General features: G+C 42.2%; 5 protein-coding genes, 3 long non-coding RNA genes and 1 other non-coding gene across 28 annotated transcripts; 4 read left to right on the top strand and 5 right to left on the bottom strand.

Moving 5' to 3' along the window:
- Nucleotides 1-61,058: 61,058 nt before the first annotated feature.
- LGI1 (leucine rich glioma inactivated 1) lies at nt 61,059-97,155 on the bottom strand. Of its 2 annotated transcripts, none has more exons than XM_004020043.6 (8): nt 96,759-97,155; nt 96,285-96,356; nt 77,829-77,900; nt 77,657-77,728; nt 68,732-68,803; nt 66,020-66,189; nt 65,584-65,748; nt 61,059-62,251 (listed from the first exon to the last, which is right to left on the bottom strand). In XM_004020043.6, the coding sequence occupies exons 1-8, from the start codon at nt 96,971-96,973 to the stop codon at nt 61,416-61,418; spliced, it is 1,674 nt and encodes a 557-aa protein (XP_004020092.1). In that variant the 5' UTR covers nt 96,974-97,155; the 3' UTR covers nt 61,059-61,415. The 2 variants fall into 2 exon arrangements, with proteins under 2 accessions (XP_004020092.1, XP_011957977.1); XM_012102587.5 differs by having other exon boundaries at nt 61,059-61,470.
- Nucleotides 97,156-97,406: 251 nt separating this feature from the next.
- On the top strand, nt 97,407-106,012 carry LOC121817640 (uncharacterized). Its single transcript, XR_006057671.2, has 3 exons — nt 97,407-97,632; nt 98,497-98,719; nt 100,992-106,012. It is a non-coding gene; the product is annotated as an uncharacterized LOC121817640 (long non-coding RNA).
- A 12,329-nt stretch (nt 106,013-118,341) lies between these two features.
- Nucleotides 118,342-118,447, bottom strand: LOC114110352 (U6 spliceosomal RNA). The gene has a single exon (XR_003586633.2). It is a non-coding gene; the product is annotated as a U6 spliceosomal RNA (small nuclear RNA).
- Nucleotides 118,448-137,549: 19,102 nt separating this feature from the next.
- LOC101105041 (protein FRA10AC1) lies at nt 137,550-178,439 on the top strand. Of its 11 annotated transcripts, none has more exons than XM_042238941.2 (15): nt 137,550-137,670; nt 138,670-138,739; nt 140,480-140,556; nt 142,165-142,260; nt 142,373-142,418; nt 145,418-145,494; nt 146,524-146,607; nt 147,184-147,268; nt 153,145-153,190; nt 155,086-155,199; nt 156,959-157,001; nt 159,201-159,319; nt 166,905-166,943; nt 176,042-176,120; nt 178,252-178,439. In XM_042238941.2, exons 3-15 carry the CDS (start codon nt 140,480-140,482, stop codon nt 178,292-178,294), a joined length of 948 nt encoding a protein of 315 aa, XP_042094875.1. In that variant the 5' UTR covers nt 137,550-137,670; nt 138,670-138,739; the 3' UTR covers nt 178,295-178,439. The 11 variants fall into 11 exon arrangements, 10 of the variants coding, with proteins under 10 accessions (XP_042094875.1, XP_060260607.1, XP_042094873.1 ...); XM_042238939.2 differs by having other exon boundaries at nt 137,587-137,902; XR_006057670.2 differs by lacking the exons at nt 137,550-137,670; nt 178,252-178,439 and adding exons at nt 138,359-138,563; nt 165,233-165,445 and having other exon boundaries at nt 176,042-176,125.
- A 1,489-nt stretch (nt 178,440-179,928) lies between these two features.
- On the bottom strand, nt 179,929-243,152 carry PDE6C (phosphodiesterase 6C). Of its 4 annotated transcripts, none has more exons than XM_004020041.6 (22): nt 242,490-243,152; nt 233,940-234,092; nt 233,746-233,835; nt 232,664-232,804; nt 231,905-231,979; nt 230,895-230,959; nt 230,725-230,791; nt 222,170-222,217; nt 217,396-217,545; nt 216,673-216,816; nt 215,483-215,551; nt 208,458-208,604; nt 208,106-208,213; nt 207,278-207,387; nt 205,248-205,335; nt 191,231-191,331; nt 189,441-189,548; nt 189,293-189,356; nt 186,573-186,647; nt 186,375-186,458; nt 185,832-185,985; nt 179,929-182,543 (listed from the first exon to the last, which is right to left on the bottom strand). In XM_004020041.6, the coding sequence occupies exons 1-22, from the start codon at nt 242,952-242,954 to the stop codon at nt 182,482-182,484; spliced, it is 2,568 nt and encodes an 855-aa protein (XP_004020090.2). In that variant the 5' UTR covers nt 242,955-243,152; the 3' UTR covers nt 179,929-182,481. The 4 variants fall into 4 exon arrangements, with proteins under 4 accessions (XP_004020090.2, XP_060260602.1, XP_060260603.1 ...); XM_060404619.1 differs by lacking the exon at nt 242,490-243,152 and adding an exon at nt 239,727-241,320; XM_060404620.1 differs by lacking the exons at nt 230,725-230,791; nt 230,895-230,959; nt 231,905-231,979; ... (2 more) ...; nt 233,940-234,092; nt 242,490-243,152 and adding an exon at nt 222,770-222,809.
- Nucleotides 197,172-202,772, top strand: LOC132658408 (uncharacterized). Its single transcript, XR_009598035.1, has 2 exons — nt 197,172-199,505; nt 200,726-202,772. It is a non-coding gene; the product is annotated as an uncharacterized LOC132658408 (long non-coding RNA).
- A 2,352-nt stretch (nt 243,153-245,504) lies between the features above and the next one.
- On the top strand, nt 245,505-260,369 carry RBP4 (retinol binding protein 4). Of its 6 annotated transcripts, none has more exons than XM_042239101.1 (6): nt 245,505-245,637; nt 254,205-254,332; nt 254,428-254,564; nt 254,739-254,845; nt 258,260-258,472; nt 260,012-260,369. In XM_042239101.1, the coding sequence occupies exons 2-6, from the start codon at nt 254,222-254,224 to the stop codon at nt 260,047-260,049; spliced, it is 606 nt and encodes a 201-aa protein (XP_042095035.1). In that variant the 5' UTR covers nt 245,505-245,637; nt 254,205-254,221; the 3' UTR covers nt 260,050-260,369. The 6 variants fall into 6 exon arrangements, with proteins under 6 accessions (XP_042095035.1, XP_060260600.1, XP_042095034.1 ...); XM_042239100.1 differs by lacking the exon at nt 245,505-245,637 and adding an exon at nt 253,424-253,798; XM_027960154.2 differs by lacking the exon at nt 245,505-245,637 and adding an exon at nt 253,935-253,997.
- Nucleotides 248,355-253,707, bottom strand: LOC132658407 (uncharacterized). Its single transcript, XR_009598034.1, has 2 exons — nt 251,767-253,707; nt 248,355-248,957 (listed from the first exon to the last, which is right to left on the bottom strand). It is a non-coding gene; the product is annotated as an uncharacterized LOC132658407 (long non-coding RNA).
- Nucleotides 260,370-261,515: 1,146 nt separating the features above from the next.
- On the bottom strand, nt 261,516-283,782 carry FFAR4 (free fatty acid receptor 4). The gene is made up of 3 exons (XM_012102571.4): nt 283,171-283,782; nt 275,305-275,433; nt 261,516-264,257 (listed from the first exon to the last, which is right to left on the bottom strand). Exons 1-3 carry the CDS (start codon nt 283,735-283,737, stop codon nt 263,868-263,870), a joined length of 1,086 nt encoding a protein of 361 aa, XP_011957961.3. The 5' UTR covers nt 283,738-283,782; the 3' UTR covers nt 261,516-263,867.
- Between the last annotated feature and the right edge of the window lie 2,348 nt (nt 283,783-286,130).

Below are 286,130 nucleotides of genomic sequence, written 5' to 3'. Positions count from 1 at the left end.
CCAGGTATCACTTCAATAATGAATATTTCCCAGTTCACACAAGCCTGAAATTCATTTTAATTTTTTTGAATTTAGAATTATTTGATTCATAGGCACTTACTTCTCTTTAGGCCAATTAAATAGAGCTCATTGACCAATTAGCCTTTAGCAAATTTGTCCAAGGACAAAGACACACTGAGACACACATAAATTTAGACAGACATATAGACAGAGATCTCATAGTTTTCTGCGTGATATTTAAACTGTCTCTTTTTTTCTGCTTGATATTTAAAATGTCTCTTTGCCCCTTCTTTTTTCTTGGCTTGAGTTCTACCGATTTGTTCATGGCTGGAGTCCCAGATAGAGTGGGCTGTGTATCCCAAAGGCACGATAAGAGTTAACTTTAGGCTTTTTCCCCCGGCCTGTTTTCATTTCTCAGACAGAATTGGAGCTCCAAAAAAGTATTTTAACGAGCCAGCTTTTTCTTAATTGCACGTGCAAAAAGAACCGGTTTTGCAATTTCGAAAAGACTTCATTTTAACCAGTTTTCTCTGGAGTCTAAAGAATATCATGGCCATTTAGTATAAAAAGTGTCATCTCTGTTTTTGTAGTCATAGTTTCATAGTTAAAAATTAAACCAGTGAATGTTCAAATTGGCCCTGATGACAGGGATGGACAGACTGATAAGAAGTTGTCCCAGCAGAGACTGTCTCTCTGGGCAGGTGAGGTCTTCTCTTAAAGAAAACCTGTCTTTTAACCTCTATTTTCTCCCAGGTTCTTATGCAGTATCGCCTCACCTGTTCTCTAGGTGATCTTCCATCAGCACTTGATCTTGAGTTCTCCCCCAATTTCCACTGCCTATCAATTGATCTAAAGAGATGGGGATCTGTCTGTCTTGGTCATGAGCCACCATAATCAAATGGGAACCCTCAGCTAGTCCCTGCACTATTTCTAAGGTAAAAGGAGATTTTACTCCATAATGTTGAACAGCTTGCTTAAATTTCTTTAGTATTTTGAAGCGAATCTGTTTGTGTACAGCCTCATACACCCCATTAGGATTATTAGGATCTTTCCCAGGAGCTACTGGTTCATGTATTGTCCTTGGAAATGTCATAGTCATAGCCTCCAAGTCACCCTCCTGTGAGTCTGACAAATACCTTTCTGGAGGCGTGACAGAACTGCTGTCTAAGACAAGGAAGAAAAAACTTGAGTCACGCCAGCTGTTAAGACAGGAGAGGGAGGAAGAGGAGGTAAAGGAAATTCGTCCTCCCCAAACAAAGGTGCAGAAGGTAGCTTTAAGAGTCTCCTGTGTTTTTTTGTTCTATGCCCTCGGGCTTTGCATATTCAGGTTCTCCCTTTGACCGGGTTTCACCTTCATCCTCACTCCCTTCTGAGCTTTCTGGGGTCTGAAGAGGTTCTATAATAGATTTTATCAGTGTCCAAAATTGACCAGATCGATATAGGCAAGGGCACTCCCTTGCAAAGAAATTTCTCTAATTTACCATCTACCTTCTCCCATGTTCCTAAATCTAACGTACTAAGAGAAGGGAACCATGAGCAATGTTTCTCAATGGTTTATAAAAGCTACAATAGCCGGCCCTCTTGTGTTTGTTTGTTTGTTTTTTTTGTCGTTCCCCCTTCTTCCTCCCCCCCCCCTCACCCCCCCCCCCCCCCATACCCCCCCCCATATTCCCTGGAGAAGGAAATAAAAACCCATTCCAGTGTTCTTGCCAGGAAAATTCCATGGACGGAAGTGTAGTCCTACATGTTCAAGAAATGGGAGCACTGAGATGTTTGTGAATATCCCTGATGATGTCACAGAGTTAATACCAAGGGAAATGAGCGATTAGCTCAAAACAGACCTATCATTTCTCTGCAAGTTCATATGCACAAATCAGGCCAGTATCTGTTACTTTAAAGTTTCCAGAAGGAAGATGATCTGAAAATTGCTGAGAGTGGTATGGTGGTGGTTTAGTTGCTCAGCCATGTCTGACTCTTTGTGACCCCATGGACTGTAACCAACCAGGCTCCTCTGTCCGTGGGATTTTCCAGGCAAGAATACTGGAATGGGTTACCATTTCCTTCTCCAGGGGATCTTCCCCACCCAGGGATCAAACCTGTGTCTCCTGCATTGCAGGCAGATTCTTTACCAACTGGGCCACCAGGGAAGCCCAAGAGTGGTGTAGAATGAGCTAAAAGAAGAGGAGGGGAGAATAAAAGCCAGAAGGAAAGAAGAACAGAAACAAATAAAAGAATTTCCAAAGAATTCTTAGTTTTGTTAATTAATTATAAACACATTTTGTATCTTTGAAAAAATAAACCTCTTCTTTTTAATATAATATAGTATAGAAGTATAGCTAGAAGGCACTCAAACTATGGCAATTTCACTTTCATACTGGAGTTGGTTCAGCCCTCAGCAGCTTCACCAGTAACTGCTGCAGTACGTTTTGTTAGATAAAATAACAGAACATTCATTTTCTGATGAAGCTGCAAAATCAAATGAAAGAATGTAGAAATAAAAATCTGCATGGAAGGATTTTCCCAAAAAGGAGCACTGCACGTCAACCAGCTTCTTCTGTCACCCAGCAACTGCCCTTTAGAGTTCCCTCCAATGGGGTGATTTCAACTGGCAGCTGGTACAACCTTGAAACAATCCAGTTTGTTTTCCTGCTCCCTGATATGTAGAGGTCACTGCTGGTTACAATGTGGTTGCTATTCAGTATTATCTGGAGTGTGATAATGAGGCAGAATTGCCTCGAAATGCTCTTTTTAAAAAAATATTGACATTGACTCTGCATATACAGTTGGGTCACACTATATGCACATTTCAAAGCCTAAGGGTATTTCAGTTCAGTTCAGTTCAGTCGTGTCCAACTCTTTGCGACCCCTTGAATCACAGAACGCCAGGCCTCCCTGTCCATCACCAACTCCTGGAGTTCACTCAGACTCACGTCCATCGAGTCAGCGATGCCATCCAGCCATCTCATCCTCTGTCGTCCCCTTCTCCTCCTGCCCCCAACCCCTCCCAGCATCAGAGTCTTTTCCAATGAGTCAACTCTTCGCAGGAGGTGGCCAAAGTACTGGAGTTTCAGCTTTAGCATCATTCCTTCCAAAGAAATCCCGGGGTTGATCTCCTTCAGAATGGACTGGTTGGATCTCCTTGCAGTCCAAGGGACACTCAAGAGTCTTCTCCAACACCGCAGTTCAAAAGCATCGCATCAATTCTTTGGCGCTCAGCCTTCTTCACAGTCCAACTCTCACATCCATCCATGATTACTGGAAAAACCATAGCCTTGACTAGATGGACCTTTGTTGGCAAAGTAATGTCTCTGCTTTTCAATATGCTATCTAGGTTGGTCATAACTTTTCTTCCAAGGAGTAAGTGTCTTTTAATTTCATGGCTGCAGTCACCATCTGCAGTGATTTTGGAGCCCAAAAAAATAAAGTCTGACCCTGTTTCCACTGTTTCCCCATCTGTTTCCCATGAAGTGATGGGACCGGATGCCATAATCTTTGTTTTCTGAATGTTGAGCTTTAAGCCAACTTTTTCACTCTCCTCTTTTACTTTCATCAAGAGGCTTTTGAGTTCCTCTTCACTTTCTGCCATAAGGGTGGTGTCATCTGCATCTCTGAGGTTATTGATATTTCTCTCAGAAATCTTGATTCCAGCTTGTGTTTCTTCCAGTCTAGCGTTTCTCATGATGTACTCTGCATAGAAGTTAAATAAGCAGGGTGACAATATACAGCCTTGATGTACTCCTTTTCCTATTTGGAACCAGTCTGTTGTTCCATGTCCAGTTCTATTTTAAAAATAGGAATGACCAACAGGAGTGGTACTGGAGGGGATGAGGGTGATAAGCATTATACTTTGTCTAATTTGTAGCTGTTCAATCAATAAATTAGCATTCATTATTTAAACTGCCTGGGTTTGAATCTTGACTCCACTACTAAATGTGTGTCCTTAGGCGTGCTTACTAATCTCTCTATGGTGTATTTGAATCATCTATAAAATGGGACTAATAATAATATTTACCACATAGACTTGTGATGAATAGAGCTTGAGCTCATACATGTAAAGTGCTTAGAAAAATGTCTGGTACACAGTAGCCCTGTGACATAGACTTGTGATGATTAAATGAGCTCATACACGTAAAAGTGTTTAGGAAGATGTGTGGTACACAGCAGCCCTGTGTAAGCAAAACCTTTTGTTAGGTAGGTAGAATAGGGAAAAGGAGTCCAAAATGGCGGTGGCTAAAAGACAAGGAAGGGAAAAGCCTGCGAAAATAGAACAAAAGAAGGTCTGAGGACCAGAGTGAGGACCTCAGGTAAAACAAACAACACTCCTGGCTGGCCCAATTTACATAGGACAGGCCCAGGGAGAGAGAAACATATAAAAAGAGGAACCAAAGCTAGCTCTCTCTCTCTCTCCTGCGTGCTGGGGCACTCTTCTCTTTGCATCTTTGGATCGACGTGCCCTCACGCCTCGAAGATGGATTTTCCTTCTATCTTCTAAATAAAATAGAGCTGTAACACTGATTTGTCTAAGAGCTATAACACCGTCTATCCAAGACCTGAGAGCTGTGAGATGCCGAGGGGGCTTTAATGTCCGTCACTCCAAATCTTTGTTGTGACAAGACAAAGAACCCAGGAACATACACTCGCGTGACACTTTGCTTGTTTTGGAATCATGTTCTCTCTTGACAGATCACTTTTCTTCCACCCCTCCCTGACTGCATTAGGTACCCCTGTTGTGTGTCTCTCTGGCATGCTGTACTTTTCGATGGCTACACAGCACTTAATTGGAATTACAGTTTAATTTTGTGTTGAATTACCTGTGTCCCCCAGTAGCTGTAAATTTCCCTGATGGCTCAAGTGGTAAAGAATCTGCCTGCAATATGGGAGACGTAGGAGATGCAGATTCAGTCTGGGGGTCAGGAAGATACCATGGAGGAGGAAATGGCAACTCACTCCAGTATTCTTGCCTGGAAAATCCCACAGACAGAGGAGTCTGGTGAGCTACAGTACACAGCATTGCAAAGAGTTGGACATGGCTGAGCATTGCAGGTGTGGATGCCCAATAGCTGAACGCTCTAGGCAGGTAGAGACCTGGTCCATATTGTGCACCACCGCACCCACGTGTGTTGGAGGCCTTCCTTACCTGCTGTGCTTTGAGCAGGATAGTATGAGGATGCAAAAGTTGCTGACCTAACCTACTGGGGAACAAGGAGCAGGCAGATGTTGACTGAGATTTATCAGGACTTTACAGAGACTCAGAAGAAAGCTTGCCAAGTCATAAGCATGCAAGCATGCATTTTGAGCAGGGAATAATCTTAATTTGAGGTCTTGTAACATTGCTGCTTGAGCATGATGTAGCTACCAACTGACCCACTAGGGAACAAAGGCGCACAGATTCATTATCTTGTCTTTGAACCCCCCCCCTTTTTTTTTAATGTAATGAGATTCATTTGAATTCACTTCAGAAAGGTCTGGTGGGAAAGCAGAGAATATATAAGGATAGCCTTGGTTATGTCTCAGAACTCAGGGGTGGGAACACAGCTGAGTCCCTTGCCGGACTCCTTTCAGGAGCTAAGGCACCCTTTGACCTCTCTTTCTCTCTGGAGCTAGATGCTTCCTTGACCCTGGATCTCCTTGCAACCTCTGCTTCTTCTTCTCTTTCTTCACTTCTCTGTTTAGTGCAAGAAAAGTCTCTCAGCTTCTATGGTTGTGTCCCTCTGCTCCAGCTGTACCCTGAGAATAATGAGCAGCTCCTTAGCTGCCAACCTTAATTTTCAGGAGAGATTCTGATTGGTTCAAACTGAGCCAGCTGTCTCACTGGATCTGGTTTATAGTTGCCCAGGATCATCTATCACAAACCAGGTTGCCAAGAGTCTACTTTCATGGTTGAGCAATTCACTGTGAAGGGGTTCACTGAGAAATGGGCGGGTACTCCATTAGGCTTCTGTTAAAACAGTATCATTCAAAGTGGTCTGCAGTATTCTGCAAGATTGGGTAAGGCAATAATATTACAGAGAGCAGAAAACATCTTAACGAACCAGAAACCACTGCCTTTGTGTAACTTTTGAAAATTGTCCTTTTAATGGCATTGAAGAACACATAAATGAAACTTCTTTTGGATGAGACATCATTCAAAATGAACTACACAGTTATCTGAAAACAAGTTCCCCGCTTTGCCTGGAACTTTCATCATGCCTCCTTATACATTCAACTAGTTCCTACCTACCTTTCAGATCTCTCTTTTACATATTCCCCAGGTGAAGAGCATGTTTTGTTTTATTCCCCTCAAGGAATTTATTTGGCCCGATCAGGGATGGGGAGGGCCTTGCATCTAAAAGGAGGTGTTGGGCTTCTTGACAAGCATGGTTTGTGCTGTGCAGGACCCAAAGGGCCAGTGGGAACTTGATCTTGGACTTGGGAAGCTGCTTGACTACCGGTCAGTGCCACTTTGCTGGCTGTGAGCTCTTCCACCTTCATGATCTGAATCAACTGGGCCATGCCAAGTGCCCATGTCATGGTAGCATTGGGTGATGGCACCTGCAGAGGTCAGATCTGAATACCGGCAGTGTACCTGCAAACTATTTTACCAAAATCCTGGAGAATATGTTTGATTAACAAACTCAGGTATGCAAGATACGAGCACTTAGCTTTCCACAAATGAACTTGATTTCTATTATAAGCCCTTGTCTGGATTTGAGTGATTGCCAGACCACTTTCCCAGTGTTACACCGAACACTGGTATTGAGTGTTTAATTACTGAAGAGAATGGTGGGGATGGGGCCAAGTCAAATCCCTGGTTTCTGTTTGCTGGCATGTGCTAGGAAGTCCTCATTTTCACCTGGTCTTTAGCTGTTAATCCACAAAAGTCCTACTCATCATCCCCACCTTGGCTCACTGGATACCTTCTCAGAGCACTGAGCTCCTGGTTTCCAACATCATACCAGGCCCACATGAACCCCATGGCATTGTTGCTGCCCTTTACTATCCCTACATTGAATTTAGGGGAATCATTTCTGTCCCCATACATACATGGGTGTTGAAGTCCTCAGGAAACATTTCTTGGGCCCACTTGCCCACACCGCTACAGCCATTTTTAGTCTGAGATCTTGCCTCCAGTCCTCTCCCCACTAAGCTCAGAACCCAAATCTTATTTACAGTGTCTGCTGTTTTGTCCCATTGGGACTCTACTAGAGAGAGGCAGTTTAGGTCCCCTCCACGAGTCAGACAGGACTGAAGCGACTTAGCAGCAGCAGCAACAGCAGCAGCAGCAGCAGCAGCAGCAGCAGCCATGTTTAAAACTTCAAAACCTATCCAGGATCTCAGTCCTGGCAGGGAAACCCTTCCATGCCCAGGCAGCCCATGGGAGAAGCACCAGTAAATGTTCTTCTCTTAGAGCCAAGTAGAACCAGTCTAAGCCAAGGTCAGAGAAACTTTGTCTAATCTGGAGATGGCAGGTGGAGGAGGAGGTGGGATAGGAGAAAGAAGGGAAGAGAAATAAACAAGAAACAAATGTAGGAATAGACAAAACTGAGTTTTAAATGGCTTTTGGTGCCTTTCTTTATCGGTGGCAAGATTATAGAATCTTGATGAATTATAAGATTATAGAAACTTAATGAATCCTTTACCCACTTAGGAAAGCAGTGATCACTGGGAGTCAATAAGAATTTACTAGTTAAGTTAACCTTATTTTATTTCATTTTATTTGATCATTTCCAAAGCTTCAAAATCAAGGCTATGCTGGAGGCGGTTATCCCAGATTTCTGCAAGGCGGTTGGGAAAGCAGTGGTCACTGGGAGCTGGCAAGAATCTTAGCATTAATAGGTACTTTTTATATATGATATTTCATTTAATCCTAAGACTGACTTAATGAGTGGAAGAAAAGCATATATCAAGTGTCAGTTGTCTAGTGCTACGTAATATAGTACACCATACCTTAGTAGCTTAAAACGACAACCATTTTATTTATTCGCAGTGTGGATGGGGCTCAGGGGGAAAGCTTATCAGTTGAGGGTGGAACCTCCGCTTCCACAATGGCTCATTCACGTGGTCCGCAAGTCTGTGCTGGCTGTCAGTTGGGAGCCTCGGTTCTTGCTCTCAGCTGGAAGGACGGTTAGTTTTCTGTGACAGCATGACTGGGCTAAGGCATGCTCTCAGATATCTGGTAAAATATTATTTCTGGGTGTGTCTTTGAGGGTGTGCCTGGAAGAGATTAGCATTCGAATTGGTAGACTGAGTAAAGATCAACCTCACCAGTGTGGGTGCGCTTCCTGCAATCCCCTGAAGGCCTGAACAGAACAAAAAGGCAGAGGAAAGGTAAACTTGCTCTTTATGTTTGAATTGTGATATCCATCTGCTTTCCTTTGATATTGACACTGCTGGTTCTTGGGGCGCTAGACTCTGGCTGGAACCTACGACATTGGCTTTGCTAACTGTAGAATTGGCTCAATCCCTGGTAGGTCAGACGGTAAAGCATCTGCCTACAATGCCGGAGACTTGGGTTCGATCCCTGGGTCAGGAAGATCCCCTGGAGAAGGAAATGGCAACCCACTCCAGTATTCTTGCCTGGAAAATCCCATGGACTGAGGAACCTGGTAGGCTACAGTCCATGGGGTCTCAAAGAGTCGGACATGACTGAGCAACTTCGTTTCACTTGCTTGTTTTCAAGCCTTTGGGCTTGAGCTGGAACAAAACATCAGCTTTCCTGGGCCTCCAGCTCATAGATGGCAAATCATGGGACTTCTGAGCCTCCATAGTCATGTGAGCCAATCCCTTATAATAAATCTCTAGGGATGCCCCTCATGGTCCAGAGATTAGGACTCCATGCTCCCAATGCAGGGACACTGGGTTTGACCCCCAGTTAGGGAACTAGATCCCACACTCCACAGCTAAGACATGACACAGCCAGATAAACAGATAAATAAATACTTTTAAAATCTATACATATACTTGTTAATCCTGTTGGTTCTGTTTCTCTGGAGAACCCTGGCTAATTAATACAGCTAGGTTCCTCAGTTCTATCCCATATAACTCTTCCTCAGGATTAGCTTAGGCTTCTTCACAGCACAGGGTAGTTAGACTTGTTTTACAGTGGCCGGTTTCCAAGAGTGTAATAGCTGTAATCTTAAGGCTTTAGGGCCAGAACATACACCATGTCACTTTTACCACAGTTTATTGGTTAAAGTAAGGCAGAAGGCTGGCACAGATTCAAGGTGCGAGACTATACAAGGCATGAATACTGGGAAACACTGTTCATTGCGGTTACTAAAGGAACACACTGGGCTTGGGATTTACTGGCTCACATTAACGTTAGGTCCGAGAAGTGTAGCTGGCTCAGGAATGTCAGTAACAAAGCGTTCAGATGAGGTTGACATGAATATGCTTCTCTTTGCCTCTCACCTCTTTTCCCTCTATGTTGGCACCAGGCTCAGGCAGGCTCCTTGCTGCCGGTGGGAAGATAGCCACAGTATTTCCGACTTGCAAGGGTCCACGGAGAATCACGGATCCAAACATCCAAGCACCTGTCCTGTGACCGGAAGGATGGAATGTGCTGGTTGGCTAGCCTGGGTTGTGTGCTTACCTATGGCACATGCTGTTGATTAACTGCTTCCCCAGCAGCATTTCCCAGCCCTCTTCTCCATTGAGTGAGAGTCTGAAAAAGCCAAATACTCAATTTCTCTGCTTCCCTTCCAGCTAAGGATGTTCATGTGATTGAGTCTGGGCATTGAGGTGATCTTTCAGACTTGCAGGGAAAATTTTTACTGAGAGTTTAGCCTCCCCATGGTGCTGCTGCCTCGGCATCTCCTTCGTTTGGCAAAGTGACCTGTGGGAGACTTAAACTAACACTAGCCCCATCGTGCAAGCTCATACCCTAAATCATAAATAGCCTGCAGGGTCACAAGTAAATGTCAATAACTGATATGACTTCCCCAATAGCCTCTGTGATAAATAGTCCCTCCTATCCTGCAGGGTCTTCCCACTGTGCCCCTCCCCCCTTAGATAAGACCCCTGTTGGTACTTTCCAAAGCCCTGATCTTTCTATTTTTTATTTTTTTGACTTTTTATTTTGTACCAGGGTATAGTCAGTTAACAATATTGTGTGATAGTTTCAGTTGAATAGCGAAAAGGACTCAGCCATACATATACATGTATCCGATATTCTCTCCCAAACTCCCATCCCATCCAGGCTGCCACATAACATTGAACAGAGTTCTGTATGCTGTACAGTAGGCCCTTGTTGGTTATTCATTTTAAAAATAAGCCCTGCTCTTTTGAATGGACCATTTCAGCCTTGGCCTGAGTACGCCATAGCACTCTACCCGCAGAGCCTGATAGATGCATTTACCCCAGGTCCTATCTCTCTGCTTGCACCCTGCCTTAACTTCCCCATGTGGCCCATCAAGGAGTCCAGTGCACTTCCTCTAGTACTTGTGGAGGGAATAAACCTCTCTTTATTTATATATGAAATTAATCTCTATTTCAATTCCTCTTGTGCTCTTTTGTCTAGCATCCCGGGGGTCTACTTAATAAATATCAATTTAACAAAGTCATAACAATCTTCTTCCCTGATTAAATGAGAAACTAGTCTTCCTTTGTGTATAAACCACACCCCACCCAGCAACTTCCTACTTTGACATTAATTTGTGATGATGAAAAGACTGGAGCATGACAGTGAGGGGAAGGCCAAGGGAACCTCAGAGAGGCAGACCTGGAGTCTGACATTGTTCAACTGATCAGAAACTTTGTTTTGTTTTTGTTCAGTCACTCAGTCGTGTCCCAACTCTTTGCGACCCCATGGACTGCAGCACACCAGGCTTCCCTGTCCTTCAGCATCTCCTGGAGCTTGCTCAAACTCATATCCATTGAATCAGTGATGCCATCCAACCATCTCATCCTCTGTCGTCCCCTTCTTCTCCCGCCTTCAATCTTTCCCAGCATCAGGGTTTTTTTTTTTTCAATGAGTCGTCTCTTCACATCAGGTGGCCAAAGAATTGGAGCTTCAGTTTCAGCATCAGTCCTTCCAATGAATATTCAGGGTTGGTTTCCTTTAGGACTGACTGGTTGGATCTCCTTGCAGTCCAAAGGACTCAAGCGTCTTCTCCAACACCACAGTTGGAAAGCATCAATTCTTCGGCACTCAGTCTTCTTTATAGTCCAACTCTCACATCCATACGTGACTACTAGAAAAACCATAGCTTTGACTATACCCACCTTTGTAGGCAGACTGATGTCTCTGCTTTTTAACACGCTGTCTAGGCTTCCCTGGTGGCTCAGACGGTAAAAGCATCTGCCTACAATGCTGGAGACTCGAGTTCGATCCCTGGGTGGGGAAGATCCCTGGGGAAGGAAATGGCAACCCACTCCAGTACTCTTGCCTGGAAAATCCCATGGACGGAGGAGCCTGATAGGCTACAGTCCATGGATCGCAGAGAGTCGGACACGACTGAGAGACTTCACTTCACTTCACTTCTTCTACAACTATACTATGAACATTTCTATAGTTGAAAGTCACTTGTACTTGAGTTTTCCCTTGCATCATAATTGAACACCATTCCTAGGGCTGGGGAGGTGGTATCAAGCTTGCTAAACCATATGGACTGAGAGTGTGGGGGGGTGATTCCCCCAGAAATTCTAGTACTGTTTCCAGAAGAAAGGGACAAGGTTTGAGTAAATGCTTGACAGTGAAAAATGTCCATTTTAGCTCATAAGTCCTAGATCTAGGAACAGATCTGAGGTTTGTCCTCAGAGGCCCATGAAATCAGCATGCTTTAAATATATATGTATGTATGCATTTAAGGTGTAACGATTTATAGTATTATACAATTTTCAGATGTATAGCATACTGATTCACAATTTTTAAAGATTATGCTCCAGTTGTAGTTATTATAAAATATCGGCTGTATTCCATGTGCTGTACAATATATCCTATTTATTTTATACCTAGTAGCTTGTACCTCTTAACTTCTTACCCCTGTCTTGCCCTCCTCACTTCCATCTCCTGAAACCAGCATTACTATACTCACTTTGCACATGAAGAAACTGAGGCTGAAGAACATTGGGAGATTTTCTCCTTGTCACTCAAGTGCCTAGTTGGAAATCTGGGCCTACTACCTGGTTCTTGGAGTTTGATGTTATTGTTCTGCTCCTTCCATGAAGTGGCACAAGCAGTAGGGATAATTTGTCATCCTGAAAGAAAATTAAACTCCCAGAGGATTTTGACAGGCTAGAACAATGTGCTAAGTCAGCAGAATGTGAAAGAAAATATAACAGAAATATTATATGACTGTAAAATCAACGTGAATCAACAGGGTAATGTGACAGTCAAAATGGTCAGTGTGAGATTATCAATGAAAAATACATCAGTTGATCTAAGAAATAAATGGAGAGTTTTATTCAAGTCAAATTTGAAGATTATAACCTGGGAAGAACATCTCAGAAAGCTCTGAAAACTAATTCGCCCTCTAGATGTCAAGGCACAGCTGTATAAGGTTTTTTGAGACAAAGGGCTGTACATCAAGTGATATATTATTGACAGTTTACATAATCCAGATCTAAGGGTCATCCTAGTAGGTCATGTGACCCCTTACAAGATCAAGAAGGATCTTCCATGCCCTCCTCCATGGGATCGTCCCAGCCCAGGGACTGAACCCAGGTCTCCCACATTGCAGGCAGATTCTTTACCGTCTGAGCCACTAGGGAAGCCCTATGCTAGGAGAACGGTGCTCTTTATGGCTGAGCAGGTATTCCTGCCAATGGGAGAGTTTTGGTGGATGCATAACGCACAGTGTGGAGAGAGGGGAGGCCAAAGGGCAGAGAAATTTTTATGTTTAAGTTTTTCCTGTCTTCCCATAAAATACGAATTTTATTTCATGGGGAGGATGTACAGTTGTTACACTTTGATTATATTAATGGTCTGTAGTGCGGCATAATCAATTATGCTCTAGAAGTAACAGCTTCAGTTCAGTTCAGTTCAGTCATTCAGTCGTGCCCGACTCTTTGCGACCCTATGGACTGCAGCATGCCAGGCCTCCCTATCCAACACCAACTCCCAGAATTTACTCAAACTCATGTCTGTTGAGTCAGTGATGCCATCCAACCATCTCATCCTCTGTCGTCCCCTTCTCCTCCCACCTTCAATCTTTCCAAGAATCAAGGTCTTTTCAAATGAGTCAATTCTTTGCATCAGGTGGCCAGAGTATTGGAGTTTCAGCTTTAGCATCAGTCCTTCCAATGAACACTGGGGACTGATCTCTTTTAGGATGGACTGGTTGGATCTCCTTGCAGTCCAAGGGACTCTCAAGAGTCTTCTCCAACACCACAGTTCAAAAACATCAATTCTTTGGCACTCAGCTTTCTTTATAGTCCAACTCTCACGTCCGTACATGACTAATCGAGAAACCATAGCTTTGACTAGGTGGACGTTTGTTGGCAAAGTAATGTCTCTGCTTTTGAATATGCTGTCTAGATTGGTCATAACTTTTCTTCCAAAGAGTAAGCATCTTTTAATTTCATGGCTGCAGTCACCATCTGCAGTGATTTGGGAACCCCCAAAAATAAAGTCTGTCACTGTTTCCATTGTTTCCCCATCTATTTCCCATGAAGTGATGAGACTAGATGCCATGATCTTAGTTTCTTGAACGCTGAGTTTTAAGCCAACTTTTTCACTCTCCTCTTTCACTTTCATCAAGAAACTCTTTAGTTCTTCTTCACTTTCTGCCACAAGGGTGGTATCATCTGCATATCTGAGGTTATTGATATTTCTCCCGGCAATCTTGATTCCAGCTTGTGCTTCTTCCAGCCCAGCATTTCTCATGATGTACTCTGCATATAAGTTAAATAAGCAGGGTGACAAAATACAGCCTTGATGTACTCCTTTTCCTATTTGGAACCAGTCTGTGGTTCCATGTCCAGTTCTAACTGGTGCCTCTTGACCTGCATATAGATTTCTCAAGAGGCAGGTCAGGTGGTCTGGTATTCCCATCTCTTTCAGAATTTTCCACAGTTTGTTGTGATCCACATAATCAAAGGCTTTGGCATAGTCAGTAAAGCAGAAAGAGATGTTTTTCTGGAACTCTTTTTGCTCTTTGCATGATCCATCGGATGTTGGCAATTTGATCTCTGGTTCCTCTGCCTTTTCTAAATCCAACTTAAACTTCTGGAAGTTCTCAGTTCACGTACTGTTGAAGCCTGGCTTGGAGAATTTTGAGCATTACATTACTAGTGTGTGAGATGAGTGCAATTGTGCGGTAGTTTGAGCATTCTTTGGCATTGCCTTTCTTTGGGATTGGAGTGAAAACTGACTTTTTCCGGTCCTTTGGCCACTGCTGAGTTTTCCAAATTTGCTGGCATATTGAGTGCAATACTTTCACAGCATCATCTTTTAGGATTTTGAAATAGCTCAACTGGAATTCCATCACCTCCACTAGCTTTGCTCATAGTGACGCTTCCTAAGGCCCACTACACTTCACATTCCAGAATGTCTGGCTCTAGGTGAGTGATCACACCATCGTGATTATCTGGGTCGTGAATATCTTTTTTGTACAGTTCCTCTGTGTATTCTTGCCACTTCTTAATATCTTCTGCTTCTGTTAAGTCCATCCCATTTCTGTCCTTTATCATGCCCATCTTTGCATGAAATGTTCCCTTGGTATCTCTAATTTTCTTGAAGGGATCTCTAGTCTTTCCCATTCTATTGTTTTCCTCTATTTCTTTGCACTGATCACTGAGGAAGGCTTTCTTGTCTCTCCTTGCTATTCTTTGGAACTCTGCATGCAAATGGGTATATCTTCCCTTTTCTCCTTTTCTTTTTGCTTCTCTTCTTTTCTCAGCTATTTGTAAGGCCTCCTCAGACAACCATTTTGCCTTTTTGCATTTCTCCTTCTTGGGGATGGTTTTGATCACCACCTCCTGTATAATGTCATGAACCTCCATCCATAGTTCTTCAGGCACTCTGTCCAGAAGTAGCAGCTTAAAACAAGTATTTGTTATCTCAGTTTCTGTGGGTCAGCAATTTAGGACTGGTTTGCTGGGTGTTTCTGGTTCAGTTTCTCTCACAAGGTTGCAATGAAACTTTTGGCTGGGCTGTGGTTATTTGAAGGCTTGTCTGAGCCTGGAGGAACCCTTCTATGATTGCTCACTTGGCTGTTGTCTGGAGGCCTCAGTTCCTCACCATACGTTTTTTATTAGGGCTTTTTGGGTTTTCTCAAGACCTAGAAGCTGGCCTTCCCCAGAGAGAGTGATCCAAAAAAAAAAAAAAGCAACCAGAAAACTACAATGCCTTTTATAAGCTAATCTCTGGAGTGGCATTCTGTCACTTCTGCTTTCTTTCTATTCATTAAAAGCAAGTCACAAGTTCAGCTCATACTCAAGGCACCTTTTTAAAGACAGTGGCAAAAAATTTGTGGATATATTTAATCCACTACCTATCACGACTGGCAAGACCATACAGGAAGCATTTTGTATGATTCTGAGCACTGAAACTTAAGAAAAACATATGATAGTTTTTCTTTATAATACTTTTTATTGTTGTCACTTTTTTGTGTGACTATATACACAATATTTTTCTCTCCTCCTAGACTGTAAATCTCCTTAGAAGAAGAATGTAATGTTTTTCTCATCACCTTATTCGCAAGGCCTAGTTTACTGCTTGACACAAAGCAAGTGCATGATTAATCATTTGTTGAATGTTGAAAGGGTTCACTGAACAAAGGTCCAAAGGGACTTACTCTTCATGCCACATGGGAAATAATTGGAGTAAATTGATACTTAGCCTGGGAAGAAAAGACTCATTAGGGAAAATGAGAGCTCTCTTCAAACCTGCACAACAGCAGTGATTCATTATGGTTACCACCAAGGGAAGGAGTTGCCATTGACTCACAGGTAGAGCAATAGATAATAAAGTAATAGATTTTCATCTGACTATAAGGAACAGCTTTGTAACAACCAGAAACATTTTACAATGGCCAGAGGGCTTAAGGAGGGGGGAATTGTTTGAATGCCTGCTGGAAGATCAATTGTTGAGAAAATTACCGAAACGATGAATACTTTAGAGAGGATGTGGGATCAGATGACTTTTATGGGACCCTGAGATTATGTGACTCTGTGATCTAGGGATTTTTGCTAGTTTACCTAATTTTAAATGTCAAAAGAAGCAAACACTATCTGCCGGTCCCCTATGGTAAACACCAGTTGCTTTATTTATCTAGCATATACTCCCATTTCTTTTTGCAAATGTTTCCTCCTTTTGTTTGGAGGGACTGCTCTACCCACCAATCTTGTGATTTTAGTGGGCACTGCTAACTAAGCAGAGTGCTCTGCCTCTTCCCTCCAACTAAAGTAGGTGTGTGACCCCACGGATCCATCAGAGTGTTCCAGGGGGTTTTCTATTGGAATTGTCATCCCTGGTGTGAGGGTGGGGAGAATGTGAGCCTGGGAAATGCTGGCAGATGTATTCCAGCTCCCCGAATGACCTGAACCCAGATGGGAGAAACAGAGATGCAGATGGAGAATGGGATAAACTTCTGGTTCCTGCTGCCAAATGTTTTTGAGACTCTGTGTCACACCTGCTTTTTCTGCAGTTTGGTTTCATGAACCAATAAAGTCTCCATTTTTGTCCCTAGAAGTTCAAATTGCATTTCTGTCACTTGCAATCAAAATCCTGAGCAGCTGCTTCTTCTCTCCTGACTTCTCCATTTCTGTTAACGATACTGTTCATTATCAAGCTGTGAAACCTCCAAGACTTCTTTTCCTTGCCTCTGAGAGTCTTGCCAGTACCACATGTTATGAATCTATCCTTCATTAAGTTATAACGTTGAATGTCTGAAAACACTGCTTTGGACCGTTAACTTTCTCCAAAACCTCCAAGAATATATGTCGTATTCATATTCTACTCAAACCATGGAGTGATAGAGTGAACGTTTTTATAAAACATCATCAAACTCTTTGCTAGTTTTTTTTTTTTTTTTTTTTATGCACATGCTGTGTGCTGAGTCGCTTCAGTTGTGTCCATCTCTTTGCGACCCCATGGGCTGTAGCCTGCCAGACTCCATCTGTCCACGGAATTCTCCAGGCAAGAATACTGGAGTGGGTTGCCACGCCCTTCTCCAGGGGATCTTCCCAACCCGGGGATCAAACCCAGGTCTCCTGCATTTTAGGAGGATTCTTTAACAGCTGAACCACCAGGGAAGATCTGCAAATGCCTGACAAACAATGGGATACTAGACCTGGGAAAGTGGGTTTTTAGTGGTACCTTGTTCCACATGTAAGCCAGGAAAACAGGGAAAGAAGCTTGGACTAGAGACAGGAGAAAAGAGGAAGAGGTGAAATGGCTAAGAATGGGAGATGCTCTGGGACTCATTGGAAAAAACCCTGATTCTGGGAAAGATTGAAGGCAGGAGGAGAAGGGGATGGTGGAGGACGAGATGATTGGATGGCATCACTGACTCAATGGACATGAGTTTGAGCAAACTCCAGAAGATGGTGAAGGACAGGGAAGCATGGCGTGCTAGAGTCCATGGGATCACAAAGAGTCAGAAGTGACTGAGCAACTGAACTGAACTGAACTGAACTGAGGGGAGTTTAGCGCAGACAGAGAAACAAAGAGTTATACTGGGGTAAAATTCTTAGATGCAAAGGATGCAAGATAAAGGGATAGCATAGAGAAGCTGGATTCCTTAAGAAGACAGGACAAGGGCTACGACTCAGGTTAAGCAGAACAAGATTGGATAGATACAGCCATGAAAGTTGCAGCCGTGTTTGGTTGGATTACCAGTGAAGGAAGCCTGTAACTCGGATTCTTTCCTGTGTGCCTCGTGGAACCAAGACGTTCTCATTCTACAGCAAAGCTGCTGTGCGCATGCTGATGGAGCACACCACTATGGGCACCTCGGGTACCATAAGGGTGGATGAGGACAAATCGATAGGTAGAAATCTCCACAGAATAAGACCTCTTAATACTTTGGCCACCTGATATGAAGAGCTGACTCATTTGAAAAGACCCTGTTGCTGGGAAAGATTGAAGGCAGGAGGAGAAGGGAATGACAGAGGATGAGACGGTTGGATGGCATCACCGACTCAATGGAGATGAGTTTGAGTAGACTCCGGAGTTGGTGATGGACAGGGAGGCCTGGCATGCTATGGTCCATGGGGTCGCGAAGAGTTGGCTACAATTGAGTGAATAAACTGAACTGAAGCTATACATAAAACAATATTATGGGAGACTATGTAAATATAAGCTGTTTGTCAGGACTCGGGCAAGTAACAGATGGAATGTAATAATTTGTCATGCCAGGGTTAAGAAAATCAAGAAGGGACTCTTGGTAGTAGAAAGCCATTACTACTCTTAAGCCTGAAGATGGGAGGAAAGGAATGATGCTTGCAGTCTTCAGTAGGAGAGGGGCTGAAAGCATTTCCAACTCATACAACTAAGCCTCAGTTTTCTAATTTTCCATTTTTTTTAAACTGGAGCATTGTTGCTTTACAATGTGGTGTCAATTTCTGCAGTACAACAAAGCGAATCAGCTATATTGCTGTTGTTCAGTCGCCCAGTGGTTTTCTGATTCTTTATGACCCCATGGACTGCAGCAGGCCTGGCCTCCCTGTCCGTCACCATCTCCTGAAGTTTGCCCAAGTTCATGTCCATTGCATCAGTGATGCCATCTAGCCATCTCATCCTCCGATGCCCTCTTCTCCTGCCCTCAATCTTTCCCAGCATCAGGGACTTTTCCAATGAGTCGAATTCGCATCAGAAGACCAAAATACTGGAGCTTCAGCTTCAGCATCAGTCCTTCCAACCTTCAGCGTTGGTTTTCCCTTTAAGATTGACTGGTTTGAATCAGCTATATGCATACTTATATCCCCTCCCTATCGAGCCTCTTTACACCATCACCCAAAAAAAATTTTCCGAATTTTGAAAAAAACAGTGTTTATTTCAGACTGTTACTGTAAAGAAAAAGCCAAGTAACAATAATTAACATTTGTATAGCACTTGGGACGTACCAGGCACTGTTTTGAGCACTTTACATATGTAAACCCTTTAAAACCTCACAAGCGCTGTATGCTGTAGGCTCTGATGTTATCTCCATTTTAGAGACAAGGAGAGAGAGATTAAGTCCCCTGACTAAAGTCACAGAACTTGTAAAGAGTAGAACCGGTACTGGACTCCTGCTAGCCTAACTCCAGGGTCTGTCTACTTATAAAGCAGTGAGTACGGTGGCACAGGGTAGGCATCCAGAATGTCTCGGCAATAGTGTTGCTGCTGCTGGTCAGGTGCCATGGGGATATGCAGAAAAGGATCCAGGGGCATGTCCATTTGGTGGCTTGGAGGGTGGCTCTTTTCCAAAGTCTAGTTTAAAAATGAAACTGTGCACTTGGAACCTCAAGCGAAAAACTCAGGGATAAAAAGGGTTTACGACGGGGGGTCAGGAGTTGTGGGGTCAATCGGATGACATTTCAGAAGCCACCCCAAGATTCTGTTCCTTCATTCTTTTCCCATTCTTGGGTTTCTGTTTCCAACAGAAACAGTTGTACTTCCAACTCTCTGGAGCCACGGTTTTTTTCCCCTTCGGTAAGGGAGCAGGACCCTTTGCGGTTTTCCCAAGTTTTCCCTGTCCCCGCATCCTATGCGTCAGCTCCCCTCTGAAGTACCTAGAGAACAGTATCTGAGGCACACATATTGAGTTGATTTACAGATGCTAAGTGAAAGTGAAAATCGCTCAGTGTGTCCAGCTCTTTGTGATCCCGTGGAGTATACAGTCCACGGAATTCTCTGGGCCAGAATACTGGAGTGGGTAGCCTTTCCCTTCTCCAGGGGATCTACGCAACCCAGGGATCAAAGCCAGGTTTCCCTCATGGCACGCAGATTCTTTACCAGCTGAGCCACAAGGGAAAACCCCCACCAAATGATGACCGTGAGCACACAGCCCCCAGACCCACTGGTGCCTAAGGAGCCACCTCCAACCAATCAGAGAACTGTCCGTGAGCTGATCACAAACCCTATGACTCCCCTCCCTCTCCGGACTTTTAAAAGCATTCCCCTGAAACTGATTAAGGAGTTCGGGGGTTTTGAGGACCAGTTGCCCTGGACCCCTTGCTTGCTGCAGGGCACTTTCCTTCACAGCTTGGTGTCAGTTGCTTGCTTTACTGTGCACAGGAGAGTGGACCCAGGTTTGGGTTGGTAACACTTCCTCCACCAAACTTCCCCCTTCAACAGGGAACGTTTCCAGGAGGGGCAGAGGGGGATGAAAACATTTCAAGCATTTAATATCAAATTTGGCCAGTAGGTGTCAGCATCTATCACAAAAATGAGTGATTGCTTAAGTCAGCTTTCCATTTAAACTCAAAGATTTAAATTGTGTAAAACAAATCAGGTTTTAATCTACTTTATTAGTGCTTAGAAATCTGTAATTCCATTTCCAGACTTCTGTTTTGCTGGAAGTATGTTGCCTTTTAAATATTAGAAGAAATTGCCTTCTAAACATTAAAAAATATAGGGAAAAGTTTGAAGAGAAAAGCTGCCTGCTTGATGAAAAGATCAAGAAAGTAATTTTCATACAGGATCATCCAATCATTGGTCCATCAGCCATTTATTTGGCTACTATAATCTGTGTATTCAATGATAAAGAAGAAACCAAGAGTCTTGTAGCCCAGGATCCTGCAAGCTATAGCATGCTGGAGTATTTTGGCTACTGGTGCCCTTTTTAGTAGAAGTTGGCCTTTGTTCTGGTATTTACTCCTGCCCCAATCTATAAGTATTTTGTACAACTTACAAAAGTGTCCTATTTTAAGAAAATGGAGCATATAAGAATCTGGACCAGTGAACTAAAATATTCATTAAGCTCCTATTTTCTGTTCCTTAATGACACCTTGGGTGGATCCCTAGGAGGATTTCTAATCACACTCAGGTATTAAAAAGCCAAGCTGAGTCCAGCCCAGTGAGAAGCTTCAGTTTCCAACTCAGTGCTCTATCCCTCCTCCCCAGCTTGAATGACCAAGGGGGCTTGCGTGGGTAGAGGGACATGTCTACAGCAGGGAAGCAAAATTTGCCATCCCAAAGTGTGTCTCTTTGGCAGGCAGATTATTTTGAGCTGAAAATAATCAAGGCCCAAACAACTAAAAACAAAACAAAAACAAACAAAAAGACCACACACACACAAATGCTTTGATCTTCCCCCTAACTGCCTAAAAGAATTTAGATAGAGGACCTGTTCTAGGGAGGGAGCTATCACTACTATAGATCAACAGTATGAACTAGGTGTGAGATATTTATAGTATGAACTGTGGTAGTAGATAGGGAGGTACATAGTAGAGTCTGTTAACATTCCTGTCTATGTCCCACTTTCTCTGCAAGGCCAAGCACACTTTTTTAAATTCAATTTTTTTTTTTCAAGCAACATTTTTTTTATCGAACACTTGTTTTTCCATCTTCATGTCAATTGCCTTCCTCCCCTTTGAAGTCCCAAACCACTACCCACAATATCCCCTTTTGTCTTTAGCTGAAGATGAAGGTTTCAGCCATTTTGGTAGTTGCTCAGTTTTTCTGGGTCTCTCCCATGTATGCTGCTGCTGCCTTGCTTCAGTCGTGTCCGACTCTGTGCGACCCGAGACGGCAGCCCACCAGGGTCCCCCATCCCTGGGATTCTCCAGGCAAGAACACTGGAGTGGGTTGCCATTTCCTTCTCCAATGCAGGAAAGTGAAAAGTGAAAGTGAAGTCGCTTAGTCGTGTCTGACTCTCAGCGACCCCATGGACTGCAACCTACCAGGCTCCTCTGTCCATGGGATTTTCCAGGCAAGAGTACTGGAGTGGGGTGCCATTGCCTTCTCTGTCTTCCACATATACAAGTTATTAAACTTGTTTGATTTTCTCCTGTTAATCTTGTTGTTGTTCGTCGTTCAGTCGTGCCCAACTCTTTGGGACCCCATGCCAGGCTTCGCTGTCCTTCACTGTCTCCCAGAGTTTGCTCAAACTGACCAGCCAGGAGAACCTTAATGGGTAGGGAGTCGTTTCTTTCTCCATGGAAAACTACTGTTACTCCTTCCCACTCTGCTTTGCATTCACTAGAACTGGAGAAGGCAGAGGAGGGACTACCGAGAGAAAATGAAAGCCTCTATGCTGCATAGATGCTGCGTATCATATCCGCCAGAACGTAGCACTTCTAGGTGCAGGGGAGGAAAATGCATCTCTATTCCGAATGACCCAAGGTTAGATGATGTTTTCCAGCGTCACATTTTCTGACCTTTACCCGGGGAATATTTCCTGTTTCCCTCAGCTTTAGGGCTTTGTTGACAATTTCAAGACAACATGGAGTGTTCCATTCAATATCCTGTGACCTGAGGTCCCATATGCAAATATCAGATGTGGAAATAAAGACCAACCCCAAGAGGAAAACAAAGGCTCTTTAGTCAGAACTTGCTGTAGTAAGGGAGTGAACCGTTGTCACATGTATTTTGGCAGAGACTCAAAGACAGGCAGAAGAGTGCCAAGGCTTTTTAGGGGCGAAAAAAGGAAGACATCATATACACGCCAATTGAAGGATGTTGACATGAGGGAACTATAGACTTCCTAAACCAAAACAGAACATCCTGTGTGACTAGGTAAGGGTAGATACTTGGTTTTCTCTGATAGACCCTAAATTGGAATCTATCTAATGGGATAAAAATTAGGAAAGCTACAGTTATTAAAATCAAGTTCTGGCCATTTGGGGCTGATTATGACAGAGATTATTCTTTAATTTCCTGGATTCTCATTAGAGAAAGCAAGCTGACTTCTTGTAAGTCTGCCTTATAGCAGACTGGCCTCTTACATTGCTTATTGTAGATAAGGAGTTGGTTTCCTGAGCAGGTTGCCACAGATTGTTCTATTTTTATACATGGTCAGGCTGCTGTCTGTATATTTGGCGCCTCAGTAGCAAGCAGTAAACTTGTTTTGGCTTTATCAACTATGGCAGTACCTCATATTTATATCACGTTTTTGCAAGTTTTAAAGTTTGTTAATGTGTGTCTCCAAGACTAATGAGTCTGAAAGGTCTGTAGGACAAAGTTATCTTCATTGTAAAGTTGAGAAATGGGCTCAGAAATAGTCACAAAGTTCCTAAAGAGACAAGTAGCATTGTAACCAGACAGTATAGAGCTCCGAGGAAGAGAACCAGGCATGGCTTTCTTGACATGCTGTTGTTCACTTGCCCAGTTGTGTCCTACTCTTCACGATCCCACGAACGGCAGCACCCAGGCCTTCCTCTCCCTCACCATCTCCTGGAGTTTGCCCAAGTTCATGTTCATTGCATCAGTGATGCCACCCAGCCATCTCATCCTCTGACGCCCTCTTCTTCTTCTGCCCTCAATCTTTCCCAGCATCAGGGACTTATCCAGTGAATCGTCTGTTCACATTAGATGACCAAAATACTGGAGCTTCAGCTTCAGCATCACTCCAGCCAGGGAATATTCAGGGTTGATCTCTCTTAAGGCTGACTGGTTTGATCTCCTTGCTGCCCAAGGGACTCTCAGGAGTCTTCTCCGGCACCTCAGTTCAAAGGTATCAATTCTTTGGCGTTCTGCCCTCTTTATGGTCCAGCTCTCACAACCGTACATGACCACTGGGAAAACCTGTGTGCTTAGCCACTCAGCTGTGTCCGACTCTTTTCGACCCCATGGACTGTAGGCCAAGCTCCTCTATCCATGGGGATTCTCCAGGCAAGAATACTGGAGTGGGTTGCCACGCCCTCCTCCAAGGGATCTTCCCAACCCAGGGATTGAACCCAGGCTTCCCACATACAGGCAGATTCTTTACCATCTGAGCCACCAGGGAAGACAATAGCCTTGACTTTACAGAGCTTTGTTGGCAGAGTGATGTCTCTACTTTTCAACACACTGTCTAGGTTAGTCATCACTTTCCTACCAAGAAGCAATCATCTTCTGATTCCATGGCTGCAGTCACCATCTTTTGAAGCCCAAGAAGAGGAAATCTGTCACTACTTCCACCTTTTCCGCTTCTATTTACCATCCAGTAATGGAGCTGGTCCAGTAACGGACCGACTAAGGTCCATCTAGTCAAGGCTATGGTTTTTCCTGTGGTCATGTATGGATGTCAGAGTTGGACTGTGAAGAAGGCTGAGCGCCAAAGAATTGATGCTTTTGAACTGTGGTGTTGGAGAAGACTCTTGAGAGTCCCTTGAACTGCAAGGAGATCCAACCAGTCCATTCTGAAGGAGATCAGCCCTGGGATTTCTTTGGAAGGAATGATGCTTAAGCTGAAACTCCAGTACTTTGGCCACCTCATGCGAAGAGTTGACTCATTGGAAAAGACTCTGATGCTGGGAGGGGTTGGGGGCAGGAGGAGAAGGAGACGACAGAGGATGAGATGGCTGGATGGCATCACGGACTCGATGGACGTGAGTCTGAGTGAACTCCGGGAGATGGTGATGGACAGGGAGGCCTGGCGTGCTGCGATTCATGGGATCGCAAAGAGTCGGATACAGCTGAGCGACTTAACTGGACTGAAATGAATGGAGCCAGATGCTGTGACCTTAGTGTTTTTCATATTTAATCTTGAGCCGGCTCTTTCACTCTCCTCCTTCACCCTCATCTGGAGGCTCTTTAGTTCCTCTTCGCTTTCTGCCCTTAGAGTGGTGTCATCTGCATATCTGAAGTTTTAATGTTTCTCCCTCCTATGTTAATTCCAGCTTGTAACTCATCTAGCACATTTCTCATGATGTGCTCAGCATATAGGTTAAATAAACAGGGTGATAGCAGACAGCCTTGTCATACTTCTTTCTCAATCTTAAACCTTAAATCTCAATCTTAAACAGTTACAGGGTTCTAACTGTTGCTTCTTGACCCAAGTACAGGTTTCTCAGGAGACAGGTAAGGTAGTCTGGTATTCCCATCTCTCCAAGAGCTTTCCATAGTTTGTCATGATCCACACAGTCAAAGGCTTTAGCGTAGTTGACGAAACAGAGATAGAGGTTTTTTTGAAATTCCCTTGCTTACTCTATAACCCAGAGAATATTGGCAACTTGATCTCTAGTTCCTCTTCCTTTTCTAAACCCAGCTTGAACATCTGGAAGTTCTTGGTTCGCATAATGCCAAAGTCTAGCATGCAAGATTTTAAGCATGACCTTACTAGCATGGGAAATGAGTCCCATTTGTTAATTGAGTCCACTGAGTCCATATGAGTCCTATTTGGCAATTGTCCGATGGTTAGCACGTTCTTTGGTACTACCCTTCTTGGGAATTGGGATGACGGTTGACCTTTTCCAGTCCTGTGGCCATTGCTGGGTCTTCCAGATTTGCTGACATGATGAATGCAAAACATTGATGGCATCCCCCTTTTATGGATTTGAATAGTTCTGCTGGAATTTCATTGCATCCACTAGCTTTATTAATGGAGGTGCTTCTTAAGGCCCGCTTGACTTTGCACTCCAGAATCTCTGGCTCTGAGTGACTAACTACATCATCATAGTAATCCAGTTCATTAAGATCTTTTTTTGTACAGTTCTTGCATATATTCTTTCCATCTCTTCTTGATCTCTTCAGCATCTACTAGGTCTCTACATTTTTATCCTTTATTGTGCCCATCTTTCTTGACATAAGAGAAACCATTTTTGGCCTAAGCTATTTTGCAGTCTAAGCCTGGCCACAATGCTTGCACTTTCAGTAAGTAATGATCCTAAGGGAACAAAAGAATTTGAAAGCAAATGACTGTTATCAGGCAAGAGTAGTGATAATAGCAAAGATAATATATCAGTTGTAAAGACTCCCATTTCTGTTTCAGTGGTAAAGATTAGCCTGAGGTGCTCACCCGCCAGATCAACTGGGACCTAAAGAATGATAACTCTGGCCTTTTCTGAACCATGTTTTTAAACTGTGGTGTTGGAGAAGACTCTTGAAGAGTCCCTTGCACTGCAAGAAGATCAAAGCAGTCCATCATAAAGGAAATCAGTCCTGAGTATTCATTGGAAGGACTGATGCAGAAGCTGAAATGCCAATATTTTGGCCACCTGATGTGAAGAACTGACTCATTTAAAAAGACCTTGATGCTGGGAAAAATTGAAGGCAGGAGGAGAGGGGGACAACAGAGGATGAAATGGTTGGATGGCATCGCTGACCTGATGGACATGAGTTTGAGCAAGTTCCGGGAGTTGGTGATGGACAGGGAAGCCTGCAGTGCTGCAGTCCGTGGGGTCGCAAAGAGTCAGACATGACTGAGCGACTGAACTGAACTGAACTGAAAGTTTGGACCCTGTCGACCACCCGAGTCGCTCTATTAATATGACGTACCCTTAGCTTGAAGCTTCCCCAATTTTGCTATTCAGGGAGCCACTTATTTGGGGAAGATCTCCAGTGCTCTCCTTACTTGCTGCAAGTACCAAGTCCTCCCTTCTCTGGCTCTTTGACTTGGTTGTGCCTTGGTTCCACACTCACCAAGAGACAAGTGCTGTTTTTCAGATAACAGCATGGTGACTATGCATCCTGATTTTCCTAAGACTGTCTCAGTTCTTTTGTCCTGACACCCCATGCAGCAAGCAGTCCCCTTTACTCTCATAAGTGCCCTGGTTTTGTTATAGCCACGCATTCCGGGAAACAAACTCACTCAGAAGGACAATGCAGATAGTGGAGTGCAGTTTATTACACCAGCAGGCCAAAGGCAGAGTCTCCTCTTAGCCAAGGACCCCGACCAGCATTTGTGAAAATCTTTTATGCCCCATGTGTACGTGCCTGAACCCACCAGCCCAATTTCCTTGAGACTTACATAAAACAAAGGAAGGGTAAATACAATCACAATAACCCCATCATTCATGTGTTAGGTGTTCAAAATAATCAATAAGCCTGCGGTTACATCCCGATAGATACAGAAAGAATTTATGACCTGTCCGGAGGCAGGGGTGATTAGAGTATGTTTTCTCTTAGGCGATGAGTAACCTGGATGTGATCTTCAAGATTCCCCTGTCCAGAGGGGGTCTCATCCTTCTATTGTCGTTTCCACAGGCGGTAAGCACAGAGTTCAGAGTCCATTGGAGAGGTGGCCGAGCATGATCAGCATGAACAGGCCTAAGATGGGGTCCAGCTCTGTCTGTTTCCTCCTCCAGTTTGAACAGTAAATCATCTGACTGTATTATCCCACCCAGCTGGGACTTGAACAGATAACATCTGAGTTCCATGAGCACTGCTCTGTTTACCAGGTTTTGTTCATCCCAGGCTCCCCAGTCACTGTCTCTCCCATCGCCAGTCCTTTGCCCAAGGCCGCTGAGTGGACTCCAGCCCAATGATTTGTAGAAACAAAAGTTCTTTTTAAAATCTGCGTCATTGCCCCCTGGTTGATAAAGGCTAGTCACAAAAAGCTTCTGTGAAGAGATAATTAGCAAAATGAAAACAGAAATGTGAAAATAAAACTTGGCATTTAGTAATTTAATGTCCCTAAAAGAACCATCCATGCGGTTGGTTGAATATTTGTAATAAGCAGGGGAGAAGGAGCTGTGCGTTGGTGTCAAATGTTTAACACCTCACTCGGGGCAAACTGTACTAAACTAAGGCCTTTGGGTTTTAAAAGCTCACTGCATCCTTTAAGATGACAAAAATTAGAAATTTCCTGGTTGTCCAGTGATTTAGACTCTGCTTTCACTGCTGAGGGTCTGGGTTTAGTCTCTAATCAGAGAAGTAAAATCGTACAAGCTGGGCAGTACGGCAAAAAAAAAAAAAAAAATGTGTAAATGAACTGTTTACAGACCCCTTCAAGATTAGTTCCCTTTAACAGTACTTGGAGCAGAAAGTCAGCTAATTCAGTTAATTAATTCCTCCTTTCTTAAGCTGAGCCCTACAGAGAGGCTTTAGAACAAGAAACTGGCTGCATAGTTTATGTTAATACAAACCAGCGGGTGGCAAGCCACTGCTCTTTGGATCAGAAGGCGTTTGGCCACTTTGAGACTATGCAATAGGGTCTGGATTTGAGAAAAAGGAAATGCTGAAGCAAGAAATAAATTAGTCACCATGTGATCCCTTTGTGTTCCTCGGGTTCTCCAGTCCAATCAAGCCTCCCTCTCCAAATTCTCCTCTCTATGTGACCCTTGAATTAGAGGGATCCTTTAAATCAGTGTCAAACTACCCCTACTCCCCAAACTTTCTATAAATCATTCAATGAGAAATTCCTCACAGCAAGAGATGAACCTCTCTTGAGTTCAGCTTTAATCCTGTATCATTGCTGGAACTGTAAGACCCAGCCTGGTCCATTCTCTCAAGTCTGCCAAGGAAGATCATAGAGGTGGTACACCCATTCTATTGGTGAGCTATCTCAGTCTTTATGGAAGAGATGAGTGTGAGAGTTGGGTGTGAGAGTTGGGATGCTCTGAAACGTCATTCGTGTGTCCCTGTTTGGACCCTGGGACACATTTTCTCCTTGTTTAAATGTTGACTCAGTTCTCAGGCCCGTTAAAAACCCGTGTCACTGTTAATATTGTAGGAGAGCAAAATTTGCCACCCCGACATGTGTCTCTTTAGCGTGAGGATTATTTTAGGCTGCTTATTTTAAACCCACAGAAGCTTCAAGAAGTCCTTTCTTTTACCTCCCTGTTAGCTGTCTAAATTAATTTAGACAAAGAACTTGGCCTAGGAAGAGCACTATTATTAGCGATATCTGCAGGAGTGTGGGCTAGGCCTGGTGGGAAATCTTGGAGGACTTACAGACAAAAATTCTCCCTGTGTCCTTTGTCTCTGAATGGCAGAGCAGTCCTTTGTTTACCAAATGTTTGTTTTTACAGCTCCATGTTAATTGCCTTCCTCACCTTTGAAGTTTGAGGACTTCAAATCTTACCCACTGCTTCTTTCAGATGGTGTCAATCAAAAACGAATGCAGGAGACTGCAAATAAGAAAAGAGTTTATCTAGGGTCTTAAGGATTGCAATTCAGGAAACACAGATTCAGGTAACCCCCCAAATGTTACTGAGTGAATCCAAGCTTGTACTGCTTGCCCAAAGACTCGCCAGTCATCGGAGAGACAAGCTAGCAGGGTGAGGAACAGCGACTTTATCGAGAAAACCAACAGACGGAGAAGGTGGCAAAACTAGGCAGCCCTCTGGGATGTCAGTTTGGATGCCCAGGTTTGGATGCTAGTTTCTTTCATGGAACAAAGAGTGGGAGATTAGACGGTAAAGTAACAAGTCAATAAGTTGCTGGAAATATTTCCTGGTTCCGGCCAGACTCAGGAAAGGATGTATTAAGTTCTTCTTTCTTTCCACCATTCAGGCCTGGTTAGGATGTTTTCTGTGAACTAAACAAAAGTATTTTATTTAACTGAAACTCAGGCATGGGAGGCAGACTTGGAGATGGAGCATTTATGTATACTTTAAGCTATAGGCAACATCCCTTTAGTGACTGACTTGTAGCAAAAACAATAGAATAGAAAGGTTAAAGTAAAAGAAACAGATCCAATATAGAGTCAGATTTGTTCTTCCCTATCACAAAAATAGTCGGGAAGAGAATGAGCATGGGGCTTAAAGAGACAAAAAGCCACGAGGCTGTTAAATTTGCCTGGTGAGAATTACAATTCAGAAAATATCTGTCCTTCAGTAATCTCAAGTCGTTTAATGGTAGGGGTCAGTTAAGTAAATAGACTGTCACAGTAATTTTAGAATAAGGATCTGATAGGTATCTTGAGTTTCTGGGAGATATTCTGGATACTTTCATTAGGATAATATGTGGTCAAAAGGTCAGATTCCTCCCAGGCTGAGACGTGTGCACAGGTCAAACTTCAGTAGCTCCCTGCTTGGTTGTAGAGGGCTCTTAATGATGTCAACTCCACTCTGATTTTCTCTTCACTATGGCATATAGGCCTCAATTGCCTAACATGTCCTTGGTCTCATTTTTTGTGTGGAGGCCCCCATACCTGTGTGATGGAATTTTATTTTCTCCTTTTATTCTATCTTATGGCAATTCTTAGACCAGCCAGGAGAACCTAGAAAGGGTGGAAGGAAATTTTTTTCTCTCTCCAACACAATCCTTGAAACATCCCAGGCCCCTAAAACTTGAGCGTTGGGCCTGACACTAGTTCCAAAGCCTTTCTGAAAGCTAAACCTCGAGGTCTTAGGGAACTTCAAATGAGCCAGGATGTAGAAAAGGAGAAGGAGGCTGATGGAAGAGTCAAGACTGGGTCATCAATAGGTGGCTTAGGGGAGCTTTGGCCACTATGGATGGGGAGGAGTACGATGAAGGGGAGTTCTCAGGGATGGGAAGAGTCCAGTGATGAGGCCACAGGAAACCAGTGATGGAGGAGGAACAAAGGTTATTTTATTACAAGCTATTCCTTCATGAATTAGATGATCTGAGAAGTTGTGAAATGCCTGCATAAGATTGGGGTAGTGTTTTTTGCGGGAAGGGGTCCTTTTTTTTACAGCAAAAGAGATGACAGGAACTTTCCTACTCTCCTCCAGATAAATCACTGGATTATATCAATGTATCATCTGAATGCAGCCTTTTCACAAGATAGCTGAGTCCCCAGGATGGCTGATGCCAGATCCCAGGTTGTCACAGGTTGGACTTGCTCCCAGGAGGTGCCTGGATCTGTGAGCTGAAAGCTCTGAGCATTGCCCTCTTAGGAGCCCAGGTGTGGGGCATCCTCTGCTCAGCTGGGCTCTGCCTCCAGGACTCTCTGCTGGCTTGGTTGAGATCTGGAACATCCTGACATCTTGTCAGTGGGAGACCAGCATAATCTCTTGGACTTTCTAAGACCCATTTTTAACCCTGATGTCCTGGACAGTGAAAAGCCATAGTTTGCTGGACTCACTAGATTGTGGGATTTTAAATATGAATTTTATTGTTGTTCAGGAACAAGGAGTCCAGTTAATCAGGAGATGATTTTTGATGAAAAGATTTGATTGTTACAGTTCCCAAGAGAAGTGGGGAATGGCTTACCATAGCAGTGGGGAAGTACCAGTGTTAGTCAGAAGCAAAAGGAACTTGAGAAAAATGTAGTTTATTGTGGTTTGTGCTGGAAGAAATAGGCAAGGCTGAGGACTGGCTAGCTGAATAATTTAAATGGCCTCTGGGTGTAGGAACTGTCTCTGGTTAGTTTGCCTATGGAAAGTATGAACCTCCTCCTGCTGCTGCTGCTGCTGCTAAGTCACTTCAGTCATGTCCAACTCTGTGTGACCCTAGAGACGGCAGCCCACCGGGCTCCCCGTCCCTGGATTCTTCAGGCAAGAACACTGGAGTGGGTTGCCATTTCCTTCTCCAAGACATGAAACTGAAAAGTGAAAGTGAAGTCATTCAGCCAATCCCCCCCTAGTCTTTACTATCTCTAGGAATTTGCTAACCCTTGGAGGGGCAGTTGTCCAGGGTCAGAAAGGTCCCAAGATGTTAAAGCATTGGAAAGGAAGAAAAATTTTAAATGTATGATTCATACAAGTACTCCTTGCTACCTGCTGGCTCAGATGGTAAAGAATCTGCCTTCAATGCAGGAGATCCAGGTTTGATCCCTCGGTTGGGAAGATCCCCTGAAGAAGGGAATAGCAACCCACTCCAGTATTCTTGACTGGAGAATTCTATGGTCAGAGGAGCCTGGCAGGCTACAGTCCATCAGGTCACGAAGAGTTGGACATGACTGAGCGACTAACACACACACACTCCTTGCTACAGCAGAAGTGTGGAAGCTGCACTGAGTCCCTTTTAAGCTAAAGTGAGATGCCCCAACTCCTACTCACCACTCTCCCCTCACGGTTCTTAGATAATTTCAGGTACGAGATACTGTGCTTCTTGCTAATAGGGTAGAAAGGGCCCCAAAAAAATCATTAGAAAAGTGCAGAGATATAACTATGTTTGATGTCCAAATTTCTCAAGTATTTCTTGCTAGGTACTCAGTTGGTTAGGCTTAAATATACAGAAGGAATTTTAAATGAGTTCTATTTCAAAATAACTCTGGAGCTCTCATTATCCTAATAAAATGAAAGCAAAAGGGAAATGGGTGAAGATTTAAATCAATTTAAAATGCATTATTTAAATAATATGCAGAGTACATCATGAGAAATGCTGGACTGGAAGAAACACAAGCTGGAATCAAGATTGCCGGGAGAAATATCAATAACCTCAGATATGCAGATGACACCACCCTGAAGGCAGAAAGTGAAGAGGAACTCAAAAGCCTCTTGATGAAAGTGAAAAGGAGAGTGAAAAAGTTGGCTTAAACCTCAACATTCAGAAAATGAAGATCATGGCATCTTGTCCCATCACTTCATGGGAAATAGATGGGGAAACACTGGAAACAGTGTCAGACTTTATTTTGGGGGGCTCCAAAATCACTGCAGATGGTGATTGCAGCCATGAAATTAAGATGCTTACTCCTTGGAAGGAAAGTTATGAGCAGTCTAGATAGCATATTCAAAAGCAGAGACATTACTTTGCCGACTAAGGTCCGTCTAGTCAAGGCTATGGTTTTTCCAGTAGTCATGTATGGATGTGAGAGTTGGACTGTGAAGAAAGCTGAGTGCCAGAGAACTGATGCTTTTGAACTGTGGTGTTGGAGAAGACTCTTGAGAGTCCCTTGGACTGCCAGGAGATCCAACCAGTCCATTCTGAAGGAGATCAGCCCTGGGATTTCTTTGGAAGGAATGATGTTAAAGCTGAAACTCCAGTACTTTGGCCACCTCATGCGAAGAGTTGACTCATTGGAAAAGACTCTGATGCTGGGAGGGATTGAGGGTAGGAGGAGAAGGGGACGACTGAGGATGAGATGGCTGGGTGGCATCACTGACTCGATGGACGTGAGTTTGAATGAACTCCGGGAGTTGGTGATGGACAGGGAGGCCTGGCGTGCTGCGATTCATGGGGTCGCAAAGAGTCGGACACGACTGAGCAACTGAACTGACTGAGTGAACTGAAAATGCATTAACCTGGGCAGACATGGGGTACTTTGAATAATTCTTCAGGTACTGCACTTTCAGAGAATTACTATTTGATGGAGGATCAAGCCCTGCAATACAGGGTAACAGAACATGTCATTCCAAAATATCTCTTTAGGGTATGGATTGTTTTGAGCTGAAGGCTATTGAGGGCTTCCCTGGTAGCTTAGCTGGTAAAGAAACCGCGAGTCCCTTGGACTGCAAGGAGATCAAACCAGTCCATCCTAAAGGAAATCAGGCCTGAATATTCATTGGAAGGACTGATGCTGAAGCTGAAACTCCAATACTTTGGCTATCTGATGTGAAGAACAGACTCATTGGAAAAGACCCTGATGCTGGGAAAGATTGAAGGCAGAAGGAGAAGGGGACGACAGAGGATGAGATGGTCAGATGGCATCACTGACTCGATGGACATGAGTTTCAGCAAGCTCCAGGAGTTGGTGATGGACAGGGAGGCCTGGAGTGCTGCAGTCCATGGGGTCACAAAGGGTCAGACATGACTGAGTGACTGAACTGAATTGAACTGATCTTATAAATGACCCACCATTTTGTACTTACAGATCTGAGTTGTGCAAACTATCTCTGTCATTTAACATACAGCTCTCTGTTTCAAAAATCTGTAAAACTATGCTTTGACGTCTGACAGGACAAACAGTTCTTAAAATTTTCTGAGAGGCTGTTCCTGGGTTATAATCTTTAATTTGGTTTGAATACAATTTTCCATTCCTTTCTTAGATCAACTGACTAATTTTTTGTCAAAAGAAGGAAGAACATGATAGGAGAGGTCAGAGAAATTATGAGGACCAGATGGTAGGGGATTTAGAAGGCTTTACAAAGACTTTTGCTTTTACTTTGAAATGAAATAGGAACTGGAACACTTATCATCACCATATTAATATGACTATTGCTGTTCTTATTTGCCTACTCTTGGGGGGAAAGACTTGGGTATTCAGGCATAGGGTATTCAGGACACTGACCAGGAATAAAAATGTCAGGTATGGAGATCAATGTGATGCTGAAATTGAGGGAACAAATAGAAGAGGCCAGAATTATAGGACTTGGTTCAACTATCTCCACCTCTGGGAGGTCTCACTAACTCATCTCCCCATGAGAGGTGGGGACGCTTTGGGGGCTTGCCCCATCATAGCATCAGTCCACTCTGTTGTACTTCTCTGTCTATGAACCTTTACTTGTAAACTTGGCTCATGAGGTCAGGATCCCTGTCTTACTTATTGTTCTTTTTCCATACTGTCAAATTCCATTCTGACATATGATATACAGGGAATGATTAGTGAATGAACGTTTACCATGAATTGCTGAGTTCTCACTATGTGCTGGGCATTTATATGTACTAACTCATTCAATGCATTAACCCATTTAATTCTTCAGGTAATTCTCAGAAATAAAGACTATTACTATCCCACTTTGCTGAAGAGTAATCGGAGGCTCAGAAAAATTAAGTAACTTGGTCAAAGTTACTCAGTTAAGTGAAAAAGCCGTAATTTCAACCTAGTCTGTGGGACTCACAGCCTGTGCTATTAACTGATATGAGAGGGGTGGATGCGTGGTTGGGTGGATACATGGACGGATGAATAGATGGGACATGTCTGAATTATAATGCAAAGTTTGAATTAGTGTTCCTAGGAGTTAGCAAAAAAGGGAGAAATATTAAAAATGTCTCCTTACTCATAGTAATTCTATAGTGAACAAAATCCCAGGAGGCTGAAATTATCTGTCTGCATGAAAGTATACAGGAGGAGGAATGTGGAGTAGGCAAAAGAGGCAATAATCCATCTGGATTAACCGGAGGCACTAACAGCCCTCCCTTTGGCTCATGGGCTCATGGGAAGCTCACTCCCAGACTCTGGAACTGCCAGGCTCTATGGCCAAACCTTCTGGGGGAGGATGGGGAACGGGGAGGGGAGGCTGTGCCAGGAAGGCTTCTTGGAGGAGGTGAAGTTTTTTCTTTCGCTTTTATTTTTTTGAGATACAATTCACCTACAGTGTGATGTGCACCAAGTTTAAGAGTTATAGTTCAATGGGTTTTGATAGAGAAGGTGAAATTTTGAGTTGAGTCTTGGAAGAACAAATACGATGCAAAAGGTCAGAAGCAGAGAGCGCATGCAGAGCACCAAGAGCTAGGAGAGCATTCAGCTCCTTGCGACGGCAGTTTGTGCAAGAACAGCATGCTGCTGGGATGTGCACACGGGATAAGGCCGGAGAAGAGTCCACAGATGTACGTGCCAGAACTGAAGGCTAGTTTACAGTTCAGTTTTATTGGTGTAGTGGGGACCCAAGGTCAGCCACCCCAAAATGTGCCTCAGTGGCGTATTGATTATTTCGAAGGAGTTACTTAAGAAATGGCCCATGCCAAAGGGACACTGTGCTCTTCCTCTCTGTTGCCCTAAATGCAGGAAATAAATCTCTCATGTGAAAGGTGTACTTCCTGCCTGTGAAGGTAGAAGGACACCCTGAAGAAATTTAAAGCTGAGAAGCCCCGATAAACAAACTGTGTCACTTTAATTCACTACCCCAAGCCCAAACTTGTTTAGATTCTTCACTGGTTGGGCACTCAAGCCCCAGATTTCTTTGTCTTGTCAATTCCTCATAAATTTGTTTCTTTGTCTAAAAACTATAAAAGCTGCCTGCTTTGGATACTTCTTAGGTCCATTTCTTTTCTTTTTTAAATTATTTTATTTGGTTGCTCTGGGTCTCACTTGTAGCATGTGGGATCTAGTTCCCTGCTGCTGCTGCTGCTGCTGCTGCTAAGTCACTTCAGTCATGCCCGACTCTGTGCAGCCCCTGAGTAGGGATCAAACCTGGACCCCCTACATTGGGAGCATGGAGTCTTAGCCACTGGACCACTAGCGAAGTCCCCTTAGGTTCATTTCTATGAGGCCTTCAGCATAATGTTAAAGTCTGTTGTGTTTTTCTCCCCCTGTTCATCTGTCTGTATCAATATTATTAGCCCAGCCACAAGAACTCAAGAGGGATTGAGGGGGAGATTTCTCCCTCCCTGTCATTATTTTTGTGTGTAAACCCTTAACTCCCAATAGCAAGACCTCTGTCTTCTGCTCTCTCTTTGGAATTCTGTGATTCCTTCCATTTCATCCTGTGCCACATCCATGCAGCTGCAGCTGGTGATGCTTCCCTTCCACCAATGCAGGCTACATATCCAGCCATTTTTGACAGTGCAGAGTCATTTATTCTTGGGGACGTAAATATGTACATCTGCTGATTTGGGATTGCTATTTTGGGCTGTGAATAAGAACATCATTCAAGAGTTAGGAGAAGGGACAAGACTTCTACAGAGTAAACACATCATCCCCCCAAATGGAAAAGATATCCCAAACACAGTGAGAGCTGAGAAACTCATAGACCATGGTACAGTTACTCAATATGTATGAGTGCTTTCTATCTTCCTAGCCTGCCCCTATCTACTTCTCGTGAGAGGGTGCTCAGTTGCTCAGTTGTGGCCTACTCTTTGCGACCTACTACTCACTTTTACTCAGATGGCATCTCTCCTTGAGGCCTTTTCCAGCCTCAATCCCCTGATGCACAGATTTCCCGTGTACCGTTCCCTGCTTATCCTTCTCCTTAGCATTCATCACGTTCTAGCAAGAGTACATATTTTACCTATTTATCTTATTCATTGTCTGTCTTCATCACTAAAATACAAGCTCCAAGAAGCCAGGTGTCTTTGTTTAATGCTATTTCTGGAGTAAATTTTAGATCATACCAGGCACTTAAAAAGATTTGTTGAATGAATGAGTTGTGCTGAGTTTTGTAAGTAACTCAGTGGCTCTGAAACTGAGGCATTATCTAGTGATGAACAAAGACCCATAACTCATAAGGCTGGAAGGAAAGGGATGAAAAAATAAAAGAACAAAGGCAAACGTTTCAACATCAGTAATAGAAGCCTAAATAGCCTGCCTTAAGCTTGTTCATCATCTTATAAGTTTGACAACCTTAACCAAATTCCTAAACATTTCTTTAAAAGGCACAGATCATTTAGCTTCCTTTTTCTTAAAAGCAAGGCCTAGTTATAGACGTATAGACTCCATAAGAATAAAGGATGTACAGGTGCTATTTGCCTATTTTTAGAAAAATTCTGCTCTTTGCAGATTCAAAGAAATGACCTTTTGTGACATTCAAAACATAGGAGAATTAAACCTAGAGATGCAGATAACCAAAATTTTAAATATTATAATCTTAAATGTTATGAAGTGGTATGTAATTTCATTGACATGTGGGAGCTTTTAACATTCTATTTTCCAGGTCTTTTATCCTTGACTAAACTCTTGACTTCTTAGTGATTAACTGAATTTGAATTCTTTTCCACATAAATTTTAACAAATGCTTCATTTGAACATATAGATTGTGGCAAGTTTTATTTAGTTTTAAAAATGAGTTTTTATTTATTAGAAAGACTCATTTAAGTCTATTTTTTCTGACATAAAATACAAGAGAAATACACATCTGTCTAAAGATTTTTTTTCATTTGAACATTTCAAATGTAATGTTCATGAATAATTATTACCTGTCATATCTTGAATTTATGTTGGATATAGACTGACTTGCTGATTTTCCCCTAAATGTCAAATCATAAAACCCTGTGCAATAATTTGGTAAAGATTTTGCAAATGCTCAATTTAAAAAATTTTTTTGCAAATGCTCAACTTTTGTCTTTTCCTCCACAGAACTTGTCAGTGGCTTTTCAAATGCAGTTCAGAATTCACAAAATGGTCCACATGAATTTCAAGGAAGAAAGCACACTAAGGTCCCTTGTGGCATAGGTGCTTCTGTCCTCATAGCTTCATTGTGCTTATGTTTCTCTTATGGATTAACGATGTTCTTGATATTCAGTGAAAAAAAATGTAAGTTCACTCATTCATTTACCAACCATTGTATGGCACACTTAAGGAATGTTAGGAATAATGCTAGGTGAGGGATTGCAGCTGTGAACAAAACTGACATGGACCCAGTTCTCATGGAATTTGTACTATCATGAGGGCAAAGATAGAAAACAGGTGAAAAAAAAGCGACGTGTTTTGGAGCTAGAGAGGAATGTTCCTGAAGCTGCCACCCAGATCCTGAAGCAACGTGTCACTGAATTCAGGATCCATCCAACAGAGAGTGCCTCCCCTCATACCCCCCACACCATGCTTCCTCTGCTAAGCCTGTAGAGTCTCTAATTCTGGAATACTCAGAACTTTCCAATCTGCCCATGCAACCCTGCCTATCATTCAAAGTATCTCTTCCCTAATATCGTTCCCAGCCACTCTGGCTACAGTGAGCCCCTGCAGAGCTCATCATATTACACTCTGACTTAGTACATCTGAATTCTTATACAGCTCTTCTTCCAAAGATTACAACAATCAACCTGATCTAAGAACGTACCTCCCATCCAAAGAAGACTCAAGAGGAAGAGGAAAGAGACAGGGCTTGTCCCCCACTATCTAAAGTTATTTGGTGACCACACAGAGAGGCCTTCTCAATTTAGATAAAACTGGCTTTTTTAGTTCAAGGCCACTGCTATCAGTGTAGAAGACTCTCAAACCTTAGGGAGCAGGAGAAACTCCCAGGTAGCTTGTTACAAATGCAGATTGCTAGGGATAGGCTCCAGAGGTCCTTGTTCACTAAAGCTGCTGAGGCCTGGGAATCTGCATTTGCAACCAGCATAACTAGAATGTTGCTTATCTGAGGACATTTTGAGAAATACTTACATAATGGAATGTAGGAAACCAATGTCCACCTCTGCCTTCTTTGTGTAATATGGTGCTCTATTATAAGATCCTAACATTCTCATTCATCCAACAAGCACTTACCTAAACCAAGCACCATATTAGGCATAGGGGGTTGAGAAAAACAATATTTGAGACATACTCACACAGAAGGTCCCTGATTAAGAATGGTTCAACTTACAATGTTTTGCTTTTACAATGATGAGAAAGCAATTTGCAGTCAGTAGAAACTGTACTCAGAATTTTGACTTTTTCTTGTACTTGCAATATGCCGTATGGTACTCTAGTGATGCTTGCCAGTGATGGTTCCCAGGCAGCCACGAGGGTGAACCATCAATACACTCACAGTCATTCTGTTTTTCACCTTCAGTAGTGTTCAATAAATTGCATGAGGTATTCAACACTTAATTTTTTTTTTTTTAATTTTTGGCTGTATGGCATGTGAGATATTAGTCCTCCAGCCAGGCGTCAGAACTGAGCCCTCTGCAGTGGAAGCGCAGAGTCGCAACGGCTAGACTGCCAGGGGAGTCCCAAGCTAATCAATACTTTGTTATAAAATAGGCTGTGCGTTAGATGATTTTGCTCAACTTTCAGCTAATATAAGTATTCTGAGCACATTTAAGATAGACTAGGCTAAAGCTATGATGTTTGGTAGGTTAGGTGTATTAAATGTTTTTTTGACTTATGACATTTTCAACTTCTGATAGGTTTATCTGGATGTAACTCCATTTTAAGTTGAGGAAGATTGTACTAAAAAGTTATCCATTGTCTATGTGAAATTCGCATTTAAATGGGTGTTCCGTGTTTTATCTGGCCGTGCTAGGTGGCAGGGGCAGTAGGAATTGTTGCAGGTTGGGTCTTGCACAGGCAAACGCTGAGATGAAGTTCAGTGTGCAGATGTTTACAGAAATCACCCTTGAGATCAACACATGTAGAAGGGATGAGAAGGAAGCTGGATGGAGCTGAGAGAGAAGGAGAACTGAGATGCAGGCCCGACAGCCTCCACCAACCCTATAGGCAACCAAGAGCATCTGAGTTGTCCCACGTTGGGCTGAAATGGCTGGGACTGCATAGCCCTGCTTCCAGCCATCATTGGGTATAAGCTGCCCCTGGAAGGGTGCAACCTTAGGCAAAGGAGCTCTCTGTAGGCAAGGCTGACCCCGAAGGAGCTGAGATGGAGGTTCTCAAGGGATAGCACTCCCAGCAGCCAGGCAAATCCTTCCCTGAATGGGGACGTGTGGCTTCACCAATCGCTGTGTCCACTACAGGAGCCTAGCTTTCAAACTTCCTCAGCCCAGAAAAGAGAGTTCTGAGAAATAAATGAGAGATTCATGGTTAAATTTCTCAAGCTTTAAGAAACAGAGCTAAAAAAAAAGAAAAAAGAAAAAAGAAACAGAGCTGATGAAAAACTGGAATCAGTGGCTAATCATTGGATGATAAACCTCTTTAATTCCTAGAATCCATAGGAACAGTAAAGCATGACCTATTTACCCAACACCATCCCAGGGTTACCTTGCCTCCCATTCTCCATTCATTCACTCATTTATTCATCCATCCAACAAGTACCACCAGTTGACCTTATCCATAGAAATAAGGCTCTTATTCCCCAAATGTCAGAATTTCTGAGAGCTTTCTATTGGTACAATATGAGTAAAGGTGGAAGGGCTATTTTTACTTGGTTATGTTTAGGTTTTCACTTTTTTCATATCTTCCAGTGCTTCATTTGTTTTCCCTTGAGATAATCATCACAGCTTTTCTTTCCTCTACATAAATAATTTAAAAAAGAAAAAAAAGAACACTAGTTACCATAGCAACTTCAAAGATTAACAGCTCATCTAGGCCATAAGAATCTCCAGAAAACTGTGATAGAATTACCAGGTCTTCCAAAAAAAAAAAAAAAAAAAATGCTTAAAACATTTAAAAGCTATGAGAATAAACACACACACATAGAGTTGGCTGATGGTGTGACATGGGGTTTTCTGCACTCTATCATCTTAGTACAGTCTAGGAATGGGGCAGAATTCCCTGAGAAAAGTAGGGACTCACCATGCTAGGGAGAGGGGCTGGAGATTGAGTTAATAATCAACCATGCATATGCAATACAGCTCTCATAAAAATCCCCAAAGTATAGGATTCAGAGAGCTTCTGGGTCAGTGAACACATCCCTATGCCCACTCCTACGCTTGGGATGCTTCCAGACCTTGCCCCATGCTCTCTTTACCTGGCTGTTCATCTGTATCCTTTATCATGTCCTGTATTATATAATAAACTAGTAAACACAGCGTTTCCCTGAGTTCTACGGCATGGTCTAGCAAACCTGCAGAGGTGGTTGTGGGAACTTTGGTTTATTGCTGCTTAGTCAGAAGTCCCAGGGACAACCTGAGCCTTGCAATTGACATCTAAAGTGGGCACATGGGGGACTGAGCCGTTAACTTAGGGGATCTGACATTCACTCCAGGCACATAGTGTCTGAAATGGACTGAACTGTAGGACACCCAGCTGGAAAACTGGTGGGTGTGGGATAAACCCGCACATCCCATGGCAGAAGTGTCGCATGAGAGTAAAGGAGACTCAGGGGGTTTTCCACAGAAAAGTCTGTAGTTCAGTCTGGGGAGAATTAACATCTTAACAATATTGAGTCTTCCGGTATGTGACCAGGATAGAGATCTCCATTTCGGATGATAGGATTAAATATAAATAGCATCCCATTGTTTTGCATGTGTTCTTCAGGAGTTCCGAAGATTTGTATCCTTAATTTTGTCTTCTGTTTCAACTACTTTCTGTCTGAATCTTTTCACTTCTTCATATCATTTCTACTCTCTTGTTTATTTTTCTGCCTCTCCTCAACACTCTTCATTAAAATTTCATTTGAGTCTGCTCTCTGTTGGATACTTATAATCTAGCCTTCATTCCTAACATAATTTTGTCTTTTCTTTCCCAAGTTCAGCCAACTGATTGTTCAATCACTTTATTTACCTATTTATCTATCATTTTGTCTGTTTCTGCTCTTGAATTTGAATTTTTTTTTTCCTTTGGCTGCCCTGGGTCTTCATTGTGACCTGAAGGCTCTTTCTAGTTGTGGTGTGAAAGTTTTGAATTTTTTATTTAAAGTGGCTTTTCATATTTCCAAATGCTTGTTTAAATATGTTAATCCATTTGGAATTTTGTGTCTTTTTGATAAGAATTTTCTCCAGTTGAGATGTTTTTAATTCTCATTTTTAACCCCTTTGTGTGGGCTTAAGCTGCTTCATTATGGATTTGGAGTAATTTGCCATTCTTGGTTCAAGATCACCCTCTTCTGTCAATGTCGTGAAGTACAGTTCCTTTAAGGGGTGGTTTTATTTTTAAGTTGCTGCTGCTGCTGCTAAGTTGCTTCAGTCGTGTCCGACTCTGTGCGACCCCATAGATGACAGCCCATCGGGCTCCCCTGTCCCTGGGATTCTCCAGGCAAGAATACTGGAGTGGGTTGTCATTTCCTTCTTCAATGCATGAAAGCGAAAAGTGAAACGGAAGTCGCTAGGGATGGATAATTTTTTAATGTTCTTTTAAATTACTTAACCTATTCTAGTTTCACAATCCCCTATTCTGATTTTATTAATGTTATCTTTTATTGTTTTTGCAGATTTTAGACTGATTCATTTCAAAGTTCTTTTCAGATTCTTCTTGTATCTCTGTTGCCTCAGAGTATAAATCTCTCCTTTTTGACTACCTCTCATTGTGCTAAATGTGTTTCTTACCCTTTCCCGGAAAGCACACTTTGCGTGGGGATTTCCTCCCACGTGTCCCTTGTCTGTGAGGTAGTTTCTTAGCTGCCTTAGCCTTGGTCTCATGAGTTAACCAGACTCAACCCAGCTCAGAGCTCCCCAGTTCCGGAGTGACAGCTCTCCACGGTTCACGTGGCACAGGACAGAGGGGACTCTGCTGTGGATACTGGCCCTGAGCAAGTCGTGTGTTTCTACTACAATTCTCCATGCCCAGGTGGAGCTCTATCACCCGCTGCTCTCGGTGGCAAGCCCAGCTCAGATTCCTATTGCAGAGGTGTGTTTAGGCCTTCCTGGGGAGGCATTCAGCTCCAGTCCTGCTTGCCTGGCTCCAGCTGCTTACCCCTGTGGTTTTACATGTTGCTTGCTGTTTACATTTTACTTCAGTATTGAGCTGCTGAGATTGTGCTCTTGTGTCAACATTTTGGGAGAAGCATATAAGCGTATATTTTGACCTCTTACCTCTTATTCTTATGGATTTGGAGCACAGGAAATAGGATCATGAGTGTATTTACTTTGAGACATTTATCCAGAGATTTTCACACCTTTTTAAAAAAATGAGGACAACATGTATCTGAACTCAAAAAAATATATATGTCCTTTGATCCAGTATTTCTGCTTCTGGAAATTTACTTGAGGAACTTACCCAGAAGGAAGGAAAAATCTTCATGCAAAAAGATGTCCATAATTATTTTTGGTTATAAAAATCTGGATATATTATAAATATTTATCAACAATAGGGAGGTATTTCATAAATATATACACTCAATATAATTCTGTGCAGCTTCTGAAAAATGGTAATTTACAAAGAATGTATAATGTAAAAAATGCTTGTTATAACACAAGAGGGAAAACTGCCTTTACCCATTTTTTGTTGTTTCATACAAGTGTGCTAAAAAAATTAATAAAAAGATAGGAGAATGGGAAGAAATGCCACCAAAGTGTTAAAAATGGTTGTCTCTTGGTGATTTTTCTTCTTTTATTTTCTATATATCCAAATTTTATGTTATGTAGATGGATCATTTTTATAATAGAAAAAGACCTAAGTAAATATGTTGCCCCAAAAGGAATAATAGAAGAGTGGAATTTTAAATAGGCATGCTTTCTGTGATTACAGAGAGTGGATTGGAACACCACAAAGTGGTTGATAACAAATCATGGTCTGATGGGCCCCAAACAGCTGAGGAAGCTTTTGGGTTATGGGATTATTTGTTATGATCAGATCACTTTTCAGTGTAAGGGCATAGGTAGCACCAGATTGGAGATACAGAGCAAGGAGGCAGGACTAGGAGGGGATGGCAGATGGCAGGAACCTACGACCTGTGGACAACTGGCCAGGAGCCAGGCTCCAATAAGGAAAAGGGCAAACTAGGATCTGGCACTGGGGGTCAGCTGGAAGGAGGCACAGCGGGAGCCGACATTTGTTGAGTTTGTTCCAGGCACTGTTTGGACCATGAAAATACAGATAGAGAAAACTGATATAGTTCTTGCCTTCATGAAATTTACAGTCTAGAGCAGGAGTTGTCAAACTTTTAGGGGGAAAGCACCAATAGTAAGCATTTTAGGTCTCATGGGGCCATGCGGTCTCTGCCAGGACTACGCAGCTCTGCCGCTGTAATGCGAAAGCCATCGTAGATGACAAGAAATGAATGGGAGTGGCTGGCTTCCAATAAAACTTAATTTACAAAAACAGATGGTGACTGGATTTGGTCGTGGGCCATCATTTAGCCAACGCCTGATCTAGGGGAAAAACAGACATTAAACAAACACATCAACACAAATATCAGACTGTGATCATTGTTAAGTAAATAAAGAGCATGTTGTGGAAGTGAACTATTCTAGGTGGTCCACTTTATATTTTACCTTTTACTGAGGCCTGATGTCCATACAGCAGAGCATACAAATCTGGAGACATACACAGAATATCCTTAGCACCCCAAAACAGTATCCTAAAGGACCAGAATGATTTATCCCACCAAAGAGCTGGGAAGCATTCCAGGCAAAAGGGAAAGAAAATGCAAGATCCCACGGCAGGGAAAGACCTGGCATTTTCCAGGAACAGCAAATGTTTCCATGTGACTGGCCGGCAAGGGGCTTGGAATAGAGTGAGATGTGTGGGCGGAAGAAAGTCCTACAGAATTTGCAGGCCACTGTGAACATTTTCTATTTTATTTTCAGTGTAATGAGAGAGCAGTGGAGGGTTTTAAACAGAGTGGCATGATCTGGCTGAAGTTTTAAGATGATTTGTGAGCCAATTTCTTGTCTTGTTTCTGGTGTTTTCTGTGGTGGTGTTAGTTTAGGGCTGGCAACAGGGTATGGGAGCTGGGAGCTGGGAGCTGAAGAGTTAGTTTAGGGCTGCCAACAGGGTATGGGAGTTGGGAGCTGAGGTGGGATGTGTGAAAAAATCCATCAAAGAGCATCATGACCACCCACCATGTCTTGAACCACAGACATTGATCTGTTTTATGAAAGATTCCGTTGAAATGTTACTGTGACAGGACCTATTGACACCTGTCACTTAATTAGCAGACACCTTAAGAACTAAAAGGCCTAAAAGGCTTGAGAGAAGTACAAGCAGAGAGCTCAGAGGTGGAGTCAACTGGCAAGTGCAGATATGGCAGCTGCAAGAAAGTTAAGAAGTGAAGTCAGTGCAGAGAGGCTCACGAGGGAGGCTGGAAGGCATGTTGAAATACACTCAGTTCAGTTCAGTCACTCAGTCATGTCCGACTCTTTGCGACCCCATGAATCACAGCACGCCAGGCCTCCCTGTCCATCACCAACTCCCGGAGTTCACTCAGACTCACGTCCATCAAGTCAGTGATGCCATCCAGCCATCTCATCCTCTGTCATCCCCTTCTCCTCCTGCCCCCAATCCCTCCCAGCATCAGAGTCTTTTCCAATGAGTCAACTCTTCGCATGAGGTGGCCAAAGTACTGGAGTTTCAGCTTTAGCATCATTCCCTCCAAAGAAATCCCAGGGTTGATCTCCTTCAGAATGGACTGGTTGGATCTCCTTGCAGTCCAAGGGACTCTCAAGAGTCTTCTCCAACACCACAGTTCAAAAGCATCAATTCTTCAGCACTCAGCCTTCTTCACAGTCCAACTCTCACATCCATACATGACTACTGGAAAACCATAGCCTTGACTAGACGGACCTTAGTCAGCAAAGTAATGTCTCTGCTTTTGAATATGCAATCTAGGTTGGTCATAACTTTTCTTCCAAGGAGTAAGCGTCTTTTAATTTCGTGGCTGCAGTCACCATCTGCAGTGATTTTGGAGCCCCCAAAAATAAAGTCTGACACTGTTTCCAGTGTTTCCCATCTATTTCCCATGAAGTGATGGGACCGGATGCCATGATCTTCATTTTCTGAATGTTGAGCTTTAAGCCAACTTTTTCACTCTCCTCTTTCACTTTCATAAAGAGGCTTTTGAGTTCCTCTTCGCTTTCTGCCATAAGGGTGGTGTCATCTGCATATCTGAGGTTATTGATATTTCTCCCGGCAATCTTGATTCCAGCTTGTGTTTCTTCCAGCCCAGCGTTTCTCATGATGTACTCTGCATAGAAGTTAAATAAGCAGGATGACAATATACTGCCTTGACGTACACCTTTTCCTATTTGGAACCAGTCTGTTGTTCCATGTATTAGCCCCCAAAGACAATTTGAGGATGTAGCAACTGGAGAGGTTTGGTTTGATTGTGTGTGATTTTGTTCTGATTTGATTTTTTGAAGACATATTGTGGGGAATAGTTAAGAAATATCCTGTGAAACTGAAAAGGCAGAGGCACAAGAAGGGATTGAGTGTGGATAGGTATTTAGAAGCTAACCATTTGGGGTTCATAATTTCTCTCCCTTCCTTCTACCCTTCCTTCCTGTCCTCCTTTCTTCTATAAATATACAAGGATGAGAGATCAAGAAGAGATATTTAATCAGTGGGTACTACCGTTATTAGGGTTGTCAAAAATACTAAAATATCATTTGCCATTTATCTGACATTCAAAATTAGCTGTCGTCGTTCAGTCGCTAAGTCATGGCCAACTCTTTGTGACCCCACGGACGGCAGCATGTCAGGCTTCCCTGTCCTTCACTGTCTCCCGGCGTTTGCTCAGATCCATGTCCACTGAGTTGGTGATGCTGTCTAATCATCTCATCTTCTGCCGCCCTCTTCTCCTTTCACCCTCATTCTTTCCCAGCATCAGGGTCTTTTCCAGCGAGTCGCATCTTCGAATTAGGTGGTCAAAGTATTGGAGCTTCAGCTTCAGCACCAGTTTCAGTCTTTCCAATGAATATTCAGGGTTGATTTCCCTTAGATTTCACTGGTTTGGTCTCCCTACAAAATTAACTGAGCATTTTGTTTTATCTTGTTTTTTTTTTTTTTTTGCTAAACCTGGCCGTCCTGCACTGATGGCTTTGGTTTTGCTGTTTCAGCCTCAGGGAGCTGATCTCCAGCCACTGGGAGGCAGACGGGTGCTGTGCTCAGGCAGACGGGTGCTGTGCTCTGGGATTGTAGGTCACTCTGAGTTTGTCTGCATTCCTCTTCAACCCTCCTGACACCCACCTCCCGCCACTTAGCTACAACTTTTCACCGTTCACTACTAATCTTGCTTTGTTGGAATAGCTAACATCCAAAGAAACATTTAAAAGCCTTTCCAAATGTAAAAAGAACCCATGATATAATATTCATCCTGCCTTCTCAATGGATTACAGTCATAAATGAATTCTTTCTTCTTTTAAAAACCTGAATTTAGCTGAAAAGACTCATAGTTCCTGTCATTCTCCCCTGTGACCTGGGTGTCCCCCACCCCCACCCCCAGCCTCCCTGCATACCGTCCTGCCCTCTGTCTGCACTGGATCTTGGCTCCATCTGTCCCCACCCCTTCCTGCCTCAGCTCATCACCATGGTTACACAGGGAGCTGTTTCTGTGGTGCTCTCTTCCATAGCCTGCTTCTGAGATAATTTCCCCAGTGAATTCCATCTCTTCCTGGTTATCTCTGCCCTAATCCTCTTTCCATGAAGAAAAACAGACAGAGAGGGAGATGGTGGAAGAAAGAACCCCAGCATCTCTGATATCATTTTTTTTTTTCTATCTGTAACCAGGAGACTTTCTTCAGCTGATGTTACCTCTTCTTCCTTTTTTCCTTCTTTAGTAGGAAAAGCCACTTCCCATCCCATGCTTCATTTAGGTGTAAAACCTAAATCTACTTTTAATACTTGGTTAACTACATGCCTTTGGATCTCATGGCTGTAATTTCAGTTAACAACTCTTTTCCTCTTTAAATGACTCAAATTCTGCAGACTAGAAGGGTCCATTTAGGATGGAAAAAGGAATTTCCTGTCCTGGCCTGTGGGGGAGGCATCAAAATAGAAAACCACAGCCTGGCCAGCCTGGGCCACAGTGAGAGGTTTTAAAGGGCAGCCAAAGCCCAGCCAGGAGATGTCAAAGCCAAAGGCCCTGGAAGAAGGAACTTTCCAAGAGAGATGGAGTAGAAATGTCTCCAACAGCTGTAAAGCTGCAAAGATGACTCTAGAAAGCTTTAGGTGTGATAACATGGAAGAGATCAGAAACAGCAGGGTTTTGATAAGTTATTTGGCTTCCCATTTGCTTTATTTGGGGGTAATTTGAGATCCTGTGAGTTGGATTATTTTCCACATTCCTCATCAGATTTAGGATAACCTACTCTGATTATGCAAATGCTTGTTCAAAGGACGAGGCCAAATTATGTCAGTTTCTCCTGTAATTCTATGGAAACTATGATTCATAGGGCCCATTCTCAAAGAAGACTTGTTTCAAGTGAATACAGTCAAGCAACATTGTATTTTAATGTCACAAAAGGGCTGTAACCGATAGAAACACTTCATAGATTTCCCATGCCCTCCCCCACCCACTACCCTTAACACAGCTGCTTCTGGGTCTCTTCCAAAACACAAATTCGGGCACGCTCCTTCAGCCTAATCTGTCAGTTTCTGTGTTATTCTCCTCCGGTTCTGCTTGAGAAGAGTCCCCAAAATAGGACTCTGTTGAGAGGACTTGGGGAGAGGAAGAAATTGAGTAGAAGGAGGCAGAATTTTCTTTAGGTTTAGAGCCAGGACTTGACAGCGACAGTTTGGCCTAGTTAAACTAACAAAGTGTCATCAAAATAATTTCCTTTGGGACTTCCCTGGTGGTCTAGTGGCTAAGACTTTGTGCTGCCAGTGCAGGGGGTCTGGTCAGGGAACTAGATTCCACATACAGCAACTAAGAGTTTGCACGCCACACCTAAAGATTCTGCATGCCACGATGAAGATCGAAGTTCTCCCATGCTGTTGCAACTGTGACTCGGTGCAGCCAAATAAATCAATAAATATTTTTTAAAATTTCCTGTACTGCTCTGACCCATTAGGAATCTCATCTCAACTAACAATAACTGTGAGTGATACTTGGTAACTGACCCAACACACACAAGGCTCGATGTTTCTCTCTATATTTAAGGGCAGTAAAATTCAATTACATATAGTCATCTCTAGCTTAACCAAAGAAGAAAGGGAGGCAACCAAGTAGACCCTCTCTCTGACTGTATGATCCTCACCGTGCTCAGCATCACTTGAATGAGAACACTGACCCTCTGGAGAAGAGGATGGAGGGTAGGCGATCTACTGGGAAGATGTTGTTTATCTCTCTTTGTTGTGAGGCTGGTGGACATTGGTGACCCAGGTGAAGCAAAGATAAATCTGCTAAGGCCTGCAGGGTAGGATGGGTGGCTGTTTCAGACTGAATTTAATTAATTGCTTATATCTTGGCTGAATCATTAGGAGTTTATGTTCTAGCCTTCAGGTCTGCATGATCCAATTTGCTGCTCTGATGGTTCTTCTTGGGATGACCAAGCTTTGGAGGATTAACCCAGTCTCTCAGGAGGCGTACCAGCAGATTGATTTCAGAACATCGGCTTCAAGGACAGACCTTCTGGGGTGTTGCTTTCCCCCTGATAAAGTATGTTTATAATACTAAAGCAAGATGCTATTTAAATATCTTTCCTCACTTTCAGATTCTTTCTCTGGGCCCCCCTGCCTTCTTCAACAGACTGAAACAAGACCTTGGCAAAATTTATTCAGCAAAATTTTAATTATTATTCTAGCTCTTGAACCCTGGTAGCCCCTGGAACTCTGTTCTTAGAATTTCCAGAACAGTTTCAGGAAAGGAAATCCCTTTCCCCAAACCTCCTTTCCCACTTCAGTTGTATTTTTTCCAGGGACCACCCTTTGCAGACATGATCTCCTGGAACTCGGATGTCCACAGCAGCTGCCACACAGTCTCTGGGGCCACCTGTAGGGGGAATCTGGTTCTGCTGCCCTCTGCTGACCACAGTGGGCTTGTTCTGCCTGTTAACCATTGGGTCGCATCCCCCACCCAAAAAAAAAACTGCAGTTCTTATCCGCCAAATTCTCCTTCCTCAGCAGTCCTTAACAGATACCAAGACCTCTTGTTATTAAGGAGCATGGCAGGAAGCCATGTTGCAGCTTCCAGGTAGAGTTTATCTCACATGCTCGGTGAGTGATTCTGGCTCCTATTATAAAGGATAATGGGTTATTTCTGGGAAGGACCCTGAAATATGACCAGAAAATGTCTGAGCTCATCAACTCTGCCCTGCCTCTCATTCGATTTGTTGTCAGATGGTAATATCTCTTGACCTTGCCCCCATGTTTTGTGATAGTTCCTACTGGGGGGCCTCTAAACACAAAGTGACTCACTACAGCATGATAATAATAATTACTATTGTTACGCTTTATCTGCTACAGCATCCTTGAAGTGGTAGCTGAGCACTGCAGAAATTTCAGATATCAGCGTCAGGTTGACCCTTTAAACAGAAAGCAAAGGGGAAAAGATTTGGAAAGCTACTAATGGCGGTAAAATTGGGTACTTGGAAATAAAGGACACTAGGTTTAAATGCCCCAACATACTGGGTTATCAGGGACCATTAATACATGTCAAATCTTATTTTATAATGTGGACTTCTTCAGAGTCTTGGGCTGGTCCCTCTTATCCTTCCCAGCACACTGATGCAGGCTGGAGTGAGATAACTGGGATGAACTTCTGGGAGGATCCACCTAAGCGTAGCCGTTTTTGTTTGTCCTAAGAGAGCATTTTAGCAGATGAGTGCATGTAAAAGTGGTCTGTGCTCTGCCCCCACACCAGTGTAAATATTGTAAGCATGAACATCTGGTTCATATCACTGATGACTACAGGGCATATTTACCTTAGATTAGGGGGATGAGACAGCAAAATCCTCATCAAACCAATAGTGACGTCTCTAAGAGACGGCTGGGGTGGGACAGTGAGGGAGCTTAGTCCCCTTGAATCTCCATTTTTGGGAAAACTTTCCTTTTAAAAAGTTTTTTAAGTATTATATGAAAGTAGATTTTTAAAAAGTCAAATGGAATTGCAATAAAAATAGTAGTAGCAGCCAGTGCACTTTGTCGAGGCTCTTTTCACCTCTGATACAGAGTAACGTTCATGAAATGGTTATTCCCTCAAAGCATGAATCAGCCTACAAAGATCATAATGACTTGGAGCAGTACTCTCAGTAGCATGAAGAAGACAGAAACCTTTATTATTCTAAGCCAGTAATATCTGAGTTCTTCCAAAGGACTACCATCTACCCCAGCCTATTTTGACTGATACAATCGATGCAAGTACAGTGGTCAATCACTAGGGCTCTGATTTCAGATGGATTTGTTTGTTTGTTTGTTTGTTTTTAATTGAAAGAAAGTGAAAGTCACTCAGTCATGTCCAACTCTTTGTGACCCCATGGACTATATAGTTCTCCAGGCCAGAATACTGGAATGGATAGCCTTTCCCTTCTCCAGGGGATCTTCCCAACTCGGGGATCGAACCCAGGTCTCCTGCATTGCAGGTGAATTCTTTACCAGCTGAGCCACTAGGGAAGCCCTTTTTAATTGAAGTATATTTTATTTACAATATTGCATTAGCTTCAGTTGTCCACCATGGTGATTCAGTATTTTTGCAGATTATATTCCATTATAGGTTATTATGTACTATACAGTATATCATTGTTATTTATCTATTTGATGTATAGTAACTTGTATCTGTTAATCCCATACCCTTAATTTGTCCCTCCTCCCTTACCACTCCCCTTTGGTAACCTCAAATTCATTTTCTATGTCTGTGAAGTACAGACCTGGATTTGAATCTGGGCTCTGCTGTCTCCTAGCTGTATGCCTTAGACAGACTTCTGAAACTTCCTGAACTTCATGTCCTTCTCTAGAAAATAGTGATAATCATGGGATTTTTGCAAGGCTTGGATGACTAAATACATGTAAAACATTCAGTACATGTTCTGCACAGAATAAATGCTCAGTAAGTGGTAGCTTTCGATGATTAACAGTGTTTTTAGCCCATTTAACACCAGTTCACAGGTAACATGGGGATACCCAGGTGGAGCTGGTGGTAAAGAACTGCCTGCCAATGAAGGAGACATAAGAGATGCAGGTTTGATCCCTGGGTGGGAAAGATCCCCTGGAGGAGGGCATGGCAACCCACTCCAGTATTCTTGCCTGGAGAATCCCATGGACAGAGGAGCCTGGTGGCCTACAGTCCATGGGGTCACAGACTCGGACACGACTGAAGTGACTGAGCATGCACTCACAGGTAACATAAATACAGAAAGAATGTGTGTGAGCTGGCAGAGCTATTGCATTAGATGGAGTACCGCCTTTTAGGAGATATAGAAAAGAGTAAGTTCTTCAAGCTTTGTGGTGAAAATAAGTGCACATATGACTATTTTGTGATAGTGGAGAGGAAGGGGCCTTTATATTTGGTCTTTCCAAATAGTATCTCTGCTTGTTCACACTCCATTCAGAGAACAAGTCTTTTTTACTAAACCTTGATGAATTCTGTGCTAAAAATACTCTATTCCCATTTGGTGCAGTGAAATGTCATATCCATTAAACACCAACATACCAAATGCTGCGTGCAGAGCCTCAGCCCAGCAAATTCAAATCAACAGGATATTGTGCTCATCCTCATCTTCTTCATACTGTGCGTCTCAGCAGATAATTCTGAAGGATTATCTAAGGCTTAATTGTTATCTTAATCTTTTAAATTTTAAAATTAAAGAACTCATGTACTCCAACGAATTCACTTTTATAATTTTATTTATTTTTGGCTGTTCTGGGTCTTCGTGGCTATGTGGGCTTTTCTCTACTTGGATCAAGCAGGGGCTGCTCTCTTGTTGCAGGGGATGGGCTCTAGAGGGTGTGGGCTTCAGCAGCTGGGTCTCCTGGGCTCTAGAGCCCTAACTCAGTAATTGTGGTGCACACAGGCTTAGTTACTCTGCAGCCTGTGGAATCTTCCCAAAGCCAGGATCAAACTCATGTCTCCTGCACTAGCAGGCAGCTTCTTTACCACTGAGCCACCAGAGAAGCCCCCAAATTCCCTTTTAAAAAAGGAAGTTGTGGCCTGAGGATAAAAATGATTTCTCAAGGTCACAAACATATAAAAGTGACAGTACTGGGCCAAGATCTCCTAACATCCAAGCTAATTTTTCCCCCGTAATAACACAGAGATACAGAACTTGCAGAACTGGAAGGACCTGATCCAGTTCCAATAAATTATAGAGAAAATTGAGGCCAAAAGAAACTTAGAATGTTTCACCCCAGGCAGTACTTGAAGCCATCACGTTCTAGAGTTTTGGGCCAGCACGTTCTAGAGTTTTCGGCCAACTTTCGTAATCACAGTCTTGGTGCTCTTGATGTGTCACTGGTCAGTCCAATGTGGTTATTTAGACTAGGGGCCCCAAGATCCCAGTTAACGGACTGGAAATGCGCTATCAATATTAGAATCACCTTAGTGATGTTTGAAAATAAAAATTCCTGGATCCCAGACTTTGAAGATTCAGTTTTAGCGAATGTGAGACGAGGTCCCCAGAATCCGTATGGTTAGTTAGTTTGTTAGTTAATCTGTATAGTTAGTTTGCTTTCCAGCTGATTCGGAGGGACATCCAGATAGGGGAACCATTATTAACAGAAGTCAGTGCTTCATGTTCTGTTTTCTGCTGAGACTGACCTGTGATCATTTACAGCTGATGACGAGATACATATGGGAAAGCTTAGTCAGGGAAAGTCCTGGGCCACCAAGGAGCCTCTGAGATTTTAATCTGCAAAACCAACCTCAAGGTAATTAGAGCAAAGACAGAGCTGCTCTCGCCAGATGGAGATTGATCTGAAATGGAAACACGTCCAGGAGAACAGAAAGTGATCTAGGAACACTCGGCCTCATCTCCCAGGCACGGGTGGCCGCTAAATCAGAATTGGCAGCTTGACTTCTCTTGGGAAAACATCCTTTTAAAATAAAGGTTATCCGTTTAAATATTTTAAAACAGAATATTTGAGAGAACACCATTTTTAAATGTATATAGAAATTGTAACAATGACTCATCATGAATAATAGACAAAGATAGGAGGTTCTGTTTTGTCAAGTTCCACAAATAAGAGCTGGAAGGGCTCTCTGAAACCTTTTAGTGAAAGAATTCTAAGCACATCGGAGGGTGTGGCTTCTCCTCTGGTAAGTTTTTCTCTAAGTAGAGGATCTCAATAGAGATCACACCTCCTGCTGATGACTTTTGTTATTTTACCTGTATAGCATCCTTTCCGTCTTTTTAACAGCACTCTAGTTTTACTTTAGAGAATTGCTCTTACCTTACTGTCATTCCACATGGTTCTCATCCATGGGTTCCAGGAGTGGGCACCTGACCCAAGCTTGGCCAATCAGAGCACTCTATCCTTAACCAAAGCAACTGCTTCAGGGATGGGCACTTGGCCAATGAGCATCAGCCCCCAACCTTTGCTAGAACTACTGAGAAAGAGGTTATGGGCATGGCTAAACTGGCAATAGAAGGGGGGAAAAGTGGAAGCAGTGACAGATTTTCTTTTCTTGGGCTCCTAAATCACTGCAGATGGTGACTGCAGCCATGAAGGAAAGTTATGGCAAACCTAGATAGCGTATTAAAAAGCAGAGACATCACTTTGCTGACAAAGTCTGTATAGTCAAAGCTATGGTTTTTCCAGTAGTCATGTACGAATGTGAGAATTGGACCATAAAGAAAGCTGAGCACCAAAGAATTGATGCTTTCGAATTGTGATGCTGGAGAAGACTCTTGAGAGTCCCTTGGACTGAAAGGAGATCGAACTAGTTAATCCTGAAGGAAATCAATCCTGAATATTCATTGGAAGGACTGATGCTGAAGCTGAAGGTCCAATACTTTGACCACCTAATTCGAAGCGCCGACTCATTGGAAAAGACCCTGATGCTGGGAAAGATTGAAGGCAGAAGGGGAAGAGGGTGGCAGAGGATAAGATGGTTAAATACCATCACTGACTGAATGGACGTGAATCTGAGCAAACTCCAGGAGATAGTGAAGGAGAGGGGAGCCTGGTATGCTGCAGTCTATGTGGTCGAAAAGAGTCAGACATGACTTAGTGACTGAACAACAACATCAACAAAACCGGCAAGAGGCAACATCGGAGCTGCTGGGGGTGTCTTTCTGCCAAGAATGGAGAGACTGCCTTAGGAAGAAATCAACATGAAGGGAAACAGAGCCAAAAGTCAGAGAGAGACAGATGAATGATAATATCATATTCACACCCAGTCCAGGTTTTTCTGAAACTAGATGCATTTTGATGTTTAAACTAGTTCAGCTGGATTTCAGCAACTGAAAACCAAAAAAATCCTGACCACTGTATCTCCTCAGGGATCAGAAACTGGGGTTGCAAAATGGTCATGTGTCTGTGGGAATTTATACAGATAATTCTTAAATACTCATTAAGTGTGGACAGGTTTGAAGACAGGAAATGGGATTAGGCTTTTCTTCACTAGACCTCTAGTAGTTGAGAATGACTTCCTGCTAGCTGAGGAAACTTGGCCAGCATCACACAGCCTCAGTACAATAAACCCCTGTGAACCCGATTCTATCTTAGGAAAAAGCAACGGTACATATCACAACAAATCGGCTCTATTTGATCATTATTCATATTTTACAGACAAGATTAACTCACCCAGGGTCACAGAACTAATAAGCGGCCACATTAAGATGTAAGCTTGGTCTGTTTGAGTCTGAAACACATGGCATTAACTACTGCCTTAAAGAGAAAGTTGACGGGGGCACCATCAGGATAGTCCTACCGGCAAAAAGGGGGAAATATGAGTCGCATTTCACTTCTCATATAGGACTTACTTTTGCCTCTTTAATGTCTCTGCATGCTGCCTTTTAGAAATAAGCCCCAGTTCAGTTCAGTTCAGTCGTGTCCGACTCCTTGCGAACCCATGAATCGCAGCACGCCAGGCCTCCCTGTCCATCACCAACTCCTGGAGTTCACTCAGATTTACGTCCATCGAGTCAGTGATGCCATCCAGCCATCTCATCCTCTGTCGTCCCCTTCTCCTCCTGTCCCCAATCCCTCCCAGCATCAAGTCTTTTCCAATGAGTCAACCCTTTGCATGAGGTGGCCAAAGTACTGGAGTTTCAGCTGTAGCATCATTCCTTCCAAAGAAATGTATGCAAATCCTTTAAGTGTAGGGACAATTTCTTGCTCATTTTTGCTTTGAGTTGTATACCCTAGTGTTTTGCACATAGTAGGTGGTCAATAAACTTTTTCAGTGAAATTGAACTTTCTCTCTCCATAGGTGTAGGTATACAGTTTGAGTAGCAGAAAGAAAAGAGAGAAATATCTAGTACTTGCCATCGTATCTACATTATAGTACATTGTGCCTAAGTGTTCTGACTTAGTTGAAAATAATTTTGTGACAAGTACAGAAAGCCACACAAAGTAATATAAAACAAAATGTGTATGTGTGTGTATGTATGTATGTAGTGGCTTGTTAATAGAAGGCTACAGAAGTATCTCAAGGAATTCAACAGCAGGGAACAACACCATTGGATCTCATGAGGGATGGAGTGGAAAATGGGCAATCACTAGGAATAAGGGTGCCTCACCACCCCCACCCCCCACAACCTTCTTCCTCATCTATCTCCCTCTGGGGTGGATGCTGTGTTGTGCTGCCTAGATCCTCATTCAGGAATAAATGACTTATTTCCCCAGCTTCTGGAACTACCACCAGAAGATGGGTCTCTACTGTCTGCCCTCTTCGGGGATTGCCTTGGCTGAAAAAAACAGCCTCACTAAGGCCATGCTTTCTTCCAGGGACAGCACACCTCTGATAGAGTTATGAAGGTCTGATCCCCTTGGTCCAACTTGGGAAAACTGAGAAAGGACATTTCAGCTCCAGAGCAACCTACAGGGTTGCTTTTGTTAGAACTGCATCACAATTCAGTGGCTCTTTTTGCCAAATCCTAATTCCTTCTCCCTTCCAGGTATTGTTCTCAAAGGTACTGCCTAATACTTAACTTCTCAGAGTCTGGTTCTCAGGTGACCCAAGCTGGGACTCCAAGCCTCCCCATCTTCTTCCCGTCCTCTCTCTGCCTTTCCTTTTGTTTATTTGACTGTGTTGGGTCTTAGATGCAGCCTACGGGATCTCTGTTGCGTCCTGCAGGACCTTTCATTGGGCACACGGACTCCCTAGTTGTGACATGGGGGCTCCAGAGTGCTTGGGCTCAGTGACTGCAGCCCACGGGCTTAGTTGCTCAAAGTGGCATGTGGGATCTTAGTTCCCCAACCAGGGACTGAACTGGTGTTGCCTGCATTGCAAGGCAGATTCCTAACCACTGGACCGCTAGCAAAGTCCCCTCCCTACCTTTCTACTCTGCGCGTTCCCCTTTCCCTTTTCTTACCCCTTCTCTCTCTTCTTCCCTTCTTTTTCCTCTCCCTCCCTCTCTCTCTTAGACTGTGTAGTTTCTCACCCCTGCTTCTTTCTGTGCTTTGGCTTCATTTTCTTCTCTGCTCCTCTGGTTTGTAGACCACTGTGGCTGCTCCAAACTGGAGTGGTGCCTCAGACACCATCGTTGTAGCATATGCTTTTGGTTACCCACCCGGATGCTCTTTGCTAGGTTGGTGAACTCATCCTGTAGCATGGCTGCTCATACTGGTTCCCGTCTCTGGAAGTGCCCTTAGCCAATTGGAAACTTCTCAGCTGGAGATGCCTGAGAGGTTATGCCCACGCATCCTTTGGTCACTGATCATCAGATGGGGGATATAAATGTCCACCCTCTTTGCCTCAAGGCAGAACACATTCTGTGGTTCAATTCATTCATGCTTTAGAGATCCCCTTGGGTTCAGGCTGAAGCCAGACTTCTCCTGAAAGTACATCTTTACATCTTCCCTGCCCTGTGCTCCCCCTGTCCCTTACCTAAGAGCACTCCTTCAGTAAATCCCCCTGCTTCAAGGGAACGTGATTTAAGATCATCCCTTTACAGGTGTGGTGCCTGGGACCAACTGACTCAGACTCTGCTGCTCTAGTTCCAAATATCCAGGAGGGAGGATGGACTGGCTCAGGCTGAGCCAGCCCAGCTTCTGTATTGGGCACTTAGATTGAGATTTAGGTGTTCAGTCATTTACGGCTGGGTATAAATGACCCAGTTGCATAGTACAGGGTAGATGAGGGGTACAGGGAGAGAGGGCAACTCTCAGAAAATTCGATTCCTGCAAGAGTGGTCCTGACCACATGTCCTCCTTCTCAGTCTTTCTTGAATTTATCGTCTCAGTCAGCCTCCTCATTCCTCACCTCTCTCCTCATCTGCAACCCCAGGTGCCAATCAGAGGGTTAGATTTTGAAAGGTAGTACCATGTAATGGAGAAAGGACTAGGCTGAGTGTCAGGAGGCCTGGGTTGTAACTTGCTTCACATCTGTGGGTCTCAGTTTTGAGGTAAATTAGACAGTTTCTTTGCTGACTTAAATAGTCAATGCCTCTTTTAAAGCAAATGGCCAGAATCTAGATCCAAAATCTCTGCATCTCTAAAGTCAGCAGAGTGCCTGGCAGAGTCTGAACACCATTAACATATAGAAAACAGGAGGTAGCCTTTAGAAATGAAATGGCAAAAAAAAAAAAAAAAAGAAATGAAACGGCAGTGAATTACATCAAAGCAATAAGGTAGAACATGAGTCCAAAGCATACAATATTCTGGGTGTGGGGCCCACTAGTAGTAACTGGTACTCGCATGCTCAGTTGCTTCAGTCGTGTCTGACTCTTTGCAACTCTGGGGACTGTAGCCCGCCAGGTTCCTCTGTCCAGGGGATTTCCCAGGCAAGAATACTGGAGTGGGTTGCCGTTTCCTCTTCCAGGGGATCTTCCCCACCCAGGGAACGAACCCTTGTCTCCTGTGTCCCCTGCATTGCAGCTGGAGTCTTTACCATTTTGTGCTGTTCTCTGCTAAGCACGTCATGTGCTATTCTGATTATTGCTGCTAAAAAGTCACTCCAAAACTTGGCCTTTTAAAATAATGATTTTATTATGCTCATAGATACTGTGGGTCAGGAATTTGGACAGAGCATCATAGGAATGGCTTGTCTCTGCTCCATGATTTCTGGATCTTCAGTAGGGAATATTTGCCAGTCTGTGGTGACTTGACAGCTGAGAGCTGAAATCACCTGGAGGCATCTTCGCTCACAAAAGGGGTGGCTGATGTGGCGGTTGGCTGAGACCTCATCTGGGGCTGTTGACCAAAGCTTGGGCTTCCTCAGAGTGGTGGCCTTGGGCTAATAGGACTTTGTATGCAGCAGCTCAGGCCTCCAAAAGAGATCCTTCCAGTTTCACAAGGCAGAATCTTCATTGTTTTTATGACTTCCCTTCAAAACTCAAACTGCATCATTTCCACTACATTTTATCAGTCACCAGGCCATCCAGATGGAAGGATCAAGAAATTAGGCATCATGTCTTGATGGGGTTAGGGCAAGCTTCTCATAGAGCCTGTAGGATGGGAAATATCGTTGTGGCTATATTTGTAAAATTCAGTTCACCATGTGAGCCTTGTTTCATTTAATCCTTCTGTTGTCCTTGGAGTAGGCATCGTTGTCCTTACAGATGAAGAAACTGAGGCTCAGCGAGGTCATGTAACTTGCCTGTGGACAAAGCCAGTACATGACAGGACAGGACTTAAACCCAATCTGTACCAAGCACGTGTTCTCTAACAGAGGTGCATGCTAAGTTGCTTCAGTTGTGTCCAACTCTTTGCAACAACATGGACTGTACCCTGCCAGGCTCCTCTATCCATGGAATGCTCTAGGCAAGAATACTGGAGTGGGTTGGCATGCCCTCCTCCAGGGAATCTTCCTGACTAGGGGATCGAACCTGCGAGTCTTAAGTCTCCTGCACTGACAGGCATGTTCTTTAGCATGAGCACCACCAGGGAAGCCCTCCTCTAACACACACGTGCTGCTTGTCGGACAGAGGAACGAAGACAGTCAGACATTCGAAGGCCAGATCTCCCTATGTGCGGGATTGGGAGTGGGTGAGTCTTCTTCTTGTCCCCCCATAACCCTGATGTCAGAGTTGATATCTTCCCCATGTGGTAAAGGAATCTGGTTCCTATGCATAACTCCCCAAGGTGTTGCTTCCCAGAGACTATGTAACTATTAGATGTACCTTTAATGCCTCAACTTTGCCAGATACATGCTGCCAGAGTTGCTGTCTGTCCCACCTGTCCCTCTAGTCATTCAGCAAAAGAGTCTGAGGAACAGTAAGCCAGAGGAAGCTCTGATCCCCTCCATGAGGGCAGCACACAGAACCAAATCATGCCAAGAATATCTCCTCTGCCCCGATTCCCTTTTGAAATCATCTCTTCCCTTTATGTTCAATCAAGGACCCCTTCTTCCAGGAACTCATCTTGGGCACTCCTCTGACACTTAAAATCAGAATGTTTAGGTGATGCTTGGCACTCACAGCTTATTTTGTAGTTTTTTGTGTCCCAATCATCCTGTGAGTCTTCTAAGACCCCACAGGTCAAGCACTATGCTCTATTCCTCAGTTTTCCTCCCCAAACCACAGAAAAGATACCCCGTTAGTAGGTACTCAGTAAATATGACTGATTAGATCAAAGGGCCTTGTGAAGTTTATTATTTAGTTTATAATAGGTGCATCTTCAAAAGTAGTTTTTGAGAACCTACTCTATCAAAGGCATTGTGCGAGGTGCTAACATACCATGTGATCCAGGAGCAGGAATTCAGAAAGTCAGATCTGAGCCTTGTGGGCACTCAGCAGTATGTCAGTAACGTGTCAGAACTGATGTCAAGAAGCAGAGCATCCTCGGTCAGACTGAGGCCTTTGTAGCAGATACATCTGATGCAAGTGCTGTAAGGCTGCAATCTCTGCCAGCTGTCAGGTGATTTGAGAGTCGGACATTTAGAAGTCCCTGAAGAAGGCTTTAAAAATCCGAAATCTTGAATTTAGTGTCTATAAATTCTCCAAATGATGTTTTTAGCTGGAGCTATCAGATAGGAAAGGATGGGCCTAACTGTCTAATTAGCCATCTTGTAACAGGCAAATTTCTCTACTCTTTTTCCATTTGTCTCTATTTCACCCCAAAGTGTTCCCCAAAGCCATGCCCTTGAGAAACACGTCTGAATGTTCAAGCTCAGCTGATCAACCTGATAATAAATGATAGGCAATCAATATGAATGTTCATCTTCAATCATTATTTACTACATAAATTCTCAATCCAAATATAACCCCACTGTATAAAACTCTTTACTCAACATACTATCACCCAGAATAAAATAACTCCTGTAAGTAATTACCTTTGGGATATGAAAGAAAATGTAAACATTTTATTTGGCAGTTGTTTCTGAACACATGAATAAATAAATGGAAAAGTACATATTCATATTTCTTTTTGGAGTAACAGATACCATTAAACGCTTATTTACACATCTTCACTGCAAAGAACAGTTACACAATTCGGTTTTGTCTTATAAAAGGTAACTTCCCACACCACTGGACTGGACAGGTAAGGATGGAGATACGGGTAGTGCTTGGTTCTAGCAGTCTCAATGTTTGGAAGGCATTCATTTGCAAGTGTGAAAAGAAGAGTCATCATGCATTTGAGTTCATCCGGATCAGGTACTGTAGAAAGTTACTGATGGCAGCCACAGAATTTGGTGTGTCATGCGCTTAAGTCAACTATGACATGTTTGTAAATCTGTGTGTTTCCCTTAAAACTGGAAGCAAAAAGAAAATTGCGTTTATTAATGGACACATGCGTGAATGATCTTGGTGCCTGAACATTTAATTCCTGAAATTTTACAAATTTGGCTTTCTCTGCATCCCAGTTATACACTTGAGTAAAGGAATAATCACTTCCAAGAATTGCATATTGATAGTTATTTATCTGAAGAGGCTGGAACACCATGGATCCTCGTGATGGCATCCTCTGAATATCCTGAAATGAGGAGCCTCCCCATTTCATTACTTTGGAATCACCAATGAATCTTGTCAAGCAAATGTACACATCGCCTTTCACTGAAAAGTGCTTAACGGCATACACATCCTCCATGTTAGGGATGTCAGTTTGGTTAGTGAATAATTGTATTGCTTTGTTCCACTGATAAATGACAGGACGCTGGGAACTACTGGACAGTATTAAATGAGGCGTTCTGAGAGTCTGAGGTGTTCTGGCTATTTCTAGATATTCCACATCAGTATCCCTGTACCATGCATGTAAAGATTGATGGGAGTAGAATCCATTTCCGTTCCATTTATAAATGGTAGTGAAACCAGCTTTTGAACTGTCAGCAACAACGAAGTACCAGTTGTTTTCAATCTTGAATGTTTCAATGTCATTGGGTTTTCGGATTTTGAGGATTTCAATATCCTGGATTTTTATGAATTTATTTGCAAAACTGTCTCGCTTATAGATGTGAGAGCCGCCAAACAGCTGGGCCACAATGACATAGAGCTGAGTTTCAATGACTATAGGCTTGCACACTACAGTGGACGTGCCTGGGAAAGACAAATGAGAGATTAGGAGGATGGCCATCCTCTTTGGGAGCACGTTAATACACAGGCTGAGACCATGCAGCTGCCACCAAAATCTTGTTTCAGCCTGAAATAAGAGATTTCTTTGGTTGATTAAGCAAAGTCAGTTTTTTAATCAGATCCAGTGGCAACAAGACTGTGCCTTTTTGCCTCATGGAGCCTTGTTACCAACAACAGAGTTGTCTTGTCACATCCAATGTGTACTAGACATTCAGGACACATGGCTACAGCTTGAGTTTTCCCTCTCATTTCTTCTTCTTCATTGTCTTTAATTAAAAAAAAATTTTTTTGGCTGCACCACGTGGCATGTGGGAGCTTAGTTCCCCCACCAGGAGCTGAGCCTGCGCCCCATTCATTGGAAGTGCAGAGTCTTAACCTTTGAACTGCCAGGGAAGACAGCCAGTGAAGTCCCTCTTCTTTGTCTTTTTTCTTTTTTTTTGGCCAAGCCACACATGGATCTAAGTTCCCTCAACCAGGGATTGACCAGCGAAAGCAGTGAGTACTAACTACTGGACCGTCAGGGAGCTTCCTCTCCTCTCACTTCTTATAGAAAAGAATCATTGCTTTCCCTGACATATCATGAATTAGTCACAGTAATTCTAGTGGAAACTGCCATTTATTGAGCACCTACTTTGTGCTTTGCCAGATCATCTCATTAAATTTCCCATCAATCTTAAGAGATAAATATTATTATTACCCTTCCTTTTGCAGGTGAGCAGGCTGAAAGTCAGAGAGGTTCGATGCTGCTATAAGGCAGAGCTGAGATTCAAGCCTAAGGTTACCAGTGTCCCTATGCTTTTAACTTAACCCAGAGTGAGGAGTTAGCTATATTGGGGCTTCCACCTTGGGCTTGGATTCCACAAGGTTCTAGGACAACCTCACCAAGTCTTGAGCAGTGGCCTGGGCAGCCCACGGCTCTATCTTCAATTGCTCTGTTCTCTGTAATGAATGGCTTCTAGCTCTAGAATCAACTAACTTTCCCCTAAGAAAAGAGAGATGTCACTCAGGGTTTTTCTGAAGCTTTAGGTCACCAGTGGCAGAAGAGAAGGAAGAAGAATCCTTAAGAAAAGTGAAAGAGGGGTACAGTCATGGGCGATGCTCCTGAAAGTTACTTTGGGAAACTTTTTAGAAAACTACATGGGGGTCTGTCAGAAGCCTAGCTCAGTATCATTTGTTAAGAGTTTAATTTATCAATAGATTCTGATCTTCTAGAGGGAGGTTGGTTCTCAGAAATCCAAAGAGAGCAAGGCAGATCTAGCCCCAGGTTTTTTCTAACTGCAGCTCTAAGGGCTTTGAGGTAATAAGTTCCACATCAACTCTTTCTATTAATTGGTTGCATGCATAGGCAAAATTATTCTATTTATGACTCTTTTCAAGACTCAGCTGATTCTGTGACCTTGAAAAAATCTCTTCTCTGGGATTCAGTTTTCCCTTCTATACAATGAAAGTTGGAACTAGATTAGAGATGACTGCTGCTGCTGCTGCTGCTAAGTCACTTCAGTCGTGTCTGACTCTGTGCAACCCATAGACGACAGCCTACCAGGCTCCCCTGTCCCTGGGACTCTCCAGGCATGAACACTGGAGTGAGTTGCCATTTCCTTCTCCAATGCATGAAAGTGAAAAGTGAAAGTGAAGTCGTTCTGTTGTGTCTGACCCTTAGCGACCCCATGGACTGCAGCCCACCAGGCTCCTCCGTCCATGGGATGGGATGCCATCACCTTCTCCTTAAAGATGGCTACTAGTTTTCAAGCATGTACCAATATTGACTGATTGATTGGGACCACCTGGAGAACTGTATTAAGAAGGATTCTGTCCTCTGCAAGAAAGAACATCATGACAGATTAACAATGTCTATATGGTGTGAGGGAGGGGATAGTGACTGCGTATATGACATATATTCATCATCCTGGACTAGATGATGTCATCTGGAAGTCTGCGAATATATGACTCATTTTTCTTTCAAGTGCTTTTCTAAAGATTCATTCATAGCAATTGAGAGACTGTACAACATGTAAGAAGAAGCTGGTTTAGACTGTACAAAGCCCTGCTACAATCCACTGGAGAACTGAGGGGGCTTCAGGAGAAAGGGAAGCATAGCCTTCCTCCTTGAGAAGGAAAGAGGATTCTAGGAGGGTCTCACTTTGGAGGGGATTCAGTTATCTGGGCACCTCAGTCTTAGGCAAGACCCAAACCTGTCCTGATCCTTTGAGCAATAGGGTTGATGACTGCCAACAAAATCTAGTTATAACTATCCCAGCCTTGTCAAGTGGGTGACCTTCTATGGGGATGTGGGAGTGCTCTCAGAAGCAAGTTTAAGGGTGTTAGAAGCTAATGCTCATGTGAAGGTGATTTCAGAGGGAGCCTCATGTTCTAATTTATGACTTAAACACTTGAAAGTTGTTGAAATGAAGAAGAAACTTAAGAGGTGACCTAAGTAAAAGTTTTCATGAGAGGAAAAAAGAAAAAGATTTCCATCATCAAATTAAATGCAAAAAATACTAGAAAGAGGTTTGTGTCCTCACTGCAGGATTTCTCAGAGCCTCTAATGTGTGTTATTAATTTTGAATCTCCAAGAGGGAGATATGGGTCCCAAATTTACTGGACCATAAAATCCTTATGTCACAAGTCATACATGAACATTTTGCAGAAGTAATGTTTTTGCAATAAAGTTTGAGATTCATTGATCTAAAATAAACTCAGTCTTGTGGTTTAAAAAATGGGCCCAGTGAGAGTGTGGCTTAACTAGTTTGTTTATGGCAGAACCTAGATAGAATTCATAATTCTTAGTCTAGTACTTTTTCTTTCAAGAAAAATAACCCACTTTTTATTGCATGTTTACTCAGATAGGTCCTATGCTAAGTTTCTTGAACATGTGCTCTCATTATTTTATAACAGCCCTGCAAGTTAAGTATTAGTATTACCATTTTACAACTGAGGAAATTAAGCTTTAGGGAACAATCTCAAATGGTAGATTTAGGATTCAAATGATTCTAAACCTGGTAGCTCTAAACTGGTAAAAAACTGCCTAAAGTTCTGGAGACCCACGTTTGATCCCTGGATCAGGGAGATCTCCTGCAGAAGGAAATGGCAACCCATGCCAGTATTCTTGCTTGGAAAATCCTATGGACGGAGGAGCCTGGTGGGCTACAGTCCATGGGGTCGCAGGAGTTGGACACGATTTAGCGACTAAACCACAAACCTGCCCAAAGCATTCCCTGATACCACTCATCTTTTCCTTTTGCCCTTGACCCAAGCAGTTTAACTTTCCATTCAAAATACAATCAGCCTTTTCATACCTGTGATGTTGTCATAATTCCGGAAGGTCTTTTCTACATGGTCCCATTCAAGGAAAATGCACTTTCCAGTAAAAGGCTGAGCGATGACGACATACTCATCGTTCATATAAGAAAAAGTGTCTATGGACAGTGATTGATAAGGCAGGTCTTGAGACTTTGCAAACTCTGCAAAAATTGAAAATGATGATTAGTAGCTGTGCTAATGCCTCATTCGTTGGCTAGATCTCAAATGTCCATAAGAAATACATTTATTCTAGAGAAACAGTGAAATGGCAATTTTACTTTGCTTTTAAACACATGAAGTTAATGGTTCATAATATCTTTAAATTGCTCAGTTGGTTTTTAATGTATAAAAAACATCAGTTCCTGCATATGTAAAAAAAAAATGTAACCCTTAGTTTAATCGTACAAGATGGAATAATTTGGAATACATTACCTGTAATGATGCAATCAAAGTCCTTGGAGGAAAGACTATTGATTTTGCGCTTCTTGTATTCTGGAGGGCCTTCACAATAGATGTCTTCAACAGTTGCATTGGTGTGGCTTAGCCATTCCACCAGCCACTTCAGTTTACAGTCACAATTAAATGAATTACCTCTCAGGTCACTGAAAGACAAACTTCAGCTGCTTTTGATATACAAGGGTCCTTCCTTCACAGGCATGACTCTTACCATAGCAATTATGTGAGCAGGATGCTCTCACCTGGTTTTATATCATGCCTCATAATCTACCTTGAGCCTGTCTGATCATTCACTTTGGGCTCAGAAAGGACCACAGTGCACCCTTGCAAGCCACTCCAGTCAATGGAACCTCATAACTTACTCCCTCTTGGATTCAAAGGTAGTTCAGTCTAGAGCTGTGCTGTCTATAGGAATACAATGTGAACCGCATATGTAGTTTAAAAATTTTCTATAGACACATTAAAAAAGTAAAAAGAAACAGATGAAATTATTTTTAATATCATATGTTATGTAACCCAATACATACAGAATTTTATCATTTTGACATATAGTAATATAAAAATTACTTATGAGATATTTTGCATGCTTTTTCAATATTAAGTCTCTGTGGAGTCTAATGTGTATTTTATGCTTATAGTATATCTCAATTTGGATAATAAAATTTCAGCAGAAGTTCCTGATTTGTGTTTAGATTTAATAAAACTCACAGTTGAAAAAAAAAAAAGATTCATACACCCAAATTGTTCCAAGCATACTTAAAAGTTTTCCAATAATTGAACAGAAAAATCAGTTCTTAAATTAGTTTTTTTTATTTGATTTTTTTAAAAAAACTAAGTAAAATTTAAAATTGAGCTCCTCAGTCACACTAGGAACACATTTTAAGTGTGCGGCCACCATATTGGGCAACACAGGCTCTAAAACACAGAATGTAGTGACAGTTGGACTATATTTAATCAAATCAAGTGAGCTATTTGCTTTTCTTCTTCCTCACAGATGTAATTAATCCTGATCCTATTCCATGGTCTTCAAATTCAATTTTAATAGGAAATGACTTCAATACAGCCGAGTTAATGCAGACATACAATAGCTCATGCCCGTAATAAACTGCACAGCACAAATAGTTTAAATTTCCACATATGATCCCAACTCATCAGTTCTGTTTATTTGCATTGTTTCTGTTCAGAAACCCAATCTCTTTCCTAAAACTCGTCTCTGTCACATAGAATTCCTAAGATAGGTATTGTCTACTTTTCACACAGCACAAGAATAATTTTTAAGTGTTGGAGCGCTTAAAAATGTGTTTTAAGGAATAAAGAAAACCAAGAAAAATCTATTAAAGGGCATATTGGCATGGATCCTTGCACTTCTAAATAATTCTTGATTTGGGCATATCAAGGTAGGCCAAACCCATGACAAGATTCCTTGGAGAAACTAAGCCCATTTCAAGTGATATTTCTTTTGCTAGCGTGGGGTTTAGACTGACATAAGGTTGGGCCAGAGGGTCTCCAAATAAGCTATATCCCCAAGTCTGCCATGGAGTTATCTAACTTGCAAGACGTTCACAGGACAGACTTCATATCCCAAGACTACTCTGACCCAGAAATAATGAGTGTCAACTTTTCTGATCTATTGTAAACCAGAGTGGATAACTGTGGTCTGTCCAAGACTCTTTGGAAGTGTCCTGATTCTGACACTCTCTTGGAAATAAACCATCTTTTAGGAATTGGGGTAATAGGCATGGAGGAGGGGCTGGGGGAGTACTACAAGGAACAAAGAAAGTTTTTCACTAGCTAGCTGATTTGATGTTAAATACTGGGCTTAGGAGAGAATACTTGACTCAAATTCTGTTGGAGAAAAGTTGTTTTGAATATATATTCTATAGCAAAGTACCTGATAAATATGAACTCTTTTGTTTTCACACATCTTTTGTTTGTTCCTATGTTCTACCTTGTGGCAGTTAAATACTTTTCTAATGTTTTGGAAGGCACTTATTGAAGCTAAATTGCTTTTGAGATGGTTAGGCATACATTACTTGCTTTGCTTACTGCAAAATATACAAATTCCTTACAAAGATCTTTCACTCTGAGGCTTAAAAGTCAAAGTTTGAAAGCTCTTTTGTTTGAAAAAGGGTCAAAAAAAATTAAGTTCATTCCCTTCCTGGGGCTTAAGCCAAATTCCTGGGGATTAAGCCTAGGGTTGTTGTTCAGTCTAATGAGAGAAAAGGCAAACTTTCCTCCCTTCCCCCACTTCCTGCTCTATTTCTCTGTTGACTGACCAACCCATGGGTGTAACCTTTCATCTTTATTCTGTCAGTTACCCAGACTTCTTTGTGTTTTTCCTTTGTAGCCCCGTTTCCTGAACCCCGTGAGAAAAAAACAGGCTTCTTGAAATTTCTATCTAGCTCTCCTCTGCCCCATCTCCCCCCCAGCTCCCTTGTCATCAGTCCCTCCCATACAGACACACACTTTATCAAAGGAAAGCTTAGGGATACGTTTTCAAACTATAGTGGAAGAAACCCTAGGAGACTCAAACAGTAGTCCAACTAAATTCAAAATTTAAGACAAATTAAAATTTTAAATTTCTCATTTAATTTAAAGCCAATTAAAAATTTTAATAATCAACACCAGACTTCTTTGTTAACTACTGCAAATTAATTAATTAATCAGTGATTTCTTAGGTCCTCTTACACATTTGTTAAAGAATCCAGGCCTTTGAAAATATCTTTTGGGAGAGTCTGGAGATTGTTGTTTGCAAGGCTCCTGGGAAGAAAAAAAAAAAAAAAAAAGAGTGATGTAAACTGTAGTCACAAACAAAATAAATGCATTTATGGCCCTTTTAAATTTATGGTATTAAACAAAATGAACAAAGAAACACTCCAAAATACCAGTAACAAAATAATGCCTGGGCATCGGTCTTTCTATTTAGCACTGAATGTGAGCCTCACACTCTTAGACAACTAAGGGCTGTCTTCCCATGTCTGTAGTCTCCATGCGCTCTCCCCTCACACTCAGGCCACCCTTCCCCTCCTTCCCTCCCCCCACTCGCTCCAGGAGCAGCTCAACCACCAGCTCTTAGAACCCACAGCTCTCAAACTTGAAGGCCTGTCTAACTACCCTGACTCCAGCACACTCTTTTTTCCTGTTCTTTTTCTACATTTTTTTCCTTTTTAGCTCCATTCATTCATTCATCCCTCCTTAGAAAACAGCTTCCTCATAAATATCCATCTATCCAATCATCCATTCATCCTGTTTAATCATCTCCTTTTTTCCCTTCTTCCAGTTCTTGCTTTATCACAGGAATTGTTTTCTCCTTCTCTATTTGTTCTTCCACATATTGCTAAAATGATTCTGATTCTAATCAAGAGTAATGAGTAGGGAACAGTCCTGATAGTATCGAGGAAAAGGTCATGTGTCCACACTGCAGAAATGTGCACGTAACTGGGAGCAGATACTGTATAACCGGGAAGGGTGGCTAGTACTGGTGATTTGTATTTAATCAGCACTATACATATACTTGCATTTCTCAGATGGCTCAGTGGGTAAAGAGCCCACCAGCAGACTCAGGTTCAATCCCTGGGTCAGGAAGATCCCCTAGAGGAGGGCATGGCAACCCACTCTAGTATTCTTGCCTGAAAAATCCCATGGACAGAGGAGCCTGGTGGGCTACAGTTTATAGGGTCACAAAGAGTTGAACTGAAGCAACTGAGCATGCATACATACATATACATGTTATACACTTTCCTTAGGAGCGGTTTTAATTTTCGCAATAAAAATTGAAAACTAAAACAAAGGAGCCTATGCTGTCGGCCTCCAAAGCTCTTGAAAATTCTCTCAAATTCATCTTAAAACACTCTCAAAAGTCTTATGTTTCTACCTCTTCTAATTAGTACGAGATTTCTCAAGTGCAAGCATTAAGACATTTAAAACCTAGTTTTAAGTTAATTATGTTGTTTTTCTGCATTTGGGGAATTACCACTAGACTGGATTAGAAAACTTTTTCAATGAACCTTGGCACAGAAGACAGGGAACTGAATCAGAAGGTTTCAGCCTCAGTGACAGTCCATTTTGTGATGAAGGGCATAGCTTTGGAGTCATTCTGAGCTGTTTGAATCCTGACTCCACTATTTACTGGCTGTGTGACTTTGGTTATGTACCTTCTCTGCAACTCAGTTTTTTCATTTTTAAGTGGAGGTAATAATACCTCATATTATAAGAGTGTTTAAAAAAATGCATTAACTCAGGATGGTAGCTGGTATATGGACTGCTTTCAATAAAGGGCACTTGGGAGGAGGGGACTGGAAGGAGAAGGGCTTTCGTGTGATCATTGCCCCAAAACAGCATTTAGAAAACTGACCATACAAATGAAGTGCTGTGACTGTCTCCCTACATAGTATTAAGAAAATGTTGCTAAAGAAGATTTTGCAAGAGAGCATCTCCACAATTCCTTTTACTGATTGGTGGTTGAATGAAGAAATTTCTTGGTGTCTTGGACCAGTCTAGAGTCACTCTCAAGTTACATATCTTAAAATATTTGCTGGCACAATTGTGTCCTACAGTGCCTATGCTAACTTCTCCTAAATGGATGTCCCTCTCCCAGACACCAGCGCAACGTACAACTGGCTTCAGGATGCATGCTTGGAGTAGGCTGGGTCTTAGGACAGTGGGAGGGAAGTGATAAAACAGTCTGGTGCTGAATTACTGCAGCCGTTAAGATTACCAAGGAAGAGACACCTGTTTCCCTTGCTGCCCAACACAGTTCTTTAAAAGAGCTGGTGAATTGAGAGTTTCACTTTCTGCTTGAAGAATAAAGCTGTAGGCCTCACATAGCCAGGATGTTAACAGTGAACTTCATAGATACAGAGAACAAATTGGTGGTTGCTGGAGGTGGGGTTGAGGGGTGGGAGAAATGGGTGAACTGCATTTTGTTTGTTTTGGTCTAAAAAAAAAGATTTTAAAATTCCAAAATTAAAAAAAGAAAAAAAATCAATGCGCTTCACTACAGGCTTTACTAAGGGGTAAGATGCTGGGAGGGATTGGGAGCAGGAGGAGAAGGGGACGACAGAGGATGAGATGGCTGGATGGCATCACCGACTCGATGGACGTGAGTCTGAGTGAACTCCGGAGATGGTGATGGACAGGGAGGCCTGGAGTGCTGCGATCCATGGGGTCGCAAAGAGTCGGACACGACTGAGCGACTGAACTGAACTGAAGAATGCACTGTATCTGGGTAGCTGATGAGGGGTAGAATTGGTTGGGAGAGAAGTGAAGACAGGGAAGTGAGACATTTCACTGATGTTAATTGTTTTCTAGGATTACTCTGCAGTGAGTACTAGAAGGATGTTTGTCTTAAACCCCAGGGCCTGACATAATGTAAGTCCTCAACAGCTGCTTTTAAATGAATAAATGATTGAATGAATGAGTGGATGAATGGGACAGGATTGAATGGATAAGAGAAAGGGCACCAATCTAAACAGAGAAAAGGGCAGAGATTGCGTCTCAGGCTCCGTACACCAAGACAGTGAGTTAGGGAGAAACTGCAAAGCCCCGTGAATTACCATTGTCTTACCCTGACATCACTTTCTCCTGATACTCACAAAGTTCCCTCCCTCCTGTGAGCCTGGGATCCTAGTTCCTGGCCAAGGTTCAAACCCTGTTGTGAAAGGGCCAAGTCCGCCAGGGAATTCCCTAGGAGGGTTCCTTTAATTTTTTTTTTTTTCTCCTTGGCTGCACCAGGCCTTAGTTGCACCATTAGAGGTCATTTAATTACAGCATGTGAACACTTATTTGTGACATGTGGGACCTAGTTTCCTAACCAGGGATTGAACCTAGACCCTTGCTTTGGAAGCTTAGAATCTTAGCTATTGGATCACCAGGAAAGTTCTCCTAGGAGGGTTTTTGAAAGTGTGTCTGCAACTAAGCTCCATTCTCTAAGTCCTGATTCAGAATCTACCTAAGAAACATCCTTTAAAATACCTAGGAAACTGCCCAACTGAACACCTAGCTGCCTTGAGACTGACTGAGAAGGGTCAAGCATTCCTAATGGCAGGCAGGCTTTCCTTCCCAATGGAAATGATGACCATTCCCTCCACTTCGGGCTTGCCTGGTGGTTCAGCTGGTGAAGAATAAACCCGCACTGCAGGAGACCTGGGTTCGATCCCTGGGTTAGGAAGATCCCCTGGAGAAGGGAACGGCTACTCGCTTCAGTATTCTGGCCTGGAGAATCTCATGGACTGTATAGCCCATAGGGTTGCAAAGAGTCACACACGACTGAGCGACTTCCACTTTCACTCCACTTTGGTGTTTTCGTGGTTTACCTGAGAAAACCTCTAATTATGGCTTATGGAACCTACTGGAAAGTCTTCTTGCTAAGGCAGACCAGACTGGCTCAGACAGCACGTTTGTTTCAGTGCCACTGGGCTCTGCTGCTAAGAAAGCTTCGCCCACGGCCATCTGGGGTGCTCCCAGCCTCCCTGCAGTGCAGCTTCTCAGCTTGAGTTGGTGTCTCACTGAATTTGCAGTACTTCAAGTGCAGTTATTTTAATTTCATACAAAATGTTTAAAGGGGATAAATACACTGCAGCATTTGGAGTCCTGATCCAGAATCAGTAGAGGTTAGGCAGCGAAGCTTAGTTTTTTCCTACATGATGGTGTTTGCTGCATACCACGCTCTGTTCCAGGTACTTCACATCGAGTAACTGGTCTAATCTCCTGTCAGTCTTAGAATCTAGGTGTTCCTAAGTATCTTATTATTTTCCACCCCTATTTTTACAGATGACTGTTATCACTTCTGTTTTACACAGAAGAAATTGGAGGCACCATGAAGCTTAGTGACCTGCCTGATGTCCCAGAGCTATTAATGGGTAAAGCCTGGCTTTGAACGCACGCAGTCTGGTGGCAGAGACAACCTCCTCAGCCACTGTATCCCACTGCCCCCTATACATGCTTGTCATTGTGAAGGCTGAAGTGAGGACATCCTGCCTGATTAACTGGGGACACATGGATGCCCTGAGTTTGGGGACTGCATATATGTCTTTTGCACCTCCACATTGCAGAATAACCAGTAGGTGCTTCACGACATGTATAGATCAATGACAATTTTCCCCAAATGTTTTTATACATACATGCAAACAAGCCTGCCTCCACTGGACCTTAGCCACCATGACACTTATGCGATGCCCAAGGGAATCATTACTAGAACATTGTGGGTGTTAACAGAAACCACTACAAAATGTTTAGAAATTTTGCCGTCATTGGCCATAAACTATTTTTTAATTCATTTTTCCCCTGATTTCAGAAGTAATACATGGTTACCAGAAAAATTCAAACCTTTCTGAAATATGTGAACTATTCAAACACTCAAGTTAATCATGTATACTATTAGGACAGTCATTTAGAAGAATCAAGAGAGGCTCTCGGAATTTGACAGGATTTGTAAGGACTTAAATATAAGGAATTCTCTTTTGGGGAGGGATTTTTCCAAAGGAGAGGGGAGTCTGTATAGTAAATTTTAAGTTATCTTAAAATGTCTCTTTACAAGGCAAGTCTACTGAGATAGATGTATAAGAAGATGAGGTAAGTTCATTGCTTCTTTAGGAATGAACTGAATTTATATCAATGCTCACAAGTTCCCTTGGAGCAGCTCTAATGTTAAGCCAGAGTGGGAACTAGTTGGATCTAAAAGTGTATGTCTACTCTTGTACATACTACAAAAGTACATACATATTCTACACACTATTGAGAGTATGTTACGTGGCAGCCTGGATGGAAGGGGAGTTTGGGGAAGAATGGATATATACATATATGTATGGGTGAGACTTGTTGCTGTCCACCTGAAACTATCACAACATTGTTAATCAGCTATATTCCAATACAAAATATTTTTTTTTAGGCCAACAAAAAAAGTATACGTCTAATTCCAGCTAATTGCATTTGGAGACCAAGAGTGAGGGTAGGGCTCCTGTCTTCAGGATCTTCTCTTCCTTCCCCATTTGTGTTTGCTTCTCAGATCATGTCCTGTGGAAGGACCTGCTGCTGCTGCTGCTAAGTCGCTTCAGTCGTGTCCGACTCTGTGCGACCCCATAGACGGCAGCCCACCAGGCTCCCCCATCCCTGGGATTCTCCAGGCAAGAACACTGGAGTGGGTTGCCATTTCCTTCTCCAATGCATGAAAGTGGAAAGTGAAAGTGAAGTCGCTCAGTCGTGTCCGACTCTTCGAGACCCCATGGACTGCAGCCTACCAGGCTCCTCCGCCCATGGGATTCTCCAGGCAAGAGTACTGGAGTGGGGTGTCATTGCCTTCTCCGTGGAAGGACCTCGCCATTCATAAAGCTCCCTGGTCCTTCTATAATTGACACGGTGGAGACGGCACTAGAGGTCTCATTAAAGATCTTGGAAAACTTCTGGCTTTTACCAGTACTAACTGGGGAGCAGTTTAAACTCAGGGCACACCTCTGAATTCTCATTTGCCAATAGGGTTAGTGTCTGCCCTGTTTCTCTTTTTAAATTTATTTTTAATTGGAGGAAAATTGCTTTACAGTGTTGTGATGATTTATGCCATACAACAATGCAAATCAGCCATAATTATACGTAAATCACCTCCCTCTCAAGCCTCCCTCCCTTCCCTCCTTCTCACCCTTCTAGATTATCACAGAGCACCCGGCTGGGCTCCCTGTGTCATACAGCAACTTCTCACCGGCTATCTGCTTTACTCATGATAGTATAGATATATGTCTATGCTACTTTCTCCATAACCCTCCACCTTATCTCTTTCATAAGGTCATCAAGAGACTGTAATAAGGTCTAGAATATGAAAAGCTTTGTAAACTCTTCCTGTGGGTTAGAGGGCAAGGTGATAATTATTTGCTACTTGAATGATTGCCTTTAATTGAGAAGACTTGATCTGAGGAGGAGAAAAGTGCACTTTGAAACCTAAAATCTTAAAAAGAAAATTAATGGCTCAAAGAAATGTCAAATGTAGGTATAAGTGGTTAATAATGGAAAATGAACTTGGTGTGCTGAATAGTCAGAGGGACATTTGGGCTTTAAATCTCCCCTATCTCTTCTTGAAAGGAAAAAAAACAGGTAAGGAGAAAAGAAAAAAGGAAGGAAGGAAGTACCCCTGGAAGAACAGCATAATTAGAAAGGAGGACATGATGTGGGGACCAGGCACTCAGAGAGGAAATATCTGTCTGATTCCTCTTGCTAGACGGAGCTCTTCCAGGTTGGAGCTGGATTTTCTTCATTTTTGTGTGGCACATCCTAGAGACTATTTAGGATGAACCATATGGCAATGCCTTTTTTGTAGCTCGAAAACAGTCTCTTTTTGGCACAGTCACTGAATCAACCTAACTATTTGATAAAAATGCAAGAAATCTAAGGGTCATATTCAATCAACTTTGACCTGTTCCCTCCTAACACCTCCCTCCTACCTCCAGCACCTGGTCCCACATGATTTCAGTGGGGCTTCCCTTTCATTGTCTGTTTGATCCTTAAAGATTCATGCCCCTCTCTTTGAGGGCTGCATTATGCTTTCACTTGAGCCTGAAAATTTCTAGACATAAGTACATGATGTACCAATGCCTCCTTCTTATACTCTTCACACTTCTAAAGAAGGGGCCTCATAATGACCCAAATTTATATCCATTTCATTTGATGGACATAGTAAGCTCTAGTCAAACAAAATGGATGTTCTTCACAAGAGTGTTGTAGAAATTTTTTTCTTCCTCCCTTTCCTGCCTTCCTTAACTTTCCTCTCCTTTTCCCTTCCTTTTTCTCTCTTTCATCCTTCCCTCCCATTCTTTGCATTCTTCCCTCCAGATGAGGTAGGCCTTTAGGCTGGAGAGTAGACACACTTGAGTGAACTGAGGGTCATGGCAAGGCTCTGTCCAGGTTTCCAGAGAGAACCGTGGGGTCTTATGTTCTTCCTTCAGCCCCGCGTGATGCTCAGCCATTAGTCACAGGCCGTGTTGAATGGATTTATGTGAATCAAGTAGATCTCAGGTTGAAGTCATGAGTTTCCATTTATCTGTTTTAGTCTGAAAGTTCAAGCTTGGTGGCGTTTGGCTCTATAATCAAATGGCACAGCATTCCCATGATACACAGCCAATTTTGCAGCACTTACAACATGATGTGAAAAGCAGTGTTGCTGTTTATTTTATAGACAATATTTTCCTCATCCTTTTAAAAAGACTATATACAGAAGCCTTGAAAGGTGTAGTGATTTTGTAAAATACATAGGGCCATCAGTTCCCTATTGCTGCAAATCCAAGTAACAATAAAGATAGGAACCAGCAGAGACAGCATGTGGAGAAGGCAATGGCACCCCACTCCAGTGTTCTTGGCTAGAGAATCCCAAGGACTGGGGAGCCTGGTGGGCTCTGGTCTATGGGGTCACACAGAGTCGGACACGACTGAAGCGACTTAGCAGAGACAGCATGAGACCATGGGACACCCTAGAAGAAAGGCTCAAAGGGCAGGCATTTTTACCTGCCTCGTTACCTGATACCTCCTGGGGTCTAGAACAGAGCTAGAAATGAGCTACTGTGAGGCAACAGGTTGAAATGGACAGAATGACTGGGATGCTTAGATGGCTTGCCTCTTTATCTAACACTAATGAGATACATATTAGGAACTTGAGAGATAGGTATTGAATGGATGAATAGCCACAACAGTTCAGCCTTGGAGTTGATGTTATCATAATTCCCTAACTAGTCAGTTTACTTGTCATATATCCCCTCCAAGCTTCTGTTTCCTCATTTCTAGAGTGGGGGTTAAAAAATAAAATGGGGGTTATTTTGCCTATCTGGCAGGATTGTCGAGATAATTAAATGAAAATTTATGTAAAGTGTACTGACCGTTGTAGCAGTAGACACTCAACAAATGTTGGCGCCGTTTCTCCCCATGTCCTTCTATTTTCATTAAAAAACATGTGTGTGTGTGTGTGTAGGGTGTAGTTGAAAATAAGAGAGGTGAGTTATTCAGTTCATATCTGGTTTCTCAGGCATAGCACTGTGCCATTCCAGGCTGATGAGAGGCTCTCCTATGCACTGCAGGGTGCTCAACAGCACTGCTGTTCTCCACTCACTAAATCCCAGTTACATCCCCTAGTTGTGACAACTAGGAAGGTAAAATTATTTCCTATTCAGAACAACTGATGGAGCTCTAATCACCCACTGAATAATTAAGTATTTTACTCCTAAAAAAGTTGTTTAGGTGCTGTGTAGATGTGGCCTGTGGTTCTAGTATATGTTTAAATGTATATGAAATCAGGGCTTATACAGAAAAAGAGAAACAGCAAAAACTATATAATCAATTCATGAAGTTGAGTAATGATGCAGTTAATAAAAACATTCTTTCATTCACATAATTTCCTTGCATTAGGATATTTTCCTAATTATTGTTGGTTGGGCTAATGTTAATAGGAATGGGTTTCCTGGACACCTTGGCTGAAGACAGGGAGAAAAGGCAAGTGCGCATGGAGAGAAATCATTTGGGTTTCTTAAATTTTCATAGATACCCATAAAGTGGGTTATCTATGATGAATATTAACCACAGATTATCGAACTGCATTGTCCATTGGCAAGCTCAAAATGTAATAGCAAAGTTCATACTTACAGGTGAATTAAAGACTTTAGTCCTCGGAAAGTATGTCTTGAAATGGACTTGATGTTGTTGTTTTCTATGAATCTGCAATAGGTTATAATATTTTTGGTCAGACAGCTGTAGAACCTCAGAGCCCTTGTCCTGTATCATTACATTTTTTAAAAAAAAAGGTTATTTTACTTACAAATACTCTAGATGTGGGAGACCAATGAAAGCATCATCACTGATCACATCAAAGGAGTTCGATGTGAATAACCTGCCCAGAAAAAGTACACAGTGAAAACGGTTAAACTGGCAGATTGTCAATCTTTGCTGCTTTTATCTCTCAGAGAAATGAGTGGGAGTTGTGCAACAGGAAAATGTCTAGATGCCTGCCTTTTACAGTGTTATTTATTCAGGTAATTTTTGTAGCTTTTTTTAACCGTCAATTATCTCATCAAACACTCAATGAGGGGGTGCCTTGTGCCCCACTCCTCATAGGGATGAGTGTCACGTGCCCTGGGTAACATTTTGAGACACAACCGGGCAAGTATGACAGTCAAAGCAGCCAAATCAACATGTTGCAGGTTTCCATGACAAAGACACCAGCAGAATCTTTCCCTCTTGCTCTGAAACTTCTGTCTTGCATTTCTTCCTAAACTATAATCCCTGGAATGATGTTGGATTCTCTTCTATCCCTTCTCCTTCTAACGTTATAGCTTTACTCTTAAATGATTCACTAGACTGTGAAGTCAACATTATCGAATAAGTCATACATATTAGATACCCAGAGTTATTTAAAAAATTCAAATTTTTATGATTTCAGCCACAACTTTGGCAATTCTCTCTTCTTACGTCATGGTTCTGGGAAACAAGAAAATTGCTCAGCCTTACTCCAAGGTAAGCTACCATCCAAAGTTTTCCTTAGGTTCCAGATTTTCATTTCATTCTCTATCACTTCAGTTAAGTTGCTCAGTTGTGTCCGACTCTGCGACCTCATGGACTGCAGCACGCCAGGCTTGCCTGTCTATCACCAACTCTGTAGCTTGCTCAAACTCATGTCCATCGAGTTGGTGATGCCATCCAACCATCTCATCCTCTGTCATCCCCTTCTACTCCTGCCTTTAATCTTTCCCAGCATCAGAGTCTTTTCCAATAAGTCAGTTCTTTGCAGGTGGCCAAAGTATTGGAGTTTCAGCTTCAGCATCAGTCCTTCCAATGAACACACAGGACTGATCTCCTTTAGGATGGACTGGTTGGATCTCCTTGCAGGCCAAGGGACTCTCAAGAGTATTCTCCAACACCACAGTTCAAAAGCATCAATTCTTCAGCGTTCAGCTTTCTTTATTCTTTTATTTTTTTAATTCTTTATTCTTTTTAATTTATTAAATTTTTTGTTTAAAAATTTTTAAATTTTATTTATTAAATTTTTATTAAATTCTTTTTAATTTAATAAATTTAATTTTAAAAAATTTAAATTCTTTATTCTTTATTTCTTTATTCATTCTGTATAGGCAGAATGATAGAAGGGGGAGGATGAAATAAGGCAGAAATAGATACAGAGAAATATCTCCTATGTTCACTGGCTTGCAAACTGTCCTAGGGACTTAAAAATCGCTCACTTCAAATTACTGCAAAAAATGACTTCTAACATTAATGCTCCTTATATTGAATCAGATGCAAAACAGAGTACGATATGGATATAAGTGGCCAGAATTAGCCCATACATGTCAGGGAAATAAAATAAAATGGGGTTTTTGCTAAAATTTTTATCTGCTCATTCATTGCTTATGCCTAGCACCTATAATAGTGCCTCTCCCATAGTGGACATTGAATAAATATTTGTTAAAGGGGAATTTACTTTACATTAAATTCTGGTTATCACTACATCATTGGATTTAATGTTCCTTATAGCAGGGACTTATCCTTATTGATTTTTTTGTCCTCGGTCCTGAGCACAGTTCCTGGCTGAAAGCTATCTGCTGAACTAGTTTTTAAAGATCAAAACTTCTGGCTAAAAGTACAACGATATCCAAAAATATGGGTGAATCTCATAAACATAAATCCAGGGAAAGAAGCCAAAATGCAATAAAGTACATCCTATATAATTGCTCTTATATAAAGAAGAAAGTGAAGGTTGCTCAGTCGTGTCCGATTCTTTGGGACACCATTGACTTGCATAGCCCATGGAATCCTCCAGGCTAGAATACTAGAGCGGGTAGCTTTTCCCTTCTCCAGGAGATCTTCCCAACCCGAGATCAAACCCAGGTCTCCCACATTGCAGGTGGATTCTTTACCAGCTGAGCCACCAGGGAAGCCCCAGCAAAACTGATCTATGCTGGCAGAAGTCAAGATAACATTTACATCTTGGAGATGAGAAGAGAGCACAGAGGAAGTCTTTGGGGTAATGATAATGCTTGGTTTCTTGACCTGGGTGCTGGTTACAAGGGTTGTTCACTTTATAAAAAGTCATGAGGAAAGGGGTGGGGTGATAAATAGGCAGAGCAGAGAGGAGTTTTAAGGCAATGAATATACTCTGTATGATACCATAATGATGGATGCATGTCGCTATACTTTTTCCCAAACCCATAGGATAAACAGCACCAAGACTGAACCCTAATGTAGACTCTGGCTGATCAAGTAAGTTCATCAGTTGTAACAGAGATAATACCATGGTGGAGGATGTGGGGGATAGGGGAGGCTATGCATGTCCTGGGGTGGGGAGTCTATGGGAAATTCTGTGCCTTCTCTTCTATTTTGCTGTGAACCTAAAACTGCTCTAAAAAATTAAGTCTTAATTTAAACTTTAAGTCTTTAATTTAAACTCTCAAGATGTACACTTAGGATATGCACACTTTTCTTTATGTAAATTTTATTTTAATAAAAAGTTTTCTTATAAAAGCTAAAACAAATCCCTCTGGCTAAGATAATATTGAATGCATTAACCCTTAGATTCTAAATTCAATTGTAGTTTTCTGTGGACAAGGATTCCATGGGCAAAGATTTGTAAATTTATACATACATTCTAAACATAGTCGGTCGAACAGCCTATCCACTTTATTATCCTGTGTATACTTAAGACTTAAAAAGATCCTGTTCCATAAACAGGGTAAAATGCCCATCTTTAATTTTTATCGGTTCCTTTAGAAAGTTTGATTTCAATATCATAATTTGTTATTGAGCCAGATATGTTAAAGAATCCCATAGTCCTTGTTAAAGGAACCTATGTCACCCCACCTCATCTTGATGTACAACAGACCTGGGGCAGACCTGTGTAGCCATGTTTTATACCTCATGACTTCTATCACATTTCTTAAATTATTAGAACAAGAAGGACTCCTTTTCTCATCCAGAATAGCTGATCCTGAGATCGGTCAGCATCCCACGGCCCAACTAGTCTGGTTCAAAAAGGCGAGTTGGGCTAAATATGAATCCCTTCTTGAGAATTTGGAATCACAGAGGTGGAGCCAGCCAGCAGAGGAGCTGAAGGAGGAAAGATGCCTTAGGGCTGAGTCAGCTCCACAGCCGGAAAGCTGTGCAGGGCGCACCGAAAGAGAGCGGAATGTGGAGGAGACCTCACAAAGGGCTGCGTGTGTGAGGCTGGATCAGGGAGATGCCCAGATCTGTGTTTGATCCTAGACCTGTGCTTCTCAATATTAGCTTCACTTGGACTCACCTGGACAGCTTCATAAATACTGTTACCGTGTTCTCACCCTCAAGGATCCTGGTTAATCTGGTTAAATTCTGTACCTGTGATGTGGCCTGAGCATGGGATGTTTAAAAACTCCCCAGGTATCTCTTATATGCAGCCAGGGCTGCATATGGTAAACTTTCTGGTCAGTTACAATAGCCTTCCTTTACCTGTGGTGACCAAGGGGAACTCTGCTGCTCGTAGCAGGTGTGGCTGGAACGGGAGTTCTGATACACAGAGATGTCATAGATTGCCCCTTGCCCCTAACTACAGGTAGCGAGAGTCCAAATTCTATACTGTAACTCAGATGTGACGACTGTCCTCACAATTGCAGTACATGGAGGGGTGGGTGGGGATCAATGTATTGTCTGAACAAACTCCTTACCCTGAGCTCCAAATCAGAGACCTCACCCCATAGATTTGCCAAACAGCCATCCTGTGGGTTTGTGCAGGGATAATGTAGAATGTGTCCTCTGTCCCTGGGCCTGTGGGAACATTTGAGGTCTCTGACTCTTTCTTCTTAGGAAGGGGAAAAGGCAGGCATGTTCCCTAGAATGCTGGTGGAGGTGGACACAAGGCTGCACCTTGACCTTTCTGTATCTTAGCCATCAGTCTCATGAATTCAGTATGAAAACAAGGGAGTATATGAAGGGTGGGGAGGATTGTTTCCTTTGCAACCAAGGCAATGTATGTTTCCTTACCAAGAAAGATTTAAGACCATACATAGATCAATCAATTGCTCAGTTGTGTCTGACTCTTTTGCAACTCCATGGACTGTAACCTGCCAGGCTCCTCTGTCTGTGGAATTTTCCAGGCAAGAATACTGGAGTGGGTTGCCATTTCCTACTCTAGGGGATCTCCCCGACCCAGAGATTAAACCTGCATATCTTGTGTCTCCTGCATCGGGAGGTGTATTCTTTACCACTAGCGACACCTGGTATGTTTCCTTGCCATGAAACAGATTTAAAACCATTCACATCAACTATCAATTCCATGCAGGCAATAGTTCATTCTCTAAATCATCATTGTTGCCTCCACAATAACCTGTATTTCATAAAATGCTGCTGCATTTTCTTACTGGGGCTTTGAAACAAGTAAAGTGGTAGAGTAGGTGTTAATAGCTGTTTGACAGGAACAAACTGTGGCCTAGAGGGCTGTTAAAAGCTTTGACCAAGATCATAAGACAAGATCATAAGACCCAAGACTCCTGGTCTACTGCCCTTTCTACCCCTTGGGTGGTCTCTCAGTATAGGAGCCGAATCACATAATGACACAACATTCACATTATGACAGACAACTATAATAACACTACTCAGCTAATGCGGATTTAAGAAATCTCATTAAATTGTAATTCCTTTTCTTAAAGGAATTAATCAAAATAAGTATCCTAAAACTCACAGTAAGATTAAAAACTTATGTTTTTTTTTAAATCAAGAATTTAAAAAGTCTAAACTATCACAACATTGTCAAGCAGTTATACTCCAAGTTAAAAAAAAGAATTTTAAAAATATGAATGCAGTTTGGTATATTCTGCTTAAGGATACTATAGGCTCAGTGTAAAAATTCTGGAAAACTCAGAAAATCTTAAAGAAGACAATAAAAATGACTGTCACCATACTACCCAAAGATATGAGTATATTATACATAATATCTATGATATATGCATGTATATATTTATAAAATTTATAAAATTAGAATAATAGTTTTTATTGTTCTGTGTCCTCCTTATTTTTCCAAGAACAATTTCTTATGACAAATTTTCAATATAAAATGTTAACAGATGAGTAAGTCTTATATTATAAATATTTCAGGATTTAACTTTTTTGTTGTTGATTCCAGTTTTCACTGTTATAAACACTACCATGACTACTCTCACATGCAAGTATTTTCCCATATCCCTATTTCTTTCCTTAGAGTAGACTTATGATAGATTTTTTTAAGCTGGCATTGTTGGATTATACATGGTTTTTATGTCTCTATTTATTACTAACTTGTTTCACACTACATATTCAATTCTGAATATAGAAATGCCTATTTATCACATCCTTACCTATAGTTAGTATTATCACTTTTGTTTCTTTTTCTATGAAATCATGTCCTTTGACCATTTTTGCTGCTTTCTAAGCACCTTTTATTTATTAAGATATTACCTATTCTTTTCCTTTCTTATATGATGCTGAATGTTTCCCTACTGATTATGATTTGCCTTTTGAATCATGATTTTTAGCATTCAGACATTTTACATTTCTAACAAAATATATCAATGTCTATTACATATTCTTTCTTTGCTCTAATTCTTAAAAAGTTTCTTCTTACCTTGATATTAATGAAATATTACTCACTGCTCCCTCTATAACTTTTCTTTTTTAACTCTAATTTATTTGGAGCTTGCTTTTATCTATGATGTGAGGTAAGACACTGCCTTGATTCCTTCCTAGATATTCACTCAAATTTGCCAAAGCCTGTCATTGAATAATTAATGCCCTTCCCACTTGTGTGTACATATTCAGTTCAGTCAGTTCAGTCGCTCAGTCATGTCTGACTCTTCGCAACCCCATGCCAGGCCTCCCTGTCCATCACCAACTCCCGGAGTTTACTCAGACTCATCTCCATTGAGTTGGTGATGCCATCCAACCATCTCATCCTCGGTCATCCCCTTCTACTCCTGCTTTCCATCTTTCCCAGCATCAGGGTCTTTTCAAATGAGTCAGTTCTTCGCATCGGGTGGCCAAAGTATTGGAGTTTCAGCTTCAGCTCAGTCCTTCCAATGAACACACAGGACTGATCTCCTTTAGGATGGACTGGTTGGATCTCCTTGCAGTCCAAGGGACTCTCAAGAGTCTTCTCCAGCACCACAGTTCAAAAACATCAATTCTTTTGTGCTCAGCTTTCTTTATAGTCCAACTCTCACATCCATACATGACTATTGGAAAACCATAGCCTTGACTAGACGGACCTTTGTTGGCAAAGTAATATCTCTGCTTTTTAATATGCTGTCTAACGTGGTCATAACTTTCCTTCCAAGGAGTAAGCGTCTTTTAATTTCAGGGCTGCAATCACCATCTACAGTGATTTTGGATCCCCCCAAAATAAAGTCAGCCACTGTTTCCACTGTTTCCCCATCTATTTCCCATGAAGTGATGGAACTGGATGCCATGATCTTCGTTTTCTGAATGTTGAGCTTTAAGCCAACTTTTTCACTTTCCTTTTCACTTTCATCAAGAGGCTCTTTAGTTCTTCTTCACTTTCTGCCATAAGGGTGGTGTCATCTGCATATCTGAGGTTATTGGTATTTCTCCTGGCAATCTTGATTCCAGCTTGTGCTTCATCCAGCCCAGTGTTTCTCATGATGTACTCTGCATATAAGTCAAATAAGCAGGGTGACAATATACAGCCTTGAAGTACTCCTTTCCCTATTTGGAACCAGTCTGTTGTTCCATATCCAGCTCTAACTGTTGCTTCTAGGGACCAGGGAAGCTGCATATAGATTTCTCAAGAGGCAGGTCAGGTGGTCTGGTATTCCCATCTCTTTCAGAATTTCCACAGTTTACTGTGATCCATACAGTGGAAGTGAGAAATAGATTTAAGGGACTAGATCTGATAGACAGAGTATACATATTACTTCCTTCAAAAATCTGCTATTTTATAGGGTTTTTCCAAAGATGAAATCTTGAATTTACTTACTATTCCTACTGTTTCCTAATTAATTATTTTATATGCTAATTATTTATTTTCTCTTGAGTTCCTTAGAAGAGGTATTGTTTCATGCTCAATTCATATATTTTTATTCTTTCTGATTTAAAATGAAAGTATTTAGAAATATGACTTTGCCTCTATTTAAAGCATCCAGTAAGTTTTAATAAGTAGTCTCTTAAAATTGCATTTTGATTTCAAAAAGTATTTAGAATAATATTCTTAAAATTCCCTATTGATGATATTTTTAAAATGTTTTCATGAGTTAAAATTAACATTGCCCTGGGACTGAGGAGGATGAGATCTGTAAAATGCCTGCTAACCCTGAGTTCCAGTTTTTCTTCTGACTACTTGCATTCACCTGTCTGTAGGAGTGGGTCACATCTCTCTATAAGCAATAAATGAACACCAAGGCCATCAGGTTATTAGGAGGTTCTTGGATGAAAAGCTAGGATCAGAAGCACTTAATTCAAAAGGAACAGAGAAGTGTGTGATAGGGTTAGCATGGAGGTTGGTGTGCTGAGGTCAGCAGTAGAGGAGAAAAGGAAGAAGCAGAGGATCACAGAATGAGGATCGAACTACATGAGAAGGAAGTCAAGGCTGAGGCTGCCCAATGTCCAGCTGGGGGTCCACAAGAGTGAAATGATTGGGTAGGGACATGTGTCGATGCCAAGACTGAAGGGCTGCTAAAGCAGTTTCCTGCCCTGGCTTCACACCTCTTCTAGGGACCAGGAAGGAGCACCCTGAAGAGGGAATCACAAAGCCTGAGTCTTAATTCCCACTTGGCCATAAATCCTCCGTGTGGCCTTGAGCACATCACTTCTGCTCTCTGTATTGTCAGATGAGGGATCTGAACTAGATAACCAGAAAGATATGCGAGTCTGGGCTTGTAGAGCTGCAGGCTTCATTCATGGAGGAATAGGCATGGGCTCTGCATGAGGAGTGGGAGTCTTGGGTAGGCAGGTCTGCAGATGGTTGAATGGGAAGAGTAAACTTGCTGGAAAAATCTCCCCTTGTCTCAAGCCAGACTGGCCCCCTGGCTCTAATGACACTCCTTCAGACTCCCTTTAGTCACTTGTGACATCTTAACTCCCATCAGAACTGACATTGGCCACAAGTGGTCTGCATCTTGTCTTACAGCTCAAAGCAGATTCTCTAGACTGTGGAGGGGGGATGCTTTAGGGGGCTTTCCCATACAATCCCCGCTCTGTAAGGGCTGCTCTGGATGAAGAAGAGTGAGCAGCCAGCCTCAGGCTATCGCTTAGAGATGGCATTGATTAGATACAAAATAGAGAATCTGGTTGCTAAGCTCGTAGCTGCCACTTTTATTACGTACATGATACATCAAGCAGGTAAATCTATTTCTTCATCCATTAAAAGAGGAATGGTAATAACAAAAAGACTTCCTGGAAGATTCTGAGAATTCTGTGAGATAATATATAAGAGCATCTCGTCAATGCTTCTGCCAAAGAGTATCTCAGCAAACAGCCCAGACATAATATCAGAGCTGGAAGAGCTGTTAGATCTAGTGAAGAACATTAGTTACGCGGAGAGGGAAACTGAGGTCCAGTGAGACTGTCATCTGCCTAAGAGAACTGTTATGAGCCTCATCTAGGGAGTTAGGCAGCTATGGGCAGTGTGTGCAAGCACATTTTGTCTACATATGTGTGCCTGATGTTTATATGTGCATTTACATGTAAATGAGAGAGCAAGACGCGCACGCTACAGTTGTTAGAGATTTGAGGGCACAGCTGGAAGGGCTGGCCAACTTTTTAGAACTGCCTCTGCTTAAATGATTCATACCTTCTAGTTGTTACTAACATTCTCCTTTATTCAAAAGAACAGGGCTGGTTGAATGATAATTAATAACAGGCTGATGATTCACTTCAGTTGAATGCACACATTCTAAGTGCATGTGCCACGTGAATAATTTTATATTTGAATATATTAAAATAGGCTCTTAAACAGGAAAGCATTAAAATGGGAAGCATCACATATGAGCACGTTATGTTCTTTTGACTCTCAACCTTGGAAAACATTTTCAGTGTAACTCAGAGAACCCTTAGGTAGCCCTCTTCTATCTGGATCGATGGAAAATAACTTTAATTTTGCTCCATGTAAATCTGAGAGGGGGGGCAGCCTAGAGAGAGATGCGATTCAATTCTTCAGTTTACAGGTGAGGAAAGCAAGGACCACAAAGTGAGTGACTTACTCAAGGTCACAACTTTTAACAGCGGCAGGACCAAATCTAAAATGTAGATTTTAGATTTGCAAGGATTCCCTGGGGGTATATTCTTAGCCTGCACTTTTGAGCATGGGTTTGATTTGAGCATAGACCTACCCCTCTGGTTTTATAGTTCATCACCTTTCCTGCCAGAAATAATCAAAAGTTTTCCTTTCTAGGAGTTGGCACAACTAGTCACAGCCCACCCTCCCGATGCAGTTTATATATTTGGTCTGTATTTCCCTGCTCCTAAAAAACAAAGAAGGGACTTCAATTTTTTTTAAAGCCTATTATATGCCAAACCTCATCTTTATCAGATTGCTATCTAGGAACTCATTTAAATCCTCCAGTGAACACTATAATGTAGGCTTTATAGTCTCCATCTAAAATACAAAGAAACCCGAGGTGCGAGCGGTAAAGTACTTTGAAGCTTGTAACTGGCAGAGCTGGTATTCTGTGCTCAGTCATGATCTTTCCCTGACTGGTAATGGTCAGGGGCAAGGCTTTGCTTCCTCTTTTTAGTTCCAGCAGATCCCAGATCTGCCACAATCTAGGTTAGCCTTGCCTTGTAGTTCCCAGAGTGTGGGGAACACAAGGCCTTCATGAGATTGGGAGGTTTTACATGAACGACAAGAGAGGAAAAAAATCAAACAAATTCATGTAAATTGGGTAAGTGACGTTAACTGAGGTTCCTAATTACGGGAATCTTCCTATCCGTAAGTAAACTGAGACTCTTCAAAAGGGATTTAAATACACAGTATCCCTATCTTATTGATATTGTGACCCTTTTATCATTGAGTTTAACTACAATGAATATACCCAGGAAAATGCTGGATTAGCCATCTGAGAAATAGCTTGAGGCAGCCCTCTTAAAACAAAAATAGTGAGAGCATAAATTCAAGTTTAGGGGGCTTTTTCCTGTTGAACGGGCTGCAAGTGATAATGCACTTACTCTGAAGGATGAAACATCCACTGGGAGGTCCCCAAAGAAGCCATATGTGCCACACACGCTGCTTGATCAGGTGGAGAGCTTGGCAGTGAGGCACATTCAAAGATAATCACACTCAATGAATCCACACTAACAAAGCTGTCTGAGTCACTCCTTATATGGAGACAGATGGTTTAATGTATCCTTTAAGATGACATTCTTTCTACCTGCCTAAGCTCTGCTAGCAAGCCTCTCGAGAGCAAGGTAAGGTATTCATAATTAAGCTAATAAATAAAATGAACACCAAAAGTGCAGATTCCCAGTATCCTATGGGAGGTTAAGAAAAGGAAAACAACAAAAAGAGATTCCAAAGGTTTTCTAAGCCAAGGTGCATTGGGAGTAGCCAAGCATGAATAGAATGGGCAGTTTCCCAAATTTTTTGAGCACAGAACTTTTTTTTTTTTTCAGGACATGTGTTCCACAGGACACAAGATGAGAAAACACTGGTCTAAGGTATAACTTTAAAGTATATAAGTTCTTTGTCATTTGCCCTTTTCTGTGTCTCTGTCCCTCTTTTTCTTAAAGCTGGGAGACTAGAGCCTACACATACCAATGAGAGCTGAATCCTAGGGATACTCAATGTTATTGCCAGCAACGCTGCCACCCTTTCAAAGGGCTTTTGAAACTCTTTTTCAGTGATTGTCTCCAGGGATCAGGACACAGTCCTCCGAATATCCTCATTAATGGCAAAGGTTGACCCTCTGAGAGGGGGTTTGATTTAGGGAACAAAACTGTGCAAAGTTAAGCCCAGCTATTCATGTTCAAGAGGAAGTAGACAGATGTAGTTAAAAGTGAGGATGTGGGTTTAAACTCCGACTTTACCTCTTCTGAGGGGTGTGACATCACAGAGGTTACCTAACTTCTAGGACTCAGTGCTTCATCTGCAAAATGGACATAATCATACTTCCTCACAGGGTTACTGTGATAATGAATAAAAAATGAGACAGATAAAGTGCTTACTACCAAGCAATACAAGTGACAAATGTCCCCTAACAAAGCTTTGCCTGGTTTTATTATATGACTTGCAAACTAGCAATGAAGACAATTCTCAAAGATCTAGAAATGTTTGGCTATAGAAGCAAAGTTAGGAAGAATCTCTGATCTCCTGTACGGAATTCTTATATATACAATTTATTTGTATATATAAATTCTAGTCTGTTTATTTTTTAAAGGCTCAGTTTTTTTTGTTTTTTGTTTGTTTGTTTGTTTTTGTTTTTTAGGATTTTCTTTCATGTGGACCATTTTTAACGTCTTTACTGAATTTGTTACAATTTGCTTCTGTTTTATGTTTTGGTTTTATCCTGTAAGATGCATGTGGGATCTTAGCTCCCCCACCAGGGATAGAACCTGCACCCCCTGCATTGGAAGGTGAAGTCTTAACCACTGGACTGCCAAGGAAGTCCCCCATAAAGGCTCATTGCTTTTTAATCACATTTTACACAGGTCATCTTGCCATTTAAATGGCCTCAGCAATTCCTTCCCAGTCCTTGCCCTATAGGAGGGATATTGAAACACTGTTTTATCATCAGCCACCATGGGAGGTCCTGATAAAGTCCCAGTGGACCTGCTTGGGAAATTGGGAACCACAGTATTATTCTACTAATAATTTTATAATAGCCAATTTCATAATGTGAGGCTCTTTCATTGAACAATCTAATTTACTGGTTTGTTAGAACTGATACAATAAATTTTGTCCATTTCCTTAACAAGGTCATTTTCTGTATTATATTAAAGTACCCTGTTTGTAGAACAGAATATAATAGCATGTTTAAGCAGAAAGAAACGTAAGTTAATTGAACATGAAGATCTCAAAAATGCCAGTTATGTGTGTTTTGTTTGGTCTTTATTCTGTTCAATAATCTGCCTCCAGATTTCTGCCTTCTTCTGAAAATTAAAAAAAATATGACCCATCTTCATGTAGCACATTCTCATCAGCAACCATCAGTTGGAGCTGAAGACTAATTTTTAGATAAGACATGTCTTCTCTGGTTTACCCCAGTCACTACCACACCCTATTGTCTTATACTCAACTGTTTCTTTGATTTACCTTATCATCCCAGACCCCATTGGGCATTTGAGTTTGAGAACCATGTTTTAATCTATCTCTGGTATTTTATACACATAAATCTGAAATCCAGGGATACTTGGTCACACAGTCCATTACTGTCTGAACTGTATTTCAAAACCATGTCTCCTGATCTCTACTTCAGGTTTCTCTCCATTTTATCAGAGAACTACTCATCCTAAGACTGGCCAGTGTTAATTATTTTTAATAAAACCTGACATGTTTACAAAATATGGTGCCAGTTGTTTTTTTTTTCATGAGTGAGAGGATTCTGCTTCCTCTTTCCCCTCTCATTCTCAGAAAGGTAAATAGTTCACCTTTCTTGTGAGAAGTATTTGAAGAAAGATTTCTTAGCAAGTTCTGATGCAGACTTAGTGTAGAACAATGAAACTTTAAAGCTAGCATTGTAGGCAAACCCAGCCTATACAATCAGATGCTAATCTGATGTTATGGTCATTCAAATTAAAGTGATTTTCAGAACAAATAATAAAAGCTAATGTTTATTGAGTTATAGGAACTGTTCCGAGTGCTTTACATGTATTATTTCATTTAATCCTGACTATAATCCTGTATAACAGGTACTATGATTATTGCTCACTTTGTATTAATAGATGCAGGTAATGTAGCCTCTATCAGCCATAAGCTCAACAGTGGGCAAGAGTCAACATCATCACCAATCAACCGAGTACCATTTTGAACAAAATGAGAGAGCTTATCAAGACTACTTTATCATACCTTTGAATACAGACAAGATAGAATTTACCTTTTCAGGGCTCACCTCCAACTTGGAGCTGCCATGTCAAAGCAGGGAGGGAGAGCTGTCACTCACTCATTTGTGTGTCTCCCACAAAGCCCAGTGCTGTGCCTGCTGCACAGTAGAATCCCAAAAAGTTTTGCTGAAATGGGAGGCCTCTGCTTTCATTTTGTCACTGCTTGCAGCTATACAATGAATAAACACTTGTTTTAGCTAAGACACTGTAAATAAAAAGGAAACTATCTTTGTGTTCACAAATTTGGTTTCCATCTTAATAATGCTTAATTAGCATCTTTCTTTGGATGTCCTATCAGACCAGATAAAGGGGGAGTTTGACCTTTCACAGGAGAGAGGCTAGTCCAACCTGAGAGACAACCAGGGCGGCAAATAAGAGTCTGTGCTTGTCAAAGACCTAGAGGAAAGCAGAGGGAGACAAAAGGGATCCAGGCAGTGGGTCTAAAGAAAGATTCTGGATGATTTGTCTTTTAAGTTCGGGTACACTGGAAACATCTGTTGAAGAAGTTTGACATCATAAGATCATGAGCAAATGCCTCTTCATACTTTCTTTGGTTCAGCCCACATTCCAGACCTCCACACTATCGGCTTGCGTGAAATCTGATCACGTATATCAAACAAAAGGAAGTGTGAACATGACTGGAACTACTGATAGGAAGACAGAAGTCTCGTATAAAATCTATGAAAATATGACTTGAATTCAACAAATATGTAATAAGCAGTCTTAATCTAAGCTTATAACATCCTTTCTAGGACTATGGCTATTGAGAACCCTCTGTTAGAGACAAGGGCAGATACAAATAGCTCTAAAAATGATGGGAAGAATTAGAAACATCAGAAAGTCTATAGAACTTGAGAAAACAGAGGTCAAGGAATGAGGTACTTCAGGCTGGCATGGATGGAGCTTGTGGTGAGTGTGTGTGTGTGTGCACATGTGTGTATGTGCTATTGATACTATGAGAGATGACCCTAGACAAATAGCCAAATTCTATTAATACCAACTCAGATGTTAGACGTTTCTCTGTTTCTAGGGAGCCATTAAAGGCTTCCAAGCATGAGGGTATCAGGATGAGATCTGCACTTCAGGAAGGTAATGCTAATGGAGGTGGGGAGGAGTGGGGTCCAGAAGCAGAGGGACCAGTGTGACACCTCCCCCAGCAGTCTGTGAACAGTGACTGCAGCCTCAGTTAGGATCATGGTCCCAGGGTCAAGAAGAGATGGCAGATTCTTATGCGGTTTGATGGGGGGCTTTTCCTGTTGAAAGTGGACCTAAAGAGGTAACTCCTAACTTCCCTGGTTGAATAATTGAGAGGATGAAATACACTTTCAGAGAAAACATTTGTAATACAGGGCTGTGTGCACAGTAACAACAATTCAGTAAGAAGTTAAAAATCAGAGCTATGGGTCACTGGTCAGATTATAGACAAAACAGCCCAGATGATTGAAATTTTTACTTCTTGGTCCATTGTAGGCCATCACCTGGGCACTAGCCAAAACATACTCATCCACAAGCACTAACTCCTCTAGAAGCTGATAGGTTTGGCTTGAGTAATCGTGAAGGTCATGAAATGTTTCTTAACACTTGTCATGTAAAGAGGAATAGATAAAGAGGCCAATCACTGTGAAGGTGATATAGGCTATGGACATTTTTCCCTGGACAAATAATATTTTTAAGAACTAACTGATAAAATTATAGTAAGGATGGATGTATTATTTGTCTCGTTCATGCTGTTTACTTCTAGGTTTTTTTGTTTTTGATTTCTTATGAACTATATATTTATGTGTTGATTAATAAAAGAAATGATTATATCCTCCCCCACACCACCACCCACCAAGGGATCAGTTCTATTGCTTCAAACAAGATTAGACTTCATTGGAATAAATAGAAAAATTTCCAGCTACCTTGAATTCTTATATAAAGATTTTATGTGTGTGCATATTAACCAAACCCTGTTACTCCCTGCAAATATAACTCTCTGAAGAGTTCTATTAGATAGCTTTAGTTTATTAAAAATTTTATGAACAAATGGCAATGTGTTCACATTTTATACTTTTAAATTTGAATTTTACTTCTGTAATGAGCCCATATCATTGGGGATTTTAGTCTGTGGTTGAGAAGAATAGGGCTGTCCAGTGTGAAAACACATTTCTGTAAATTCCATTCACTACAAGTACCACTCCCTCTCACTGAAAGCAAACTAGAATGAATAATCATTCCCATTGGTTAAGTTTCACAGCAGGCCTTTGGAAAACATGAATGAAATTACATTTGCTGGGGAAAGATTTTTTTGTTTTTGCTGTTGTTTAAAACCATAGGTGTTTTTAAAAATAGGCTCATATAATTAATCTGATGAAATTTCATTGGATAATTTTATTCTTTCTCTCCTCTCTACAGAGTGTGGGCTTTTGTTTTTCTTGTTCTCTGACACACATTGCCAGCCACGGCCTACCAGGATCTTCTCCCCCAGAACGTGTAACTTAAGGAGGCATTGCGTCTGTTTCCCTCAGTACCCCAGGCTGACATTTCACAAAGTACTTTTCATCATGACTTCTGCAGAAGGTCTGAAAAAGCATTTGGGGCCATAATGAAATTATCAGATTTTTAGGGTGGGTGATGGGAATGGGTCTTTTATTTTTCTTTTTCCACAACTGAGCAAGAAACCAACTGCCTTTGGACATCAATGGAGCAGAATTGATTCAGAAGTTTATCTCTTCACAAACTATGACAGGTCTGTTTGGTAATCTGCGGTCACAAATGCTATTAGAATCCATTGCAAACCCCAAGCAATGGCTGGTGGGATCCAGGTCTGGTCTGATGGCAAAGGTCATGCAAAGGCAAATCAGACCCCTGGGTCTCCATGTCCCAGTGGGGAGTTTTCAGGGCACTGGATGGCCCCGTCCCACAGAAGAGCTCTTTGTGTCCATGAACCATGCATTCCCACCTCTGTTGTGATTATGGCATTATTCATACTTGGGGCCTTTTCATTTATTTCCTCCTCGGTGGAAATGCACTTATTAGACCCTTTCCCAAGGACAGGAAGAAACAGAGAACATTGGGCAGGAAGACTGGGGAGCAAAATCTTGAGGAAACAGAATCCTGGAGATTAGAGACAAACTTTGACCCCTGCCATGTTGAGTTTAGCCAATGTGAGTTAAGTAAGGACATCCAGGGCAAAAATTACTCGCCCTTTTGTTATTTCTGAAACCTGAACTGCTTTTAGAAATAAGGGTTGGAATGTTCCATAGGAACTCGGAGCATGGAACGCAGGGGCATGGCACACACACTCGGTGCGGGCTATTTAAAAACCAGTTCCTTGGCTTCCCTCTGTGATTCTAAATACGTGTAATCACATTACCCTGCAGCAGCCGGTAACTATTTCTATAACACTGTCCAGCATCTGTGCTTGCTGAGGCTGGGTCCACCCAATGGAAACAAAGTGGAGAGATGCTAACTGATGAGGTTGATCAATCCAGGTGTTCTGTGTCACAACTAAGAACCATCCAATGTTGTTAGTAGCGTGTGTCAAATGACACTTCTTGAACTGATCTATTTAATTATCCTGAGGAGAGAGAAGTGCCTTAGCCCATCAAAAGGATGCTTTTAAAATGAGCCATTTATGTATTTGACAAATAATAACATAGTCACAATTGATCACTTTCTCACATACAACCAATTCCTATCCTATGAAAGGATCCCAGCATTGACAACTTTGCCTCTTTTTTGAACTTGTTTGATGTACTAAACAAACTAATTTGTTCATTGCCCTAATCAACTATTAGCTGTCAGTCAAACAGATAATCACTTAGGAAATATTCTACTCAATTGGTAATCATTCAAAAAGACATTAGCTAGAAGAAGGACATTAGTCAACATTATTACATAATGTCAAAACACTTGATCAGGTTTGCAAAATGGAATAGCCAAATCAGTTTGGGGATTTCATATAGACAAAGCAATAGATTGCGTGATTTTTCTAGCTTTTTTAGCTTCATGCAAAAAGTTAAAACCCTACCATTTATAAAATGTGTAACCACTTGTCATATCCTACGCCAAGCATTTTGTCTACTTAAATCTCATTTATTTCTGGTGACAACCTTTCAAAGTGTCATCACCTCCATTTTACAGATGAGAAGACTGAGGCTCAGAGAGATTTAGTCATTTGCACACGATTACATGTCTAGCTTCTAGGGAGTGGTGGAGTGAGATTTACATACAGGTCTCTCTCATTGCAAATCCATGCTATTTGCTTCTCTGTATGTAAAACTTCAAATAGCCAAAATGGCCAAGTAAGGTAAGAAAACAAAAACCCTAAAACAAACAAGCAAAAAAACTTGAGTCCTGGATCATGCAGTTAAGATAACCACAACTCAGCTGATGGACAATTGGCTGATTGCCCCCCCTGGAACCGGTAATGACAAGCCATTCTGTGGCCTGACACCTGAGCACCAGGGGACCTCTTGTCCCCTGTGCAGTACTGCTCTGAGAACTAGCACTCCAACTGCCAAACATTACATATGAGAACAAGTTATCCGTGTTACATTATGCCTGTGGAAAGATCTGATTTCTTAGTCAAATATTATTTTTTTACTCTTTTCAGACATAGATTGAATATGTGGTTCCCTCATGGCTATCTCAAAACACACAGCAAAGACTAACCCTTTGCACTATCCTATATTAATATTTTCTTTCCCTTCTTATAAGGAGACGAGTTATAAATCAGGTGAGATTAGAAAGCAGTCACTCAAGAATGAATATTTTTAAGGAATTACCTAGAAAGAACTGAGATTTTTCTTCCCCACATGGTAAATCATACAGAGTAGCAGCCTGCCCCAGGTCCCCCAGGACAACATCTTGAGCGCATATGTTATGCTGGGTTCTGTATTGACTAATTTGGAAACTCCAGGGTAAAATAACCAAAGTTCCCAAGTCAAAAATGAAAGTAAAAGGGGAGAATGAAGTGAGGATCACTGTTACAACATTCCAACAACTTCACAAATAGCCATGAAAGTAGCCGGCATTACAGGTTAGCAAATTTACCATTGCAAGCATCAACCTGCACTGTTGGCATCAGGTCGCAAACAAGCCCATCTACCTCTCACGTTACTGATAATTCTTTTCCTCTCCAGAAATATAATTACATTTGACAAAATTAATATTGAGATCATTTTACTAGAGGGCTTATCTAAATATATGCTATATTAAAAATAGTCATGATATAAATATTTCTCACAAGAGCTGCAGCGATGGTGTGAATAAAAAACTCCCTTCGGAGATTTCAGTAAAACCAGATCTCACAAAGGATCTGAAAGAAAACAAAACAACAAACAGACACACACAAAGAGACACACACACACACAGAACACAGAACAAACCTTATGTTAATCCGATTTAGCAAAACAGTCACTATTTGACACTATTTCATGAAGTATGATACTGTGCCTTGCCAGCTAAAGTAGGAGGCATGAATCTGCTGCAGGTTTCTCATAATAATGTTCGGGGAGTGGAAGATATCTAAGCATGTTCTGTAGCAGCTAATAAGAATCAAAATTTCTAAATGCAGCAGAATGTTAGCTCTGTCAAACAGCCAGGCGTGCAAGAGGAATCTCTCTCCCCATGCCCTTTTACCAATACATACAAAGACCCAAATACATCGGCTGGAATTTTTAAATCGTAAATTAGATATCAAAATGCTTACGGGCCTTACAATGAGATAACGTCAGGAGGAACGGTGCGTGGAATGGATCTGGCATTCTCACATAAGGCATTATCTTTGGTACAAGTACACACGGCAGGGCATTTTGGCTTTGCTGGTTTCTTCCCCTCAGTCAGCAGAAGCGCAGATAAGAGACATAGGCAATAAGCAATTCTTTTCAGGGGGATGCAGGCATTTCCCATCCTTTGGCTTCTCTCTGATTCCATGCAGTCGAAAAAATATCCCCAAACATGAACAGGGCTTCTGGAATTCAGATGGTGATTGTCTTGCTCTAAGATCAGGTCACATAAGAGTCCACCCTTTTCCTCTGCCTCTGTCTCTCTGCTTTTCAAAACAGGGACCTGCAGCTGATTCGTGAGCCGCTCCTGGCTCCAGCGAGGCACTGCTGGGGAAGAGACCTGTGAGGTGCTGCGAGATGGGAGGGACCCAACGGCTGGAGGAGAGAGCAGACTTGCATCACCACGAAAACACAGAGCACAGACCAGCCTTCGAAGGCAAAGCGAAGTGATGTAACAGAGAATAAACAGCTTTCTGCTTGCACCGGGAGGCCCTTTAATTGTTACCAAAAATAGGACGGCATTATGTCTTATTAGTGGGTGGGTGGGCGGGTGGGTGGGAGCAGTCATCTTGCCTGGGATCTCAGCAGTCTCGGAAACCTCTGGGAATTTGCTTTTCCGTGTGGCAAACAACCTAGTAAGAAAAACCAGCTTCGGAGCCAGCCCTGGCTGGAAAAATGAAGTGAAATGAAACTCTCCCTCCGCAACCTTTGGCTAAAAACCTTGGTATTTCTTGCTGAGTCCACCTGACTGATGCCATCGCTGAAAGACAAACAACACATGCAGAATGTGACTTTCAGGGAATGAATGTGAGTAAGTACTTTTCTGACACTTCACTGTCATAAATCATTGATTTTCATATCCACCCTCCCCCTTGTGTGAGCCGTTCCCTCCTCCCGTGTGAAGGAGGGAGACGGAAGCACTGACGGCCTCTGTGTCTAACACCCCCTCCTCACCTCTCACACTCCCCCTTCTTCAGCACTAGAACCAGAAGCCTGGAAGGAAGTCCCTGCCAGCAGGAGGCAGCCGACTTGGGCTTCCAGGGCTCTGGAAAAGGTCTGGCTGAGCCTGAGAGGCTGAGACAGGGTGGGGAAAATGCCAGCCTACGAGCCAAAGACCCGGCTTTTGAGGGTCCAGTTCCGCTGTGAACTAGCTGATGGTGTCTTTGGATCTGTACAATGGGCGTGACAGTACAGATGTTCCATATATATTACAAACATTAAATCCAAATGATAGGATGCCACTGTCGCACGTGATGAGGAAGAGGATGCACCCTTGGAGAAGGAAATTCATTTAAACAAGAGCCCAGGCTCTGGGGCAGGGAGGTATTATCTCTGTGCCCGGGGAGGCACTTAGGATAAGGAATAGATGCTTGGGCCTCTTTCCAAGTGGTGGGCAACCAACCCTTAAGCTGGCATAGCTGGCCAGGGATGTCGGTCCACTGTCCTTTTTCTCTCAGCTTTTCAGACTGAAAGGAGTACACGGACTGTGTAAGCCATGGTGCAATCATGACCTAAACTCATCCTACACAGAGCTCGAGTCACTGACAATCCCCCCTTTCCTTCTCATCACAGAGATCACAAACCCCTCATTTACTTCTCTGTGAGCTCTGTGAAGGGAGGGCGGTGGCAGTCATGGTCGTTCCCCAATTTGATTGCTGTCTGTTTACCCAGAAGACTGCAGGCTCCATGAAGGGAGAGATTCAGGTGGGAATCCAGTGCCTGGACAGCACTGTGCACACCATGTACAACCAGCGTGCCCTCCCGAACAGCCAGAGCACGGAGGCTCCTCAAGGTCGAGACACACTCATCCCAGGAAATTCCAAACAGCTCCTCAGAGTTATCATGAAGGCGGTCAGGGACAATTCCTGAGGCAATGATGGAGCTGACTTGCAAGGTAAGGGGCATGATGGAGAGGGTTGGCGGGAGCATCCCAGGTGAGCAGACAGCATCTGCAAAGGCCTGGCCACCACCCAGAGGACTGAGGATGCCTCTGTAGAGTTCTAGGCAGACAAGGGATAGAATCTGGTTTGTGCTTCTAAAGGACCTGTAGGTTGCTTTCATTAAACCAGTTTGGAGCGGCGGGGAGGCGGGGCTGGTGGTGAATATGTGAATATGTGAATATGGTTTTTTGGGTTTTTTTCTTTCCACAAAACAAGAAAAGAAAGAACCAAGTCCACAAGAAGTAATGATTTTGGAATGCATCTTATTCTTGCTTCCCTGTCCAGGCTCCATGGAGAGGGGGAGTTTATCACAGAGATTTTAGAAACGGTGACCCAGGGGGCAAGCCCCACTTGAAACAGTAAAAGTGTCACTGAAAAGTTGGCTGCAAGTCAGATTTTTGTAAACTGAATCCTGCTTCAAGTGCACATTGGTAACTTGCTCCGTGGAATAATTATGTGGCAAAGATGGTTATAGAAGATGGTTTTTTGTCAAACAATCACCTACACCCTAAGTTCTCTGACTTGTAAGTGATGCGTTTGGTAGCGATAAAGTAAAGACCCTGAGAACTTTCCAGGACCTCAGGGTTCTCAGCTCTAGTCTCTGCATGAGGAGACTGAGGTCCTGAGGGGTCACAAGGACAATGAGCGGCAGGGCCACCACTCCGTGTGGGGTGAACCTCTGGCAGATATTTAGTTAAACTGATCCCTGTAGGCATGGCTCAGATGGTGAAGAATCTGCCTGCAATGCGGGAGAACCAGGTTCAATCCCTGGGTTGGAAAAATCCCCTGGAAAAGGAAATGGGAACCCACTCCAGTATTCTTGCCTGGAGAATTCCATGGATAGAGGAGCCTGGCGGGCTAAAGTCCGTGGGGTCACAAAGAGTCAGATAGGACTGAAAGACTACACTTTCTTTCTTTTGTGGGGAAACAGGATCCTTCCCTCCCTCTGTTTCACTTTCAAATGTATCAAACTATCAAGATGGCTTGATCAGCCCCTGGCTCTGTACTCTGTAGATATGAAAGGGTGAGCAGTCTTTCATGTCTGACTTGGTTAAGCCGGGAGGGCGAATGAATGAGGGATAGAAAGCATTGCCATAACTTCACTTCACAGCTATATTTATCTGGCGGTTCAGTTTGTCAGTTCAAGTGGAAAAAGGACCATATCAGGGGGTGAGGGGGCTGTTCTAAGGACAAATGACAATGGGCATTCTGAAAAGACAGTAACTTTTTCTTTTTGTATGGCATTTAAAGCTCAGACTTGAATTCCCCATTCAATTAAAACACCCACCGAGATGAGGCACAAATTGAACTGTGTAATACAGATAACTGGTATTCTTTTAGGGAGGAGGAACCATTCCAGGCGCCAGAATTGGTCTAAGGAGGGAACTAGTGAGAGGAGGGCAGGTTGTTGCAAGAGTGATGTCTTGAGGGGCCTGGGGAGGAGCTCCTACTGCTAACCAAGCTTCCCTGCCCTCCTCCGGGAAGCCTTGGTAGGGCACCGAAAGGGGATGGGAAGTGGGAGGGTGGATGCTTCCCTCCCCGAGAGGGGTTTCCTCCAGCTTGGAAGTTTCTATAAGTTTTGGCAACCCACCTGTGCATGACGGGGGTGCTTTGGGAGAGGTGCCTAGAAAGGATGAAAGCAGAGCTGGAAGGAGGCCCAGGAAGGTGGGGGAGGCCTGGCCAAGGCCGGCTCCGTGCCCAGTCCCAGCTCTGGAGCAGTAGCTGAGGGACTCCAGCGCTGGCTCTGCACTTGGCCAGCCACGTGACCATGGGCTAGCTATTTCAGCTTTCTAGGCCAGTTTTTCTCCCCAGTAAAATGGGGAGTGTATTTAATAGTGCATATCATATAAAGTTGGTTTTTAAAAATATATGTTTAATTTATTTATTTGGCTGCGCCAGGTCTTAGTTGCAGCCCTCAGGATCTTTAGTTGCAGCATGCAGGATCTAGTGCCCTGGCCAGTGATGGAACCCAGGTCCCCTGCACTGGGAGCATAGAGCCACTAGACCAGCAGGGGAGTCCCACGCGTAAAGTTGTGGAGAGAATGAGAGACAATAATGCATTTAAAGTGCTCAGCATGGGGTCTGATATATGGGGATGATCTGTCAACGCCGTCATCACTGTCATCGTTGCAGTGGGACTTGAATTCTGAACCTGTGACTTCTGATACGTGGGAAGCCAAGCTCTCAAATGAAAATGAGTTTATCTTAAGTATATGTTCACTCCAGGAAGCAGGCACTTTCGGGCAGGATGCCAGACTGTGGTCTTGCCAAGAGCCTCTACACGTGAGGGCACCAAGAAGCCTCCTTGGGAAGAAAGAATTCCCTTCCAGTTTGGGAGCACCAAGCTTGGTCCAAGGGTAAGAGCCAGGGTTGGACAAAAAGAAGGTGGTTATGAATGAACGTTGGATGGAGTGTTTTTTTTTTTTTGCTTTAACCCATTGCCCTTGAACATGTGTAATTTTGAGGGTGTAAGAAGAATCTGGGCTTCCCAGGTGTAGCAGTGGTAAAGAATTCACCTGCCAGTGCAGGAGGCACAAGAGATGTGTGTTTGATCCTTGGGTCAGGAAGATCCCCTGGAGTAGGAAATAGCAACCCACTCCAGTATTCTTGCCTGGAAAATTCCATGGACAGAGATGCCTGGTGGGCTACAGTCCATGGGGTTGCAAAGAGTCAGACAGGACTGAGCGACTGAGCGTACACGGACAAGAAGAATCTCCTGTGGGATCCCTGTAACAGAGGGTGTTTTCTCTAGTCTGGTGGGTATCATGGCATTGCTCTTGGGCGCTATGAGACTAAACACCATGTTCTGGCACCCAGAGCTGCTATAGAGAAATGAGACCAACCGTGTCCCCATCCAGGCCCATGGCTCAGACATCACCCAAATCATTGGATTTTCCACCAGGAGCAACTCATGCTTAGCGTCCCACAGTACTGAGAGGCCCACAGACATAGGAAGTGGCAAATGATCCCAGCAGGGAGCCTAAGCAAAAGAAAGGAAAATGAAGATGTTTGAGAGCGCATGTGCAATGTTCCCTGGCATCCTCAGAAACTGGAAAGGGTCTTTGAGGAGGGGCTGGCAATTCTGAGAGAGCTGATGAAAGCAGAGAGAGCGAGAACAGCCTGTGCCGTAGTTCTGATCCCAGTTTTCCCCTCAGGCTGGTGTGACCTAGGAAACACACATTGTGCAAGTAAACAAATCATTATTATGAGCCTCAAAAGATCCAGCTTGGCCCTGCCTCCTTTTACACTCAGACTTGCAAACTGGTGTCAGTTTAAGCGGCATTCTCAATAGAGCAGGGTTTTTGAAGCGGCAAGTCAGCTGCATTAGTGGGTTGCAAAATCAGTCTAGTAGGTGAAAACAGAATTTTAGAGAATAAAATAGTTTTGAATCTAAAATTGGAGAAGGAAATGGCAACCCACTCCAGTACCCTTGCCTGAAGAATCCCATGGAGGGAGGAGCCTGGTAGGCTGCAGTCCATGGGGTCGCAGAGAGTCGACACGACTGAGCGACTTCACTTTCACTTTTCACACCTATTAGCATAGTGGTTGGGATTTTTCTGGTAGTCCAGTGGGCTAAGAGTCTGTGCTTCTGATGCAAGGGGCCTGGATTCAATCCCTGGTTAGGGAACTAGATCCCACATTCCGCAACTAAGACCTGATGTAAATCAATTTTAAAAAAAAAAGTAGCTATTACTTTGTGAAGTTTTAGTTTCCATTCTTTGGGTATATATATGTGTGTGTGCGTGTGTGTGTGTGTGTGTGTGTGTGTGTACAAGGCTGTAATGTAAAAGATATTTCTTACAGTTTATGACCTCCCTCTCTAAAAAAAAGAAGAGAGAAAAAGAAACTACTACCCTACAGGATGTTAAAGATCTTCACCCATCCCACGAGTCTGTGAAATGGCAGAGAAAGGTAGATCTCAATTCCAGTAAATTTCACTTACCGATTGAGGGCAGCAGTCAGGCCTATTGCAACATCATCTCTGTTATTTACTAGCTGTGTGACCTGAGGCAAGTTGCTTAACTTCTCTGTGCCTCGTTTTCCACACTGGTAAAATGGAGGTAAGACTTTTTTTTTTTTTTTTTTGGCAGTAAATTTGTGTTGCTTTTCTATTTTGATTTATTTTTTGGCCATGCCGCAAGGCCTGTGGGGTTTACTTCCTCTGCGTGCATGTGTGCTAAGCCACTTCAGTTGTGTCCAATTCTTTCCGACTCCATGGACTGTAGCCCACCAGGCTCCTCTGTCCATGGGTTCTCCAGGCAAGAATACTGGAGTGGGTTTCCATGCCCTCCTCCAGGGGATCTTCCCGACCCAGGGATCGAACCTGCTTCTCTTACAGCTCCTGCATTGGCAGGTGAGTTCTTTACCACTAGCGGTGGTGAGGAGTGGCAATAGAATCTAGCCCAGGCATTCTGACTCTGATGCCCAAGGTATTGGTCACTACTGGACACTGCCTCTCTAAAGGACATGTGGGTTACTGGGTGTCGCTTTGGCAACTCCTAGCGCCTTACCGGTGGTGCCAGTGGTAAAGAACCTGCCTGCCCATACAGGAGACATAAGAGACACGAATTCGATCCCTGGGTCAGGAAGATCACCTGGAGAAAGGCATGGCAACCCACTGCAGTATTCTTGCCTGGAGAATCCCATGGACAGAGGAGCCTGGTGGGCTACAGTCCACGGGGCCGCAAAGAGTCGGACACGACTGAAGGGACTAAGCACTTAAGCCTACAGCTGCCTCACTGACTAGGCAGTGCTATTGAACTACAGCTCCCAGCATGCAATAGGCCTACCTTCTTAACCCCTTCCTCACTAAAAGTTCCTCACAGTCTTGGGTAAGAAGTTTTTTAATGGCAAATGTGGTGAAATCCAGTTTCCCTAAATCATGATTATGCAGTGGAAGCATGAACGCAGATATCAGTGGGAGCTGATAAAGGAGAAGGTAAGATTCTAGGTTAAAATATCCTCTGCTGTTTTTAGTGTTTGAAGGAAAACAATGGAGATTATCATGGGAAGGGCTATTTTTAATTTAGAAATGTGTACTGGCAAAATGGCAATAAGGCTGTTAAAAACACCCATTCTCAAACTCGGCTGCACTTCAGAATCACCTAGAGAATTTAAAGAGATACGTAATGGTTAGGTTACATTCCTAGAGGTTCTGATATGATTAGTCTGAAGTGTAACCTGGACCTCGAGACTTTGAAAATCGCATTAAATTCTAAAGTACAGCAAAATTTGAGAATCCTTGTTTTTGAAGGGAAATATTCAGATGTGGTCATAAAGATGAATCAAATTGTTACTAGCTCAAGGAAGCTTTAAGAAAAATGAGGGAGACAGACTAGACTCTAAAAGCGGTGGTTCTCAACCCTGACTGTACATTAGGATCACTTAGGAAATGGCTGCTGTTTTTTTTTTTAATACAGATATCTAACCCCAGGCCAATTGAATTAAAATCTCTGGGGATTTATTGCAGTGCTGAAGCAGCCCCAGAACAGTGGTTCTCAAAGTGTGTTCTCAGATCAGCAGCATCCGTATCACCCAGAAACTGGTTAGAGATACAAATTCATGGGTTTCTGGGGTGGGGCCCAACAATCTGTGTTTTCACAGGGCTTCTGGGTGATTCTGATACACTTCCAAGTTTTGAGAACCCCTGCCTTGGGTAGACTCCAGGCCGGAACCTGGTTTGACATGCTCACCAGCAAGTCCAGCAAAGTGTGAGAATATGCTTTTTCAGCCTGTTAGTGGCACTCAGTGAACTACACTTCCCAAGGTCCATGCTCTGTGCCCCCTCCCCTGGAAGCCAGGCTGGTTCTCCTTAACCAACAAAATGTGGCAGAAGTGATACTGTTCCAGTGCTACGGCAGAGTTCTAAGAAGACGCAACAGCTCCTGCTTTGGGGGTTTTAGGAACCCTGAGGTGCAATGTAAGATATCGGGCTCCTTGTGAAAAGGCCATATAGAGAGTTAGAAATTCTGAGTCTGTAAAGAGAGATCCTGTCACCTTAGCCTCCAGGCTGAGTTCAGCCCCAAATGGATCTACCAGGTGAATGCAGCCACAGAGTGAGTGACCACCGGCAAGAACAGAAGAAGAAACTTCCAGCTGAGCGCAGATTGGATTGAAGAGCTGTGAGCAAACAAAATGATTGCTGTTTGAAGCCAGTAAGTTTGGGGTGGTTTGTTAATCTAGCAACAGACATAAAAAAGAAACACTGCTCAGTAAATAGTTGCTGAACTAATGTGTGAAAGTGCTATAGGAACATGGAGCTGGAACATAGCGCTCCTTCATCAAAAGAGGGAAAACAGGAGCTGGAGAGAAAGAAGGAATGTACTATCCAGCTGATGAAGAGGGTGGCTAAGCAGGGAATTTTGACCAGAAGCCAATGATGCTGTACTCATGCCCAGACAGCAAACGTTTGCAATGCCCAGCCAAGAACAGAACATTTACAGGTACTCACTCTCTTTTAAAAATTGTATTTTATTGATTATAGTTAATTTACAATATTGTGTTAGTTTCAGGTATAAACAAAGTGATTCATTACCATGTACATAAATAAAAATATATATATATTCTTTTTCAGATTCTTTGCCATTATATGTTACCATAAGACATTGAATAGAGTTCCCTCTGCTATACAGAAGGACCTTGTTGTTTATCCATCCTATATGTAATGGTTTGGATCTGCTAATCCTAAACTCCCAGTCCATCCAGTCCCCCAAGCCCCTTCCCCACTGGCAACCACGAATCTGTTCTCTAGGTCTATAAGTGTGTTTCTCTTTCATAGATAAATTCATTTATGCCATACTTTAGATTCCATATGTAAGTGATATCAAATGGTATTTGCTTTTCTCTTTCTGAATTACTTCACTTAGTATGATAATCTCTAGGTCCATCCTTGTGGCTATAAATGGCATAATTTCATTCATTCATGACTGAGTAATATTCCATCATATGTATGAACCACATCTTCTTTATCCATTTCTCTTGTCAGTGGACATTTAGGTTGTTTCCATGTCTTGGCTGTTGTGAATAATGCCACTAGGAACACCAGGATGCATGTATCTTTTCAAATTGCAATTTTCTCTGGATATATGCTCAGGAGAGGGATTGCAGGATCATGCGGCAACTCTATTTTTAGTTTTTTGAGGAACCTCTATAGTGCTGCACCAATTTACCTTCCCACCAACAATGTAAGAGGTTTCCCAAAGGTGTTAACTCTAGCTACCACATATTGAATACTGATTATGTGCCAGGCATATAGATAAAGCATTTTCCCTATATTAGTGTTCACTAACAATATTATATATTTATAATGTATATTGTACATATAATATACATTACATAATATATAAATAACATAATATTGTATTATATAATTATGTATTTGAATAATATATTGCTTCTTCTCAACAAGTTTGTATGGTAAGTATTATTATCATCCTATTTTACAGATAAGGAGATGAAAGTCATATAGCTACTACTAATTGGGACTCAACTCATATTTGTCTGATTCCCAAATTTAAGCTTTTAAGCCCACAGTAGGGCCAACCTATTCAGAAAAACTGTGAGTAGCTCAGTTTTGAAAGGTGATAACAGAGAAGAGTTACTACCTGCCATTGATTGTAAATAAAATGTGCTGTTTTTAGCATAGAATGCATCTCCAGTTTTAGGATAGAGGTCAGTGGAAAAACAGACTGCATATTACAGCTAAATGTAGATATGATGGTAGATCACATCTATTTGGTAAAACAAAGGAAACTAGTAGTTAATCTTAGGCCCAGCCATCTGTAATGAAGAGTAGTTAGATACTTAGGCATTCTGAGAAACATAGCCCCAGCTTCTCAATCCCAGAAGTGCGCTACTTAAGCAGAGTTAAGAAAAGACAGGCCAGATGCAAGCCAGACCAGAAGAGCTTTTCTGGCCTGCAGCTCTTCAAGACTACAGAAAGGTTTTTTTTGACCACTTCTTTTAAAATTGTTCTGACATAAGCTTTAGTGTCTTGTGTAGGAAACATCTCACAATTTCCTTTATCAATTCAATATGCCAGCACTTCTTGGTGCATCAGAGCCAAGTACAAGGGAAGGGAAGTCAGTGGGCTCCCTAGGAGGCTTGGAGTTATTTATCTGCCCCCTTTTGATTTCTCCTCATTCCTTAGTTCAGCGTGTACCTGTGGATACACTACTGTGCACCAAGCAGTGGGGAAGGCAAGGTAACACAAGACAAAGTCTCTGTCTTCAGAGAGTTCTGTAAACTCGTGAGCTAAAAGCAAATAGAACGAATACTTGGATTACAAGATCGCAGACAAGAACTTCCCTGATGGTCCACTGTCTAAGGAACTTCCCAGGTGGCACTAAAGAATCTTTACCACTAAAGAATCCGCCTGCCGTTGCAGGAGACAGAAGAGACCCAGGTTCAATCTCTGGGTCAGGTCAGGAAGATCCCCTGGAGTGGGGCATGGCAACCCACTCCAGTATTCTTGCCTGGAGATCCCATGGACAGAGGAGCTTGATGAGCTACAGTCCAGGGGGTTGAGAAGAGTCAGACACGACTGAGCGACTTACTAAGACTCTCTGCTCCCAATGCGGGGCGCCTGGCTTGGATCCCTGGTCAGGGAACTCGATCCCACATGCTGCAACAAAGATTCTGAATGCCACAACTAAAACCTGGCACAGCCAAATAAATAAATAAATATTTAAAAAAAAATTTTTTAATATCACAGACAGCCATAGTCCCTTCTTATTCTCTGTTTATTTGGGAGGCTGCCATTGGATTGTAGAATCTGATCTGAGTTCCAATCCCAACATTGCCACTCCTGGCTGTGGGTCTTGGTCAAATCACTTAACTTCTCTGGGTCTCAATTTTTTGTGTGTAAAATGAGATTAATAATGCTGACCTCACAGGCTTTTGTCAAAGGCTGGGTGAAATTCTGTCAATGAAAGCATTTGAGATGAGTATTAGGGGTTGTGATCTTATTTACTGATTTGAATTCTACCCTCCCTCCCCAGCTGGCTCTTGTCTCTGATTCTTCCTCCTCTGTTTACTTTCCCTTTGTTGTAAGGGTACCCAAAATTTGTTTTAAATAGGTGTGGTAAGACATGCAGGCACATGGGAGGGGGAGGCAGACTCAAGATGGAAGGATATATCTATATATATATATATATATATAAAACTATGACTGATTCAAGTTGTTGTACAGCAGAAAATAACACAAATTTGTAAAGCAATTATTCTCCAATTAAAACAAAAAAGATATTCAGACATGGAAATGACCAGCACAAAGGAAGCTGTAGTCTCAGTTTCCTGAAGTATAAAACAGGAGGCATGGTGCACCATGCAGAGGGGCCAGATGGGGAAGCACTAGGGTCAGTCAGGAGGCAGAGGAGGTGAAGAAAAATGTGGACAAGAGCTTTACGGCACTAGTCTGAATAATCTCAGTGGGCTTTGGGGCGTCAGAGCTGTCTCTAATAATCTGGTACCTGCCCTTGAGTTGATTAGTGGGTCTGGGATGTGAGAGCCCAGTAGAGGAGGTTGTTGGAAATATGGACTCTGCATTGGTTGGTTTGCATGTGAAAGATTTGTTCACAGGTGAGTCATTTACTATCTCTAGGAATTAGCTAACCCTGGGAGGGGCAGTCTCTCCAAAGTCAGCAAGGGCCTGGATGTCAAACTATCAGAATAAAGAAAATAAAAAGACATACTTAATACCACTTTCTAGCCACTCCTCAATAGGAAGCAACTGACTGGGCTCTAAGTGAACTGGGAGCAGCATGGAAGCTGCTGGGTAACCACCGCATTAGGAGTGGTGGTCTGCAAGGAAGAGAGAAGGAGGGTCATGAACCCAGTGGAATTTCACCCCAGGCACTACCTAGTTTACCAAGATGTCAAGCCCATCACAGAGTGAAACCTAAGTAAACAGGATGAAAGGCAGCAAACTATACTGCTGATGAAAACCTCCTTGAAGGCAGGACCCACGATTTATTTTTTTATTTCCTTGGTTGAATAATCATTCAATAGGAAAAGCAGCTAAAATGGCCTTCAGTTCAGTTCAGTCACTCAGTCGTGTCCAACTCTTTGCGACCCCATGAATCGCAGCACGCCAGGCCTCCCTGTCTATCACCAACTCCTGGAGTTCACTCAGACTCACGTCCATAGAGTCCGTGATGCCATCCAGCCATCTTATCCTTGGTCGTCCCCTTTTCCTCCTGCCCCCAATCCCTCCCAGCATCAGAGTCTTTTCCAGTGAGTCAACTCTTCGCATGAGGTGGCCAAAGTACTGGAGCTTCAGCTTTAGCATCATTCCTTCCAAAGAAATCCCAGGGTTGATCTCCTTCAGAATGGACTGGTTGGATCTCCTTGCAGTCCAACGGACTCTCAAGAGTCTTCTCCAACACGACAGTTCAAAAGCATCAGTTCTTCGGTGCTCAGCCTTCTTCACAGTCCAACTCTCACATCCATACATGACTACTGGAAAAACCATAGCCTTGACTAGACGGACCTTAGTTGACAAAGTAATGTCTCTGCTTTTGAATATACTATCTAGGTTGGTCATAACTTTTCTTCCAAGAAGTAAGTGTCCTTTAATTTCATAGCTGCAATCACCATCTGCAGTGATTTTGGAGCCCCCAAAAATAAAGTCTGACACTGTTTCTACTGTTTCCCCATCTATTTCCCATGAAGTGATGGGACCGGATGCCATGATCTTCGTTTTCTGAATGTTGAGCTTTAAGCCAACTTTTTCACTCTCCTCTTTCACTTTCATCAAGAGGCTTTTTAGTTCCTCTTCACTTTCTGCCATAAGGGTGGTAGCATCTGCATATCTGAGGTTATTGATATTTCTCCCGACAATCTTGATTCCAGCCTGTGTTTCTTCCAGTCCAGCGTTTCTCATGATGTACTCTGCACAGAAGTTAAATAAGCAGTGTGACAATATACAGCCTTGATGTACTCCTTTTCCTATTTGGAACCAGTCTGTTGTTCCATGTCCAGTTCTAACTGTTGCTTCCTGACCTGCATACAGATCTCAAGAGGCAGGTTAGGTGGTCTGGTATTCCCATCTCTTTCAGAATTTTCCACAGTTTATTGTGATCCACACAATCAAAGGCTTTGGCATAGTCAATAATGCAGAAATAGATGTTTTTCTGGAACTCTCTTGCTTTTTCCATGATCCAGCGGATGTTGGCAATGTGATCTCTGGTTCCTCTACCTTTTCTAAAACCAGCTTGAGCATCAGGAAGTTCATGGTTCACGTATTGCTGAAGCCTGGCTTGGAGAATTTTGAGCATTACTTTACTAGCATGTGAGATGAGTGCAATTGTGCAGTAGTTTGAGCATTCTTTGGCATTGCCTTTCTTTGGGATTGGAATGAAAACTGACCTTTTCCAGTCCGGTGGCCACTGCTGCTTTTTCCAAATTTGCTGGCATATTGAGTGCAGCACTTTCACAGCATCATCTTTCAGGATTTGAAACAGCTCAACTGGAATTCCATCACCTCCACTAGCTTTGGTCATAGTGATGCTTTCTAAGGCCCACTTGACTTCACATTCCAAGATGTCTGGCTCTAGATTAGTGATCACATCATCATGATTATCTGGGTCGTGAAGATCTTTTTTGTACAGTTCTTACCGTGTATTCTTGCCACCTCTTCTTAATATCTTCTGCTTCTGTTAGGTCCATACCATTTCTGTCCTTTATCGAGCCCATCTTTGCATGAAATGTTCCCTTGGTATCTCTAATTTTCTTGAAGAGATCTCTAGTCTTTCCCATTCTGTTGTTTTCCTCTATTTCTTTGCATTGATCGCTGAAGAAGGCTTTCTTATCTCTTCTTGCTATTCTTTGGAACTCTGCATTCAGATGCTTATATCTTTCCTTTTCTCCTTTGCTTTTCTCCTCTCTTCTTTTCACAGCTATTTGTAAGGCCTCCCCAGACAGCCATTTTGCTTTTTGTCACTTCTTTTCCATGGGGATGGTCTTGATCCCTGTCTCCTGTACAATGTCATGAACCTCATTCCATGGTTCATCAGGCACTCTACTTATCAGATCTAGACCCTTAAATCTATTTCTCACTTCCACTGTATAATCATAAGGGATTTGATTTAGGTCATACCTGAATGGTCTAGTGGTTTTCCCTACTTTCTTCAATTTAAGTCTGAATTTGGCAATAAGGAGTTCATGATCTGAGCCATAATCAGCTCCTGGTCTTGTTTTTGTTGACTGTATAGAGCTTCTCCATCTTTGCCTGCAAAGAATATAATCAATTTGATTTCGGTGTTGACCATCTGGTGATATCCATGTGTAGAGTCTTCTCTTGTGTTGTTGGAACAGGGTGTTTGCTATGACCAGTGCATTTTCTTGGCAAAACTCTGTTAGTCTTTGCCCTGCTTCATTCTGCATTCCAAGGCGAAATTTGCCTGTTACTCCAGGTGTTTCTTGACTTCCTACTTTTGCATTCCAGTCCCCTATAATGAAAAGGACATCTTTTTTGGGTGTTAGTTCTAAAAGATCTTGTAGGTCTTCATAAAACCATTCAACTTCAGTTTCTTTAGCATTACTGGTTGGGGCATAGACTTGGATAACTGTGATATTGAATGGTTTGCCTTGGCGACGAACAGAGATCATTCTGTCGTTTTGAGATTGCATCCAAGTACTGCATTTCGGACTCTTTTTGTTGACCATGATGGCTACTCCATTTCTTCTGAAGGATTCCTGCCTGCAGTAGTAGATGTAATGGTCATCTGAGTTAAATTCTCCTATTCCAGTCCATTTTAGTTGGTTGATTCCTAAAATGTCGACGTTCACCCTTGCCATCTCTTGTTTGACCACTTCCAATTTGCCTTGATTCGTGGACCTGACATTCCAGGTTCCTATGCAATATTGCTCTTTACAGCATCAGATCTTGCTTCTCTCACCAGTCACATCCACAATTGGGTATTGTTTTTGCTTTGGCTCCATCCCTACCTTCTTTCTGGAGTTATTTCTCCACTGATCTCCAGTAGCATATTGGGCACCTAACGACCTGAGGAGTTCCTCTTTGGTATCCTATCATTTTGCCTTTTCATACTGTTCATGGGGTTCTCAAGGCAAGAATACTGAAGTGGCTTGCCATTTCCTTCTCCAGCGGTCCACATTCTGTCAGGCCTCTCCACCATGACCCGCCCGTCTTGGGTTGCCCCATAGGCATGGCTTGGTTTCATTAAGTTAGACAAGGCTGTGGTCCTAGTGTGATAAGATTGATTAGTTTTCTGTGAGTATGGTTTCAGTGTGTCTGCCCTCTGATGCCTTATGAAAGAGAAAAGAGAACTGTGGACTGGTACTTTACTTCTTAAAAAAAAACAAAACACTATTTTGCTCAATTTTTATTCCCAAAGTTAAGTATACTGAATTTACACATTTTCATAATAGTCTTCAGTTTTTAGTAGAAACAGAATTAGCAGTGTATTGGAGACCATCGCTTAAGTCCCCAAAAGAGGAGCCCCTTCTGGCTCATGCGGTGGAAGAAATTGAACCAGCCATGCTTTCTTTCCTTGGTTAAATTTTCAGGGGAGGCAAAAGGGTGTAACTGATGATGAAGGTGATGATAATGATAATTAACATTGATGATGACTTAACACATTTATAATGTGCCAATCACTGTTGTAGGTGCTTTTGAACCATTACTCCATTTAATCATAACATACATAGTTTGGCTATTATTGACTCCCAGTTTATAAATGAGTTACCTAGGGCACAAAGGCTAGGCAGCCAACCCCAAGATTAAGAGGTTAATCTTAGACTCTAAACTGAGACATTCCATGCTCTTAATCACTCCACAGCACTGTCTCCTTCCTTCAGAGTGGTTTCTTTAAACAAAGATGATCTCAGCTTATTCACACCATTGCAGGCAAGAGCTGCATAAGTACAGAATCCCAGTGGGGTGATGTGTATTGAGCCTTTGTGCTAGCCTGGGTGTGTAACCAGGATTGATCCTTGGAAGAGCTGTGGCATATGGAAAGTTTGTTTCTGGGGCATGGAAGGAAGAAAAATGGGCTAAGATCTGGTCTGTCATGGGTGAGTTGTGTGTCCTTGGGCACAGCTCTTGACATCTTCTTGTTTTCAAAGGAAGCTGTTGGGCGTGATGATCTTTAAGGGTCCCGTCCATGTCAACTGCCTCTGCCAGAAATACTACTGGACGGTAAATTATTGGAAAGGCAAGGAGAGTGTTGAGCAGGTTCTTGAACATCCAAACATGAGTAGATAATAGCTGTTTGGGTGCCCTGCGTGCCTGCTCAGTTGCTCAGTCATGTCTGATTCTTTGTGACCACATGGGCTATAGGCTACCAGGCTCCTCTGTCCATGGGGTTTCCCTGGTAAGAATACTGGAGTGGATTGCCAGGGGAGCTTCCTGACCCAGGGATCAAACCTGCATCTCCTGCATCTCCTGGATTGGCAGGCATATTCTTTACAATGGGCAGTCTGGGAAGCCCTATTTGGGTGCCCTGAGGAACCTAGCGCACAGTTGCCTCCTGCCTCACGTTGCACCATATGCCTGCAGCTGGCAAATGGATAACATCACTCACAGTTATTCATAGATGTTCAGAAAACCTGAAAAGAAGAAAAGAATAAGTATTTAGTGAGAAAAATATTACAGGAGACACTGGGGAGAGCAGGCTAAAGAGGGAGGACTTTTCATTGTTTTGGTCTCAGAATACGACAGTGGATATTGACTAAAGACAGTACTGCCCTCTTAGGAAGTGTTTGGAAATGGAGAAGGGCCTTTCTGCTCTCACCCTGGCTGCAGTTGTTGGACTGGAAATGCTAACATCCTGAAACTCTTGGGACCTCCACCACACACACAAGGAAGAATTGTCCAGGCCAGAATGCTTGGAGCGTTCCCACTGAGGAAGAATAAAAGAAGTTCTCAGAGTGGGGAACATAAAAAACTTCTTTGTGCATTTTTCTGAACATTAATCAATAATCCATTAACTCAGGGAAGCTGAATGCTCTTCACACAGAATCCAGAACAAACTGACAGATTTAAGAACTCTGGAGAGGCTGCTTGGCCTTGGACAAGGCGTTTCACATTTCCTCGGTCCTCAGTTTCTCCATCCTTATAGTACTAACATTCTATAACTTCCTAATTCCTGTCATCAGAAAGGAGAAACACTTTGTAAAAGTCAAGGCTTGGAAAGCCTCTGTTTTTCTCATTTTGTGTATGGTAAATACCATACTGCGATTAACCAAAATGCATACGGCAAAGTTTAAACATGAAATAAGCAGATGCATGCTTTATTGACTGTACCAACTATAGTTAATAACACTGTGTTGTGCATTTGGAAGGTTCTAAGAGAGTAGATCTTGTAAGTTCTTATCACAGGAAAAACATTTTTATAACTATGTATAGTGACAGATGTTAACTAGGCTTCTCGTGGTGATCATTTTACAGTATATACAAATATGGAATCATGTTATACACCTGAAACCATACAACTTTATATGTCAATTATTTCTCAATTTAAAAAAAAGTATGCAGAAGTAAATGATCCCAGAAGATTTTTGATAAAGTATGATTTTAACTATTTAGCATGTTCTCTGGAGACATATTTGAATTTTTCAGAACCAAACAACAAAAGCGCATACAAAACCATGGTAGGGCACCCTTCCTACTGGCTTAAAAAAAAAAAAAGGATGTTAGGACACGAAACAAGCCTAATTCTATGTTTCAGGCAAGGTGAATGTAATTGGGCCAGAAGGCAGTGAGTCTGAGAGGTGTTGTCCAGAGAGGGACTTGTTTATTAGAATGTAAAGTTGAAAATATGATTATTCTTCTTCCTTCTGCTTCTACTTTATGCCTGAATTACTCCCCAAATACTTATTAGTAGTTTTTTTTTTCCTAAAAGAGACACTCCTTCATTCTTTCAAGGAGACTATTGACTGCTTTTTTTGTTTGTTTTGCTTTATGATTCTGAAATTAAGAGAAAAAGCATGTAACTCAACTGCTCATGCTGGAGACTTAAACTTCATGATGTTAGATTTCAGACTTGTCAGTTTTGTTTTATCCCTTTTGAAAGGCTCAGTTTTACTTGGCTTTCTACTCTCATTCTGGAAGAACTAAGAGCTTTACATCGCTGCCTGTGACTTGTGGCCTGTACTGTACTCATTTGTTTCAGTAGAAATGATGACCCAAGAAGGTTGGAATTTGACCCCAGAAAATGAGAAGGGAATGACGGAACTGTATTTTTTTTAATTAATTAATTTTTATTGGAGTATAGTTGCTTCACACTCTTGTGTTAGTTCCTACTATACAGCAAAATGAATCAGCCATACATATACATATATCCCCTCCATTTTGGGCTTCCTTCCCATTCAAGTCATCACAGTACATTGAATAGAATTCCTTGTACTACACAGTAGGTTCTTATTAGGCATCTATTTCACGTGTGTGTGTTAGTTGCTCAGTCATATCCCACTCTTTGTGACCCCGTTGACTGTAGACCACCAGGCTCCTCTGTTCATAGCATTCTCCAGGCAAGAATACTGGAGTGGGTTGCCATGCATTTCTCCAGAGGATCTTCCCAACCTAGGGATCGAACCAGGATCTCCTGCATGGCCCGCAGATTCTTTACCATTTGAGCTACTCAGGAAGCCCTATAGGTACTATCATTTTATACATAGTATTAATAGTGTATATGTGTTAGTCCCAATCTCCTAATTCTTCCCACCCATACTTGACCTACTTGAGCCCAACTTGAGCCACTAGGACTCAAAACTTGGAAAGAAGGCAAAGAGAGGGCAGTCTGTCTTCTCAGTGTCAGAATGAAACACTCTTCCAGGCCTATCAAGAATTATTGAATGATCTAGGCTGAAGAGTGGACCTTTGCTTGAGTTTCTGTTTACTATTGGCGAAAGGCCACTTTGAAGTTACATCAGAACCTATAACTTGTACCCAGTAGAGATATAAAGGAATTCTGAAAGGTAGAAAGAATAATCCTCAAGTTATGGGTCTATTGCTTGTAGGGCAAGCAATTTTGTGTCTAATCCAACCATCTTATGTCAACAGTCTTTCTTCAATGCTATATAATTGCAATTCCTCTAATTCTCTTTGGAATCAGTTTTACTACCCTTCACTAAGAATTTAATAAATCTCCAACATGTGTTCATTCTATGTTTAAGAGTCATATTTTTGACTTATAAAAGAGCATACTTTGACAAGTACAAAGAATTCTAGTATTACTAGAATATAAAGATCATACTTTAAGGTATATAAGGCCTTCTTGGATTGTAATTTGCTTTTTTATTTATAGGTGTTATCTTTTCCATAGTAGCAGTTTTAAAGCACAAAGATTCAAGAAGCACACTAATCTGTTGGTTACAGAAGAATTTGATTCCCTCGTTGGGTAGAACAAACCTGAAGCCAAATGTCAGGTTGGTTTTCACCTTTTATTTACTCCTTCTTACCTTCCCACCTTGTCACAACTGACTGACAGAGCCTTTGAATCTGAATTTATTATTCCAGCTCTTTGTTTCAGATGGTAGGAAATGTCTGATAGCTTACAAAGTATGAATGATAGCAAGAGATTCTTCCAAGACCAATTGTTCTGAAATAGGTGATAGAGCTTTAACCTAGTGGATTTTGGACTGTAGTTCTTAGGCTTATCATGGACTTCTCTAAACTCTCCCTCTCCCTGCTTCTCCTCCCCATAAACACCCTTCAGCCAGAACAACTCCATTTATACACTGAGATTCAGGTAAGGTTTCATTTGAATGATCAATTTCTTAGGAGATGTATTTAATCCAAAGAAATGAAGTATTAATAATGGCCGAGGCAATCATGGTGTTGTGGGATAAGTCTTTGCTTTGCCCTTTACACCTGTGTAATCTTGTACAGATGATTTCACAGAGTCTTGAAGTCCATATTTATAAACCTACCTTGCAAGAGATTTGTGTGATAAGAGAGATCGCATAAAGCGATGTGTGATTGTGAAGGGTTGCTATGAACAGCTTTTCAAGCATTGCCAACATGCAATAACAATATTTGGGGATCACAGGAGGAGCCGCTAGAACTCCTCAAATCATGCTAATTATAATAGGTGGCCGCTTAGTCATATGGCTATTGATTTTAACTTTAGTGTATGAACACTTTCTTCTTCATTACCTTAAATTTCTTTTGCCCCCATCTGATTCTCCAGTTTCTAATTGAAATTTAGAATTTTGCGAAAACTCGACAGGAGCAGTTTTTGTGAAATGTTTCCTCCAGTGGAGCAGATTGTGCTGCTCATCCGAGTCAGTTCTCAAACAAATTTAACTCTCAGCCCTGTAGCCTTCATACAGAAAGACAGGGAAAGCAAAAATGGAGCTGTGATGAATGGTGCCAACTGGACTGCCCTGTGCTTCTGACTCATTTCAGAACCATTATTGCGTCAATAGAAGCATCCCCTTTATCCCCATATTTTTTATAAGGGAATGCTATTAGTAGAGCAAGGTCCAGAGAGAAGCAACCCATTAACACTGCGATCAGGCTTAAAGACAAAAAAAGCAGAGATGGACATCTAGAGACGCCTTGGTCACTGGATGAAAGGCAAAAAAGTACCATTGGAAAAAGTAGGACTGATATCACACAATAATAAATAGCTGTTACTTGCTAAACATTACTATGTTCCTGACACTGTGCTTATAAATAAATTATCTTGTTTGATCCTCGCAATTGCCCTATTAGTCAGGGTAGGCTAACTGCCACAACAAATAATCTCCAAATCTCAGTGACTTAATAAGCTAAAGACAAATTGATTACTCTTGTCCCCATTTCCTCAGGACCTTGGAGTCCTTTTTTTTTTTTTTTTTTTCTCATTAACCTTGTATTTTTAACTTAGTTTTACAGTAAAGAAACAGAAAAGAAGCAAATCATTAAACAAATACCATAGCTGTCAATCTTAAATTTTAAATGAGGTTCTTGTTAAACAAAGCAGTAACACTGCATCCTATAATTACATCTTTACTTGTATATACAAGAGCTGTGTGCAAAGCGCTTTTCAGACTATAAAATAAGACTTTGGAATAGGATACAAATGATTATCCCTAGGATTTAGTTATCTCCAACTGCTTGTAATGAATCACAACTGCTTACATTCTTACTTTGCATCTTATTTACTTATATGCTAAGAGATGACAAAAGGAGAAGAGGGCAGCAGAGGATGAGATGGTTAGATAGCATTGCTGACTCAATGGACCTGAATTTGAACAAACTCCGAGAGATAGTGAAGGACAAAGAAGCCTGGTGTGCTGCAGTTCATGGAGTCACAAAAAGTTGGACACAACCTAGCTACTGAACAGCAACAACATACTAAGAGAAAAACCACCGTTTTCTGATACCAGATTGACAGCTAATTTTTGAAAATAATTCCCAATCCACAGGTCTAAATTTTATTTTTACATATAATTCAGTTACAGGCTTCCTTTTTCCCCTAAATAAATAGTGGACAGCTTTTAAAAAGCAAATATTAGCAGATCTCTTTAGACAGACACATTTCAATCAAAATGGGGTTTTAAAAAATCAGTTTATATATAAGAAAAAAAGGAAAGAACAGTCTTCAAGAAAGCAAATTGTATTCTTTAAAATATGGAGTGTTTCCCGGATTTGCATACCACCATTGTGCAGGGCCATGCTAATCTTCTCTGTATCATTCCAATGTTAGTATATGTGCTGCCAAAGGGAGCATGTGGAGTTCGGTATCCTCCCGCAGGTGAAGAGATAGGAAGTGCATGCACAAGGGGAGGATCCCATGGGAAGGTTCTTATGGTCAAGGCCTGGATGTAGAATGTATCACTTCTGCCCACGTTCCATCAACCAGAACTCAGTCAGATGGCCCTACCTAACTGCAAGGGAGGCTGGGAAACGTCCACTAGGCATCCAACCAAGAAGGAAAGGAAACGAGGCTTGGTGAACGCTACCCTCTTCTGTAACAATTCATTGCTCCCATTTTACAGATGAAACTGAGTTTTGAACAAGTGAAGTAACTTCCTTAATAGCACATAGCAAGTGAGTGGTAGAACCTGGATAAGTTCTTGGTATGATACATTCTTGGTAGATCCCAAGAACATGACTGCTGCTCTGCAAGACCGCAGAAGTGGTGGTGATAAACTTTGATTTCTTGCCCCAAGTCTAAAATGTGGTGCAAATGGCATCTTTCCAGGGTATCTTTATATCCCAAAGAAAGAATGGCTACTTCTTAAAATGTTGACCCCTCTGTATTCCCCTATGTTCATCAATTTTAGACCTACCAAAATGGCCTTGCCTTTCTATGACATCCCAGCTCCCTGCGCCTGAATAAATTCCATGGAAATTTCTTAGTTGAATGAAGCTTGCTTCATGAAATATCCAGCTGAATGATGGTTGCTTGAGGCCAAGATTACCCAGTACCTCACTGAGGAGAAGGCTCAGGCTGGTGCTGTGCTAATGGGCAGCAATGTGAGGGATAGATGCCTGGGCAGCCCCCTCATTGGGGAATCACCATGTATGTTGGACTCACAGATTTCAGGGCTGGCTGCTGGATTGGTGTCCACCATGAGGAGCCACTAGAGGAAAATGATGACAGAATGGGAAATAACACTTTGGCTGGCAGGCCAAGTATGGCATCTTTGTCAAGCCATTCATTGTTTCAGAAGGAGACTTGCCTGTGGAGGACTACCGGTTGGATAAGATGTGATGCCTAAGGAAGGACACACCCCCGCCCCAGGTTCTGACCATCCATCAGCCCCTCCCTATGAGTCCCCTTAACCCTCTTCTCTGACCCCATTTCTATTTTATTCACCTTTCCCTTGCCATTGTTTCTTGAGACCTGTGCATTCAATATGCCGGAAACCTGGGGTTGAAAACCTAATTTGTCTTTAGAGATACTATTTGTTTTCCTAGTTTGTCCATCTCCACTTCCTCCTCCCCGTCCTTGGGGTTCTGTTCAAGTGTTATCTCCTTGAACTCAGGCTTGGAGATTTTAGGCTCTTCAGGGAGAATAGACTCAGGACAGTGTTCTGGAAAAAGTAAAAAGCTGATCCTGGTCCTGCTGATCCAATCACCAGGTACTGTGGACATGCTTTAGGGACAAGGTTGCTCTTTGTGTATGAGTGTGTGTAAACTGAAAGCTCTGTACCACATGCATGCTGTAACACCAGAAGCACAGGTCTGTTTGGTGCAGAGGTGGCAAGGGTGGGCATGGACCCAGAGAAAGGCACCATCTCTCAATGCTCCCTAAGCATCTCTTAGGGATGTCAGTAATTGTCTGTTTTGGTGTTGTAGCAATATCCGAAATGAACAGATGCTCGCTCTAGACAACTGACCTTTACTTCCTTTGCATTAATGTAAAGCAGTGCAGACAGCAGAGCCTGTTGGTACACTGACCCCACTTTCTGGTTTCTTCTTCTGTCAGGCAACATTAACTAATTAACAGTTAATAGGGTAAGCACTTTGGACTCTGTTCTCCTGGAGCTTTTGTTCTTCTTATTCCAGTCTCAGAATCTCTCCTTTGTGGGTATCTGGCTTTATTAAAGGGAATTCAAAAGCAGTTTAACATTTCCCCCTGAACAGAACAGCAGAAATCAGTACAGAAAGAAGGAAATTGCTACTTTGAAACCTACAAATGGAAGGATGGCTGTCTTTGTTTCACATCTATCTTCCACATGGGAGAAGCAGTCAGCTTCACTGATTATGTACTGTTGAGGATGACCTTTCCATTTTTCTGTCTTGGAAACCTGTAATTTAATGTAAAGCATCTATTGGTGGGCTAATAGTACAAAGACTTCTCAGGAAAATGTGCTTGATTTTCCCCCTTGAAATTCATGTTTATTAAGTGTCTTTTATGAAAGTGGCATGGAACAAGGTGCTTCACATGCATTATCTCATTTAGTCTCATGTAAGCCTCTCAGTTGCCTCTGATGTAGCATCATTAGCCAGTGTTTTCAGACGAGACAAAGGGAACAAGGAAATGTTCGCTCAGGGCTCTGAAAGTGCTAAATCACTTCCAGGGGGTGAATACGCTTACTGACTAGTTTCTCTTTGATGGAGTTTCATAAATTTTTAAACTATTAATACCTATGTCACATTTGCAAAATCCTTTCAACTTTCAAAGCACTGTCACCTCGTTCACATGTCATCTGATGCTCATGCTATCCTGTACTGATAATGGTTGAGAACTATTTCATGGCATCTTTTATTTTTTTAGCCTGAATCTCTGCAGAGCAGCTTGCTTTGGTTGCCATAGCTAAGGTTCAGAATGAAACCAATAGAAATCTTGCTTTCAGAAATCGAATCCACATTTTCATTTACAGGGTCTCCCTGGGAGGGTGTGATCGGTACAGCAACTCACACTGGTCCTCACCTACCAGAGCCGATTGCCCTGGTTACAACTGCCACCTAGATTTTAGAAATTTAAGTGTCTTTACTACCCTGCCCTTGTTGGGAACTTCCTTCCAGTTTGCCCCAGTTAATGACAGCCAAAAAGAAAGAAAGAAAGAAAAATAAGAAGGGAAAAAGAGGTTTGTGTGCCTGTGCAATGAGGTGCATTTATTCTAAAAAAAATCCAGAATCCAGCCTAAATGAAGTAGGGAGGGGGTGATGGCAGATGAAGCATAAAGCAGGTGCTTGCTTAATTGCTGCATCTGGCGCCAAGTATTTGGCATAATTTTTCTCCTCATTTCCAATTATTGGCACTGGTGCTTACTTTACTTTTTAGCTGAAGCATCTGAGAAGAGTCTAGGAACTGCTCTGCCTCTCTTACTTGTACAGGCAGTTTTCTGACAAATATTGTAAGTGAACACAATCCTGAGGCGTTTTTGTTTGTTTTGTTTTTGCCTCAAAATAACTCATGGATTATGGAAAGAGAGATTGGGCAAGTTAACATGTTATCTGATTCTGCCCAAATTGCCATGGGTTTAATTTTTAATTTGTTTCGCAAGACTTGACTCAACCTTTCAGACTCATCTGTGATTTAGATTTCAGAATTGTAGGTCTGAGTCCATAGCTTCCTCAGGTGTTTTCTTTTAAAAAGTAGGTTGTTAAATTCACCAGTTGGGGTGGCACATCCCTTTTACTCTTGGACTTTTCTTCTTTAGCTGAGGAAGGGAAATATTGCAAAAATATTAGATGCAAGTTATTTGATGCCCTGTCATTCTGCAAATGTTTAGGAAAGGGCCTCCTTGGAGACTGAGTGGGAAAGAATCCACTTGCCAATGCAAGAGACATGGGTTTGATCCCTGGTCCAGGAAGATCCCACATGCAACTCTGACTGTGCGCCACAACTGCTGAGCCTGTGCCCTAGAGCCCTCGAGCCGCAGCGCTGAGCCCACGTGCTGCAAGTTCTGAAGCCTGCATGTCCTAGAGCCTGTGTTCTGCAGTAAATGAACCACCTCAATGAGAAGCCCATGCACCGAAACTAGAGTCGCCCCTGCTCACCACGACTTGAGAAAAGCTCTCGCAACCAAGACCAGTTCAGTTCAGTTCAGTCGCTCAGTCGTGTCCGACTCTTTGCGACCCCATGAATCGCAGCACACCAGGCCTCCCTGTCCATCACCATCTCCCGGAGTTCACTCAGACTCACGTCCATCGAGTCCATGATGCCATCCAGCCATCTCATCCTCGGTCATCCCCGTCTCCTCCTGCCCCCAATGCCTCCCAGCATCAGAGTCTTTTCCAATGAGTCAACTCTTCGCATGAGGTGGCCAAAGTACTGGAGCTTCAGCTTTAGCATCAGTCCTCCCAATGAACACCCAGGACTGATCTTCTTTAAAATGGACTGGTTGGATCTCCTTGCAGTCCAAGGGATTCTCAAGAGTCTTCTCCAACACCACAGCTCAAAAGCATCAATTCTTCAGCGGTCAGCCTTCTTCACAGTCCAACTCTCACATCCATACACGACCATCTAGACGGACCTTAGTCGGCAAAGTAATGTCTCTGCTTTTGAATATACTATCTAGGTTGGTCATAACTTTTCTTCCAAGGAGTAAGTGTCTTTTGATTTCATGGCTGCAGTCACCATCTGCAGTGATTTTGGAGCCCCCAAAAATAAAGTCTGACACTGTTTCCACTGTTTCCCCATCAAGCACAGCCAAACTAAATAATAAATTAGAAAAAATGTTGATGAAGAGTGAACACTGTGTCAGAGCCTTATTAAGAACAAACAGTTGTTGCCCCAAACAATGCCAAGAACCATGAGGCAAGCAAAGATAAATACTCTAAGCTCTTTTCCTTTCGACAGTTTTGGTCCCTGAGAAAAGTGAGACAAGAACAAGGAGCAACACAACGCAACTCTGAGGGGAGGAACAGCAATATGATTAAGAAAAGCACGCGGGTCTATCACTTCTGATGGCAGATACAGCATACAGGAGAATGGTCTTCATTCCCATGCCTTAAGGTAATTTAACTGAGTGGATGTGGTTCAATTACTGTATTTAAGGTGATATTTGATTTCTATGCATTACCTGACCTTTACCCTTTATCTCCTTCTATTGACTCTAATCTATGTGTGAATATATATATATAATTGTATATATGCATGGCTTCCCAAGTGGTGCTAGTAGTCAAGAACCCACCTGCCAATGCAAGAAATATAAGAGACTCAATTTTGATCCCTGGGTTGGGAGGATCCCCTGGAGGTGAGCATGGCGACCTACTCCAATATTCTTGCCTGGAGAATTCCATGGACAGAGATGCCTGGCAGGCTACAGTCCAGGTGTCACAAAGAGTAGATCACAGCTGCAGCCATTTAGCACACAAAATAGCACTAGATTTAGAGATCACTTGGGGGTTTCCCAGGTGGCGCTAGTGATAAAGAACCTGCCTGCCAATGCAGGAGATGCAGGAAACATGGGTTCGATCTCTGGGTCAGGAAGATCCCCTGGAGGAGGGCATGGCAAACTACTCCAGTATTCTTGCCTGGAGAATCCCATGGACAGAGGAGCCTGGTGGGCTACTCCTAGTTTATAGGGTCACAAAGAGTCAGACATGACTAAAGTGACTTAGCATGCACGCAGACACGTGTATTTGTGTGTGTATACATACAGAAAGATATATAGTACAATTTTGAACTGAAAAATTTTTAAATTTTTGGAACTTTATTTCAGATTGCGCTTCAGGAAGTAGGAATGAAAGAGGAGAGAGAAGTTGTAGTTCAGAGAGGGCATCAGGACACCTGGGTTCCGGTCTTGTTTCCACCTGGCTCACCTGTGTCCCCAGATCCCTGGGGGCTTAGCCTGGGTGACCCCCAAGGTCCCTTTCAGTATAAATGGTCTACATGTGATGCCTCCCACCCCGTGCTGATGGGAGCAAAGGATACTGGAGGCCCGAGTGTGTATCAGAGGTGCTGGAATTGAGACAGAAAGAGCGGTATTTGGGTGAGACACCTCGGCCTCTCAGCTTCCTATTTAAATGCCGCATCATTTGTAGAAAGCCGTTAAATTCAGAGCCACTCACTGTTTACAGGAGACTTGATTCCCTTTAGTTCCCAATGGGTATAGCACTGGCCCTGAAGAGCGTAGAGCGTGGCCAAGCAAAAGCATGTCTAAAAGACCAACACGCTGGCTGAAGTCTGTGCTGAGTGAGGTCCACAGATAAGCCTTGAAGGCGATAAGTGAGTTATGAGGAACAGACAGAAGGAAACTGGGGAAAGTGTGCCGTGGGGGACAGCACGTCTCTCTGTGGTTCTCTCCTGTCTCATTTCACAGCCAGGAATCGGGCCCAGGCCCTAATCGGCCCCACGCACAGAGGTTGCTACTGGCCCCCCAATAACCCTCTCCCATCACACTCTTCCTGTCCAGTTCACACATCACTGTCCTCCCCCAAACAGTCCACTCACCCTGTGTGGTGATTTATTACAAGTCCCTGTTACCTGTAGCACCTCATCTCAGCCTGGGGTCCTGGGTCCTTTATCCAGGAAGCATGGTATTAAAACAGGTGACCTCGCCTTAGCCTTGGCCTTTGCAGCATTAAAGCTGTGCGATTATTGTTGTTGTTTCATCTCTAAGTTGAGTCCAACTCTTTTGTGACCCTATAGACTACAGCCCGCCAGGCTCCTCTGTCCATGGGATTTCCCAGGCAAGAATACTGGAGTGGGTGGCCATTTCCTTCTCCAGGGGATCTTCCTGACCCAGGGATCAAACCTGAGTCTCCTGCATTGGCAGGCGAATTCTTTACCACTGAGCCACCAGGGAACCCCTGGCTTTTCACAAAGTGTTAAACTTCCCTTGTCTTTATTTTCCTTATCTCTAAGATGACTGGGGACTGAGGTCTCCAACTGTAAATGATCTCCTGGAACTGCTGTTCTAGCATGACGGCCCTGGTCTCACACGACCTTGGAGTGCCCAGATTCTAATATGTTGGCTCACAAGTCCTAGGGGCATCTATAATCTTGGCAGGTCTTGGGTCCCAGGTTTTGGTTTGGGAGATGTCATCGTACTGGTTTTCAAGGCCATCTTCTGGTATTCTCCATAGCATTTTTCTGCTCCAAACAAGTCTGTGTCTCAGGAGCTCTGCATAAGCCTAAATGCTTCCATCCCGTCTGCTCTGGCTCTGTGCCACTGCCACCGCCAGAAAGCTGCTCGTGATCCCCTACACTACCCCACAGCAGTCAATTTCCAGATTAAAGCCCAGCTAATCCTGACACCCCTCGCTGGGTACCTACATCTAACAACAGCCCCTCCTTTCCATGAGGGCAAGTCTAATGGCCATAGCCATGGCCTCAGTGGCCTTTGGTAATCTGTGGATTTAAAACTTCCAGTCATTCTCCCAAGAGTGCCTTTTTTCAAACACAATTGTCCTTGTGCAGCCATTCAGCATTGTATCATGGATCTTTTCTCTCTTTGTCTCAGAGTCTTCACAAGGTGTTCATGAATGCCTTGGGACTCTGCTAACTTTTCCCCTATTATTGTTGGGCAAATGCTTAGTCTTTCAATATCATACATATCTCAGTGTGTGCGTGCCTGTGTGCTTCACTCATGCCCAGCTCTTTGCAACCCTGTGGACTGTAGCCTGCCAGGCTCCTCTGTCCATACACCCTGCTTTTTGAATACTTGGCGTTATTTTTCTAGTCCACTCAGAGGCATTGTCATTGTAAAACCTAAACTTTGTGGCGTCTTGTAGTTTGGCAGTCCTTGTGTCTGACTCTTGCGTATTCACCTACATCAGGTGTCCCAGACCTCCTTCCCTGTGCCTTCAGCCGCCACTTAGTCCCCCCGCCGCCCTTACCGCTCAGCACGTGGTCTTGCCTAAGGCACTACGTAGTTCTGTCTCAGACATCTCTGCCTTTTCAGCTATTCCCTGATTCAGGGGTTCTCAAACTCCAGGTGCACTGAATTGCCTAGACTTATAAAGACACAGATTGCTGGCCCCTCCCTGAGTTTCTGACACAGTAGGTCTGTGTGGAGTGGAGAGGGAAAGTTGCATTTCTAATAAACTGTGGTGTCCTTATGCTGCTGGACCACAGTCCACACTCTATAACCTCCTGCTTAGATTCTTTCCTCATGTTTCAGGGGAAATGGGTTAGTTTCCCTAACTTGTATTCCATGCCTCCCACCCCACCCCACCCCTGACTACCTGCCCTCTGAACCATCTTCCCATCTTCTCCTGGACTAGTTCCTACTCTCAATCTCTTTTCTTCTGGTGCTTTCAATCTGCACCATTGAAACTTCCCTTACACCATCCTTTAAGAATCCTCCCATCACTGCTATTTTAGTAATACCTTTCTCTTATTATTACCCAGTTCTACCTAGCAACCCAAATGTCTTTCCTCCTGTTGCAAATTTTTCCTGAGCTTGAACTTGATCTTCATTAATTGCTTCTACTTCTTATCCATGTATTTCCTTTCTAATTCCCAGAAATTTCCCAAGCTGCTCTACGGAAGCTATCTGGAAATTTTAAAATTACCCTTCTTCCCAAATCAAGTGACCTTTCTTTGTTAAGTAGTAATAGCAGTTAATGTTCATTGACTTCCACCTGTGTTCCAGGCATTGTACTAAGCACTGCATATATATATATATATATATATATACACGCACACACACATTATGTATATATATACATTACATATATATACATTATGTATATATATATATTACGTATATATATACACATATGTATATACAGGTATATAATCTCACGTGAAGATTATCCTTATATCAATTCTATGTAGAAGGTATTATTAGAGATTTTAAAAAGTTACAGCTCATAGAATTTAAATAATTTGCCCAACAGTTTAAGTGAAAGAACCAGAATCAGCTCTAGTTCCACATCCCATGTGCTTAAACACGACCCTGGAAAATACATCAGAATCTCTGAGCACCTAAAAAAATGACAATTACTAGCTCCAGTGACAGAGGTTCAGGTATGGCTGAGGCCTAGGAATCTGAATTTGTAAAAACACACCCCCACACCCCCACCCCACATGGTTCTGAGGTGGGTGTTCCCAGTGATAGATACATTTTGAGGTGCAGTCCCTCTGTATTGACATAATTGGCCAGTTCCTTTCTTTAAACACTTCCCTCAGTTGCTATGATACAACATTTTTCTCTGGCTCTGTGGGCTCTTGAGTCTGCCTTTCTTGTCTCCTGCCCAGATCAGTGCCCCAGCTCTGCCCTCCGCCTTCTCCTTCCTCTCCTGACTGTCCCTGTGAGCCCGTCCACTCGCAGCACTCAACTCGGGCAGATGGTTCCCAGCCTTGCCCTTCTTGTGCCAGCATCCTGGTGAGAGTCGTAGAGCAGCAGGACATGATTCTGGAACATGATGAACTGTTGCGCAGACCGTGGGCAAACGGGTGAGGCAGGTGACATTGACTACGGCGCTGCATTGCCCCACATCGCCCTTGGTCTTTCCTCTTGCCTCCAAGATCCCTATCCTTTATAGCTTTCTAATCAAACCAGTTCAGCAAAAGAGCTGGTTGCTTTACACAGTTGCACTAATATTTTACTTCTCCCACTCATTTGCATTTTTAAAGCCTTTTTTTCTCTTTTTGTTTAACTTGGGTTTAACTGTTGTTTGCATGATGAAGACATTTCAAGCTTCACTTAGCAGATGGGGGGATTTAGACGGAAACTGGGACCTAAGAGGAAGGGAGGAGGGCCCCTTCTCTTTGCCTTGAAATTGTTTGAACCTGAGATGCAAAGGCAGCTGAAAATACCACCGGAATGGCAGGCCTTGTCCTTTCTTGCCTCCTGTGTACCTAGGCAGGTGAAAGTGAAAGTGAAAGTCACTCAGTCGCGTCCGACTCTTTGTGACCCCATGGACTATTCAGTCCATGGAATTCTCCGGGCCAGAATAATGGAGTGGGTAGCCTTTCCCTTCTCCAGGGGATCTTTCCAACCCAGGGATCGAACCCAGGTCTCCCTCATTGCAGGCGGATTATTCACCAGCAGAGCCACAAGGGAAGCCCAAGGGGTGAACAGTAATTGCAGCTGCTGCAGACCTGTCCCTAGAAGAGCAGAGGGTATTTGGCTGGCTTCCTGCCACGCTCCACGCTCGGAATGGCTGACTTCTCTTCATCTTTCAAGTCTCAGCTTAAATGTTCTCTTCTGAGAAACTAGTCCTGACTCCCTCCTTACTTACATAGGCCCTTCTGGGTGATTCTCTGTGTTGGCAGCTGTTTCCCTTCATTGCATTTATCACAGTTTGTAATTATTGTACTTATTTATTTACTTGCTCTTCCTGTCCCCATTTGGACAGTAAACCTCAAGAGGATAGAGACCAGTTGGCCTTGTTCCTCACTATGCTTGCAGCATAATGCAGGCTTACAGGAAATATTCAGTGTTTGTAGCCAGAGTGGCTGGATAGCTACACCTCCACCACCTGGCACTTAGTGATTAGTTCTTTACCTGAGCTAACTGCCCCCAGTAGCTATCCCAGTGCTGAAAGACTTGAGACAGTTGGAGAACAGCTGGTTCACCTCACCACTGGGATAACAATGTGGGGTGGCCTGGAGGTGGCATTAGGAGAATTTATGAAAGACTTTGAAAAAGACAAAATGAATTACTAGGTATCCTGTCTAGCACCCAATCAAGTTACGAGACTTTCAATGTCTTTGAGCTATTTTATACAACTTTTAAAGTCATGTAAAACTGATAGCAATGCAAATGATTCCTGTCAGTAGTGATGTGAATGAATTTTGTCTGGTGGAGGTACAACTGATTATTGCCCTGTGGATATTAATCAGGCTTGCTTCCATGTGTAAATTTATATTAATTTTCCTGATTGCCTATATATGTGTTCTTTGCATTTTCCTTTGATCTGGGGGATAATATTTTGCTTATTGCCTCATGACTTAGGTAAGTAAAATCTCTGATGTGGGTTCATTTTATATTTGTACAAGAGTCATGATTTTAGCCTTTAAAAATATCTTTTTCAATTGAATTTTAAGAAAAGCAAGAACTATCAGGCATCAAAAAATGCCATCAAGAAAGTGAAAAACAACCTATATGATGGGAGAAAATATTTTCAAATCATTTATCTGAAAAAAAGATGAATATCTGGAATCTATAAAGAGCTGAAACTCAACAATAACAACAACAAAAAACCCAATTCAAAAATAGACAATGGACTTGAATGGACAGTTCTTCAAAGATATAGAATGATGAATGCACATGAAGTGATGCTTTATATTATTAGTCACTAGGGAAATCAAATCAGAACTATAATGTGATACCACTTCACACCTACTAGGATGGCTATAAATAAAAAAGAGAAGAAGAAAAGGGGGAAATAACAAGTGTTGGTGAGGATGCGGAGAAGGTAGGAATATTAAATGGTAGCTATTGCGGAAAACAGATGGTGATTTCTCAAAGATTAAACATAGAATTCCCATTTAACCCAACAATTCTGCTCTTAGGTATATATTAAAAGAATTCAAACAGGGACTCAATCAAATGTTTGTATACCAGTGTTTATAGCATTATTATTCACAATAGCCAAAAGGTAGAAACAACCCAAGTGTCTGTCAACAGATGAATGGATAAACAAAAAGTGATATAGATCGATAGATAATGATAAATATTATTAAGCCATTAAAAAGCTATAAACTGGGGCACATGAGCATGTAGATGGTCCTCTGAGCCATGGAAATGACTGATAGCATAAGGAGAAAGGAACACCCAGCCCCAACCCTGCAGAAAATCAGATCCTGGGAAGACATAGAGTGAGAAAGAAAACTGAATGTGATATCATGGAAACCAAGACAGATAGCAACCTTGCAGCAGCTCACTGTCCAGTGACTTGGGGTCACTTCAGTGACTGCTTAATTCTTGTCCTGTGAGAGGGCATCATCCACTAGATAGTACTTCTGTTCATAAACAACATTTTCAACAGCACACTTTATTGTCAAAAATTGTGCAAGATAACATAGGATGCATAATGACATGGTCAAACAAAAAACAAATCTGGACTTAGTTGGGAGAAACTTTTATTCAAAAATATTTTGCCAGGCAGGAAAGGGACTATTGTGATAGGGAAGGACTTGGTCTTGTTTTAATAGAGGGGCATGAACAGGGCTAGAGAGAAGCAAATGTGGGAAACTGGAGTGGAAGGGTGGCATGATCAGACATTAGATCAGAGAAAATTATATGCTGAAGCCAGTCTGTTCTCTGTGTGCTGCTTCAGACTGAGGGTGGGCCAAAATTCAGGGGCTTGGAGGAAGGAAAGAATCTGAACTGAAGTTTGGTTAACAAGCATCTTGATCCAATTGATCAGTGGGGGTGAGCAGTTCAACTCATCATTTATGAGACAATGGGAATTTGGAGTGTCTGTGTGTAGCTTTGTCATAGGTTAAACAGGGGGCATCTAAGCCTTATCTAAGTCATATGGGAAAGAGAAGTTCTTTGCAGCAAGCTGTTTTCCATATCACAAAAACTGGGGAATTCCTTTAATTGGTACTGTTTTCCAGGAACAAAGGGCTCAGGCAAAATTCAGCATTGTCATGCACTGGGATGTGAGTTCCACGTGCCCAGTCTGGGTGACACCTGGGGCTTCTCAGTTGGTGTACATGTTTCTGCCCAGGGATGTATAGATCACTTGTTGGTGTGACTAGGCTGTGAGCCTCCTTTCCAAAGTGTTCCAAAGGCTTTTGATTCCTTTCTTGAAGGAGTCTCCATGCATGACTTACCAAGAGCCTGTTTTATTACCAAGAGATTCATCCAAGACAGACTCAGAACCTCTGCTTCCAAACTACCACCTCCAAAATGCACCATACACCTAATATACTAATCCGTACACCGGTGTACGGATTAGTCCTTAGAAATCTCATCCCATGGGCTGCATTCAGCTCACAGAAGTGCTTTAGTCCAAAGTGTGTTTGCTTTGATTTTTAAACATGAATTAGATGCCAGTGTTAAAACTCAGAATACTGAATCTAAAAATTCAACTTGCTAACTTCTCTAGAAATATAGATTGCTCTAGAAATTCTGGCCTACATTACTATTTTATGCTTCCTATACTATTGAAAAAATTCCTGACAATAAAGTGTGCCATTGAGAAAGTTCTATTTATGGATCCCAGTATTACTTAGATTGCTCTTGCTTTTTATGTGGCCCAAGTAAGGAGAGGCATGAGCCACCCCCATCCCCCCATCTCCTGTTTACCACTGTTTCTCAGAACCTATTCAGTCATTTAGGTTATCTCTCTGTCTATAAGTATTTCCATTTCTGACAATCAATTATCACCTTCAGTATCAGGAGAGCTAAAGGTAAAAAGGGTTTTACTTTCAGAAAATATGTTAATTAAGACATTATTTAGGAAAATTGCTTACTATTTCAGAGAAGGCAATGGCACCCCACTCCAGTACTCTTGCCTGGAAAATCCCATGGACGGAGAAGCCTGGTGGGCTGCAGTCCATGGGGTCGTGAAGAGTCGGACACGACTGAGCAACTTCACTTTCACTTTTCAGTTTCATGCACTGGAGAAGGAAATGGCAACCCACTCCAGTGTTCTTGCCTGGAGAATCCCAGGGATGGGGGAGCCTGGTGGGCTGCCATCTATGGGGTTACATAGAGTCGGACACGACTGAAGTGACTTAGCAGTAGCAGCAGCAGCTTACTGTTTACATCCAGTTGCCTGACCACATAGTGATGATAGTGTGTATCCTTAAATACACAACATACGTACTTTCCTGGATGTTTCACTTGACTATACGACATGCTCTGTACACATTTAACTTGTGTTCATGGATTGTGAAATCATGTGATATGTATTCTTATGAAATCCTGTACATATGTACTTAAATATAACTTTCTCCTGGTAAACTATCTCATCAATTTAATGTTTAGGCCAGCCAGAAGAACTTACAAGGGTAGAGGTTTTCTTTCCCTCTCTATAGCCTCAATGAGTGGGGGATTATGTTTCCCATGATTGTAGGCCCAGTCAGCCCTTGAAGAAGGATCCAGAGTTACAGCAGCCATCAACTTTCATTATTATAATGAGTCTCCCCACTTTGCAATTTCCTGAATGAGACCTGAAATCTTGATACCAACAGATATTATATGACAAAACATAAATGCATCAGTTTTCCAGTGACATTAATATTCCTGATCTCTGCTTCTCATCTCATTGACTTGGTAAGTGTCTCCCTATCTCTTAATCAGAAGCCTCCTTATCCACCACTACCTCGGAGAGGGGTTTTATAGACATCCTGTCTCTGTTCTTACCTCCTGGGAGCAGGCCTAAAAATGACAATCAATTCATTTGGCTAAGCAGTATGTTGCTGTCTCTCCACTCTGCTTCCCATTGTCCATCCAGCCACAGTATTCGTGCTCCGGTTGCCTCTTCCAGGCACTTTCACAAGTGAGTGGCTGACCTTTGACTGCATTGCAAAAGAGAAGTATTAGATTGGGTCTCAGTTCATGGGCTGAGTTGTACATCGGAGGTTGCAGAGTTGCCTTCTGCCAGATCCTGGCTTATAAATGTACAGGAAGTACAGCTGACTGTGCCAAGTGTTCAAGGCCTGGGTACTCTCAGTCCTTTGGGTGCTGACTAGAGTCTTTCTCAGCACTTACAGAGCCCCCTGTCTGTCTCCATCTCTGTGCCTACAGGAAATTCATCTCTGACTACGCAAGCATTTATGTGGTATGAATTCTGAGACCCCAAGAAAACCCATCTATCTACTCCCCAGCCTGTTCTGCCATGCCTGAAATCACTTTAATTGTTAAAATTTCCATTGATCAATTAAAGTTTTATATAAACTCTTTATTGAAGCATAACTTGTAAACATAAAGTACACAAGTCATAGGTAGAAATGAATCACTCATGCAGTGAATGCCAGGGTCAAGAAACAGAATATTAATATTGCCATTTCCCCAAAAGTCCCCTCCCACTACTGCCTTGTGGCTGCTTCCAGTCACCTCGTGTATGCCCACCAGGGGAATCATTGTCCTAACTTGGAACAGATTACTTTTGGTCTTATTTTTTATATGAATAGGATTGTGTGATATGTATTCTTTTGCATACACAAAGCTTCTTTCGTTCAGCATCACACTGATGAGATTCATCTATGTTGCTGCATATAGTTGCCATTTACTTGTTTTTATTGCTGTATAGTATTCCAAGGTGTGAATACGTTGTTTATTTAATTATTCTAATCCTGCTGACCATTTGGGTTGCTTACAGTTTTTTACTTATAAATAGTGCTAGTGCCTTCTAAGTCAGGTGCTTTGATGAATATATGTACACTTTTCTGTTGAAAGTACACTGAGGAGTGGAACATATGAGACATAGGACATATATATTTGGCATTAGTACATACTATCAAACATATTTTCCAAGGTGATTGTACCAATTGACATTTCCACAACAGCATACAATTACTGTAGTCATACCATATCTCCATCAGTACTAGACTGGTCTTCTCCAGTTATTCTCTTAGGTGTGTAATGGTGTGCACTGTGTTCTTAATTTTCATTTCTCTGATAACTAGTGAGAATGAGCACTTCACTTTATGTGCACTGGCAATTCAGACATCTTGAACTGTCTGTTGAAGCCTTTAGCTAGCTTTTCTATTGGTTTTTTCCCCTTATTTTTCAAGTTCTTCATATAATCTGACAGTTTGTCTACTGCAATATATTCTCCCACTCTGTGACTTAACTTTCCACTTTTTAATAAAGTGTTTTAAATGAACAGAAGCCTGTACTTTATTTTTGTACTTTGTGGTTAGCCCTTTGTATATCTTATGTAAGAAAATCTCTCCTGCCCTAAGGAAGAGATCCTGGAATATCATGAAGAGGTTTTCCTACGTTATTTTCGAAGGTGACTAATATGTGTGGTGTGAATCAAGTTAGGAATGAGGGTTTTTTTTTTTTTTACCATAATATTAAATTTGCTCAGAACTATTTACTAAGAAGTTCATACTTAAACCGATGCCATTAATCATGATATTATATAAACGTGGATCTGTTTCTAGGCCATACTCCAGAAGCAGTTAATTGTTAAATCACAAGAATTTCCTCAGGAACTTCCCTGGTGGTCCACTGGTTAAGACTACATGATTCCAATGCAGGGGGTGCGGATTTGATCACTGGCTTTCCTGATAGCTCAGCAGGTAAAGAATACCACTGCAATGTGGGAGACCTGGGTTTGATCCCTGGGTTGAGAAGATCCCCTGAAGAAGGGAACGGCTACCCCTTCCAGTATCCTGGCCTGGAGAATTCCATGGACTGTATATAGTCCATGGGGTCGCAAAGAGTTGGACACGACTGAGCGACTTTCACTTCACTTCAGGGAACTAAGATCACACATGCAGCCAATAAGTTAAAAAAAATAATAATTTCCTCAGTAAATGCTACTTTCCTCAAGTAAAACATTTATTATATTCTTAATATGAAGTATGCATCATTCTAGGCATTTTAGCTGCATTGTTTTGTTTCAAACCTCATAACCCACTATGAGATAGGTAATACTATTATTTCCATTTTATAGGTGAGGAAATTAAGACTTAATTAAAAACTTGCCCAAGATCTCCTGGGCCTCCCTGGTGGACCAGTGGTACAAGAATCCACCTGCCAATGCAGGAGAGGCATATTTGATCCCTGAGTCAGGAAGATCCCCTGGAGAAGGAAATGGCAACCCACTTCAGTATTCTTGCCTGAGAAATCCCATGAACATAGGAGCCTGGAGGGCTACAGTCCATGTGGTCACAAGAGTCGGACACGACTGAGCGACTCAACAACAGCAACAACCAAGATTTCCTAGCTAGTAAGTGACAGAAACCTGACTTGACTGTGGCTCTGGCTGACTTTGGAGTTCTTCACTATACTGTTTCTCAAAGCAGTATTCCCACCACCCCACCCCGCCGTCAGGCATTAGGAACGGCAGGGAATAAGGGTGTGTGTGTAGGGGAGAAGGGTGACGGAGTGGAGTGGGGACCAACTTCCCTCACCCCCACCACATACCTATGGTAGTGTTTTTGCTTTGAGTTATACAACATTGGTGTCCATATAAATTTTCATATTCATTAAAACAGCACATTTTACAGATTGGAAACTATAGGTTCATGCCATTTACCAGGCACTTCATTGATAGACTATTTTGTGGTTATTTTTCTATATATTCTTTCTTTGTTACTATTCATCCTTGGAGAGTAAGGAGTGACTTTCACATATTTGTAACCCTGATGACTAGAACAGTGCTCTGTCCAAAGCAGACACATGATAAATATTTGTTGTTTTTTCAGTTGTTGTGTTGTAATGGCTAACTTGAGATTTCCTGATCAGGTAGGTTGTCTCTCCTCTATTAATTGGTTTTAGTTCAGATTATGTGATCTATCCCTAACATACATTTTCTATTTTCTCTCTTTCAATAACTGCTGCCTCAAACAGAGACATGCAAATCTTTGGCTGAATGATCTGGTAACAACAGATCTGAAATTCTTCAAATGTCAGAACCAGAAGCTATTTCTCATACAATTCAGTTCAATTCAGTTCAGTCACTCAGTCGTGTCCAACTCTTTGTGACCCCATGAATCGCAGCACGCTAGGTCTCCCTGTCCATCACCAACACCTGGAGTTCACTCAGACTCACGTCCATCGAGTTGGTGATGCCATCCAGCCACCTCATCCTTTGTCGTCCCCTTCTCCTCTTGCCCCCAGTCCCTCCCAGCATCAGTCTTTTCCAATGAGTCAACTCTTCACATGAGGTGGCCAAAGTACTGGATTTTCAGCTTCAGCATCATTCCCTCCAAAGAAATCCCAGGGCTGATCTCCTTCAGAATGGACTGGTTGGATCTCCTTGCAGTCCAAGGGACTCTCAAGAGTCTTCTCCAATACCACAGTTCAAAAGCATCAATTCTTCGACACTCAGCTTTCTTTACAGTCCAACTCTCACATCCATACATGACCACTGGAAAAACCATAGCCTTGACTAGACAGACCTTTGTTGGCAAAGTAATGTCTCTGCTTTTGAATATGCTATCTAGGTTGGTCATAACTTTTCTTCCAAGGAGTAAGCGTCTTTTAATTTCATGGCTGCAATCACCATCTGCAGTGATTTTGGAGCCCAAAAAAGTAAAGTCTGACACTGTTTCCAGTTTCCCCATCTATTTCCCATGTGCACAGTACATCATGAGAAACACTTGGCTGGAAGAAGCACACGCTGGAATCAAGATTGCCGGGAGAAATATCAATAACCTCAGATATGCAGATGACACCACCCTTATGGCAGAAAGTGAAGAAGAACTAAAGAGCCTCTTGATGAAAGTAAAGAGGAGAGTGAAAAAGTTGGCTTAAAGCTCAACATTCAGAAAACTAAAATCATGGCATCTGGTCCCATCACTTCATGGGAAATAGATGGGGAAACAGTGGAAACAGTCTCATACAATTAGTGAGCTAAAAAAGAGAGAGAAATAAAGACAGATTTTGATAGAGAGAGAGAGAGAGAAAACTGGGTCTTGTAGAGAAATAAGTATTTCCAGTTCCAACCCCTCACCAGGCCTGTGGCTCTGAGTTTTGTGCTTTTATTTTTTAGGCGCAAAATGGGGCTAATAATACTGCAAGCAGCACAGGTTGTCGTGAGTGAAATGAAGCAACAGACAAAAAATACTAAGAATGGTAGAAAATGCTATTAAAGATCAAATATTGGTAGAAAGTAAATTGAATACCAGGTGGTGCTAGTGGTAAAAAAAAAAAAACCTACCTGCCAATGCAGGAGACATAAGAAATGTGGGTTCCACCCCTGGGTCTGGAGGATCTCCTGGAGGAGGGCATGCCACCCCCTCCAGCCCATGGACAGAGGAGCCTGGGGGGCTACAGTCCATAGGGTTGCATAGAGACCAACTCAACTGAAGCAACTTAGCGACCACACACAGTTGTGTCTGGTTTTATCAATAATAAATAAAAGAACTGAGCAGATATTTCAGATATTTACTAAAAAAGGAACTTCTTGACAAAATAATTCAATATAGTTTAATGTTAAATCATGAAGCTTCCTGCTGCTTTAAATATTTTAAAATTTATTTGTAATTGGAGGATAATTGCTTTACAAAGTTTATTGGTTTCTGCTGAACTGCTTTAAAATTTTAATAAATATTTTACTGAAGTTTAATCCGATTGCATTTTGAAATTGAATTTACAATAATTTAAGTTACAGATTTTTTAAGATCATAGTCATTGCATGTGTAAAGCAGGATGAATCTGTAATTTACTCTCAGGGATAGATGTGGCTTGAACGGATAGATATTGTTATCTACCATTTAGTTCAAAAGATGTAAAGTGGTGAGAGTTATGTGCTAAGGTTTTCGCTATAATGAGCCCCTCGGGAAAGTCAGTGGCATGCCAGTTCAGTTTTCAACAAATATCTAATTGACGCGCGTAATTTCCAAGGAACTGTGTTGGGTACCAAGGAGGACGCAAAGATGAATAGCATGAGCCGGAGCGGGGATAAGACACGAATCCAGTAACTAAGCTGCAAAACAGAATGGGGCATCATAATTTAGAAAAGGTAAAACACACGGAAAACACGACAGAGCTTAAAGTGTTTCCCGTCTGCATTTTTTCTTTTCTTTCTTTTTAAAGTAACTATTTAGATCCCTTTTCACCTGTGCCAAGTCACTTGTCTGCAGAGAATTTGCGAGCCTGTGCAATCGGCCCTACCCGCTCTTTCTTCTTTCTCTCCTGGCATATTCGATGAGCTCCTCTGCCATCAGGACTACATTTGGAATGGCATCTACTGTGTGGGTGGTGAAGCGATGAAAAGCTATTTTTGTTCTAATTATGAGAACTGTTGCGGGGGGTGGGGGTGGCGGGGAAGGCAGAGACTGAGACGCTCAGCGAGGGTGCTGAGAGGAGGCGTTACTAAGGTTACTAGAAAGAGGACGGCAGGTAATATTCAGGAAGAGTTTTTTCCTACAACGAAACAAATTTTCAAACGAGGGGCGTGGGCTTAGTATGAGCAGTGCCACGCGATATTAGATGCTGGGCTCCCAGAGAGAAATGAAAAGAGGCCCAGGAGAAAAAAAACCAATTCTGGGACTTCGGGGAAGCCGGAAGCCTCTGCCTTCCCTCCCGGCCCTGTTCTTCCAGTGCCTTTGTTTCCCGGGGCTGTTCTAGCTGTAGCACAAGGTCTGCGCGCCCGGGTACGGTGTCATTTAAGTGAAACACGCAGCCGAGCCGAGCCGGAAGCAGCGACCAGTCGGGACCCGTAGGGAGAGGCGGGGAGCGGCGGCGGCGGTGGCGCTGACTGTGGTGGCTGTTGTGGAGAGGCTTCACGGCAGGGGCGACGCGGCTGGTGCTGCAGCGGCTCGCGCAGGCCGTGGGTTGTCGCTGCAGACGTGGGCAAAAGAGGGAACGACGACTCAGCGAGCGCACTTGGCAGAGCAGGGAGGAGGGGAAGGGGTGTGTGAGGCGGGCCTTGAGTGTATTTGGGGTCGGGGAGAAGGACCTCGAAACTTATTCCTCATATGCTACTAGTTGATTGTTGTTTTCTATTCTTTAATGGCAGATTTTGGAGACACCCCGCGTCTTCCTTCTCGAATTTCTCTCGGTCCTTGTCAGTTGACTCGTAGCCTAAAGTGAGTGAGCTTTTTAATGCAGTCAGTGAATTCAGATGGGTGTGCGATGGATGAGAATAAAAGACGAGACGGGGTAGGGGGGTGTGGGAACAAGGTGATGACGGTAATAGTAATTAACATTAATAGGGTTTTACTGTACCTGACACTGTTCTAAAACTCGTTATATATGGTAGCTCATTTATTGACTAACCCTGTGAGACTGGTACTTTTACTAGCCTCACTTTATAGAGGAGGAAACAGGCTCCCAGAGGTTAAGGAGCATGCCCAAAGAAAGATATGAAAAGTGCAGAGACAGGATTTGCGTTCTGGCAGGCTGACCCTAGAACTTACCTCTAAGCTCCCGACAATATTTCTCCCCCATCAGGGTGTGAAGAAAGTGAGGCCATAAGCAGTGAGAGGCTGCTTTGGTTTGAATCTATGTGATAGAACAGCTGAAGGAAGTAGTTTACATGATAAAAGGTGTGTGAGATCCAGATGTGTCTTATATGTAAGCAAGAGTAAAGTGGAAACTGACCTAAACCATCTCAACCTTGGCTAGGGCCTTCCTCTCTATAGAGTTCTGTGGGACAGGGAAGAGAAATATACAGCCATACACATATGTTTGAAAATGGAATAATAAAGATCACACTCAAAGGATTTAAAGATTGTTTGATGCAGCCACCTTATTTAGCAGATGAAGCCCAAAGAGATGAAGTAATTCAAGGAAGCCGTGACTAGAAACTTATTTTTTGCCTTGGATATAGTGCAGTGAAGATTAGGAAGTTCTTTGCTTTTTCTACTGTACTTGTAGTGAATATTAGAATTGTTAAAATTTGACATATCATTTGATCTGGATTGGTTTCCTCATATCTGTATGAATTGATATTTATGACAAATAGTCAAATAATCCATTCCTCCGCTGTTAATTTACGTTCCAAATTCAATGTAACGCTGAAACCAGGAACTGCTTCTAACATATCTGAGTGACAATTGAAATCTTTTAGTATTCCTAAGAATTTTTATTTAAAAATGAATAGAAACAAGAGAAAGTTGTCTAGAGCAGAGGACAAGGTGGTTTACCTTGAAGAAACTAGGTTTAAAAGAAAAAGGAACTCGTGAAAGTAGTTGAATTTTTTTATCAATTGCTCATGTACTGTTCGCAAATCCAGTAAGTCTAATGGAATGTAGTAATCAAAATGTTAGCATATTCCAGACAGGCAGTTTATAATAGTTGAGGTCGTAGGCTTGAGAATCAAGTAGATCACTTTAGCCATGCCATATATTTCCTCTGTATAATTGATTTGCTTAACTTTGTTCTTGATTTCTTCATCTATAAAATGGAAGTTATAGTTCCTAACATTGCAGAATTACAAGCAGTGTTTGTAAAGAAACCAGTATAATGTCTGGAACAAAGTTGATAATGAATACACAGCAACTGTTACTCTGAATCAAATAGAAGTAACGCATTGCTGAACCTTGTATGTAGTGACTTGGCAGCTTCTAGACCTGGTTTTAAAGGGAAAGGTAAAAGAGTAGCTTCCCTTGTTGGTATTAAGGTGAAAAATATTGATTCATTTTCTAAAGGGTAAGTCTGTTATTTCAAAATGAATGAGAGTTTTAGATGGCTAGATAGCCCCTGATATACCTACCACAATTTTTTAAAACTATTGTGGCTTTTAAGGATAACTTATATTTGAACTTTTCTGTTTCCAAAACTATGTATAACTTAGGTTCTAAGTAACTGACTGTACTTCTATATAGATGCATGGTCACGGAGGCTATGACTCTGATTTTAGTGATGACGAACACTGTGGAGAATCTAACAAAAGGAAAAAAAGGTAGGTAATTTTTTATTGATCTATATTGCCAGTCCTTTCTAGATTGATACGCTGCTGCTGCTGCTACTGCTGCTAAGTCACTTCAGTCGTGTCCGACTCTGTGTGACCCCATAGACGGCAGCCCACCAGGCTCCCCCATCCCTGGGATTCTCCAGGCAAGAACACTGGAGTGGGTTGCCATTTCCTCCTCCAGTGCATGAAACTAAAAAGTGAAAGGGAAGTTGCCCAGTCGTGTCTGACTCTTCGAGACCCCATGGACTGCAGCCTACCAGGCTCCTCTGTCCATGGGATTTTCCAGGCAAGAGTACTGGAGTGGGGTGCCATCGCCTTCTCCGAGATTGATATGAGATATAAATAAATAATATTTAAAGTTTTTGGATTGTGTTTACATATGAAGACAGCAATGCTCTCTACTGAATGAATTTTTATTCATTAAACTATAATGAATTGACTCTAAAATTTGAGAACACTTGTGTGAAAGATAAAATAATATTTATGTTGTGAAGGGATTTGCAGAAAAGGAAACAAAGGAAATCAGTTAAAGCTTTTAAATTTCTCTATTGCGTGTATTTTTCATTCAACTGTCAAGGACTCTACTTGTGACTGCCATAGCTAAGAAGGCACTTGGTGGTGGTCCCGTTTTTAGTACTTGACTTCAAAATGAGGTTAGTGTGGAGGATGAGATTGTGATGCAGTGCGATTCTTAAGATTCTGTGAATGAGCAGACTTAAGTGGCCAGAAGAAGGAGTGCATGGAAGTTTTTATTGAATGAAAGGGATAAAAACTGGTAGCAGATAAAGCCTGAGCCTTAAAAGGAGGCTATGTCTTGGTGGAGTAGCTATGTTTAGGGGTATTGTGTTCAGCTTTCAGTGCTTAATGGATCATAATTTTATCTGTTAACTTAGAAGTGGTTGACTGATTCATGTTAACCAAACTTAACAAAAATTGGTTTATTATTTCACACTCAAGCAGTATATTAAGCAGCTGATTGGGACTGGACACTTTTGTTGGTACTCAGTCTTCATGGATAACCAGAAGAATAGAAATAATTATGTAATCAATTATATTTTTATGTAATGAAAGTGCTTTGCATTTTCAAAATTTTTCATTGAGAAATATTTTGTTAGAATAGAATTTGAGCAAATTAATTGGATAGTCTTGTGTACTCTAGGATTATACCTGTTTATCTAACTGGGGCTGAGCACCTATAATGTATATCATCTATAATCAGCCCTTCTTTTTTCATGTTATCAATTATTGAAAGCTTTATTATCTCTACTTTGCAAACAAGGAAATTGTGGCACACAAAGATTTAAGTAATTTAAGATAGTAAATGACAGAGCCAGAATTTGAACCAAGGACCCTTAGATGGTATGGCACCAGAGCACATGCATTTGTTAGTCTCATCTTCTCCATTTTATAGGTATTAGATATTTAAGTTATTAATTAAACTGTTGAAGACATAAAATGTATCATTAAAGATCAATGAATCTTTAATAAGAGTTGAATTCTTTAAAACATGTTCCAATTAGGAAAATAATAAAGAAACAGGAAACACCCTTGGCAAAGAATGAACTCTTCTAATAATTTTTCTTCTTAACAAACCAGGACAGTTGAAGATGATTTACTACTTAAAAAGCCATTTCAGAAAGAAAAACATGGAAAGGTGGTTCATAAACAAGTTGCAGCAGAATTGCTGGATAGGTATGATACTTCAAATTAAATTACTGTTTTTTTCCTTTGTTTAAGATGCTGGTTGTTTGATTATATTAATTAAATACAGACATTTGAATTTGTTTAAAATTTTTCTTGACAGGGAAGAAGCAAAAAATAGAAGGTTTCATCTCATAGCTATGGATGCTGTATCCTTTTTATATTCCTAGATTTTATGACTAATACAGTTTTTAAAGTCTGCTGCTTTCCAGGCAGCTCAGATGGTAAAGAATCTGCCTGCAATGTAGGAGAGACCTGGGTTCGATTCCTTGGTCAGGAAGATCCTCTGGAGAAGGAAATGGCTACCCACTCCAATATTCTTGCCTGGAGAATCTCTTGGACAGAGGGGCCTCGCGGGCTACAGCCCACAGGGTTGCAAAGAGTTGGACATGACTGAGCAACTAATATTTTACTTATTTCATAAAATCTTGTGAAGTTAGATGTAAATTTTATAAGATAAGTATTTATTGATGTGGAATTTTGCCTTTTATACTTTTGAGTACAGTTCTCTTTTTACTAATATGTAAGAAAGATTTAGAAACAAAAAATAATAAAATATATTACTAATTTCCTATAAATAGGTTTACAAAGTCCATGAATTTGCATTTATTTTTCCGACCTGTTTTTGCCAAGCTATCAACATTTCTTTTCTTTATACTATTATCTTTAGTCTCATCTTAACTCTTATTCTTTTCTGACCTGGTTCGTAGCTCTTTAAGTTCTTATAAAACTGATACTTAATAATAGATCTGTTTGTGAACTATCTCAGGCCTGTTGTGGCTTCAATTTCAGACATGACTTAGGGCTGTCTTTAAGCTATACCTTGTTTCCCTGTTATAGCTGTGTCTTAGCCTAACTTTTTGGTAAGACTGTGCGCTTAATTACACTAGCTGCTCCCACTAGATATCCATATTACTTTTGGAAGTATTGGAGAATGAAAATATTTGGGGATATTTATAACTATTGTCAGGATAGAGAGAAGGAGACGGTGGCAATTAGATATACTTGCTATTCTGTAGATACCACTTTCACTTTATTTTTCCTGATCGTTTAAGTTATAGAAGTTCATGTCACCAAGTTATTTATTCCACTTATCTCCTAACCCAGTAAGTTAGCTTTCACATGGATATCATCTGCCCCTTGGTCCTTTAACTTTCAACATCTGCTATGCCTTCTATTACACACCATTCAGTTGGAGGTGTTGGGGCATCTAGTTACTGTCTGATGGGGTGAAAGTCCAGATCCCCTTTTCTGGAGTAGGTGGAGGTCGGGGTCATACATTTTCTGAAATGTTTGGCTAGAGTAGAATAGTTATTGCCTACAAATTATCCTGTTAGGCTGCCTCTCTCCTGGTTATTTTGTTAGAGGGAACAGCCTTTTGTTGGATTTTTTTTTTTTTTTTTTTGGTATCTCCACGTTGCCAGCTTCTTTGCCTCCAAGTCTAGGATTTACTAAGACAAAAGAAAACCTGGGGCACTCACTACCATGTCGTACCATGAATCCTGAGGTTCTTAGCTGGTCTGCCTTCTCTTTACCTTTCAGAGTCTTCTTATGTTTGTTTTATATATCATTTCCAAAGTATTTAGTTCTCAGTGACAGGAATAGGAAGAAGTGCAATTGACCCTTGAACAACACAGGGTTTAAACTTATATAAGGATTTTTGTTTTACTATATTACTTGTGTAAGTAAGGGTATTTATTTTACTGTGATACTAACGATCTGCACTTAGTTGAATCTGCAAATGCAGAAGGCTAGCTGTACGTTATATGCAGATTTTGTACCTAGCAGAGGTAGGTACCTCTGTCTGTCCTGTTTAAGGGTTAACTACACATCTTTGCTCCATCTTCCTGGATGCAAAGTCCCACCTACCACTTGTTCTTGTAAATAAAATTTTTTTGGAACACAGCTATGTTCATTCATTTAGATGTTATCTGTGCTTGCTTTCATGCTAAAATGGCAGAGGTGAGTAGTTTTGACAGAGACCATAGGGCCTGCATATTTTACTATTTACAGAAAAACTTTGCTGACCCCAGTCCTGAATGATTTAGTGACTCACCGGCGTCACATGACCAGTTAGTGATAAACTGAGAACTAGAACCCAGATCTCTGGGTACTTGGTTTTTCTTTTTTTCTTTTCGGAAATGTTAATTGCTTTGTTGCCCATTTTGGAATTATGTTTTGATTCGCTATTCTATTAGTATACATTGTGATCAATTAAATCACTGTTTATCTTTAGTATAGTAGGGTGTGAAAGTGAAAATGTTAGTCACTCAGTCACTCACTCACCCTATTCTTTTGTAACACCATGGACTATAGCCTGCCAGGACCCTCCGTCCATGGAATTTCCCAGATAAGAATACTGGAATGAGTTGCCATTTCCTTCTCCAGAGGATCTTCCTGATCCAGGATGGAACCCACGTCTTCTGCAACACAGGTGGATTCTTTACTGCTGAGCTACTAGGGAAGCAAACATAATAGGATGTCGTCACAGACAGTATTATGTCAGTTCTGTCGTGTGTGTTCAGCTCTAGAGAGAATACCATTGAGCTTTTTTAAACAAGAAGTAAAATGCTCATACATCTTGTTATATTGCCTTGAAAATAAACATGAGTGTAGCTTATTGGATATTAAAAGAGAGCATAAAAAATAACATCTAATTTCTTATATTCTTTTGGAAAGCCTCAGGAATTAATATATAAGTTATATCTTCTATTTTGGAGTCTTTATTGTTACCAAAATAGCTAAATTATATTTTACAATAATGGAAGTTAAATTCTACTCCTTGCCTTTAACTTTAGAAACTATAATTTATTTTTCATATCATGATGATTAAAATGAATGGTGGCGTGACTCTGTATGCAGTTCAACAATGGAATAGGAAACTGTCTCTCCCCAGAGTTATTGCCTGAAAACATTTGAAGCAGTATAAAGATTATTTGATAGAAAGTGAAAGTCCCTCTACTCTAGTGTTCACTCTTAGCAGTTTAATATTTACCCTTTTAGATTTTTTTATTTATAACCATCTATAGTATTTGCATATTTAAAAAAAAATAAGTGGACTCATTATGCTTTTCCCCCTACTCACTAATATGTCATTGACACAGAACTACTCTTGAGCAAATAAAATCCTTAATTTTTTGCATTTCAGTATCAAAGGCATACAAAGTTTGTAAATGACTATATTTTATATTATGGTGGCAAAAAAGAAGACTTCAGACGATTGGGGTAAGTGTCATGAAGTGTATTTTACAATGGGAAATGGGTGTGAAGAGTCATAGCTACTGTGTCTTCTCATTTGCTCCTGCCTTCCATTTCGGTTTTGTTGTTATATCGTCAGTGGAGAGGCCATCCATAGCTTCTAGCCAACCAGCTCATTCAGAACTAATTTCTCTGGCAACAGGCCTTGGGCCAGATCTGGCCTGCTGAACCAGATCTGATAGGGCAATAACAGCATATGTGAGGAATACTCGTGCCTGATTTTTAGTGGTTTTTGTTTTCCACAAGAATTTTTGAAATGAACTTCTTAAACCTCAGGTTTGGATTGCTTTTTAAAAGGTAAGGCAAACAAGAGACCTCACTCTAATATTTCCTACACATGAAATTTCTTCTTATATCTGAGGCTCTTCTATCAGAGCCTCTTAGTTTTGTGTGGATTTTACACTCTTGTTTTAATATTTTTCTGAGTTGGTAAAGCCCTAAAAAACTCCATACCAGCTCATCTATTCCAAACTTTTCTCTGAATTTAGGCTATGTTCTCCAACAATCCCTTTTTCTACCCCTAAACTGCTGTCATCTTAAACCATCTTTAGATCTCTTCCTTCTTTACTCAGTCTTCCTAAGAAGCTGTAGTAAAATGAGGTGTGGAAAAGTTCTTCATACATTTTAAAAATTAAATCTCAATAGGATGGTGTTGCTGACTGATTTCAGATTTTGAAACTTAAATTTCATTTATTTTCCTTGTCCATTTAGTGTTTATCCAGATTTCTCATTCTAGCTTTGGAAATTTACCACCCTTTGTATAATTGAACCAGCACTCGAAATGGGTGGATCCCTTACGCATGCAAGTTGTTTGTGTAGCAGCACATTTTTTATAACTGCCTTTTGAAAATACTGAAATACCTTAAATAAATATGTACATATATATGCTTCATATAAAACTATGTATCTTATTTTTACTCAGATGCTCAAATCCTTACACAACTGTTTAACTTAAATTTGACTAATTTTGTGTTCCCATTGAAATTGGTTTTTCAGGGAAAATGATAAGACAGACATGGATGTTATACGAGAAAATCATAGATTCCTATGGAATGAGGAGGATGAAATGGACATGAATTGGTAATTGTAGCCATGTGAGACATAATAGATCAAATGCTATAGTCCTGTCTCTCCTGCTCCCTGAGTGTTTTCTTACTTGGTCCACCTGCAAAACATTTGGCCCCTGAATGGAACAGTTCTGAATTGAGAACATAAAACCATGCTTCCAATTATTGAATTTGGTTTGATTCTTTTGGGTAATTGTTAACAATTTTAACTTCTCATTGCTTGACTTTGTCTTTAAAAAATAGTTTATAACATGTTTACAGTATTATTTGTTGTAATATGCTTCCTTTAAAATTTTAAAAATATTTTGGGAAACTGTAAAACCTAAAAATGGTTTTAAAAATTTAAACATTACAGAGGATAAAAAGTAAAGATTAAGTCTCCTTCTCATCTTTGACTATCAGCCTTCCAGTTTCCCTCCCTAGTGCCCACTACTAATAGTTAATATTCAGATATTCTATGCACATGTAAATAATAGACCTCTTCTAAGACAATGTTTATATCATATGCCTTTTTTGACATTTCTTCCAAGTAGTGAACAGGGGTTGAATTTCTAAATATATAAGATTTATATTTTTTTAATGAATCTAGGGAGAAGAGACTTGCAAAGAAATACTATGATAAATTATTCAAGGAATACTGCATAGCAGATCTCAGCAGATACAAAGAAAATAAGGTATGCCTTCCATGTATTTATAGGTTTTTATTCATATACAGTATTACTTTTTAATATACTGTTATGCCCCATATTATTATTTTAAAATGCTAATTCACGTCTAGGTGGTTCTGCATCTTTGAAATACCAGTTGGACCATTTAACCTCTATATCTATGGAATTTACAAAGGGCCTCTAAGTCAAGGGTGCCTCTGTGTGAGCTGACACATGAAAAGTCTAAAATTAAACACAAGTGGCTACTGGATCTTGTTTTATCCTGACTGTAATCCAGAGCCCTTAGTGATTATAATGAATGATTTGACAGTGCACAGAATTGTCTTGTTTCACAAATGATGTTTGAAATTGGTAGGCTTTATTTTTCAAACTGATCACCATTTATAAAGCAGCAGAAGCACATATTCTTTTATCTTAATGTCTTTGTCTATTCTAGTAAAACTAGCTCTCATCATTGTCAGGAATGACAATTTGTCCTTCCTGCTTTATATTTTATTTTAGTTAATATTAAAGTAATTTTTTAAAAATTGAAGTACAGTTGATCTACAATATTGTATTTCTGGTATATAGCAAATTGACTTGGTTATATATATATATTTTATCTCAATTCTTTTGTGTGATAGCTTATTATAATATATTCAATATAGTTCCCTGTGCTATACAATAAATCTTTGTTATTTATTTTATGTATGATGGTGTGTATCTATAAGTTTATACTACTAATCTATCCCTTCCCCACATTCCCCTTGGTAACCATAAATTTGTTCTTCTGTATGAGTCTGTTTCTGTATTGTAAATAAATTCATGTATACTATTTTTTAGATTTCATATCTAAATGATACATTTGTCTATTTTACTTAGTATGATAATATCTAGTTTAATAGTTGGATAATATCCATCTCTGTTGCTGCAAATGACATTCCTTCATTCCTTTAATGGCTGACTAGTGTTCCATTCCGTGTGTGTGTGTGTGTGTGTGTGTGTGTGTGTGTGTATGCACCACATCTTTTTTATCCACTCAACTGTTGACACTTAGGTTGTTTCTATGTCTTAGCTGTTGTAAATAATGCTGCTATGAACATTGGGATGCATGTATCTTTTTGAATTAGAGTTTTTGTTTTTTCTGGATAATGCCCAAGAGTGAGATTGCTGGATCATGCTCAGTTTTTAGATTTTTAAGGAACTTCCATAGTTTTTCCACAGCGACTGCACCAATTGGCATTCCCACCAACAGCGAAGGAGAGTTCCCCTTTCTCCACAGCCTCTCCAGCATTTATAATTTGTACATTTTTTGATGATAGCCTTCCTGACTGATGTGAAGTGATAACTAATCATAGTTTTGATTTGCATTTCTCTAATGGTTAGTGATGTTGAGCATCTTTTCATGTGCCTGCTGGCCATCTGTATATTGTCTTTGGAGAAGTGTCTGTTTAGGTCTTCTGCCCATTTTTTGATTGGGGTTTTTAGTTTTTGTTACTAAGCTAAATGAGCTGTTTGTATGTTTTAGAAATTAAGCTCTTGTTGGTCTCATCATTACAAATATTTTCTCCCATTCTGTAGATTGTCTTTTCATTTTGTTTATGGATTCCTTTGCTTTGTAAAATTTTTAAGTTTAATTAGGTCTTGTTTGTTTATTTTTGTTTTTCTTTTTCCTTGTGAAACTAACCTAAGAAAAGTTTATTACAATTTACTTCAAAGAATGTTTTGCCTATGTTCTCTTCTAGGAATTTTTTTGGTATATTGTCTATATTTAAGTCTTTAAGCCATTTTGAATTTGTTTTTTGTGTGTGGTATGAAGGAGGACTGTTCTACCCTCATTGATTTACATGCAGCTATCCAGTTTTCCCAATACTTTTTGCTAAAGAGACTGCCTTTTCTCCATTGTATATTCTTGCCTCCTTTGTCAAAGATTAATTGACCATAGGTGTGTGGGTTTGTTTTCTCAGGATTGGTTTGGCAATTCTGAGTCTTTTGTGATTCTATATAAGTTTTAGGATTATTTGTTCTAGTTCTGTGAAAAATGTTGTGAGTAATTTGATAGGGATTGCATTAATCTGTATGTTGCTTTGAGTAGTATGGCCATTTTATCTATATTAATTCTTCCAATCCAAAAGTGGGAGATATTTTTCCATTTTTATTGAATCATCTTCTATTTTTTTTGTTAATCTATAGTTCTCAGCATATAAATCTGTTCACTTTCTTGATTGTTTATTCACAGTTTGTTTTTGGATGTGATTTTAAGTGAAATTGTCTTTTACTTTCTGTTATTTCATTGTTACGATGAAGAAATATAGCAGATTTATGTATGTTAATCTTATATCCTGCTGCCTTGTTGAATTCATTTATCAGTTTTAATAGTTTTTGTATAGTCTAGGGTTTTCTGTTTAGAGTATCATGTTATCTGCATAGAGTGACAGTTTTACCTCTTCCCTTCTGATTTGGATACGTTTTATTTCTTTTCCTTGTCTGATTGCTGTGACTAGGAGTTCCAGTTCTGTGTTGAGTAGAAGTGATGAGTGTGTACATCCTTGTCTTGTTCCAGCTTTAGCAAGAAAGCTTTCAGCTTTTCACCATTTAGTATTATATTGGCTGTGGGTTTGTCACAAATGACTTTAATTATGTTGATGTATCTTCCCACTATACTCACTTTGGTGAGTTTTTGTCATGAATTGATGTTAAACTGTATCAGATACTTTTTTTGCATCTGTTGAGATGATCTTGTGGTTTTTGTCTTTTTTGTTGATGTATCAGCTTGATTGATTCACATATGTTGAACTGTCCTTGTGACCCTGAAATGAATCCAACTTGATTATGGTGTGTGGTCCTTTTTATGTGTAGTTGGATTCAGTTTGCTAATACTTGGTTGAGGAATTTTGCATCTATATATATAAATGTTCCTCAAAGATACTCTCCTGTAATTTTCCTTTTTGTAATGTCTTCGTCTGGTTTTAGTGTCAGGGTGATGGTGGCTTCATAGGATGGCTTTAGGAGCATTCCCGCCTCTTTAGTCTTTTGGAAGAGTTTGAGAAGGATTGGTGTAAGTTCTTCTCCGTATGTTTGGTGAAATTCCCCAAAGAAGCCATCCAGTCCTGGACTTTTGTTTGCAAAGAGTTTTTAAAATTACAGATTATATTTCACTTGTAGTGATTGGCCTGTTTCTTAATTCAGTTTTTGCAGTCTATTTCTAGAAACTTGTCCATTTCTTCTAGGTAGTCCATTTTGTTTGTATATAGTTGTTCATTATAGCTTACTTGATTTTTCTTTATTTCTATAGTATAAGTTATTATTTCTCCTTTTTCATTTCTTATTTTATTTATTTGGGTCCTCTGTTTTCTTCTTGGTGAGCCTGGCCAGAGGTTTGTTGATATTGTTTATCCTTTCAAAAACCAGTTCTTGGTTTTCCTGATTTTTCTGGTGTTTTTTAATCTCTAATTTTGTTTCCTGTCTGATCTTTATTATTTCCTTCCTTCTGCTAACTTTCAGTTCAGTTCAGTCACTCAGTCGTGTCCGACTCTTTGCAACCCCATGAATCGCAGCACGCCAGGCCTCCCTGTCCATCACCAACTCCTGGAGTTCACTAACACTCATGTCCATCGAGTTGGTGATGCCATCCAGCCATCTCATCCTCTGTCGTCCCCTTCTCCTCCTGCCCCTAATCCCTCCCAGCATCAGAGTCTTCCAATAAGTCAACTCTTCGCATGAGGTGGCCAAAGTACTGGAGTTTCAGCTTTAGCATCAGTCCTTCCAAAGAACACTCAGGACTGATCTCCTTTAGAATGGACTAGTTGGATCTCCTTGCAGTCCAAGGGACTCTCAAGAATCTTCTCCAACACCACAGTTCAAAAGCATCAATTCTTCGGCACTCAGCTTTCTTCACAGTCCAACTCTCACATCCATCCATGACTACTGGAAAAACCATAGCCTTGACTAGATGGACCTTTGTTGGCAAAGTAATGTCTCTGCTTTTCAGTATGCTATCTAGGTTGGTCATAACTTTTCTTCCAAGGAGTAAGCGTCTTTTAATTTCATGGTTGCAGTCACCATCTGCATTGATTTTGGAGCCCAAAAAAATAAAGTCTGACACTGTTTCCACTGTTTCCCCATCTATTTCCCATGAAGTGATGGGACCGGATGCCATGATCTTTGTTTTCTGAATGTTGAGCTTTAAGCCAACTTTTTCACTCTCCTCTTTCACTTTCATCAAGAGGCTTTTGAGTTCCTCATCACTTTCTGCCATAAGGGTGGTGTCATCTGCATATCTGAGGTTATTGATGTATATCCCAGCAATCTTGATTCCAGCTTGTGCTTCTTCCAGTCCAGCATTTCTCATGATGTACTCTGCATAGAAGTTAAATAAGCAGGGTGACAATCTACAGCCCTGACGTACTCCTTTTCCTATTTGGAACCAGTCTGTTGTTCCATGTCCAGTTCTAACTGTTGCTTTTTGACTTGCATACAGGTTGCTCAAGAGGCAGGTCAGGTGGTTTGGTATTCCCATCTCTTTCAGAATTGCCCATATGACTTTAGGAAGAAAATTTAAAAAAAAAAAACAAAAACAAAAAAACGGGCATTTCCCTTGTTTCTGAGGACAGCCCATATCACTGTGAGCTTCCCTCTAAGAACTGCTTTTGTTGCAGCCCATAGATTTTGTATGGTTATGTTTTTATTGTTGTCAATCTTGATTTTTTTAAAAATTTCTTCTTTAATTTCGTTGTTGATCCATTGGTTTTTAGTAGCATGTTGTTTAGTCTCCATGTAAACATTTTTTAAAATTACGCTGCAGGCGTTTTTAATTTATTCATTTTAATCGTGATTCTGATGGGTCTTTTGTTGCTACACACAGGCTTTCTCTAGTTGTGGTGCCCAGGCTCCTCATTTCAGTGGCTTTTCTGGTTGGAGTGCATGGGTTTCTTAATTGCAGTGACCTGTCTTGTTGCACAGCACGGGCTCTAGGGTACATGGGCTTCAGGAGGTGGGCATGAGCTCAGCAGTTGCAGCTCGTGGGCTTTGGTACACAGGTTCAGCAGTTGTGATGCACAGGCCTAAGTTGCCCTGTGGCATGTGGAATCTTCCCAGCCCAGGGATCAAGCCCATGTCCCCTCTACTGGAAGGTGAATTCTTAACCTCTGGACCACTAGGGAAGTCCCTACATGTACTCATGGCAGAACCATGCTCTTTTACATGTACACCCCCAGTTTTGGTCTGGATCACACTCCAGGCCCTTCAGGTTGCTCCAAACAGCCAAATCGAGTCCAAGTGATAGAAAGAAAGAAAGAAAAGAAAATGAAGTCACTTAGTCATGTCCAATTCTTTGTGACACTATGGCCTGTAGCCCGCCAGGCTTCTCCAGCCATGGGATTTTCCAGGCAAGAATACTGGAGTGGGCTGCCATTTTCTTCTCCTTGGGATCTTCCTGACCCAGGGATCAAACCCAGGTCTCCTGCATTGTGGGCAGACTCTTTACCCTCTGAGCCACAAGGGAATCACAAGTGGTAGAACTAAGACATAAACCCAAACAATCTGACTCCAAAGACTGTACTCTCTTATATTCTAGTATACTGTTTCTTTATTGTACTGTACTTCTTTTTTCCTATCAGTGTTACAGAACAGTATCTATTTTTTATTTGTTTACATACCTTGTGCCTAGCACCTATAACTTTAAACAGGAAGTTTAAAAGAAGATTGTTTCTTAACAGGTTGGTAATTATTCAGATGTATTTTTAAGTACCGGGAATCCTATAAGGAAAGAAAAAACTATTGTTATGGGAATTAGGTTTACTTTTTAGATAAGTATCATGTTGGCTCCATGTTAAGATTTGAATATGGTTTAAATAATGTTTAAGTCTACCCTGGCATACATGTATTTTTTTTTTCCTCATCAGTTTGGATTTAGGTGGCGAGTAGAAAAAGAAGTAATTTCAGGAAAAGGTAATTTTTTTTAAATTTCAGTTTTTAATAGGATACAGTTATTTTGTTACTGAGTTGAAGTCATTGGGTAGGATTATTCCTATTGTGATTGTCTACAAAATACAAAGTAAAAGTAGAGAAGGCATATTAAAGATATATTGCTGACAAAGGTCAAAATATAATCCTTTAGTGGTTTTTACCTTTAGAATTTTTGCTTTTAGGATATTAAGTTGCAGATAAGTAGAAAATGTTTAAAAGTTAAAAGCTTCCTAGCAAGGAAACTGTCAATAGATGAAGACTTGAGTTTTTCTCCTAATTGATTTTTGGAGTAATGAGTTGGTATTACTGTATTCTAGTCAAATCTACGTTTTGCAAGTAGAAATTAATTTGAGTCTAAATATTTAGTCTTAGAACAAAAGACCAAGCATTTTGTAGACAATCAATCAGTAGCATTTTCTATGCATTATAATCTGTTCATGAAATTTTTCTGAAATGTAGTATCTCTATACTGTCTCATGTTATAAAATTAAGTCTATTGAGCATTGCGTTTTAAGTGTTAATGCTTCTGAAAACTATATAAGAAGATTCATTAAGAAAATAATTTAAGCTAGTAACTTAAAAATCTCTTAAACTGAAAATAAAGGTTTCATTGTTAAATGATAAACATTTATGCCATCAGTGTGGTTTATATACATTTTCCATAAATTATAATCAGCCTGAAAGGTACTCTAGAGGAGAAGGAAAAAGAATAATTTTAAAGCTATTTTTAAACTTTTCTTAGCATTACATTTTAGTTTGTGTTTTTACCTAATTGAAATGTCTGTCACAATTTTAAAATTTTGTAGTTTTATTGAGTGGAATTTTTAAGTGATGATAAATAATGCTGCCTTTAAAAAAAATTGATGGACATTCTCTAAATTCATATAATTGGAAAAAGTTTTAATTGAGAAGGGGAAAGAAAGCCATTTGCTGTGATTCATTAAGTTATAATCTTGTGTTTTAACAGTAGACAAATTGTTCAACGTGTACAGATTTAATGAACTATTCATTTGGAATGAGTAAAACAATGACAGTTTAGAAAAGTTATCAGCCTTTGGACTGATCATTTTCAAAATTCATTTTGTTAATCTCTTTTTTATGAAAAGTTCAGATTTGTTCCTGTTGGTACAATTGATTTAGATATAAGTGCTTTTTTTTCATGTTGTACAAATAAGTTTGATCTTGTCTTTTTCTGTTGAAGTCAATAATTAATTATTGAGTAGTTTTTTTTTCCCTCTTGGATCATCAATAGTCCTTTTTTACAGAGCTTTTAATATACAGTGAGTATGTAATGTTGATTTTAGTGTCAGGTGGTTCTAAAATTTAGAACATTGAGTTTGATTACTTATTCTACTTAATCTCAAAATGCTATAACACTTTAAAATGTGCTTTAAATGTTGTTTTATGCTGGCGCTTAAAATAAATACCATATGTTAATACCTTAAAGTATCAATGTTAATAATATTGAAAAAGGTTGACCCAGGTACAGTGCATGTACTTTGGAAAATACATTTTTTCTTTTAAGGTATTAGTGAGTACACTTTTTTTAGTGCTTCCGTTTTCCAAAGTGTAAGATTCCTCCACTCGGAGTCACTAAAAATCTGTTTTTAAATATAAACAGTCAACTTGATAGTCAACTATTTATCAAGTAAGAATTCCGGAACTGATTTTTTTTTTTTAAACAGTGCATTCAGCAACTTGATTTGACTGTTAAACATACCATAATTATTGTGTTCAGTTTTTTGACGCTGACTTTATAAACTAGGAATTTATGTCATGTATGTAATGTATGTTGAATAAATTTGAGAGATAATACCTGATTGTAGATAAATATTGTCACCAACCACCACAGCTAATATTCCTTCCTTTATTTGCAGGCCAGTTTTGCTGTGGAAATAAATGTTGTGATGAAAAAGAAGGCTTAAAGAGTTGGGAAGTTAATTTTGGTTATACTGAGCATGGTGAAAAAAGAAATGCACTTGTTAAATTAAGTAAGTTGACTTTAGATGGGTTGTGATTGATTCCTTCAAAGTTTAGTAATTTAGATTGAAAATATATAGGCAATTTAAGATTCAATTTAAAATGCTTGCGGTATCTTGGAAACTCTCTTTTTCTCAGAGCTTGCTAAAGTTGCAAAGAACTTTTGAGCCCTGAAACTTTTTTCTCAGCATTTCCATGACATTTAGATGAAATAGTTCTAATGCCAAATGTAAACCAGTAATTTGTAAAGTGAAGACCTCTGTCTGTTAATTTGAGAATGTCAGTGTAGATTGAGATGCCATGTGGGAGTCAGAGTGATATCAGAAAAGGCGCTGTGAAATCTCACATTAGTTAATAGCCATATTGTTATGGTATAGATAATAAATATGCTCTCTTTGTGTCAAAAAAAGAAAAAAAATTTAGGAGGGCAAAGTGTTTGCAATATCTGTCTTAAAAGCTTAGGATTATAATCCAGAATATAGCATTTTTTCTTAATAGGCATATTTTAGAATCTGTTGCTCATCCTTTTTTTTTCCTGAGCTAGTCTTTTGTGTGTCAGCGTCTTCTCTGCATCATGTTAACAACTTTCTCTGGTTCCTGAATAAGTGTGTTATAAGAATGTTCTGCCCCCTCCAGGTAGAGGTCAAGGATTTCCCCATATGCTACTTCAGTTCAGTTCAGTCGCTCAGTTGTGTCCGACTGTTTGTGACCCCATGGACTGCAGCACGCCAGGCCTCCCTGTCCATCATCAACTCCCAGAGTTTACTCAAACTCATGCCCATTGAGTCGGTGATGCCATCCAACCATCTCATCCTCTGTCATCCCCTTCTCCTGCCTTCGATCTTTCCCAGCATCAGGGTCTTTTCAAATGAGTCAGCTCTTCGCATGAGGTGGCCAAAGTATTGAAGTTTCAGCTTCAACATCAGTCCTTCCAGTGAATGTTCAGGACTGATTTCCTTTAGGATGGACTGGTTGGATCTCCTTGCAGTCCAAGGGGCTCTCAAGAGTCTTCTCCAGCACCACAATTCAAAAGCATCAATTCTTTGGCACTCAGCTTTCTTTATAGTCCAACTCTCACATCCATACATGACTACTGGAAAAACCATAGCCTTGACTAGATGGACCTTTGTTGGCAAAGTAATGTCCCTGCTTTTTATATATGCTGTCTAGGTTGGTCATAACTTTCCTTCCAAGGAGCAAGCGTCTTTTAATTTCATATGCTACTTAGTACACTCCAATGAAGACTGGTTTCCAAGTTCCTCCTGTAAGTGCTTATGAGGAAGAGTCACCTAGTGTGAACTGAGATTAAAGTAAAAAAGAAACAACAATTGTGGAACTTTTTCAAAAGCTCTTTTCCATTTGAAAAACTCTTAGAGTACTTCAGAGGAGGTGACTATACCCACCCTACTGTTACTGGATGTCTTTGATTTAAGATACACATTAATGCTGCCTGTGAATGAAGCAGCTTGCTTTTATTTTATTTTATTTTTTTTTTAGCAGCTTGCTTTTAGAATAAATTGACAGCATAGTTTTCTAAAGCAATGGCAGAATATTTTCAATTTCTCAAGCATTCTAATACAGTTTTTATTATATATATATATTTTTGAGGTGGAAGAGAATCAGATTGTTTTCTTCAGATTATTTTTTTCACCTGTTACAATGAAAGAATGTAAAGAAACATGACAGTTTATGATATTAAAAGCAAAGTAGCAGTGCAGTGATAAAAAATTTAGCAGTTCAGTGGTGTTACTCTTTTTTCCTTTTTTTTAGGATTATGCCAAGAATGTTCCTTTAAATTAAATTTTCATCACAGGTAATATGATCTTTTTAAAATGTGGTTGTTAATTTTAGTAGTCTTGGATGTAGTCGTTACCTGCACTAGCTGTCTGAAGTAAACTTGAGTAGTTGATGGTTTCATTAGTTGAGTGTATACACAATCCAGCATTGCCATATGACCACATAAACCAGGGAACTGTTCGTCATGCCTAACTCTAGCCAAGCAGTGTTAAATGTGAAGGCCTGTGCAGAGTAGCAGGCAGATGCTAGAACTTTTGTTTTGAAATCAGTGTTCAGATACTGAAATATTCTTAGAAACTATATTGTAAATCAGGTCTTCATAATGTGATTCCTACATCTCGTTTAAACAGAGTTTATCATTCTTACAAAGGATTATACCTCTATATTCATTTCAGTGTTTAAAGTCTAGGAAGGATCTAGACTGTCTGCCATATTGAGTAGGGGAGGAGGATCAGTGCTCTGAAACATGCAGCATATACAGATCATGGGCTTTGAAATCAGACCCCTGTATATTCCTCTCAGCTGCTCTACTTATACTCATATCCTTGGGAAAACTGCTTAACCTTTGTAAGACTCAATTTTATTATCTCTAAAAATGAGGATACTAAGTTTATTGTGGGGATTAAATGAAAATGCATATAAAATCCTTGACACAGTGTCTGGCATATGGTAAACAGAGCCTAATGAAATCCCAGGCATTGAAGATGCTCAAGCGAAATCTGTATGACCTGGCATGATTGTGGCAGTTGGGTTTCATGTTCTGAATAATGCTTGAAAGTCTTAACATAAGATTCTGCAACTTTATAAAATGTGTATATATTTATTATCAGCTGTGTTGTGAATGACCCTTATCTAGTATTTAGCTATTAATAATAAGTAAAAATTTTTTTAATTCTTAAAATTAGCAATGTTTCTCAGATTTCTCTTCTCCATCAATGATTCTGAAAGATACCAAAGATGTTCTTTTGACCTTGAGTTTCAAACTTCATTTCAAAACTGAATTATTCTTATAAGAGACAAAAAGTTATTACTGTCTTAAACAGTATTGTAATATTTGGTATAAGTATCTTAATTTGAAAGCTTTGATAAACAAGTTTCTTGAAAGTAATCGTCTCTGTTGTCTCTTCATCCTTTTTCCCAGTCTCGGTTTCAGCATTATCACCTTTTCCTCTTTATGTTTCTTTTCTTCGTCATTCAGTCACTCAGTCATACCCGATTCTTTGTGACCCCGTGGACTGCAGCACACCAGGCTTCTCTGTTGTTCACCATCTCCCAGTGTTTGCTCAGACTCACATCCATTGAGTCGGTAATGCCATCCAACTGCCTTATCCTCTGCAGTTAACATCAATCACTTGCCAGCTATGGTACTGACAGCCTTATAAATCTGGCCTAAAAAAAAGGGGGCTTCCAAGGTGTTTCAGTGGTAAAGAACCCACCTGCCAGTGCAGGAAACACAGGGTTGATCCCTGGGTCTGTAAGATCCTCTGCAGAGGGTGGCAACCCACTCCAGTATTCTTGCCTGGGAAATCTCATGGACCAAGGAGCCTGGCAGGCTACAGCCCATGGAGTCACAAAAGAGTGGGACACGACTTAGTGAACAACAAAAAAGGTAAACCTGTAGCAGTGAAAAGATAAGCAAGTGGTCTAAAGTAGACGTGTGAGTTAACAGTAAGCCCTTCCATTCTCATTCCTTTATACCTCTATTTTATTCTCCTTTATTATTAAGAGAATAATTTTCTGTTTACTGGTTTAGAACTGTACAGTGGCTTCTTTTGTTCTGTGTGTTTTTCAAAGTGTAGATAGGTAATGAATTATGTGGAGGGAAATGAGATTTGTTTTTGTAATTTTTTAGAATGGCTAAATGATAGGGTCACTACTGGGTGACTGAACAACAACAAAATGATAGAATCTAAAACGGAAATGAGTAAAACTATGATTACATTTACTAAGGTTTTATATAGAACTTATAAAAAATAATTTTGTCTCTGAGTGCTCATTACCTTACATTTGTCTCAGACTTTGTAATCTTATAGAAGTGTCTAAAGTAATATACTAACCTACAATATTTACAGACTCATTTAAGCATTCCTTATTATGTAAATTACATTTTAAATGAATACTTCAACTAATTTAACTTTTTTTGCCCATTGATTTTTATTTTTTGTAAAGCTTAGTTGAAAAAGTTGTTTTTAATTTTATATTGTTCAACATAAAGGAGGAAAGAAGTCAAGTCAAAAAAAAGAAAAGATAAAGCCAAAAAAGATTCCGAAGAGTCAACACACAAAAAATCCAGATTATCTTCTGTAGAAGAGACCTCTAAGACAAAGGATAAAGGTAAATGGGAATTAAAATATAATATTTATTCATATTTCTGAACATAAAGGATAATCTGCTATATGTCTTAAATTAAGAATTTAGTGAATGCATTTACAATTCTGTTTTATAGTATTTGAAAGGAAACTGGTTGGAGAATTTAGAGACAAATTTATAGTAACTTATAGAAGTTTCAAGAACAAGGTTGGTTTTGATTCATTTTTGCAAATGGTATAATATTGTAACAGCACTCTGATTTCTGGATTTGTTATAGACCTGTTACATTACGCAAGTTATTGAATTTCTTGAGTTTTACTTTCCCCATATACCTACATAGTAATGATGTGACTACCTGGTTTCTGTACTGCTGGTGCTTACGGTGAAGAATCAAAGAACGTGAAAGGCATTTTGAACACTGTAAATCAGTACATAATCTATAAGTCAGTATAAAATTATAGCATTGTGATTTCAATTATCATGGTCTGTTTGGTTTTTCTCCCTAGCTAATGGGCTTCTTGAAATGATAGAGATTGATATGTATGTGTCCTCAGCCTAACATGGTATTGTGCACATACAGTTAGTAAGTAATTGTTAAATTCAAATCCAAGTCAACTGCTTACTTGTTCCTCAGCAGTCCTTAAGCTGTGCCTTAGTTTAGGCAGTGGTCATGATAATTGTACCTTAGCTCAGATAATGTATGTAAGCCGTTTGCATAGTACTTGGTACATAGTTATTATGAAGGCTGCTGTGGGTTGTTTTCTCAGCCCATAATAGAGTCAAATTAACTGTAACTTAGAGTGAATTGGATTAAATTAGGTAGGTAATGGTAGATTGAATTAAATTCCAGCCAGTGTTAACATAATACTTGAACAAGAGAGGGCTCCCTTGCTCCAGTTCTGAAGATCATTAGACATGTTATATCCTTATGCACATCTTTTCCTTCCAACATGTCATGATACGTTCAAACATATAGTATTGCCAAGTTTTAGACTTGGTAAAATTGATAGATGATGAGAAGAAAAATACTGGTATTCTACTGTTTATTGAGAAATGGTATTGAAACAGAATGTCTTTTTTGTCTATAAATCATGTTCTAAACTTCAAAATAAATTTTAATTAATAAATGTGAGAATCTCATTTGAGATTTAAAAGTGTTTTATTTATCCTCCTGTTCCAGTAAAATATTTAATGTATTCTACTTGAGGATTTTGTAACGTTGACTGTTACAGAAAATGTTTATGTCATAATATGACATCATGTTAGTCATTGAATATTCCAAATTAAAGAATTAATTCCTACAATGTACAGTTTATTCAGTACCTCCAAAACAGGTAATTACGTAGCTGGATACTTACGACTAAGGATGAGGTTGCATCCCTCAAGTTACATATTTATGTGATCTTCCTTAGAAGATGTTTTTCCTTTAGTGTTCTGTATTTCAGTAGCTGATACGTCTGTTAACCTAAAAGTTATTATCAGAAGTCTGGAAATTATCCTTGTGTGTGTCAGTTGCTCAGTTGTGTCCAACTGTTTGCAACCCCACGGGCTCTAGCCTGCCAGAGTCCTCTCTCCATGTTTATGTAAATCCCGTCAGTTTTATCCCAGGTTATGTATTTCTCAAGTTTTCTCTGCTCTCGTCCAAACTAACCAAGTTTCTCATCCAGGCTACTACTATATTATCCTTACTGTTTCCACCACTGTCTTGTCATCCCACCTCCCTTTCCTTAATCCATTCTCCATCTAGCAGTGATTTCCTATTGTTCTTAAGATATAACCAACATCTGGACAAAGCCCAAAGGCTCTAAATGATCTAGCGTACAAGGCTTGTTTCTCACTACTCGTCATGTTACTTTCACACTCCACCCACATAGCCTTTCAATTTCTAGAAAATGCCAAACTTCTTTACATTTAAGGACTGCATAGTTGCTGCTTCCTTTCTCTCTAAAACCTCGAGGCCCATCCTAACTCATCCTTCAGTTCTAAGCTTAAATGTCACTTCTTCAGGGATCCTTCTCTAACCACGAATCTAAATTAGGACTCCCATTTATAATGCTGTCACAACCCTAGAACTTTTCCCTCATTACACATATGACAATTACATAAAAGCACAAGAGAGCAGGAATTCTGTCTGCTGTGTTCATTGCTCTATCCCCAGCACCCCACTAGCACATGTTAGGTATAATTAATAAAGAATAAGGAAATGAAACATTTTGAAGACAGAAAACCCAAGCAAAGCAGAATTGAGACATCTTACTTGTTTACTCTTTATATGGACATCTTTGATAGAGGGTATAGGATATAGTTCTTTCTTTTTCAGCTTTGGTATGAAGCAGAAAATGACAAAATTTTATCAAACTTTAGGAGGAGCATATAAACCTCTTTAATTTTTTGATATTTGTGATTGATCATCTGTAACTAAGTCAGTCTTGATGTGATACTTTCTTGCCAGGCCACCTTAATTTGTCCCAAACTTGAATCAGTTCAGTTCAGTTCAGTTGCTCAGTCGTGTCCGACTCTTTGCAACCCCCTGAATCGCAGCACGCCAGGCCTCCCTGTCCATCACCATCTTCCGGAGTTCACTCAGACTCACGTCCATCGAGGCTGTGATGCCATCCAGCCATCTCATCCTCAGTCGTCCCCTTCTCCTCCTGCCCCCAGTCCCTCCCAGCATCAGAGTCTTTTCCAATGAGTCAACTCTTCGCATGAGGTGGCCAAAGTACTGGAGCTTCAGCTTTAGCATCATTCCTTCAAAAGAAATCCCAGGGCTGATCTCCTTCACGATGGACTGGTTGGATCTCCTTGCAGTCCAAGGGACTCTCAAGAGTCTTCTCCAACACCACAGTTCAAAAGCATCAGTTTTTCGGCGCTCAGCCTTCTTCACAGTCCAACTCTCACATCCATACATGACCACAGGAAAAACCGTAGCCTTGACTAGACGCATCTTAGTCGGCAAAGTAATGTCTCTGCTTTTGAATATACTATCTAGGTTGGTCATAACTTTTCTTCCAAGGAGTAAGCGTCTTTTAATTTCATGGCTGCAGTCACCATCTGCAGTGATTTTGGAGCCCCCCGCCCCCCAAAAAAAGTCTGACACTGTTTCCAGTGTTTCCCCATCTATTTCCCATGAAGTGATGGGACCGGATGCCATGATCTTCGTTTTGTGAATGTTGAGCTTTAAGCCAACTTTTTCACTCTTCTCTTTCACTTTCATCAAGAGGCTTTTTAGCTCCTCTTCACTTTCTGCCATAAGGGTGGTGTCATCTGCATATCTGAGGTTATTGATGTATATCCCAGCAATCTTGATTCCAGCTTGTGCTTCTTCCAGTCCAGCATTTCTCATGATGTACTCTGCATAGAAGTTAAATAAGCAGGGTGACAATATACAGCCTTGCTGTACTTCTTTTCCTATTTGGAACCAGTCTGTTGTTCCATGTCCAGTTCTAACTGTTGCTTCCTGACCTGCATACAGGTTTCTTAAGAGGCAGGTCAGGTGATCTGGTATTCCCACCTCTCTCAGAATTTTCCACAGTTGATTGTGATCCAAACAGTCAAAGGCTTTGGCATAGTCAATAAAGCAGAAATAGCTGTTTTTCTGGAACTGTCTTGCTTTTTCCATGATCCAGCGGATGTTGGCAATTTGATCTCTGGTTCCTCTGCCTTTTCTAAAACCAGCTTGAACATAAGGGAGTTCATGGTTCACGTATTGCTGAAGCCTGGCTTGGAGAATTTTGAGCATTACTTTACTAGCATGTGAGATGAGTGCACTTGTGCAGTAGTTTGAGCATTCTTTGTCATTACCTTTCTTTGGAATTGGAATGAAAACTGACCTTTTCCAGTCCGGTGGCCACTGCTGAGTTTTCCAAATTTGCTGGCATATTGAGTGCAGCACTTTCACAGCATCATCTTTCAGGATTTGAAACAGCTCAACTGGAATTCCATCACCTCCACTAGCTTTGGTCATAGTGATGCTTTCTAAGGCCCACTTGACTTCACATTCCAGGATGTCTGGCTCTAGATTAGTGATCACATCATCATGATTATCTGGGTCGTGAAGATCTTTTTTGTACAGTTCTTCCGTGTATTCTTGCCACCTCTTCTTAATATCTTCTGCTTCTGTTAGGTCCATACCATTTCTGTCCTTTATCGAGCCCATCTTTGCATGAAATGTTCCCTTGGTATCTCTAATTTTCTTGAAGAGATCTCTAGTCTTTCCCATTCTGTTGTTTTCCTCTATTTCTGTGCATTGATCGCTGAAGAAGGCTTTCTTATCTCTTCTTGCTATTCTTTGAAACTCTGCATTCAGATGCTTATATCTTTCCTTTCTCCTTTGCTTTTCACCTCTCTTCTTTTCACAGCTATTTGTAAGGCCTCCCCAGACAGCCATTTTGCTTTTTTTCATTTCTTTTCCATGGGGATGGTCTTGATCCCTGTCTCCTGTGCAGTGTCACGAACTTCATTCCATACTTCATCAGGCACTCTATCTATCAGATCTAGGCCCTTAAATCTATTTCTCACTTCCACTGTATAATCATAAGGGATTTGATTTAGGTCATATCTGAATGGTCTAGTGGTTTTCCCTACTTTCTTCAATTTGAGTCTGAATTTGGTAATAAGGAGTTCATGATCTGAGCCACAGTCAGCTCCAGGTCTTGTTTTTGTTGACTGTATAGAGCTTCTCCATCTTTGCCTGCAAAGAATATAATCAATCTGATTTTATGTTGACCATCTGGTGATGTCCATGTGTAGAGTCTTCTCTTGTGTTGTTGGAAGAGGGTGTTTGCTATGACCAGTGCATTTTCTTGGCCAAACTCTATTAGTCTTTGCCCTGCTTCATTCCACATTCCAAGGCCAAATTTGCCTGTTACTCTAGGTGTTTCTTGACTTCCTACTTTTGCATTCCAGTCCCCTATAATGAAAAGGACATCTTTTTTGGGTGTTAGTTCTAAAAGGTCTTGTAGTCCTTCATAAAACCGTTCAACTTCAGTTTCTTTAGCGTTACTGGTTGGGGCATAGACTTGGATAACTGTGATATTGAATGGTTTGCCTTGGAGACGAACAGAGATCATTCTGTCGTTTTGAGATTGCATCCAAGTACTGCATTTCGGACTCTTTTGTTGACCATGATGGCTACTCCATTTCTTCTGAGGGATTCCTGCCTGCAGTAGTAGATGTAATGGTCATCTGAGTTAAATTCACCCATTCCAGTCCATTTTAGTTTGCTGATTCCTAGAATGTCGACGTTCACCCTTGCCAAATAGTAATTAATAAATGCTTAATATCTCAGCTGCCTTTGGACTGCTAACATTCCTCCAAACAATCTACTTTCTTGACTTTTCTTCCTGTCTTTTTGGTCTCTCCCCAGATGTTTTAGACTGTAGTTTCTCCTCAGTCTTACCCTTAGGTGTTGGAATTACTCAGGGCTCTTACAGACCTTTTTTCTCTCTGTTCTCCCTGTGTGATCCTGTCAACTCCCATAATTCGGGTTACCATCATACAGAATGTTAAATAGGTAAATGGGTAGATAATTGGATGGCTAGATAGCGGAACCAACAGATAGAGAAAGTGTAAGAAAGATCAATAACTGGACTTTGAGGACCAGTCTTCTTTGGCAGGTATGAACACAAAGGGATATTTAGGTAAACTCTCTTGGCAGAAAGTTCAAGATCTTAATCTTCCACCTCCACCCTGCCCCCAAGATAGTTCCTTGAGTAGGCCTTGTCTGATTCCTTTCACTCTACTTTTCCAGGCAAGGCTAGTTCCCTGTTAGCACATTCTGATAGCACCCTGCACTCTCCTTTAGAAATACATAACACTCTTGGAATAATTTATTTTCTGTTAAGGAAAGGACTATGTGACTTACTTAATTCTTTCTCCCCAGTTTCTAAGCACAGTGCTTGAGTGAGTCAGTGAAGTCAGCCAATTTCTGTGTTGCAGGGAACATCAGAAATCAGCCCTGGAAATCATGATTGAAAAGATATTCTGTGGTTTTGCCTTTTAAAATATGGTCCTCTGCATTGTCATCACTTGGGAGCTTGTTAGAAATGTATAACCTCAGACCCTTGCAGATCTCCTGAATTACAGTTGACTTCAAGTTCCCAGGATGACTCATATGCACAATAAAGTCTGAGATGCTCTGCTCTTTATCAGGTACTTGTTCTGCTTTAGCTTCAACACCTCCAGCGGAAAAGAACCCATTATCCAAAATATTCCTTTACATTTCAGATAGTTGTAATTGCTAGCAGGTTTTTCTTAACATTTAGTCCAAACCTACAACTTCTTCCTTTTAGTTGCAACTGTGTGGCATTTTTAAGATAATAGACACTTGGAAGCAGGTATCATGTTCCTTACATGTCAGAGAAAATGACAGAGGATGTTTCTTTTGCTACAGGAAGGCTAACCATGTTTTTATTTGTTTTTTGATGACTGGGAAATGAATAGGAGTAAAGACACAATAACATAAAGCACTTGCGGCAGTCCAGGCCTTGACTTTCTTTGGAATCTTTATCCTGTGTCTCTCACACCCTCTTGTCTGGCCTTAAGGGATCATTTGTGTGACAGCTTGGACTAATTATGAGATCTACCCAGAGAGGTGGGCTTCCCTGAAAGCTCAGTTGATAAAGAATCCTCCTGCAATACAGGAAACCCCAGTTCAGTTCCTCGGTCAGGAAGATCTGCTGGAGAAGGGATAGGCTACCCACCCCAGTATTCTTGGGCTTCCCTTGTGGCTCAGCTAGTAAATAATTTGTCCTCAATGAGGGAGACCTGGGTTCGATCCCTGGGATGGGAAAATCCCCTGGAGAAGGGAAAGACTACCCCCTCCAATATTCTGGCCTGGAGAATTCCATGGACGGTATAGGCCATGGGGTTGCAAAGAATCAAACACAACTGAACGACTTTGACTTTCATCCAGAGGGGTTGGAGGAATTGTTACTCTCCATCTGTTATGTTCTTTTTTGACTTAGTAGCCTTCAGAAATATTTCCCCTGAGGTCTTCCAGCAGGACACTGTATATATAATGATAATTTTTTTTTAATTAATACATCATCAGTACTTTTCTATTTCTCTCACTGGGTAACCATTATGGAACTCAAATGTTGTTTTATGATATAATTTTTTGTGTGATTTTCAATTACTGTGAATTCTTGCCTGCATATGATCTGCAAAAAAGTACTAAGAAAAACTATTTATTTGTAAACTGCTCTTGGATGTTGAAAATCTATAGATAAAATATTTGTTATGTTGTAGGTAATCTATGAGCTTTTCCCCCACTAGCAACATGAGATATTTCTTATAGGTGTTTATTATTTTTTAAGTTTTATGCTAGGTATTCCGTCCTGTACAAGAGCTTAAAATACCCCTGCCTAAAAGGACCTAACATTTTAATTAGGGAGATAAGTCAAAGGAACAGGGAAGATTAGAAGACAGTGAAGTGCTTTCCTGCAAGACTATAAAGTAAAGTTTACTAGACTATAAAGTTGACTAGAAAGTAAACTAGACTACTCACAAGAATTCTGGTTATAGCTGTGGCTGTTACACCACTGCAAAGTGATTCTTGACAAAACAGTGCTGGTTTGTTTTAATCACATTCATTTTTTGTTTTTCCCAGCGCATTCATCCTCAGTGAAATCAGAAAGTTCTGTCAACAGTAAGTATCAAGTTCTCATTTAATAAAAATATATAGATTCAAGTTATTTGCAATTTGTGTTTCCCACAAACTGTGACTTGTCCTATAATTTTTTTTCCTACTGTGTGAGAAAAATCATAGGAAAAAACCAAAAGTGTATTTCTTCCCCAAATTAAATCATTTAAAAGTTTCTGATTTCAAGTATAGAAGAGCACAATTTTTTTTTTTTCAGTAAGTAGAGTGGATACACATTTTGATTTCACATTATAGAGTGTGAAGGAAGAGAACCAAAGGGATAAGATTGGGACAGAAAAAGAATTTGGGGAGATGGATTCACATTTAAGTAATGTTGCTTATATTGCACAAGAATGAGTGATCTCTCCTTTGGTGATTTTGATTAATCAAATTAAATATCTCTGTTTTGTGCATAGAAAGCAGAATGTTAGCAACTCGTTGTTACTGGTCAATTTTTTAATAAATCCTACAGTTTTCACCAGATTGGATTTCATTGAATATTTGCTACAAATTTATTATTGTTTTTTTCCCTGCAGCATTCCAAAAAGTATTCACAATGGTTTACAATAAAATAAGATTTTTTATAAAGATGAAATCAAAATAATGGAAAAATAAGGTAGCATAGGAAAATAAAGCTAGAGGTAAATTTAATACAGAGAATTGTTTACCAAAAAGCCTTGCATAATTGCAAAGGTAGATCACAAATTTGTCACTGTTCTTCCTAACAACCAAACCAAAGAAAGGAGAGTAGAATGATTAATTGTACCCATACAATATTAAAGAGAACTCACAGGGAGTTCAGCTTTTTCCAGGCAGTTTTGAGAGCAGAATCTCCTGTGGGTTCATAAAAGGGGGCATCCATTTGTATATAACAAACAATAATCTTGCATCTCAACAGTAATACAATCTCGAATTTTTCTTTAAGACCTTACAGTAAATAGGCTTAGGGTCTAAAAGTAAAATGTACTTCAATAGAATATCTAATTTATTTGATAGTATTTAGACGTATAGACACGTGGGCTCCTGTCTGTGGGGTCACACAGAGTCAGACACGACTGAAGCAACTTAGCAGCAGCAGAAGTATAGAAATTCAGAGATTTGAGACTTCCTGGCTTACTTGTAAATTTTTAAACTTAAGTTTTTTTTTCTGATTTTCAAGGAATATGTCTATGTGGCAAACTCAGGAAGTAACTACTGTAAATCCCACCTTTCAAATTAAGTATTAGCATTTTAGTATATAATTCTTAAGGGGAATTTTTAAGTGTTCAGTAATCAGAAATTTTTTTAAATAAAATTTTTAAGATATTCATTGTTTAAAAATTTACTGAAGAGGGAGATATCAGTGGAGGCATTGCTCTAGTTTAGGAATACAACATATTCTTTATAAATTATTTTGCTAACACCATTTTGTTTTCAACATTTTTGAAGTGTCGTAAAGCAATGATACTTCCTTTCTTTTCATGTCAATCCTAATCTATACGTAGCTTCCTCTTCTAAATTAGGTTAAGTTTTCTGACAATGTATAGAACATAGCCAGGCATGTTAAGCTATCTGAGGATGGGGTAGTAAGTATATATATTTTTAGAAAGCATAACAAGTTAAAATGGCAAAATTTCTAGTTTTTGCCTATTTCCAACTATACATTGCGGTTAGAGGTGTGAAGTCCAATTTAATGTAGAAAAAAAGATTGTCCTTTTCCAATTCCAGTTTTTCATTATTAATCTTTGGGGGAAAGGTCTTTACTTGCCATTTATATTCATTCTTTCAGTTTGTCTTCATTCCTTCTCCCTCCCGCTGCCCTCCCCCCACCTCCCCCAGCTCTCCAAATCCCCCATTTCCCAGAAAGTCTGTCAACTCTCCTCAGCTAGGTCAGACTTCTAGTGGTAGGGAGAATACTGTGGTCTGTCTGAACAATATCTGCCTTATCTTGGTTCTTGAAGTAGTACCATTTCAAATAGGAGACAGGCACCTTGTTAGGGTTTGTCAAACCCAGATATCTTCTCAGGTCATTAGTGACCTGTCTTAGGTGGTTTTGGCAATTTTGGAACTCAAATTTTTCTGTTTCTGTATTTCATTTCCATTTGGGAAATATTGAGTTACCCTTTTACCCCCATGTAACATATTGATGTTAAAACCAAGTCTGAAAAGAAAAGCCCAGTTTCTATAGGGAAAAAGAATTTTAACTTGCTTTTGTTAATTGTCTTAATCGCAAGTGGTTGTGTACCACATTTAATTTTAGTAATGGACACATAATATCCCATTTTGTAGATAAAAGCAAGACCCAGAGAATTTACATAAATTGCCTAAGGTCAGATAGCTGGTAAATGGCAGAGCTATGATTAAACACAGGTTTATAACACCAGAGTGTATGTCCTTTTACCTATATCATCAGTAACTTTCATCAGTGAAGTAAGTCCACTCTTTATACCCCCGTTTTGACACATATATTATACAAATTCACATTAAATGATTTGATCTGTGTCTCAGTTCTATCTGTAAAATGGGTGTAAAGAGGCTTGACGTCACTGGATTATTATCAGAGTCAAGTGAAATAACAGACATGTAAAGCATGTTCTGTTAAAAAGTATGTCTTTGATAACTTGTAGCTATTATTGTTATATCACAGAAAAAGAAAATACTGGACATTAGATTTTGTGTTTGTTTTCTGCAGTAGGTCGGATCAAAAGTCTGTGAAAAGTCTGACCTGTCCATTGTTTTCATAGTTAGAGACTTGCCACTTCTTCAGTAAGCTGAGTTATTTAGGTATATAATATTCAGAAAAACCAAGATGATGGTCTTGCTTTTATTATTCAGAGCATGTAGGGGAAAATTATATGCAGTTTGCATTACATTCTAAAGGGAACATTGAAAACTTAAAGCAGGTCAAGAATAGAACAACCAGCATTGCCAGAACTTGAAATGTTTTTATAGGAACAAGGCTGAAGATGTTTAGCTTAGAAAAAAGTGAAGAGGAAGGGGTAAGGAGGTAGACATAGAAACTGTAGATATTTGCAAGACTGCTACTATGTAGGAGACTTATTTTTGGTGGCTGCTTGGCAGAACTAGAGTCTGTGGATAAAAATAGCCCATGGACAGATTTTTGCCTTAATTTAAGGCAAAACTTGTCAATTAGAACTATCTGAAGAATGGAATGGAGGGATGGGCTGCTTCAGGAAGCAGTGAGGTGTTTAAGTATAGATTAAACAGCCACTTGTTACGGGAGTTATTACACTAAGATGTTCATTCATTGGTAAAGAGGTGGACCTCCAAGCTCCCCTTCCAACACAGAATTGGTGACTTAAATTGTGATCGCCACTTGCCAATAATTACTGTGCAGATTTGATGCTGACACAAATGCAAGCATATGTTGCCCAGTCTTCTAATTGTTATTTCCTTATCAACACCTTTCCCACTTCTGGCAGGTTGTAGCAGTTATCAAAGAAATGATTTGTAGTTTCTGTCACCCTCAGGGAACTAGGTATTTTAGATTCATGTGTGTGTCTGTGTGTGTATATGCACATCAGCTCAATTGGGTCCAACTTTTGCAGCCCCATGGGCTGTAGCCCTCAAGGTTCCTCTGTCCATGGAATTTTCCAGGCAAAAATACTGGAGTGGGTTGCCATTTCCTACTCCTGGGGATCTTCCCGACCCAGGGATCGAACCCAAGTCTCTTGCTTCTCCTGCATTGGCAGGCAGTTTCTTTACCACTAGCACCACCTGGGAAGCCCTCATAGGGCTAAAAGGGACCTTCAGTCTTGTAGAATTTGATTCTCTCAGACTTTATTTTTTGGGGCTCCAAAATCACTGCAGATGGTGACTGCAGCCATGAAATTAAAAGACGCTTACTCCTTGGAAGAAAAGTTATGACCAATCTAGATAGTATATTCAAAAGCAGAGACATTACTTTGCCGACTAAGGTCAGTCTAGTCAAGGCTATGGTTTTTCCAGTGGTCATGTATGGATGTGAGAGTTGGACCGTGAAGAAGGCTGAGCACCGAAAAACTGATGCTTTTGAACTGTGGTGTTGGAGAAGACTCTTGAGAGTCCCTTGGACTGCAAGGAGATCCAACCAGTCCACCCTGAACGAGATCAACCCTGGGATTTCTTTGGAAGGAATGATGCTAAAGCTGAAGCTCCAGTACTTTGGCCACCTCATGCGAAGAGTTGGCTCATTGGAGAAGACTCTGATGCTGGGAGGGACTGGGGGCAGGAGGAGAAGGGACAACCGAGGATGAGATGGCTGGATGGCATCACAGCCTCGATGGACATGAGTCTGAGTGAACTCCGGGAGTTGGTGATAGACAGGGAGGCCTGGCGTGCTGCGATTCATGGGGTCGCAGAGAGTCGGACACGACTGAGCGACTGAACTGAAGTGAACTGAAGGATATTTGGTCACTTTTCAGCATGTCCTCTATCAAAGAGAGTTATTTTATAATGTTATTCTAAACCGATTGTATTTTTTTAGTAAAACTGGATTGTCTGATAGAAGAAAGCTGGTGTAGGAAAGCTTGCATATGATAAGTACTCTTGAGCGGGAACAAGAGAACAGCTGGTGGTAAGGCCTTTTGAAATTAGCTGTCCACTTTCAAAAGCCTGGTAGGTTTGTTCTCTGACATCATTAATAGGATAATACCATAAAGATAACTTTATTAGGCCTAATTAGTTTTTCTGTGCTTTTGTTAGCTCAGTTTCAGTTCAGTCGCTCAGTCGTGTACAACTATCTGCGACCCCATGAGCCTCCGCATGCCAGGCCTCGCCATCCATCACCAACTCCCGGAGTCCAGCCAAACCCATGTCCATTGAGTCGGTGATGCCATTCAACTATCTTATTCTCTGTCCTCCCCTTCTCCTCCTGCCCTCAATTTTTCCCAGCATCAGGGTCTTTTCAATGAGTCAGCTCTTTGCTGAAAGAGCCAAAGTATTGGAGTTTCAGCTTCAGCATCAGGCCTTCCAATGAACATCCAGGACTGATCTCCTTTAGGATGGACTGGTTGGATCTCCTTGTAGTCCAAGGGACACTCAAGAGTCTTCTCCAACACCACAGTTCAAAATCATCAATGAAAGAAAGCTCAGCTTTCTTTATAGTCCAACTCTCACATCCACACATGACCACTGGAAAAACCATAGCCTTGACTAGACAGACCTTTGTTGGCAAAGTAATGTCTCTGCTTTTTAATATGCTGTCTAGGTTGGTCATAATTTTCCTTCCAAGGAGTAAGCGTCTTTTAATTTCAGGGCTGCAGTCACCATCTGCAGTGATTTTGGAGCCCAGAAAAATAAAGTTAGTCACTGTTTCTACTGTTTCCCCATCTATTTCCCATGAAGTGATGGGACCGGATGCCACGATCTTCGTTTTCTGATTGTTGAGCTTTAAGCCAACTTTTTAACTCTGCTCTTTCACTTTAATCAAGAGGCTTTTTAGCTCCTCTTCACTTTCTGCCATAAGGGTGGTGTCATCTGCATATCTGAGGTTATTGATATTTCTCCCGGAAATCTTGATTCCAGCTTATGCTTCTTCAGCCCAGCATTTCTCATGATGTACTCTGCATAGAAGTTAAATAAGTAGGGTGATAGTATAGAGCCTTGATGTACTCCTTTTCCTATTTGGAACCAGTCTGTTTTCCATGTCCAGTTCTAACTGTTGCTTCTTGACCTGCATACAGGTTTCTCAAGAGGCAGGTCAGGTGGTCTGGTATTCCCATCTCTTTCAGAATTTTCCACAGTTTATTGTGATCCACACAGTCAAAGGCTTTGGCATAGTCAATAAAGCAGAACTAGATGTTTTTCTGGAACTCTTGCTTTCTCAATGATCCATCGAATGTTGGCAGTTTGATCTCTGGTTCCTCTGCCTTTTGTAAAACCACCTTGAACATCTGAAAGTTCACGGTTCATGTATTGGTGAAGCCTGGCTTGGAAAAGTTTGAGCATTACTTTACTAGCATGTGAGATGAGTGCAATTGTGCAGTAGTTTAAGCATTCTTTGGCATTGCCTTTCTTTGGGATTGGAATGAAAACTGACCTTTTCCAGTCCTGTGGCCACTGCTGAGTTTTCCAAATTTGCTGGCATATTGAGTGCAGCACTTTCACAGCATTATCTCTCAGGATTTGAAATTGCTCAACTGGAATTCCATCACCCCACTAGCTTTGTTCGTAGTGATACTTTCTAAGGCCCGCCTGACTTCACATTCCAGGATGTCTGGCTCTAGGTGAGTGATCACACCATTGTGATTATCTGTGTTGTGAAGATCTTTTTTGTTAGCTCAGTTAGTGAATTTTCATAAAAATAAAGAGCAGGAGACTTTTGTCTTTTTCGAATATGGTTTTGGGACATTGGCAGTTCCAGTGCTGGCTGTCATTGAGTTGGTGGTGCTAATGTTAAAGAACCTGCCTGCCAGTGCAGGAGACATGTGAATCAATAATATCTAATTAGTGGATTGCACTAGTGGTAAAGAATCCTCCTGCCAGTGCAGGAGAAGCAAGAGACTAGGGTTCGATCCCTGGGTCGGGAAGATCAGGGTTCGATCCCTGTGTCGGGAAGATCCCCTGGAGTAGGAAATGACAAAGCTTACTCCCAAAGCTTTATAATTTTATCATCTTTGTGTGTAAGTCATTAGAAGTACAACCCCTCCCCCTACCTTTTTTTTTTTTTTTTTTTCTGTTTTTGTTAGAATTTGTGCTAGAATCAGTTAGGACCAAAGTTCAGACACACATGTTGATTCAAGGATCAAAGTCCAACAGATAAAAGGCTAGAATCACTATGGCAAATCAATGCTGCTTATTTTTGTGTTGAGTTTAACTAAGGGACATTCTATGTCAACAAGACAAATTGGTGTCAGTTCTTTTCCAGACTAATGGTCATTATTGGAGAGGAATTATTTACTAGCATAATTATTTTGTGGCATATAATTTTATTGTCTCATGATATGTATTGCAGTATTTGATAATTTCTAGTTGATTAATATAGGGTGATTCATTTGAAACATCTGTTTTGTTATATTTAAAAAATACAAGTATCTATTGTTTTTACTGGTCTTTAAAGGTAATACATGATTATTATTTAAAATAATAATAAAAAATTTTGGAAGTGCCTCTTGAGAAATCTATATGCAGGTCAGGAATCAACAGTTCGAACTGGACGTGGAACAACAGACTGGTTCCACATAGGAAAAGGAGTACGTCAAGGCTGTAGATTGTCACCCTGCTTATTTAACTTCTATGCAGAGTACATCATGAGAAACGCTGGACTGGAAGAAGCACAGGTTGGAATCAAGATTGCCGGGAGAAATATCTATAACCTCAGATATGCAGATGACACCACCCTTATGGCAGAAAGTGAAGAGGAACTCAAAAGCCTCTTGATGAAAGTGAAAGAGGAGAGTGAAAAAGTTGGCTTAAAGCTCAGCATTCAGAAAACTAGGATCATGGCATCTGGTCCCATCACTTCATGGGAAATAGATGGGGAAACAGTGGAAACAGTGTCAGACTTTATTTTGGGGGGCTCCAAAATCACTGCAGATGGTGATTGCAGCCCTGAAATTAAAAGACGCTTACTCCTTGGAAGAAAAGTTATGACCAACCCAGACAGCATATTGAAAAGCAGAGACATTACTTTACCAACAAAGGTCCTTCTAATCAAGGCAATGGTTTTTCCAGTGGTCATGTATGGATGTGAGAGTTGGACTGTGAAGAAAGCTGAGTGCCAAAGAATTGATGCTTTCGAACTGTGGTGTTGGAGAAGACTCTTGAGTGTCCCTTGGACTGCAAGGAGATCCAACCAGTCCATCCTAAGGAGATCAGTCCTGGGTGTTCATTGGAAGGACTGATGCTAAAACTGAAACTCCAGTACTTTGGCCACCTCATGCGAAGACTCATGACTCATTGGAAAAGACTGATGCTGGGAGGGATTGGGGGCAGGAGGAGAAGGGAACATCAGAGGGATGAGATGGCTGGATGACATCACCGACTCAATGGACATGAGTGTGAGTGAACTCCTGGAGTTGGTGATAGACAGGGAGGCCTGGCATGCTGTGATTCATGGGGTCGCAAAGAGTCGGACACAACTGAGCAACTGAACTGAACTGAACTGAACTGAATAAAAATATCCCAGGCCTACATGTAATATAATCACTGTTAAGTTTGGTTATTCCTTACAAACTTATCATTTATATATATATATAATATATATATGTATGTAGATATAATGTTTTAATACATATTGTATTATACTATGCATGCTTTCTGTAACTTTTACAAATTTTAATATAGCATACATATTGTTCTATCACAGATATGCTAATTGTTTAAGGGTGGTTTTTTTTAAAAAAACAGCCATATAATATTTATTTAACCAAATCCATAATCCCTAATTGGTGGGGATTTAAGTTGTTTTCTTTGGTTGTTGCTATTATACAATGAACATCTTCATATATATATGTATATATATTTGAGGAGCTTGTTTATTCTAATAAATTTCTTAGAGCATCATTGCCAGTCAGGGATCTAAAGTGATCTATATTTCCAGATTTTCCTCAAGGAAAAGGTATTTACTCCTAACACTGTATGAGAACTGTTTCTTCATTGAATTGGACTTCTAGTTAATATAATCAGCATTAGTTTTTTTAAAATCTGACAAATTTTTTTTTTCATAATTTTACTAGCTAGTCCTGTATACTAGTTCAGTTCTTGAGGTCTTGATCCTAATGTAAATATAGTCTCTACAAAAATCTTAACCTGCATGTCTTTTGTATGATCAATAAAAAGAAGAAACTAATTTAAAGACAACTATATTGCAAGAGGTAATATAACTGTTTCCCTTTATAATATAGTTAATATTGGAATTGTTACTTTAACTCACTATAACTTAGAGAAGTTTCCCATGAGACTTTAAATCCATGGTCTTTTTGCTGAGGCTGTTTGGTATATCTCAGCTTATTATTTTTCAAAATAATTTATTAGTCTGGAAAAGTGAATTAAATTTTCAGAGAGACATAAAAATTGAAGCTAAACCAGTTAAATCCAAAGTTAATTGCATTATTGGTGGATAGTTCAAAATGTGTTTTAAATATAATATGCACATTTTTTAAAAATCTCTTTTAAATAAACAGGAAACTCTGATGAGGAAGAAAGTGCTTCAGAGTCTGAACTTTGGAAGGGCCCACTACCAGAGACAGATGAAAAATCACAGTAAGTCTTGATGTTTATAGAAAATGATATTGCATACCTTCTACAGTCTAGAAAGCTATGACCACAGCCATTTTTTGATAACTTAATGAAAAATTTAGCATCATGAATGTTGATTTAAAGCCAAGGACCATGAGATCAGAGTTTATTCCCAGCCATTGTTTATGGCCACGAACAGCCAACTTACCCAGCTCCCTCTTGGTGAGTAATTCTTTCCTCATCTCCCCTTAACAGATGACCCCCTAGACTTTGCTTAGGTTCTTTCAGAGAGGTCCTGTTTACTAGCTTCTAGAGTCTATCCATGATGTTCTGATTATCATAAACTTGTACGGAAGAATTCCTCAAAGATATATACAGGTGTCAAAGTTTTCTTGCCCCCAAAGACAGACAGCTTGACACATGCATTGTTCTCTGTTATTGCTTGGGAGAGCTGCTGGGATGTAGGCTGGAATGTTATCAGCCCTTGTGTACTGGGATGTTCACCACTTGAGCTTTATCTGTTGAAAGAGGATAAAATAATACCAACTACATAGTTTATTGTGAAAATTTAATATAATCAAGAATATAAAGCACCTGATACAATACCTACCAATATAATATGTACTCAATAAATTTTAGTCCCATTTTGTTAATCCAGTTTTCTTAGTTCATAATAAGAGATTTATTGAATCAATCATAATTCACTAACTTAAGTTGATGATAAAACATCTTGCTAATTGTATAATATGTTCTCAGTGTAATAGAATTCAAGTGTGTTGAAAAGAGGCCTTAAAAAAAAAAGATTGTTTTCTGTGATCTATTTTTTTCTTGCCAAATAAAGAATTCCAAAATGAGTGGTCATTATAGATCAGATTTCTAAAAAGGTATTGCTATCCTAGTCAAACTATCAACTGAATTTTGACCATAAAATTTCCCCTTGAAGAGCTGAAAATGAAAGAATAGGTCTCAGAGTCCACTCATCTTTATGGCAGTAAAGATCCATAAGTAAAGCCTAAGAGGGCTTCCATAATCCAGAGCTCTTTGTGACCTTATAAAAACTTGACATCATGTACTAACATCTGAGTACACACAGGTTCAGCTAATTTCATACGTCTAAGTTTTTATTACAGTTTTTAAAATTCAGCTGCATTTTGCTGTCATGCTTGGGAAAGGGACAGTGGCATGTAGAATACCAAATTGTAGGTAATTCTTAAATCAACTATATCTGATTCTATAGTTAATTTTTTTTAATTTGAATATAGTTGTGGGGGTTTTATCCATCACAGTCACTTAAAACAAAATGATGGAGTCTCATTGTGAATTTCTAATCTAAAAGAACATTTTTTAAAGAGATTGGTAGGCAGAATTTGTGTAGACAGAATTCTCTGTTCCCAGAAGGAAGAAAAGCAACTGTACATACACATAATCTTCACAACAGCTCTTTGAGGAAATGTAACGTTCTTTATTATTATAGATAAACTGAGCCCAGAGAAGTTAAATAGCTTGCTTACCTAGCTAGTAGCTGACAGAGCTAGGACTTAAATACTGTCTGACTTGAAAACCTGTGTTATTTTCATTGTACTGCTCTGGGCTCCTAGCACTAATATTTATTTAGTACTTTAATTTTCATATTTTAATATAATTTAGTATCTCCTTTCAGAGTTCTATTCTTTACATATAATCTCCACTGCTACAAATACATATTTACTCTTCTCAGAGTAATAAAACCTGCAGCCTAAGCAGATCGTCCCTATTCTTAGGAGTAAGACTTGTATTTTTCCTTAAAATAGTTTTTTCATTCATTTGAAATGAGAATGAACAGAGTAAGTAATAAAGTCAACCAAAAAAGTAAAGAGAAGCAATGATATAACACAAAGTACTTCGGAGTAAAATCTTAGGTATACATATGTTTAGGGATACATGCCACCATATACAACACTTTAATCAGTCTGGGCATAGTTATGATTATTTTAGAAGCCAAGAATTACTTGATAGCTGAATCATGAAATATATATATATATATATATATATATATATATATATGAGAACCAGCAAGTATGTTGGTTTGAATTACCTTAATTTCATATAATGTGTCACCTAGTAATTTTTTTCTCTTTTGATTTTAATCAATATGTATACTTTTTCTTTTAAATAGGGAAGAAGAATTTGATGAATATTTTCAAGATTTATTTCTGTGAGATGAAAGAGGGATGCCTACATTCCTTAATGTGAAGTATACTTTGAAATTCTTCACAAAAGTTTTGTCTGCAAGTTGCAACTTGAATGTTTGTCTTTGGAAATAAAAGATCCATCTAGGATGGATTGTCAGATGCTTTGAAAGTATTTTCAGTTCCATTGGAGATACTTTTCCCTATCTCTTATATATTTTTTCAGTTGCTTACCTACAACTCTGTTCCATCTGTAGCTAAAGGATGAACCTAGTACACGTCACAGAGATCCATTGTTCCTATTTTTATGGGTTTTTATGTTTTCCCCACCGATTTCACATTTATTTTCCCTTGCCTCAATTAGTTTATTTAAACTTTGAGGGTTATTGGGATCTTACAAAATTATAAGGTAGATTATGTCTTCAATTTCTTTACTTCCCTTTGACAGACAAGCACCCCTCTTGAGAACCTGTTTTTTCATTAGCTACCTTTTCTTTTTTTCCTTACATTTCTCTTCCTTCTTATCTCTGCCACTTAAGGGAGTTTGTTATAATATGATTTAATTCCCCAGTGTATGGGTAATTTATTATAAAGTAAATTAATAGCACAGGAGGCCAAATGAGATCCCAGTAGTCTAAAGCAGCATATGTGTTCATGAAAGTTGAATCTCCAATAAAGATTGTGCAGTAATATAATTTAACTGAACAATACTGTGTGCATAGAGCTTGTCTCAGATACAGTCATACATAATGAATATACTTATATGCAGAGATATATTATAAAATGTAACTTAATTTAGGGTCCATACCCCCAAGAGTCAATGGATGTCCTTTAAGAGATCTAAAGACGCCTATAATCGATGTGTAAACTTTGGTGATTGTGTGTGAGTGTTAGGGGGAAAGGATCCATAGATTTCATCAAATTTTCAAAAGGACTTATTGATTTTTTTTCCGGAAGGTCAGACCCATTTTTATAAACAGCAAAGAGATGAATACTGGAAAAGATGCATGATTTGGTGAGTAAGAGAGGACCTATAGAAAACAGGTATTTTGTTGAAAATTAAATGACATTTAAACATGGAATTATTGGCATTAAACTGTAAAACAGGTAATTATAGTATCTTATTTTTAAATAGTATCAGATTTTCCTTTTATTAAAGTTATTATTAATCATTAGATTGCTGTTATAATGGGACACTGCTAGACATTGCTACGAAGGAAGTAGCTAGGACATAATTAGTCATTCTAAACCATCAGAAAACAGTAAATCAGTGTTGATAACCGACAAATAAATTGTTTGTTGTGTCTTTTTCTTCTCACTACTTTTAGTGAAAAAGAATCTTGATTTCAGAGGAAAAAGTGTTGAAATATCCAGCAGGAAAACTGATGTTATTAATAGAATATATGAAGCCAAAACATTTTTATAATAAAAATTAGTAGTCATCAGAATATAAAAGTCCTGCAAAACTAAACAATGACTGGGAAGAATATTCAAAGACCCTTTTAAAATAGATCCATATATTTGGTATTGCAAGTATGGTTTATGGACATCAAGTTCATTTATAAATTTAAATCATTAAATGTAATCATGGCATTTAATCCATTCATATACAGTGACAGATAATTGGAGTCATACTTAAAGGAGTCTTTGAGACGGCCTCAAGATGATGTTTTAAATTTTTTTAATTGAATTTTTATCTTTTATTGGAGCATAGTTGATTTACAGCATTGTTAGTTTCAGGTGTACAGCTAAATGATTCAGTTATAGTATATCCATTCTTTTATCAAATGCTTTTCCCACATAGCTTGTTACAAAATATTAAGTAGATTTCTTTGTTTTATACGGTAGGTCCTTACTGATTATCTATTATCTAGATTTTAAAGATTAATTCTCCAACAGACCTATCTTAAACTTTGCTGTAGTATACTCAGGGGAGTTCAGCAGACCATTGGCTTGAGATAAGTTATGCTTTCTTATACTTGCTCTTAAGCGAAGTTCCTGTTTTTACAGACCTTCAATGGTAGCTCATCTCTGTGCCTCAGTTTCTTTTCTAGTGAATGAGGAAATAGTTTGAGCTGACTGATATTTGGGAGGGTCCAAAATTTTATAAGGCTAAAGGAAGAGGGTTTCTTACATAGTTTCTAAAATAATCCTAAGTGGAGTTTCAGGATTATTTTAAGCAGTGAAAATAAGATGTACATCTGTCACCCACCATGACTTATATAGACAACACTCATTTGGGTGTATGTGTATATATATACACACATATGTTGAGTTATCTCCATAAAAATACTAACTTCCAGGCACTCTTCACTTATACCTGTTTGTCATGATATTTATGCAAAATATCATTTATTCATGTTTACTGAGTGCCTGCCTTGTGCCAGGCACTTCTCTAAGTGTGAGCAGAGCTGTGAACAAAATAGACAAAAATATATCCTCTTATGGACCTTATATTCTAATGTGAGAGGAAGAAGAGTCCTAAGATTCTAAGTACCTAACTTGTAAAAATATAACAAATAATGATTTCTCAGCGGCTTAGAATTGAACATTATCTCCTTTATAACAGAACGTTTGAGGTTGATAGAGCAATTCATTATAATTTAGATGTTTCACAAAAGTCAGTGGTATAATTAATATTTGGTCTGTTATATAATTTGGTATGTCATTATAGATAAGAAAGAAATCTTCCCTTATGTACAGGTGTGTACCATGTCATAGAAGTAGTTGATTCTTTAGTTGCTTTTTTAAGTTTATTTGGCTGCATTGGGTCTTAGCTGTGGCATGTGGGATCTCTGCATGTGGTGCAGACCCTCTCGTTGTGGAGCACAGGCTCCAGAGCATGTAGGTTCAGTCGTTGTGGCACACAGGCTTAGTTGCTCCAAAGCATGTGGGATCTTAGTTCCCTGACCAGGGATTGAACCCACGTCCCCTACATTGCAAGGCAGATTCTTTATTACTGGACCACCAGGGAAGTCCTGTCTTTTTTTCTTGACAATCAATATTTAGAATGCCTAGTAGATACTTCTAGTAATCACTTTTTTTTAAGTCACCTCTGTTGAAGTCCTTTTAAACTGTTTTTGGTAGTAAAGCTTTTGTATAATCAAATCACATGCTGTTTAATAACACATAATATTTATTAGCTGATTTAACTTGCATTAGGATTATCTAGGTCATATCCTATAAATTGATTATTCTATCAATGAGAATAGAAATGTAATAATATATTCTTAGTAATAATATATTCTTATTATTAATGTAATAATATATTCTTAGTTACACATAATAGATTTCAGACTTGGGAGAAAGGATGGGCATAGGATGACATACTTTTAAGCTGCTGAAAGTGAAGTGGTCTTTACTGTTCCATTATCAAGAGTAAAAGGTGGAAGAAAGAGATAAGCATATCAGGTAGAATAACATTTAATATCTTTTTTCTTTGTTTCTTATATAGTACTTAAATACATTATACATTCTGTACTGCATTTGCTCTTACATTAAGACATGTTGATGAGAGATTTCTGGTTCAGAAAAGGATGTGAGGTATGAATCATGTTATGGGTTGAATTGTGTCCGACCTGAATTCCTATTGAAATCCCGATTCCCAGTACCTTAGAATGGGGCTGTATTTGGAACTAATAAGGTAAAATAAGGTCATATGAGTAGGTCCTAATCCAGTATGACTGGTGTCCTTAAAAGAGGAGAATAGGACACAGACACACAAGAGAAAAGACCGAAGACCAGGTGAAGATGGCCATTGACAAGTCAAGGAGAGAGGCCTCTTGAGAAACCAGCCCTGCCAACACCTTAATGTTGGCCTTCTGGTCTCCAGAACTGCAAGAAATAAATTTCTTTTGTTTAAGACACCCAGTATGGGGCAGCTTTTTTGTTACAGTAACCCTAGTAAATGGATACAATTAATAAGATCTTTTAAAAAAGAATTGGTGACTAGTTCCAGGATTATATTATTTTTAATTTAAAACAAATTGGCACCAAAAATGCACTTACTTTTGTCTTATTTTGCACTTTTGTTGAACTTTATTTTACCCTCATGGCTTTCAGGCTAGCAGTGTATTTTCTTATGCTAGTCACAGGGTAGCCTTCCTGAAGAGTCTCTGTTACTTGATGGTTTGATGAATGAAATTTGCTGATGTTCTTTTTTAATGTTTTCTTCAAATGTAGAAACAGCATTTGTAATTTAGACTGGTTGGATTGTCTTACAACATTAGACATGTTTTGGATTTCTTGTCATCACCACCACCTCCTGAATCTTCTACAGCTAGTAAAAAGGAGAAAAGCAATATTATTGGGAGTCAGTGGATATATAGTAAGTTTTTCCTAACATTAGAGTAACTATATAGCCTAATTCATAGTTTTAACCTATATCAAGTACTAAGAGTTTGACCATTTAAAAGCCTGAATTCATATTCAGAATTAGTCCATTTGGAAAATAAAATCTAATAAATGACTAACCATTTAATGTCTCAGTTCTCAAAAGAACCACTGAACTATCCAGTCTGGGAATCTGAGTTGTTGCTTTGTGTTGCCTGGAGATAAAATAATATTCTTAGTTTACAGAGACTTCTCAGTGTAGTAGGAAGAAAATTCAGAAGTAATTTTTTATGCAAATAAAGTATAGAGATCCATATCCAAGATACCAAATACTAAATTTTAAAAAAAGTCAGGAACCACTCAAAGGGCTTGTTATACTGTTCATTGTAAAATTCGGATAAAGATTAATTGTACTAAGAAATAACTTTTTGCTTTTCACTTAGTAAAAATAAACATTTTTGTTATCTTTTTGAAGTGCAGCTCAGATCTTACTGCTTTCATGTTGAAATCCATCCCTCTAAGGACTTCCCGTTGCTCTCTAGAGGACAGATCCATAAGGAGGCCTTCAGGGTAACACACCCATCTGGCAGAGCTGCCTGCATTCCTGGCTTCATCTGGTATTTTGCTCTCTTTGCTCTCTAGACTCCAGCTACAACAGTTTTCAAGTTCTTCAGTGCACCAAGCTTATTTCCACTTCACAGCCTTTGTGTATATTCTGTTCTTTCCTCTCCTTTCCTTTAAAATTCTTCCTCCTTTCTTTGCTTAGAAAAAGCCTGTCTTCAGTGTAGTATAAACATCCTTCAGGAACGACTTCCCTGATGCCCCAGGTATGTTTCTTCTGATAATTATAGTTAAATAATCAATTTTTCACTTGGCGCTCCCCTGCCAGGTGGCAAGCTCTATGAGATAAGGACCCCATCTTTCCCCAGGGCCTGCCTAACACAGGGCCTTGTGCAGAATACAGAGCCACTAAACATTTAAGTGAATGTATATCGAGAGTCAGGAACTCCTATTTTTATTCTATTGAAGAATATCTTTAACCCTTTAAGCAAAATGCTTTCTACCTCTGAATTCTTTAAAATATCACTAAACACATGAACCATCTAAAAAGAATGTTGCTTTTTTTTTAAATAAGGCCTTTCCAGACAGAGATGGTTTCTTTATTAAACAATAAGAATTTCTTACAAAACCTTTTAAGTCTTGAGCTCTTGAGACAAAATACGAAATGATGACATTAGTATTCCACTTTCAATCAGCTGATGAACTAATAGGTGATCATAAGCATCTCAAACTACCGCACAATTGCACTTATCTCACATGCTAGTAAAGTAATGCTCAAAATTCTCCAAGCCAGGCTTCAGCAATACATGAACCGTGAACTCCCTGATGTTCAAGCTGGTTTTAGAAAAGGCAGAGGAACCAGAGATCAAATTGCCAACATCCGCTGGATCATGGAAAAAGCAAGAGTTCCAGAAAAACATCTATTTCTGCTTTATTGACTATGCCAAAGCCTTTGTGTGGATCACAATAAACTGTGGAAAATTCTGAAAGAGATAGGAATACAGACCACCTGACCTGCCTCTTGAGAAATCTGTATGCAGGTCAGGAAGCAACAGTTAGAACTGGACATGGAACAACAGACTGGTTCCACATAGGAAAAGTAGTATGTCAAGGCTGTATATTGTCACCCTGCTTATTTAACTTCTATGCAGAGTACATCATGAGAAATGCTGGACTGGAAGAAACACAAGCTGGAATCAAGATTGCCGGGAGAAATATCAATAACCTCAGATATGCAGATGACACCACCCTTATGGCAGAAAGTGAAGAGGAGCTAAAAGCCTCTTGATGAAAGTGAAAGAGGAGAGCGAAAAAGTTGGCTTAAAGCTCAACATTCAGAAAACGAAGATCATGGCATCTGGTCCCATCACTTCATGGGAAATAGATGGAGAAACAGTGGAAACAGTGTCAGACTTTTTTAGGGTGCGGGGGGCTCCAAAATCACTGCAAATGGTGACTGCAGCCATGAAATTAAAAGATGCTTACTCCTTGGAAGAAAAGTTATGACCAATGTAGATAGCATATTCAAAAGCAGAGACATTACTTTGTTAACTAAGGTCCATCTAGTCAAGGCTATGGTTTTTCCAGTGGTAATGTATGGATGTGAGAGTTGGACTGTGAAGAAGGCTGAGCGCCGAAGAATTGATGCTTTTGAACTGTGGTGTTGGAGAAGATTCTTGAGAGTCCCTTGGACTGCAAGGAGATCCAACCAGTCCATTCTGAAGATCAACCCTGGGATTTCTTTGGAAGGAATGATGCTGAAGCTGAAACTCCAGTACTTTGGCCACCTCATGCGAAGAGTTGATTCATTGGAAAGAACTCTGATGCTGGGAGGGATTGGGGGCAGGAGGAAAAGGGAACGACAGAGGATGAGATGGCTGGATGGCATCACGGACTCAATGGACATGAGTCTGAGTGAACTCCAGGAGATGGTGATGAACAGGGAGGCCTGGCGTGCTGCGATTCATGGGGTCGCAAAGAGTCGGACACGACTGAGCGACTAAACTGAACTGAACTGAAGCATCTTAACAAAGGCTTTCTGAAGATTATGTTAAACCTAACTGAGTGACTTCAGGAGTAGAAATTTCATCAGGATAAACAGCACTAAGGAGAAACATCTGAGGCACAAAGTCTTAGTGGGGTGACCTTCAAGTCACCCCACTCTGCTGGCCAGCTTTACATCTAGGGCTTCCTTAGATCTGGAAATGAGGCTGGAGATCTGTAAAGCGTTCTCATTATAAGGAGAGGAACATTAAGCTCAGATAGGTTAAGCAAGATGCCCAAAGTCTTACAGCTAATACAGAATGTTAGGACTAAAATTATTTTCTCACGTAAACCTGATTGATCCCACTAATCCTATGGTTTTCATATTATTTCTTAAAATTCAGTATTCTGCAGAGGTACCTCAGGAGCCACTTTATTGACTGGATGAAGAAACCTAGCCCTAACCCCAACTTCAACTGGACCAAGCGATTCCATCTTGAATTATAAAGTAAGATCTTGTTCAAGGGGATAAAAACCCTGAAAACCACTACTGAGCTTCGTATAATTCTCAGTCTGTGGGCAGTAAAGCAAATTTCCTGTTTGCATTTACTTTTCATGCTTTTGTCATGTGAGATTCAGCTCTGCTGGACTCCAGCTACTGTACAAGAAGGCAAAACAGATTCCATCTAACCTTTTTCTGTCGTATTTCCTTCTTCCTGCTTTTTCATCTCTTCAATTACCTTCATCTTTTCATCATACTCATCAGCTAGGGATTTCCATTCCACTCTGTTGTTTTGAAGACCATTCAGCATAGGTGTGATTTCTTTGTGAAACCGTGAGAACTCCTAGAGAGAATTTTAGGTCAGAAACTACTTAAATCATTTGGTTCATTTTCATTACCTTTCATATGCAGAGGAGCCCTAAGGAATCATTACAGTGCGCAGAGCTGATAGGATGAGATTAATTCAGTACTTTGAAAGTGGGAAAGGTAGCTCTTGTCTTGCCTGCTCACCTAAGTAAGTTTATTCAATTTGCTTACACCTGAGTTCTCTCACCTTTCATTGCATCCTTGAAGGAAAGATAAGGGTAATACCTCAAACTATGTTGGAGAAATGATGACACCCTTAGTGACCTTCCATGAGGGATGAGGGTGACTTTGATTTTAGTTACAGTTTGAAAGAAAAATTCTCATCCAGAAAATGATATATTTCATTCAAATAATCTGTTTACTTACCTTATATACAAATGTACAGACAAAGTCAATAAATCCAACTTGAAGTTTGGGTAGTTCATCTTTTTTGTTTCTGTCCATCATAGGCTAGAAAGAGAAATAAATTCTTTAAAGATAATTTTCTAATCTCCAGTGGACAAAACAGACTGATTGTAGCGATAATTTTTAATCAGTAGTGCATTTTTATGTCAGGGTTTTTACAATGGGTTGTTGCTGCAGCACTGTTCTCTCCAGATCTCCTTGTTCCCAAAATTCATTTGCAACCAGGAGTGCTACCTGCAAAGAGGGAGGACATGATTCATGAAAGTCATGATTCATGACTTATTCTAACAGAAAATTTGCATTTTATCATAACATTTTGTCCTTAAATGAGTAACATTTAAGGACAGAATTTATAATTAATGCTTGAGGTATTGCCATACCATATGTTCTTTGGCTTTAAATGATGTTATTTACAGACTATATTGAAATGGGCAAGGGAGATTTCTCTTCCTACTTCAGTGTGGTAGACTCATTCTGGGCGTGCCAATCTCCTAGCTGCTATTACCACCACCTCTCAACAATAAAAAGGGGAGAAGGGAGGATGTAACTCTATTTCATTATGCTTCAAGCTCCAAAGCTTCCCAGATCCTCCTCTTGTCCTGCTTATCATCTGCCAGCATCTAGCGTGTATCTGCCTGTGTGTTTATGCACATACATGCACAGCTTAGAACACCACTTCACCTGATTAATAACTCCTGGTGGCTCAGACAGTTAAGCGTATGTCTACAATGTGGGAGACCCAGCTTCGATCCTTGGGTCGGGAAGATCCCTGGAGAAGGAAATGGCAATCCACTCCAGTACTATTGCCTGGAAAATCCGAGGGACAGAGGAGCCTGGTAGGCTACAGTCCATGGGGTTGCAAAGAGTCAGACACAACGGAGCGACTTCACTTTCACTTTCACCTGATTATGTTGTAGGGATATTTGAGAGTTAATTTATTTGTTTTTTTAAAACCATATTTATCAAGTTTGTTGAACACCTTCCAGCTGCCTTACATTGGCATGATCCAGGCTTACCAAGAGGACTTAAAATGTGACCTTGATCTTTAAGATGTTTACAGTCTACTGAAGTCATCATGTAAAGAATGTGGAAAGTTCTATCATATCAACAGTTATCAACTGCTGTGGATCAAGGAGAAAGATAAGGGAGGTTGCATTTATGCTGTATCATCAAGGAAGAAGAGTAGTTTGCCAGGAAAGAAGAAAGGGAAGACTTTGCAGATAAAGTTGAATGTTTAGGGCTTGTGTGAGTAGGAGCTTAAGAGTGTGAGGCAGTAACATGGGAAATAAGAGAAATAAATGAGGGAATATGAGTTAAGGACAGGTAGCAACAAACCATGTAAGCTTCGCTGGGAAGTTTAACTTGATTCTCTGGGCCAGTAGTTCTTTTTCTTTGAGCCATGCAGTCCCTCCAAAGTGCACAAGTGATACAAGAGTGGATGCCAAGAGCGATTAAAGTACAGTAACTTTGCTCTTTACTCTTACAAAAAGTGATCTATGTACAGCTTTTTGTGCAAGGAAAATAGACATTGCTTTTTTCTTTAAAAAAGGTTGAAAACTTCCAGCAGTGGGGAGTTTAGAATGCTTTTTAAGCAAAGCAGTAGCCAAGCAGAGCTCTATTTATAAGCATTCCAGCAGCAACTCAGAGAAAGGTTGGAGAGTTCATGCTAAGAGAGGATCACTTAGGAGGCTGCCACCATAGTTCTGATGAAAGAGGGAAAATAAGAACTAAGAGGGTAGCAAGAGTGATGGACAGAAATGTTTTTGAAATGAGGGAGATGGACTCAAGCATGAGCCCAGGTTTTTGGCTTGGGTGACTATGTAGATAAAAGAATTGAGGAGGAAGAGCAGGCAGTGAGGAGGGAGCACACATGTTTGGTTTGGAGCCCAGCTATTCTATCTGAACAGATACAATCCACATTTACAGTTGAACCCAGGGAATTCTGGCCACTTCTGCTTAGCATTTTCCCTATGAGTTAACTGAGGGAGAATTCTTTCTACGAATTAACTGAAAAGTGAAAGTGAAGTCACTCAGTCGTGTCCGACTCTCTGTGACCCCATGGACTGTAGCCTACCAGGCTCCTCTGTCCATGGGATTCTCCAGGCAATAGGACTGGAGTGGATTGCCATTTCCTTCTCCAGGGGATCTTCCTGACCCAGGGATCGAACCTGGGTCTCCCACATTGTAGACAGGCGCTTTATTAACTGAGGGAGAATTCTTTCATCAATCCGCAGGAAACCAAGTGGTAAGCAGTGGCTCCCACTCATTCCCCAAACTCCCCAAGGGTAGGGAAGACCTTCCTTAGAAGACGCCCTTAAACTGAACCTGCAGATAGCACCGTCTCATGACTGACAGCACACCTAGAGGAGACCAGGAGCAAAACCACCCTTGAGGGATGAAGGCACTAATGATTCATCCTTGCCGCCTCATGCTTTATCTCCTCTACTAGAAACCCAGACACTCCATGAATAATTTTATGTAAACTTCTTACAGCCTGTCCAGTGATAACAGGAATTCCTTCCAGAAAGCATTTTCTTTTTAAGGTTCCTTCTCTTTCCCTTGTCCTGGGCGTGACCAAATGACCTACTGACATTTGTGAGCTCTTGAAAGCTGTTTGCTTTTCTTCTCTTAACAGAAACCCAACAGGGAACATTGTGCTTTTGTCTTAACTTCTTAACTTCATTTTTTCTTCTTTGTAAATTATAAACGGATGGTTTCAGAGGACAGGTCCAGGGTAATGAAGGTAATTGCTTATAAAATATATACTCATATAATTGGTGGTTATATTCAAATTGTGCAGTTGCCAGATACCTTCATATACACCGTCTCACGGCGCCTAGGCAGAGCCGAGGGCCTGACAGAAAATGGGAACCACTCACCTGACTTTGTACCTCCCAGGGCTTGGTTATAGCTGACAGATCGCACGCAGTCATCATCATCGCCCTGTGAAAGAAAATAAAACATGTTAAAATAGAAATATAAAACAAGTTATTTTTGCCAAAAGCAAAATAAAATTTGACTTCTCACATGATGATCTCTTTTTTGGTTGGATCAATGGTCACATATTTGATGGCCTCTTCTTCAGTTTCCATTTTTTCACAGGCATCAACAATTTTTTGAAACATGGTTCTCTTCCTAAAAGAGAGACAACTGTGCAACAATTTTAGCATATAGGACCAGAGGTTTAAAGTGTCTTTAATATGTCCTTTCAGGTTTCACGTTCCCACTCAGCATCAGTCGTCCACATTGTGGACCTAGGGAGGCGAACAGGGAATGGCTGTGTAACCTTGATACAGAAAGACTTTAAGACAGAAATATCACAAGTCAGAACGGACAAAAAAATTGGTAAAGTTAAATACATTAAAACTAAGAGCTACATGTGACAAAAAGAGATCATAACAAAGGCCACAGGTTGTGATGAGATATTGTATAAAATTAACCAAATATTAGAACCTAAAATATATGAAAATGTACAAAATTATAAGTGTGAATAATATTCTGTCCCACACTCAAATTAACATATATTTAAATATGCCCAGATCAAGAAGAGTCCAGATACGGAATAATAGGAACTCTTGTAACACTGCTGGTAGGAGTTTAAATTGGCATACCTACTAAGGAGTGCAGGAGTTTTCCATGTGGTATAAAATTGAAGATAAGCAAGCCCTACAGCAATCCCATTTCTAGATATGTACTTTACATAAACTCATATACACAAAGATACACAATGTAGGCAGTGATGGAAAATTGGAAGTAATCTAAATGTCCATGAATAGAAGAATGGCTAAATTAATTATGATAAAATCACACAGTTGAATATACATCTAAAAAGAATGACCTGGATCTCAATTTACCACCAAGCTAAATCTTTAAAATGTTGTGTGAAAACAAGTTGCAGAAAGTTATATACAGTATGATACCATTTATGGAAAAGTTTTAAACAATAATGCCATAGAAAACATGAATGGGAAGCATGAATACATAGCAATACCCAGACAGTGGTGCCTGCGAAGGAGAAGCGGGGAGGGCATGTGGCGTTCATGATCGAGCGAGTACAGAACGCCCCAGCTGTACCGCTCTCCTTAAAGAGAGATCTAAGACAAAGTCTGAGCATTTGTTGACTCAGGGCCATAGCTATTTGGATGTCACTTACCTATTTCTAAGTATCTGCTTTCATGTTTGAACTACTTAATAATTGAATTTTTAATGAAGGATTGGAGAGGCACAATCTAATACTGCCCAAGTTGTTAACTATTTAGACCCTGTAACTAGTTCACTTTGTCCTAATGCATTTTACTTTAGAGTTCACCGACAAGAAAATGTACAGAAGCTTGGAGTATCTGGTCTCCTTGGTAATCATCATCATTATTATAAATAGGCTAATGCCTCTGCTGTATGTAACTCAGAAAATGTTTTAGTTTGTTAATGTGCGTCAGTATCACTAAGATTTTTCCGCTCTCAGACTCTGGCAGGATCAAATGTCTGAGCCTGCAACTCTAAATACCAGACTGCAAACTGTGATAAATTCCCCAGGTCAAAAGGCACCGTGTAAGGCTTTATAGCATCACTGTTCTGGCAGTCTGTCTACTTTGATGCATATTCTTCAATTGAAATTTCTTCAGATAACTAATATTAGGGGCTTAGCTTTTAAAATATGTTTCCAGATGTCCAGTAAATCCTCCATCAGGCATCTTAAGGGTATTGGTAATCCAAAAAGAAAATGAAGAAATGTGTCTCTAAATAAATGTCTTTTAACTTTAAGGCAGTGGACCGTGGAAGGCAGAGCCACACAGAGTATAAGGGAGTTCTGTACTTACTTGAAATATAGAGCCAGGTCAGTTGCTATTATTGCAACTTCAAACAAATGAATAACTGTTTCATACTGGCGTTTATTTAGGTTCTGGAAGATGTTTAAACTCTGTAAGATGAAAATTCAAAATAAAGTGCCATCATTAATTTGCCTTTGATTCAACAAACAAACCACCCTGTGATGCTTAATAAGAGCATCTTATTATAGAAAGAAGATAAACTAAGTCTTACTTTTCTTGCTTTCAGTTTTCTCTCTCGGATTAAGTTACTTCTTTACTTATACTTTGAGTAACATAATTTAAACTCTTAAAAGAGATTATTAGCAAATATTCATGTAATCAGTATATAAGTTTTCTTCCAGGACCATTTCAATAAAAACAAGAGATTTAAAATTTTCTGTAATAATTGAGAAACTTTAATAAAGAATATCTGGTATTTGTCCAATTGTTAGACGTGTTGAATTATTTACCAGATAATTTCAGAGTGATTCTAGAAACTATTGGAGAGCTTTCAGAAGCTGCAGATTACAATAGTCCTCACACATAGAAAAAAGTAAATCTTCCAAGTTGTTTTTAAAATGAAGTCTTGCAATTCTATTTTACAGTGACTTATTTCTACTTTTCTTCAAAGAGTTTCCCACTAATAGTCTCCTTATACATGGATCACCCTCAATTTTTAGTGTTCCAGAAAATAAGAGTGTAAATCTGGGAGTGGTTTTTAAAAGATAAGATACTCCAAAGAGAACATTTTTAGGAATACAGGCCAAAGACAGATGTGCAGTGATAAATGAAGTCAACAGTTAAATACAGAAAATTCCCACTGGAAAGGAGGAAATGTCTATTCACCTATGTAGAGACAGAGGCAGCATAATGTAGAAAAGAACACTGGATCAAGCACCAAATAACAGCAGACACCGAGTGCTTCCCACTCCCCAGGCACTGTTCTAAGTGCTCTATGGAAACTCAGTCACGCAGCAAACCACAGCATAGAGAGGTTAGGAAACTTGCTCAAGGTTGAGCAGCCAGCACCCAGTGGAGCCAGCATAGCAGGGCACTACACTGACTCAGTAAGGAGGCTCAGTTCCCAGGCTCAGTTCCCAGCTTCCCCACGTGGTGGTTGTAGTGTCCTGGACACCTACTTAACATCTGTAACTATTTGTTTTCTCAAATGGGAATAATAGCTGCCCTGCTAACTGCCTGGCACTCAACCTGTGATCAGTAAATATTTGTGGAATGTTGATGTAGATGAGATAACGGAATGCATTTAAGAACAGTAAATTGCTACAGAGTTTAATTATTGCTATATCATTATTACTGGTAAGTTCTGAGGTTATCCCCAGTTTAAAATAGAATTGCAAAACCCAAGACCAAATATAGCTCTGTCATTCCAGGAGACTGAAATACTAGAAAGCAAGAAATGGCCTAGAATTATGTGTGCATAATACAGCCTCCACTTAGGTCAGCTTTTTATAACTTCGAAGTCAAGAAAAATGGTATTTTACATGGCAGTAATAATGAGTTCCTAATAGCAACTATAGCTAGACTTTTTAAATGGATAGAAGACATGGCAATTGAATACTCCAAACTACAACAAACAAAAGAAAACTTGTCTAGATCAAAATCCATGGCTTGCTTGAAAGAGAGTCCTCAGCAGCACCTTGGCGTAATCTCTGCTCCAAATCTGGATATAGGTTATCTTTAACTGGTCTGCACTGACCAGGAAGAGGGCAGAGTAAGTGGGCCGTTTGGCATTTTAATCCCACTTAACCTTCCCTGATTTGGGTACACTGCTGGCCTGCCTTTGGATTGGTGGTGACCCTGTGGCATATTTACATCAGTGAGTAATCCCTTTGTTCACGGATACACGTTACATGTTTCCCAGAGTAATGTGTAGTGTGTAATTCCAACACATACTTTTTAGATCCAGTAGCACTTCAAGTCATTCTTGACTGCTGTACTCAGGAGAAAAAGGGGGATCATGTGTGGAGATGCCCTAAGTTTTTACACAAATTATTAGTAACACACTTTTAATCACTTTATATGTCATTTTAATCCTTATTATATACTGAAAAAATCTGCTAAAATAGTGGATCTCAGGTCTTCTCATCACACACAAAAAGGTAGTATGTTAATTCACTTGACTATAGTAATGATTTTACTATATATCCATACATCAAAACATCATGTTGTACACATTAAACATAATTTTTTTTGAACTAAAAAAGTCAAAAAAAGCCAAAGCATTATAGAATGGGGAGGGGACACACAAGGCAGGCTGCCAAATTTAAATAAACAATCCCTTAGGACAGACTTTGTCGCTACCAAGTGCCAGACTGTACAGAGCACACAACCATCGACCACAATTATCAATATTTTTTATGTACCAATTACTTTTAATACATGTTGATTTTATTTTTAAACCTGGATACCTTGCTATTTGCTAAATATATGTGTGTGAGAAAAAAGCTGTATATATACATAGAGAAAAATAATACTGTTGTACTCCATTTAAGTCATACCTTTTTCTAATCCAGAACAATAAAACAGCTCTGTTAAAGCAACAGAATGGCAAACGTTCTTTCACTTTACAAAGTAAGTCACTGTTTCATTTTTTCTTTTTTTTTAATATAAATTTATTTATTTGAATTGGAGACTAATTACAATATTGTATTGGTTTTGCCATACATCAACATGAATCTGCCACGGGTGTACATGTGTTCCCCATCCTGAACCCTCCTCCCACCTCCCTCCCCACATTTTTTTTAAAAAATGACACACTTTTAAAATTAGTATACTTAAGAAAAAACGGTGTACATTCAACTATTCAGTACTGCTTCCTTTGTTGATAGCACAATATTCTTGATTTTCACCTTTTTTTCCCTCACTCATTTTTACTGTACAAGTCTCTAATTGAAAAACCCTTTCTTAACTCAGTATTATTTTTTATTTCCTCTTTTCCTTCTGTCCTAGCAAAAGTTCTTAAAAGAAGAGCTTGTAAGTAGTTTCTTTTTCAGCCATGGCTATAGATTCACATAAAAGATGCTGTTTCTGTTTTATATTAGTTACTAGAAATCCCTTGACCAAGTTTGTGGCCTATGTCTAATATACCTCTCACTGTACACATTGTGGGCCTGCCCCATACTTCATCTTATTTTTATTTTCCCATTAGCCCTCATTTTTTCTCTGATGTTACACATATGTTTGGAAGCTCCATTAAAAACTTTTTGGAACAAGTTGAGGATTATATATATACATGCATGCAGTTGTTTTTAAATAAGCAAAGGCAGAGCCAGTAATCTTTTAATTGGAGCAAGAGGTCTTAGAATGTAGACAGGGCACGGAAGAAGGAAGGATGTCCCTCAAAAATCCAGTCTGACACACAGAACAGCAGCAAAGGATGAGATGGGGAAACTGTTCTGACATACATTTGCACTGACTTCTATTGCTTAGTCATCTGTGCCAAAGAGAATGCTTTGGGTAAAAAGGAGTGAAGGCAGGAAGTTTGGCAGCAATGATCAGATCCTAACACAGACCCTGTAGCTTCACAGGCTTGCTTAACATGAGCCTTCCCGAAAGCCCAAATTGGGCTTCTGGAAAGCCCAAATCAAAGAGGTGAGTTCTCTAGACCAAAGAAATAGAATTGGTGAGACAAGAGTTTGAATAAATAGAAAGCTGGTCCTCAGTGCATTCCTGCCCTCCCCTCACAGGAGATGGCAAGTTCCACTAAGGAATGAATAGTTTTCAGAGGAAAACAAGTGTAAAACCTCTGCATAAAGACCACAAGAACACAAAATAACCTATGGATTGAGTGCAGTTCCAACCAAAATACCAAGTCTGTGGATGTGTGTATGTAAATTGACAAACTTTTAAAATGTATATGAAAATACAAAGGTTTAATAAAAGCCAAAGCAATCTTCAAATAGAACAAAACTGGAGAATTTATACTGGAAGGAAGACTATTATAAAGCTATAGTAACCAAGATGACATACTGACAAAAGAGACACAAACTGACTAGTGTAATCGAATAGGGAATGCAGAACCAGTCCATGATAGTCAGTTACCTGGTCTAGGACAGAGGTATCACTGAAATGAAGTGGGTCAATAAATGGTGCTGAGTCAACTGGATTTTCACATGGACAGAAAAAGTATCTTGATCTCTACATCAAACCATATATAAAGATAAGCTGTAAAATGATTGTGGATCTAAATGAGAAAGGTAGAACAGTAAAATACCTTCATCACCTTGAATAGGCAAAAGACAGTACAACTAAAGAATTAATCTTTAAAAAGTTGATCAAATGGACTACATTAAAATTAAGAACTTATTTTCACCCAAATCCAACATTAAGAGAATACAAAGGCAATTCACAGGGAGAAACTATTTGGGATACATATTTCTGATGAAAGATACATAAACCAGAATAAAGAATTCCTACAAATCAAGTTGAGAACAAAGGTAGTCCCAAAACAATTTCAAAAGGTTAATATAAAAAATTGTAGTTTATATGTGTTAATCAACGCTATTGAATTTGACACAAATTAGTGCATCCCCCAAGTGACTAAATGAGAAAGATGTGCCAAGTGTTGGAGACGATGGAGAGCCACTGGAACTGTTGGTAAGAATGTGTATTAATACAACTATTTTGGAAAACCGCTTGTCAGCATCCACTGAGGCTGAACATATGCTCACCCTATGGCCAAGCAATTCTATTTCCAGGTACATACCAAACAGAAATACACCCATGTGTTCACAAAAAGACATGTACTAGAGAATCACAGCACACCACGTGTAACAACTCTGAATCAGAAGTCACATAAAGGTCTTACAGTAGTTGACTGAATATGTAAATACAGTGCATGACTGCACACACACCAAACTAAGAAAAATAACGAAGAAAGGAACACAAAAGGCAAATGAAAAATACATCAAAAGAAATACCCAATGGAACATGAAAAATTCACACTAATATCTAGTTTCAAAACCACAAGAACTCGAAGATTGTAAGACAACAGTAAAATTAATAAACTAGCAAAACTGGTAGTAGAATGAAGAAAATGGAATTGAATATAAAAGCAATATAATCCACAGTAAAGCTACTTAAATAGAATAAGCAAGGGACATAGTCCACAGTCTTGAGGAAATTAAAGCAAAAAGGAAAAAATAAATTATTTAAAAATATAAAGAACATAAATGGCAAGGAGATTCAACATATACATAACTGATATTCCCAATGTATTAGAAAAATGTTTAAAGATACAATGAAAAAAAAGCTTCCCTGAAATTAAAAAAAAAAGACAACAGATTCTATAGATATGTGGACAGGGAGGCCTGGTGTGCTGCAATTCATGGGGTCGCAAAGAGTCGGACATGACTGAGCGACTGAACTGAACTGAACCTGTATCAAGGAAAAAATAGATGCAGAATCACCCAGACATTCAAAGTTACTAAAATGTGAAGAATTAAGAATTATATGAACATCTATTCAGAAAAACAAAGTCACCTCCAAGGGAGAAAATCAAATCAGCCATTTATACCTCTTTAACACCAAAAAACAGAGGCAATGTCCTCCAGTTTCTGAGAAGAAAGTAATGACCCAACAACCTTTATATTCTTCCAAATTGACTTTCAAAAATGTAACAAACAGATCTTCATAGGTGTGTACTTAGCTTCAGTTCAGTTCAGTTGCTCAGTCGTGTCTGACTGTTTGTGACCCCATGAATCACAGCACCCCAGGCCTCCCTGTTCATCACCATCTCCCAGAGTTCACTCAAACTCATGTCCATTGAGTCGGTGATGCCATCCAGCCATCTCATCCTCTGTCGTCCCCTTCTCCTCCTGCCCCCAATCCCTCCCAGCATCAGAGTCTTTTCCAATGAGTCGGCTCTTCACATGAGGTGGCCAAAGTACTGGAGTTTCAGCTTTAGCATCATTCCTTCCAAAAGAACACCCAGGGCTGATCTCTAGAATGGACTGGTTGGATCTCCTTGCAGTCCAAGGGACTCTCAAGAGTCTTCTCCAACACCACAGTTCAAAAGCATCAATTCTTCGGTGCTCAGCCTTCACAGTCCAACTCTCGCACCCATACATGACTACTGGAAAACCATAGCCTTGACTAGACGGACCTTTGTTGGCAAAGTGAGGTCTCTGCTTTTCAATATGCTATCTAGGTTGGTCATAACTTTACTTCCAAGGAGTAAGCGTCTTTTAATTTCATGGCTGTAATCACCATCTGCAGTGATTTTGGAGCCCCAAAAAATAAAGTCTGACACTGTTTCCCATCTATTTCCCATGAAGTGATGGAACCAGATGCCATGATCTTCGTTTTCTGAATGTTGAGCTTTAAGCCAACTTCTTCACGCTCCTCTTTCACTTTCATCAAAAGGCTTTTTAGTTCCTCTTCACTTTCTGCCATAAGGGTGGTGTCATCTGCATATCTGAGGTTATTGATATTTCTCCTGGCAATCTTGATTCCAGCTTGTGCTTCCTCCAGCCCAGGGTTTCTCATGATATGCTCTGCATATAAGTTAAATAAGCAGGGTGACAATATACAGCCTTGATGTACTCCTTTTCCTATTTGGAACCAGAGAAGCAAGCCTTCCTCAGTGATCAACGCAAAGAAATAGAGGAAAACAACAGAATGGGAAAGACTAGAAATCTCTTCAAGAAAATTAGAGATACCAAGAGAACATTTCATGCAAAGATGGGCTCCATAAAGGACAGAAATGGTATGGACCTAACAGAAGCAAAAGATCTTAAGAAGAGGTGGCAAGAATATATAGAAGAACTCTACAAAAAAGATCTTCACGACCAAGATAATTACGATGGTGTGATCACTCACCTAGAGCCAGACATCCTGGAATGTGAAGTCAAGTGGGCCTTAGAAAGCATCACTATGAACAAAGCTAGTGGAGGTGATGGAATCCCAGTTGAGCTATTTCAAATGCTGAAAGATGATGCTGTGAAAGTGCTGCACTCAATATGCCAGCAAATTTGGAAAACTCAGCAGTGGCCACCGGACTGGAAAAGGTCAGTTTTCATTCCAATCCCAAAGAAAGGCAATGCCAAAGAATGCTCAAACTACCACACAATTGCACTCATCTCACACGTTAGTAAAGTAATGCTCAAAATTCTCCAAGCCAGGCTTCAGCAATATGTGAACTGTGAAATTCCAGATGTTTAAGCTGGATTTTAAAAAAGGCAGAGGAACCAGAGATCAAATTGCCAACATCCGCTGGATCATGGAAAAAGCAAGAGAGTTCCAGAAAAACATCTATTTCTGCTTTATTGACTATGCCAAAGCCTTTGACTGTGTGGATCACAATAAACTATGGAAAATTCTGAAAAAGATGGGTGCCGGCGACGGAATGAAACACCAACACTGCAGAGTGGTTTAAATCTTTATATTTTAACACTTGTTTTTTACAGCTGCTTTATTTTATATCCCTTGCACAACAACCTACAGGGCAAGCTGCCAAGCACTATGATTTAGAGACTATACAGTGCGCAGGCGCAGGGCAAGATAACCTTTTCTTTGGCTTATTTACTGCAGCTAAGACTTTGTTTTGGGAAACTTATTTATCAACTTAGAATCCGTTTTGTCCCAAGGTCTGTTCCTTTTGAGGAATCAGAGAAACATCCTTGTGTGCAAGCAATGTTCTTTTCCCATGGGAACAAACAGGATTCTTAGCTGAACATCTCGTTTGCAAGAATGTTCAGCCCTGGTTGAGAGTCTCGTTTGCAAGCACTTCTCAACCTTCTTTAAACCTTATTCCCTACTGATGGGAATACCAGACCACCTGACCTGCCTCTTGAGAAACCTATATGCAGGTCAGGAAGCAACAGTTAGAACTGGACATGGAACAACAGACTGGTTCCATATAGGAAAAGGAGTACGTCAAGGCTGTATATTGTCACCCTGCTTATTTAACTTGTATGCAGAGTACTTAGCTTAGAGACTGTGAAAAACTACCAGATGACAAAAATCTAGCTAATTAAGGTATGAGTCAAAATAAAATACACGGGAATGAACAAGCCATGATAAAAAGTCTGAGGCTATGTATAGGCCCATACAAAAGTAGAAGTAGGAATAAACAATTGCACCTCTTTGGTCTCAACCACAGAAGAGAGATGACAAAGGGAACACTGTCGTTTGGAAGTAAGACTGTGGTTCCAAGGCCTCCGACCTTCAGAGCCGACCTACGACCACTGTGGCCACACCGCCAGGCAGAAGAGGAAATGTGACTGGAGCTGCCAAGGCTACAGATGGGACACACCGAGGCCAGGTGAGCGAGGCACCTACAAAGCGTATCCTGGAGATTCAGGCGTGGATTCTGGGAGAACACCTAACCCCAGCGAGCCGCTGGGGCAGCATCCAGTTCATCTTAGGGATTTCAACCATTAGTCATGCAATAAATGCTCTGGTTTAAAAAAAAATAGACACTTAAGGAAATTATAAATTAATTTCATAAATCATGATAACAGTTAAAAAAATACTGATAATAAATAGCTTACAAAACAAGTAGAGATGTGGGAAGGAGTGTAAGTATTCGAATTGTTTCATGTTTTATAGCAGGGAGTTCAGAGATGGTGAAAAGGTAACACATAACCACTGTTATTGATTTTAGTGTTCTCTAAGAACTAATATTTCTTGTGATTAAGGACATAGTTCTCTGAAGTTCTGTAATTCCTTCCCTTAAAAACTGTTTCTTCCATTAAACTGAAGTAAAATTAAAATCTTCATTTCAGATAAATGCAAGACCACTCAGCAGTGAAAAGTAATGAATCACTGCTGGCTCATTCACTCAAAATGTACAAATCACAAAATTATTGTTCTGAATGAAAGTCGTCGCCACAAAAGAGTAATTACTGGATGACTGCATTTATATAAAAATCTAGAAGATTCAAACGAATCCGTAGTGACTACAGACATTTCATTGCTTGCTTTGGGCTGGGACGGGAGAGAAGCATAGACTACCAGGGGACTACTAGCATAGACTACTACAGAAGTGCAGTGTTCTGTATCCAGCGATAGACTCCCAGAACAGTCTCCCTTGTCATCCCGAAGGAGACGGCTGAAGTGTTCTGTATTCTGAGTGTGGTGGGGTAAAACCTATCCAAGTGCAGGGACAGAATTCATAGAATTTGTATGAATAACACATTAAAGGGATGCTGCTTATTGTATAAACATTACACTTCAATAAACTCAATTAAATAGATAACCCTAACAACAACAACAAAAATAGTTCGGATATGAGATCCCTGTTTCTAACCATCCTGCCTATATATAGTCACAATGGGCTACCATGAAGTTCGTTAAATGTTAATGAAATGTCTTATTTCTGAGTGGTAGGATTTAAAGCAGTTTTTAAATATTTATCTTTAGAATGTTTCCTGTTGCTTGAATTTTCATAGCAGGCACATGCATGTAATTTTTAACAACCACTACTGTCACTTATTTAAGATATCTACGGATGAGTCTATAATATTCCATCTGTGCTTCCAGGGAACTGTGCTGGATACGTGATGGAGAGACGGGTGCACAGACGAGAGAGGAGGCCTCCATCTCGGCCAGCCCCACTCCAGCCGGGCCCCCACCTGTTCAGCAGGGCTCACCTGCCCACAGAGTCTAACTTGGCTCTCTACCATCAACAGGCCGCTTTTGTTCTCTTACTGCTATGAAAATGGCACTACATATCTAAATTCGGTGTAGCACACCAAAATAGAAATGGCTCCAATTCATCCTGATGAGGACTCTCAGGGAGGTGAGTTCTAGTCTTCAATGTGGTACATGTTACATCCAAAAGGGAAGACTGCATCATGTCTGTGGCTGGCTGGTGATCATACACAAGATACTTAATTTCTTCTTCATTCCTTCTTTGTATAACATGAAGTCAGTATGAAAAAGCATAAAGTTATAAATTTTATGAAGAAGTGTTCTGAATAATAAAAGTATTGTTATTTCTGCTAAATAATACATTTTGTCATTCTGACAGTACATTGTAGTATTAAAGTTTATATTCTGAGAAATTTGGCCAACAAGGGCTTTAACCCCTATTCATTAGGTTAAAGGGTGGATTTCTGACTAGTTTAGAATACAGACAGATCTGTCCTCAAAGCAGGGAATCCAACTCTACTGGGACATAAAGCCTGATAATATACAAAACACAATGAGTAATGCCTATAAAATGGCAAAACTGCTAGATAAGGATTTGCCTTATGTAAAAAAATTAAAGTTTTAAATATAAGTATTTTTCTATATAATAAATAAATAGAACTGTACTGTCTCCCAAAAATGTGAAAAGAACATCTGATGTTAAAATTTCATTTTTTCAGCATTCAGTTTGCCTGCTCATAAAAAGCTCTGTGATCGCATTTATTGCCTAGTGACTCTATTTACAACCCTTAAAAGTCTGCAATTAGCAGGTCAAATAGCATTGTAGATAGGTCCTTGCCAAGGTGGCATGGATTACTAGGATGCAATATTCCTTTTTAAAAAGAGTAAGCCTTTATCTAGCCATGAAAACCAGTTCATACTGCAGAGTATATAACATTTAAAAATTAAGATGGGAAACAACAACTCTATTTTAAACTCTCAAATCCCAGAAAGTAAAAATATATGAGCTACTAGGAGCCCTTTCATAGTTAAGCATTTAAACATTTGGCTATAAAGGTTTTAGAATATATTTTGCATTAGTAGGTAAACATAAAATTAAATAAATTATTTTTGATACTACCTGCCTGTGGTATATGTAATCAGCTGGATATATGGAAGATCCTTACTCAAAAATATAAGACCATCACCACCAGTAAGGCAAGACACTTAACAAACTGGATGGATAACAAGTTACTATCATATTCGTGAACTACTTTCAATTCTATTTTTTCCAACTCTCATAGAACAGATATCTTCATTCTTTTTATGATACTACTGCAGGAACAGGTCCTAGCTACACATGAGAGTGATGAAAACTCTTATTAAAAATGCAGATTCCTAGGTCCAATCCCCAGGGAGCCTGGTAAGTGGGAGATGATGCCCAGGATGTGTTTTTAACCGCCTGCCCCCTTCTGCCCTGTGAAATCGATAATTCAGTGCAGCTGGTCTCTGTCCCCCTGTCTGGATGCTGCATCAATCACAGGCTATTAAAAATATTTAAATCATCTGTCTGTTTCCTTTTTCCACTTTTCTGCCTAATTGCCCTTACAAATTTTTCCCACTTGGCTTTTGATTACCTAGAAGAATGTAATATTATCTCGAAACTTGGATGTATTTCCTTGTACCCCTTCCCCTGAGCCTTTAATAAGCGATTATTATCAAAAGAAAAAAGCTCCACTCTCCCGAAGGCTTATTTATCCTAATGAGTTTGTGTGATTCTAGACAATTTCTCTGTGCAGACAGAAGAATGTTCCCTTCTATCTAACAATGATTCATTCTGGGTTAGAATCTTCTCAGATTTGTTCTCAAGCATAACTAGATTATATTCAAAACTTTTCCAACAAGCCTATATACTCTTTAAATAAAATCAATAAAAAGAAGAATCTTTTTATCGAAAGTTAGTAGTACATGATATTGTATAAATCACAATGAATTCAGGACCAAGCTTAACCCACTTCCCGTGAAAAGTTCCCTGATCCCACCCCTCTTTTCCCCTATGCCCCACCCACTCCTGAATGGGACATCTCCCTCATTCACTTGGTGCCTCTGATAGCAGCTGTCTGATCTTACAGCCTGATTTTCATGCCTACCCCCAATCTACCAACACCTGACTGTCTCAAAGATACAGACAATGCTTTAACAGTACATGCCCTATGATAAGAAAAGCAGTGGTTGTGTAGCCTCCTCTTTTTCAGTTCAGTTCAGTCGCGTCCGACTCTTTGCGACCACATGAATCCCAGCACGACAGGCCTCCCTGTCCATCAACTCCCAGAGTTTACTCAAACTCACGTCCATCAAGTCGGTGATGCCATCCAGCCATCTCATCCTCGGTCCTCCCCTTCTCCTCCTGCCCCCAATCCCAGCCAGCATCAGAGTCTTTTCCAATGAGTCAACTCTTCGCATGAGGTGGCCAAAGTACTAGAGTTTCAGCTTTAGTATCATTCCCTCCAAAGAAATCCCAGGGCTGATCTCCTTCAGAATGGACTGGTTGGATCTCCTTGCAGTCCAAGGGACTCTCAAGAGTCTTCTCCAACACCACAGTTCAAAAGCATCAATTCTTCGGCGCTCAGCCTTCACAGTCCAACTCTCACATCCATACATTACCACTGGAAAAACCATAGCCTTGACTAGATGGACCTTAGTCGGCAAAGTAGTATCTCTGCTTTTGAATATGCTGTCTAGGTTGCTCATAACTTTTCTTCCAAGGAGTAAGTGTCTTTTAATTTCATGGCTGCAGTCACCATCTGCAGTGATTTTGGAGCCCAAAAAAATAAAGTCTGACACTGTTTCCACTGTTTCCCCATCTATTTGCCATGAAGTGAAGGGACCAGATGCCATGATCTTCATTTTCTGAATGTTGAGCTTTAAGCCAACTTTTTCACTCTCCTCTCTCACTTTCATCAAAAGGCTTTTTAGTTCCTCTTCACTTTCTGCCATAAGGGTGGTGTCATCTGCATATCTGAGGTTATTGATATTTCTTCTGGCAATCTTGATTCCAACCTGTGCTTCTTCCAGCCCAGCGTTTCTCATGATGTACTCCGCATATTCCTTGGAAGAAAAGTTATGAGCAACCTAGATAGCATATTCAAAAGCAGGGACATTACTTTGCCGACTAAGGTCCGTCTAGTCAAGGCTATGGTTTTTCCTGTGGTCATGTATGGATGTGAGAGTTGGACTGTGAAGAAGGCTGAGCGCTGAAGAATTGATGCTTTTGAGCTGTGGTGTTGGAGAAGACTCTTGAGAGTCCCTTGGATTGCAAGGAGATCCAATCAGTCAATTCTGAAGGAGATCAGCCCTGGGATTTCTTTGGAAGGAATGATGCTAAAGCTGAAACTCCAGTACTTTGGCCACCTCATGCGAAGAGTTGACTCATTGGAAAAGACTCTGATGCTGGGAGGGATTGGGGGCAGGAGGAGAAGGGGAGGACCGAGGATGGGATGGCTGGATGGCATCACGGACTCGATGGACATGAGTCTGAATGAACTCCGGGAGATGGTGATGGACAGGGAGGCCTGGCGTGCTGCAATTCATGGGGTCGCAAAGAGTCGGACACGACTGAGCGACTAAACTGAACTGAACTGAACTGTGCATACAAGTTAAACAAGCAGGGTGACAATATATAGCCTTGACGTACTCCTTTTCCTATGTGGAACCAGTCTGTTGTTCCATGTCCAGTTCTAACTGTTGCTTCCTGACCTGCATATAGGTTTCTCAAGAGGCAGGTTAGGTGGTCTGGTATTCCCATCTCTTTCAGAATTTTCCACAGTTTATTGTGATCCACACAGTCAGAGGCTTTGGCATAGTCAATAAAGCAGAAATAGATGTTTTTCTGGAACTCTCTTGCTTTTTCTATGATCCAGCAGATGTTGGCAATTTGATCTCTGGTTCCTCTGCCTTTTCTAAAACCAGCTTGAACATCTGGAATTTCACGGTTCACATATTGCTGAAGCCTGGCTTGGAGAATTTTGAGCATTACTTTTCTAACATGTGAGATGAGTGCAATTGTGTGGTAGTTTGAGCATTCTTTGGCATTCCCTTTCTTTGGAATTGCAATGTAAACTGACCTTTTCCAGTCCTGTGTCTCCTCTTTTTACATTCATACATACCCAAGGTAAACTTTTTCTTCTTACTCTACAGACCCAGAGAGATTCTGTGACTTTTCATAGCTCTTTCCTCCTCTGTCTCAGCTACTTCCAGTTTGATTGTTCAAAAACTATCACAATATAGTCATTTCTATCAATTGACTTCAATAAGGGTGTCTACACTGTCAGCCACCAGCATTCAGGATGATCCTCTTTCTAAGCATTTTCTGTGGGTTAGCACTTTGATCCAGAGCTTGTGAGCTGCCCTAGAGAGAGAGAGACCCACGTACCTCATCCTGCAGGAGTGTCTTACTGTACTCCAGGTGGTGCCTCTCCAAGATGGAAGAGCCGTGAAGCCTTGCTAGCGGAGATGTGGACCTAGGAGGAAAAGGGTCATTTTAGCTATTTAAAGATGACACATAGATCACACAGTACAGAATCTTTGCAATCTGAGGATTTTTTCTTCATGTCTTCCCTCTCCCCTAATGACTGTGAAACAGTTGAAAGTAACATATTGGAAAAGAATTTTTAGATTTAGAACAGAAGAATATGCTCTTAAAAAAAATCTTTTTAAGAAAAACCCTAATTTGTTAAATGCATAAAATGATTTAATTGCTTGAACTACAAAGTTTCTCTCACGGAAAGAAAAGGAAGAAGGTCAGCTCGCCCATCGCTGATGGGACCCACACAGACTCCCAACACCAGACCAAAGCAGAAGTCTGGGATGTGGTCTCATCTTTTCTGCAAACCTTGGAGATGCCACATCCCATTTGGCTACTTTCTTTTCATCTATGGCAAGTTAGATTTGACTGTTTGGGACTTGTTTCTTCATCAGTAAAAGAGGGGAACAATAGTACCTACCAGGTGGGAGGGCTACAAGGATTCAAAAAGGCCATAGGTATCAAGTTCTCAGCTGGTCTCCTAGTACACAAGTGCTCAATAAGCATTCATTCCTTAGAAACTGAATTGGCTGAAGCAGTTAGGAGGGCGGAAGAGAGCTCAGTCATTGTCAGGAAGCCCGCATTCAGGAATGCGGAACAGCCAGCAGGGGCTGGAGCTCTTAGAGGAAGATGTGGCTTGCGGGAACCCAGACTGGGAATCCCCTCTTCAGGGCAAAGCCTGATTGGTAGAGTTGGTGAAGGTGAAACTGCTACTGCTAAGTCACTTCAGTCGTGTCCGATTCTGTGCGACCCCATGGACGGCAGCCCACAAGGCTCCCCCATCCCTGGGATTCTTTCTAGGCAAGAACACTGGAGTGGGTTGCCATTTCCTTCTCCAATGCATGAAAGTGAAAAATCAAAGTGAAGTCGCTCAGTCGTGTCCAACTCTTCGCGACCCCATGGACTGCAGCCTACCAGGCGCCTCCGTCCATGGGATTTTCCAGGCAAGAGTACTGGAGTGGGGTGCCATTGCCTTCTCCCTGAAGGTGAAAGTCACTGCTTAATTCATTGAGTAAATTTCTTGAGGATCTACTATGTAATTTCAGACATATAATTTCAGGTGATTCTCACAGCAGTCATTGAGAGGTCAATATTGTACCCGTCTAACAGTTAAGAAACTGAATCTCAAACACATTAAGTGATTTACCCAAGATCACTCAACCAGGAAGTGTTTGGATCCCATAAACCCAGACTCCGAAGCTCATTCTCTCTAAAATGTCTCACTTCCTCTGGTACCTTGTGGGTAGTGGGTTATGTGTTGGAGATGAGGATATAGTGCAGCCACGGCAGGCAGAGCTTCTTAAATGTCACTATCAAGGAGCTAGGTTGGCTATGGCATTGCTGACGAATTTTGAAAGTGCCAATGACATAATAACAGTGATAATAATAATACCTGATAATTATTAACCTCCAAGCACCAACCATGAGCTGACTGCTTTGTATGCATAGCCTTATTTAATCTTTACAATGACCTTAAGTGTTAGGTAGCATTACTACAGTTATTATTTTCCCAGTGAGGAACTCAAAGCTTAGAAAGTTTAAATAATTTGTGAACTCAGTGAATACAAATCTGTCCGAGCTGAGAGCCTGCACTTCTTTTCTTAGGCAAGAGGGGAAGGTGGTGATGATGTGAAGATGCAAGGTCAGCTGGTGGAGGCACAAGGACGAGGGACATGAGAGGTAGTGAGCCCAGGAAGAAATGTTCTCTAGCTTGAGTTGAGGGTGTCACCCAAGGGTGTACAACTGTAAGTCGAAGATCAACGCACCTAAAGGTATGGATTCAATACTTTGATGAAACAAAGTTGAAAAAAGAGCGAAGCCCCTTTACAAAGAAGGCAGGAGCACCAGAACTATCGACGTGGCAGGATATGTTCACTTACTTCATCTGATACAAATTATTGGTGCCTCTGTGGTCAATGTCGTGGCAGAAGGCAGCAGCAAGCATGGCAAAGGCTTCAAGGTCTGTGTAGTATTTCTTCAGTCTTCCTGTCTAAAAGAAAATAGACATATATATTCACTTACATTAATATACTTACATTAATACATTATGCAGCATGTGCAGTGAGGCCTGCCTCTGATGGAGAAGGGGGTCTTCTGTGTTTTTAGAGCAAGCTTGCTTTCTTTTTTGGTCACACCACATGGCATGTGGGATCTTAGTTCCCTGATCAGGGATTAAACCTTGACCCTTTGCATTGGAAGCATGGAGTCTTTACCACTGAACTACCAGGGAAGTCCCAAACTGGTTTTATTTCTTGTAGCTCATTCTGGGCAGTCACAAACCTAGCAGGCAACTGAATTTTTTCCTTTAAAGACATAAGTCCTTGAGTATCAGAGTTATTATTCAGGCAAGCGCCCAGGGATACCCACATGCCCTGGCATCATCTCCAGAGGATTTGGGGATTTATGGGATTGTATCCGTGAATTCCAAAATTATCTCGAAAGAGACAGCCTGTGTCTATTCTCACCACGTTCAGGAGGAGGCACGCAGGTTTTCACCAACTGCTGTGCTCCATGGCTTCCCTGGCGGCTCAGAGGTCAAAGCTCTGCCTGCAATGCAGGAGACCTGGGTTCGATCCCTGTGTCGGGAAGACTCCCTGGAGAAGGAAATGGCAACCCACTCCAGTATTCTTGCCTGGAGAATCCCATGGACAGACGAGCCTGGTGGGCTACAGTCCATGGGGTCGCAAAGAGTCGGACACGATACCTACCATCAGCAAAGTGAACATGGTCTGCCCCACATTAAACCCGTGTCGCCAGTTGTGGTACGTGACGGCCCGGTACCCCTTCCTCACCGTGTACATCCATCTGGTGAGAACCTGCCGCCAAAGACGACAATACCACTCAGACTTTGGAACAGAATTCTAAAGGTTAGAAGGTCTGTGACAACCTTATCTGAAAAGATAGGATGGCCTTGTTTACAGGGTTTAAGCGGATATATTGACAAAGTTAATGATAATTTAAGATCTACACTGCAGGGAATCTTTTTGAACCACAGGTAATTTTACACAATGGAGAACTGTCACAGAATCACACTATATTTTAAATTAAATACCATCTAACCTCAACGGGTACTTTGAATTTCTCCACCACGTTTATTTCAAAAAACAGCCGAAGTCCACACTTAATCAGTTCGTGCTCTGTGATGGGCAAGTCGCTGAAGCGGAATTCATACAGGTCTGCAGTCCGTGGGTCTGGCAGGTCCTCCTTCTGTTGAAACAAGGACCAGAGGTTCCAGTTTACATTCTTTTTTATCCCTTTAGTCATACACAAAATTACAATGCAATGATGCCACATGCACTCCCCTCACCCTCAGCCTCTATATACCCAGTACTGGGTTATGCCCCTATTATCCTCACAACAAACCTGCACAATGACCCTCAGTTTCCAGATAGTTAAACTGAGGCTCAGCTATCCTGAGCAGCTTTCTAAGTGACGGCATTCAATTCCAAAGCAGACCCCAGAGGCTACTTTCTCTGATGCAAAATAAAATGCTGAATTACAGCAGCAATGGCAACCCACTCCAGTACTCTGACCTGGAAAATCCCATGGATGGAGGAGCCTGGTGGGCTGCAGTCCATGGGGTCTCTAAGAGTCAGACACGACTGATCGACTTCACTTTCACTTTTCACTTTCACGCACTGGAGAAGGAAATGGCAACCCACTCCAGTGCTCTTGCCTGGAGAATCCCAGGGACAGAGGAGCCTGGTGGGCTGCCGTCCATGGGGTCGCACAGAGTCGGATACTACCAAAGTGACTTAGCAGCAGCAGCAACAACAACCCATTTTCAATACTCGACTTCTCTTTTTTCCTCTTCTAGAAATATTTAGTAAACAGTAAATGATGGCTTGATTCAGTTCTATCGTATTTTCTTTACCTGTTTAGTGATGCTTTCCCACTAGTCTGTGGGTTCCCTAAGGATGGGATCATGGTGTGTTACCTGCTGCGGTAACAGAACCTGAGGGCTTGTCCCACAGAGGTGCTTGGTTAATGTTCATTGAATGAATGAATGCCCCCAGTGTCCTGGTACACATGCAGACATCTCATTTAACCCACCCCTTGTCAGGATTTAGGACTAGGTGAAAAAACAGTTGAACTAGTCACATGGACATGGCTTGGGAAACAAAAATGTGGGTCTTGCCTTTAAGAACTTAACTTATTGAAGTGGTTAAAAAATATAGATAGTGAAAGGTGAGATTCTGGAGGGGTGTGTATTCAGCTGATGTGACAGACAGCAGGGCAGAGACAACCCCACAGGAAGAAAGAAGCAGGCAAGGAAAGAAAGAAGCACACAGTCTGCTGTGTGGCCCAGCAGACAAACGTGCAGGAGCAGTTCAGTTCAGTGGGTGTTCACTGAGCCCATAGTAAACCCTTAATACTGTGCTAAGGTCACATCCCTCAGAAAGTTCAGGCTTGGCCCAGAGGATGATTCATGTTCTATTTGCACAAATTTCAACACCAAATGCTATATGGCTCTTTTAAATACAATTATGGTATCTGTTCACCTAACCCCCAAGTCAGAGCTGGCCCTCACACCTTTGCCCTTCTTTGCAGGGTCTTCCAGATTCTCCAAGGAAGAAGAACCCCTTCTCCCCAAGGCCACTCTTAGATGGTCACTTTGGGCAGAGATATCTCTCCTGCAAAGCAATGGTTTTGAGCCAGAAAACTAGTGTTCAGTTCTGGGTTGGGGTTAGCTACATCAGTGTTTTCATCTGTGAAATGCGGATAACAGTAGTAACATTTTTGTCTTTGTTGTTTTAATGAAAAAGTAGTACCAATTTTATTTTCACGTGTCAAAGACAATTAGAGGGGATTCATCCCATGACCCCTAGGGAAAGTGAAAGTCGTTTAGTCATGTCTGAGTCTTAGCGAGCCCCTGGACTCTACAGTCCATGGATTTCTCCAGGCCAGAATACTGGAGGGGGTAGCCTTTCCCTTCTCGAGGGGATCTTCCCAACCCAGAGACTGAACCCAAGTCTCCCGCATTACAGGCAGATTCTTTACCAGCTGAGCCACAAGGGAAGCCCCTCGTAGCACTTCCCAAAGCTCCTTCCTCACAGGGCCTTTCGCTTCCTCCACTGTTCCTTCTTGTCACTTTCTCTCTGTCCGGAACCTCCCAGATTCCTTGCCCATGGGAGCTCTCTTTCCCTTCTGTTTCCCTTCATTTTTAATCATTCAACAGACATTTATTGGTTCCTATTTGTGTTGTGAGCATTATGGATAAAACAATATCACTACTTCCTGAAATGCACATTCTTGCGGGGAAAAATGGAGAATAAGCACATGTAAAAATCAGACCAAGAACTGTGGGGTGCAGTGAGGGGTGCCCCATGCCACAGAACCTCCCTGCTGGAAGTCACCTCTGCCCTGCTCTTCTCAGAGTATTATGTAAAGATCAAATGTGAAAACATTTTTTTTTTTTTTGGAAAACATTTTTTAAAACATTACAGGGTCAGTCACACTAACGTGTAAGTGTGCATTTTTAGCAAGAAACAAAGTAAGAAGTTCTCAGAATTATGGCTCCCGGGCCCAATTTTCAGTTATAAGCAAACCATTATAATAATACTGTAATACAGAAATCACAGGTTTTGAAAAACAGCAGTCATACAACAGTGATACAGAGAGATTGATAGAAATCAAGGCTTTTGCTTGGTCTGAGAAGTAGGAACTCTAGCACCAAAGGCTGGTTTTCCTCCTCTTTGATGGAACCCACAGCTGAGATTGAGAAAGAGAGGCGGTAAGCGTGAGAGATTGCGAGAAGTCACCCTCTCTGTAACTGTATGTGAGTGTAACATGGCCGCACTGGCCTCCTGCATCCAGGCCAGCTCACTCCCTCTGCTCCAGAGACCCCTGGCCATCTGAGCAGGTCGCTTCCGGGTCCCAGTGTGCCAGGCTGCCAGGTGTGGTCTTGCCCCGCCCCCTGCCAGGCCTCGCAGGCTGCTCCCCTCTCCCACTCGCTGGGGCTCTGGCCACACCAGCTGCCTTTGGTCTCCCTAACGTGCTCTGTGTCCCCCTACCCTGGCCTGTCTGCTTTCCCTTCTCATCTCCAAGCCCCCATCATCACTCTCTGCCCACCCAGCTCCCGTGTCCCCTTCAGGCCTACATGCCATGGCCTTCATCTCACACTCCATCACCTTCTGCGAGGAGAATCGGGCCCTTGGCCTCCCCAGGGCCCTTGGTGCTCACGCCGCATGAACCCATCCATTCAAGGCAGTGTCACTGCTTGTATTTTTCGTCTAATAAACAAGGGGTTTCTTGAGCCAGGTAAGAACCAGACCACGTTATCTTTTGCCCTTGGCAGTTAACAGTTTCTTGTATCATAGTGCATCTCAATAATTAGTGAATGAATGAAAAAAAAACTCAATGAAGGAGGAGTGAATGAGGTACTTCTCTGGAATGTTCTCTCTACATCCTCTATGGTCTGGTAAACAGGAGCTGCAGGGCATCTGTGAGTGACCTGAAATGTCCCAGGAAGCAGGGGGAAGAAGGGGAACAACCTTCCCCGCTTCCTCTGCCCCAGCTGCAGTGCTGCTTCCTCAGTCTTACCAGCACAGCCACACACACCTGCTGTTACACCTATGAAAGAGGGCCACGCCTTCCCTGAACCAAGAATTAAAGTGTATCCCTGGAGAAAAGCATGGTAAGTGAAGATGCATATATATATTTATGCCGCTTGGAAATTATGCCAAGATAGTTCCAGAGTACCCCTCTGAAATACGTGTTTGTTTCTGAAGTTGGGCTTCCCTGGTAGCTCAGCTGGTAAAGAATCCACCTGCAATGCAGGAGACCCCAGTTCAATTCCTGGGTTGGGAGGATCAGCAGTATTCTTGGGCTTCCCTTGTGGCTCAGCTGGTAAAGAATCTGCCTGCAATGCGAGAGACCTGGTTTTGATCCCTGGGTTGGGAAGAACCCTTGGAGAAGGGAAAGGCTACCCACTCCAATATTCTGGCCTGGAGAATTCCATGGACTGTATAGTCCATGGGGTCGCAAAGATGCATATATATATATATATTTATGCCACTTGGAAATTATGCCAAGACAGTTTCAGAGAACCCCTCTGAAATCTGTGTTTGTTTCTTAAGTTACATGCACCAACAATTTAGGATGAGCTTTAGAGCATATCTTGTATTCAAAATAAGCCATTTTGTTGTAAAGCTACTGATTCTTTGCCCATTTTATTGCTTTTCCATCATAAGGCCCTTCTCTCCTCTAAACAGAGAACTAGAAAAATTCTAACAAGTCATGAATATCAATTAAAGCTTTGTTTTACAAAGAAGATGAGTTTTGTTGGGGGCAAATGAGCAGAAGGAAGGGTCATCATCTGGGCTACATGTGAGAGGAAAGTGCTCAGAAGTTAAGTCAAAGAGAGTGAGAGGAGGAGGAAGAGCCTCAGGTGACATGAAAATATGCAAGGTGTCAAAACATAGAGGTCAAAGGCCACTGGGCTCTGCGGTAGTACAGCCAAAGGCCAGGACGGGAAGACAGAGCTCATAAAAGATGGGGATGGGGAAAGTGAGATATTCAGTATATCTTAGCTCAGAAAAAAAGAACACAGGTTGGAAAGGGGCAGTGGAAAACAGGATAGGGTAGTCAGGGGGGCAAACAAATGTGACATCACTTCAATTTCAGACAGACTGTATTCAGGCCTCTGGATTCTAAGGGCTAGGGGCCTTGGTAAACAGCCCAGGCTTTTAGTTGGGATCCCAGAAGGGCCACCCTCTGGAAATAAAGATTCTATCCCAGTAGCAAGGGCAAATCTAAGACAGACCATCCCCAACAAACTCTAAAACCAGCTCCTTCACCCGCCAGAACAAAGTCTAACCCTCTGAAGAGAAAGATAACATCACTCAGAGCCCCTCCAAGTTTTTATCAACAATGTCTGGTTCTCAATGAAACAATTATGAAGTATGCCTTAAAATGATCAAATGAGTAAAACTCAAGAGTAAAAATAGACAGTAGAATCAGACATATAGGTGATTCAGGTACTAAGAATTTAAAATCACTATGATGAATAAATTTAAGAAGATTGATGAAGAGAGAAAGTAGATAAAAATGACAGAAAGTTTCAGCATACAGAGATAAATCCACACACATACGGACACCTTATCTTTGACAAAGGAGGCAAGAATATACAATGGAGTAAAGACAATCTCTTTAACAAGTGGTGCTGGGAAAACTGGTCAACCACTTGTAAAAGAATGAAACTAGGTCACTTTCTAACACCGCACACAAAAATAAACTCAAAATGGATTAAAGATCTAAATGTAAGACCAGAAACTATAAAACTCCTAGAGGAGAACATAGGCAAAACACTCTCAGACATAAATCACAGCAGGATCCTCTATGATCCACCTCCCAGAATTCTGGAAATAAAAGCAAAAATAAACAAATGGGATCTAATTAAAATTAAAAGCTTCTGCACAACAAAGGAAAATATAAGCAAGGTGAAAAGACAGCCTTCTGAATGGGAGAAAATAATAGCAAATGAAGCAACTGACAAACAACTAATCTCAAAAATATACAAGCAACTTATGCAGCTCAATTCCAGAAAAATAAACGACCCAATCAAAAAATGGGCCAAAGAACTAAATAGACATTTCTCCAAAGAAGACATATGGATGGCTAACAAACACATGAAAAGATGCTCAACATCACTCATTACTAGAGAAATGCAAATCAAAACCACAATGAGGTACCACTTCACACCAGTCAGAATGGCTGCGATCCAAAAATCTGCAAGCAATAAATGCTGGAGAGGGTGTGGAGAAAAGGGAACCCTCCTACACTGTTGGTGGGAATGCAAACTAGTACAGCCACTATGGAGAACAGTGTGGAGATTCCTTAAAAAATTGCAAATAGAACTACCTTATGACCCAGCAATCCCACTGCTGGGCATACACACCGAGGAAACCAGAATTGAAAGAGACACATGTACCCCAATGTTCATCGCAACACTGTTTATAATAGCCAGGACATGGAAACAACCTAGATGTCCATCAGCAGATGAATGGATAAGAAAGCTGTGGTACATATACACAATGGAGTATTACTCAGCTGTTAAAAAGAATTCATTTGAATCAGTTCTGATGAGATGGATGAAACTGGAGCCAATTATACAGAGTGAAGTAAGCCAGAAAGAAAAACACCAATACAGTATACTAACACATATATATGGAATTTAGGAAGATGGCAATGACGACCCTGTATGCAAGACAGGAAAAAAGACATAGATGTGTATAACGGACTTTTGGACTCAGAGGGAGAGGGAGAGGGTGGGATGATTTGGGAGAATGGGAATTCTAACATGTATACTATCATGTAAGAATTGAATCGCCAGTCTATGTCTGATGCAGGGTGCAGCATGCTTGGGGCTGGTGCATGGGGATGACCCAGAGAGATGTTGTGGGGAGGGAGGTGGGAGGGGGTTCATGTTTGGGAACGCATGTAAGAATTAAAGATTTTAAAATTTAAAAAATAAAAAACTAAAACTAAAAAAAAAAAAAGAAAGCTGTGGTACATATACACAATGGAGTATTACTCAGCCATTAAAAAAAAAAAGAAAGTTTCAGCATAGAGTTGAAATCTTTAAAAAAAAAAAAAGTTAAATATACATCCTAGAACTGAACAAGAGAAGCTCTGAAATTAAAAACTTACCTCATGGGTTTAACAGTTGACTGAAGAAAATTTGGGTGAGTTTAAATAGTAGATACAAAATACATGATTAGTGACTGGAAGAGAAGTTATTTCAACTATATATAATAGGGGTGACACAATGGGAACAATAGGAAAGAAATAATTCCTCCAGGATCCAGAAGAGAAGCTAGAGATGACAGAAATGATAATGGTGCCTCTGAGGGTCTATCTGTAATTCTGCCATGTCTTCAAGGGTGGACATGGTGTAATCCAAAGCTATTAAACCAGGCCATGCTATCCCCTGGAGTCTGTGCCTGAACACTCTTGTGCAGTGGTCTAGATTAGCTGTGATTCTAATTTACCTCTGTGGATTGCACTGTGGGGGACAAAGAGGAAGAAAAGCAGGGAACCATATTTTATTTAAAAGGCATTACGGATAGAAGTAAAACACTTACCAAAATTGTGACAAGCTGTTTTTCTTCACAGTCTTCAATTACATCTATATTTAACTTCTCTTTAAATTTCTAAAATGTAAAAGCAAAGAAAGTGTGAAATTCCTATAAAGTCGATTTCCATGTGATTACTTTACTCTTAAAATCAGTTAAAATAAAGCATGCTTTAATGAGTCCCATGACAAAGTGCCAAGCAAAGGTCTATAGCACTGGATTATGTAGAATTTTCTCTAAAAAGACAATTACTCTTTCTTATCCTCCAAAATGTAACAGCAGCTGTCTCAAAGAGAAAGCGGGAAGGAGACATTGATAGTTCACACGTAGGTGAGAAAAATGAGTGGCTTACATCTGTTTTTCTATTAGTTTATAGCAACTGCCCTGTATTTCCCCAGACATTTTCATCTTCAACATATCAAATTCTCAGATTTCTTTTACATCTCAAACCACCCAGCAAAAACAAACAGGAAAACTATATCAGACATACTCTGAAAGCTAGGGAAATAAAGGAACAGAGATCATGGGTGTGTGATATTTCCCCTTCACTTGGTGATTAGAACACTTCTAGCAAAGGTTCCCCAATCATCCATGATGTCGACTTGGTCATGTTTGTACACTGAACATTTTAGTGAATGTGATAGGAGGGAAGACTTGAAATGAGCTTGCACAGCTGGGCTTGGGGTCTGGCACTTGTCATCACCACGAGAAGAACATCTATCAGGTAGCTGCTGATCAAGGATAACAGATGCAGAGAGCCAAGCAAATGCAGCTTACAGCCCAACCAAAATCAGCTAAAGCCTGGGCAACCCACAAATGCATGAGAAATAGATACTTATTTTCATAAACAACTGAGAGGTCACAGTTGTTATAGAGTGTTACATGGCCAACAGCTGACAGTTCCCTCCCTGGAAATGTTTTTTCTGTGCTAATACTCCAATCTAGACCTGACTATTCCAGCTCCTACAGAGTATTTTAAACAAAGAGCTGCTCCAACCAAGAAGCCTGGACATTCAGTAAGGGTCTGTGTACTATGAACCATCCAAATTCTCCCTGACCCCTCCTCCTTCTCTGTTTCCCCGCCTCTCAGCCCAGGACTAAACTTATTCTCCTCTGTCAGACCTCTGGGTACTTAGGTGAATTCCAGAAGCTATGGTTAAACAGCATCTAATCTCCACAGGACTGAATTCCTCACTTACCAAAATGGACTTGATTTCATCAGGCGTAGCCTTGGTGTGGTTCATGAGCATTTCTTGGGCTATGTCCTTTCTGTTCTCCAGCTTATTCATTTTCTCATAGGTATCAGTATTTAAAAGAGACCATCCAAGAAACTGTGTGAGAGTCTGAAATTGATAAAATGTGATTCAATTCTCTAAAATTAAGGGAAAATTGATTTGGAGGCAACAGTCTGCATGCTTTCCTACCCATCAATGTCTCTTCTCCCATCAAAAACCCAGTTTCTTGTTTTAATCTAAGAAAACAATACTAATAGTCAGCCCCAGACAATAAAATTGGCTAAGCCCTCATTTTCAAAGTGCTTCATGCACCATGAATACTTTATTAGAGGAGGGGATGACCCAAATCCAATCAGGTAAAGCATGACTTGAATCAGAGAGGGCTGGGGGTGACAGCAAGAGGAAAGGGGGAAAAAAGGGAGTGGGGAGAAAAAGAGAGGGAAACCTTTTCCCCAGTTTCCTAGTTCTGGAAAGAATTTTGATTAAGTCAAACATTCACACTTTGGTAGAAAGGAGTGCAGTTTTATGGAGATCAGGAAGCAGAAATGACACAATAACAACGTATTGACAGCAGGCGTGTGTGACTCATGTCTTAATTACACTTTGGAAACATCTTTCCAGAATAACAATTATGCACCCTCTACTCATGAATTTCATCTCCCTCCATTATTTTGTAATTGCACTCACCTCAGCGATGTTCTCATCATATTCATCAAAAGGCTTTCCATCCTTCCTGTTGTAAAATGTAGCGATGCCCACGATGTCTTCTTTTTTGTTGACAATAGGCAGGGACAAGACATTTTTAATGACCCAGCCAGTTTCATCTACAGGTCCTTTCTACAAACAAAAAAAGACACAGGTTATTTTTCAACTTTTTATTTTGAAATTACTATATATTCACAGGATGTGGCAAGAGAAATGTACCAAGAAATCCCATGTGCCCTTTACCCAGTTTCATGGTATCATCTTGTGCCACTATGCTACACTAGCAAAACCAGGGAATACATATGGGTATGATCCATGGAGCTTAATCAGGTTTAATTGTGCATGTGTGGGGGTGTGGAGGGCTGTTTTTATGCAAATTCATCACATATGTAGCTATGTACAACGTCCCTGGAATTGAGAGAATTAATCCATGACTAGTGGGCTCACTTGCACTACCCCATTATAGCCATCCCCTTGCTATCCCCCACTTAGGTTGCTTTCAATTTAGATAAAGAATACTTTGGGGGTGTTTGATGCACAATTCCTATGCTGTGACAGAGCACGGCTAGAACTATACAGTCATAAAAGCACTCTTGTACATTTGACTAATTATCCTAGAACCAAGTGTCTGTATTGTGACAACCCTACCCTCTTCTCTTTGATCCCTTTCCCAGCCCTCGAATGGGAAGCGTTTACCTCTATTACCTCAATGCTCCCTCTTCACTTTTTCTGTCCTCCAATACCTAGCTAGCTAATTCCTTAAACTCTATTGAAACATCTCACGTGGCTTCTGTTTTCCTGACTGATCCACCAAGATCGTCCTTTGTTCTGTGGTGTGGCTCCACTTAGTAAACGTCTGTCAAGCCCCGTGATGTTTCAGGACCTGGGTTAGCTGCTGAGGTGCAGAGATGAAGGAGTCACAGTCCCCAGCCTCGAGATAACAGCTTGTTAGGGGATGCACACACAGAAGTTCAGGAGTGCTTCTCAAAGTGTCGGCCAAGAATCAAGGGCAACAGATCTTTCTTTTTTAGCCAGTTTCCTAAATCTCCAGGAGCGTGTCTTAAATAAGCTTCCAAGGAGATCCTGAAGTCCTCAGAAGTCTGAAAGCCATTGCGTGGCACCCCCACAGTACACAATAAAGCAAAGAGCCAAGTCCCCAACACACCACACCGCTCCTGCTTCTGCCTGCTCTCAGCTTGTTTACTCATCCTGAGAGATGCAGCTTGAGTCTCGCCTCTCCCAGGGAGGCTTCTCTAGCTTTTCAGCCCCGTGGAACTTTCCTTTTTCAGAATTCCATCAGCACTTTTAGCCTGGATCACACAACTTAGGTACTTTCCAAATGCTTTGAACTGTTGGCTTTTGTCTCTGAGGCTATTTTCTAACCAAAGAGCAGTTCCATAAACTGTTGAATTCTACCTAAGTAATGGGACAGTGCTGGGCATATAAGGGAGGCTCAATAAAAAACTGCTTAATTAGTTGAAGAGCTCCTCTTTATGCTGCTGCTGCTGCTGCTAAGTCGCTTCAGTCATGCCCAACTCTGTGCGACCCCATAGACGGCAGCCCACCAGGCTCCTCTGTCCCTGGGATTCTCCAGGCAAGAACACTGGAGTGGGCTGCCATTTCCTTCTCCAATTCTTTATACTTGGAATGAGAAGCAAAGAAACCAAGGCTCAATTCATGCTTCCTAACAGTCAAAGCTCTGGGGGGGAAAAAGTAGTGCACAGTCGTTTTCAAAATTTTCAGTTTTAGAAAATACTATGAAACATTTATATACTTGTACCCTCACACAGATCAGAGACAAAATAACAGAAAGTTATTACCTGTGTGCAAAATAACCTCACAACCATAAGCACCTGGGTGTACATATATTTTTAAAAGCTTCCAAAATAAGTTTTACTGCCTCTGTTTTTCAGTACGTATTCATTACCTGTTCATGTTCATGTGTTTTGCTATTAAATTAGAGCTTGTTCACAGAAAAGTGATAGAAGGAACTTAACACTTAAGAAAAGTAGGATAAAAACTTAAGACTGAGAAAATCCTATGTACTTTTTCTTCTGTGAATTGGGATCACTTTAATTGATATTAAAGGAAGAAGTCCCTACTTCACTTCAGGGAACACCTCGAAGATGTCTACTTGCCAATGCCTGGAATCTGTGAACAAGTTACTTTGTGTGGAAGGAGTATTAAACTAGCTGATGGAATTAAGATTATTAGTCAGCTGATATTAAAATAGGGAAATTATTCTGGGTTTTCCAGGTAGACACAATATATCTCAAGGATCCTTACAAGTAGAAAAGAGAGTCAGGGTCAAAAATCAGAGGACAAATGACAACAGTGGCAAGGTCAGGGCGATGCGATGCTAGTTTTGAAAGTGGACGGGCACCATGAGCCAAGGCTGCCTCTAGCAGCTGGGAAAGACAAGGAGGCCGGTTCTCCCCCAGATCCTTCAGAAAGGAAGTCAGTCCTGCCAATACCTTGAATGTTGCCAGTGTGACCCATATTAGAACTCTGACTCCAGAACTGCAAGATAACTCAGTTGTGTCACTTTAAGTCACCAAGTAGTCATTGTTATGGCAGCAACAGGAAGCTCATACCTCATGCCACCAAGGAACATAGTTTGAGAACCACTGCCTTTGCAGGTTTGCTCTGACCATAGTTCCCTTTGAATCACTGGTTTTTCTGTTACACTTCTCAGGTGCAAGAGGGACCAGTGAGAATGGAGGTGGGTGTGGGCAGATGGAGAGAGAAGGGGAGGGCGGGTAGGGTGGAGGCTTGGGGAGAAGGGGGACCCTTTGCTCTGCTCTTTGGGATGATGCAAAAAGGGGAAATGGAGAGGGAGGTTGAGAGCACCCCAAGATGCAGTCCTGACCCCAATCCAAGGATGGAGGGAGGGATGGATGGAGGGCTGGGTGGGAGTGTCTCCAGCCACGGTGCAGCTCTGAAAGAGTTTGCAGGGCTGCAGGGACTCCTAGGACCCATGGTGCTGGTTGGAGGAGTCTGGCGCCTCCCAGGAACTGGCCTGTGTTGGTCCCCAAAGGCCTGGGATAGTGGAGCCCCTGCCCTAACAGTAGGTTTCTGAGCCCAGCAGCCATTGGATGGTTATCCTTCCCACAGTCAGAAGCCCAAGAAGCGTGTTTTCATAGGCACTCCACTGATGTTTCTTGGGGAACTGGGAAATTCCTATGGGTTGGAGGTTTACCCCAGGTGAGTGCTCAACTTCCTCTGAACCATCAGAGCCTTGTATGGCTGCTCTCATGGAAGCCACATGAAGCCCCCAGGAAGCACAGGCCCTCACACCTCAGAACGCAGCTTGGTTCTTCTGGGCCAGCTCCTGCCCTCCCTGTCCAGACAATAACTGCTTAAGGTTCAGACACCTTACAGAGTCCATGCCCCCTTCTCCTGCCTGTGCACCCTTTCCTGGCATGCAATTACCATAAACAGAGGACCAGGGCTGGGCACCGTGTGGTCACACTCAGGCCTTCAACTGCAAGGAGGAAGGACCTGGAACAAGGGCTCTGATGGTTCAGAGGAGGCTGGGCACTCACCTAGGGTAAACCTCCAGCCCATAGGAATCTCCCAGCTTCCACAAGAAACATCAGTGGAATGCCTGTGAAAATACACTTCTCAGGCCTCTGACTGTGGGAAGGATGACCGTCCAGTGGCTGTTGGGCTCAGAAATCCACTGTTAGGACGGAGGCTCCACTTCCTGGCCCCAGGATACTAACACAGGCCAGTTCCTGGGAGGCGCCAGACTCCTCCAACCAGCACCACGAGTCCTAGGAACCCACTCCGGCCCTGCTAACTCTTTGACAACTGCATGGTGGCCTGAGTATGGTGTCTGCGTGTTTCCATGTCATCAAACAGAAGGATGAGCAGGGAGAACAGAGGGAAACCTGCCCTGAAACTGGGCAAGTGGCCACAGGTTCTTCCGGCCTGGACACTTTTGCTGCTGAGGAAACACCTCCGACCCTAGGTCGCCTTCACCCTGGTGTGGGCAGAGATGGGGCTCTGTGGGCGTGTCTGTGTAGACAGGAAGACAGCGCTAGTGGTCCCCACTGAGAAGGCTGTCTCTATTCCTGACTAGACAGGACATGCTTGTTAAAACAGGACACAGAACAGCAGGGGCTAAAAGCCAGAAGAGGAGAGGCTGTGGGGCCAAAAGCCAGGCTGTCCCAGTGGTCAGGTGGGGAGGGGGTGAGAGAGGGGACAGGTAGGGATGGGCATCTCTGGATGCTGGAGGAGGAAAAATTAAAACCAAGAGTCTGATAGCATGGGGAGCCCCCAAGAACCCAACAGGAAGCTTCTTTTTCTCCTAACGGCAGCAATAAGCCACTGGGAGGGGTCTGAGAAACCTGCAGAGGGCTGAATCCAGGTGGTCCGATGTTTTCAGCCAATCACTCAGGCAAAGACCATTTACTGAGCGGCTGTGCTGTGCCCAGACCGCTAGATGACCAGGAATGGGAGAGAACGGAGCAGTGACAGTCCCCCCAGCCATCCCCCCACCCCCACCCCCCACCAAGCCAGAGTGACAAACTCCCTACCTCCTTCTCTCACCCCCCTTTCTCTTCTCCCCTCTCTTCTTTTCTGCCTGAAGAACCTGCTATGTGGTGGCCAGCCAGGGTGAGCAGGACATAAGCCCTGTGCATGCTTCCTGGTCACCCCTGAGCACCAGGCGGCCTCTGGCGGGGCGGGGAGGCAGTGCCGCCCCTGCTCCCTGCACTGACTGCGGTGGGCGTGTGTGGCGAAGGATGCTCACCTGAAACGTGAAGTATTCATCCGCCGGGGCGTTCAGCATGTTGCAGATCTGGAAAGCAAACGGAGCCGTTAAACACAGGCCAGAAAGAGAAAGGACGTGGGAGCAAGGGATTCCTCCCTAGGCTTCCAGCGCTCGAAAGCACATTATTCACTCTGGGCCTGGCGAGACCAAAGGAGCTAGCGACACACTGAAGTTGAGACAGATGGGCACCGGCCCTTAACCAGAGTGTTTGTCTGAGAAAACGTCTCCTCCAGCAACAGAATACAGAGAAACTCTGCTGCTGCTAAGTCACTTCAGTCGTGTTCGACTCTGTGTGACCCCATAGAGGGCAGCCCACCAGGCTCCGCCGTCCCTGGGATTCTCCAGGCAAGCACACTGGACTAAAAATAACCGCATGCACTCCCAGTTGGGGCAAAACGTAAACAGTAAGATACAAAAAACGTCACAAGCCAGTGACCATTTCTGAGGTGTGGGGAGCAAAAGCACTGACCTCGGACACAGCACAGCCGACAGGGTGGGCGGACCCTCTGGCCCAACCCACCAATCCACCCCCAACCTCACCCCAGTTAAGGCACCAGCTCGCCCCACCCAGGGAGCAACCTGTTTCTCGTTTGTGCTCCCTCCTGCCCGCAGCAAGAGTGCCAGTAAAGCCTTGCCTGAAGGCTCTGACCAATTGCGCTGGCCTCTGACCAATTGCGATTGATTAAGAGCCGGAGGACCTGTTTGGGTAACCGCTGGCTTCTCTTCCGCCAAGTAAGACATTGGATGACGTTTAGCCCCATCTCTGCTCCTCCCTACTCTTCCTGCCTCTAAGGAATCTACTTCCAAATTCAAAGCAACTAGCTGCTCAGACCAAGGAGAGGAGGAAGCTAAGCAGAAAGGCCTGGCAGGTGTGGCAGCAATTCTGGGAAGACTCTATTTTCTTTCCTTTTTTTTTTTCTTTTCTGATGTGGGATCCAGGTTGGGAGAAGGTGGTTAAGGGCTGGAGGAAAAAACCAGACAGCCTTTTAGGTACACCAGAGTAAATATTCACTATGAGACATGGCTTTACGTACTAAATTCAGAGACGATTGCTCACATCCATAAGGACAAGGAGTCATTCCATTTTTGTTCATTTTGAATTATCCTTCCATCAGGTCAAACCCACAAATGGGTCTTAATAAAAGGCAGCATCTTTCTTCTCACCAAAATTAAATTACTTTAAATCATAGCATTTTAAAGTTAGAAGGCACTTTGACAACTGTTTAAGCTTTTCTTTCCAAATGGGAAACAGAAACCCAAAGACATTAAGTTATTTTTTTTTAATTCATGGGATAACAGGAGAACTGAGCTCTCCAGTGAGGGTGCTGTTGGAATCACCTCTCCTGGTGTGGGGAGTGGGGAGCCCTAATTTGCATCATTCACCAATTTCCATGTTGTAAGTACACCCACCATGGGGGATTTCAAACTGACCTAGGATTCACAAGTTGCTCACCGAACTCCTGAAAATGGAAGGTAGGAGCCAGCTTCTCCCTCTATGGTACTAACTCTGCCGGCTCCTCCACCCAAGGGAAGCGCTATTTGGGAGTGGCTGAGCCATGTCAACCATTGTTTTTCTACCCTTACTCATAGAAAGCAAATGTGCTGTGCTTAGTCACTCAGTCATGTCCAACTATGCGACTCCATGGACTGTAGCCCTCCCGCCTCTTCTGTCCATAGAATTTTCCAGGCAAGAATACTAGAGTGGGTTGTCATTTCCTTCTCCAGGGAATCTTCCTGACCCAGGGACTGAACCTTCATCTCCTGTGTCTCCTGCATGGCGGGAGGGTTCTTTACCCGATGACTCTTACAAAGCAGATGTGGCCATCTTTCAAAGTTTTTGTTAGTATATCAGGAATCACTTGTGCTATCCATTAATTTTATGATCTAATCTGAATAAAAAAACATGAATTGATTGGGTCAGCATCCTTCAGGTGTGTATCAAAGAGACAAAAAGCACCTTAATTCTCTTTTCTGACCTTACCGTCAGCAGTATCTATTTTGGTCCAGGCTTTTGGGCCTTGAGAGAATATCTATAGATGGATCAAGGTCCTTGAGGCCAAGCTTTTCTTTTAACTCAGTATTCAAATATTGAAAAATCTTCTCTACTCTCCCCATTTCTCTCTCTCTCTAAGTTTACAGATCATTTTGATTCTAACTTGGTTTGATCCTGCATTTCTTGCTTCGATTCTATAAATGTAATTCTAGAAACTCATTTTCATTTTCTAATGTTTTTAATTCTAAAAAGTCACTCAAATGAAGTCTAACGTTTCTCATTCAGAGCTGGGATTTACTGGTTTAATGAGAACTCTGTGGGCACATGTTCCCTAAATTCAGCAAGGTCCAACTGAAGGGCCTCTGGGATAGCTTGTCCAAAAGCCTGCCTTTATTACAAGGGGTTTATGAAAAAAATATCAAGGGAAAAGTTTGAACCGCTAAATGGAAAAGTTTCAAGCAGTTTGGAGGAGCATCATAATTATGATTAAAACTCCAGACCATTTTTATTATCATTAAAGACTTTTCAGTGTTTCATTTCTTAAATAAGTCAACAACCTCTTTTTACAGATGATGATGTTAAAATCCAGACACATCAAGGGATTTGCCATGGGATTTGCCCAAAGCAGGATTGAGTCATGGTACCCAGGGATCCTGAGTCATGGCTGTTTGTTCTCTTTACCAGAACCCACCATCATATCACACACAAGTGGCCCCCAGGAATGGCGCTGCTCTGGCTGGATCTGCTGAAATGTTTGATATCATCCTCTAGCCCAGTGCTTCTCAGTCAGGGGTATGTTATCCTCCTGAGGACATTTAGCAACTTCTGAGACGTTTGGATTCTCAGAAGCAGGGTGGTGCTACTAGCATCTAACGGTCAGGGAGGCTGCTAAAAACCCTACGATGTAAAGGACAGCTCCTCACTACAAAGAACTAGCCCACAATGTCAGTAGAGTCCACAAGTTTGAGAAATCCTGTTCTATGCACAGAAATTATGTTTTTAACAGATCCTGCCTTTTGAAATATATAGTACAGGGTGACACAGCTGGGAGTGAAAGGAAAGACTTAAAAACTCACAAGGACAACAGTGTAAAGGGAGGTTGTCCCACACAAAGCGGGATGTATGTTCGCCCCAATTCTGGAGTCTCCCAAAATGGCTCAAGGTCAGTTCTCTGAAAATCATTTTGGGAATGCTAACTTGTCTAATGAGCGATTTGACGAGAAATGCCTTGCACAAGATTTACACCAGTTTGCCATCAGTCGGGCTGCCAGTAGAAAGGATGACATCACGGGTGGGGCTGAGGGCAGGAGCTGAGAGGTGAAAGTGAGCAGTAAGCAAATGCAGTGAATCTGTGATAGAAACAAAATCTGGGGGGAAAAATCCTCCACAGCCTTTGGAATCGATTCTGGCAAATTGGTTACATGGCAAATTGATGACTTAGCAAATGAACCATTCAATGAGTTGGCTTTTGGTGCATTAGTTTTCTCCAAATTGATTTTTGGACAATAAAATCTTTACCTGGGAAACATCTAGGAAAGAAGAAGTGCTTAAAAAGTGGGGCAAAATAAAAATGCCATTTGCAGCAACACAGGTGGACCAGGAAATTATAATACTAAGTGAAGTAAGACAGAAAAAGACAAGTATCATATGACATTGCTGATATGTGGAATCTAAACGGTACAAATAAACTTATTTACAAAATAGAAATAGAGTCAGAGATATAGAAAACAAATTTATGGTTATGGGGTGGAGATAAACTGGGGAGTTGGGATTAACATAGAAGTTGAACGGTTCTATGAAGACCTACAAGACCTTTTAGAACTAACACCCAAAAAAGATGTCCTTTTCATTATAGGGGACTGGAATGCAAAAGTAGGAAGTCAAGAAACACCTGGAGTAACAGGCAAATTTTGCCTTGGAATGCGGAATGAAGCAGGGCAAAGACTAATAGAGTTTTGCCAAGAAAATGCACTGGTCATAGCAAACACCCTCTTCCAACAACACAAGAGAAGACTCTACACATGGACATCACCAGATGGTCAACACCAAAATCAGACTGATTATATTCTCTGCAGCAAAAGATGGAGAAGCTCTATACAGTCAACAAAAACAAGACCAGGAGCTGACTGTGGCTCAGATCAGGAACTCCTTATTACCAAATTCAGACTTAAATAGAAGAAAACAGGGAAAACCACTAGACCATTCAGGTATGACCTCAATCAAATACCCCATGATTATACAGTGGAAGTGAGAAATAGATTAAAGGGCCTAGATCTGATAGATAGAGTGCCTGATGAACTATGGAATGAGGTTCGTGACACTGTACAGGAGACAGGGATCAAGCCCATCCCCATGGAAAAGAAATGAAAAAAAGCAAAATGGCTGTCTGAGGAGGCCTTACAAATAGCTGTGAAAAGAAGAGAAGCGAAAAGCAAAGGAGAAAAGGAAAGATATAAGCATTTGAATACAGAGTTTCAAAGAATAGCAAGAAGAGATAAGAAAGCCTTTTTCAGCGATCAATGCAAAGAAATAGAGGAAAACAACAGAATGGGAAAGACTAGAGATCTCTTCAAGAAAATTAGAGATACCAAGGGAACATTTCATGCAAAGATGGGCTCCATAAAGGACAGAAATGGTATGGACCTAACAGAAGCAGAAGATATTAAGAAGAGGTGGCAAGAATACACAGAAGAACTGTACAAAAAAGATCTTCATGACCCGGATAATCACGATGGTGTGATCACTCATCTAGAGCCAGACATCCTGGAATGTGAAGTCAAGTGGGCCTTAGAAAGCATCACTACGAACAAAGCTAGTGGAGGTGATGGAATTCGAGTGGAGCTGTTTCAAATCCTGAAAGATGATGCTGTGAAAGTGCTGCACTCAATATGCCAGCAAATTTGGAAAACTCAGCAGTGGCCACAGGACTGGAAAAGGTCAGTTTTCATTCCAATCCCAAAGAAAGGCAATGCCAAAGAATGCTCAAACTACCGCACAATTGCACTCATCTCACAAGCTAGTAAAGTAATGCTCAAAATTCTCCAAGCCAGACTTCAGCAATACGTGAACCATGAACTCCCTTATGTTCAAGGTGGTTTTAGAAAAGGCAGAGGAACCAGAGATCAAATTGCCAACATCCGCTGGATCATGGAAAAAGCAAGAGAGTTCCAGAAAAACATCTATTTCTGCTTTATTGACTATGCCAAAGCCTTTGACTGTGTGGATCACAATAAATTGTGGAAAATTCTGAAAGAGATGGGCATACCAGACCATCTGACCTGCCTCTTGAGAAACCTGTATTGCAGGTCAGGAAGCAACAGTTAAAAATGGACATGGAACAACAGACTGGTTCCACATAGGAAAAGAAGTACATCAAGGCTGTATATTGTCACCCTGCTTATTTAACTTCTATGCAGAGTACATCATGAGAAATGCTGGACTGGAAGAAACACAAGCTGGAATCAAGATTGCCGGGAGAAATATCAATAACCTCAGATATGCAGATGATACCACCCTTATGGCAGAAAGTGAAGAGGAACTCAAAAGCTTCTTGATGAAGGTGAAAGAGGAGAGTGAAAAAGTTGGCTGAAAGCTCAACATTCAGAAAACTAAGATCATGGCATCCGATCCCATCACTCCATGGGAAATAGATGGGGAAACAGTGGGAACAGTGTCAGACTTTATTTTGGGGGGCTCCAAAATCACTGCAGATGGTGATTGCAGCCATGAAATTAAAAGACGCTTACTCCTTGGAAGAAAAGTTATGACCAACCTAGATAGCATATTCAAAAGCAGAGACATTACTTTGCCGACAAAGGTCCGTCTAGTCAAGGCTATGCTTTTTCCTGTGGTCATGTATGGATGTGAGAGTTGAACTGTGAAGAAGGCTGAGTGCCAAAGAATTGATGCTTTTGAACTGTGGTGTTGGAGGACTCTTGAGAGTTCCTTGGACTGCAAGGAGATCCAACCAGTCCATTCTGAAGGAGATCAATCCTGGGATTTCTTTGGAGGGAATGATGCTAAAGCTGAAACTCCAATACTTTGGCCACCTCATGTGAAGAGTTGACTCATTGGAAAAGACTCTGATGCTAGGAGGGATTGGGGGCAGGAGGAGAAAGGGACGACAGAGGATGAGATGGCTGGATGGCATCACGGACTCGATGGACGCGAGTCTGAGTGAACTCCAGGAGTTGGTGATGGACAGGGAGGCTTAGCATGCTGCGATTCACGGGGTCGCAAAGAGTTGGACACAACTGAGAGACTGAACTGAACTGAACTGATGTATAAAATAGGGCTTCCCAGGTGGCACTGTGGTAAAGAATCTGCCTGTTAATGTAGGATTTGCAAGAGATGTGGGTTCCATCCCTGGGTTGGGAAGATCCCCTGAAGGAGGGAAGGCAACCCACCCTAGTATTATTGCCTGGAAAATTCCATGGACAGAGGAGCCTGGCAGGCTACAGTCTATGGGATGGCAAAGAGTCAGACATGAGAGAGCAACTGAGCATACACATATAATACAGGTAACAGGGACCCTCTGTATAGCACAGGGAACTCTGTTCTAATCCTCTGTAATGACCTATATGGGAAAAGAATCCAAAAAAGAATGGATGTATGTACAGGTATATCTGATTCACTTTGCTCTCTGGCAGAGACTAACAAGTGCATTGTAAATCAACTATACTCCAATAAAAAAAAATTTAAGTGGTGCATAAATTCCTTTATACCACCTGTGGCAACTTTGGGAATATCAAACTTGATAAAAAAACCCCAAATGGAGTTTGATAGATGGGCTGCCAGGAAACCAAAGGACAGAAGCCAAGGGCCAAGCTCCTTGGCTGTTTCAGTGAGGCTGAAAAATTGTGGCATATGTGGGTTCAGTTAGAAATGAATTGGAATACTTTGGTCAATACCACCAGGTCAGGAATGACATTTAAAAATATTTCAGTTATATATTAAAAAAGGGAATTCCCTGGTGGTCCAGTGGTTAGGACTCCACACTTTCACTGTCAGGGATCAGGTTCAATTTCTGGTAGGAACTAAGATCTAGGCAAGCTGTGTCATTCAGCAAAAAAAAAAAAAAAAAAAAAAAAAATTCAATTATTTTTTAATATTTGTTAGTATATATTGCTGTTTACTCTTAAAAGACATAAGATTGTCTCTCCTTTTTCTTTTCTTCCCCTTCAACATGTCTCTACACTAAGAGATCATGTCACTTGGTGAGGCCACTTTGTTGCATAACCAACTAAGCCCAGAGTTAGGCATCCTCCCTGAAACCCTAGGGTAAAGCATCACTACATAGAAAGATTACCTTGCAGTCACAACAGAATTTTCCTTACTCTGTCACCATTCTGAATCCAGAAATATTCCCACTAAGCGGAGGCAAATTTGTGACAGTAAAAGAAAAAACATTAAACAACCTAAATTTTGTTTCACTTCCCATGTGACCCCTGAGTCACTGTAATTCACATGCTCACTTACTAAATAATGAAGATGCATGAACAGAATGACAACACTAAAGAAAAAACCAACTATGCAAATACATGCTATAAAAATATGTTTTTGGAAACTTGAGTTTGAAGGGGGAAAGGAAAGATGCCAACATAAAGAAACGTAAAAAACAGGGAACATTCTTGCAGGGAGGTATCTTGATGCCAAAAAAATGACACAGATGGTGGAGGAGCCCCACTAGGGAGAGAAGTCAGCCATGAAAAGGAAGGAGAGTATGGTCAAGGCCAAGTGGGAAAGCTACTGGTCCTCTGACCTTGAGGTCTATGGGACCCATTGTTGTCTTCCCACCCCTGATCTCTCTCAGCCAGACCTGGCCTACTCTTCCCTCCCACCACACCCCAACCCCACATGAGAGACCAGGGCAAAAATCTTCACCTCCACTATCAACTCAATGGATTTTGCACTGCAATCAATGGCAAAGTCCTTTCCTTATGTATTTTTTCTTTTTGTCAGTAATTTTCCGAGTTTCAAAAGTCGTGACCAAGGGAAACTATATTTAAGGTCAAACTAAACCCAGCATGAATCATAGTCATGAACTACCAGGATGTCTGAAATTTGTGTGGCTGCAGAATAAGAGGCTGGGAGATGGCTCTGTCTTTCTTGTGTTGACTAAATATTTTCTTGCGGAGTCAAGGAGTTTCTAGTTCACATTCATTCCGACTGCCAAGATTCTTCTTTCCTGTGTCCTGTGCCAAAGTGGCCATCTTACCCTTACCTGGTGCGTTCTTGCCTTCGCAATTGTTCCTATCTCTTAGCTAATGAGAGTTTCATCCAATATTATTTAAGATTCAAATTTGTTCTGCTGCTACTGCTGCTGCTGCTAAGTCACTTCAGTCGTGTCCGACTCTGTGCGACCCCATAGACGGCAGCTCATCAGGTTTCTCCATCCCTGGGATTCTCCAGGCAAGAACACTGGAGTGGGTTGCCATTTCCTTCTCCAATGCATGAAAGTAAAAAGTGAAAATGAAGTCGCTCAGTCGTGTCTGACTCTTAGCAACCCCATGGACTGCAGCAAATTTGTTCAATAACTTACAAATCCATTTTCAGCAACGTATGTTGGCAACCCACTAACGAGAGTCCAGTGGTCCGTGGGAGGTGTCCTTGAGGAAGATGAGAAGAAAAAGAATCATCGCTATGCAAAGAAATGCACTGAATACAAACATAAAAGGGCAACTCCTGCAGCTGCTCCACGGCAATACTCACGGAATGACTTTGATCTCTTCTTTTCCATGTAAAATGTAATCAATGATTTTATAAAAGATGACTTCCTAAGAGGAAAGAGAGAATACGAGAAAAATCTTGCCTCCCAGAGAAAACATTTGCCCTTAATGAACTTTTATTTTAAAATTTAAATATTTTATTTCCCAACCACATTTCTTCACGTAACAAATTAGCAAACTACTCGTGTCCTAATTACAAGCTTATGATAAAACCAGAAATATCACTGGCCACTTATCATATGAACAAAACTGCTGAACTAATTTTAGAAAGTTGAATATACCCTGACAACTTCTAGGAGAATCTTCGGTTTCCTTTTAATTTCTATTGTCCAGACATATCTGACTAATACTTCCATAGAACAAATCATGAAATTTCTCAGCCTTGGTCAATGTTTCCCCTTCCCAGCTGTACAGTGCACTTACCCCTTCCAGCACACTGAATGGGTGCCTAAGAAGCAGGATTCGGTGAATACGTTGTCAAAGCTGGAAGGGACTTGAGAACTAGTCTCTCTGCTTCTTTGGGCAGATGAAGAACCTACAGATTCTATCCCCTGCCTTCCCTTTCCTGTATGCTCGGGATACGGTGGTGGAACAAGCTTCCTCTGAAACTTGCAATCAAGGGGGAAAGTAAATCTAAGCCAGCCTTTGCCTGTAGATCCCAGTCCAGCATGTCAGAAGAAGAGCCTGGGCACGGTGTGTTTTAAAAACTATGCAGGAGGCTCTGAAGCTTCCTCCTTGTGGAGAAGCACTGATCCACCAAACCCCCGCTTCACGGAAAAGAAGTTAGACGAGTGAGGGCAAGGGCAACCCAGCTGGTTGGGGCGGAGCTGAAACTTGAACCTCAAACTCCTTGTCCAGTGCTCTCTGCTTCTCCAAGGTCCTCCAGGAAGTCCCAGGACTAGAGCCCAGTCCTTCTTGGGCCAGCGCTCTTTCCTTTACACACAGCCGCTAAAACCAGGCACAGATATTATCAGCAAAGATGTCCGCACTCACTCTGCCATCTGGGGTCTTTGGACCTTTGTAAGGCTCGACTTCTCCAAGCTTGACTGGCCACTCATCGTAGAATTCCTGGAGGCAAATACATTTAAACACTATTAAGCAAACTGTCCTGTTACCTCCCATATCTGAGTGCCATTGGTTTGCACCTTTTATGTTAATTTATAATTCTGGAATTTTAAAGCTCTTTTTCAGTAATGCTGTTTATGAACTTGTGACTGTAAACAAGTCAATCTTTTAAATCTGTAAAATGGAGACAATAACCAAATGCATATTACAGAGTCATTGAGTGGATTAAATGAATAATTCAGAGCACCTACCCTGACACATAGTTAGAAGGAGGGGGGACAAGAGGAAGGAAAAGAACATGTATGGAAACTCTCTGAACTTCCTGTTCATTTTTTTCTGTAAACCTAAAAATACTCTAAAAGAATATGGTCTACTAATTAATTTTTTAAAAAGAAAAAAAGACTTGTTGAAGACACATAGAGCTAGGAAGTGGAAAAGCCAAGTCTAGATACTTTTTTACTCCAAAAAGTACACTTTCCCTTCTTCTTTTCCATGTAAAATGTAATTGATGATTTTTAAGTTGACTTTATATAAAAGATGAAAGTACCATACTTTCTTGGGACTGATTCTTAAGATCTATCATGACCAGTAGTTCACATAGTATATCCGTTTTTTAATGGATTGCATTTCATGTTATGTGCATTTTATAGCTGGCGGTAGGAGAGATAAAACGTATGGAACAGTGACCTTCTCCTTGGTCATGTCCAGCAGCCCAATGGAGTAGCGTTCGCAGTTCAGGTATGTTCTAACAGTGTAGAGCGCTTTGTGAAACTGTCGCTCAACATCTGTGAGCTCTTCAAATACTTTGTTGGCTGACCACATAAGAATCTGAAAGTAGGTATTACAAAGAAAACAATCAGAACAAAACACAGTATGAAGAGGAGCATTAGAAGAAAACAGGAGATGCATCAAATAAAAGGAACACACGTCAGCAAACAATGCAATTCCATTTTTGCACATGAACTTGTCCAACAAACTACTGAGGGTCTCAGGGTGGGATGATGAGCAGATCTTTTGCAAAGCCGTGCGTTTATGAAAGCCATGACTGATCTCCATGTCCAAAATGTTTTGGCTCCAAAGGGCAAGTAATCTAACACAAATGCAGAGACAGTGCCTGGGCAGGGGGTCCAGTATTGGGGGCCCACTGGCTACTGCTGGCCCTTGTGAGAAGAAAGCCACCTGCCTCCTTCCATGTGTCCTGAGCTAGTCAAAGGTTACCTGCCCTGGACAGCTAGCATGGGACAGGGCCTTGGAAGTCCTCTGTCCCAACCACCCTCCCACCATTGTACTGATGAAGAAACCGAGGTCCACACAGTAGTTCAACTCAGGTATCCTGGCTACCAATGTTGTTCTTTATCCCTCTGGCTCAAGGAAGCAACAGAGGAGCAATTTGCTTCTCAATGTAGCACCTTTACTATGTACCAGGAATACACAGCTCTGCTAAGAGCTTTATGTGAACCAATTCATCTAATGACCATTTAATAGTCATAGCAACCATGTGGGGTAAGTACTGTAATTATCATTGCCACCTCAAAGAGGAAGAAACCACAGCTGCCCAGGACATAGCCGGAAGAAAGCAAGCCAGTTGGACCTACAGACAGAGGGGCAGGAAGGTGACAGGGGAGGGGACCACAAGAGGACACCGGGAATGGAAGTTTGGGGATCTGACCCATGGGGTGTGGTTAGGAAGGATCTGCGCTTGTTGCCTCTTAGGGGGGCTCTTTGTCAAACAGGTCATCATGAAGTAGTCACTGTCACCTTCTCTTTACCTGACTTCTTCGGGACTCAATATTGTACAGGTAGTTGGTATGATGAAGCTTTAGGATGATAGAAACAAAGCTGAGGTATTTGGAAAAGACCTACAGATGGCGGAGAAAAACACATTAGGTGTGACATCTTTCTTCCAGTTACACAACAAATAAATTTCCTGAGCATCTGAAGGGATGCCCAGGGTTAGCATTACCTCTTCATCCTGTTTGGAAAATTCAGGAGCATCTACTTTGTTAACTGCCATAAACACAGCAAGAACCTCCTTGCCCATCACGATGGGGGTTGCCAGCAAGTTCCTAGTGACATACCCGGTTTGTTTGTCCATGAAGTCAGAAAAATGGCTGTTCTGAAAGATATATTCATACATTTGACATTTGACAAAGCAGCACAAAACCATGAAGTGCAGATCTAGGAAGGGCAACATACCATTCTCTCTAGGTCGCAGGACAGTGGTCCCAAGCCAACATCCCCACCCACCCCACCATCCGCAAGCAGATGGAATGAATAAAGCATAGAATGAAATGGCCCATTTCCAAATGAGCATTCCCACCTGAGCTGTGGCCTATCCAGTTTAGGCTAGGGTAGGGCTAGGAGGAAAGAGGTGATGTTGTGACCAAGTGGAATTCAGAAAAACATCTATTTCTGCTTTATTGACTATGCCAAAGCCTTTGACTATGTGGATCACAATAAACTGTGGAAAATTCTGAGAGAGATGGGCATACCAGACCACCTAACCTGCCTCTTGAGAAACCTGTATGCAGGTCAGGAAGTAACAGTTAGAACTGGACATGGAACAACAGACTAGTTCCAAATAAGAAAAGGAGTACATCAAGGCTGTATATTGTCACCCTGCTTATTTAACTTCTATGCGGAGTACATCATGAGAAACACTGGACTGGAAGAAACACAAGCTGGAATCAAGATTGCTGGGAGAAATATCAATAACCTCAGATATGCAGATGACACCACCCTTATGGCAGAAAGTGAAGAGGAACTCAAAAGCCTCTTGATGAAAGTGAAAGAGGAGAGTGAAAAAGTTGACTTAAAGCTCAACATTCAGAAAACGAAGATGATGGCATCCGGTCCCATCACTCCATGGGAAATAGATGGGAAAACAGTGGAAACAGTGTCAGACTTTATTTTGGGGGGCTCCAAAATCACTGCAGATGGTGATTGCAGCCATGAAATTAAAAGACGCTTACTCCTTGGAAGAAAAGTTATGACCAACCTAGATAGCATATTCAAAAGCAGAGACATTACTTTGCCAACTAAGCTCCATCTAGTCAAGGCTATGGTTTTTCCAGTAGTCATGTATGGATGTGAGAGTTGGACTGTGAAGAAAGCTGAGTGCCAAAGAATTGATGCGTTTGAACTGTGGTGTTGGAGAAGACTCTTGAGAGTCCCTTGGACTGCAAGGAGATCCAGCCAGTCCATTCTGAAGGAGATCAACCCTGGGGTTTCTTTGGAAGGAATGATGCTGAAGCTGAAACTCCAGTACTTTGGCCACCTCATGCGAAGAGTTGATTCATTGGAAAAGACTTTGATGCTGGGAGGAATTAAGGGCAGGAGGAGAAGGGGACGACAGAGGATGAGATGGTTGGATGGCATCACGGACTTGATGGACGTGAGTCTGAGTGAACTCCGGGAGTTGGTGATGGACAGGAGGCCTGGCGTGCTGTGATTCATGGGGTTGCAAAGAGTCGGACATGACTGAGCGACTGAACTGAAAGGGAAGGGAGGGAAGGATGAAGGATTATAACAGGGAGGAAGTGTGTGCTCAAAGGAGAGCACAGCTGGGATTCCATAGGGCTCTTCTTATTAATCGCAAAAGTAAAATTTGCCCTTGAAACCTCCCAACCTTAGTAACATATGGAAAAAATTATTAACTGCCCTCAAACCCCTCCTAATCTCGCCTACTTGAAGAAATCTGTATTACAATGCTTGGTGTGTCTCCTTCTATGCCTTTCTCTATGCTTGGACAAAGCATTTTCTTTTTCTTTAATAAAATTTTCTCTCCTAATTTTATGCAGTTCATCACTTAACACTATCTTATGGACTTCCCTCCAGACTGGTGCATATGGACGTGAACTAGTTTTCCAGATTCTTGCATGATATTCCACAGTTTGGGGGCTCCAGTTCTGCTCAAGCTATATCTACTGATTTAGTCTGTTTAGAGTTTTCCCCATTGCAAACAATACTGCACTAATCACCCTTGCTTTTACTTTTATTGATGGAGTCCCCAAAGGGAAATGTCTTTTGCAGTGTCAACAGGTGCATGACGTTTTCATTTACATCAGTTACTTTTACAAAATGTTGAAATTCTTACCACCCTCTTGACAGCACCAGATATTTAACAGTTTTTCAAAGTCATTTTCTTTTTTTTAAAAAAGTGTCTTTATTTTATTTATTTAGGTTGCACTACATGGCATGTGGATGGATCTTAGTTCCCACACCAGGGATCAAACCTGTGTCCCCTGCAGTGGAAGCACAGAGTCTTAACCACTGAGCCACTAGGGAAGTCATTTTCTATCAAGTCAATATCTCTCATTTGTATTTTCTATTTCTTTCCTAGGGGAAAATGAAATGGATCATCCTAGATACAAGCTTCAAGTAGAAGATGCGAGGGATGACTCTAATTCACTAACCATGTAGAGGGCAGAGTGATGAGTCTGGAGAGGCACACAAACGGAAGGGCTTGGGAAGAAGGTCACAGACAGCAGTTATCTTATTAGCTGTAAGTGAGAGTAACTGTGGTCGGGTATAGACTCTGCTTGCTCTGGGTCATGACTAACTCTTCTTTGAGTCTTCATCATTTGAAACTTCAACTGAAATTTCCATCTGGTGCTGTCAAGAGGGTGGTAAGAATTTCAACATTTTGTAAAAGTAACTGATGTAAATGAAAACGTCATGTACCTGTTGACACTGCAAAAGACATTTCCATTTGGGGACTCCATCAATAAAAGTAAAAGCAAGGGTGATTAGTGCAGTATTGTTTGCAATGGGGAAAACTCTAAACAGACTAAATCAGTAGATATAGGTTGAACAGAACTGGAGCCCCCAAACTGTGGAATATCATGTAAGAATCTGGAAAACTAGTTCACGTCCATATGCACCAGTCTGGAGGGAAGTCCATAAGATAGTGTTAAGTGATGAATTGCATAAAATTAGGAGAGAAAATTTTATTAAAGAAAAAGAAAATGCTTTGTCCAAGCATAGTCAGAAAATGTTTTGTCCAATGGCCAAAAACCAATGTGGTCTTCCTTTCATAAGTTGTATTATGTTCATTTCCCCATGTGCATGTTGCTTCTAGAAGCAGCTGCTGCTACTGCTACTGCTAAGTCGCTTCAGTCGTGTCCAACTCTGTGCGACCCCATAGACAGTAGCCCACCAGGCTCCCCAGTCCCTGAGATTCTCCAGGTAAGAACGCTGGAGGGGGTTGCCATTTCCTTCTCCAATGCATGAAAGTAAAAAGTGAAAGTGAAGTCACTCAGTCGTCTCCGACTCTTAGAGACCCCATAGACTGCAGCCCACCAGGCTCCTCCGTGCATGGATTCTCCAGGCAAGAGTACTGGAGTCGGGGTGCCATTGCCTTCTCCAAGCAGCTGGACTTCTATAAGTAGCTGGACTCTGTCCAGTTTCCCAAAGTGAAAATGGGAAAGCCCACTGGTGTGTGACTTTGGGGCCAGAATCGCCCTCAGGGCAGGGTGACTGCTCGGGCAACAGAATCGCAGCCCTGCTCAGAGCAGGAGGCCTGGGCTGGAGCTCCGGAAGACCTGCCGACGATGCAGATTTGCAGACCTCATGGCAGACCTACTGAATGCTAACCTCCTGAAGTGGAAACTGGCTTCCCCAGGAATCTATACTTTCCGTGGATGAATTGATTCTGTAGACAATCCTTAGAAATGTCAGATGCTAAGGAAGTCAGGTGCAGCCCTTGACCCCAGACTTCTTCTATACCCTCCCAAAATGGAACCCCAGAAACCAGCTAATTATGTAGGAGGCAGCATCGCATAATGGTGAAGAAGGTTCCCGAGTCAGATGTCCTTGGCTGAAACCAGCTCCTGATTCACTAGCTGTAAGCCCCGGACATGCTACTTACCCTCTGCATCCTCATTTTTTAACCTGAAAATGGGAACACTGGATAATATCTACTGTTTATTGTACCTGATGTAAAAAGAGAATAATATAGTGTAGGCAGAGCACTTAGGAAAGAGTCTGACACATAGTAGGTGCTCAATAAATACTAGGAAGCCACACCTGGGACTTTGGGGGCCTCTCTGGATTACAAGGCTTCCCTTGTGGCTCAGCTGGTAAAGAATCTGCCTGCAGTGCAGGAGATCTGGGCTCAATCCCTGGGTTGGGAAGATCCCCTGGAGAAGGGAAAGGCTCCAGTCTTCTGGCCTAGACAATTCCATGGACTGTATAGTCCATGAGGTCACAAAGAGTCAGACATGACTAAGCGACTTTCACTTTCATTTCTTTTACTTTCGCTGGATGAGAAGTCCTTCAGGTTTTGCATTACCATTTGGCTTCCAATGATGATGTGATGTGTTAGTTGCTCAGTTGTGTCTGACTTTTTGTGACTCCACAGACTAGCAGCCCGCCAGGTTCCTCTGTCCATGGAATTCTCCAGGCAAGAATACTAGAATGGGTTGCCATTCCCTTCTCCAGGGGTTCTTCACAACTCAGGGATCAAACTCAGGTCTCCTGCGTTGTAGGCAGATTCTTTACTGTCTGAGCTACCAGGGAAGCCCCATCATTTGGCTTCTACTTCTACCTTTTCTAACCAATTCCAATCACTGAAAAAATGAGATGCTCTTAGCTGATGCAGGCCTCCTATGCCTAGAAGCATGCTTGCTCCTGAGGGCTAGCTCTCTGCCCTGTGCCGACAAGAGCCAGGTTTTTTTTTTCCTAACTGCTGTATCTGCGACTTTCTCTGCCTCTTGCATCATCTTCACTCAGTCCAGAACACCTCCAGACTTTGAAAGGTTCTTTCTCTTAATCCACTGCTATAGCCCAGTCTGGCTTGCTGTCCATTTTCCTCCTAACCTATTATCCATTATAGAAGGTGATCACTTTCATTTACACCGTGAGGCTGGGCATTGAAGGAATAACCAAAATGCCCAAAAATGCAGCATGGGATGGAGTTGGGCAGCATTTCTTGGCTAACACATTTTACTCTGTAGCCTCAAAACTTGATACTATTTTATTTTAGATCCTAAACACAAGAAGTTGTTCTTACATTCAACTGAATGTTTTGAGAAAATGACTTATAAGTTTTAAAACTTAATACTTGCTTATCATCGTATCTGAAAATCTTGGATAAAACCATCCATCAAATTTCAGGGTAGGTGAGGCGAGGTTTTCTGGTTTTGTGTTTTCATTGGTTCAAACAACCCTTGGTAAAGTTTCTGTGAGTAAATTCTGTATCTTTTGGGATACGTTAGAGCAGAACGCTTAGAGCAGAGGGCTGCCTGGATCCTCATCCAATCTTAGTACTGTTAAATTCTAATCAAACATCTAGAGATCCAGAGCCAGAAGGAGACAAGGATGGAAAGCTGTTAAGTGTAAGCTATAAGCACCCTGTTAATTATTGAAAACTTAGGATTCTCACATGGCTTTCTTTTAAACCACTGCCAGGAGAACCACCCATAGAGTTAATCACCAGCTTTCCCAATAGAATAGGAAATCATTAACTTGATGAGGATATGTCACAGTTTCCTGTTATTAACTTTCCCTGCCTTTAACCTGTTTTAAAAACAAGCGGTGATCACTGACCCGGTTTTGGCTACCTACACCCAGCCCCCAAACTCTCTGGACATTAATATGAGATGATCATAGCTGTCATTTATTGAGCACGTCCTGGCAGTCAGGCACTTTATGATTCGGTTCTCTCTATTTCTCTCGTGGAGAAACACGGTCCCTCATCCACTCTCAGGCCTGGATCTGTACCCAGGTCAACTGATGCCAAAGCTCTCACCTGACACCATGTGGCTTCTCTGCTGCCAAGGCTGGGAGTATCCAGTTCTGCCTGTCCGTCTGTGTGCATGCAGGTAGTCCTTCCCTCCCTGTGCCCACACTGCCCACCAGGCAGGAGTTGTGTGTGGTCAGGGCTGTGGCAAAGAAAAAGGGTGGCCTTGCAAGACCTGGATTATGAGCCTAGATCCACCACATTGCGCCTAACTGACCTGGAGGAGATTCTCACATACACGGGATGGAAATAAAAATACATTCCTGGCCTTCTGCACAAGGTCTTTGCCAGAATCAACTGAAATCAAGAACGAGAGGAATCTTCATCAAGCATCAAGTGCAATGAAAAGGTGAAGAGATGGTAGAAATGTCACTTAAACAGTGGTTTCTAACTCCTTTCTCTGCAGATTTTACCACAGCAACTTAAGTGTGGTGAGCCTGCAGGGCTGCAGGGTGGGGTGAGGGTGTGAACACAGCCTGGAGGCTGCCTGCCTCTTCCCCAGTCCCTCTCATCACCGATCAGACCCTGGACCCTGGGAGAGCCGCGGCCCCCATGACTTAACTTCCTGTCTGCCCAAGGGAAGACTTAAACTAACAAGTCCAGGAGCCCTTCCATCTAATCATTTACAGTTGATTTGAAATTCAGTTCCTCCTCTTGCATCTCTTCGCCCAAAGACCAGTGGTTCTCAACACTGGGTGCCTATTAGAATCACCCGGGTAGCTTTTAAACCATACTCCTGGCTGCATCCCAGTCTCAGAGCCTGATGTAATTGGTCTAGTGAGAGTCTCACACATCTGTATTTTTAAAAGAGCTCCCAGTTTGATTTTAATGTGCTTCCAGAGTTGAAAAGCACCATTCTCGGAGGGGAAAAAAAAATGCTTAGAAGCAGTAGAAATGAAGGGCAAATGAGGTCTTTGTCCCTTTTCAGAAGGGAGCTCAGGAGGGCGGGAGGGCAGCTGTCTTCACACATACTCAGTAAAAGGGAGAACCGAGCGACCGTGCCCCCACTTTACCACCGCTGTGCCTATGGGGTGTCCATCATGGACGGCAGCAGGCCCAGGCCACCTGATCTCTTAGGCAGCTCCTTTCAATCATTCTGTCCTCAACAGGACTGGCCTCATTAATAAAAGAGCATAGCAGAAGTTAGGGCTTGCCAGGTGGAGCAGTGGCAACGAATCTGCCTGCCAGTGTAGCCCCTGGAGAAGGACATGGCAGCCCCCTCCAGTATTCCTGCCTGGAAAATTCCATGGACAGAGGAGCCTGGCAAGCTACAGTCCAAGGGGTCGCAAAGAGTTGGACAAGACTGAGCACACACACACACACACACACACACACACACCAGAAGTCATTTTATCCATCTCTCCTTTAAAAAAAACAAACAAACTTTTTTTCTGAAAAAAAGTCTTGCATGTCACTTTCTCAAGTTTGCTGTCCTCGTCATTTTGGAGATGGCCTCAGTCAGAGACTTGCAAGAAGCATGTTCCCATGAGAAAACTTCAGGATGTACAGGCGGAGCCTCCTCCCTGGGGTCCAGGAACTTCGCCTTAAGGCCCTTTATACACTAGAAGCAGCTGCAGCGGACCCAGAATCCTACTGAAACCGGATGGAATGCGCTGCAGGGAGGGGTGGTAAAGACCGAGGACCCTCGGGTGCCAACAGCAACCCTTGCCCCTGGGGCTGTTTGCTGAGTGTTGCTAATGTTTGACAACCTCTGTGCCTACTGTGGATCTGCACAGCCCCCCTCCTGTAATCAGCTTCAGGAGGCATGTAGGGGATTATCCTCCAGCCTCCAGCTGCCCTCTCCGTAAGTAAACCTCTACACAGTAAGCGTTTCAGGGGCTGCTCCCAGTCAGTTCTGTTCCGTCATCTGCTAGCTCTCCCCTTTGTTAACAGCAAAGCAAAATGACAGGACGCGTGTGTAGGAAAAGGGCTGGCAGGAGAAACTCCAGGCTGGGGCCCTCGGCACTGCTGAGTGCAGAGATCCTGGGTGGTTCGCATTTCCTCCCTCTTCATTTGTATTTTCTAATTTTTCTTAGATGAACAAGCATTTTAGTTGGAAGGAGAATGTTCTTTTTAAAACAAAATAATTTATGTAGTGTTCAACTGGTCTTCGGGAGGGTTCAAATGTCCCATTTACAGGACTGGAAATTCTTGGTAGATCTGAACTAGGTGGCCAACTGCATTTAGTCATCACCTAAATGCATGTATTTTTTTATGATTCAGATGGAAACATTTCAAATTTCATGTCTTTTTTTTTTTTTTTCACACTTGATCTATAGGTGAGAGAATCATTCCTGAGCCAGTTTACCCCAAAAGAGTCTTCAAAGGACTGTGGGTGAGAGGCGTGGGGAGCAGTTCAGGGGCCTTGGCATCTGGCCTAGTGGCTGATCTCCCCAGTGAGTGGCCTGCTTTACCCTGTTGGTCAGGATAGTGTCCAGAGGACAGAAGAGGTGTGCAGGAGCAGGTGTGGACCGCCCCACACCCAGGTAAGGTTGCCCCGCATTACAGGGGACATAACGCTAAAACGTTATCCACTGTTTATCTGAAATTCAGATTGAACTGGGCATCTAGTCATTTTATTTGCTATATCTAGCCACTCTTGGTCTGGGGGTTCCTCTTCTCCACCACCCACTCCCCAGGTTACAGCCAAACCACAGCCACAAAGATGGCCCCTGGAGCCACCCGCATCCCCTCACCCCGCTCTTTCCCATGTTCCTCCATGAGGCCACCAAGACCTCCTCTCCACTCCACTGTCACCATCAGACCACTCACCTTTTTCACATCTGGCACATTAAAGGTTTTCTTCGTGTGAGCAACCCACCCCACTATCCCGACGTCCAACGGAAACACAGCTTCTCTGTCGGGGACCACCAGGTTGTCCTCAAACCTGGAGGTGGGGGTGACGTCGAGCAGCTTGGAGGCCACCTCCGGCGTGCCGTTGCGGGCGCGACATGAGAACATGCTGCAGCGGTCGGCCTGCAGCAGCTGCGCCAGCCTCCGCAGGGCCCTGTGCACCGCCAGCTCCACGCTGCCCGCCTCCTCCAGCAAGGCCTCCAGTAGCTCCAGGTACAGGGCCGCCTCCTCCGCCAGCGTCCGGCCGGGGAACGAGGCGCTGGCCGGTGCCTGTGCCCCGCCGCTCGGCGCCTCCACCTGCAGCTTCCTGTTGAAATAGTCCTTGGCGAACTGAGGGTTGTCCTCCAGGTATTTCTCTACCGTCTCTTGGCTGATCTCACCCATGGCGTGGCGTGCTGTGCTGCTCTGGTCTAGATAGGAAGAGACCCTCAGAACACCACCAGAGGCAGAGTGCCAAGAAGGAGCTACATCCTGGCCAAGGATACCAGGAAAGCCCTAAGGGGCACCTCGCAGAACCCTCCCCCCAGAGGCCGAGGAGAAAGGCTGTTTAGCAGAGCTTTCAAACTGGCCTGTAACTCTTGTGATGTGACAGAAGGCCCTGGCTTAGAGTGGGATTCAGGAAGCATGAGATTAAAGAGTTCTTCAGGACACAAAATCCCTAAGCATTATTAGCTCATAAGTCCTCAGAGAATCTGCAGAGCATCTTAGATCAGCCAGCCAAGTGACAAGTCAAACTGACTATTCCAGAAAAATAGCTGAACCTTGGTGGCTGTAGGCAATAAGAATGGGGGATATCCATTAATTATATTATATAGGCATTGACAATACTTGTTCTTTCATGATAGCTCTATGAAATGAAACTGTTTAGACCTCAGAAATGTCTGTTTGTTTATATGGCAACGTCAAGGAACATTTAGGGGAGATCAAAGAGTTTAGCATCCTGGAGAAGAAAATGGCAACCCACTCCAGTATTCTTTCCTGGAGAATCCCATGGACGGAGGAGCCTGGTGGGCTACAGTCCATGGGGTCTCAAAGAGTCGGACATGACTAAAATCAAATATTAAACTTTCCTTTCCTTAAAAGTCCTATAATCGGCCAGCTTGCTTGGCCTACTCTTTTTCTAAAATCCTCACCTCTCCTTTCCCCTCATTTAAAAACCTGACCTCAGAAATGGTTTACGGGAACAGACCTTGGGCTTATTCTAGAGAACTGAACATTTGCCCACAATTTAAGGCTGATCAAGCCACAACTTATATTAATACAATAATCCTTGTCAAAAGACACGATCATAAAAGGCAACCCCTGCAGCTGCCAACTGGGTTTTCCTGCTAAGCATATTAGTTTGGATTTTGTTTTCAATAGTAATAACCAGATCTCATGCCTTTTTGCTCCAAGGTACAGTCAGTTAAATCTACTGGATAACACATGTCTTGTCTGTTGCTAGGATCTTTCACACCTCAGGGCCTTTTGGCATAGGAAAAACACTTAACCACTACTTACTTTTGTTTAATGTTCAGGTTACTAAGCTTTTACATTGATTAAGCACATTTTCCCAAATATTTAAACACTATTATGCAACTAATAAGCCAAACTACACACTTCATGAACCAGTTTCCTTGGCTATCTACAGGCTTACTTCAAATTTAGTCAAAGATCTTTTAAGCATTTCAGTAACACTGCAAACTTTATACGGTGAATTCTCTTGAATGAAAACATCTAAGAGTTACAGTGACTCTAAAAGTTAGTTAACACCCACTTTTAAATCCACTTCAAAAACAGCACAGCTATGGGTTTCATTTATTTTTCTAGACTTAAATCTTAGCTTGCTAGGGTGAAAATGGTAATATTAGATAGAAAAGAAGAAGAGATTCACCGAGGCTGCAGTTTCTAGGTCATGAACTGAGAGACTGTTGATGAGAACATGGTTTTCCCAGGGGAACAGAATCCACACTGGCGTTTGTTGAGCCATGTCACTTCCTATGGTTGAGTCCACTTGCTCCCTCAAAGGGTCTTGTCAAGCACTTTCTTGTATCTCCCTCCATCAGGCCCAGGTCTCAGGACATCCAATTTCAGGATGGTCCTCCTAAGAATATTATTTATTTCATAATATCCTATTACCATCTCATTATAATCAGAGTAACACAGGAGAATCCCCTGGTGGTCCAAAGGTTAAGACTCTGAGCTCCCAATGCAGGGAGCATGGGTTCAATCCCTAGTTGCGGAACTAAGATTCCACGTGCTTCACAGTGAGGCCAAAAAAAAATTTGTAACACATATATATATATATATATATATACTTTTTAAAAAGAGAAGAATGCAGAGGTTTATTTCCTAAGAGAAAGGAGTTGAGTCAGCTGAGTCCCTCCAATGGGACTATCATCCATCTTCCTCTAACACAGTTGAGGGCACTCTTTCTCCCTGGTTGGTCCATGAGATGACTGTGCAGTTCCTACTTCTCTCGAAAACATGTGTGTGTTCACAATTCCCTGATGCCATCCTTCCCTCTTTACATGCACACAGAGAGAAAACACATATCTATATCCCATACACAGATTTATACTTCAGAGGTATAAATCTGTGTATGGGAAAAACAAAATGCTCATATATGTTTACATTCCTCTACTTGTAAAAAATGAAAGTGAATTTAAAATGAAGCATATTCTATCACAGTCAGCATTCTTATGTTTTGATGACTACATCTAGGTTCATTCACTTGCTTATTCTTCCAACACATGTCTATTGGTGGCCCATTATAAGCAAGACATACACTAGCTCCTGTGGTAGAGACTCCATGTTCCTCTTTTTCTGATTCTCCTCCCCTGCTAGTTGTGTGGGAAGATTATTCTTCTCTGCCCTACACCCACAGTAGGGCCATGTGACTAGTTTTGGCCTATGGGTTGTGAGCTTAAACCTCTCGTCCAGGCAGGAACAATCACTTGCCACAGTGAGGCCCGGGAGCTCCCTGCTTCTCCCTGCTCCCTCCCAGTTCCAGCTGGAGGGGCCTCCTGGATCCCAGTGAGGATGTCATGGAACAGAGCCCCCTGCTGACCTGAGATGGACATGTAGTGTAAGTGAGAAATAAATCTTTCTTGTGTTCAGCCTTTGAAACGTGAATGTTGTTCATTAGCATGGCATAACCAAATCAGTCCTGTTACAATTTGACTTCAGGGAATATAGGGGATAAGTAAGCCTTGGTTCCAGCTTTACAAGAACTTGTGGTGCAGTAAAGGAGATAAGATGAGAACACAAAAAGTTATGACTTGGGACTTAGCTGGTGGTCCAGTGGCTCCTGGTGCAGGGGGCCCGGGTTCGACCCCTGGTCAGGAAACTAGACCCCACAAACCACAACTGAAACAGATTCTGCATGCCGCAACAAGGATTCCGTATGCAGCAACGAAGATGCCTTGTGCCCCAGCTAAGACCTGGCGCAACGAAATAGATTTTTTAAGAAAATCATGAGGGCCAGAGCATAATAGAATTAAAAGCCAGAAGTGAAGTACTTACATATACTATGAGACTTTATGTGATATGTATATGGAGTCATATTTAGAGTAGATGGAAATAGAGAAGAAATCCAAGTGTGAGCCAGGTGGCGGTGATGGCAGAAGCAATAGCATGGAGAGCAGAGTAACAGGGGGACTGCGGAGAGGGGAACGAGAAAGGTACGGGCAGGCCCAGACTGCTGGGGCCTCAAAGTCCAGCTGGGGATTCTGAACCCAGAAACTCTTAGCGGTAAGAAACGACATTAAGGTTCATCTCTACAAGATCTCTTCAAGAAAATTAGAGATACCAAGGGAACATTTCATGCAAAGATGGGCACGATAAAGAACAGAAATGGTGCGGACCTAACAGAAGCAGAAGATATTAAGAAGAGGTGGCAAGAATATATAGAAGAACTGTACAAAAAAGTTCTTGACCCAGATCTTCATGACCCAGATAACCACAATGGTGTGATCACTCACCTGGAGCCAGACATCCTGGAATGTGAAGTCAAGTGGGCCTTATGACGCATCACTACAAACAAAGCTAGTGGAAGTGACGGAATTCCAGCTGACCTCTTTCAAATCCTAAAAGATGATGCTGTGAAAGTGCTGCACTCAATATACCAGCAAATCTGAAAAACTCAGCTGTGGTCACAAGACTGGGAAAGGTCAATTTTCGTTCCAATCACTAAGAAAGGCAATGCCAAAGAATGTTCAAACTACCGCATAATTGCACTCATCTCACATGCTAGTAAAGTAATGCTCAAAATTCTCCAAGCCAGGCTTCAATAATACATGAACTGTGAACTTCCAGATGTTCAAGCTGGATTTAGAAAAGGCAGAGGAACCAGAGATCAAATTGCCAACATCTGTTGGATTATCGAAAAAGCAAGAGAGTTTCAGAAAAAATCTACTTCTGCTTTATTGATTATGCCAAAGCCTTTGACTGTGCGGATCACAACAAAATGTGGAAAATTCTTGAAGAGATGGGAATACCAGACACCTGACCTGCCTCCTAAGAAATCTGTATGCGGGTCAAGAAGCAACTGTTAGAACTGGACATGGAACAATAGATAGACCAGTTCCAACTAGGGAAAGGGGTACGTCAAGGCTGTATATTGTTACCCTGCTTATTTAACTTATATGCAGAGTACATCATGAGAAATGCCAGGCTGGATGAAGCACAAGCTGGAATCAAGATTGCTGGGAGAAATACCAATAACCTCAGATATGCAGATGACATCACCCTTATAGCAGAAAGTGAAGAACTAAAGAGCCTCTTGATGAGAGTAAAAAAGTTGGCTTAAAGCTCAACATTCAGAAAACTAAGATCATGGCATCTGGTCCCATCACTTCATGGCAAATAGATGGGGAAACAATAGAAACAGTGACAGACTTTATTTTGGGGGGCTCCAAAATCACTGTAGATGGTGACTGCAGCCATGAAATTACAAGACGCTTGCTCCTTGGAAGAAAAGCTACAACAAACCTAGACAGCATATTAAAAATCAGAGACATTACTTTGCCAACAAAGGTCCATCTAGTCAAGGCTATGGTTTTTCCAGTAGTCACATATGGATATGAGAGTTGGACTATAAAGAAAGCTGAGCTCCGAAGAATTGATGCTTTTGAACTGTGGTGTTGGAGAACTCTTGAGAGTCCCTTGGACTGCAAGGAGATCCAACCAGTCCATCCTAATGGAAATCAGTCCCGAATATTCATTGGAAGGACTGATGCTGAGGCGGAAACTTCAATACTTTGGCCACCTGATGCCAAGAACTGACTCATTGGTAAAGACTCCAATGATGAGAAAGATTGAAGGCGGGAGGAGAAGTGGACAACAAAGGATGAGATGGCTGGATGACACCACTGACTTGATGGACATGAGTTTGAGTAAGCTCCAGGAGCTTATGATGGACAGGGAAGCTGTCCTGGCATGCTACAGTCCATGGGGTCGCAAAGAGTCAGACACGACTGAGCGACTGAACTGAACTGAAAAAGGTGAATTGTAGAAAAGAAATACTGGACATTAGGATACAGATTAAGAAGCTATATTGCATTTGGTTCATTATCAAGTATCCTAAAAATGTGTACAAGCTTTGACCCTGCAATTCAGCTTTTATGAATTTATCTTACAATAGTAATTAAGGATGTATATGATTAATGTAGTTATAGGGGCATTCACCAAAAGCACAATTATAAAAGGAAAGGATTAGAAATAGCCTATATATTCAGTAATATGAAGTTGAGTAAATAAATGGCATTATAGTCATAAAATAAGAAACCATACATTAATGAGTAATCCTATTGTAAAGCTCTGTTTATTGATATGGACAGATACTGATGATGTGCAGTAAACTGCAAGATCTTATTGCAGTATGATTCCACATACACATACAAATATATCGAGGTGTACATAAGAAATGTTAACAGTGATTATTCCAAAGGGGTAGAATTCAATATAATAATTTTTTTTCTTCTCTTTGCCTATCCAATTTTTCTAAAGTATCTACAATGATATTAAAGAAATTCATTCATTCATAAACAAAGCTTTTAAGGCTGTTCTCACAGGCTACAGGTGAGGGTGCTTGGGAAAGAAGGAAGGGACAAATGTGAGACAATTTCAGGCAACAATTGACAGGATGAGGGAATGGGTTAGTTAGAGAAGGCAGTGAGGAAGAAGGATCCCTGCTGACTACTTTGAGTAGTGGATGACATTTGATAAAGACAAAGTTTCTTTTAAGGGAATATTGGAAGCTGATCTTTTAGTAGACCCACAAATATCCTTCTCCTCTTCCCATGTCCTTGACTGAATCCTGTTGTTCCTGCTGCTCTTTTTCTGGGGCTGGTCCTTGTAGAGTCCCTGGCCTGTGATGACAAGACTTTTGAGTATCTGTCCTAGGCACTGAAAAAATAAAATTTAAGAAAATGTAATATTTTTAAATGACCAAGCAGAGCACTTAGAAAAAAATTTTAATGATACAAACTAATTGTTGATTTTGTTAAACTTCACCGTTTATGTCACTATTTCCAGTTTGTTTAAAATGTAAGTTTAAAAAAAACAATAGAACATTAACTGGTGGGAAGAATGAGGAAAAAAAGGCCAATATCTGAGATGGTACAGACATTGACAATTATGTGTTTAGATAAAGCATCTCAGACACATTGACTAGGTTGGTATGGAAACTCTATTCCATTTACACAGAATATTTTTAGAAAGATAAGCTACAGGTAATAATAAGAAAGTGACCATTAAAACGACTAATACTATAATATATAATCCATACCAGATACCTTTCTAAGATCCTTATATACAGATCTCATCTCATTCTAACAACAATCTTATGAAGAGGATAACAACAACCTTATGAAGAGAATAACCTTATGAAGAGGATATCTTTACAACAATAATCTTATGAAGAGGATACTATTATAATAATATTGTACAGGTGACAAATTGAAGCATAAAGAAATTAAGTTGCTCAAGATCACATAGCTAGTGACAGTGACCTACCCCAAACTAGGAATTCAAATAGGAATGAATTTTAAAATGCACCCATGAAGTGTACCATAGCTGCTATAGGGGAATACACAGGACTTTTTCTTTAAGGAATTTAAAATCTAGACCTATATCATAAAATGTTAAATACCAATATAAGACGTAAATGAAAATTCCGCTTAACAAATTTACATTTTTCAATAGTATACTACATTCATGAACACATGCAATATTTAATTGCATCATCACTAAAATTTTCCACTACACTTAACTATTTCTGCAGGAGGTTATGCTTATTTAACAGCCAAAATATTAATAACATTCATATAATGTTGAAGCACTATCATAAAACTAACAATAATATTCTGTATTAACCAAGTGCAATTTGAATCATTATCTTGGACCCACTCTTCAGCTCCACTTTAGCCAAATTCTCTGCTCCTGCCATTATTCGCCACTCAAAGACGCCCCCTAATAGCAGTGACCTCAGACACATCCCAGTAGTCAACCTGCAAAGGTCCCTCTCACCTGGCGCATTTGCTCTCATGACAGTTTCTCCCTGCACCTAATTGATGGGTGTGCCAGGTATCTCACAGATAATTTATATAGTGGAATCCATGTTGCTGCTGCTGCTGCTAGGTCACTTCAGTCGTGTCCGACTCTGTGCGACCCCATAGACGGCAGCCCACCAGGCTCCCCCATCCCTGGGATTCTCCAGGCAAGAATACTGGAGTGGGTTGCCATTTCCTTCTCCAATGCATGAAAGTGAAAAGTCAAAGTGAGGTCGCTCAGTCGTGTCCAACTCTTTGTGACCCCATGGACTGCAGCCTACCAGGCTCCTCTGTCCATGGGATTTTCCAGGCAAGAGTACTGGAGTGGGGTGCCGTTGCCTTCTCTAGGAATCCATGTTACTTTCCACTAAATTGATGAAACTGACTGATGGCTTTGTAACTACTGGGAAAAGTCCTCATTAAAAAAATTCAGTTTGACTCTTTGTACCTGAAAACATTGGCTTATCTTTCCTTTTTCCCACCAGTTATTTTGGCATCTTTTAAATGCAGTCAGAAGATAAATGCTATCTGACTTCCTTGTTTATAACTTCTCTTGGCTTTTCTGTCAAGATATGGATACAAACATCAGTTTTCACAAAATGGAGCTGGTTGGACATGCTTAATTCTTATGAGGCTAAGGACACACATTTCTCACATTCGTCCTTTCTTTTAACTACAGCAAAACATTTTCAATATTTCCTAGGAGTTAATGACTTGCTGCTGTATTGGTTAAGGTAACACCAGCTCCTGTAACAGTAACTCCCAATCTCAGCAGCTTAATCAAATGGAAGTTTATTTCTCATTCACATAAAGTTAATCATGGGTGGGGTTCTCAGGCTGAGAGGCTTCACCAGCCTGCAGATGAGGGAAGACAGCAAAGACTAACTACTAGATAGGCAGCTTTTAAAAGCCCCATCTGGGAATGACTCACAGCACTTTCATCTACATTCCATTGACCAGAACATAGGCATATAGCCTTACAGAACTGTAGGAAGTTGGGCGGTGGTGGGGTAGGGAGGTTGTCTTCTGGCGGGGTGGCCTCTTTGCAACAACTCTAGCCCCATGGAAGGGGAGTGAAAACTTTTTTGGTGAAAGGACAGCTAGCCCTCCCTGCTACAGTTAATAAATACGGGAAATTATTTTTTAGAAAGACTGACCTCTGACTGGGTCTTTTCAAATAAATATTTTATAAATCTTACTTAAAGTGACTGACTTCAGTAAAACAAATTAAGTCAATATTTACTGATCAAGCATCTACTCTGTGTAAGTCTCTTGATAAATCCTGTGGAAAAGTTGGGGGTGAGACACATACCAAGGTGAGGGAAATATGATGTCTCTCCATGATGTAGACAAGGAAATGAACTTTTGTGTATATTATATACAGTTCACAAGATGTAATTTAGACCATAATTTTACTTCTAGAAGAAAAAAGTCTGCCGAAAGAGTATTTGATTAAATATTTTCACTGTAAGAAAATTTTTTTAAAAAGGTAGAAATCAACAATAAACTCTCAAATATCCTTAATCCTATCACACAGGTAATCACTGTGAACAGATTTCCTGTGGATATTATACACACATATATGCATATTTGAAAAAATATATTTTTTATGAGGATAGCTTTCAAAGAGCCAAAGTTAAAAACACCAGTTGACCTCTACTCACATGTTTGTAATCATGAAGAAATTCGAGACAGAATGCCAAAATAAACTGTTTTTCTTTGCTGGTATCTGGGACACCGAGGGTTACGATATATCATTAAAAGAGAGAGAGGTGGGGGAGGAAGAACAGTTATATCAACTTTTAAGCATCAAACAAATACATTAAAACATATTGCTGCAAAAACAATCCCTGCAAAAATGCATTGAAATCCCCTATATTTATTTTTCATACAGCATAAGCAAGGATCACAAGAATCATTCTGGGAGAAACAGTTGTCAAGGGCTGGGAGTATTAGGAGAACTTTTCTGGCAGTCGTAACAGTCCAAAGGCAACTGGGCTCAGCCAGGAGCTCTCCAGCACTGGAGGTACTGGAGGAGAGGTGGGTGGACCTCTATTTTGGAATGTCGAGGAGGGGAAGCACACATTGGACAGGAGATAGAAAGGGGCCCTACCTATAACTAGGGAGCGTAGGTAATGACCACACGTATGGCCACACACAGTGGCCCTGCAGGAGAGGCTCTGAAGCAGACCTTATTGGAGCTGTTTGGGATTATGTCGTTATTGTCGTTCAGTTGCTCAGTCATGTCCGAGCCTTTGCAGCCTCATGGACTGCAGCACGCCAGGTATTCCTGTCCTTCACCATCTCCCAGAGCTTGCTCAAACTCACGTCCACTGAGTCACTGATGCCATCCAACCATCTCGCCCTCTGTTGTCCCCCCTCCTCCTGCTTTCTACAGTTCCCAGCATTAAGATCTTTTCCAATGAGTCGCTCTTCGCATCAGGTAGACAAAAGTATTACAGCTTTAGCATCAGTCCTTTCAATGAATATTCAGGGTTGATTTCCTTTATGATTGACTGATTTGATCTCCTTGCAGTCCAAGGGACTCTCAAGTCTTCCCCAGCACCACAGTTCAAAATCATTAAGTCTTCAGTGCTCAGCCTTCTTTATGGTTCAACTCTCACATCCATACGTGACTACTGGAAAAACCAAAGCTTTGACTGCACAGGCCTTTGCTGGCAAAGTAATGTCTCTGCTTTTTAAAACACTGTCTAGATTTAAAATGGATCAAATTCATCTTGGCCTTTTCCAATTTGGGACACAACTGATGGAAGGAATCTTACTAAAAGGTGATACCTCTGCCCTATCCCTAATTCTCATTCAGTCCAAAGCTGCGTCTTCCGACTGCTTGGATCAGATTAGAGGAGCTCTAACTCTGAATGGAAAGAGAAAAACATGGCCCTGAATTGTGCCACTGGGCAAAATCACACAACCAGTCACAGCATTTCGACTTAATTGACCATTGACGTCACAGACGTTTGTTCCCCTCCCCTTCTCACAGTCAATTCACCTTAGCTGGTTTGGAAACAAAACAAGATGCCACTATGGCTTTGAAATCAAATTGCAGCATAAACAATTGGTAGGTGTGTTTTAAACTGGTTTGAGCGAAGTGCCACAGACTAAGTAGGCGACCACTGAGGTTGCTAAAATATTTCCTGTCCTGACCAGGGTTGCGTTTTTGGAGAATATTTAACAGGGAGGGTTTTAATACTTCTAAAGATGTTGAAACTAAAGAACAAATATTGATCCAAGGGCACCACAACTCCCCTGAAGGAGAGTAAAAGACATCCTTTATATAATGAAAAACTATGCGGCGGAAACAGTCCCAAACTCCTGCACAGAGGACCGAGGGGCTAGTCCTCAGAGGACCGAGGGGCCACTTTGGCACGGTCAGGCCCGAGCACTAACGCACCCGGGCAGCATCGCAGATGTCCCTCGTTCTGGGAGGCCACGGTCTGGCCTTCCCGCCAGACCTACCCGAGCCTCCAGCCAGAGCAACAGGGCCCCGAGGCCACCCCAGGCCGCAGCTGGCGGCCGCTGGCACGGGCGCCGGGTAGCTAGGCCAGGGCTGGTGCCCGCGGCTCGCCGCCGCCCGAGGCTCCGCCGAGGCCACCCCGCGCGGCAGCTGCTCCAGCCCCGGGCGGCGCTGGAGGGGAGGCTCTCGCCCCAAGGCGCCCTCCCTGCGCCCGGGCGGCGGTGAGTCAGGGCGCGTTATGCAAGTGCTGGCCCGCCGGCCCCGGCGCCTCCCCCTCGGTCTTTCACCCCGCGCCGTTACGAAAGCGCGACCCCCTCCCCCCGGAGCTATAAAGCCGCCCGGCGGCCCCCGCGGCGCGCTCGCCTTGCTGGCTCCACGCGCGCTCGGACCCGCGGCCAGGCTTGCGCGCAGCTCCCGACAGTGAGCGGCGGCCCGGCGGGATGGGGGGCCGGCGCGGGAGGGATGGGGGCCCGGGATGGGTGTGATGAGGGTCTGGGGGCGGGCGGGATGGGAAGCCGGGGGGCTGGCGGGAGGAGGGCCCCTCGCGGGCAAGATGGAGCCTGGGGACCGGTGGTGGAGGGCCGAGTGGTCCAGCCGCCGGGCGCTCACGGCGCGCGGTCCCCGCAGGCGGACTCCCGGGCGAGATGGAGTGGGTGTGGGCGCTGGTGCTACTGGCGGCGCTGGGCAGCGCCCGGGCGGAGCGCGACTGCCGGGTGAGCAGCTTCCGAGTCAAGGAGAACTTCGACAAGGCTCGCGTAGGTACCGGTGTCCCGGGTGCCCCGCGTTCCCCCTTCCCAGAGGCCGGCCAGGCGCTCCCGGACTCCAAACCCGGCTCTCCTCTCTTCCCCAGTTCGCCGGCACCTGGTACGCCATGGCCAAGAAGGACCCCGAGGGCCTCTTTCTGCAAGACAACATCGTCGCCGAGTTCTCCGTGGACGAGAACGGCCACATGAGCGCCACGGCCAAGGGCCGAGTCCGTCTCTTAAAGTCAGTGCCCTCTGGGGGCGGGGGTGGGAGAGGGCGGGGGCTGCGCTCTTTGCGCGGCAGGGTCCCCAGGCTGAGAGCCAAACCCTGACTGGGGCGGGAAGGGAGCGCCCGGGGTGGCATGGAGGGAGGAAGCCCTTTGCACGGCCTGGCTCAGAATCCCCTTGGCTTTCGCAGTAACTGGGACGTGTGTGCAGACATGGTGGGCACCTTCACAGACACTGAGGACCCTGCCAAGTTCAAGATGAAGTACTGGGGCGTAGCGTCCTTTCTCCAGAAAGGAAGTGAGTACTCAGTTCAGTAGGACTTTCTCGAGGGGGATCGAAGACATACATAGCCAATTGGCTGGGTTTCTTGTCCAGGGGCACCTTAGGGAAAAATGGTCTGTAAGTAGCCAGAACTCTCCGCACGGCTGGAGGCTGGAGGGGTGAGACTGGAAGTAGCTAGGCCCCTTCACCACCTCCCATCCCCTCTCCCAGCTCAGAAACCTGGCCCAAGCTCAAAAGGACCTTGGGTTTGTCACCTGACCACCTCCTGCCTGTTACCCACCCTGCCAGCCCCAGCGTGTGTGGCCTTCCCCTTGCTTGGACCTCCCACCTCCTCAAGACCCAGCTCACACCGCCGCTCAGCCTGGTGCTGCGGCTGCTGCATTTCCTCCATTTCTTTGGGCTGAATCCCTGAAACAGCTTGACTGCTAGGCGCCCCAGCAGAGGCTCAGAGACTCTCATCAAAGGACACAGGGTTGGCTCACTCCCAGGTACCCTACCTGCCCATGCTGGGTGCTGAGATTCTGAGCCAGGCACAGTGTTCTGGGTGGCAGTGACCTCTTCCCTTCTTCCCAAGCCCTGAAACTCATATGGGAGCAGAGTGTTTAAGGACTCTCAGAAAAGCATCCTAAAATTTAACCTGATACAAATTTATGGGAACATGCATTTACATGCTCTTTCTACTTTTTCCTTATTTCTCCTAAGCTTCAAATCTGGAGTCTGCTTGGTACCTAGAGAATAATGCAGGCCAGAGGGGCATATCATGGAATCTAACTTTTTTTTTTTTTGACCATGCTGTATGGCACATGAGATCTTAAATCACCTAGCAGGGATTAAACCTGAGGGTTTAATTTGTTTAATTCCCCCCAAGACACCAGAGAAGTTCCATCATGGAATCTAAAAAATGGAGAGTTACCACTCTGAAGGGGGTTCAATATGCAGATGAATAAACTGAAGTCAAGAGAATGCAGTGGTAGGACTTCCCTGGTGATCCAGAGGTTAAAACGCCTCACTTCCACTGCAGGAAGTGAAGATTTGATCCCTGGCCCAGGAACTAAAATCTCACATGCCTCATGGCCAAAAAAAAGAGGTGGGGAGAGGGGAAAAGATAGTGCTTTGTCCAAGGTCATGCAAACAAGTTTGTGAGAGACAGTGTCAGAAGCCAGGGGTTCTAGCTCCCAGGTCAAAACTAGGTGGTCCTGAACAGCAGGGACCTAATACAATCAACTTTTACAATTTTACAAAATATTGTTGGAGCTCTTCTGGGAAATAGGCCCCAGGGGCCTGTTCAGGGGGACACTTAGCTTGGTGAGCCAGGGCAAAGTGTCCTTTCACGTAGCCCAGGTACTCAGGGCAAGCACTCCTCGACTTCCTCTACAGTTGTGTTAGATGAAATTTTATCTTTTATCAAATTGCTCATTCAGTATTGATGTACACTATATAAAAGGACTTATTATTCAATAAGGGGAAAAGCTTTTATCCTTAGAGATAAAAGTTTTTTCAAATAACTCAGCAAAACTTCCTAAAGTGATCTATTTAGGATAAAAAATAAACTTCTGATAGTGGATTATAAAAATCGATACCGGGGGCACAAGATTAGTAATTTTTAGAATCTCCATCTTATCAAACAGATGAACATGGCCACCCCTGAGTGGTCATATGTCTGGCCTTTCCCACTCCAGCCTCTGACACCCACCCTTTGGGAAAGCCTGGGGGGTTCAGGAGTGGCCCAGTCCTCTTCGTGGAGGGCCTGCAGTGAGCTGAAAAGAGGGCTCACCACCCACTCTGATGCAGCTCTCCTGCAAGGCCTGGTCTCAGGCTGAGCCCCTCCTTGGCAGGGACTCCTGGGGTTCTCAGAGCCAAGAGGCACACCCAGAGGTGACTTAGGCAAGCATTAGAGATCTCCTTTACACCCTCAGTGCTGGGAGCTGAGCGTTCCTCTGCGTTCCTCCAGCACAGGACATGAAATAGAGCAGAGATCATCACTTTCTTTATGAGCTGGCTGTGGAATGAAGACAGAGGCTTTGCATCTCCTGTTTCTTATCCCCTGTGGCCCCCAGTTTACGTAATGCCTGGAGACAGTGTGCTGTAGAGGTTAGGCGTGGGGGCTCCAGAGTCAGATCGGAGCTCAATTCTGTCCTGTTCTTTGTGATCCTGGGTGGATTATTTAGTTTCTCTGTGCCTCAGTTTTCTTATCTGGAAAATGAGGATGATAGCGTGCACTTTCAGTCGCCGTGAAAAATAATTGAGATGGAGAAGGAAATGGCAACCCACTCCAGTATCCTTGCCTGGAAAAGTCCATGGACAGAGGCGCCTGGCGGGCTGCAGTCCATGGGGTCACATGACTGAGCATGTGTGCATGAGGGTGGAGGGTGACGGGTTGGTAGCAATAAACTGGTAGAACTAAAAAGAAAAAAAAAAGAAAAATAATTGAGAAAGCACGGCAAGTGTCCGCACTGTAACTGACTGACACTAAGTGCTCAGAAAATCCTGGTCATGGTTATATATCAACAAGAATGTTAAGTAGAGATGTGACATGTTTTACCAAATGTGAGGTGTTTGGATAACAAAGGTGTTATCCCCATTGTTTTTCTCCACGGCAAACCTCTCACCTACATTCTTATGAACGTGGTTTCCCATCCTGCCTTTGTTGACCTTATTACCACCTTTGTTTACACTTACTCTGCATGGCTTACATCCCAGTCTAAGGAAGAAATATAATCTAAATTCTTCAAGGGCTCAACTCTGCCTCTGTCAGGAGAGCTCTGAGCAGTTCTCTAAGAAGGAATACCTGATGTCAAAAGGTGGGCATCTTGCGCCCCTCAGGCAGATTCTACCCTTTTGCCAGCCTGGAGAGAGAAGTGTGTCAGGTCACCGAGCCAGAATTAGGATGGAGCCAGAAAGGCCATGAACCTGATCACCCAGTGGACTGAGAGGCAGGAGGGCAGTGTGGGTAGCGAGAGGACCGGGAACTGGCAGATACAGATCAGTGCAAAAGACGCCTGCTTATGTTGCGGATCACACATGTTGGTGGCCATCAGCGTCAGCCACAGAGGCACGAGATGCTGTCAGAGAGCAGATGGAGAAGACGACAGTAGATGGGTCTAGTCTGTGGTTTGCATGGGTCCACATTCTCGGTTGTTCTCATGAAAGATTCGATCACGTTTATCATCAGGGAGAGAAACAGTCATTAAAGCAAATGTGGTCCCTCCGGCCCGTGCCACCAACTCCAGGATGTTTTCCTGCGAAGGCCAAGGTCCTCTCTCATGGTCCCAGTTTTCTAACTGCTGTCAGAACTCCCCATGTCTCCTGCTTCCTAACCCTTGAACCCAGTTTGGGGAAGTGGCTGGTTTCTGGGGCCCGGCGCTAAGTTCCCCTGACATCTGAGTGTCTGAGGGAGATACAGAGGCCCGGTGGCTTTCTGCCCTGCAGACGATGACCACTGGATCATTGACACGGACTACGAGACCTATGCCGTGCAGTACTCCTGCCGCCTCCTGAACCTCGATGGCACCTGCGCTGACAGCTACTCTTTCGTGTTCGCCCGAGACCCCAGCGGCTTTTCGCCGGAAGTGCAGAAAATCGTGCGGCAGAGGCAGGAGGAGCTGTGCCTGGCCAGGCAGTACCGGCTGATCCCTCACAACGGTGAGTGGTGGGTGGGAGCAGGCTTTGTGGGTCTGATAGGCCCTGAGATGCGTTACATCTGCAAGGAGAAGAAAACAGGGGAACCTGGGTGCCCGTCTGAGTCCAAGTCTTCATCCTGCATAACCAGATCTTTCACTGGCCTTTTCGTGGGGCTGATGCAGAAGGAGTGGGCAAAAACCTTTTCATCCAAAACCCTGGCCCTTTGAGTTAAGTAAAGGGGACGGTCTCTTCATTTTTATCTGCTACCTCAGGCCCACTGAGTAGTCACATGATTTTGCTTCTGGCTGCGCTGCCCAAAAAACCATTCTGACCAAATTAATATTGTTTGGGGATTGAGTGGCCCCAGTGAAGAGCTGGGCATCGAATGTGGCCATTGGTGTAAACACTTAAAGAGAGACAAGTTGACTAGCTGGTTTTCTCACGTTTTTTGAGATTCCCAGACCAGACCAGAGGGTTAGTAGCTCAGTGACGTCCGACTCTCTGCAATGCCACGGAGTGCCTACCAGGCTCCACTGTCCGTGGGATTCTGCAGGCAAGAGTCCCGGAGTGGGTAGCTGTTCCCTTTCCAGGGGATCTTCCCAACCCAGGGATCGAACCCATGTCTCCTGCATTGCAAGATGATCCTTTACTGTCTGAGCCACCAGGGAAGCCCCATCGAATCTTTTTATGAATATCACCCTTGGCTAATCTTGCTTTAAAACCCAATAGCATTCCGGAGGAGACTGCACAATTTATTTTGAATAGACATTCCCATGGGAATCTGCATTTCAAAATCCAAATAAAGTAATGCTAAATTGTAAGGGAAAACAGAGAACAAAGCTGAACTTCTCTGTTGGTCATCTAACTAGCTAACCCACACTGTACCAAACAGATATGAACCCAGACCAAACACATAAATAAGCTTTTGATGCTTCACCTGGGGATAGCCTAAATATAGGGCAGGCAAAGGATTTCACTCCAGCCGGGCTCCCCGCCAAGTCCTGTGCCTGCCTCATCTCACCTAATCCTGGATGTACCTTATGAAATAGGTTTTCTCATGATCCACCTTCTACAGATGAGAAAATAGAGGCCAAGAAAAAATTACGAAATTTGCCCAAGATGTTCAGTAGATAACTGAGCTGGATGCAAACCAGGGTTGTTGTGTGACTATGGAGCCCCTGTGTTACCACGCGGTGACATATGACAGAGGGCACAGTGAACCAGTGAACGTTGCCGCGGTCAGGCCTATTTGGCCCTCACCTCCTGAGTCAGGAGGAGGTACCCTCATCTCTGAAATGCAATGAGGCAAATTTAAGACAAAACGAACACTACTTGATACGGCAGATCCTGTGCTCTCAGCCCATACCCCATCGCCCCCAGAGAAATCAGGGGGTTTCAGAAAACCTCGAAGATGTTTATGTATTACAACTACATCTAGCTGTCCCCTGACAAGAGGCATTTGAACAATGCCAAGTCCTATGGCCATCCTAATATTGACTATCTGTATTGAATACTGGGCCCATCTTTCTGTCACTAATAGCTTTGTTTTCTATATTTCAGGTTACTGTGATGGCAAGTCAGAAAGAAACATTTTGTAGCAACATGGAAGGTGTCCTTTCATTAGGAAACTTCCCATTAACCTTACTCAGCCTCCAGCTCTTTGGAGTTTAGTTTGCTTCACCTCCCGTCCCTGACCCTCCCACCCCTCCCCTCCCCCTCCTACCCCTCCCCCTCCTACCCCTCCCCTCCCTTCTGTAAACGAAAAAAACCCTTCAGTATACGTAAAAAACATACCTGGGGATCAGTGAATCTGCTTGTACTCAAATGTATGTCTTGTCTGGAGTTTTCTAAGGAATCATTTGAGGCTTAGGATTCCAGACTTTGACTTATTAAAATATGTATAGTTACCCGTTTCCAATGATTTGGGTTTTTATTTGTGTCCACGTCCGCGTAAGAGTGAAAAGTCCTGCTGGTGGTGGGGTAGGTGCGCTTTTATGTACGGGAGGGGTTCTTCTCTTCCAGCTCTGACCTTCGGCCTGTTCTAGCACCTATCTCCTTTATTAATGACTATGTCTTCTCTCAACTTCCTGAAAAAGGGATTTCCCCATTAACCCAGGACGGCCTTAATGACTGAGGCCTAAAGAGGTGAATGTGAGCCAGGCCAGCAGCTCCAGCCTCAGTCAGCCCAAGGCCTGTGAGGCAGGCGGATGGTGGCTCAGCCTCAGCTGGTCTGAGAGGCCTGGGTCTGGAGGAGCTCTAGGAAAGGTCCCCGGGCCTTATCGTCCAGCACCAAATTCACTTCACACTTCAGGTGTGGGCAAAGTGTTGCGGGAGAGGAGGCCATAGGCTTCCCTGGGAGAATTAGGAGATGGGACCCTGAAACCAAGTGTGTTAGAAGATCATGGCACCCCCTGCCTGGAGTGTCCAGGAAAAAGGGTGATGGGGGTGGAAGTAGCCATGCCTGGGGAAGGACACCGGTGTCTTATACCATTAGCAGCACTTGTGAACACTAGCATATAATATAACTGCATGCAAAGTCATGTGCCTCAATTTCCCAGGAGCTCCTAAGAGCCTTTTATCATCTTGAAAAGGCATCAAGGCTTTGGTACCAGAGTCTTGGTTTTGCATCAAAATCCAGCTCAGCTATAATTAGCTGTATGACTGGGGGCTGGTTGTATGATTTCTCTGAGCCTCACTCTCCTCTTGTGAAACATGGGGAAGTAGTGTCCACCTGCTGGGCTGAAGTGAGGGTTCAGTTAGAGCGCTTAGGAGCTGTGCAAACACTGGTGGATGCCAGGCTGACGTTTATGAGGTGTGTCCGGAGGCGGGGAACCTCCCGTGTGTGCAGAGACCTCTGCCTGGGTGCTGCCGTATCAAGGGGCCATGAGGCTCTCAGGGCCCTGAATCACTGTGCTTTGTTCTTCCACTAAAGGGGGAGGAGGCAGGGGAACACGCACAGGAGAGCTCTGCCTGTCACTCACCAGAGAGGGGCTGCCAGAGCTGGGCTCTTCAGCATGGCTGTCCCCCCAGAGACCTGTAAGACAGTCACACGTTGCTTCAAAAGGCAAATTTAATTGACCAAATTTATTAACTAAAGATGAACAAAGGATCCCTGTCCTCTTGTCCTCAAGCTTGTGATAAATCTTACTTCGAAAGAGAGCTGCTCAAGAAATTCCACCAGCAAAGACTACTGGCTCCGACTTACTGGGTGACGAAGATTAGTTGCGCTCATACTATGCACCAGGCCCCAAGCTACTGTTCCAGCCATTCTCCCAGCTTCCAAGTGCTGGCATGTCCCTGGGTTCTCTCTGGCTCTGGTTTTTTCTCTCTTTATTTCGTAAAACCATAGATCTGCAAACATTATCTGATGACTCCCAGCACTGATCTTCAGGCCTGTATCACCAGGCTGTGTATGCACCACAGCCCTGCATCCACCTACCGGCTCTCCATTCGGTTCTCACTGGGGTTTCACATGCAGATGCCCCACATGAAACTCTTGGTTCTTCTACCTCTTATCCTCCTCAGTTCAGTTCAGTTCAGTAGTGAACTGACCACTCAGTTGTGTCTGACTCTTTGCGACCCCATGAACCGCAGCATGCCAGGCCTCCCTGTCCATCACCAACTCCCGGAGTCCACCCAAACCCATGTCCATTGAGTCGGTGATGCCATCCAGCCATCTCATCCTCTGTCGTCGCCTTCTCCTGCCCTCAATCTTTCCCAGCATCAGGGTGTCTTCAAATGAGTCAGCTCTTCGCATCAGGTGGCCAAAGTATTGGAGTTTCAGCTTCAACATCAGTCCTTCCAATGAACACCCAGGACTGATCTCCTTTAGGATGGACTCATCCTCCTAGCCTTCCCCATTTTTGCTGCCTGCCCTCCATCCTATGGCTGTCAGGAGTCTCTGCTGAATCCTCTCTTTCCCTCATATTCTCTATCCTGTCAATCTATAAATCATGTTTGCTCTGCCTTCCCAAAGGATGCCCAAGATCATTTCTCACAATCCCCCATCGATGTCCAGAAGATGGTGAGGGGCAGGGTAGCCTGGCATGCTGTAGTCCATGGGGTTGTGAAGAGTTGAACATGACTGAACAACAGCAATGTCATCCACCTCCAACTTCCCCATCTTCCTTCTTTACTTTGGCAGCTGCCTAACTGGTGTCCATTTTCATTCTTGCTCCACAAAGTACATTTCCTGAACAGGGCAACCAGAGTAATATTTAAAAACAAATAGCAGGTCATATCCGCATCCAAATGCAAATCTCCAGTGGCTGTCCACTGAACACAGAACAAATTCCGACGGCAGCCTCCCTAGCCCGGTGTAAGCCAGCCCTGTAATCCCTCTCGTCCCCATTGATGGCCTCCAGCAGAGCATCCCTCTGTTCTGGTTTCAAGGACAGGGCCTGGCCTAGAGGAGGCTCTGTCAATAGCTCGCTTTGTGCACACTGGTCTTTCTGTCCCACAAGCACACAAGCCTCTTTGCACCAGCACCAGGGTCTGCTCCGTCTGCAAAGCCTCATTCCCCGGATTCACGACTGGTTCCTGCTTGTGGTTTGCCCTTTTGGCTCCGATATCATCCCTCAGAAAGGTCTTCCCAGACCCTTCAACACTCCATCTAAATTGTCATCTCTCTCCCATTTTCTTCATAATGTTAATTCCCTCTGAAACACTATACGATCTCTTGACATGTTTGGTGTTTCTCTGCCCCACCTGGAAGGTAAGTGAGCTCCATGAGGACACGGTCTGTGGCTGTCTGGTTCACTGATGCATTCCCACCGCCAAGAACACCGCCCACAGCACGTGCTTAAGAGGCATCTGACAGGTGGATCAAAGAAGGGAGTCACTCCTGCTCTGACTTTCAAATGTTTACAGTCATCTGACCTCCGCTGTGACTTCATGACAAAGCTTCTCCTATTATCAATGACGAACAAAGTCACCTTTAATTCCTCAGAAATGAAAGTCTTGTTCCTTGGAAACTCCTCAAGTACTCTTCACGCTGATGAATGATCCTGCGGCCTTGAAGTCCAGGGGTGGGGAGCGAGGGTGGCTGTGACTCTTCAAGGAGAAGATTGAGTCATGAGCCCAGGCCTCACTTCAGAAGCCTGCACAGCGTGGCTTCACATATAGGAGATGAGATTGCTGAACAGTCACAAACAAAACTTAATACATTTAATCATATTCCACACCGAAGAAGTTCACATTGAAAAGGAACCCACCGCAAATCTTTCTATACAGGATAAAACTGTTATACTGAATGATCACCCTCTTAATTTACCGGTGCTGAAAATGGGCATTTGCATAGGTTATATTTTCTGAGAGCAGGTACCCTGGTGCTGAGGGTCGTGGAAACAATCTCCCTTTGAAAATACACCACGGCTGGCCAGAGAGGGACACATAGATGCCTGTAGAGAAAAATGAACTAGCTGGAAATGACAGACAGGTCATTTCTCCTGACAGACGTGTCTGTCAACATGGCTCCCTTTTCCAAGAAGAAGCAGCAGTGAAAAAACCTCCTCCACTCGTTCCTAAACAGGGACATGTTGTAGAGAATGGGGTTGACGGCCGCATTGGCAAACGTGAAGGCCATCACCCAGAAGAAGAGGGACGGCCAGATGACCAGGTTCTGCTTGAAGTTCTGGATCAGGATGAGGAGGATGGTGATGATGATGGGACTCCACATGATGAAGAAGGATACCATGAGCAGGAAGAGGGTGCGGAAGAGCCGGACGTCCTGCTGGGACACACGCAGCTGGTGGCTCTCTGAGTAGGCCAGGCTCATCGTTAGCCTCTTCCTGGATGCCTTCGTGATCTGCAGGAACACAAAAGAGAGCCAGAGCCACGGTTTACGGCAGGACATCAGTGGGTGTCGCTCTGGGAGGACCAGCGAAGCCCCAGGAGCTGGAACCTGCCATCCTCACTTCACTGGGACTGTTTGGCTTTGGAGCTTTGTGCAGAGAGGGCTCCCTCCTCAGAGGCCTGACTCTCCTCCCGCACTAAGGATGCGTCGGAGAAATGGGGCAGCTGGCCTCCTGAGAATAAGGCCGAAGTAAATCCATGTTGCGAATAGTGTTGATGTACTGTGTGTGCCGTGCTAAGTCGCTTCAGTCATGTCTGACTCTTTGCGACCCCATGGACTGTGGCCCACCAGGCTCCTCTGCCCATGGAGATTCTCCAGGCAAGAATACTGGAGTGGGTTGCCATGCCCTTCTCCAGGGGATTTTCCAATCCAGGGATGAAACCCACCTCTTTTACATCTCCTGCATTGTCAAGCAGGTTCTTCACCACTAGCCTCACCTGGGAAAGCCAGAATGGGAGGGTCTGGAAGAGAGATGTGTGATCATTCACAGAAGCACACTACTGTGGTCTGAATGTGTTCCCACCAAGTCCATGTGTTGAAAGCTAACCCCCAAGGCTATGTTATGAGGAGCTGTTATTAGACGCTGCCCCAATTAGGTTAAGGGAAGAAGCCCTCATCAAGGGAATTAGTGCCCGTATGAGAGACCCCAGAGTGCTCCTTCGGTCCTTCCACCCTGTGAAGACACAGAGAAGTCAGTCTGCAACCCAGAAGAGCGCTCTCATCAGGATCCCACCATGCTGGATCCTCATCTTGGACTTCCAGCCTCCGGAAATGGAGAAACACATTTGGTGGGGGTTTGGGGGTATTGTTTATAAGCCACCCAGTCTGGTATTTTGTTATGTCAGCCCAAACAGAAAAAGATACACATCTCTCCCATTCTTTCTTTTTCTGAAAGTGTTAAGTAATTGATTATATAAAATCAGTATGTGCTCAAAGGTACAAGCTGTTTGGGAACCATCTCCCAATCATGAAGGTCTGTTGGCACCACCAGCAGCTATATGGAGATCAGAGGAAGCCGCCAGCAGAGAGTGACAGTCCCCTCACATGGGCAAGCAGGCAGGTTCCTTGTCTGTGAAGGAGATGGGAGTCCCTGACAGAACAGCCCTTCCTTCCCCCTTCCACACACCCACCCCCCAATTCCCGTTCTGTGCTCCAGAGCTGGGGAAGCTTTAAACCGCCCCTCAGATACATTGTTTGAAACAAGCAGGCATATCCAAAAACGTGACTAGAAAGTTCTGAAATCAGATTGAGGTGTCCTTAAAGATTCCTGCTCCCAGTAAGAAAGAGGGACTGGTCAGATCACTGCTAGTGCATGTGTTAAAACACTGAAACCATTTCCTGTTTGTACCCCCAGGTGAGAGATGACAACAGGTAGGATTCATATCTTCGGACATATCTTTGCACACCGAGATGCACATATCAGTAGGATAAATTCCCAAGAGTGGAACTGCAAGGATCTCTAATATTTTGTGCTAATGAGCAGGGTCAGCTTTAGAGGGACTGCAGGCAAGCAGGCTACTCTGGTGATATGGGTTCAGAAGGGTGTTCTGGACTCTTCTGTCAGGAGCCCTTGCAGGCACTGCTGTCTGGGTCTTCTGTCCAGTTAGAGAGTTTTGCTTCAGTGTCGGTCAGAGAGGCTGGTTACTGGTTGACAGTGGGAGCCTTGCATGTGGAAACGGCCCATCAACTAAGGCAAGCTGACCAGATTAAAATAAAGCCCCGCATGTCCTTTCATCCCACTGTCCCATGTAAAACTAGTATTTGGGGAAGTGACAAATGTTTCATAACATCTCAGAAGCAGAGTACTGGCGCTGGGTGGGCCTGCTCAGACTTCACTCTGCTGGTGAGGCCTTCAGCACTGCTTCCTAAATGTAGATTCTCACCTTGCAAGGACCACACTCTGAGCAGCCAAGGCCTACCCAACCCTTCATTCTACAGGGGAGGCAACAGGCCCCTCAAGAGAGGATTTAGCCAAAGTATTTTGAAAAGAGAAGCTGTGGAACTATTCATGTCAGGGAGCAAAAACCCTCTGCCGTTCAACTGTGTCTTCCAGGCACAGGGTGGTGGGCTGGCGTGGCCTCCCCAGAGGTTCCAAAGAGCCCAGTGCTCAAGCTCAGGCTGCCCTGGGCATACTTACAGAGCCCTGCCCTTCCACCTATTTCTAGTTGTCCTCTAAGTACAGCCAGAAAGCAGGAGGCCTGCCCTCCCGGATCACTTGCTCAGCTTTAGGGGTGCCAAGAGGAGGGGGCTGAGAGCAGAGGCTGGGGGTGGGAGCGGGGGGTAGGCTGGTGCACCGTCGGCTCAGTGGAGCCCTGCACCTACTGGCCTGACATGCTCTGTTCCAGTCTACGACCTCTGTCCTAGGGAAGGGATCCAGCCCGGGATGTCTTACCACATCTGTGGTGCTTGCTAACTTTCCTTTGCTTAGTCTGGCCCTGTGTCCTTCTGCTTTTCCTGCAGGAGCAGTCTTCTGGCCACACAAAGAGTGCTTACATGTCTGGACATTTTAATAGCCAAAAGTCTTATCGTAGCTCTGCCCTGGCCTTCCTAGGACCGTCGCCCTAAGATTCTTGAATCTCAAGAACTGAAACAATTAGAAAGGAATTAGATTCATTCAACTTTGGGGCCAGATTAACTCTAAGATCTGAGTGGCTTAAAATATCCTCTTTAGAATGCTTCTAACTAGCTAAAGGACATGCTGCGCCACGCTAAGTCACTTCAGTCGTGTCTGACTCTGTGAAACTCTGTGGACTACAGCCCGCCAGTCTCCTCTGTCCCTGGGATTCTCTGGGCAAGAGTAGTGGAGTGGGTTGTGGCGCCCTCCTCAGCTAAAGGATAGCCATGTTAATTGTCTTATGGTTACATGCAATTGCTTCTGTGCAGTAGTTTTGATCTGGGCAACAGACACTGAATGGACAGAACCCCTTCCTTCCCACCATGAATAACAGGAATTGTGATCACCAAGCTTTATGGAAGGCTCCCTGTGTGCCGGCACGGTACTATGCATTTATTTTATTTTTTTTATTTTGTTTCCTTTTTTTTTTTTTTTAGTTTTTTATTTTTTTAATTTTAAAATCTTTAATTCTTACATGCATTCCCAAACATGAACCCCCCTCCCACCTCCCTCCCCATAACATCTCTCTGGGTCATCCCCATGCACCAGCCCCAAGCATGCTGCATCCTGCGTCAGACATAGACTGGCGATTCAATTCACATGATAGTATACATGTTAGAATGTCATTCTGCATTTATTTTATAAATTATCACATTTCATCTTCACAACTGCTCTTTGGATTTGTACTATTATTATTATTATCTTCACTTCAGAGATGAGGAAACTGAACCTCAAGAAATTTGAGTAGCTTGTTGAAGTTCACTCCACCAATGCTAAATGGCTAAAGCCACCATCTGGGAAAGTCCAGCTCAGTTGACCTGAAGATTAGTGATATCATTAGTGATATCATAAATGGCTCCAACAGGGCTGTCTTCCTCCTGGCTCTTGTGCTCTGCAGTTGGGGCTGTTGCTCAAGAGATGTGACCCACCATCTGAGACCCACATGCTAGAACTCATATTGGCACATTCACGCTGGAAGGTGCTGTGTAGAATCAAAATTAGAATATGTGTTCAAGTGAAAGCTGGTTAATCTGTGATCTTGGATGGTGGACCTGGGAGGGGAACAGCTGCCCAAGGGCAGGTGGAAGGGCTGCAGGCAAAATGGTGCCACTTCTGAATAGCCTAAGTGCAGCCTGGTGGGCACACAAGGATGATTCCAGCAGCAGCCTCGTTGCTAGTGCTGTCCACATTGTTCTGCCAAGTAGGATGGAGTCTTTGGTACAGTGTCTTTTAGATTTTTTTTTTTTTTGCCAAACCACGTGGCTTGCGGGATCGTAGTTCCCTGACCAGGGACTGAACCTGGGCCCTTGTTAGTGAAAGCACAGAGTAACCACTGGACCACCAGGGAATTCCCTAGAAGTTTTTTGAGTGAATGATGTAAATGAAAGTTCATATTTATTGAGCACTTCTTATGTGCCAAGCCTCTGTGCATATCACTTGGCTTATCTCTTTAAATTCTCCCAATGATTCTGTGACTTATGTACTTTGATGACCCCCATTTTACAGAGGAGGAAACTGAGGCTCAAAGAGGTTAAGGAGATTGCCCAACAGTACCCAGCTAAGCAGCTGCCGAGCTGGACTTCAAACCTTGGCAGCCTGTCCATGCTTAAACTAATTCCTTCCCACCCTCTAATATCTCCAACAGTAGCGGTTCTTCTGTCCAGCCTGTAACTCCAAGCTCTAATGCCAGGAACATCCTGGTTCACCTCCCGCTGGCATCCTGCAGCGCTTTGTTTCAGGTGCTCACGGGGCACTTGCCACATACTCTCTGGTGGATGTTGAAGCATCACTCCTACCTCTGAGTCCCACAGGCTGCAGCTCCCTGGGGGCTGGGCAGCCCTGTGGCTTCTGTGGTCCAGGGCTCTGGCAGGGGCCTGACAATGACTATGAGCAGACAGCAAAACGGACTGACTCATGAGCCAAGTGAATATGTGGCTGGCTCTTTTTATAGCACCGACTGATGCTACCATTTCCTTCCATCCACAGTTCCCACAGCTTTGAGGGAGCGAGAAGGAAAATGGGCCCATTATAATCAAATGTGGCTCCTCCCCTGCTCCCTTCCCTACTTTAGATGACAGGACTAACCAACTTTCATTCAGGGTTTAAAGTGTCTCTGGCATTGCACTAAATGCCTGATGTACTTTTAGATCAAATTAAATGCTCGATTAACTTCTGAGGATTAACTTTAATCCTTAAAACAAGCCTCTCAGGTATGTTCTTTGATTCTGGGGACAAGAGACGAGGCTCTGAAAGGTAAAGTGACTTGCTCACGGTCTCACGGTCAAGGTGGAGAAGCACACCTCAGGGGGAATGCTCGTCACTGCCCGGGACATCCTGCAGCTTCCAAAACAGAACAGAGCTCCCAGGAATGCGGCCCGCAGCTGCCCCCATCAGGGTCACTGGCGCTTAATACAATGCACATACGTGGGCCCCCCTTCAGACACCGATTCTGTGGATCTGAGTGGCCTCAGGAATGCGCACTGCTCATTAACTCCCTAGGTGCTTCTCAGTCTCTAAAATATGAACACTAGCATCTAGGACAATAGGCTTGGGGGTTTCCCGCAGTCCTTTAAAGAGTCACTTTTAAATTGTCTGACTTGCTGCCTTTGCATTCACTGAGCATCTGAAGGCCATGACTGAGCGAAGCTTCTCCCCAACCCATGCCACCAGACCACAGCTGCAGACAGGTGAGTGTGGGGGCAGTCACTCCTAGTGACCCAGCTCCAGCCTCTTGGATCTCCTCTGGGGGTGGCTTGGTCAATCCACACCCTCCTGATCATTAGATAACAGACTCCATCTTTCCAGAGGGCCTACCTCTTCTTCCATCACAGGCCAGCAGGCCCCAAAGCTAGGGAATGAGGGCCAAGCATGCGGAAAGGAAGGACCATGTGCTTATTACCTAACACCTTCACCTTTAGCTGAAAAGGATTTCCTTTCTCTTCTAAGCCCTGAGTTAGGTAAAGGTTTTCCAACTTCAGGCCAGATACTCACTCTCTCTTCAACATATATTTTATTAAGCCCCTACTCTGTGGGCAGCACTCTTACAGGTGCTGGATGCACGGCAAGAAGCAAGGGAGCCCTGCCCATTCTGCACTTCCATTCTAGTGTTTGCTGCGGGGAGTATAGGAGGGAAGGGAGGGGGACCAACAAACCTACAAGCTGTCCCACAAATCCTGGCGGCGTCTCATCTTTCCATGGTGATGGTTACGGGGTGACAGTATAAACCAAGCCCCACCCATGAGCAAGGTCAGCTTGATCAAAGGCACTGAGGAGTGGCCTGGAGACTATTACCCTGGGAAACTGTTGATTGGAAGAAGAGCACGCCTGAGTCAGGAGGAAAGAGGAATCTAGGGAGGCAGAGCGTGGAAAAGGCCATTGCCCTGAGCAGTGGGAGGAGCCCCGGAAATAAAGAGCCTGGATGAAGCTTGCTCTCAACGCTCAGCGAGGGCGAGCCAGCAACGCGAGCCAGCAACCCAAGCCAGGACTTGAAAGCAGCTGTTCTCAAAGGAGAGTCCGTGGAGCACCAGCCCAGAGAGAGCTCTGTGGGGAAAAGGCGGTCTGCACTCAGATTCGGCAGTGCTCCCTACTCTGTTCTGGAGTTGGAGATTCTCAAAGTTTGTTAGCATAACAAAGGCTCCGAAAAGGCCTGCGGCAAAGAAGCCCACTTAACCTTGATTAATCCAGCATTTTCTAAGATCACGGAACCCTTCCTAACATTTAACAGCGCATGGAGTTCTACAGAACATTTTAGAACCCTTCTTACTGCTTGTGAGGAGTAGAAGTCAGGGTGATTTGAAACAGACACCTTGGGCTTCCCTGGTGGCTCACTGGGGAAGAACCCGCCTGCCAATGCAGGAGATACAGTCCTGATCCAAGAAGATCCCACATGCTGCAGAGCTACCAAGCCCGTGTGCTGCAACTATTGAGCCTCTGCTCTAGAACCTGGGAGCCACAACTACTGAGGCCTAGAACTCACAGCAAGAGAAGCCACCATGAGAAGCCTGTGCACTGCAAGTGAAGAACAGCCCACTGTCTGAAACTTGAGAAAAGCCCACAGCAATGAAGACCAGCACAACCGAATTAATTAATTTTAAAAAAAGAACACCACCTCTCAGGTCTCGAGACAGTGCTTGAGTTAGAGTTAAGAGTTAGAAGTGACAGGTGTGAGGTGGGGCTGCTGGGAAAGTTACCTGTCCTGTGGCTCCAAATGATATGCTAATTGTGTCTCTATAAATATAGCTAATTAACATTGATATTCAGTTGATTTTCCAGAGTTACACTCTTGACAGAAAAAGCTTGGCAAAAAGGCTGATTCAGTCTCTCAGTTCTGAATCTCTTCAGAGGGAGAGAGAGATGCAAGCTAGGAGGCTCTGCCTGGGTTCTCCACCTGGAAGCTCACCTGCTTCCAAGCTACCCACAGGTGCAAAATGAGGACAAAAGTCACAGTCCTCCTGGGAAAGGGGCAATAGTTTTACCAGTAGAGTGGAAAGTAATTTTCTGAAAGTCTTATATTTGCATGAATGCTATGATTTTCAAAACCACATTTTACCTTTTTCTTATTAAAGTCTAGCAGTCTATTGAAACATAATACCTGCAGTCTCATTTTATTGTGTTAAACAACGCACTTGGGACCCATTTGGCTCCAGAGAAAACTGAGGCCCACATTCATCAAGTGACTTTTCTAAGGTCACGCAGTAATAAAGCTTGGACTAGAATCAGTATCTTATGACTCTTTGTCCTGTGGTTTTCCCACTGCCCCAAAGAAGAAGGTGCTGTTGGCCCTTGCAGGGTGATCCAAGTTTGTTTCTTACTCATTCGGTAAGGGTTTATTGATCCCCTACAATGAATAATCCAGGCTCTGTTTTAAGAACAGGACTGCGGCAGTAAACAAAATGAAGTCTCTGCCTTTGGAGAGCTTGCATTCTAGGGGGCAAGACAGATGATAAACAAGTAAAAATGCACATATGGAATATGACATGGTTGGAAGTGCTTTGAAAAGAAATCAGGGTGAGGGACTAGAGAATAAGGGGGACTCTCTGGAGAAGAGTCTCTTGAGCAGAGACCTAAATGAAGTGGGAACGTGGCCCACACAGAAGCCTGGGGGTAGAGATCCCAGAAAGGAAATGGCAGGTGCAAAGGCCCTGAGGCAGAGTGTGTTGGCTTATGTGAGGAACAGCCCCAAGGACATAAGGGAGATGGGGCAGGGGAGAAGACAGGTGAGAGAGGCAGGCAAGGGCCAGATCACACGGGGCCTTGAGCAGAGAGTTTTAGCTTTTCCTGAGTGTGTGAAGGAAGTGATGGGATCTAAATCACATCTTTGACTCATTGCTCGGAACACCATGTCATAACTGTGAGTCACAGCGGACAATCTGATTCATCCAGGAGCCGTCTTGGGATCTGTGATGGGAAGAACGGAAGGCTGGCCGTGGGTTTCTATGCGCAGTGTCTGGAACTGCGGTTACATGTGGATGGAAAAGAGGACCCCTCCCCCAACTCCTCAGGGCTCGGGGATATTTCCAGGTGAGCCCTGGCATGAGGAGAAGATGGAGGGGGTGGGAAACCTTTCCAGAGAAGAAGTCATCCTTCTTCAGAAGGCGGCTGAGTAGTGTGAGGCACAAGTGAACAGAGCCAGATCGGAGCCCTCTCAGCCTCTTCGGGGCTCAGGGGTGGGACCACCCAAGCAGGAGGCATGGATGCCCCTGCCAGTGTCTGCCCAGCCCAAGCCCAGCCAACCAACCAGCCCTGACCCACCACCAGGTCCTAGATCCCGCCTTGCCCCAAATCTGGGCCCTGCTGTTCCTCCTCTCAAAAATCTTAGCGGTACCTCCTCCCAGCATGCTGTGAGAGGATGAGAGGAGCGGCCTTGCCTGACAGTTAACAGCAGCAGTGATTTCTTCATCCCCTGCTACAGGCAGGTGTGACACTCACCCCAGTCGCACCATGAGTAACTCCTAAGTCTCTCACAAAAATCTTAAACTATTGGACTTTTGATCATTATTTTGCTGACGAGGGAACTGAGGTCCAGAGAAGGTAAGTAACTTGCTGAGGCCACGCAGCAAGTAAGGGGCAGATTCAGGACTGATTATTAAAACAATAGGTCTCCTTCTTTCACATCCTTTCGTCTTTGACAGCCCTTTGCTTTTCTCCTTTTTCCCTCTTTTTTCTCTTTTAACAATTTGCAAAGTGTTTTCACACAAAGCCTCACCATGGGTTTCACTGCATTGAATAGCAGTGAAAATTGTGTCTCCCCCTTCCTTTTCTTGTGTTAAAGCTCCTTCTAGATTGTGACCTGCTCTTGACCAATCTCCACCCGACACCGACACTTCACACAGCAGATCCTTGACAAACGTCTGAAGAATTAAAGTGTTGGAACTCTGGAATCAGACTGCCTAGCTTTATGTCATGATACGGCTGCTTATGAGCTGTGTGAGCTTTCGTAAATTACTTAACTTCTCTATGCCTACGTTTCCTCATCAGTAATTCTGGTTAGGAGTAGATGAGTTCCTGACACATGTAAACACCACTTGTTAAAAAAAAAAAATTTTTTTTTTAATAAATTAATTCTACATGGCTTCCCTGGTGGTCTAGCGGTTAAGAGTCTGCCTGCCAATGCAGGGGACATGAGTTTGATGCCTGGTCCCAGAAGATCCAACCTGCCGTGGAGCAACTAAGCCCAAGCGCCACAACTGTGGAGCCCACACGCCTAGAGCCCATGCTTTGTAACAAGAGAAGCCGCCTCCGTGGGAAGCCCGCACGCCACACGAATGAACGCTCACCATAACTAGAGAAAGCTGGAGCACAGCAACAAAGACCCAGTGCAGCCAAAAATAAGTAAATAAGTAAAGCCTAAAAAAATCTTCAATCTACATTTCTCTTTTTTCCCTCGCTTTTTTCTTTTAACATGATGATAGTAACTAAAGCTCACAAAGCATTTATACATGCCAGACTCCCACTGTAAGCACCTTGCAGACCTCAGTGGCAGGCTTGAATCTGCCTCACACCCTTGAACAAGCCGCAGGTGGGGCGTCACTTAAATGGGTCACAAGTCAACTGGTGGGCAAAAGCCTCGGGATGAACATGGTGGTCATCTCACAGAATCCAAGGACTACAAGACTCAGATGGAAGATGGCTCGGTTTGGGGTTCTAAACCTCTAAGCAGGTCACAGATCTTTAGCTACAAAGAAAGGGCCGTAAAAGTGGCCAGACCGCAAGCAGGACCTAAGGGCCCCACTTCAGTATGCTCGTTTACCATATGACCCACCATATGCTATAAAACCAAGATTCAACAACCGTAAACATTGGAGAGGACTCAGAGGTTTTGTATTAAACCTTCTAAAGTGAGCGTGAACACAGGCAGACCGCCGCCTTTGCCTGGGCCAGCATCTCATATGCAAATATGCTGCCTCAAGGGGTAAGAGAGCAGCAGGCTGGCAGGTCTTTTTTATGTCCCTGTACATGCCACACTTGAAGGAGGAAATCATTTCCTGTTTCAGCGCCCTGATGAAAGGCACAAGCCCTGGGTGTGAAGGCTAGCGATGGATGGAGACAGGAGGGCTTCTGGTGAGGCTCAGCTTCTGGGAGCTGCTTCGAGGAGTGTGGTCAGTTTGTGAGCTGTGTGTTTATGCTTTCTGTATTTATATTGTACTTCAATAAAAGTTTTTGAAAGTGTACATTCTTTATTGCTACATTGCTGTTTGTGACAGGGAAACAATGGACACAACCCAACCCAAAAGCTCATAAAATAAATTATGGCACATCTGTATGATGGAGGACCATGAAGTCATTGCAAATAATGAGGCAGAGATACGGGAACTGATACAGAAAGATGTCATGATATAGTCCTAATCAAAAAGAGGAAGTTCCAAAGTAGAAAGCATTATCTCAAATCTGAAAATAAAATGGTTGAACCATGGAAATAGTTGATACTTAATAGTTGACCATTTTATATGGTTCTATATATATATATATATATATATACACATATATGTGTGTGTTTATATGTACACACATGTACATATACATATTCACATTGTATATAAGTATGTATATATAAATGTATAAAATATAACCTGAAAACAATATTCTTTAAACTGCCAACAAAGGGGGTAGACAAGATTGTATTTAGTATCTGTGTTACATATTTCTATGTCTTTAATTTTTTATAATGAATTATATTACCTTAGTGATCAGCAAAAACAATAATTATAACAATCACAAAGATAAAACTTTTTAAAAATATCAAACTTTTGTCCCTTAGAGGGATGGATCTGCGGAGTGAGCCAGGATTGGGCTGATGTGAATTCTAAGGTAACTTCTGATCCAGAAATGCTAAGATTCCATCTGAACCTAAATGAAGTTCAGCCACTGGGCTTGAAGCAAACATACCTGTAAAATTTTGGAGTAACTGATCACAATAAGCAGTCCTGGTACCAAGAAGTTGAAAATAGCAAATGACACATCCCAGGTGATTTCTCCGCCAATACTGGGCCAAACCAGCGTGCAAATCAGAATTTCCTACATACAAAAAGGAAAAGAAGGTCATTTAATGTGGGATTCTTATTTGGCCTTTAGCTCAAGCCCAGTTGAGGTTATCTGGCACTGTTACGCTGTTGTGTTTTGATGTCACACAACTGGTATGACAAGAAACCCTAGAATCCCTTCTACTGCCCACCCAACCCCACTTACAAGTCATTTGCCTCAAACCCTCAGAATCACCGTGATTATTATTCCCATTCTCCAGTGAAGGCACATGGGCCTCAGGGTCCAAAGGCTCGGCGTGATTTTGGATCATGGCTCCATCACACGGATCATGTCCAAAGGCGTGATCCCGGATTCAGTGCTCTACTTCCTTGGACTGAGCTGCAAAGAGCCACTGAAGCTTCTCTTCCAAATCCTTCATTTTACAGGAGAAAAATCTGACCCCTGAAAGTTTACATAGGTTGGAAGAGATGTGCTACACACAAACATATAAAACCAGGAGCAAGGTTTCAGTATAGTCACACTGCTGAAGGCAACACGGTCTCCATTAGGGCATTAAGTGTTCATTTGGGGGATGTTCAAATGTCTGAACTATGTCAAGCTGCGTCAAGGCAGCCATGATTTACTCCAGAGCAGTGCTGGAGCCCAGACTTGGGAACTCTGTCCTCGTGTTCCTCTCCTGCAGGGAAGCACCCAACAGGCTTGGAGCAAAGGTGCAGCCGCAGACATCAGTTAAAGACGTAAAACCGCTGAGATGGGACGGAAGAGTGTGTAGGTTTGTGACCTCGTTGCTATTGCTAGCACTATGTTGTGCTGAATTCAGTTGTTGGACACTAATTACAAACCCCATCCACTCCAGTACTCTTGCCTGGAAAATCCCATGGACGGAGGAGCCTGGTGGGCTGCAGTCCATGGGATCGTGAAGATTCAGACACGACCGAGCGACTTCACTTTCACTTTTCACTTTCATGCATTGGAGAAGGAAATGGCAACCCACTCCAGTGTTCTTGCCTGGAGAATCCCAGGGACGGGGGGGCCTGGGGGGCTGCCGTCTATGGGGTCGCACAGAGTCAGACACGACTGAAGTGACTTAGCAGCAGCAGCAGCAATGTGTATCAAAATTGCGTGGTTGAACTCAAAATACAATCAAATAATCACCGCTTTTCCTGTTCGGTATTAACAAACAATAGTAACATCTGAAATTCACTGAGCATTTATTCTTGGCCAGGAAACACTTTACACACATTATCTTATTGAATGTTCAATACAGCCTCTTTTGAAGTGCATAGTTACTTTCCCCAAATACACTGAGGAAGGAACTAAGGCCTAGAAACATTCTCCTAAAATATTAGTCTAAAACACTAACTATATAGTCCTTTTAATCATCTCCAAAGAGCTGGGTGGTATAAAGGATATCCTGGGATCTACCAAGAAAACCCTAAGGCAAGTCAGGCAGGGAAGAATGATTTAGTTATATTTATGCCTTAAGGTGGCCTTCCCTGGTGGCTCAGATGGTATCGAATCTGCCTGCCATGCAGGAGACTCGGGTTTGATAACCTGGGTCGGGAAGATCCCCTGGAGAAGGAAATGGCAACTCACTCTAATATTCTTCCATGGGATCGCAAAGAATTGGACACGACTGAGTGACTAACACTTCGTACCTTGAGATGGGGGGTGCAGTTGGCGTGAGAATGTTGCTTCCTTTTCCTATTTGATTGAGATGGCTTGCAAATGCACTGAATATTCTAGAAACTTGTTATTCTATCCTCACCCTACTGTGCACACCTGATGGAAGGAAGTTTATTAGAGCTGTCTACATTTTGGTAGTTGAAAAGAAATCTGTATCTCTCATGGATCTTCTGAATGTTGGCAGTGCAGTGACCACGGTTCTTTGGGAAATCCATGCAGCCTTTGCTTGTACTCAGACCTCCACCCACCAGGGACCCCTCCCTCCGGGTGCATCGGTGGGCAACACATATCAGCAGATACGATGACGCGGCAATCAGGAGAAACACATTCCAGCCCTGAGTGGGACTTAGTCTCTAATTCTTACACAGAGAAACAGATGATCCCAGAACCATTTCTTAAAACCCCCAAGAGACCCCAAACTCTTTCCAAAAACCCTCTCCAGAATGTCTGCCCTAATTTCTCCAGGCTTAAAAAGATTGTGTAATGATAGAACAAGGTGTTCCCTCTAAATTTGGGGGAAAATATAGATTTTTAAATAATATGCCTGTATCAGCCTCATGTTGTTGAGGAAAATGTATAGGAGTGAATGTACAGGTATCTACCCACACACCCACACAAAGAAGCAGAGGAAGACTGGAAATCCAATTAAAAATAAAAAAGACCCAAAAATCCCAAGCACACAGACACTCGATGCAGGAATGGTATATGTCAAGTATGTAAACCCCCACGATTCAAAATGTTGGGAAATTTTCCTCCAGATTTTCTTGCACAAATGAGTACCAGGTAAATTTTTTAACATTTTGCTAATAATGACGCTCAGTGATTGGAAGGTGAAAGATCTTAAGAAATGCTCAGAAAAGACGGATAAAGGCTTCCCATCACTGAGTGACTCAGTGGGCATTTGTAGCACAATGATGCTTCTGTCATTTTCTTGTACTCATTAAAAAAGGCATGTGGGGGGAAAAAAAGACTGGAAAGATACACTCCAGGAAATTAACAGTGTCTATTCCTAGGTGGGACTCTAGTTATATTTACTCTTTTGACTTATGTGAGTTTTCTAAATTTTCTGTAATGTGTCTATGTGACTCTTATAAGAGGGGAAAAATGGCAGTAAAAGTTTATTTTTAAGAGAAATGATGAGAAAATATGAAACAGAAATTACCACGATAGTTGAGAAACCTACACAGCTACTTTTTTCAACAAACACAACGAACCCAGGAAGACTCTCAAATTCCGTGACACTGATGAAGATGCTCTTTGACTTTTTTGATTTGTGGCTCTCACTCCAGATAGGAGTGTGTAAGGAAGTAAGATAGGAACTCTGCCAGGCCCCCTCATCCATGAACTAAGAGACAGTGAGGGTGGCTTGCGTGAAGTTAATGACTAATCACATGTATTCTAGAAAGCTTTATATGGTATCATTGGTTAAATGCAGTATTTATCATCATTTCAATAAAAAAAAAAAGAACAGGCACCAGGCCCACAGTCCAAGACCTAACATGGTGCTATAAGTTTTTGTTTCTGTGGGAAAGTCCATTCGACATAAGTCATTTTGCTCCTAGGTATTCTCATAGGCTGTGACTTGTAGGAGTTTGGCAGTCAGACAAATCTGGGAGGTTGGGGCGTGACTATTAGAATATTCTCTGTAATTTTTCTGCACATTTAACATGTTTTCTGATTTTAAGAAGGAAATTTGAAAACCAAAAGCACTGGGTCTACTTCCCTACTGAGCCACACAAGCAGAGTTGGCTCAGCTGGTGACGGTGTCCTGGAATCTATTTGTCCAACCACTCGCTGACTCAAGCCACCGTGGCTGAGCCACTGAGAGGCCGCAGAGGGAATGGGCCAGGAGGCTGCGGTGCAGCTAGGGAGGGAGAAAAGCACTAGGAAACTTCAGTACAGAGCAGCGAACTAGAAGTACCCAGGGAGCTACTGGTGATGGGATTGTGGCGTGACCGAGAAAGCGGCATCCAGGCGGGGTAGTGTCAACTGTGCCTGTGAGGATGGGGCTTTGGCCAAGAGAACAAGGAGGCTGGAGCTCCGTGTCCCAATCAGAAAGGATGGAGGTGGGAGGCCAGGTACAGTAGTGTGAAATGTGCTTGGGGGTGACCTGTATTCCCATCCCAATCTCCATCTCCCCCTGGCAGTCTCATCCACTTTCACGGTGGCTTTTTGCAGATGCCGCTGCCATCTACTCTTTCCAGCACAGTCTTCTGCTGAACCCCAGACTGGCCTCCCCACCCCAAGAGCATCTCTATAGGATGCTTCACAGGCACACCTAGCCTCCAGTGTCACACCCCAACGATTCCACCTCCTGCATCATAGTATCCAGGCACACAGTCTCCACTTTCCAAGCTGTCCGATTCCTGAGAGCTGCCTTTCCACCTTCTCTCTCCACTCAGAGGGAACTCCTAGGTTCTGCCTTAACAGCTATCCAACTCACCACAAGCTCTTTCTCATTGCCCCCCAAGACCCAGTCATCTCTCACCTTCTAAGTCCCAATGCCCTAAAGGGTATGTACCTGGCCCTTCTCTAGTTGGCCTCCACCAACCCTTCCAGCTACATCTCATGCAAACATGTGGGCTGTTCCTTCTGCCTGTAATGTCCCTCCAGTCCCCCATGTCACTCATGGCTTTCCAGGAAGACTCCCCTGAGAGTGGGGGACATCTGTCTACAAGCACTGCTCAAGAGCTGATCCCTGCCCCCACCAGCTAACTCATCTGCAAAGGCCACCTGATTTCAGCTGTTTCTTGTCAGCTTCCCTAATGACTCTCCCTGGAACACCCTTGGGGATCCCTTTGTAAATAATTCTCCCTGCCCCACCTCTTCAAACAAGATGGAAGACCTCAAGGTTGTTTTAAGAAACTAGGCATCCTAGTTATATATCTCTGCTCCTCTCAGCTTCCCAGCTAAGAAGAAAGAACATACTCATGCAAGAAATGGACTTACTTTCCTGTACCTTAAAAGTATCCTTTAATATTAGCAAACATAAGCAAACTTGTCTCCTCAGTCAGTTGACATGCAGTAGAGACACAATGGCATTATTGGCCTGAAATGAAACCGGGACAGGGCAGAGAGCAGTGTGACCAAGCGCTCCTCCGGAAGTGTGAACTCATGGGAGAGGATCCCGGAGGGACAGACAGACCCTGGCTAGCTTCCAGTTCCATCCTTTGTTCATCCTGTGACTTTAGGCATCTTCTCCTTCAGAAAATAAACATGAGAACACCAACTCGTGGGGTTACTGTGGGGTTACCGAATTGTGCCAGGGTCTGAGACCAGAAGCTGGGTGACCTACATGCACCTCCTTGGAGAGAAGGACAGTGTCTTGATCATGTGACTCATGGTGGGGGCAGGAGGGAGGGGTGCTCAGTAAATGTTTGCAGAATAAATGGGCAGCACACTCTGACCAGGGTGGACAGTCCTCCCTACCTGCCAATGAGGGTCACGCCCCACTGGGACTATAACACACAGACAGGAATTCTATTGGAACAGGCTGGGATGACCTGGCTGAGACGTTGCTAGGATGTGTCCACTCTCCTAAAATGGCAGTGTTTTGTTTTTTTGTTTTTAATGTCAGTCTTTTATTTTATAGCAATCAGAAGAATTATACTGTTTGAAAAATGTTTAAAATATTTATAACCAAAGATAAGGAGACTAATAATAGCTGGCAACTCTTGACTGCTTAACTCTGTGTGTGCCAGGTGTTAGTTCATTTGCTAAACATAGTCACCACGATGTTAATAAGGGTAATATTGCTACTGTGCCCATTCTGCAAACGAGGAAAGTGAGGTATAAGGGAGATGAGACCACTTGCCTCTGTCTCACAACTCCTAAATGGCAGGGATGGGATTCAAACTCAGATCATCTGACTCCAAAATCTGCATTCCTAATACCAAATTATCTAGCATTTTCTAGAATGTCTACCATTTCATCTAAGTTTGTGAGAGTCTAATCAGCTTGGCTGCTGGGCACCCACTGCCCAAATGGACAAAGATAATCACGTTCCTGGGGACTGGGTTTGACCAGGGGTGGAGCTCAGATAAGCAAAAAACTCTGAGAGACACTGTCTCCCTGGCCTGTTCTCCTGGAGGGGAGGGAGCCAGTCTGCGCCTGGGTTTAGTTAGTTCTCTGAGCTGGTGGTTTGGGTAGGAAAATGTCCCCCATCCAAAACCTCCATATTTAGTGTCCAAGTGGGAGGGGGCAGGCAGAGCCAGGAAGTTGGGAGTAGAGGACTGAGAAAACAAGTCTTTGCTAATTTTAAATTTGAGTCTCAGTTCAGTCTAGACTAGATCCTTCTCTGTCTCTTTTTTTTAATGTCCCCTCCCTCCTGCTCCCACCCCAATTATCATTCTTCTCAACTTATTCCTTTAACAGCAGAGCCTCAGTCGACCCACCTATAAAATAAGACATTTCCTACATGTTCAGGTCATAGCCCTTGAGGAACCAGGAGTTTTCTGTTTGTTGGGAGGTGTGAGTACGTGTGTGTTGGGAGTGTGGAGCAGGTAGGGAAAACAGCAGAGGATGGAGGGCTGGAAAGGACTGTCCCAGGTTTTCATCACAAGTTCCACCTTGGGGAACACGGCTCCCGCAGCCAGCTCACCTATCCCTAGTCTTCTGGCCCACTCTCTCCCTCTCCAAAGGCTCTTAAGACCAGAGTGGTGTTTCTGCATTAAAATAATAAGAGGGGTCTGTGTGCCCAGCCCCAAAAGGGACTGAAGGAAGGTCACCCCAACACAAATCTCCACAGAGGCATCTTACGGTAAAACTCCCGCCATCCCAGAAAGGCTGTGGAGGGTCCAGCCTCCACAGGTGCCATACCTGGGTAATCCAGAGTGGCAAGGCACGGAAGGTCCTGCCTCTGTGCGAAGGCCTTCTGACTCAAACAGCCCCTGTGTCCACGTCAGCAAGCAGTTCTAGTCTGGGCTGTTGGCTGGGAGGTGACAAGAGCCTCGTTTTTTAGTGGTATTTGCCGGTTAAGTAGGAGTGTACCTGAAATAGTACTCCCCCTCCACCCCCCGCACCCCGGACCCTTCTGGTGAGGCTCACAGACCTCTGTCCCTGGCCTTCCCGGAGAGGCGCACAGAACATAACACCGGGATAACAGCCAGAATCGCGGGCCTCTGTCCAGGTCTGGTGTCCCGGCTGAGTCTCCGCGCGCGCAAGCCCTGCCTGCAGTCGCGCCGCAGCACAGCAAGAACAGACCCGCGCCCGCAATTCCGGACCGTGGGACCGGAGCAGACTCGAGCCCATGTCGTGAACAGAGCAAAAGCTTTGCTCTACCCACAAAGATCCTAATGGCATCTCTGGGTGTGCCACCCGAGTAAAGCTCAGGGGCTCAGCCTCGACAATCTTCGGAATATTTCGGGCGCCCAGGATACTCTGATGTCACTCTTCATCCAAAGCTCCCAGGGTAAGATCCCTCTAGTTTAATCCCTCTAATTTAGTCCCTTCCGTTTTGCAGTTAGAAAAACTGAGGTTCCAGAGAGGAAGTGACAAGCCCTGTAGAGGCAGCACTAGGTCTGGGGTCTCTGGGTCTCCAAGGCCCTTTCTCTCCAGCCTATCCACACACCCACGCCCGCGATTCTCAAAGCAAGACCCTCATTCACCTCGCACCGAATCTGCTGAGCACGATCTCAGCTCCTCCTACACTAGGGGTGAGAGCATTCCCTCTCTGCGTACCTTGGCCTCCTCATCTGTAAATACGTGTGATAATAAGTACTGCGAGAAAGCAGAATTTACTATAATGTGATCAGTCATTCCAGGTCTGCCAAGTTCCGTCTGTCTAACCGTTAAGCCCCCGTTACTGCATTAACCTCGCAATAGTGCACCTTACAAGCATTTTGGGGACTCCACTCACAACGTTTTGGAGGGCGTTTAATGTAATCTACACCGTAGGGTCATAGTGAAATTTAACAGATAAAACTTAACAGTACCGAGCACGGTGCCACGACTAGTACATGCAACAAATGGCCTATTCTCGTTTTGTGGTTTTTGTTAATGATCATCTTAGATCACCGTCTCCGTCACATTCCGCCTGCCAGCCCTTCCCGGACACCGGCCCGGCGCGCACAGCGCGGCGCTCACCTGGTCAGCGCCGGGTAACCGCTGCGGGAGGACACGGAAGAAGATGCAGAGGGGCAGCGCGGTCATCGTCGAGTAGCCCCAGATCAGCGCGAGCAGCGCGGCCCGCGCCCGCCGCCCTGGGCCCCGCGCGCCACGCTGCACGCGCACGATGCACACCACGCGCTCCAAGCTGACTGCCGCCAGCGTGAAGATGGTGACGCTGCCGCTCAGGGTCATCATGTAAAAGAGCAGGTGGCAGGCCACCGGGCCCAGGAGCCAGGCCTCCGTCCAGCGCACAACCAGCACGAGCGGGATGGAGCTGGTGAAGAGCAGGTCCGCGCAGAAAAGATTGAGCACCAGGCTGGCGGTGGTGCCGCGGCGCCGTTGGCGCGCTACCAGCACCAAAGCGCACACGTTGCCCAGCAGCGACACCACAAAAATGAGTGCCAGCACCACGGTCTCCACGGCGTTCAGCACTAGCCGGTGGTCGCCCTTGACATCGGAGAAGAACGGGAAACGGGTGCGGTTGGCCCGCTCCAGGCTGCGCACGGGCGCAGTGCCCGCCGCCTGCGCGCACTCAGGGGACATACCGGGCACCCCGCGGCCCGCAGCCTTCTGCGAGCGGGCTCATCTGGGAGGTGACTGAATGCCAAGGCGGGGAAAGAGGGAGGGAGAGGGTTGCGACATCTCTCCTCTGGCCCCCTCCCGCCTGAGCAGCGCCGGAGCTGGGCGTTGCAAGCTAAGCCTGGGGCGCGCGGGAACGAGGAAGTGCCAGCGACGCCGGCTGGAAATACCAGGCTGTGAGCGAGGCGGCAGTCTAGGTAGAGAACGCCCTCGGCCGATAGGAGCACCTGAACCCCCGGAAACCCCGCAAAGCCTCCCCAGCCCCTTTCATCCGCCAGGGGCACCCGGAGGACAACCTTAATCCACTGATATTGTTAAAATTGATTAAGGAGTGCTTGAGCTGGACTGGAGATCATTCTGTCCTGTGCTTTTCAGGCTTCACCAGAGAAGTCTCAGGGGTCTGGGAATAAATCCCAAAGCAGCTTGTAATGGGTCCAGATCTTTTTGTGGGGGCGGGGAGGAGTCATTTATCACTGCTAAGTAACATGTGACTGGGTAGATTAGTTCATCTCTCTGCCCTAGTTTTTAAAAATCTATAAATGGAGATAATAATATCCCATTGGGTAATTGTGAGTATCATAGAAAGAGATTTATACTTGGCACACAGTAATTGCTCCTGAAATGTTCAGTTCAGTTCTGTTCAGTCCAGTCACTCAGTCATATGGGACTCTTTGTGACCCCATGAATCGCAGCGCGCCAGGCCTCCCTGTCCATCACCAACTCTCGGAGTTCACTCGAACTCTTGTCCATCAAGTCGGTGATGCCATCCAGCCATCTCATCCTCTGTCATCCCCTTCTCCTCCTGCCCCCAATCCCTCCCAGCATCAGAGTCTTTTCCAGTGAGTCAACTCTTCACATGAGGTGGCCAAAGTATTGGAGTTTCAGCTTTAGCATCATTCCTTCCAAAGAAGACCCAGGACAGATCTCCTTTAGAATGGACTGGTTGGATCTCCCTGCAGTCCAAGGGACTCTCAAGAGTCTTCTCCAACACCACAGTTAAAAAGCATCAATTCTTCAGCACTCAGCTGTCTTCACAGTCCAACTTTCACATCCATACATGACCACTGGAAAAACCATAGCCTTGACTAGATGGACCTTTGTTGGCAAAGTAATGTCTCTGCTTTTGAATATGCTATCTAGGTTGGTCATAACTTTCCTTCCAAGGAGTAAGCGTCTTTTAGTTGCCATAATTAAAATCCAGGTAAATTCTGCATTCTGAACAAAGATATAAAATGCTTTCATGTAAAAAGAATGGGGCCCCAAAATATATTGAATAAACTTGGCACCCAGGAAAGACAGTCACTGCACGTGCACACACAGGTGGCGAATGTGCCTCTGGCACCCCAATTCGACAAACACTGAACAAACCAGTCCCCTTACAGATGAGGAAACTGACTTGTCCAGGGACTTCCCTGGAGGTCTAGTTGTTAAGACTCTGAGCTCCTAAAATAGGGGGCACAGGTTCAATCCCTGGTTGGGGAACTAAGATCCTACAGGCCATATGGTGCAGCCTCCAAAAAAAAAAAAGTGACTTGTCCAGAGTGGAGTCTGGTTAGTAACAAAGCCCCTGACCCAGACGTTTCTGTCACACCCCTGTTGTCTAGTTTTCTGTTACAGTAAATTAGAGAATGAAAGTGTGCCTGTGGCCCTAGACCCAGTGACCACTTCCCTGCCAGACACCATCCCACCACCCCCACCCTCCCCGTTCCCCTTTGCCATACTGCCAGGCCCGTCCGTCTTGTAATCATCTGTGTATTTATTAAGCATTTGCTGCACTAGCATAAGGTGCTCTCTAGTGGGGAGGAGGGGGAGAGGGCGGTCATGTCTGTGTTTGCTTATCACTGTGGCATTTGGGGTCTGAGTTGACAATGTGACCTCTGAACTGAAGGGCAGATTGCATGTCAGTGGGAGATTTTCAACTTGAACCTGGACTAAATTCAGGTAGTAAAAGGGAAGCAGTTTGCTTTCTGACACAGACCAAAAAGGGCAAGAGATTGAAGTAAAGGGAACTCGAGTGGGATTTGGTAACTGTCTGATTGGGGCCACAGTGTATTAGTTTCTGTGGAAGAGAAAGGAGAACTCTGTGTGTGTGTGTGTGTGTGTGTGTGTGTGAGCACATTCTCGATGCACAGCATGGAGACAGGAAGAGATTTTCCCAGAGTGGCCAACAAGAGTTCAGTCTCTGCACTAGAAAGCCTTCTCCATCTTTACCCTCCTGAATTCTCTCAATGGCAAAATGCATCTTGCTAGCACAGAAGTTCCCAGACTTTCACATCATCTACATGGCATTCGTTGGCCAAAAGAAAAACCCAACAGTTTCGTTTATTAAGCAGCTGGGTCCAAGTGACTTAAGACGA

The sequence above is a fragment of the Ovis aries genome, chromosome 22, assembly GCF_016772045.2.
Source record: "Ovis aries strain OAR_USU_Benz2616 breed Rambouillet chromosome 22, ARS-UI_Ramb_v3.0, whole genome shotgun sequence".
Lineage (NCBI taxonomy): Eukaryota > Metazoa > Chordata > Mammalia > Artiodactyla > Bovidae > Ovis > Ovis aries.
This window is presented reverse-complemented; position numbering and strand designations above follow the sequence as displayed.

Coding starts and splice junctions, on each gene's coding strand:
- LOC101105041 (XM_060404624.1), top strand. CDS start 140,480: ATGCATGGTCACGGAGGCTATGACTCTGATTTTAGTGATGACGAACAC. Junction 146,608..147,183: donor GATGAAATGGACATGAATTG/GTAATTGTAGCC, acceptor TAATGAATCTAG/GGAGAAGAGACTTGCAAAGA. Junction 166,944..174,158: donor ATCAGAAAGTTCTGTCAACA/GTAAGTATCAAG, acceptor ACTTCTATGCAG/AGTACATCATGAGAAACGCT.
- RBP4 (XM_060404617.1), top strand. CDS start 254,222: ATGGAGTGGGTGTGGGCGCTGGTGCTACTGGCGGCGCTGGGCAGCGCC. Junction 254,333..254,427: donor AGAACTTCGACAAGGCTCGC/GTAGGTACCGGT, acceptor TCTCTTCCCCAG/TTCGCCGGCACCTGGTACGC. Junction 254,846..258,259: donor GTCCTTTCTCCAGAAAGGAA/GTGAGTACTCAG, acceptor TCTGCCCTGCAG/ACGATGACCACTGGATCATT.
- PDE6C (XM_004020041.6), bottom strand. CDS start 242,954: ATGGGTGAGATCAGCCAAGAGACGGTAGAGAAATACCTGGAGGACAAC. Junction 233,836..233,939: donor TTTCCAAACAGGATGAAGAG/GTAATGCTAACC, acceptor CGCCATCTGTAG/GTCTTTTCCAAATACCTCAG. Junction 230,792..230,894: donor GAAGAGATCAAAGTCATTCC/GTGAGTATTGCC, acceptor ATCTTCCTCAAG/GACACCTCCCACGGACCACT.
- LGI1 (XM_004020043.6), bottom strand. CDS start 96,973: ATGGAATCAGAGAGAAGCCAAAGGATGGGAAATGCCTGCATCCCCCTG. Junction 66,190..68,731: donor CTGGATTCTTTAACAAATGT/GTAAGAGGACCT, acceptor TTTGTCTTTCAG/TGACCTGAGAGGTAATTCAT. Junction 62,252..65,583: donor GAATTATGACAACATCACAG/GTATGAAAAGGC, acceptor TGTCTTTCCCAG/GCACGTCCACTGTAGTGTGC.
- FFAR4 (XM_012102571.4), bottom strand. CDS start 283,737: ATGTCCCCTGAGTGCGCGCAGGCGGCGGGCACTGCGCCCGTGCGCAGC. Junction 275,434..283,170: donor GGTTACCCGGCGCTGACCAG/GTGAGCGCCGCG, acceptor TTTTGTATGTAG/GAAATTCTGATTTGCACGCT. Junction 264,258..275,304: donor GTTACTCCAAAATTTTACAG/GTATGTTTGCTT, acceptor GTGTTCCTGCAG/ATCACGAAGGCATCCAGGAA.